At 45.1% G+C, this 288,358-nt stretch overlaps 1 protein-coding gene across 2 annotated transcripts; it reads left to right on the top strand.

Moving 5' to 3' along the window:
- The first annotated feature begins 103,918 nt into the window (after window positions 1-103,918).
- Window positions 103,919-266,637, top strand: mindy3 (MINDY lysine 48 deubiquitinase 3). 2 transcript variants are annotated; one of them, XM_072508667.1, is made up of 15 exons: window positions 103,919-104,126; window positions 108,972-109,051; window positions 111,258-111,318; window positions 116,134-116,313; window positions 124,722-124,773; window positions 128,925-129,039; window positions 129,389-129,462; window positions 132,940-133,019; window positions 145,494-145,564; window positions 156,048-156,128; window positions 203,432-203,504; window positions 232,921-232,993; window positions 240,588-240,675; window positions 262,222-262,293; window positions 264,222-266,637. In XM_072508667.1, the coding sequence occupies exons 1-15, from the start codon at window positions 104,039-104,041 to the stop codon at window positions 264,369-264,371; spliced, it is 1,338 nt and encodes a 445-aa protein (XP_072364768.1). In that variant the 5' UTR covers window positions 103,919-104,038; the 3' UTR covers window positions 264,372-266,637. The 2 variants fall into 2 exon arrangements, with proteins under 2 accessions (XP_072364768.1, XP_072364769.1); XM_072508668.1 differs by lacking the exon at window positions 262,222-262,293.
- Window positions 266,638-288,358: the final 21,721 nt, after the last annotated feature.

Raw genomic sequence — 288,358 nt, 5'->3', positions numbered from 1 at the left:
GTGGGTCCATTCACCGGCGCCGCTACGAAGCAATAGAGGCTGCTGGCCTCCGGTTGGCTGGCAGCTTTTGTCATGTGGGATTTCCACCCCTGCGTTTCCTGATCCTTGGGAAGGCCTGCTACTATCGATTTAAATGCCTGTACGGTGGACCTTCCTGAAAAGAGGCGATTCGAGACTCTTTAGCCTATGGGCAAGACCTCCATCACCTATTAAATTCCATTCTATGTCTCCTTCCAGCATTTTCTTGCTTAAATATTTCCGGTATTCAACTCACATGGGTTGGAACAACGAAAGCGATTTAGATTGCAAATAGTGGTGGTGAGGCTATAAAGGAAGGAAGTAACACATCCCAATAATATAAATAATTTTCAGCAACAAATATAACTGGTGATAGACAAAGGGTAGCCCAGTAATATTTCCAAATGTTAATTATATAAAATAGGATTCTATCACGGACAGGGCAGGGAGAGCTGAAAAACGTGTACCCTTTCCCTTACTGTTCATAATCAGGGTGATATTGAAAAGGAAGATGTGTGTATTTCCTAGACCCTGGAGTTTGTAGTCAATTAAATAATGGCAGCTTTCTTGGGTTTCTTACGGCGTATCAGCTTCCCTTTTCCTTCTCCTCAGGGATGGGTTTATCCCCAATCTGTCACATGTCCCCTGGGACACTACTGTCCAGGGTCCACCGCACTCCACTCTGGAATTTGAACTCGGTGAGGCATCTCCCTCACATTCCGTTTGTCAGATTGAGAACTTCTTTGGTCCTGAGCTAAATATTGGAAGAAAGTTTCTGCTTAGCTATACTAATAATAATACTAATAATTTTTTATTGTCACAAGTAGGCTGACATTAACATTGGAATGAAGAAACTGTGAAAAGCCCCTAGTCGCCACTCTCCTGCACCTGTTCATTTTGAGCATTCATTTCAACTGCTGCTGCATCTGTTCCAGCACTTTGATTCTCCTCTGGCTCTATTTCGGTTACTTTAAATTCTACGGTCTCTATTCTTGCTCCATTAAAGTCTATGGGCTCTGTCCTGACTCCTTTAGATTCTATCGGTTTTGCTTTGGCCACTTTAACCCTTACTGTTTCTATCGCCCCTATAGGATTTTAGGGGTTTCTTCAGCTCTGTACGACAAGAGGATTTTTCTCATTTCCCTCAGTTTCCCCAGTCTGTGTGACTGCACTGGCCCCTCTGGACATCATACCACCCTTCCAGCCATGTAATTACCCAGCAATATCCTGCATAGGTAAGCTCGGTATTACACAGACTATCACTGCCCAGGTAACCAACTTACCCTATGGGTAAATTTTAACTCGAGGAACTGTCAAGCACTTTCCAGAAAGCCTTTTTGCCTCAAATGCTGTATTTGTTCTGCTTTCAGGTGGCATCTCTGCAATCTTTGCCACAAATAAGGTTTAAAGACAGCTAGTGACCCGGAGGATGGTTATCACTTTCCATGTGTCCTTACAAAAATGGTAATTTCCCCTTAAAACAGAAAATCCTGACAGATGTCTGGATTGGTGGTTGTAATATTTGAACACTTAAAGTAACCACTTTCAGTTTGCCTACTGTGCCCCCTGTTGGGTGATCCTGGTAATGCCAGCAGTTTTCTTTTCTGAGTCGAGGTTTTGCCGAATTTTACCATTCAGATTCTTTCATTTCAAAATTGGAGACTGATCTGTTCTTCCTCCCTATTCGACTATTCTCTCAAGCTCCATTCTGTTTCATCTACCACCATCCTAGTTTACAGCAGTTACAAAACCCAGGTTTATTTTGAGTTTGAAGTTTGTGGGTTAATTCATAGACATCTATGATGAATGCTTTGCTGGATTTTGAAACTTTTGTTTCTCCACATGAGATTTAAGGTTATACGGGAGGCAGTTTTTAAGCTCCTTCATTATTTATCTTAATCTTTCATAAGAGTGCTCAATTTTGAGTGCTGGTACCACATATCAAATGGAAGTTGTTTAATTCTTTGAAATCTGAGGAGAGTTTGAGTGGACTTTTTTTGTGACAATCCCCAAATCTCTGGCAGTATGCTTCTGGCACTGATTCATAAGCACTCAGGAGAGACTGGACTAGCCATATAAATGGCAAGTGCAAGTCAGAGGCTCGGAATTCTGTGGCACGTGACTCACCTCCTGACCCTTCCAGAACTGTCCACCACCAACAAATCACAAGTCAGGACTGTGATGTATTATGATCTCAGTCTCGATGTTTTTGAGATCTGGTTATGGGCAATAAAGTTTTGTTTAAAGTAGACAGAGTTTTAGATTCAAGGCACTTGCTAAGGTCCCACGGGTTTTGAACAAACAAAAAATGAACTTTACTATACAAGATCAAAAAGAATTAGAATATCTATCTTATACTCTAACATTCAAGATTAATGTGAGGTACATATGAATTGACAGGCGAACTATGGTCAACCACACCACATTATACAATACATAGTAAATGTGACCAAGACAAGTCCTACAGATTTCTCAACAACCCATCCAAACATCAGTAAACAGTGAGCCAACCAATCCTGGTAAAACTCCATTTCCCTCCAGATGAAATACAAACTTTTCACTTTTGAAGATCAGGCCTCAAAATTTCCTCAAAGCAGCTCCAACCCAGACTGCGTCAATGACTGCAAATCTCCCTAGGGTTTCAATATTGTCTCCAGATACTCCGTTCCCCTATAATCCTCTGTCTGCCCTGCAACTTCTACTTACTGGTGCAATTGCAGCTCTTTAATATCTGGCAAGCTTCACTGGGCTGGCACTGCCCCGAGATTTCACCAAGCCCCAATCTCCCCAGCTACCCCAAGCTACAAATAGCTCCCAGGGTTCTTCTGCCACCTTCTCAACTGCCCAACACTTCTCCTAATCCCTGAACAGATTTCAGATAGCTCCTAAACTTCTGTTGAGCCTCAACTGAAAAAATCCAGCCAACAGCTATACGTGTGTTGCCTAGAGCCTGTTATCAGCAGCACCTTTTCATTACGGTCTTTTCCCCTGCTGCAGAACACTCACTCTCCCAGCAAATACAAAAAATTGCAACCTTCAAACTTTTTCAAGTTCCACCTATCTCCATGACAAAGAAGCATTCCAGGACTTACTGATGTATGATTTTAAATTAATTATAGCTTTCGCTCCCAAAATAAACTGTAATGTTCTTGTCAGATGGCCTGATTTATATTACAAGAACACTTGTAGCAAAGCTAAAACTGTGGGTCAAATATATGCAAAACAACAGATGAATAACAGTATGAACATGCATAAGCAACCTCTCTCTCAGCTCTCTAGTCAGTCTGAGGTCACCTGACTCTAACATTCACTTGTATATTAATGAGATTCCTAGTGGTCAGTCGGTGAATTACAACACAACCATGATATCACCACAAAAACAACCCTTTGGGCTGCTTTCTTTTGCAAACCGTGTGGACACCTCATCTTCAATTCTCCAGAGAAGTAAACCCACCTGCTATTTTATGATCTTACCTTGCTAGCTATTAATCCCCAAAATCAACATGGCCCAAACTTTGAAGTGTGATCGTCTTCAAGCTGCTTTAGTTTCATTTATCCCAGTTTTTACAGTTAAACTTGAATCATTACAGAACTAAAATTAACCTCGAAAATATTACCATGAACCATGACTTAGGTATTTATAACAGATATAATAGCCCAATTTACCTAGATGAATGCAGCACCAACACTCAAGAAGCTCGACACCACCTCTGACAAAGCAGCCTGCTTGATTGGTACCCAATCCACCACCTTAATCATTCACTCCCTCCACCACTGCACACAGTAGCAGCAGTGCATCCATTTACAAGATGTACTGCAGGAATTCAGCAAAGCTCCTTTGTCAGCAAATTCCAAACCCACAACCTTTACCACTTAGAAAGACAAAGGCAGAAGGCACATGGAAGCCCCAACTACATGCAAGTTCCCCTCCAAGGCACATACGACCTTGACTTGGAACTATCACTGTCCCTTCACTATCACTGGGTCATCCTAACAACACTGAGTGTTCCTACAACGCACGGGCTGCAGTGTTTCAAGAAGGCAGCTCCTTCTCAAGGATAATTGGGGATAAGCCTAGCCAGCGGCATCAACATCCAATGACCAAATAAAAAAAAGACAGAGCAAAAAAAGAAGAGACCATTTAGCCTATTGTGTCTATCGCATCAACCAGCTCTTCGAAATAGTAATCAAGTTAATGCCACTCACCTGGTTTCTCCATAGACCTGTAATTTTCCTTTTCAATGTTCATGCTAAATCAATGCAAATAGTTATTTTTCGGCTGTGTGGGGGGTGGGGGGTGGGGGGGGGGGGGCATTGCCAGGTGGGAGGGTTAATTAAATCAGTAATTGAAATGAATGCAGATAAATAGAAACAACCGATTAACAAAACTTCAAACTGGACAAAGGCCAGGTGTGAGTCAAGCAGCTGTGAACCAAGGCTTTGATTTGTGCTGAATCAAAAGCGCACAGCTATATATCTTAAATAGGCCACAGAGGACAACTGAGTCTTTTTATGCTGAATTACCCAAATATTTTCATTGTTTGCCGGAATGTGAGAGAAACGAATGAAGCAGGGTTACCACAGCATTCAAAACTGTGGTGAAACCATTCAAATCGTAAAACCTCTGAACGTCAAGGTAATCCTCAGTCATCTCTTCCGTTCCAATAGGAAAATCATCAGAAGCTAAGGGCACAATTTCAACACGAGAAAGTGCAATCCTGAAGCTAGTGGGGATATGATTCTTATCAAATGCAGGGAAATTAGTAGGTATGTTGATTAATCATTATTACTGCAAAGAGAAAAGGTGCCCACACTCTGGATTTTTGTGAAACACGACGAGACGTTTATTAAAGATGTTGCTCATACAATCAAAATGGTGTTCTACCCAAAGCCCACGCAAATACTCTGTTGATGTCACTACATATCACATGATGTAGAACCAACAAGAATGTGTTCCCAGATACATATCACCACTTCCTCTTTACTTCATTAGGGCAACAACAACAATTAACATTTATACAACAGATTCCCTGATATGCTATTTCTACACATGCATACAATTCAGTACGACAGTCTCTGTGGTGAGTGCCAATTCCTTTTTGGTAGAATTTGGCATTCCTGAACTCGGCTACTTGTGACCTCAGAAGTGTCCTCATTCCTTTCTGTAGATGATACTTCTTGAGTAGTTATTTCAGTATCTGGCACTATAGGCATTGAAAAGGTCCTCAGGAGCAGAATCTGATCTCATCACTGTCTCTGGTCTCCATTCCGAAGTACACGCTCCAGATCTTCAACGGGTAGGACCTCTTGAGAAGTTTCTGCAAACTCATTTTGTGCAGCTAGTAATTGATCAGCATGATGTCGTCAAACGCATTCATCATCCACCTGTACGTTGTATGATATTGGACCTGTCTTCTCCAGAAACGTGGCTGGTACCCATTTTGCATTGGTGACATAGCGTTTAGCTAGCATTCTCTTTCCCTGGTTGGATACTCGCTTTTTAGAGATTTTCGCCCTCATGATAATTTGTGCTTGTTGTTGGCGTTTGACAATCTCTGAAGTATCAGGTGGAGTTAAGAAATCAAACTGTATTCATATTTTCCTCTTAAACAACAGCATTGCCGGTGAACTTTGCATGACAGCATGTGCTCCAGTAAGATAATAGTAATTTGTTTACTCTTCTTGATAATGTGCCCGATCTTCGATACTTTGATAGAATTCTTTCATGGATGCACAAAACGTTCAGCCAATTCATTTGTTGCTGAATGATATGGAGCTGTCTTGGTATGGTGTATACCATTCCTTTTCAAGTAGTCCTCAAGCTCCTATTAAGTAAATTGGGCACCATTAACACTGATAACCTGCTCTGTTCCAAATCTTGCAAGTATTTTGTTCAGATTCCCAATGGCCGCTCAGTCATCATTGATTTCATTATCACGACTTCTAGCCAATTCGAATGCACATCCACAATCACTAAGAACATGCATACCACCAGTGGACCAGTATAATCGATGTGTATTCACTGCCATGGCTGAGTCGACCATTCTCAGGGGTGTAATGGTTAATGTGGTGTGTTCCTTAGTTTTGCAGATGATTGGCACTGCCCAACTTTCTCTTCAATTTGAGTATTTAATCCTGGCCACCAAAAACAACTGCGTGTCAGTTCCTTCATCCTCACCACACCAGGATGTTCCTCATGCAGTTGGTCAAGGACTCTACTACGCAGGGATGGAGGAATAATCACAAGGATGCACCACAATAGAACTCTATTCTAAACAGTTAGCACAGGTCTTTGTGTGATGTAGGGCTTGAGGTCTGGATTTCTTTTAATGAACGCCTGACAACGTTTCTTTGTGGACCTAGTCTCTCAGCTTCATCACTTGATCGGTTCTTTGAACTTGAAATAACTGCACCAACCCCATAGGGTGACCACCTCATGCTAGTTGCAACTTCATTTTTGGATTATAATGAACCAACAGATCTGACTTCAGTAAAGCTTTTCACTTTGTTGGATACATTCTCACATTCTTCTGACCAGTGCCATGTCTATTTGACATATAGCAACGTGTGTACAGGTTTTAATTGTGTTGCTAAATTCAGCATGAATTTATTACACTAATTGATCAATCCTAAAAACAACCTTAATTGTGGCACATTTTGAGGACGAGATGCTTCCAAAATTACTGCCATTTTCTTCAGTTCTTTGTATAAACCATTTTTGCCGATAATATGACGAAGGTAGTTTATGGATGACTTGAAAACGTTAAATTTTCCTTCTTAACTCTCAGGTTGTGGCTCTATACCTGCTTCAGAGTAGCTTCCAAATTCTCCAAGTGTTCCTGTTCATTTGAACCAGTGATGAGTATGCCATCTAAACAACATTGCACTGCAATCAACTTGCTTAGAATTTGATCAATGTATCTCTGAAAAAGAGCAGGCACAGATGTTACTCCAAAAGGAAGTCTTCTATAATGAAACAGATGTTTTGTGCATCACAATGGTAACTAGTGGCTGTGGTACGGCAGCCACATTCATCTGCAGATACGCCTGTGAAAGATCAATTTTACTGAATTTCTGTCCTCCAGAAAGTCAAGCAAACAAGTCTTCAGTCAGCGACAGTGGATAATGATCTACACACAAAATTAGTTTTAAATTCTCCACAAATTCTTACTGAGCCATCCTATTTCAATGCAGGATTAGTGTCACCTAATCGCTTGTAGCAAGTTTCAACAACTCCTGTCCTTTCTAATCTTTTTATTTCTTCTTCAACTTTAGGCCTAATAGTTTATGGTATGGCTCCAGCTTTGAGACGTTTGGGTGTGCAGTCTGGCTTGATTTTTAGGTGCAGCTCATCTCTGGTCATACAGCCGAGTGCATCTTAAAACACCTTCTCTTCCTTCTTCAGAACATTTTGCAAATTGCTCTTTGAATCCACTAATTGATTGACTGTTTCTCAATTAAGCCTAATCTTATTCAACTGTGCTCTGCCACTTAGAGCAGAAAGTTTCCACGGGCAACGTGAAGAGGCAACTTCACCGTCTGCCCATTTGCTTCTACTTTCACCAGAATGCATCATTTTAATGGTATGGATGTTAGGATCACATTCAACGATTTTAAAGGCAGGTGCCTCAGCTTTTGATGATAAATTGTCTCAGGTATTAGTGATACTGCTGCGCCTGTATCCATTTTAATTTCATGTCGTTCAACTTTTGGATATGCCCAAGAATGTTGTTGACCACCCTGAATTGACAAGACACTTACCTTAAGCACTTGTAGTAGCTCGGTTTTGCTGTCTTTTGGGTGATCATGAGCTTCATCCACTAATTTGTAGACATGACTAGATTGTTTACTTGCATTGTTCTATTTGAACCTTCTTGGTGTAGGAGAGGTTTTCTGAATCCAACACGCTTTGCATGCATTCGATTTACTTCAGCATTCTCCCATTGAGTGTCCAACTTGTGTATAGCTGTGACGTGGTTGCACCTTTGCAGTCCTGTTCCTTGAGGTATCCATTTTCTGAATCTCCAGCCCTATCTGCAAAGCTTTTGCCCTAGCAAGGTTTTGTGAGGGCCACGAAGAATCCAGCACGAGTTTTAAGGATACAAAGTAATAACATTTATTTACAATAACATATATATATAACAGCAGCAGCAACTTCCCTTGCTGCACACTCCATCCTGCTGTTTCCAAACTGGCCAGCTTTATTTATACTTGGAGTTTACTAATGGTTTCTCCGCCCCCCTCGTTGGGGAAGCTCATACTCCCACAGGATTGTGGAATTGTCATTAGTCCCCAGCCAATGGTAAGTCGGCAGGTTATAACACAAGGTCCATAGATATGGCAACTTCCGCAGCTTTTAGAGTTAAATCGCTTACAGTAAGCAGCTTCTACTGAATAGCTTCACTGCATAATCCACAAACAAGCCTACCTCAAAGAGTACTGTAATAACTGTCACGAAACCCACGGGAATGAAACGATTGATCTCCCTGTGGGGCTCATGGAATACTAGCTCCCCGCACAGGAGCATAGGCCTCGCAGCTGGGGCTCATTAACTAGGTACTTAAAAGCCAGCCAGGATTGGGACCGACATAACCGGTTGTCCCGGCTGCCATTGATGTGTTGTATGCCATGCTTGTTTGACTAAATAAACCATCGTTGTTTAACCTTCTCGGAACTCCTGAAGATATCATATTGGCGATGAGGAAACACTACAAGTTGCGATTCTGGATGTCTGGACCACGTTTGAATTCCTCATCACAAAGGCAAGGTCAGAGCAAGTTTAAAACTGCCACTTTTTAGGAGGCATGACGCTTTTGACACAGAGAAAAAAGATTGGGCCCAGTATACTGAACGAATGCGGTATTTCTTCCAGGCTAATGCAATTACAGGAGATGACCAACAAAAGGTAATACTTCTGACCGCCTGCAGAGCCACAACCTTTTGTGTGATCAAACCTGGCGGCCTCAGATTCAAAGACCTTTGATGAGTTGGTAGCACGTGTGGCAAACCATTACGATCCCAAAACGGTGGTGATAGTGCAGAGGTACAGGTTCAACACGTCCAGGCAAACATCGGGGGAGTCGGTCACAAAATTCCTGACGTGCCTATGCAAATTGGCCGAGTATTGCGACTATGGGCCATCCCTTCCAGAGACGCTGCAGGACTGCCTCGTCTGTGTCATAAACAACATGACGATCCAAATTAAGTTGTTGGCATAACCTTCTTTGGTATTAAAAAAGGCGATAGAATTATCCATTGCTTGGGTGGCACGGTAGCACAGTGGTTAGCACTATCGCTTCACAGCTCCAGGGTCGACTCCCAGCTTGGGTCACTGTGTGGAGTCTGTACGTTCTCCCTATGCCTGCGTGGGTTTCCTCTGGGGCTCCGGTTTCCTCCCACAGTCCAAAGATGTGCAGGTGAGGTGGATTGGCCATGCTAAATTTCCCTTAGTGTCCAAAAAGGTTGGGTGGAGTTACTGGGTTATGGGGATGGGATGAAGGTATGGGCTTGGGTGGGGTGCTCTTTCCAAGGCCCGAATGGCCACCGTCTGCACTGTAAATTCTATAATTCTATGAAAACATGGCAAAGGTAGTGCAGGAACTCCAGGACTCTATGGATACGGAGATAAATATTATTGAACCCCCCGCCATTCCGGTGTGTAATGCCCCCCAAAAACAGAGCCTATGGGACCCAGTCGCTACCTGAGCAACTGGGATCTTGTATCCGTGAAAGGAACACGTTGGGGATGTTGTCCCCAATTTATGCAGTCTTATTTGTTCTTATGCTTGCAATGACTTCTGTTATGTGCTGTACTGCTTGTTAGGTGAATTGGACATTCTGAATTCTCCCTCTGTGTACACAAACAGGCTCCAGAATGTGGCAACTAGGGGCTTTTCACAGTAACTTCATTGCAGTATTAATGTAAGCCTACTTCTTCTGTTTTGATGCGATAATTGTTAAAACTTGAGAACGTTAATAAAAATACATTTTTTTAAAAAGCAAACTGAACCAAAAATCACAATCCTACTTAAATTTACGACGTGCACGAATCAGAGGACTCAAATTAAAGTCTGCTGAACGGCTCGTTTAACGGGTTGTTACTCAGTGCATGCAGCGGCAAGAAAGATCCAGCTATTCAACGGCACTTTTTTTTTGGCCGCAGCCAGGAACTGCACGTTGCAGCCACTCTTTAAGTCATTTCCAGTGCGAACGAGCTCAGCTCGCAATTGCAGAAAGACTACTCACGGATCGGCAGCCCCAACTTTTTCATCCCGATCGGCACCCCCATTGTGGCCCCAGTTCACCCTACTTACCTCTTCCGAGATCCTCGAGGCTCCCCTCACCCCACCTGAGCAAGACACCCCGGACCTAACCTGTGGTATGGGCAACGTGTCACCTGGGCATCTTGGCACTGCCACCTTGGCACCCTGGCAGGGGTACTGCCATGGTGCCTAGGTGATAGTGCCAAGGTGTACAGGTGCTGGGGGTGTGTCAGCGAGCCACCCTGCCAGGTCCCAAAACACCCAGGGGTCGCAACTCCCCAGAAATGACCGAACAGCGCGTCTTTTGTGATTTGTGGGAGGAAACCGGAGCACCCGAAGGAAACCCACGCAGACACGGAGAGAACCTGCAGACTCCGCACAGACAGTGACCCAAGCCGGGAATCGAATGGGGACCCTGGCGCTGTGAAGCAACAGTGTTACCCACTGTGCTACCATGCCACATGACTGCATCTCGCCCAGCGAGATCGAGATCCAAATCGCGATGCACCACAAGATTCCATTGAAACTTGTGAGATGTTTCGAGCATCGCATTTCCCGATGGAGGCCTCTCACAGCTCACGTGATTCAATGGCCTCGTCCTGACACCAAGTTGGGCGCGACGAGGCTGTTGAATTGTGTCCAACATCTCCCCTGTGACAATGCATAAAGAATGCTGCAATGTCATGTGCACGTAATGGTCACCTTACATTTAAGCATGTGCTAAAAACTGGTATATTCTCTGTAATTAATCTGGATCGTTTACACATAGTGGTACAAGGTCTGTTCTGCTCTCTGAAAACCCAGGTAGCCATTGCTTAAGACTTTTTCATCAGGAATGTTTTACTTTCCTGTAAATGCAGAAAGATAATCTTACCCACATTTTAAAAGTTAAATAACCCTTTTGCGGAACTTTGAAGTTTAAGCACGATGACTGATTTGATGTCGTAAAGTCATCACAAATCAACATGATTATTCCATGCCAGTGGCAATGTAGCAATTATACAATCTTAGTTTGCGTATCTCCAATAGTTTCTGTTACAGATAGAGAAGAACATTCACAACAAACAGATTTGCAATTACCATTTTAATAAGGAATGGCATTCAAGAACAGAACTCTGACAGCATGCACATGGTGCAATGAAAACCACACACTGGTTCAGTGAGAAACTGCAGTGTGCAGTGAAAAAAAAAAATGGCACACCAGTCAGACAATTAACGCAAGTATATAATGAACACCCCGTTCCCAAGTGTGAAAATGCATTTCTGTGCATGTGCGTGCAGTTATTCTTCACACACAGCTTGTGCTTCACAAGATCCAGTATCATGAACAAGTATCTATTCCTACGTTAAATAGTCGATAACATACAAAGGAAGAAGAAGAAATTGCACCTTATACTTTACCAGGTAAATGTCAAAAACTCAATTTTTTTAATACATAATTTGGTCACAAAACAGACAGAGGAAATTGACCCCGGAAACAGTTATAGTTTTTCCTGGGAGCAAGGGTTTCAAATAGAGAAGTTATATTTTGGTTAAACAAGTCAAGAGCAAACAAGAAAGGTAGCCCCCGTGTCAGCAATTTGAATGACAATTTCGTAGCTGAGCCGGAAAGGTCAGAATGCTGTACGTTCAGGATGGATACATTACAATGAGTGAGCAAAGTAGAGAAATCGAGATGGCCGATGTTACACCATCAGTTCCCAGTGAAAAGATCAGGGGTAGTTCAGAGGCTAGAGGAGGAGTTAACATGTAAGAAGAATTTGAGAGGGTTAATTGAGGGGAACCATTTCCTCTGGGGGGAAAAGTCAAGAAGCAAGGCAGGTAAATCAAATTGAAATACAGAATAATGGCGCAAGTGACTATATATTTAAATAAGATCCATGTTTTTAATTAGATTTGCGAGGCCAAAGGTCCTGCATTTGTTCCAAAACAGCGGCCAACATTTTAAATCCATTTCCTGCGTTGGGTTGAAAATTGAAATAACTATTTTACACTGGTAACAAATGAAAGAGAAATTAAACTAAATGATTCCTATGCTCACCATGTAAATTATTTTATAACTGCTTTCAAATTCTTTCATTGCAAATTCATTTTCATTAGTTGTATTTGATGTTAATTTACTTTTGGATGTTCAAGAAAAGCAAAAAGCTGTACTTTTGAATCAGAAGCTAATATTGGATCTTATCAAATCAGTAATGTTACTGTCAATAATGTTTTTTAAAAATGCATAATTTTGGTTATTTGTTTCGTATGACTTTGTTTATATGAATTTTTTTTTTAATTTTTAAAAAAATAATGTAAAAATTAAGTGCTACAGTCAAGCAAACAACAAAAATTCAGCTTTGGGTCCCATCAAACATAAACAACTAAATATCAGTATTCACCAAATACACAAATAATTAAAACCCAAGTGATATTTTCAAATTATACATTCATTTGTAACAAATACACCATCAAATCATCATCCTGGCTTGAAATATATCGCCGTTCCTTCATTGTCACTGGGTCAAAATACTGGAACTCCTTCCCTAACAGCACATTGGGTGTACCTACACTGTCGTGTTGGGTGTTCTGATGCTTGACCCGAAGGAGCTGCTGGCGCAGTGCGTCCGACATGACTCCGAAAACTATCTGGTCGTGTATCATGGAGTCAGAGGTGGTCCCATAGTCGCAGGACTGCGCGAGGATGTGGAGGTGTGTTAAATAAGACTGGAAAGGTTTGTCCTTACCCTGCAGGCGCTGCTGGAACAAGTACCTTTCGAAGCTCTCGTTTACTTCAATGCTGAAGTGTTCGTCGAACTTCAGGAGCACCGTCTTGTATTTGGTTTTGTCCTCGCCGTCCGCAAATGTAAGGGAGTTAAAGATGTGGATGGCGTGTTGCCCCGCCGTGGACAGAAGAAGGGCAACCTTCCTCATGTCCGATGCATTCTCCCTGTCTGTAGCCTCAAGGAAGAGCTGGAAGAGCTGCTTGAACATTTTCCAATTGACCCTGAGATTGCCAGCGATTCGGAGCCGCAGCGGCGGGTTGATGTTCTCCATGGTGCAGGACGGCGGATTGCTGATATGTTGCAGGTAGGTCTCACAGGCGCTGGTTTGCGTCCACGTCTGGTATCATGTCGTGTTGGGTGTTCTGATGTACAAACAATCCAACACGGCTGGAAATGGTGTAACTCAATTTTATTAACTACTCAACTGTAACAGCACACTGCTAACTTGGGTACGTGCATTACCATCTAATCTGTGGACCCTGTCCTATCACTATCTGGGTGAGGCACTCAGCACATGGTGAATGTCCGAGTGGCAGGCTCTGAGCTCAGTGCTCTGAGCTGGCTGCTGCTGGAATGGGCGGGAACTGTAGTGTCCTCTGTTTTTATAGTGCGTGTGCTCTCACTGGTGATTGGCTGCGATGTTGTGTGTGTGTTGGTTGGCCCTACTGCATGTCCATCAGTGTGTATATGATTACACCATGATATGCTGATCTAAATATCATGACATACACCACATGGACTGCAGCGATTCAAGAAGGCAGCTCACCACCACCATCTCAAGGGAAACTAGGGATGAGCAACAAATGCTGGCCTAGCCAACCATGTCCACATCCCGTAAAAATTAATTTAAAAAAATACTTAGTGACGCGAGTTAAATTTAAAAGGAGCTTATACATTTTCTATTGACTATAAAAGACTTAAACGCTCAACATTGCAGAAAGGCAATACTCCCTGTATTGGCAGGATCATTTATTTAAGCAAAGTGTTTTATGCGAAGAAAACAGTTTATGGTGGGGTTTGGATTTGATTTATTGTCAACTCTACTGAGGTACAGTGAAAAGTTTTGTTCTGCAATCCAGACAGATCGTTCCATACATGAAATACATAGGACATATGATAAATACATAACGTAAATACATAGCTTGAGACCTGTAAGTGAACATAAAAGAGAAAGTGTAGAGATAGTGTTAGTGTTAGAATTAAGTTTTAAAAGGTTAGTATCAGGAAGTGGACCTGTGGGAGAGAGCTTGCAGAGAGTCGCACGCTCCAGCGCCATCTTGAGAGAAGAAATGCATAGGTTCTTTCATTTTTCTGTATGATGCGTAAGAAATCAACAAATTTCATATTATGAAATGCACTATTGTATACAGAAGGTGAAAGAAGCTGAGATGATACTATTGTTATATTTGCCAGCTTTTTAAGAAGCAAATTATGGTGAAAACCAATGTAGTAACAATGGGTAAAGGTGCCCAGTGATTTAAGTATATATCTGCAATTGTTATGTGCGGTAAGAAGTGAATCAATTACTGGTTCCACTCAAATAAATTCAAATCCAAAACAAATATATTTACCTGTTGCTGTTCTTTACTGAAAGATAACTAACCTTTAATTATTTAATTTAAAGCTTCAGGGTTGTCCGAATCATGCTGCAAGGCCTTTCCCAGGGCTTCTTTGCATTTATTTGAAGCTTCTTCCTCCAAACTGTACTTAAAATAAAAATGATCAGACTGTGTACACATAAAATCCAAGTACTTATTAAACTGTAAAACATCTTAATAAGCCTTATATTTGTGACAGTATAATCAATGTACAGAACTGTAAGGGTTAATGCTATGTCCAAATCAACCACTAGAGGGTGCTAGATGCAGAATTATATAAAGAACATAAGAACATAAGAAGTAGGAGCAGGAGTAGGCCACCTGGCCCCTCGAGCCTGCTCCACCATTCAATGAGATCATGGCTGATCTTTTATGGACTCACCTCCACTTTCCGGCCCGAACACCATAACCCTTAATCCCTTTATTCGTCAAAAAATTATCTAGCTTTATCTTAAAAACATTTAATGAAGGAGCCTCTACTGGATTTGGATTTGGATTTGTTTATTATCACGTGTACCGAGGTACAGTGAAAAGTATTTTTCTGCGAGCAGCTCAACAGATCATTAAGTACATGAGAAGAAAAGGGAATAAAAAAAAATACATAATAGGGCAACACAACATATACAATGTAACTACATAAGCACTGGCATCGGATGAAGCATACAGGGTGTAGTGTTAATGAAGTCAGTCCATAAGAGGGTCATTTAGCAGTCTGGTGACTGTGGGGAAGAAGCTGTTTTTGAGTCTGTTCGTGCGTGTTCTCAGACTTCTGTATCTTCTGTCCGATGGAAGAAGTTGGAAGAGTGAGTAAGCCAGGTGGGAGGGATCTTTGATTATACTGCCCGCTTTCCCCAGGCAGCGGGAGGTGTAGATGGAGTCAATGGATGGGAGGCAGGTTTGTGTGATGGACTGGGCGGTGTTCACGACTCTCTGAAGTTTCTTGCGGTCCTGGGCCGAGCAGTTGCCATACCAGGCTGTGATGCAACCTGATAGGATGCTTTCTATGGTGCATCTGTAAAAGAGTCAATGTGGACATGCTGAATTTCCTTAATTTCCTGAGGAAGTATAGGTGCTGTTGTGCTTTCTTGGTGGTAGCGTCGACGTGGGTGGACCAGGACAGATTTTTGGAGATGTGCACCCCTAGGAATTTGAAACTGCTAACCATCTCCACCTTGGCCCCGTTGATGCTGACAGAGATGTGTACAGTACTTTGCTTCCTGAAGTCAATTACCAGCTCTTTAGTTTTACTGGCATTGAGGGAGAGATTGTTGTCGTTGCACCACTCCACTAGATTCTCTATCTCCCTCCTGTGTTCGGACTCATCGTTATTCGAGATCCGGCCCACTATGGTCGTATCGTCAGCAAACTTGTAGATGGAGTTGGAACCAAGTTTTGCCACGCAGTAGTGTGTATACAAGTAGAGTAGGGGGCTAAGGACGCAGCCTTGCGGGGCCCCGGTGTTGAGGACTATTGTGGAGGAGGTGTTGTTGTTCATTCTTACTGATTGTGGTCTGTTGGTCAGAAAATCGAGGATCCAGTTGCAGAGTGGGGAGCCAACTCCTAGGTTTTCGAGCTTTGATATGAGCTTGGCTGGGATTATGGTGTTGAAGGCGGAGCTGTAGTCAATAAATAGGAGTCTAATGTAGGAGTCCTTGTTTTCGAGATGCTCTAGGGATGAGTGTAGGGCCAGGGAAATGTGGCGGGATTCTCCACTCCCACGCCGAAGTGGCCGCGCCGTCGTGAACGCCGTCGAGGTTCACAACGGCGCGGAACAGCCCCGGTCCCAACCGATTCAGGCCCTGACAATGGGCCAGGATCGGGGCCGCGTCATCTACACGCGCCAGGCCTTGTCGCCCGCGTAAAAGCAGCGCTGCATAGATGACGCAGCCGGTGCCGCATGACGGGCGCCAACCCGCGCATGCATGGTTGCTGTCCTCTCTAAATCCGCCCCGCAAGAAGATGGGGGACGGATCTTGCGGGGCCGCAGAAGGAAGGAGGTCCTCCTTCAGAGAGGACAGCCCGACGATCGGTGGGCACTGATCGCGGGCCACCCCACATTCCAATTGAAGCCCGGTGCAGGATCCCCCCTCGCCCCCCCACAGGCCGCCCCCCCAGCGTTCACGCACCGCCCACGACTGCAGCGACCAGGTGTGGACGGCGCCAGGGGGAACCCGCCGTTTTGGCCTGGCCGCACGGCCCATCCGGGGCTCAGAATAGCGGGGGTGCCGGAGAATCGCCATTTTGGGTGTCTCCGGCGATTCCCAGGCCTGCGGCCCGCGAAACTCGACCGGGCCGTTCTCGCTGCTTGGGAGAATCGCGGGAGGGCATCGGACCGGCGTCCCCGGAAATTTTGGCGGCCCAGGCAATTCTCCCAACAGGCGTGGGAGTGGAGAATCGCGCCCATGGTGTCTGATGTGGACCGGTTGCAGCGGTATGCAAATTGCAGTGGATCAAGGCGTTCTGGGAGTATGGAGGTGATGTGCTTCATGATCAACCTCTCGAAGCACTTCATTACGACTGAAGTCAGGGCCACTGGTCGGTAGTCATTGAGGCACTTGCCAGGTTCTTCTTTGGTACCGGTATGATGGTGGTCTTCTTAAAGCAGGTGGGGACCTCGGAGTGGAGTAGGGACAGGTTAAAGATGTCCGTGAATACCTCTGCCAGCTGGTCCGCGCAGGTTCTGAGTGCATGACCAGGGATCCCGTCTGGGCCCGTCGCCTTCCGAGTGTTCACTTACAGGAAGGCCAATCTGACTTCGGAAGCTGTGATGGTGGGTATGGGTGAATTATGGGCTGCTGGGGCACTCGCCAGCGGATTGTTGGTTGCCTGCTCGAACCGAGCATAGAATGCATTGAGGTAATCGGGGAGGGGTGCGCTGCTGCCAGAGATACTGTTCGGCTTCGCTTTGTAGCCCGTTATGTTGTTTAGTCCTTGCCACAACCGCCGAGAGTCTGTCTGTGACTCTAGCTTGGTTTGATAATCTCTCTTGGCATTCCGGATGGCTTTGCGGAGGTCGTACCTGGTTTTCTTGTATGGGTCAGGGTCGTCTGCCTTGAACGCCTCAGATCTGTCCTTCACTGGGCAAGGAATTCCATAGATTCACAACCCTTTGGGTGAAGAAGTTCCTCCTAAACTCAGTCCTAAATCTACTTCCCCTTATTTTGAGGCTATGCCCCCTAGTTCTGCTTTCACCCACCAGTGGAAACAACCTGCCCGCATCGATCCTATCTATTCCCTTCGTAATTTTATATGTTTCTATAAGATCCCCCCTCATCCTTCTAAATTCCAACGAGTACAGTCCCAGTCTACTCAACCTCTCCTCATAATCCAACCTCTTCAGCTCTGGGATTAACCTAGTGAATCCCCTCTGCACACCCTCCAGTGCCAGTACGTCCTTTCTCAAGTAAGGAGACCAAAACTGAACACAATACTCTAGGTGTGGCCTCACTAACACCTTATACAATTGCAGCTTAACCTCCCTAGTCTTAAACTCCATCCCTCCAGCAATGAAGGACAAAATTCCATTTGCCTTCTTAATCACCTGTTGCACCTGTAAACCAGTGGTAAAAAATAGTGGTCAGCACTTGCTTTATTGCTACAGGTAACAAGCCGATCTAAGCATGCATCTATGAATTATTCATGCATTTTTAAAATTGCAATTGTAACACCATTGACAGAGGCCCCCCCGCTTTTCTCCATGCACAACTGGCCGAGTTCCCGACGGCGTGGTTCTAACCAAGTATCAGCCATCGGGAACCTCGGGTGGCGGGTGCAGACTCAGTTTGCGGTGGGGGGAGGGGGGATCGTTCACCGGAGGGAGTCTCATGGACGGCCAGGGGAGCATGCACGATCACGGGGGTCTACATTTTACATGACGGTCCGCGGTGCGAGTCCTCGATGTCGCACGGGGCGGCGGACTCCCGACCAGAAGTGCGGGAAAGTCCAGAGTGAAACGCCAGTGTTTTGACACTGCCGTGGGGACATAGCCCCATTTTTGGAGAATCCAGCCCAGGGGCACTGAAATTGCAATGCTCCCTCAGAGTGTCGGCCTTGATATTTTGTGCTCAAGTCCTGGAGTGGGACTTGAACCCAGACCTTGTGATTAAGAGGCACGTGAACTACCAACTGAGCCAGAGCTGACACATCAATGAACGTTATCAGTATTTTCAAAATTCTAATTTTATTTGTATTCATCTGGTGCCTCGAACATATTAAAACATGCCAAGATACTTCACAGCAACTTTACAGAATAAGACTTGACACCGAGCCAGGTGCAAGACCAAATGCTTGTCAAAGAGATAGGTTTTAAGGAGCGTCTTAAGTGGAGATGAGAGAGGAAGAGAGGCATATCCTATAGGGAAAAAATTCCAGAGGTTTGTGCCTGGGCAACTGAAGGGAAGCCCGGTATTGGTGGAACAAAGGAAATCTGGGATGGGCAAGTCAGAATTGGAAGAGTGCCGTTGTCTTGGAGGATTGTAAGATTGGAGGCGTGTAAGATGGGTAAGGATGACGCCATTGCGTTTTGTGAAAACGTAGATGAGAAATTTAGAATCAAGGCATTGCCACCAGGAGCCAATTATGAAGGTCAGAAAACACAAGGTTGAAAGAAAAGGCCTATCTTTTTTGTACAAACATTTACAATGAATAGAATAGCTACTAGCAATAAAAGAAACAAAGAACACAAAAAATGAAGAAAGAGTGCTCAAGGAAACAGCAACATTAAAACATAACTGGTTCAAAACTGAATGTTTAACTGGGTAAATCAAAAGATCCAGCCCTGCAGTGTTTGTGAATTAGAGCCTTTTCTAATAATAATTCTCTTTGTGCAATATTATATAATACACTGTTTACAAGCAGCTAAGGTTTCACTTTCACTCTCAAGGGTCACATAAAATTGCTCTATTGCGATAACTAATTTTGAATTCACTCCCACCCACTACCTTACATTCAATAATAGGATCTATGTAACCAATGCACAGTATATGTAAACACTCGGCTGCTCAAAATATTACAGCAAGACATTTTTCCTTGATCAGCACAAATGTAATAAGTTCATAGCTAATTAAAATAAATAATGCTTCTCTGGTCATGGACAAATTTTTATTATGCATTTCATGTCCTTCAGGGATAATTAAAAGAAAAAAATTGTTTACACAAGCACAAAGTTTAAAGTACCAAATACAACTGACATGTGTTTGTCTCTATTTTTTTTTCATTCCTGGCAAGACCGTTTATTTATTGTGTAAGGGTCCTTCCTGTTTAGTCACTGCTTATTCCCTGACATCCCCTTTCTTTTATTTCACTATTGCACTTTTGATCCATACATGATTACTGCACCTGTGACTTTAAGGCCAGTAGCCTCTTAGCAGTCTGTACCTTTAATGGGCGGCATGGTAGGCCAAGTGGTTAGCACTGTTGCTTCACATCACCAGGGACCCAGGTTCGATTCCGGGCTTGGGTCACTGTCTGCGTGGAGTATGCATATTCTCGCTGTGTCTGCGTGGGTTTCCTCTGGGTGCTCCGGTTTCGTTCTGAAAGACGTGCTTGTTAGGTGGATTGTACATTCTGAATTCTCTCTCTGTGTACCCGAACAGGCACCGGAGTGTGGCAACTAGGGGATTTTCACAGTAGCTTCAATGCAGTGTTAATGTAAGCCTACTTGTGACACTAATAATGATTATTATTATTATTCAAACGGAAGAATCTGGGAGACTGTGCAGGTTTAAACTGATGATTGCAGACTAATCGGCATCGACAATATTTGGCTGGGACATGGTTTGATTGATTTGGCTAATGGCCAATGAATTGGCCCAATAGGCTGTGCTCTACCCGGTAACTGGTGGTGATTGGATATTATTCCACTGGAAGACTTTGCAGAGTCCCGAGGTTCCAGTTCAATTTCAGTTTTGATTCTGGCAACTTGATGAATGAATCTAACTACTTCTCTGCAGAAGGTTACTGTGAAGGCTGGCTCCCTCCAGCAAGTCTGGGTGCTGCTCTTTTGAGAGTGCAGAGGCCTGAAGACAAAACACAAGCTGAAAGCAAGGTTTGATATGAAATGGAATGTCTCTATGCAATAATAGAGGCCCAAATACAGAATTCGAGCTGAAGGCCCAGCTTGATGAGAAATTAAGTGTCTCTCAAAAAAGCCTGCTGCCTGAGAGTACTGCATTTTTCTAAGCTACAGGGACACTGAATGAATGACTGTACAAAGTAGACCATTACCAGCTAAAAACCAAAGGATCAAATCTGCAAGTCTGCTGTAAAGAATGTGTGCTGAAGAACCACCATCTGAAGCAAAGGTTCTTATCTTTTGAACTCCATCCCTAACAGCACAACTCAAGGACTGCAGCACCATCTTCTGAAGGGCAACTAGGGATGGGCAATAAATGTTGGACTAACCAGTGATGCCCACATCCCATAAATGAATTCAAAAAATTAAAAAAACTTTCATACATATAATTTTTCACCTTTTCCCCCATGTGTTTGTCTGACTTGTGTGTGTGGCGAGAGTGTGGTAAAGTTAAAGTGGGTAGCGGGTACTCGTTATCCGATCATACTTGCTGCGTATTTCATTATGGTTCTTATTATAAATAAACATTAATTTAGTTTAAATCTACATTTCATTTTAGAATCTGAAGTCGCATAATTAGTTCCTGGCTCTACTGAGAAGGTCTCCCCTCTTTTGGTATAAACCCAAGTTTGGTGTAAAATGATATGAACCCTGAAAAGTCCACAGTTTACTTTGGTATTCATGCAGGAGAACCTAATGTTTGGAGAATGCAGGTTTTAGTGTTGTACCTTCTGGAGCATTAAACTTCTGTGTCTTGACTCGAAATTGCTTTCTCCAAGACATTTTGCATTTTTGCATTTTGGCGTGAATTGCAATGAAATTGCACTCTGAAAAAATAATGGATTTTAAAGCTAATTTGTGATACAGCTGAAATAATGCTCTTTGTTATTGGTTATGTTGGGATCTCTGGTGCTCACCTGTCCAAATTAAAATTGTTATTGCAAACTTTTGTGAGGGCCACGAAGAATCCAGCACGAATTGAAGGATAGAAAGAAATAACATTTATTTACAATAACATATATATATATATACAACAGCAGCAGTAACTCCCTTGCTGTTCACTCCTCTCTAGCTGGTTCCAAACTGGCCAGCTCTATTGATGCAGGGAATCTGCTAATGATTTCTCCGTCTCCCTCATTGGGGAAGCTCATACTCCCTAAAGATTGTGGGAATGCCATTAGTCCCCAGCCAGTGGTAAACAGGCAGGTTATAACATTCCTTCCCCCCCCCCAAAGTCCAAGGAATCCACCAAAGACCCTGGCGAAGGAGGGCGTCAGATTTGTTTTGCCGCAGGCCGGACACCATTTGCACGAGGCGCTGGATCGGGCGATGTGTAACGAGATGGGGAACGACGCTTCCGTGATGAACGGCGTAACTGTAGTACATCCACGGCCCGTGGGCCCGAGGACTCCCCCTCTAAGGCGTCCTGTATCTCCATCTCGGAGTCGGAGTCCACTGCCACTGCCATCTCGGTGACTCTATCTCCACGCAATTCTGCAACGACCTGCGCAGGCTTTGAGTGCGGCACCAGAGGAAGATTGTGAGGAATACCTTCCACTGTGTCTGATTTCCGTGGCTGCAGAAATGAGCTCCGGGGGTGGGGAATCTTTGCAAGAAATGGTCTTCTGGACCAAATGTGGTCTACATGCTTGCACTGGAGACGACGCTTGGCTTTCACCTGGTAAGAGATATGGCCCATTCGGTAAAAGATAACGCCAGGGACCCACTGTGCACCACCAGCAAAAGTTCGAACGAACTCTGGGTCAGCGGGCGCAAACTGCCGAATCGGCCGATGCCGAGAAAAGCCATGTCCCTGCCGTTCTTGAGTGCGGCGTACTTTTGCGCCAATGTCCGGGAAAACCATGCTAAGGTGGGTGCGAAGTCTCCGGCCCATTAGTAATTCTGCGGGAGCTACCCCAGTCGCCGCATGTGGAGTGGTCCTGTATGAAAACACAATACAAGCCAGTCTCATGTCCATTGACCCGGAAGACTGCTTCTTTAGGCCCTGTTTGAATGTCTGCACTGCGCGCTCCGCCAACCCATTGGAAGCCAGGTGGTATGGAGCGGTGCGGATATGGCGTATGCCGTTCATCTTCATGAACCTCGCAAACTCCTCACTTGTGAACGGAGTGCCGTTGTCCGTGACCAGCACCACTCTGGGGTGGCCCCGGCGGACTGGAAATTAGCAAACGTGACACCGCTGTTTAAAAAAGGAGGGAGGCAGAAAGCGGGTAATTATAGGCCAGTGAGCTTAATTTCGGTGTAGGGAAGATGCTGGAATCTATCATCAAGGAAGAAATAGCGAGGCATCTGGATGGAAATTGTCCCATTGGGCAGACGCAGCATGGGGTCATAAAGGGAAGGTCGTGCCGAACTAATTTAGTGGAATTTTTTGAGGACATTAACAGTGCGGTAGATAACGGAGAGCCAATGGATGTTGGTATATCTGGATTTCCAGAATGCCTTTGACAAGGTGCCACACAAAAGGTTGCTGCATAAGATAAAGATGCATGGCATTAAGGGGAAAGTAGTAGCATTGATAGAGGATTGGTTAATTAATAGAAAGCAAAGAGTGGGGATTAATGGGTGTTTCTCTGGTTAGCAGTCAGTAGCTAGTGGTGTCCCTCAGGGATCAGTGTTGGGCCCAAAACTGTTCACAATTTACATAGATGATTTGGAGTTGGGGACCAAGGGCAATGTGTCCAAGTTTGCAGACGACACTAAGATAAGTGGTAAAGCAAAAAGTGCAGAGGATACTGGAAGTCTGCAGAGGGATTTGGATAGGCTAAGTGAATGGGCTACGGTCTGGCAGATGGAATACAATGTTGACAAATGTGAGGTTATCCATTTTTGTAGGAATGACAGCAAAAGGGATTATTATTTAAATGATAAAATATTAAAACATGCTGCTGTGCAGAGAGACCTGGGTGTGCTAGTGCACGAGTCGCAAAAAGTTGGTTTACAGGTGCAGCAGGTGATTAAGAAGGCAAATGGAATTTTGTCCTTCATTGCTAAAGGGATGAAGTTTAAGACTACGGAGATTATGCTGCAATTGTATAAGGTGTCAGTGAGGCCACACCTGGAGTATTGTGTTCAGTTTTGGTCTCCTTACTTGAGAAAGGACGTACTGGCACTGGAGGGTGTGCAGAGGAGATTCACTAGGTTAATCCCAGAGCTGAAGGGGTTGGATTACGAGGAGAGATTGAGTAGACTGGGATTGTACTCGTTGGAATTTAGAAGGATGAGGGGCGATCTTATAGAAAAATAAGATTATGAAGGGAATAGATAGGATAGATGCGGGCAGGTTGTTTCCACTGGTGGGTGAAACTAGGGGGCATAGCCTCAAAATAAGGGGAAGTAGATTTAGGACTGAGTTTAGGAGGAAATTCTTCACCCAAAGGGTTGTGAATCTATGGAATTCCTTGCCCAGTGAAGCAGTAGAGGCTCCTTCATTAAATGTTTTTAAGATAAAGGTAGCTAGTTTTTTGAAGAATAAAGGGATTAAGGGTTATGATGTTCGGGCCGGAAAGTGGAGCTGAGTCCACAAAAGATCAGCCATGATCTCACTGAATGGTGGAGCAGGCTCGAGGAGCCAGATGGCCTATTCCTGCTCCTAGTTCTTATGTTCTTATGTTCAAGCGCGCCCAAGGCCGCCCTGGCCATTCCCAGTGATGTAAGGGCGCGGCCGGCGGAAGCTTCTGATGCTCTTGCAAATGGAGCAGTTTTGGACCATCTTCTCAATGTCGGTGTCGAGGCTTGGCCACCAGACATAACACCGGGCCAACATTTTCATTTTGGTCACACCCGGATGCCCATTGTGCAAGTCCCTTAGTATCAGCTCCGGTCCTTTTTCCGGGACAATCACACACGTCCCCCACAAGAGGATACCGTCTTCCACGCTGAATTCTGACAGCTTGGAGGAAAATGCCCACAACTCGCCTGGGAACTGTCTATGCTGCCCACCATACAGGACTATGTGCCGAACCTTTGACAGGACTGGCTCCGTCTGGGTCCACTCACGGACCTGTGATGCCGAAAAATGTAGGGTTGCAACCACCTCACCGGTCGTGGAGGCGACATGGGGCCAGTCGCTAAAGGCAATCGGCTCAGTGCATCGGCATTCGCTATCTGGGTTCCTGGTTTGTGCTCCAGAGAATTCTCGTAGGCAGCAAGCAACAAAGCCCAGCGCTGGATCCGTGCGGAAGCAATGGACGGTGTTGGCTTATCCTCGCGGAAAAGTCCCAGCAGAGGCTTATGATCAGTCACGATAGTGAAATGGCGGCCATACACATACTGGTGGAAGCGTTTCACCGCAAAGACCACTGCCAGGCCCTCCTTCTCGGTCTGCGCATACTTCTTTTCCGCTGCAGTCAATGTGCGGGAGGCAAAAGCTATCGGCCGCTCGGCCCCGTTCTCCATCTTGTGGGACAGGACGTCCCCAATACCATACAGGGATGCATCACACATCATGAGCAAAGGCTTTCCAGGATCATAGTGGGTTTGTAACCCAGACGACGACAATTGTGGTTTTACCCGCCAGAATGTGGCTTCTTGCGGCTGACCCCAAACCCAGGTGTGATTCTTCTTTCGCTGTTTCTGCTCCCAGATGGAAAACCCCACACAGCCTAATTTATTTTCATTTAAATGATGGCAACGGCGCTAATCTCTTTTTTGTTGTTGTTTGTTTTATAACCTGCCTGCTTACCGCTGGTTGGGGACTAATGTCAATCCCACAATCCTTAGCGAGTATGAGCTTCCCCAATGAGGGGGGGGGCGGAGAAATCATGAGCAGATTCCCTGCATAAATAGAGCTGGCCAGTTTGGAACCAGCTAGAGAGAAGTGAGCAGCAAGAGAGTTACTGCTGCTGTTGTATATATATATATGTTATTGTAAATAAATGTTATTTCTTTCTATCCTTCAACTCGTGCTGGATTCTTCATGGCCCTCACAAAACTGGCGATGAGGGTTAAGGTGATAGCTGTCTAAGCTGCTGAAGCCACCTCCCTGGATTTTTGTTGGATATAGGTTGGAAGTTTAATACTGTTGCACCATGCCTCTTTATGGTGTTTGGATGTTTTTGATGCTGCGCTGGAAAGTTGGAACCAGTACGCACAACGGATGCGTTACTATTTCCGGGCAAACAACATCACTGAAAATGAGCGCCAGGTGGTCATTTTTCTCACCGCCTGCGGCCCGCATACGTTTGGGGTAATTAGGAGCCTTACGTACCCAGCAGCGCCGGACACCATGACATTTGATGAACTTGTGAACTTAGTGGGACAACTTTTTAACCCAACCCCGTCAACAATAGTCCAGCATTACTGGTTTCATTCCGCTAAGAGGACCCCAGGAGAATCCCTTGCAGAGTTTTTATCCAGGCGATGCAGGATTGCGGAGTACTGCTGTGACTATGGTGAGACCTTGTCAGAAATGTTACGTGACCATTTGGTTTCCGGTATTAACAGTGCGGCCAACCAGAGAAAGTTGTTAGCTGAGCCACCATTGACTTTTCAACAGGCCATTCAAATAGTATTGTCCCGAGAGAGCGCAGAACGGGGAGTGCAGGAGCTACAGGGAATGGAGGTGCATGCCTTGGGGCGCAACCCCTTCCGTCCAAAAACATCTCCCCGCACCCCTGCGGTACCTTGGGTGGGGCAGCATCTGGATCGACGCCAGTGGCTGCCAGACGTTCCTCCCCGAAGGGAGCCTTCTCCAGAACCAATGGATGAGGAGCCATGTCAGTGTCGGACTTGTGGGCGCCGACCCCGTTGCGGACGCCGGTCCTGGGGGCGCCAGAGGCGCCATCATTCCGACAGAAACTGGGGCCTGCCCAGGGGCCGAACCTTCCATTTGGATGACCTGCGGCGACTACTCCCGAGGACGTGGAGACGGAGGACGATTGCCTCCAGCTGCATTTTGTGGCAGCTCCCCGTGTGGCCCCCATTAAGATGACAGTACGGGTCAATGGTCACCCGCTTGAGATGGAGTTGGACACCAGCGCAGCGGTCCTCATGATCAACCAGAGGACATTCGACCGCATTAAGCAGGGTATACAGAGCCTTACATTAACTGACACACATGCCAGGTTGGCCACCTACACGGGGGAACCATTGGACATTGCAGGAACTACGATGACCCCTCTTGTTTATGGACGCCAGGAGGGACGTTTCCCAATTATCGTGGTGCGCGGCCACGGGCCCAGCCTGTTGGGTGGGGACTGGTTGCACTATTTGCAGCTGCAGTGGCAGCACATCCTCTGAACAGGTTCTGGAGGGTTGACGGAGGTACTAGGACGGTACCCAGATGTATTCCAGCCCAGTTTGGGGAAAATAAAAGGGGCCGTAGCCTGTCTCCAAATCGAATCAGGAGCCACAGCTCGCTATTTCCTGGTGCACGTGGTGCCTTATGCCTTGCTCGAGAAGGTAGAAGGGAAGCTCACTCGTTTGGAGACCTTGGGTATTATCAGGCCCGTCCGTTTCACTGACTGTGCAGCGCCAATTGTACCTGTAATGAAGCCAGATGCAACAGTTCACTTGTGCGGTGACTATAAACTTACAGTGAGTACGGCTTCCCGGTCGACCGATATCCAATGCCTCGCATAGGGGATCTCTACACGAAGCTTGCAGGCGGACTCTCGTTCATGAAATTAGATATGAGTCACGCCTACCTACAGTTGGAGCTGGACCCTGTCTCCCGGCCATATGTAACTATTAATACACACCGGGGCCTATATGAATATGCATGGTTGCCCTTTGGGGTATCCTCTGCATGCGCTATTTTTCAACGCGTCATGGAGGGCATCTGGAGAGGTTTACCGCGGGTCGCTATCTACTGAGATGCTGTTTTGATTACAGGGACGTCAGAGCAGGAACATTTGGAAAATTTGTAGGCTGTCCTTAGACGCTTTTCAGAGGCTGGAGTCCGTTTATGTCATACAAAGTACGTCTTTCAGGCGAAGGAAGTAGTGAACCTGGGTTATCGGGTGGACCGCGAAAGTTTGCACCCCGTCGCAGAGAAGGTGCGCGCAATTCAACAGGCCCCCGCCCCAGCTGACACTTCGCATCTTCGTTCTTTTCTCGGCCTCATAAACTATTATGGGAAGTTCCTCCCCAATCTGGCAACTACGCTGGCCCCGTTGCACCTTCTGCGAAAGAAGAATCACACCTGGGTTTGGGGTCAGCCGCAAGAAGCCACATTCTGGCGGGTAAAACCACAATTGTCGTCGTCTGGGTTACAAACCCACTATGATCCTGGAAAGCCTTTGCTCATGATGTGTGATTCATCCCTGTATGGTCTTGGGGACGTCCTGTCCTACAAGAGGGCATAACACATAAGCAATTATTATTATTATTATTATTATTATTATTATATATCTTTTTTATGAGTCATGAACTATTTTTAAAATCATCTGCCATTGCTGATCAACCGTCTTTCCTGCTAAACTCCTTTCCAAGTCCACTCCAGCCAATTCTCCCCTCATTCCTTGATAATTGCCATTAAGTGCAGCACTGACCCGGGTTTCCCAGTGAGGAAGAAGGATTCTAGGAAGGGGTTAAATCAACCATGGTTAACCAAGGAAGTGAAGGATAGTATTAAACTGAAAGCAAAAAACATATACTGTGGCAAAGATTAATGGTAAGCCAGAGGGTTGGGAAAGTTTCAAAAACCAACAAATGATGACCAAAAAAAGGAAGATAAACTGTGAGGGTAAACTAGCAAGTAATATAGAAATGGACAGCAAGAGCTTCTTTAAATATATAAAAAGGAAGAGAGAGGACAAAGTGAACACAGGTTGCTTTGAGAATGAATCACAGAATAATGCAGCACAGAAGAGTCTGCACCGATGCATGAAAAACACGTGACATGCTTATCGAATCCCATTTGCGAGCACTTGGTCCATAGCCTTGAATGTTATGACGTGCCAAGTGCTCATCTGGGTACTTTTTAAAGGATGTGAGGCAACCCACCTCCACCACCCTCCCAGACAGTGTGGTAGAGGTGGATTGCCTCACATCCTTTAAAAAGTACTTCAAGGCACGGCAGGTTCCCTTCGCACTATTCGACAAAACAAAGGCCGAACTGGAGGGACTGAAGAACGTTGACATCATATATCTGGTACAATTCGCAGAATGGGCTGCGCCAGTGGTTGCAGTATTGAAGCCTGACAAGTCGGGCCGTCTTTGCGGTGACTCCAAGATGACCGTCAATAGAGACTCTCGCCTAAACCGGTACCTCATGCCACACATTGAGTACATTTATGCCAAACTGGCAGTAGGCCACACAATCACAAAATTGGATATATACCATGCATACCTCTAGCTGAAGCTTGCTGCAACATCTAGAAAAGGCATCACCGTTAATACCCACAAAGGGTCATGCAAATTTACTCGCCTACCTTTCGGAGTATCATAGCGTGCGCTATTTTCCAGAGGGCGATGGAAAACATCCTTCAAGGATTGTATAGAGTGACAGTTTACCTGGACAATGTATTAAGCTCAGGAGCTACCGAGAAAGAACACCTGGAAAATTTGGAGGAAGTCTTATTGCAATTCTCTGACGCGGGGTTTATCTTAAAAGAGAGAAATGTGCATTTCAGGCAAGTGAGATAACGTGCCCCGAGTATTGTGTTGACAAGGACAGCCTACACCCCATGAAAGGTGCTCCGACACCAAGAAACGAAACGGAACTAAAGTCGTTTCTTGGTCTCATAAATTATGATGGGAAATTTACACCTAATCTAGTCATTTAGCTGGCACTCCTGCACGCACAGTTAAAAAAGAATCAGAAATGGGTGTGGCAAACACGACAAGACAAAGCTTTTGCAAGGATGAAGAGCAACTGCTTTCATCAAACATATTAGTTCATTATGACCCTTCAAGACCACTCATATTAATGCTGACTGCCTCTCCTTATGGTGTAGGAGCGGTACTATCTCACCGATGTGATGATGGCACCAAGCGACCAATTGCGTATGCATCCAGGACCCTGGCAGATGCAGAGAGGAGATACACACAGATTGAAAAACAGGGATTGGCCATGATATTTGCGGTAAAGACGTTTTTCCAATGCTGGCCACTATTATTGCCAGCATACAAGTACACTTTTGAGCATCGCCCAGGATCGGAAATTGCACATGCAGATGTCCTGAGTTGCCTACTGCTGCCCACGAGCCTGCCCACATCTACTAAATAGATCCAGATATGGATCCAAAAGAACCCTACACTGGCAAAGCTACCTCATATCGTTCTAAGTGGTGGAGTACAAGGTTAACCCACAGAGGACTTAAAATCCTCCCTCACAAAACACAAGGAACTAAGTGTGGAAGATGGCATTATTCAGTGGGGAACCCAAGTGATCGTCCCGCTTCCAGGTCAGTGCCTGATATTACAGGAGCGACATAGTGGCCACCCAGGAGTCACAAAAATGAAGATGCTCACAAGGAGCTACATCTGGTGGCCCGGGCTCAATGTGGACATTGAAAAAATAGTAAGACAGTACCCGTCCTGCCAAGACAAACAGAAGATCCGCCATCATCCTCGCTGCATGAAAGCAGCCAGGTTTGCTCAGAAAGCACCATACAGGAACCAATCGCTGACTGTTGTCAGGCAGAACACAGTCCCTGGCCAACCCATAGGTTGCCAGCCAACCAACTAAGCGAACCTCATCCAAAACCGGTTCCTAAGATTGAGTCAGCACCGATGAGTGGTTTCTCCTCTCCAAAATACTAAACCTGGGAACACAATGTCCTGACAAGTAGGTTGCTTGAGCTTGAGTCCTCTGCTTGGGGCCACAGACCAAAAACAATGAAAGAAAAGAAATAGGAACAAAGGAAATAAATAGGAAGGACTCTTATGAAGCAACCTAGACTCTGCTGTTGCAAGTCATTATAAAGTTTTAAGATGAAATTAAATTTGGCAACATAGTAATGATAAGGATAACTGCAGACTTCAGGATGACATATGGGCAGAAGTATGGCAGATGGAGTTCAAACATTTCAACATTAAACATTTTGTCAGCCCTACAACACATACGTTCAACAGTCATTTCCGAGAGTGTAATATGCTATTTATGGGTAGAATAAACAACAGATCAATTCTGTTATTTCCTTGCATCTCATTCACCTGAAAGCACAGTGAGAACTTCACACCTGTGCAAGCAATATACTGAAGCGGGCAGCTGAAGCTGCAAGGTAATGCATCATACACAGTGGGCAGGATTCTCCATTTCAGAAACTAAGTGCTGACGCCGGGACAAAATCCATGGACTTCTATAACAGCAAAATTGGCACTGCTCCCAGAGCAATTCAGGAACCATTAATGGGCTAGCACTGGCGCCACGTAGAACATGACTGATCCCAACGAAATGTGTCTGATTCGCTTGGGTCGTGATTGGCACTCGAGAGGCTGACAGGCTGCAGTCACATATCAGCACGCCACTCCCCACAGACCCAGCCAACAAGTTGGCACTGGTTGAGCTGGAGCGTGCTCATCCCATTGATAGGTTGGCTGGGGCCAGAGGGTACCTAGGAGGTGGCCTGGGGAGGCACCCATACAACCTGTGGCACTAGGGTCACAGTGGGCAGTCAGCAGCGTGCGCAGCTGCATGGCTGCCTTGCCAGCTGCGATGAAGGTGTTCCGTGCCGGTACACCCCGACCCCATGGCCCATCTGCTGGCCGCCCACGCTACTCCCCCAGCCCAGGCAGAAGCCCCCAGCCAGCGGCACAGCACATTATGACAATGCGAGACGCTTTCTGTACCGCCTTTCTCTCCCTCAACAGCCGTGGCACTTGTTTCCCGATTTTTTAAACCACAAGTTAACCTCGCTGTCGGTAATTCCTTCTGGGGGACGCGGAGCATCACGGAGGCCCGCTAATGATATGTCAACAGTGTTTATTGTACATGAAGAGTAGAAAGCATTCACGCCGTTGTCGAGGCACCAGAGCATGACATTCTGGCGGGTGCCTGACCCTGGCCCCAATATGGCATATTCCGACGGAGAACCCCGCCCAGTGAGTTTTGTTAAATCCCTGGATCAAAATCCAAAGCAGTCTAATGCACAAACGTCACAATAACCTCTACCCTTCCACTTTTACAGATACACCATAGAAAGCATCATATCTGGCTGCATCACAGCCTGGTATGGCAACTGCTCGGCCCAAGACCGCAAGAAACTTCAGAGTCGTGAACACAGCCCAGTCCATCACACGAACCTGCCTCCCATCCATTGACTCTGTCTACACATCCCGCTGCCTCATGTCTAAGTGGTGGAGTACCCGGCTTACTCACTCTTCCAACTTCTTCCATCGGGCAGGAGATACAAAAGTCTGATAACACGCACAAACGGACTCAAAAACAGCTTCTTCCTCACTGTTACCAGATTCCTAAACGACCCTCTTATGGACTGCCCTCATTAACACTACACCCCTGTATGCTTCACCCGATGTCGGTGTTATGTAGTTACAGTGTGTACCTTGTGTTGCCCTATTATGTATTTGCCTTTCATTTTAGTTTCATGTCCTTAATGATTTGTTTGAGCTGCTCGCAGAAAAATACCTTTCACTGTACTCAGTACATGTGACAATAAACAAATCCATCCATCCATATGTGAGTGCAACCTTTGAAGAAACTGTACAGTTACCCAATGGACCTATATCTACAGAGGGCCTCCTGTTGAGAGATGGGTCCTGAAATTTCTGACCTCCATATGTAAGGAAGGAACTGATAAATTAATGGGTCACCTAGAGCACAGACATTCATTTTACTTTGGGTTGAAAAAACAAAAATTATACAACCAGGAGAATATTTACTCTGAAAAGGGATCCTCAAAAGCTGTCCTTCTCCACAGAAGTTCAAATGTGAATTTAATCTTCACTCATTCAGTCAGAATGATTGGAGAGTACACATTAGTCTTTGGCAAATCAGATTTTTCTTTGGTTAGCTCAGTTAGTTGGACGGCTGGCTTATGACACAGAGCAATATCAACAGAGTGGGTTCAATTCCCGTACCGACTTCTCATACTTGCCCCTCCCCTGATGTGTGGTGATCCTCAGGTTAAATTACCACCAGTCAGCTCTCAAAGAGTAGAGCAGCCTATGGTCCTCTGGGTCTGTGGCGACATTTACATTTTTATTAAAAATGGGAGTGAGGGGGAAAATAATTTTGGGGACAGGCTGTACACATTTTATGTCCCAAGTGAATATAATGCAATCACAATAGTAACAGAACCCCATCCAACTCTGTGAATCATTCTTTGCAAAGCGTCACTTGTCCTATACATTTTAGTCATACAAAAGTATGCCTCTGTTATAACCTGCCTGCTTACCATTGGCTGGGGAGTAATGGCAATCCCACAATCCTGTGCGAGTATGAGCTTCCCCAATGAGGGGGGTGGAGAAATCATTAGCAGACTCCCTGCATAAATAAAGCTGGCCAGTTTGGAACCAGCTGGGAAGGAGTGAGCAGCAAGCGAAGTTGCTGCTGCTGTTGTATATATATATGTTATTGTAAATAAATGTTATTTCTTTGTAACCTTAAAACTTGTGCTAGATTCGGCATGGCCCTCACAAAACTGGCGATGAGGATGGGATGTGAATAGCTGTCTACACTGCTGAAGCCACATCCCTGGATTTTTGTTGGATACAGGTAGGAAGTTGTTTTCTATTACACCATGCCTCTGTACGGATGTTTGGATGTTTTTGATGCTGCGCTGGGAAGCTGGAACCAGTACGCACAACGGATGCGTTACTATTTCCGGGCAAACAACGAGCGCCAGGTGGTCATATTGCTCACCGCCTGCGGCCCGCAAACGTTTTGGGTGATTAGGAGCCTTACGTACCCAGCTGCGCCGGACACCAAAACGTTTGATGAACTTGTGAACTTAGTGGGGCAACATTTTAACCCAACCCCGTCCATGATAGTCCAACGTTACCGGTTTAATAATGCTGAGAGGACACCAGGAAAATCCCTTGCCGACATTCTATCCAGGCTACGCAGGATTGCGGAGTACTGTGACTACAGTGAGACCTTGTCAGAATGTTACGCGGCCATTTGGTTTGCGGTATTAACAATGCGGCCACCCAGAGAAAGTTGTTAGCTGAGCCAACATTGACTTTTCAACAGGCCATTCAAATAGTATTGTCCCGAGAGAGTGCAGAACGCAGAGCGCAGAGTGCAGGAGCTACAGGGAATGGAGGTGCATGTCTTGGGGCACAACCCCTTCCATCCGAAAACGTCCCCCCGCACTCCTGCGGTACCTTGGACGAGGCGACATCCGGATCGATGCCATTGGCCGTCGGACATTCCTCCCCGAAGGGAGCCTTCTCCAGAACCAATGGATGAGGAGCCATGTCCGTGTCAGACTTGTAGGCGCCGGCCCCGTCGTGGACGCCGGTCCTGGGGCGCGAGAGACGCCATCGTTCTGATCGAAACTGGGGCAGCCCAGGGTCTGTACCTTCCATGTAGATGAACCTGCGGCGACTACTCCTGAGGACGTGGAGGCAGAGGACTACTGCCTGCAGCTGCATTGTGTGGCAGCTCCCTGTGTGGCCCCCATTATGGTGACAGTGTGGGTCAATGGTCACCCGCTTGAGATGGAGTTGGACACTGGCGCAGCGATCTCCGTGATCGCCCAGAGGACATTCGACCGCATCAAACAGGGTATACAGACCCGTACATTAACCGACACACAGGCCAGGTTGGCCACCTATACGGGGGAACCATTGGACATTGCAGGAACTACGATGACCCCTGTTGTTTATGGACACCTGGAGGGGCATTTCCCACTTATCGTGGTGCGCGGCCATGGGCCCAGCCTGTTGGGTCGGGACTGGTTGCGCCATTTGCGGTTGCAGTGGTAGCACATCCTCCAAACAGTTTCTGGAGGGTTGACTGAGTTGCTAGGACGATACCCAGATGGATTCCAGCCCGGTTTGGGGAAAATAAAAGGGGCCTTAGCCCATATCCAAGTCGAACCAGGAGCCACGCTGCGCTATTTCCGGGCGCGCCCGGTGCCTTACACCTTGCTCGAGAAGATAGAAGGGGAGCTCACTCGGTTGGAGACTTTGGGCATTATCAGGCCCGTCCGTTTCGCTGACTGGGCAGCACCAATTGTACCTGTAATGAAGCCAGATGCCACAGTTCGCTTGTGCGGCGACTATAAACTTAGTGAATACGGCTTCCCGACTCGACCAATATCCAATGCCTCGCATAGAGGATCTCTACGCGAAGCTTGCAGGCGGACTCTCGTTCACAAAATTAGATATGAGTCATGCCTACCTACAGTTGGAGCTGGACCCTGCCTCCCGACCATAGGTGATGATTAATACACACCGGGGCCTGTATGAATATGCACGTTTGCCCTTTGGAGTATCCTCTGCCTGCGCTATTTTTCAACGCATTATGGAGGGCATTTTAAGAGGTTTACCGCGTGTCGCTGTCTACTTAGATGACGTTTTGATTACCGGGATTACGGGAAGTTCCACCCCAATCTGGCAACTACGATGGCCCCATTGCACCTTCTGCTAAAGAAAAATCACACCTGGGTTTGGGGTCAGCCGCAAGAAACCGCTTTCCGGCGGGTGAAACAACAATTGTCGTTGTCTGGGTTACTAACCCACTATGATCCTGGAAAGCCTTTGCTAGTCACATGTGATGCATCCCCGTATGGTATTGGGGCCGTCCTGTCCCACAAGATGGAGAACGGGGCCGAGCGGCCGATAGCTTTCGCCTCCCGCACATTGACTGCAGCGGAAAAAAATTATGCGCAGATCGAGGAGGAGGGTCTGGCAGTGGTCTTTGTGGTGAAACGTTTCCACCAGTACATGTATGGCCGCCACTTCACTATCGTGACTGATCATAAGCCTCTGCTGGAACCTTTCAGAGAGGATAAGCCAACACCGTCCATTGCTTCCGCACGGATCCAGCGCTGGGCTTTGTTGCTCGCTGCCTACGAGTATTCTCTGGAGCACAAACCAGGAACCCAGATAGCAAATGCCGACGCACTGAGCCGATTGCCTTTATCGACCGGCCCCATGTCGACCCCCACGACCGGTGAGGTGGTTGCAACCCCTAATTTTACGGACACCTGGCCTGTCACGGCATCATAGATCCGTGAGTGGACCCAGACGGAGCCAGTCCTGTTAAAGGTTCGACACATAGTACTGTATGGTGGGCAGCATAGACAGCTCCCAGGCGAGTCGCGGGCATTTTCCTCCAAGCTGTCAGAATTCAGCATGGAAGATGGCATCCTCTTGTGGGGGACGCGTGTGATTGTCCCGGAAAAAGGACAGGAGCTGATACTAAGAGACTTGCACATTGGGCATCCAGGTGTGACCAAAATGAAAATGTTGGCCCGGAGTTATGTTTGGTGGCCAGGCCTCGACGCCGACATTGAGAAGGTGGCCCAAAACTGCTCCATTTGTCAGGAGCATCAGAAGCTTCCGCTGGCCGAGCCCTTACATCACTGGGAATGGCCAGGGCGGCCTTGGGCGCGCTTGCATGCGGATTTCACTGGCCCTTTTCAAGGATCCATGTTCCTTCTATTAATCGATGCCCAGTCTAAATGGCTAGAGGTGCATAAGATGCCAGGCACAACGTCCTGCGCAACAATTGAGAAGATGCGTTTGTCTTTCAGTGCACATGGCCTCCCCGAGCTGCTGGTCACTGATAACGGCACTCCATTCACAAGTGAGGAGTTTGCGAGGTTCATGAAGATGAACGGCATACGCTATATCCGCACCGCTCCATACCACCCGGCTTCCAATGGGTTGGCGGAGCACGCAGTGCAGACATTCAAACGGGGCCTAAAGAAGCAGTCTTCTGGGTCAATGGACACGAGACTGGCTCGTTTTTTGTTTTCGTATAGGACCACCCCCCATGCGGTGACTGGGGTAGCTCCCGCAGAACTCCTAATGGGCCGGAGACTTCGCGCCCACCTTAGCATGGTTTTCCCGGACATTGGCGCAAAAGTACGCCGCACACAAGAACGGCAGGGACGTGTTTTTTCTCGGCATCGGCCGATTCGGCAGTTTCCGCCCGGTCACCTAGTATTCGTTCGGAATTTTGCTGGTGGTGCCCAGTGGGTTCCTGGTGTAATCTTTCAACAAACGGGCCCTATCTCTTACCAGGTGCAAGCCCAGGGTCATCTCCAGGGCAAACATGTAGACCACGTTCGGTCCAGAAGACTATCCCTTCCAAAGATTCCCCGCCCCCGGAGCTCATTTCTACAGCCGCAGAGACCAGACACAATCAAAAGTATTCCTCACAATCTTCCACTGGTGCCTCACTCGAAGCCTGCGCAGGTCGTTACAGAACCGCGTGGAGATAGAGACGCCGAGATGACGGAGGCAGCAGACTCTGACTCCGAGATGGAGACACAGGACGCCTCAGAGGGGGAATCCTCGGGCCCACGGTCCGTGGACATACAACCGTTACGCCGTTCATCACGGTAGCGCCAGTCTCCATCTCGTTACACGCCTCCCGATCTAGCGCCTCGTGCAAATGGTGTCCGGCCTGCGGCAAAACGAGTCCGACACCCTCCTTCGCCAGGGTCTTCAGTGGATTCATTGATATTTGGAGGGGGAGGGATGTTATAACTGGCCTGCTTACCATTGGCTAGGGACAAATGACAATCCCACAATCCTGTGGGAGTATGAGCTTCCCCAATGGGGGCGTAGAAATCATTTGCAGACTGCCTGCATAAATAAAGCTGGCTATTTTGGAACCAGCCAGGAAGGACTGAGCAGCAAACGAAGTTGCTGCTGCTGTTGTATTTCTATGTTATTGCAAATAAATGTTACGTCTTTGTATCCTTAAAACTCGTGCTGGATTATTCGTGGCCCTCACAAAAGTCTCATAATCTAAAACTGCAGCAATATATGAATGGCATATGTTAGTTTTAATTTATTCTGTTAATATTACTGTACAAAGGACTGCAACTGTCATTAAAGAAATCAATTTAAAGTCATTTTGAAAGCATTGTAGTTAAAATAGAAATGTTAGTCACATGACATTACTTCATCCAAAATTATGCAGCAGCAGCACCTAGTGTTGAAGATAAAATTGTTTCAAGTTTTGCGATGGAACCAAATCTTATATCAGAAGCAGAAGTTAGGAACTTAAAGCTAAACAGCATCATGCATAATTTGTTGAATGTGTTCAATTAATTGTATTGAAACTATTTAGCAGGTGAAATGAATGAAATGAAAATCGCTTATTGTCACAAGTAGGCTTCAAATGAAGTTACTGTGAAAAGCCCCTAGTCGCCACATTCCGGCGCCTGTTCGGGGAGGCTGTTACGGGAATTGAACCGTGCTGCTGGCCTGCCTTGGTCTGCTTTCAAAGCCAGCGATTTAGCCCTGTGCTAAACAGCCCCTTAACAACCCACTGTATAAAATCAAGACCAAGTACAGCATATTTACTCCAACAGATTCCTTTCTCGGACATCAAAACTGAACTTTTGTCTGCAGGGTGGCCTTCAGCTCATGTAGCTCCAGCCAGGCAGAAGGCCTGTCTGCAGCAGTAGGCCCATTTCTCGGCATTAAATGTCACCTGACATCTATCTGTCCTGACATCCCATGTTTGAATTTGTTTGTCATCCTCTTCAGTCACCTATACTTCCTATATGTTTTTCCTCTGCAAATTGTGATACTGCGCTCTCATACTCAAATTTAGATAATTGCTTTTTGGCTTCATTCATGGGATGTGGGCATCGCTGATGTAGAATCAACAGCAGAGATGACAGGAATGCACGTAGGATAGGGATGAACAAAGAGGTTTATTACAGGATGTACAAATAACTAAACTGCAACTCCTCTCCCCGAAGGGCCACCCTCCCTGTCCTGCACCCAAGACAGGGTTTTATACTGAGTGGTTCCCCTTGTTAAGGAGAAAGCCCATCCCCAATTACCAGGGGAGGTCACACAGCCCTATGTCCAGGGGAATCATAAAGAGCATTGTCCTTGGCCCCAAGGGAGTTGTATAGGCTGGCTAGCCAATATTTATTACACACCCATAATTAGTCTCGAGAAGGTGGTAGTGAGCTGCGTTCTTGAACTGCTGCTGTCCATGTGGTGTAGGTACACCCAAGGTGGCCACCTAACTCACCAGCTGCCTCCACTGATCTGGGACTTTGGAAAGACAGTGTGGAATTCAAAGTGTACAGATTAGAACAGGCAAGTGTTCTAGTCCTCTCTGGACTCAGGCGAGGTGTCAGAGAGACTGGAGAATTGCAAATGTTACACCGTTGTTCAAAGCAGGTTGTAAGGATAGCCCCAGCAATTACAATCTAGTCACTTTAATAATAGTGGTGGGGAAACTGCCAGAAACAATTATTAGGAATAGTAGTGATGGAAAAATGTGGGTTGATTAGAAAGAGCCAGCATGGATTTTTAAAGGGGAAATCGTGTTTAACTAACTTGCTGGAGCTTTTTGAGGAGGAACAGGAAGGGCGCATAAGGGTATATGAGTGTAATGCTGCTGATGTGGTGTACATAGATTTTCAGAAGACACCCGATGCAGTGCCACACAACAGACTTGAGAAAATTTAAAGCTTGTGGAATAAAAGCGAAAGTAGCAATGTGGATACAAAATTGGCAGAATAATAGGAAGGATAGTGTAATGGTCAATGGATATTTTTCAGGATGGAGGAGGATTTGTAGTCGTGCTCCCAAGGGGTCGGTATTGGGACCTTTGTTTTTCCTGATATACATTAATGATCTTGATCTTGGTGTGCAGGAGACAGTTTCAAAGTTTGCGGATGACTTGGAAGTATTGTGAGCTGTGAAGGATAGTGCAAACCTTCAATAGGACTTAGACAAGTTGGTGGAGTGGGTACAAAAGTGGCAGAAAAAGTTCAGTGTGGAAAGGTGAGCGGTAATGCATTTTGGTGGGAAGAATCTGGCAAGACAACATAAAATAAGAGGTAAAACTTTACAAGAGGTTCAGAAGCAGAGGTTCATGGCTGCGTATGCACACAATTCATGAAAGGTGACAGGACAGGTAGAGAGAACAGTTGATGAAGCATACAGTATTAGGGGGTTTATTAATAAGATCATAGTGTACAAGAGTAAGGTGTGCTAAGAACCCTGCTGATGTTAGATATGAGGGTATCCCAAAACCCAGAAGGATAACTTGGAACACGGGTTCTTTTAAAAAATATATTTTTATTGAACTTTTAACATATTATATCAAAAAATTACAAAAAAAAGACAAAACCAACTCATATATAAAAATTACAACAGTAACAGTACCCCTGTAACAGAAATATAACCCCTCCCCCTCCCTCCACCCCAACAGCTAACAGTGACAAATTCCTTAAAGTGCAATATGAAAGGCCGCCATCTATGGTAGAACCTTTCAACCAACCACCCTCACTGTAAACTTCAAGTTGTAAAAACTCCAAGTCACATAGCCATGCGAGGTATGTGGTAGGAACTAGGTAGCACCGCCTATCTCCAGCTCGGCAGATTTTGGCTTCTAGAAATCAATGCGGTGAATGCCAGGGCATTCGCCCCTGTGCCCGTCCTCAGCGCTGGCTGGTCCGACACCCCAAATGTAATGACTAGCGGACATGGCTTTATATCAATATTTAAGATTGCTGACATGGTGCTGAAGGTAGACCCCCAAAAACCCACCAATTTGGAACAAGACCAGAATATGTACGTGTGATTCATGGGCTGTCTCAAATACCACTCGTACCAATCTTCAACCCCCCACAAAATATCGACTCATTCTGGTCTTGGCGAGGTGTGCCCTAAACATTACCTTGAGCTGGAACAGGCTCAACCTCACACATGATGACATAGCATTCACCCTGCGGAGGGACTCATTCCACATCTCCTCCTTCAATATGGGTCCCAGCTCCTCCTCCTGCCTGGCCTTCACCTCCTCAACTGAGATCTGCTCCTCCCACAAGATCCGTCCATATTTCCTGAACTTGCTGCTCTCTTCCGATCCTGCGCAGGAAAGAATCCACTCCAGTAAAGTGGGCGGTGGGACCCCGCTATGAATCCGAGGAGTTCTCCATGCCCAAATAAAACCCGCTATGAGATATTCCATTCCCCAGAAAAACAACGTACGTACATGCACACACTTACGCGCATACACACCTAATATATCACATCTCCACTTTGAACTCACCTCTTCTACAGTTTTAACACCTAAGATTCTATATTCCATTGTTCCCCACATTACTGAAGTAAACACTTGTTTCCCTGCTACTAAGCTAATTCACATATCAAAAACCCTCCAGACGGCTGCGCTCGGTTCCCCTTTTATCCAAATCATTATTTATTTTATCCAAAAGTTCTTTAATCTTTATTTTATTCAATTCTTAAATCTTCACTTTATTCAAAGATCTTGACAGGAGGTTATGTTGAACTTATATACAAGACACAAGTTGGACCTCAGCTAGAGTATGGTGTACAGTTCTAGGTGCCACACTATCAGAAGGATGTGAACACATTGGAGTTCACAGGAATAGTTCTAGGGGTGATAAATTTCAGTTCACCTCCTCAACTGAGATCTGCTCCTCCCACAAGATCCGTCCACATTTCCTGAACTTGCTGCTCTCTTCCGATCCTGCGCAGGAAAGAATACACTCCAATAAAGTGGGCGGTGGGACCCCGCTATGAATCCGAGGAGTTCTCCACGCCCAAATAAAACCCGCTATGAGATATTCCATTCCCCAGAAAAACAACGTACGTACACGCACACACTTACGCGCATATACACCTAATATGAGGATAGATTGAAGATGTTGGGATTATTCCCCATGGGGAGAAGAAGGCTGAGAGGAGATTTGATGGAGATGGTCAAAATCATTAGGGGGTTGGTCAGTGTAGATAGGGAGAAACTTCATGCTCGTAAAACGATCCAAGAAAAAAGAGGGCGCAGATTTTAATTAAGAGGTAAAGATTTTATCACAATGAGTAGTTTGGGTCTGGAATGCACTGCCTGGACATGTGATGAAGGTAGGTTCAATCGAGGGATTCAAGAGGACATTAAATGATTGCTTGCATAGAAACAATGTGCAGTGGTACAGGGAAAAGGCAGGTGAATGGCACTAAGTCATGTTGCTCATTTGGAGAGCCAGTACAGACACGCTGGGCCAAATGGCCTCCTTCTGTGCCATAGCAATTCTATAATTTCTGTGAAATGGAGGTCTTACTTTGGTGAATTCTTGGATAACCCTTGGATGAGGTAACAAAGCCTTTGCCTTAGGTTCCGGGAGAGGTAATGCACCGTTTGGGAGAGGTAAAAATGAACATTAGAACAGTACAGCACAGAACAGGCCCTTCGGCCCTCGATGTTGTGCCGAGCCTTGTCCGAGACCAAGATCAAGCTATCCCACTCCGTGTCATTCTGGTGTGCTCCATGTGCTTATCCAATAACCGCTTGAAAGTTCCTAAAGTGTCCGACTCCACTATCACAGCAGGCAGTCCATTCCACACCCTCACCACTCTTCGAGTAAAGAACCTACCTCGGACATCCCTCCTCTATCTTGCACCCTGGACCTTATAGTTATGCCCCCTTGTAACAGCTACAGCCACCCGAGGAAATAGTCTCTGAACGTCCACTCTAGCTATCACCCTCATCATCTTGTAAACCTCTATCAAGTCGCCTCTCATACTCCTCCGCTCCAAAGGTAAAAGCCCTAGCTCCCTCAACCTTTCCTCATAAGACCCATCCTCCAAACCAGGCAGCATCCTGGTAAATCTCCTTTGCACCTTTTCCAATGCTTCCACATCCTTCCTATAGTGAGGTGACCAGAACTGCACAGAATACTGCAAATGTGGTCTCATCAGGGTCATGTACAGTTGCAGCATAACCCCACGGCTCAAACTCTAGCCCCCTGTTAATAAACGCTAACACACTATAGGCCTTCTTCACGGCTCTATCCACTTGAGTGGCAACCTTCAGAGATCTGTGGACATGAACCCCAAGATCTCGGTTCCTCCACATTCCTCAGAACCCTGCCGTTGACCCTGTAATCCGCATTCAAATTTTTCCTACCAATATGAATCACTTCAATAGAGAAAGCTGGAGAGAGTAGGCCACGAGCTGAAGCCCAGAGGCAGTAATTAAATGATCAGCTAGATGACTGGCATTGTAGTAGGGGACAATATAGTTGTGCACGATTTATGCACAAACACATTGTAACTGTCAAGCTGTAAAAGAGCTGTCCAGGGATTATTCATCTGTCAAGGAAATGTTAAGGAGCTGTTCAGTTTTCAAAATGCTGCCTGGGAACTGTGCACCTGTCAAGGAATTGTCAAGGTACTGTCAAAGAGCTGTCCAGGTACTTTCCAATTGGCAAGGAATAGGTAAAGAGCTGTCCAATAAGTGAGAAACCTGTAAAAGCCATCCAGGAAGTGTCAAACCTGTCAGAGCTATCCAGGAAATGCCAGACCTGTCAAAGCTGTCCAGGAATTGTCCATCTGTCAAGGAAATGTTTAGGAGCTATTCGGTTTTAAAGACGCTGCCCACCTGTCAAGGAAATGTCAAGGTGCAATCAAAGAGCAGTCCAGGTACTGTTAAGCTGTCCAGCTACTGTCCAATCTGCAAGGAACTGTTAAGGAGCTGTCCCGGAAGTGTCAAACCTGTCAAAGGTATCCAGGAAGTGCCAAACCTGTTGTCCAGCCTGTCAAAACTGCCCATTAAATGTCAAAGCTCTGAAGGAACTGTTGAGGAATATTTGGTGAATTGGTATGAAGGGGGTAAGGGCAAAGGGGTCATGGATTAGAATGAGTTGGCACTGTTGGCATAAGGGATATAAGGGCCACGGATGGGTGGGTAGAGGTAACCACAACTAAGTTTGCATAGGGGTGTAAGGGGAAATGGGGTGGATGGGGGGAATGGTTTGGCATAGTTTGGCATGGATGGGGCACAGAAAATATATATGTGGGGGGAGGTGAGGGTCAGAGGGATGATTCCTTATGTCAACACAATGCAGGGGCACTGAGGCAGGCCTTGTGTCCAGCCTTCCTACACACTCGATAGCCTGTGAATTCATTCCGGGGTGACCGGCCGTGACCTGTTTATCAGTTCCACCCCCTCCAACCACCCCGCCCATCCCATGCCCTGCTCAGCCAACTGAAAATTTCACCTGGGGCCAACATTTTTAGAGGTTGAGTTTGCTGAGCAGAGAAATACCCTGACTAAGTTAGCCTGATCTGGGGATGAAAATCTGAGTTAATGCTTTTTATACATGTACGCTGGCTGTCTTTAATTATACCATAATGAATATTAATAATATTAATAATCTTTATTATTGTCACAAGTAGGCTTGCATTAACAATTTGACCATTCATGGGCAGTTTTGACAGTTTGACACTTCTTGGATAATTTTGGCAGCTTTGACACTTTCGCAACAGCTCCTTAACAGTCCAAAGATGTGCGGGTTAGGTGGATTGGTCATGCTAAATTGCTCTGTAGTGTCCAAAATATTAGGTGGGTTGCAGGGTTATGGGGATAGGGTGGAGGCTTAGGTAGGGAGCTCTTTCAGGGGCTGTTGCAGACTCGATGGACCGAATTGCCTCCTTCTGCACTGTATATTGTATGAAACAAACACTGCAATAAGGTTACTGTGAAAAGCCCCGAGTTGCCACATTCCGGCACCTGATCGGGTATACTGAGGGAGAACTCAGAATGTCCAATTCACCTACAGCACGTCTTTCGGGACATGTGGGAGGAAACCGGAGCACCCAGAGGAAACCCACGCAGACACGGGGAGAACGTGCAGACTCTGCACAGACAGTGACGCAAGTGGGAATCGAACCTGGGACCCTAACACTGTGAAGCAACATTGCTAGCCACTGTGCTACTTTGCTGTCCCAACATTAACATTAACTCCTATTGTAAACTCCAGAAACTTACCCACTCGCAATGTTAGGCTTCCTGGTCAATGTAGTACCTCATTTGGAACAAGAATATTACGTTCCCAATCTTCCAATCCTCTGGCACACCTTTCAAATCATACATCTGGAAGACTCGTCACATACAGTCTTTGCTCTCGTCTCTGACTTCCCATAACCTTCAAAGCTGCATGCCATCAGTACCTGAGCATTTTTAATACTTGCTCAAAGTCATAGAGTCATACAGCACAGAAAAGACCCTTCAGCCCATCGAGTCTGCGCCGGTGAAAAACAACCACCTAACTGTTCTAATCCCATTTCCCAGCATTTTGCCCATAGCCTTGTGTGCCTTGGGGTCGCAAGTACACATCTAAATCATTCTTAAATATTGTAAGTATCTCTGCCTCCACCTTCCTTTCAAGCAGCGAGTTCCAAACTCCCACCACCCTCACATCCCCTCACCTTACCGTGGCCATAAGACCATAAGACATAGGAGCCGAATTAGGCCACTCGGCCCATCGAGTCTGCTCTGCCATTCAATCATGGCTGATATTTTCTCATCCCCCATTTTCCTGCCTTCTCCCCATAACCCCTGATCCCCTTATTAATCAAGAACCTATCTATAAGACAATGATTATCATTGTTGCTTCACAAAGCCAGGTTCAATTCCTGGCTTGGGTCATGGTCTGTGCGGAGTATGCACGCTCTCCCCATGTCTGCGTGGGTTTCATTCGGGTGCTCCGGTTTCCTCCCACAAGTCCCAAAAGACCTGCTTGTTCGGTGAATTGAACATTCTGAATTCTCCCTCTGTGTACCTGAACAGGCGCTGTAGTGTGGCGACCAGGAGATTTTCACAGTAACTTCATTGCAGTGTTAATGTAAGCCTACTTGTGACACTAATAAAGATTATTATTATTCATAAATCTATGCCCTCTGATCATTGATCCCTCCACAAACAGGAGAATTTTGTCCTGTCTACTCTATCAATGCCCCTCATAATTTTATACATCTCAATCATGTCACCCCTCAGTCTCCTCTGCTCCAAGGAAAACAATCCAGTTTATCCAATCTCTTATCATCAATAAAAATCCCCAGCTCAGGCAACATCCTAGTAAATCTCCTCAGCACCCTTTCCAGTGCTATCACATCCCTCCTATAATGTTGATTCCAGAACTGCACACAATACTCTACCTATGACAGAACCAACGTTTTATACAGTTCCAGCATAACATCCCTGCTCTTAAACTCTATGCCTCAGCTAATAAAGGCAAGGATACCATATGCCTTCTGATCCATCCGTATTCACCTGCTCTGCTACATTGAGGGACGGGTGTACATGCACATCAAGGTCCCTCTAATCCTCGGTGCTTCCCAAGGTTCTGCAGTTTATCATGTGTTCCCTTGTCTTGTTTGTCCTGCCCAAGTGCATTACCACAAGCTTAGCCGGATTGAATTCCATTTGTCACTGATGTCATGTGAGAGTACGTTTAAGAAATGGGTGTTTAAGAAATGTACCTTTAAGAAATGGGTGTTTATAAATGGGTGTGTATATAAATATCTGTAGTGAGAGTACCTTTAAGAAATGGGTGTTTACTACTGCAGTGATGTCAGAGAGTGGGTGGAGCTGGGCTGTCTGTCAGCTTTTTACTTTCGTTTTAGGCTGTTTGCTGCAGGGTGTGTTTTAGTTTCATTTTCAGTGTTGGAGCTGAAGCCAGACAGAGCAGGTGTACTGTTGATCTCCCTGCCATCAAAAGACTATCTCTTGATCATTTGGTGAATTCAGAATTATAAATGTTCTCAGTAGTGAATGTAAACCTAATGTGCTTCTGTTAAAATGTGTTTCTTTTGTCTTCTGGGTGTTGTTTGGGAAGTTATTAAGGGTTACTTAGTGTTGTATTCTTTGGGGGTTGTATTTGAATTGATGGTTGCTAAGATGTTCACTGTATGTTTTAAAAAGGTTAATTTGAGTTCATAGAATAACCATTGTTTTGCTTTAAAAAATACTTTTCCATTTCTGCTGTACCACTCCTGTAGAGTGGGCCGTGTGCTCCCCACACCACAATCTGTTAAAAGTTGTGGGTCAGGTGAACGCCATACTACACTTTGGGGTTCTCTAAACCCTGGCCAATAACACTGATCAGCCTATCTGACCAGCCCAACGATATCCTCCTGTAATCGAAGGCTATCCTCCTCACTATTTACCATCCCTCCAATTTTCATATCAGCCACAAACATATTGATCAACTCTCATTTTTCCTCTCTAAATCATTCATATAAACCACAAACAGCAAGGGTCCGCAACTTTCTTCCCTTGCCTCACTCAACAGCATTTAATTCGGCCCTGTAGATTTGTCTTCTTTTAAGCACGTCAGACCACTCAGAACCTGCTAGACCTCCTCTCTGTCTATGTTAATCTCTTTAATTTTATTACAGTCCTTCTCCCTGATTTCTTTTTTTTTAAAATGTTTTTATTCAAGATTTTTTCATAATTATTTACAAAACACTACAATAGAAAATATAATGCAAAGAATGCAAAACACTGTGCCAACAAAACAACTTAACCCCCTAACCAACTAAGAATTTAATAAACAAAAACTAAGCAAAGTAGGGCATTTGCCCTTACAAATAAAATGAAATCTCCCCCCCCCCCCCCCCCCGGGTTGCTGCTGCTGCTGACCTCCATCTAACGTTCCGCGAGAAAGTCAAGGAACGGTTGCCACCACCTGGAGAACCCCTGCACAGACCCTCGCAAGGCAAATTTTATCTTCTCCAACCTGAGAAGCCCTGCCATGTCATTGACCCAAGCCTCCACGCTTTGGGGTTTCGCGTCCCTCCACATTAACAAGAGCCTTCTCCGGGCTGGCAAAGACCAGGGGCGAAATTCTCCCCAAACGGCGCGATGTCCGCCGACTGACACCCAAAACGGTGCCAATCAGACGGGCATCGCGTCGCCCCAAAGGTGCGGAATGCTCCGCATCTTTGGGGCCGAGCCCCAACATTGAGGGGCTAGGCTGACGCCGGTGGGATTTCCACCCCGCCAGCTGGCGGAAACGGCCTTTGTTGCCCCGCCAGCTGGCGCGGAAATGACATGTCGGGGCGGCGCATGCGCGGGAGCGTCAGCGGCCGCTGACAGTTTCCCGCGCATGCGCAGTGGGGAGAGTCTCTTATGGTGGAGACCGTTGCGAAGGCGGAAGGGAAAGAGTGCCCCCACGGCACAGGTCCGCCCGCGGATCGGTGCGCCCCGATTGCGGGCCAGGCCACCGTGGGGGCACCCCCCGGGGTCAGATCGCCCCGCACCCCCCCCAGAACCCCGGAGCCCGCCCACGCCGCCTTGTCCCGCCGGTAAATAGGTACTCTAATTTACGCCGGCGGGACAGGCAATTTATCGGCGGGACTTCGGCCCATCCGGGCCGGAGAATCGAGCGGGGGGGCCCGCCAACCGGCGCGGCTCGATTCCCGCCCCCGCCCAATCTCCGGTGCCGGAGACTTCGTCAACCGGCGGGGTCGGGATTCACGGCAGCCCCCGCCGATTCTCCGACCCGGCGGGGGGTCGGAGAATGACGCCCCAGGACTCCGGCCTCTTTCGACTCCTGCACTCCCGGGTCGTCCTATACCCCAAATATCGCTATCCCCCAGCTCTGTTTCACCCGAGTGTCCAAGACCTTGGACATAGCCTTTGCAAAGCCCTTCCAAAATTCCGTAAGTGCCGGGCATATCCAGAACATATGGGCGTGGTTTGCTGGGCTCCCTGAACACCTCACGCCCCTCTACCCCAAAAAACCTACTCATTCTTGCCCTTGTCATATACGCCCGGTGCACCACTTTAAACTGAATCAAGCTAAGACTGGCACAAGATGAGGAGGAATTGACCCTGCCCAGGGCGTCTGCCCACAGGCCCTCATCCAGCTCCTCCCCCAGCTCCTCCTCCCACTTGCCCTTCAGTTCTTCCACGGAGGCCTCCTCCGCCTCTTGCAGCTCCAGGTATATGTCCGATACTTTGCCATCCCCCACCCACACCCCCGAGACCACCCTGTCCTGTATCCTCTGGGCAGGCAGCAGCGGAAATTCCCCCACCAGTTTTTTCACAAATGCCCGAACCTGCATGTACCTAAAGGTATTCCCCTGGGGCAACTCTAATTTCTCCTCCAGCGCCCTCAGACTGGCAAAAGTCCCTAAACAAATCCCCCATCCTTCTGATTCCCGCCCCGTGCCAGCCTAGGAACCCACCGTCTATCCTACCTGGAACAAATCTGTGGTTGTTCCATATCGGGGTCCAAACTGAAGCCCCTACCTCCCCCCTATTCCGTCTCCACTGCCCCCAAATCCTCAGTGTCGCCGTCACCACCAGGCTTGTGGTATACCACATCGGTGGAAGCGGCAACAGTGCCGTCACCAGTGCCCCCAAACTAGTATCTAGACAGGACGCCGTCTCCAACCGTTTACACGCCGCCCCCTCTCCCTCCATTCCCCATTTCCGAATCATCGACACATTCGCTGCCCAGTAATAGCTGCACAGGTTCGGCAGCGCCAACCGCACCCCCCCCACCCCCTGACTGCACTCCAAAAACAGTCTCTTAACCCGCGGGGTCTTATTTGCTCACACAAATCCCGTGATACTCCTATTTACCCGCTTGAAAAAGGACTTTGGGATGAGAATGGGCAGGCACTGGAACACCAACAAGAACCTAGGGGAGGACCGTCATCTTTACGGACTGCACCCTGCCCGCCAGGGAGAGTGGCAACATGTCCCACCTCCTAAAGCCCTCCTCCATCTGACCCACCAACCGCGCTAAGTTGAGCTTGTGCAAGAACCCCCAGCTCTTGGCCACCTGGATGCCCAAGTACCGAAAGCTCCTCTCCACCATCTTGAGCGGTAGCTCCCCCAACCTCTCTTCCTGGCCCCTCGCATGCACCACAAAAAGCTCGCTTTTTCCCATGTTTAACTTGTATCCCGAAAAGTCTCTAAAATCTCTAAGAACCTGCATGACCTCCCCCATCCCCTCCACCGGATCCGCAATATACAGAACCAGGTCATCCGCATATAGCGAAACACGGTGCTTCCCCCCCCCCCCCCCAAACCAACCCCCTCCAGTTTCTGGATTCCCTCAACGCCACGGCCAGCGGCTCAATCGCCAAGGCAAACAGCAGGGGGGACAAAGGGCACCCCTGTCTCGTTCCACGTTATAACCTAAAGTACCCTGACCGCAGCCATTTCGTCGACACACTCGCTACCGGGGCCTGGTACAACAATTTGACCCACTCTATGAATTTCTCCCCAAATCCAAATCTGCCTAACACCTCCCAGAGGTACTCCCACTCCACCCGATCAAAGGCCTTCTCCGCGTCCATTGCTACTACCACTTCTGCTTCCCCCCCCCTCCCCGGGGCATCATGATCACATTCAGGAGCCTCCGCACATTCGTATTCAGCTGCCTGCCTTTCACAAACCCCGTCTGATCCTCATGAATCACTCCCAGGACACCATCCTCAATCCTAGTGGCCAAGATCTTGGCCAACAGCATGGCATCCACATTAAGGAGTGAAATCGGCCTAAAGGAGCCACATTGCAGCGGGTCCTTATCATGCTTGAGGATAAGCGAGATCAGAGCCTGCAACATCGTCGGGGGAAGGATACCCTTTCCCTTAGCCTCGTTAAAAGTTCTCAACAACAGCAGGCCCAACACCTCCGGGAATTTCCTATTGAACTCTACGGGGAACCCATCCGGCCCCGGGGCCTTGCCCACCTGCATACTTCCCAACCCCTTAACTAGCTCCTCCATCCCAATCGGGGCCCCCAGTCCCTCTATCCGCCCTTCCTCCACCAGTTGGTCCAGGAACTGTCTCATCCCCTCTCCACTCTCCGGGGGTTCTGACTCATACAGTTGACCATAGAAGTCCTGAAAGACCTTGTTTATTTTAGCTGGACTCCGCACCGTGTTCCCCCCACCCCCCCCCCCCCCCATCTCTAATTCCCCCAATCTCCCTAGCTGCCTCCCTCTTCCGCAGCTGATGCGCCAGCATCTGACTTGCCTTCTCCCCATACTCATACACTTCTCCCTGTACCTTCCTCAACTGGGCCTCAGCCTTTCCTGTGGTTAGCAAGTCAAACTCCGTTTGGAGGCTCCGGCGCTCCTTTAGCAGCCCCTCCTCGGGTGATTCTACATACCTCCTATCTACCCTCAGTATCTCCCCCACCAATCTCTCCCTCTCCATCCTCTTCCTCTTTTCCCTGTGGGCCCTGATTGAGATTAACTCCCCCCTGACCACTGCCTTCAGCGCCTCCCAGACCACACTCACCGCCACCTCCCCATTATCATTGGCCTCCACATATCTGTGGATGCACCTCCAGACCCACCACAGACCTCCCCGTCCACCAGTCGTCCCACGTCCATTCGCCACAGCAGGCGTTGGCCTCTCTCCTCCCCCACCCCCAGCTCCACCTAGTGCGGGGCATGGTCCGAGATCGCAATGGCCAAATACTCCGTCCCCTCCACCCTCGAGATCAGCACCCTGCTTAGCATGAAAAAATCTATCCGCGAGTAAGCCTTGTGTACATGGGAGAAGAAGGAAAACTCCTTCGCCCTTGGCCTGGTAAATCTCCATGGATCCACTCCCCCCATCTGGTCCATGAACCCCCTCAGGACCTTGGCCGCTGCCGGCCGGTTACCCGACCTCGACCTAGACCGGTCCAGAGTCGGGTCCAGGACTGTATTGAAGTCCCCCCCCCCCCCATTACCAAACTACCTGACTCCAGATCCGGAATCCGACTCAGCGTCTGCTTCATGAACCCCGTATCGTCCCAGTTCGGAGCATGCACATTCACTAGCATCATACGGGCCCCCTGCAGCCTGCCACTCACCATAACATAACGACCCCCCTGATCCGCCACAATACCCACCGCCTCAATGCCATCCGCTTACTCACCAAGATTGCAACCCCCCTGTTCTTCGCATCCAGCCCTGAGTGAAAAACCTGCCCCACCCATCCCTTCCTCAGCCTGGTTTGATCCGCAATCTTCAGGTGTGTTTCCTGTAGCTACGTCTCCCTTCAGCCCCTTTAAGTGCGAGAACACCCGGGCCCTCTTGACCGGCCCAGTCAGGCCTCTTACGTTCCACGTGATCAGCCGGATCGGGGGCATCCCGCCCCCCCCCCCCCCCCGCCAACTAGCCATCTCCAGCCACGTGCCCGCACCTCCCACACCCTCCAGTCCCTCAGGCGGAGGCTCCCCGTCCCGACTCTCCATCTTACCATCGATTCCGCCTCAATCAGCACAGCAGCAACCCAGTCCCCCCCACAAATCCCCCCCTCCCCTGACCAATCAACTGCTTAACCCCCCTACCCCCCCCTCCCTCCCCGCCCCCCCCCCCCCCCCCCCCCAGCTGACTCCTGCTGACCCCGGCCGCTACCGCCTCTGGCTCCAATCCCCCTTTGGATTCCCCATCCAAATCTCCAGCCCCCCCCCCCACCTAAGTGGGGTAAAGAGAGTCCCCCCCCTACACCCCATATAAACCAATGTGGACATCGAACACAGTACCGCCTCCCGCTTCGGGTGCCGGCCCCACCATTTCGCAGGAAAAAGCCGCGCTCCCTGCCTGGGCCGACCCCACCCCCTATGACGCAGCTCCTCCCAACTGCAACCTCACCCCAATTCCCGAGGCCCCCAGACCACGGGGCCACCCAGACCCAAGAAAACGCAGGAAAATCCCCACCCATACATCGCACCATCTCCCTCACCCACAACACTCATTACATATTGCAAACCATTAATTCGAGTCCAACTTCTCATTTTTGATGGAAGTCCACGCCTCATCCGGCGTATCAAAATAGTGGTGTCGGTCCTGATATGTGACCCACAGCCTCGCCGTAGCAGCCCGATCTTCACCCCCTTCCCGTGGAGGACCGCCTTGGCCCGATTGAATCCTGCCTGCTTCTTGTCCAGCTCTGCACTCCAGTCCTGGTAAATCCGGATCTTGGTGTTCTCCCACCTGCTGCTCCGCTCCTTCTTCGCCCATCGCTGGACACTCTCCCTGTCGGTCAAGCGGTGGAACCTTACCACTATAGCCCTCAGCAGCTCGTTCGCCCTTGGCCTCCTGGCCAGGGCTCTGTGCACCCCATCCAGCTCCAGCGGCCTCGGGAAGTCCCCGGCGCCCATCAGCGTACTCAGCATCGTGGCCACATTCGTCCCAGCATCCGACCCCTACACGCCTTCAGGGAGACCCAGAATCCGCAGGTTCTGCCTCCTTGACCTATTCTCCAGGTCCTCCAGCTTCTCCTGCCATTTTTTGTGCAGCGCCTTGTGCACTTCCACCCTGACCGCCAGGCCCAGAATCTCGTCCTCATTCTCAGAGGCCTTCTGCTGTACATCCTTAATCGCCGTCCCCTGCATCTTCTGGGTCTCCACCAACCTTTCGATCGCGCCTTCATAGGGGCGAACATCTCCGCCTTCAAGTTCACAAAGCAGCTTCTCAAAAACTCCTGCTGCTCCCGAGACCACTGGGCTCACGCTGCCTGATACCCGCCTGCCGCCATCTTGTTTTTTCGCACCCGTTCTCCTCTCTTCTCTAAAGCCACTTTTTTGACCGCTCCGCTCCTGGTCCACTCCATACAGCGCCAGGGGACCCTCCCTCTTTCCTTCCCACACCGGGAATCGTCGTCCAAATGCCGCTGGTGCTCCTTAAAAGGGCCCAAAGGTCCGTTATCGGCGGGAGCTGCCGACCGTGCGACCTATCAAGTCATAGCCGCAACCGGAAGTCCTTCTCCCTGATTTCTATACCCTCTCACGAGTGAACACTGACACAAAGCATTCATTTAGAACCCTACCTACATCCTCCGGCTCCACACACAAATTATCACTGTGGTCATTAATGATGCCTACTCTTTCCCTAGTTATCCTTTTACCCTTAATATGCTTGTAAAACAACTTAGGATTTCCTTTATTTTATCAGCTTGTATCCTTTCATGTCCCTTTTCTGCTCTCCTAATTTCCTTTTTAATTTCCCTCTTGCACATTCTATATGCCTCTAGGGCTTCTGCTGTTTTGAGCCCTCATTATCTGCTATAAGCCTCTCTTTTTCTCCTGATCCAATGCTGGAAATCCCTTGATAGCCAGGGTGTAGTGATCTCTATGTGCATGTACATAAGGGGTTAATGTGTAATCAGTAGCACCAGATGATCACTAGAGGGCCAGATCCACAGGGGTATAAAAGCAATTGCATTGTGCCTCTCTCTCATTGGCCAGCTTTGTTACTGAAATTTATGTCCAGGACCGCCCCCTCTCATGTAGGATCTTCTACGTACTGGCTTAAAAAGTTCTTCTTGGTGCATTTTAAGAATTCACCTCCCGCTAAATCTTTCTCGCTCTGGCTCCCCCAGTTAATATTGGGGAGGTTGAAATTTCCAACTATCACTACCCTGTTATCTATAATTATCTTAACAGCTTAACTTAATTTTACCTTCATTCTCCGTGTGTTCCTTTTTTCCTCTCGCGTAATCATTTGTGAAAACCAAAGCAAATATTCATTTAGTGTCTCTGCATATTTTTACGCTGTACAAGGTCTCCCTTTCATAGTCACCCTTTCTTAACTACTTGGTGTTTTGTTTGTAATATCTTTTACTCGTTCCTTTGGTACTATCTGCCAACTTCTCATCCTGTCTAATCCCCACAATGTTCTATGCTCTGTTTAATCTTTTGAGTTATTAACTAGAGATTTGCCATAACTGATTTTAATTTCTTTATTCATCCAATGAACCTCTGGTTTGGGGGAATTTACCAAATGCATATGTATTGGTGTTTCTGGTGAATGTTTTTTAAATGGGAGTCATGCTTCTTTCATGTTTCATGCAATCACTATTCAGGAGTGTAAAACACCAAAATCAATTCATCACAAGAACACAAAGCTTTGACAAAAGCAATCACAGAGGCGCAGGCATCAGAGAACTTGCAGAAGTATGATTAAATATAACAGACTCTGAGGTATCATTATTTCATGGATGTTTTTAGTAGCACTTGAGAATATTTAACTGTGATTTCGTATTGATTTCTGAGGTCATCCTCAGAATCTGGCATTGAAAACCTTAGCTGGGAAATTCCAATGCATGCAAATCTTCAACACATTGTCAACATTGTCTCAGCACCTTTAAGAACTATTTCAAAAACATTTAACCTAGTTAATTTCTAAAAAAAAGAAGAACATTTCAGATTAAGTGTGATATTAAAGCAGGTATCATATGTTGGGGTCAGATGATATTAAACCATGACAACAAAACCCTTGAGGTCGATCAGCTTTTCAGTTTTCTGGTGCGTGATTTTTAAGGCTCTTAATCATTTTTACAATTTTTATCAGTTTTTTGAGTCTGTATAAACTTAAATTTAATTTAAGTAAATATGGAAAAGTTTTGAACGGAATTAAAAATATTACATTTGATGAATGAAACAGTAAAATGCTTTGGGTCTTGAGTGCATTGATTTCTTTTGCATTTTATTTGTTGAGCCAATGGATAAGTGAACACAATGGTTCTGATGCATTAGGGTTCTGAGTGCAATGATTTTTTAAATTATTTACCCAATGGATTGGAGGTGGACACAGCTCTTTGCAATGTTCTGTGCATTGATATTTTTTATTACTGAAAGGATTAACAGTGGACAAGGGCTGTTTACAAGGCGGGAGGTGGGTTTGGAAAGATGGAGCAGTGAGGTTGTGGCTATACGGTTGGGTAAACAGGGTGTTAATTGCTCAGCAAGTGCAATTTTAGATACATTTTGAGGCCATTCTGATACAGCTTCCCCTGTTAATTAGTCCCATTGCAGGTCATGGGGTTGTGAATAATAGCATGGGTAACCTGGAATAAATTTCTAAGGCAAGTTCAGGGAACCTAGGCCAAGTCTCTGACAGTGGGGTCAGTGCTGGAAGCATCCACAAGGTTCCAGATAACATAGGTCAGATTCTCAGTTCCTGAGACCAAGGACGGGATTCTCCGCCTTGCGATGCCAAATTGGGCGGAGAATAGCCTCCGACACTAAAATCGGGGTAGGCGTCGGTTTGACACCAAATCGGGATGATCCCTGAAAATAGCGTAAATGTGTTGCTTGCCGCGCAGCGTGAAAGTGCAGTAGGTATATCATTAGCAGGCCTGACATCCTATTCTCCGGGAGCTCCGGGATTCACCGCCTCCGATGGGCCGAGTTCCCGATGGCGTGGTTCACTTGTGGTTTCACAAATCGTGAACCTGAGGGAGAGAGAGGAGGTAGGAAATGGAGTGGAGTGACTACGGGCTGCCGGCCCGGAATTGGCTGTCCTGGCTGGGGTGGGGGGGCTCCTGCCAGGACCAGGGGAGGGGGGAACATGCCGAGCAGCTAGGGTGACCCCCCCCCCCCCCCCGGGTGACCCCCCCCCCCCCCCCCCCCCCCTCCCCGGTTTGTTATGTTCTCGGTGTAACATAAGCGGAACCCGGATCTCGAAAATCTTGCCTGGGCATCGTTGCTGGTTCTCACTGTATGCTGAGGTATGGCTATGTGGATTGAAACAATTCACTCCTGGTATCATGATTTGCTATGTTGTAGGTGTAACATAAGCGGCTTCCTTGTGGTGCACTTGACAAAGGAAGGTTCAGACGTGGAGATAACTTCAACACGTTTATTAAACTATTTACACTTCTATTACTCGGGTTCGACACTACTGCTAATCCTACTATAGCTACCCAGACTGACTAACCAGTCGCTGCAATCCACGTGGTGGGTGTAATATTGAATCAACCCTGTGTCTCTACTCACTGACAGTCTCCACTGGAAAGAGGCAGATCATGTGTGTGGTGTCCTTTATATATGGGTTGGTGGAATGCCCTCCTGTGGTGGTGTCACCTCTGTGTGTATCGTGAATGTCCATTGGTCATGTCCTATCTAACTGATCTATTGATTCAGTGTGTGTGTGTGATGTTTCTGGTGCTCCCTCTAGAGTCTAGCTAGCCTACATGCATTTACATTGATGCACATCACCACATCCCACCTTTTTTATATGTTACATATTTTCTGCACACTTTGAGAAAATTGAACAAAGAACAGGTAGATAAGGTAAGGTATATACAAGTCATGGGAACAGTGATTAAACAATAAGTCCAAATCATTCGTGTGAGTCCAAAAACCATCAATCATCATGGTCAAATGTCTCTCTTGGTTATGAACGCCATCAACATCCCTGTGCCACAGGAACCAAGAAGTGGTCATATCACTTCACTGTCTGATTTGGAGTCCCTTTCTTTTTCCGATGTTTTTGATGGTGCTGTCGGATGGCATCTTGTAGCTGATAAGGTGTTGATGTTGAAGAGGTACAGTCAACAGTATCATTCGAGGTCATGGATATGCCATATGTTGAAGTTGGATAAGACTGTACATACTAGTTCTGGCCACATGATGTGCTGGAAGGGTGATCCTGCTGAGAACCGTTGAAGGTTGTCGAATTGGAAACAGAATTGCTGCTCGCATAAATACCTGGTGATGGTGTGAAACTAGAACCTTGCATCTGATAGGAATATGCCATCTGGTCAGGCTGGGGTGCAGCAAATCCTGGGCTGTAACTAAGGCATCCAGTCTGTAGTGCAGATTGCGCTTGCAGTAGTCCTCCTTTGGTCTTGATTCCATTAGTGGGCAATCCGTAGTGCTGGTCTGTTTGAGAATATGCTGCACAGACTGCAGGCTGCTGCATGTCTGAAAACTGGGTTTGTCCAGCATGAGCTGTCATTGGCTGCACTGCTGGTGTGGAAAAAAATGTGTGGATATAGCTGTGGTGAATCTTGGTGTATTCCTCTTGGACTGTAGCTGCTGCTTGTTATTACTGACCCAGTGTAATTGTTAAGTGATCCATCTCCTGTCGTTGTGGCAACTGCTGTCACCCTGAGCGTGCCATCACTGAGGTTGCGGCACTCCCTGTCTGTAGTAAAGTCCGGCTTACGTGAATCAAAGTCGGCATTTGGTTGCTCCCCATCTGGAATCTGGTCTGTTTTAACTGAGTCAGTGTTGGTTTGTTGATGCTCCGCGTCCGGAGCCTTAGCAGGTTCACTGGAGTCAGCTGAGACTTCTTGAAGCTACACGTCTGGAGTCGGAACATGCAGGAATGCATTGACTTGTGGAGAGGTTCGATCGAATGAGGGTGGAAGTATCGTGGTGTCACCAGTGGTCTCACAGTGATCGTTGAGTGCCTCTGTACACACGAGCTGAGGTCTGTCACTTTGCACATCTTGCATGGGAAGTGGGATGCCGTCGTCACTCGTCTCACATACCGTGAGTAGAGCCTCAGTAGCTGCTTTTTGTTCACTTGGCTTAGGTAAATTGTCAGAGTCTTCATCTGGTGGTGCAAACAATGTGGGTGGACTGTCATTGTCTTGCTGTTGTCCTTCATTTGGGTTTGGACTGTCATCATCGCTTTGTTCTTCACTGTAGCATGATAGACCGTCATAGTCGTCCTGCTGTGCACTGGAGCGTGGTAGACTGTCATAGTCTTCTTGCTGTTTACTTGAGCATGGCAGACTTGCATCATCTGCCGCTAGTTGGTCAGAGGAGGTTGCTAGGCCCTCATGGTCTTGTTCCTGCAAGAACTGCGTGTCGGAGTCTTGCACTGCTTCTATCATGGAGGCTGTCCACGAGCTCGCTGCGGAGGCTTGTGACATTGCAGTCACGTCTTGTGTGTGCAAGGACTGCGCTCTGGAGTCTTGCGTTTCTTCTATCGTGGAGTGTGTCCACGAGATCGCTGTGGAGGCTTGTGACACTGGAGTCACTTCTTGTTCATGCAAGGACTGCGGTGTGGAGTCTTGCATGTCTTCTTTCGTAGAGTCGGGAACACTGAGCGGTGCATGGACCATGCTCTGTGTGGCAGCAGGCCGCTCTCTGTGGGCTTGTACCGCTCTCTGTCTCTTGGTTTCAGGCCGCAGCATAATCCTGCACTCGCGAATCGGGTTGTCATATCTGCTGGGCTGAAGATTCTCAAATCCGAAGAATTTGTCGTCAGGGTCGTCAATGTGCAGTTGTGTGTCTAGTTGCGGTTCAGATTTGGTACTGGGTAGCCTGCCAAGGTGAAAGATTTGTCTGCGTCGTTGTCTTCTAGGACCATATCATCACTGTGTGGTAATACCAGGTATTGCAGTACCTGAGAAGTGGATGCCCATTGGCTAGACCTAGGAGTCTACCATTGGCTAACGCACATAGCTCCGCCCTGAGAGGTGGGGTATAAGAACCAATGCCGTCCCAGCAGCCTTCACCTTCTGTATCGAAGCTGCTGGGTACAGTTCTAGCTGATTAAAGCCGATTAGTATGACTCTCCTTGTCTCACGAGTAATTGATAGTGCATCACACTGTTTGCGTCGGAGCTGGCATTGGGCTCGTGAGGTCCAGAGAAAATGTAAAGGTAGGTATCAAAGTATTCAAGGTCGGAATCATCGGTTTGGGCATAGGTAACTGCTTGTTGCAGGGTTCTGCGGAGGTTAATTTTATTTTCTGGTTCAATTTGATGCATTGCGCTGTCATTCCAGGTGAAGGAAGGTTGTTTTACGACTTTAAAAGACTTTTTCTATGATTTGGGACGTTTCCCCTTTAAATGGGCGTGGTTCGGGCCTCTGACGTCATGACGCGCGTGACATCATATGTAGGAAGCGTTTGTGCATGTGCAGCTCACTGTTCCTGTACCGATGGCCGTTTTCATGATTGGACCTTGCCGTTCTGTGCGCTTCTCGTGCAACTGTGCAAGTGCAGTCCCTTTAGAAAGATGGCCGCCAATCAAAACTGTTCTTTGCTCCGGGATCTCGGTCTCGTGGTGAGTACTGGCACTTCTCTTACCTTTTCTTGCTGGTTGGAGTGTGTTTTCCTCACAGTATTTGCCGAATTTGTCCAGGACTGCCTGGAAGTCGCTCCTGTTTTGCCCTTTGGAGAACCTGAATTTTTAAAAGATTTCTTCTGCTCTGGCACCGGCGATGGTGAGCAGAAGCTCTGTCCTTTCAGCATCAGCCAGGTCTGCTAGTTCGGCTGCTACCAGGAAGATTTCAAACATTTGCCGGAATACTCGCCAGTTTTCGCGGAGATCGCCGTGGCACTGGAGCTGCTGCGGAACCCGGATCTCGAAAATCTTGCCTGGGCATCGTTGCTGGTTCTCACTGTATGCTGAGGTATGGCTATGTGGATTGAAACAGTTCACTCCTGGTATCATGATTTGCTATGTTGTAGGTGTAACATAAGCGGCTTCCTTGTGGTGCACTTGACAAAGGAAGGTTCAGACGTGGAGATAACTTCAACACGTTTATTAAACTATTTACACTTCTATTACTCGGGTTCGACACTACTGCTAATCCTACTTTAGCTACACAGAATGACTAACCAGCTGCTGCAATCCACGTGGTGGGTGTAATATTGAATCAACCCTATGTCTGTACTCACTGACTGTCTCCACTGGAAAGAGGCAGATCATGTGTGTGGTGTCCTTTATATATGGGTTGGTGTAATGCCCTCCTGTGGTGGTGTCACCTCTGTGTGTATCGTGAATGTCCATTGGTCATGTCCTATCTAACTGATCTATTGGTTGAGTGTGTGTGTGATGTTTCTGGTGCTCTCTCTAGTGTCTAGCTAGCCTACATGCATTTACATTGATGCACATCACCACACCCCCCACACAGGACTGGGGCGATCCCCAGGCAGCGACTGCCATTATGGCAGCCATCATTCAGCGCACCTACTGACCATCCAACCCGGCCCCTGGTTCTACACAGTGTGACACCGGCTGTATGGGTGCGCCCACCCCCACACTCCATCCCCGTCACAGTGCGCCCACCCCCGGGCCGAGACACCCCGCCCAAACAGCCCGCATTCCACCGAGGGACCACCCAAGCCATACCCACGGCAGACCCCCTTGAGGGCAGTGCCAGTCAACAGTACCCCTGGAATCAGTGATGGGCGAAAGGACCAGGGGTCTCCTCGGTGCCAGACACCAACGGCTGCAGAGGACCGGGCTGCAGAGGACCGGGCTGCAGAGGACCCGGCTGCAGAGGACCGGGCTGCAGAGGAATGGGCTGCAGAGGAATAGGCTGCAGAAGGGCAGGTAGCAGCCACACAGGTTGGAGGGACGGCCGTCCAACAGGACGAGGAGGAAGTGGTGCCAGGAGGCGCCTCATCAGGCCTCGTATGTACCGGTGTCGCCTCTCATTCGAGGACCTGCCGGACCAGGCATTCTGTCTGAGACTCTGGATGAGCAGAGAGTCAGTGCGACACATCTGCCATATGATGGCACACCTGGCACCACGGGATTATGGGGGATGTTGCCAATTCACACCAGAGACGCCAATAATGTTGCTCTTTTTAACTGGATACTGATAGTTATTAATGATAATATTGCTTTTCAGAGTCGCCAGGTATCAAATGATACCACCACAAGGCATCGATCAAAGACAAAACAACCAGTTAGTTAGTTCAAGTTCAATGATAGTTTATTTACACACAAGAATTACTTTGACATGCAACATAAAACACTACAAGCTAAATTACACCTAACACTACAACAAGCTGTACTTAACTTCAGGCACCCGGCTTTATGTAGAGGAACAAGGCCGTTGTTCGGATCTTGCATGGCTGGGTCTGGAGAAATGACTTTGTTTCTGATGGGCTCATCCGTCTGGTAGCGATCATTGGTCATGAACTTGCTTCTGGTCGTGATGCTGCAATTGATATCAGGCGTAGGCTGGGCCAAGAGAGTGCCGTTGCGCCGGGGCCAAAAGAGACCGAACACATGGCAGTGTCTCTTTTTATCCTTCGGGGGTTTCACGCTCTTTTGGGCAGTCTTTAGCTTTGGACCCAATAATTCGGCATGCTTCGATTACTGCCTTCGATTGTAGCCAATAAAGGAACGGGTGCCTTGATGGCTGGGCTTGTCCTGAGCTGTCATTGACTTTGGCTGTTTGGGCTTCCTGGGTGAAGGGAGTGGCGCCGATGAGTCTGTATCTGTATCTGATACCTGAGTACAAGTCTTTTGTTCTGGGGAAATGGGCCATTAGAATGCAAATTGGCTGGGGGTTTCGATAGTGTCTGGTTATCTAGTAGCAAATATACACTTAAGCTCTGAGTTCGTCTGGATCCCGCATTGACCATATTTCCCGTGATTCTTTGCAAGTGGCCATGTTTCCCTTTGTAAGTGGCCATGTTTCCCTTTGTAAATGGTCATCCCAGATGGCTACAGGGTGGACACACTTTTCTGGTGACCGCCAAATTGACAGTCACCCTGAACTTCTATGCGACGGGTTCCTTCCAGTAACCGAGTGGGGACCTGTCCGGGATCTCACAGACCTCGGCGCATAGGTGCATCCACCCCATCACGGAGGTCCTATATGCCCAGGCGGAGCAATACATCCATTTCCATGTGGACCAAACCCACCAGGATGCCCAGGCAGCAGGGTTCACCGCCATTGCCGGGATGCCTGGGTTCAGGGGGCGATCGACAGGATGCATCTCACCCTAGGGGCACCGGCGGATAACAGGCCCTTGTACATAAGCCGAAAGTGGTACCATTCGAACGTACAGCTGGTCTGTGACCATCAGCTGCGCATCATGCACCTCTGTGCCCGATACCCGGGCAGTGCGCACGATTCTTTCATCCTGGCACACTCGGCGGTCCTTGACATGTTCGAGGAGCACCTCCCCCAGCTGACGGGTTGGCTCCTGGGTGACAGGGGTTACACACTGCAGCCTTGGCTCATGACATCTATCTGGAGGCCACAGACCGACGCGGAGACCCGCTACAACAATGCCCATACAGCGACCAGGAGCGTGATCGAGTGGTGCTTCGGCCTCTTGAAGATGCGCTTCAGGTGCCTGGACCACTCTGGAGGGACTCTCCAGTACGAGGCCTGCTGCATCCTCCACAACATCGTGCAGCAGAGGGGCGATGTGCTGGAGGAGGATGAGGAGGAAGGGCAAGCCTTGTCTGATGAGGAGGATGCAGGGGAGGGGGTGATGAGGAGGACATGGGGCCCGGGCAGGAAGGGCAGGCCGCACGACGTGTGCACAAGGGCCAACGCGCACGGGACACTCTGATCATTCCAGGTTCACCAACTAGGAGGGAGGGGGTGGAGGGGGGTGCTGGTCAGGGGCATGGACGCCACTTCCCAAACCCACACACCCTCACTTGCCACACCGCTAAATCCCCCGCTCGCACACCTCTCCGTTATACATACCTGCGGCGCTCGAGCTGGGGTCCTGGGTTGGCAGGAACAGCAGGTCTGGTCCATGGGATGGAGGATGATGACAACCCACTCTGCGATGTGCTCAGGTGCTCCACATCATATCACAACGTCCGACTCATGCCCACGGTACCACCGTCCACCTGGGTGATCCCTGCATGGGAGCTGGCCAGTCCATTACATGGTCCCGTCAAATCCCTGGGATGTTGGTACTGGGGACGTTCGGCATGTGGCGGGAGGGGGAGGGAAGGTGGGGAGCATGGTCCTCCCACACAGCCTGCACTGGTCCCCCTCCCCATCCCCAACCAGCCCAGATCAGCCCATCCCCACAACCATCAGCAGAGCACCGAGGCAGGTTTTAACAATGTTAACAGGTGTTTATTGTGAAGGAATACATATAGTCTATGCCCTAGCCCCTATAACTAAACTGTGCCCTGCACCCGTGCCAACCTAACTGGTGTTTAACCTTCTGGCCTTACGGGTCCTGTGAGAGGGCAGCCCTGTCCTGGGCCTCGGCCAGCGCCTGCACAGAATGCCTCAGGCGTTGGACTCACTGATCTCCTACACCCTCCACCAGTACCTGCAGCAGCAGTTGGAGGAGTCCAACCATGTTCAGGAGCAGGAGGTGGTGCCAACAATGCGTGCCACCCAGGCCAACACTGCGCAGGTGGCGTTCTGCGGTGGAGGCCTTGGGGGTGACGGTTTTGGCCACGGGTCAACATGTCCAAGGCCTGGAGCATCTGTGCAGGTGATGGCTGAGGCCGAGGACAGGGCAGCCCTATCACAGGCAGCCATGTGCCAGAGCCACCTGGACATTGTAGCGGCGTTCCTGAGCATGGCCCAGTCACAGCAGGCATGACTGACAGCATCGGCGGCATTACCGAGGCACTGGCCAACAAGGCACAGACAGTGGGTGGTGGCCCAGTCCCAGAGGAGATGGGACGGTGTGATGGTATTAACAGCTCACATGCAGGGATCACCCAGGTGAAAGGTGGAAAGTGCTGGCGTGGGCAGGAGTCAGATGTTGTCAAACGATGTGGAGCACCAGAGCTCATCCCAGAGCAGGTTGTCGTCATTCTCCATCCCTTGGGGCAGACTCGCTGTGCAGCCTCCCGTGCCCTGAGTCCAGCACATTCCTCGCCCTCCCCCATATCCTCCTCGTCGGACGAGGACTGGCATTCATCCTCCTCCGCAACTTCGCCCGTCTGCTGCGTGATGTAGTGGAGGATGCAGCAGGCCACCACGATGTGGGCTACCCTCCCAACTATAGTGGATGGCCCCTCCATGTTATGTTCGTGTACTATGATAATAAAGTAATCAGTGTACGACAGAACATCAAGTTCAAGAATAGTTATTTAATGCTGAATAAACTGTGAGTAAACTAAACTATTGCTAACCAAACTGTGGATCTATTAAACCTGCTATTAACAGCTTCTGTAAGTCTGATCAGGGCTGGCTCTGTCTGGTTCCAATGTCCTGTTCCTCTTGCATGACACCTAGTCGGATTGGATTTGTTTATTGCCATGTGTACCGAGGTACAGTGAAAAGTATTGTCCTGCGTACAGTTCAGCCAGATCATTCCGTACATGAACTCTTATCAACTTTTACAGATGCACCATAGAAAGCATCCTATCTGGCTGCATCACAGCCTGGTATGGCAACTGCTCGGCCCAGGACTGCAAGAAACTTCAGAGAGTCGTGAACACAGCCCAGTCCATCACACGAACCTGCCTCCCATCCATTGACTCCATCTACACCTCCAGTTGCCTGGGAAAAGTGGGCAACATAATCAAAGACATCTCCAACCTGGCTTGCTCACTCTTCCAACTTCTTCCATCGGGCAGGATTATATAAAAGTCTGAGAACACCCACAAACAGACTCAAAAACAGCTTCTTCCCCGCTGTTACCAGACTCCTAAATGGCCCTCTTATGGACTGACCTGATTAACACTACACCCCTGTATGGTTCATCTGATGCCGGTGCTTATGTAGTTACAGTGTATACCTTGTGTTGCCCTATTATGTATTTTCTTTCATTCCCTTTTCTTTTCATGTATTTAATGATCTGTTGAGCTGCTCGCAGAAAAATACTTTTCACTGTACCTCGGTACACGTGACAATAAACAAAATCAATCAACATGAAAAGAAAATACATAGGGCAAACATAAAATACACAATGTAAATACATAGACACAGGCACCGGGTGAAGCATACAGGAGTGTAGTGCTACTCAATAGAGAAGATCAGTCCAGAGGGTCATTTAGGAGTCTGATAACAGCGGGGAAGAAGCTGTTTTTGAATCTATCAGTGCATGTTCTCAGACTGTATCTCCTGCTGATGGAAGTTGGAAGAGTGAATAAGCTAGGTGGGAGGGGTCTTAGATTTTGCTGCCTGCTTTCGCAAGGCAGTGGGAGGTGTAGACAGAGTTAATGGATGGGAGGCGGATTTGTGTGATGGTCTGGGCAGTGTTCACAACTCTCTGGCAAGAGCAGTTGCCGTACCAGGCTGTGATGCAGCCAGATAGGATGCTTTCTATGGTGCATCTGTAAAAGTTGGTGAGAGTCAATGTGGACATGCCGAATTTCCTTAGATTCCTGAGGAAGTATAAATGCTGTTGTGCTTTCTTGGTCGTAGCGTCGACGTGGTTGGACCAGGACAGATTGTTGGTGATGTGCACACCTAGGAATTTGAAGCTGTCAACCATCTCTACCTCAGCACCAGTGATGCACACAGGGGTTTGTACGATACTTTGCTCCCTGAAGTCAATGACCAGCTCGACTTCCGGTGGCGGCTATGAGGGAGTAGGTCGCACACTTGGTGGCTCCCGCTTCGGTCGGACTTTTGGACCTTTTCCCCTGACTTTTTTGCGCTTTTGAGCGCGGAACTGGAAAGCAATAGTACTCAGGCACTGGACCCATACAGAATTGTATGGACCGAAGAAGCCGGAGGGACCGTAAACAGCAGAAGAAGTGTTCGAGTAAGAGCACAGTGGAGACTGTGAGAGAGACCAGCATGGCTGGTGTTCAGAGCAAGGAGCCGACAGCCCAGCCCACAATGGAGCAGCTGCTGCAGACTATGCAGGAGGGCTTTTTGGTTTTGAAGCGTGACAACTTGGAGCTGCTTCAGAAGTCGATTGATCGGACGGGAAAAAGGCTGGGTGATCAGGCTGAGAAGCTCCAGCAGTTGGAGAAGTCTGTGGAGGAGCAGGCTGACTTTCAAACGGGGGTGGATGTGGAAATTTGGAGGCTGAGGGACCAGCAAAAAGTGGACAGAGGGGCTAGACTCTGCGTCATATGTGGAGGGTATGTTTCAGAAGTTGCTGGGGAACGAGGTGTTCCCACGCTCGCTGGTGATGGACGGGGCACACAGAGTGCAGGTGAGGCAGCCGTGACAAGGGGGTCCCCCACGAGTGATGGTGGTACGCTTTCACAGGTACCTGGACAAGGAACTGGTGCTGCAATGGGCAAAGAGCACACAAAGCTGTATTTGGGACAATACCACCCTGCGTGTGTACCAAGATTTGAGCGCTGAGGTGGCCAAGAGGAGGGGAGGCTACAGGCAGGTGAAGGAGATACTGTATAAAAATAAGGTGAAATTCGGGCTGCTTTTTCCGGCGTGACTGGGGGTTACATATAAGGGTCAGCACCACTATTTCGAGGAACCCGGAGAGGCGATGGACTTTGTTAAGAAGCGAGGGCTGGCCCTGAGCTGAGGACGTTTGGACTCATGTTAGAGCTTTTAAGTATATGTGGTGTCTCTCCCGTTTTGGGATGTATCTTTTTTTGTTGTTGTTTTTTTCGTGCTTTTTGCGTGGTGTACCTGAATGTTTGCTGTTTGGGCTCTTTGCTTAGTTGGAGTTTGGCTGAGGGGGGAATTAATAAAGAAAAGTTAAAAGGGTTGGGTTAAAATGGATGCTTCAGGGGAACTTTGTGCAATTTTCTTTCTGTGTCTGTATGGGAAGGACTGAAGAGGGCCTGTTATTTCTTATTTCTTTTTTTCTTGTTTAACTTGAATGGTGCTATTGTGGGGGTTGTTTATGACTTGTATAGAGTGTTTGCTTAAGTAAGGCTGATCTGGGGAAGTGGTGTGGAGGGGTCGGGGGGAGGGGTGACTGGGAACAATCGGTGGGAGACGGGCTGGGGCCGAGGCTGGGAACCCCAGACTAGCTGAGTGCAGCTCGTCAACGGGAGCCGAGGTGGGGGGTGTCCATACAGTTAGATTAGGGCAGGGATTAGATGATAGGAGGGTGTTGCTGGGGGTGGGGGGGGAGTTGTTCTGCTGACGGGGATGGAAACTGGGCATGGCAACAGTGAGGAGGTCATGGGTGGAGCCAGCCAGGAGGCAGCCCAGAGGTAGCGCGACACATGGCTGGGGGGCTGGGCAAGGAAAGGGGATGGCTGATCGGCAAAGGAGGGGAGGGTGAAGTGCCCCCCAACCAGGCTGATCACCTGGAATGGTAGAGAGTGAAAGTGGCAGACCAGGTTAGGTTAAGGAACGGCTGGGTCAGTCAGGTCTTTCATTCGGGGCTTGATTCTAAGACGAGGGGGGTTGCGATCCCGATTAATAAAAGGGTACAATTTGAGGCGGAGGGCACAGTCGTGGATGGGGGTGGCAGGTTCGTTATGGTGAGGGGTAAGCTCGAAGGGGTGAGAATAGTCCTGGTCAGTGTGTATGCCCCTAATTGGGATGATGTGGATTTTATTAGGACGATGCTAGGGAAGATCCCCAACTTGGATTCGCGTACGTTGATCATGGGCGGGGACTTTAATACGGTCCTGGACCCAAGTCTGGACCAGTCATGCTCAAGAACAGGCAGGTTACCAGCGATGGCAAAGGAACTGAGAGGGTTCATGGAGCAAGTGGGGGGAGCAGATCCGTGGAGATTTAGCTGGCCGACGGCGAGGGAGTTCTCGTACTACTCCCACGTCCACAAGGTGTAATCCCGAATTGACTACTTTGTTGTGAGTAGGGACCTGCTGGCCAGAATGGTGGGGGCAGAATATTCGGCAATTGCCATATCGGACCATGCTCCGCACTGGGTAGACCTGCAGTTTTGTAAGGAATGAGGCGATTCTTGGACGGACTGACCTTCCCAAGAGTGGGGAGAGGGTTGGTGGACAGACTGGTGGCCCTGGTCAGGATCGAAGAGGTGTTGGGGGGCCTGAAGGTCATGCAGTCGGGTAAAGCCCCGGTGCCGGACGGGTATCCGGTGGAGTTTTACAAAAACTTTGCCGGGATAGAAGGGCCAGTGCTGGCCAGAGTCTTTAACGAGGCAAGAGACAGAGGGAGTTTACCCCCGACAATGTCGCAGGCCACCATCTCGTTCATTCTGAAACGGGATAAGGACCCGGAGGCCTGTGGGTCATATAGGCCGAACTCTTTGATTAACGTAGATGCCAAGTTACTGGCCAAGATTTTGGTGACCAGAATTGAGGACTGTGTGCCGGATGTAATTGTGGAGGACCAAACCGGGTTTGTAAAGGGGAGGCAGCTGGTGGCCAACATAAGAAGGCTATTCAACATGATTATGATGCCCCCGGAGAGTAGGGAGGTGGTAGCCATGGATGCTGAAAAGGCTTTTGACCGGGTCGAGTGGGATTATCTGTGGGAGGTACTAGGACGATTCGGGGGAGGGTTCATCGACTAGGTTAGGCTATTGTATCAGGCCCCGGAGACGAGTGTAAGGACGAACAGGACGACATCGAACTACTTTAGACTGCACCGTGGGACACGACAGGGCTGCCCTCTCTCCCCACTGCTGTTTGCGCTGGCCATAGAGCCGCTGGCAATTGCACTGAGAGCTTCTAGGGGCTGGAAAGGGCTGGTCCGGGGGGGGGAGTGGAACATAGAGTCTCGTTATACGCAGATGATCTGCTGCTATATGTATCGGACCCAATGGTGGGGATGGACAGTATTATGGCAATCCTGAGGGAATTTGGCCGGTTCTCCGGATACAAACTGAACATGGCTAAGAGCAAGTTGTTTGTAATTCAGGCGAGGGGGCAGGAGAGTAGGTTGAAGGGGTTACCGTTCAGGCTATTTGGGGAGAGTATCCGATATTTGGGGATTCAGGTGGCACAGGACTGGGGCAGGTTGCATAAGCTCAACCTGTCCCGACTGATGGAACGAGTGAGGGAGGAGGTTCGGAGTTGGGATGCGCTCCCGCTGTCATTGGCGGGAAGGGTGCAGACTGTTAAGATGACGATTCTCCCGCGGTTCTTGTTTGTTTTTCAGTGTCTCCCCATCTTTATCCCGCGGTCCTTCTTTAAGAAGCTGAATAAAATTATTCTGGGATTTGTATGGGCAGGGAAGTCCCCGCGGGTGAAGAGGGTGATGCTTGAAAAGAACAGAGGAGAAGGGGGGCTGGCATGGCCGAACCTCAGCAACTGTTACTGGGCGGCTAACATAGCGATGATAAGGAAATGGATGGTGGGGGCGGGGTCGGTTTGGGAACGGATGGAGGCTGCTTCGTGCAGGGGCATTAGCTTAGCAGCCCTGGTCACGGCGCCTCTGCCGCTTTCACCGGCACGGTACTCCACCAGCCCCATAGTGGTGGCGGCTCTTCGGATCTGGGGCCAGTGGAGGAGGCATGTAGGGGAGGTAAGAACATCGGTATGGACCTCAATCTGTGGCAACCACCGATTGGCCCGGGGAACATGGACGGGGGGGTATCGACTGTGGAGGAGGCGGGGATTGTGAGGATGGGGATCTGTTCCTGGAAGGGAGCTTTCCGAGCATGAGGGCGCTGGAGGAGAAGTTTGGGCTGACGAAAGGGAACGACTTTAGATACTTGCAGGTGAAGGATTTTGTACACAGACTGGTGCCGTTCTTCCCACGTTTCCCGCCAAAGGGGAGGCAGGACAGGGTAGTTTCTAGGGGAGAGGTGGGAGAGGGTAAAGTTTCAGACGTTCACAGGGAGCTAATGAGAGCTGAGGGTACGCAAACCGAGGACCTGAAGCTTAAGTGGGAGGAGGAGTTTGAGGGGGAGCTGGAGGACGGTATTTGGGCAGAAGCCCTGAGCAGAATAAATGCGACCGCAACATGCGCCAGGCTCAGCCTGATCCAGTTTAAGGTTGTGCACCGGGCCCACATGACGGTGGCCCGGATGAGCAGATTCTTCGGGCTGGAGGACATGTGTGTGCCAGATGCGCCGGAGGGCCGGCTAACCATGTACACATGTTCTGGTCGTGCCCTAAATTCGGAGGGTATTGGCAGGGTTTTGCAGATGTCATGTCCTGGGTGTTGAAAACTGGGGTGGTAATGAGCCCGGAGATGGCAATCTTTGGGGTTTCGGAGGACCCGGGAGTCCAGGAAGAAAGGGAGGCCGATGTTCTGGCCTTTGCTCCCTGGTAGCCCAACGACAAATACTGTTAGCATGGAGGGACACAAAGCCCCCGAGGGCTGAGGTTTGGCTATCGGACATGGCGAGCTTTTTGGCCTAGAGAAAGTGAAGTTTGACTTCAGAGGTTCGCTACTAGGGTTCGCCTGAAGGTGGCAGCCATTTATTTACTTCTTTGCAAGGGAGTAAGCATCAGCAGGGGGTTGTGGGGGGGGGGGGGGTGCTAGGGTAGAGTAGAGTAGAGTAGGGGGATATTGAGGCAGGTCCGTGCGTTAACAGAGCAATGGTTTGCAGTATGTTGCATGTGTAATTTGTGTCTTGACTTCTTTTTTTGTTTGTACTGTACAATTGTCATTTTTTTATATGCCTAAAATACCTCAATAAAATTGTTTGTTAAAAAAAAAAGTCAATGACCAGCTCTTTAGCTTTGTGAACATTGAGGGAGAGATTCTTGTTGTTACACCATTCCACTAGGTTCTCTATCTTCCTCATGCATTTTTATTCATTGTTGTTCGAGATCCGACCCACTATGGTCATGTCGTCAGCAAACATATAGATGGAGATGAAGCCAAATTTTGCATGCATTCGTGTGTGTACAGGGAATATGTACGCAGCCTTGCGGGGCCCCGGTATTGAGCACTATCGTGGAGGAGGTGTTGTTGTTTATCCTTGCTGATTGTGGTTTATGTGTCAGAAAGTCGAGGATCCAGTTGCAGAGTGAGGAGCCAAGTCCTAGGTTTTGGAGCTTTGGTATGAGCTTGGCTGTGATTATGGTGTTGAAGGCGGAGCTGTAATCAATAAATAGGAGTCTGATATAGGAGTACTTGTTGTCGAGATGCTCCAGGGATGAGTGTAGGGCCAGGGAGATGGCGTCTGCTGTGGACTGGTTGCAGCGGTATGCAAATTGCAGTGGATCTAGGCATTCTGGGAGTATGGAGTTAATGTGCCTCATGACCAACCTCCCGAAGCACTTCATTACGATCGATGTGAAGGCCATTGGATGAGTCGTTGAGGCAAGTTGCCTGGTTCTTCTTTGGCACCAGTATGATGGTGGTCTTCTTGAAGCAGGTGGGGACCTCGGAACAAAGTAGGGAGAAGTTGAAGGTATCTGCGAACACATCTGCCAACTGGTCCGCGCAGGCTCTGAGTGCACGACCCATTGATTTTTGAGGGTTCACTTTCAAGAAGGCCGATCTGACTTTATTAGCTGTGATGGTGGATATGGGTGTGCCCAGGGCAGCTGGGGTAGTTGACAGCAGTTTGATGGTTTCCTGCTCAAACCGAGCATAGAATGCATTGAGTTCATCGGGGAGGGGTGCGCTGTTGCCGGATATTATATTCGGAGTCTAGTGGAGGCTATATACACTTTTATATAAACAGTCACTGCATATCATTACACTCCAGAGCAGTCCAGGCACCTGAACCGCATCTTCAGGTGCTGAAGCACCACTCGATCATGCCCCTGGTCGCAGCATGGCCATCATTGTAGTGGGTCTCCACATCGGTCTGCGGCCTCCAGATAGGCGACATCAGCCCCGACTGCAGTGGGTAACCCCTGTCGCGCAGGAGCGAACCCCCCCCAGCCAGGGGTCCACCTCGAAGTAGCCAGGAACTGTCGAGTGTGTCAGGATGAAGGCGCCGTCCACATTGCCCGGGTATCGGGCGCAGACGTGCACGGTGTGCAGCTGATGGTCACAAACCAGCTGTACGTTGATTGAGGGGAACCCATTTTAGTTTGTGAATTTGCAGGTGCTCGTAGGGCAACATGTATCCCATCGATCACCCCTGTACCCAGGGCACCTCAGTGATGCTGACGAACCCCCCTACCAGGGCATCCTGCTGGGCTCAGTCCACATTGAAATGGATGTATTATGTCAATTGGGTATGTAGGGCCTCTGTGACAGCACGGATGCACCTTTGCACTGAGCTCAGAGAGCCCGGACAAGTCCCCACTTGGTGCCTTAAAGGACCCCGTGGTGTAGAGGTTGAGGGCAACCTTCACCTCGACGGTCACTGGGAGCAGGTGTCCTCCCCCATACCCCCGTGGTTCCAGGTCCACCATGATCTGGCAGATATGTCGCACTGTCCTCCTGATCAGTGGAGTCTTCGACGGCATGCCCGGTCTGGCAGGTCCTTGAATGACAGGCGCTGCCAGTACACACAAAGCCTCATGCGGCATCTCCATTCCACCTCCTCCTCCGCCTATTGGGCAGCCCACTCTCCATCCTCAGTGGCTGCCTCCTGTTCCTCTGGAACCAGCTCTGCTGCTGCTGCTTCCTCCTCCTCCTCAAGCAGCTCCAGCTCGTACAGCTGCAGTACATCATCCAGGCTGCAGCGACTAGCCAGAAGGTCACCATTGTTGTATTCCAATATCCATTCTCTGAAGAGATGAAAGGCCGACATGTTAGCATGGTGCATACCCCGGTGCCCAACCAGGTTCACTGGGCTAAATGGTGGCCCTGGATGGCACTGGGGACCCTGGCCCTGCATGTCCCCCCTCACCCCCCCCCCATTCCCGAATCCATGACCTTGTCGGTGCCCGGCAGCATGGGGGCCTCTGGTGCCCATCCCTGCTGACAAGGGTACTGTCCTTGCCAACGGTGTGTTCTGCAGACCCATCTGGTGCCCCAATGTAGGGGCTACTGTGGGCTTTGTCCTTGGGTGGGCCATGTGATGCCCCCCCAGCGGGTTGCGATCAGATTGATCAAAGAACAAAGAACAAAGAAAAGTACAGCACAGGAACAGGCCCTTCGGCCCTCCAAGCCTGTGCCGACCATGTTGCCCGTCTAAACTAAAATCTTCTACACTTCCTGGGTCCGTATCACTCTATTCCCATCCTATTCATGTATTTGTCAAGACGCCCCTTAAACGTCACTATCGTCCCTGCTTCCACCAGCTCCTCCGGTAGCGAGTTCCAGGCACCCACTACCCTCTGTGTAAAAAAACTTGCCTCGTACATCTCCTCTAAACGTTGCCCCTCGCACCTCAAACCTATGTCCCCTCGCAATTGACCGCTCTACCCTGGGAAAAAGCCTCTGACTATCCACTCTGTCTATGCCCCTCATAATTGTGTAGACCGCTATCAGGGCGCCCTTCAACCTCCGTTGTTCCAGTGAGAACAAACCAAGTTTATTCAACCTCTCCTCATAGCTAATGCCCTCCATACCAGGCAACATCCTGGTAAATCTCTTCTGCACCCTCTCTAAAGCCTCCACATCCTTCTGGTAGTGTGGCGACCAGAATTGAACACTATACTCCAAGTGTGGCCTAACTAAGGTTCTATACAGCTGCAACATGACTTGCCAATTTTTAAACTCAATGCCCCGGCCAATGAAGGCAAGCATGCCGTATGCCTTCTTGACTTCCTTTTCCACCTGTGTTGGCCCTTTCAGTGACCTGTAGACCTGTACACCTAGATCTCCTCTCTGACTGTCAATACTCTTGAGGGTTCTATCATTCACTGTATATTCCCTACCTTCCAAAATGAATTACCTCACATTTGTCCGGATTAAACTCCATCTGCCATCTCTCCGACCAAGTCTCCAAATGATCTAAATCCTGCTGTATCCTCTGACAGTCCTCATCGCTGTCCGCAATTCCACCAACCTTTGTATTGTCTGCAAACTTACTAATCAGACTAGTTACATTTTTCCTCCAAATCATTTATATATACTACGAACAGCAAACGTCCCAGCACTGATCCCTGCGGAACACCACTAGTCACTGCCCTCCAATCAGAAAAGCATCCTTCCATCGCTACTCTCTGCCTTCTATGACCTAGCCAGTCCTGTATCCACCTTGCCAGCTCACCCCTGATCCCGTGTGGCTTCACCTTTTGTACCAGTCTGCCATGAGGGACATTATCAAAGGCCTTACTAAAGTCCTTACAGACAACATCCACTGCGCTAGCTGCATCAATCGTCTTTGTGACCACTTCGAAAAACTCTATCAAGTTAGTGAGACACGACCTCCCCTTCACAAAACCGTGCTGCCTCTCGCTAATACGTCTATTTGCTTCCAAATGGGAGTAGATCCTGTCTCTAAGAATTCTCTCCAGTAATTTCCCTACCACTGACGTAAGGCTCACAGGCCTGTAGTTCCCTGGATTATCCTTGCTACCCTTCTTAAACAAAGGAACAACATTGGCTATTCTCCAGTCCTCCGGGACATCACCTGAAGACAGTGAGGATCCAAAGATTTCTGTCAAGGCCTCAGCAATTTCCTCTCTCACCTCCTTCAGTATTCTGGGGTGGATCCCATCAGGCCCATTTGGAGGGAGGAGTTGTTGTGGTGGAGGGTCGGATGCAGGCTTGAGGGCTGGGGTCAGGGGTGGTGGGTGGAGGGTTGGGGCGTGGGAACCCATTCGGCCGATGGCACTCTGCAGAACCAGTGGCCAAGGTGGGTGGTCAGTGGAGTGCGCAAGATGGCTGCCTTGCAAGCTGCAGCAATGGTGGTCGTGCGTGGACACCGCCTCAGGCCCCCCCCCCCACCCACCCCGCCTCCCGGCACCCCCCACCCCAGCCAGTGTCAGGACTGGCAGCGCACGGTCGCGCCTCTGCATGTCCTATCCCCTCCATCCCCCATCAGCCACGCCTCCTGTTTCCCAATTTTTAGAAGCATAAGTGACTCGTCGTAATTCCCCCTGGTGGAGCCAGAGCATCGCGGAGGCCTGGAGAACACCGGGCCAGACCCAGTAATGATATGCAAATGGCATTTACTGTATGTGCGGAGTTGAATGCTTTGATGCCGCTGTCGAAGCACCGGAAAATTGAGATTTGACGTGAACCTGGTGCCCACCAAGAGTTCGGTGTCAAAACCGATTCTCAGCCCAATCGGGTTTCCCGATTTCAGCGTTGGCCAATGGAGAATCCCTCCCCATATTTCTTCCCACTGGAAGTTTGAAATACCTGGGTAAGTATCACACCTGCACCGCAGACCTTCCTGTGGATCCTGATGCACAAAGACAAATGTCTGAAAGTTACCAATAATTCAGTCAGAAGACTCAAGCCATTATTGCTTTGATATTAGTCTCACGTAAGTTATATCTGTACACACCAACATATACACAGCCACTGACACCTGCAGACATGCTGAATTGTGGTTAGTTTCTGTACACAGTTGGCTCCATGATAGACAGTCAGAAGAATCTGTGTCATTGTTTGTATTTGATCAATATCCATGCATCAAAAAAATCACTTTTATGTCAGTGGGAAGCAGTTGCAACCAGAATTGTGGCACTTCACCCAGCAGAATTTGACAATAAGGTAATCAAGTCCGCTCTGGTGGACCAGGGTTTTAAAATCACGCAACCTTGAATGGTTGCAGAGGTTTTTAAGTGAACTGAAGAACCAGATAGGCATTATTTACATCAGCTTGGATTAATAACAGCACTTTTGTGTGCATCAGAAGGTTATGGATTACTTATGTAATTGAACACAAAATGTAACCTGACAACCCATGCAGTACTAATGGAACGAAGCATTGACCAAGACGCCATGAAATGTTAAACTGATACCCCATTTGCCCTTTCAGTGAAAGTAAATAATCTTGCAACATTTCTTGTTCAAACAAACAATGAATTCCTAGTGTTCCAGTCAACATTATGCCGAACACCACCGATATAAATGAGTTGGCCACTTACCTCACTGTTGTCTGTCAGACATTGCTGTACTAATTTACCTACGAAACAATAATGGTTGGGCTCTGGAAATAATTTGTTGACTGGGAGGCACAGCTAAACTTTTAGGATAGGATTATTTAGGATAGAAATGCCAGTTCCTGCCATCTTCTTTCCTAGGGGCTGGTTTAGCACAGGGTTAAATAGCTGGCTTTTAAAGCAGACCAAGGCAGGCCAGCAGCACGGTTCCATTCCCGTACCAGCCTCCCCGAACAGGCGCCGGAATGTGGCGACTAGGGGCTTTTCACAGTAACTTCATTTGAAGCCTACTTGTGACAATAAGCGATTTTCATTTTATTTTTCATTTCATGTCATAAACACTTTTTCTAGTTGAAGACCACAAGTACCGAGCAAAATGTCACTAGTCCGATTAAATATTTTCTTTGGATTTCATAGAATGATGCAATCCCTACAAGTGCAGAAAAGGCCATTCGACCCATCGAGTCAGCACCGACCCTCTGAAAGAGCACCCTACCTAGACCCACACCCTCATCCTATCCTCATAACCCCATCTAACCTTTGGATGCTAAGGGACAATTTAGCATGGCCAATCCACCTAACCTGCACATCTTTGGTCTGTGGGAGGAAACCGGAGCACCCGGGAGGAAACCCACGCAGACAGGGGGAGAACGTGCAGACTCCGCACAGCGACCCAACGGGGAATCGAACCTGGGACCCTGGCGCTGTGATGCCACAGTGCTAGCCACTTGTGCTACCGTGCTGCCCTACAGCCACCACTGATCACAATTGACTCTTTGTCAATTAGCCGGACAGGCTGAGATTTGGCAGCAAAACTGACTTTTAATCCAGGGTGCTGGGGAATCTTTATGGAATTCAGTCCAGTTAGTAAACAATAGAGGCACCGACTTACCCACTAAAAAGCAGTCACAGAATTAAGAGAGGCCTGTCACCTCCATTGCACAGTTGTGGTGCCACAAAACCCTATAGGCAAGAAGAATGACAAGCCATACATCCAGAGTGTGATGGCAGGACTACTTTAAAGTGCTATGCAGCAACCACAAGACTACTACTCAAAACGTTAAGGGGAGACCAATCGGATCAAGACGTATGCAGGAAATAGATACAGAGGAACACAAATTGCCATTATTGGGTGCTGCTGCAAAATCCAAGGACACCTTTTGAAGTGCGGACATCAGAGTCAATGCCCGTAGAACCACATTTAAGTTGGACATCGGTGCAGGCGTATCTTTTGTCTCTCATGGTACAGTAGCTGAAGTCTGAACCTCTGGTTTACCTCAGTGGGCTAGACAGCTGGTTTGTGATGCAAAACAAGGCCAGCAGCGTGGGTTCAATTCCCGTACCGGCTGAGAATTCTGAATTTTCCCTCTGTGTACCCGAACAGGCGCCAGAATGTGGCGACAAGGGGATTTTCACAGTACCTTCATTGCAGTGTTAATGTAAGCCTACTTGTGACAATAAAGATTATGTATTTATTTATTTACCACCATCCACCACTCAATTGCTTGGTCCTGGGGGCGCTCCACTCAACGTGCAATGGCAGATGACTGCCACACTTCCTTATAATGGAAAATAATGGCCGACAAGCTCTACATTTTCATTATCAAGATTGCTCTTTTTTAAACAGAGAAGCTTGTAAGGCTTTGCTGGTTCTTGATGCACCCCGATGGAGTAGAAACTCAAGTCGACTCAGAATGTCGCACACTAGTCTCATAGAGAAAGCACCACGCCTGCAACCACAGGGGGGCATTTTGGACATTGTATAACTCTTTGAAAAGAAGTAGATGATTGATGTGTTAGGCAGGTTGGTTCGATGTGGACTGCACTCGATGCAGGGAAGTTAGAAACAGACGTCTAACACAGGAGAAGATCCAACACTGTTTTATTCAACTAGATGAACTGCTGTACATACTGATCTGACTAGTGAACTTGTAGTAGCCTGACCAGATTTACTAGCTACCGCATGGTGTTTGTGCTTGCTAGCTCGTAGACTCTGACTGTCTCAGTAGCTGGGTCCCGAGAGAGCGGGAAACCTAGTGCCCTCTGGCTTTATAGTGGTAGTGTCCTGTCTGGTGATTGGCTGTGCTGTGTTGTATGCTTACTGGTCATCCTATGTGTCAATCACTGCCTGTCTGAATCTCATTATATACATGAGTGGATATTATGACATCTCCCCCTTTTTGTTTTGAGTTAAATTTATACTGAGGTGTGTATATATATATATGCCTGACTATATACAAACGGTGATTGAACAAAAGGTATATACATGGGAAGGTGTTGATAGTGCAGATACATGGCAAACTAAGCAATATTTACAAGAGTTAAGTCGATGGATTCAGTCACAAAAATGTACAAAAGTTCAGTCCACAGATTCAGTCTTTGTGGCAGGCGACGAATTCTTGTCGATTGCCGCAGAGGTGGATCAGGAGCCGCCTGCACGTGGAGAGGTGGGATCGCTGCCATTGCGGTGGTTGCGTTGGCCGGCAGGATTGCTGGCAGATTGGTGGCCTCGTGGCAGGGTATGTCCGGAGGAAGCATGATAGCCGGCGGAGCACTGCGGTCAGGTGGTAGGCGTGGAACTCTTCGCAATGCCTGTCTGTTGCGCCGTAGCAGGGAGCCATCAGCCATGCGAACAATGAAAGACCTTGGGGAAACTCGTTTGACAACAAAGCTGTGGCTGACCAACCGCCCTCAGGCAACTGGATGCGAACATGATCGGTTGGAGCCAGCTCAGGTAAATCCGTGGCATAAGCATCATATGTGGCCTTCTGTTGGGCCCGGGACTGCTGCACTTTTTGTAGTACCGTGAGGTGGTCAAGGTCTGGAACATGGATAGCTGGAACTGTGGTCCTCAGAGTGCGATTCATGAGCATCTGCACTGGAGACAACCCAGTGGACAGTGGGGTTGCCCTGTATGCCAGCATTGCCAGGTTGAAGTCGAAGCCTGAGTCTGCAGCTTTGCACAGCAACCGCTTGACAGTATGGACCCCTTTCTCGGCCTTCCCGTTTGATTGCGGGTAGTGGGGACTGGAGGTAACGTGACGGAAGTTGTAGGACTATGCAAAATCAGACCATTCTTGGCTGTAAAAGCATGGACCGTTGTCGCTCATTACCGTGAGCGCTATCCCGTGCCTGGCGAACGTTTCTTTGCAGGCTTTGATGACCGCCTTCGACGTGAGGTCGACAGTTTCACCACTTCTGGGTAACTGGAGAAGTAGTCGACCAGGAGTACGCCCCTTGGTGTGAAAAAGGTCTACACCTACTTTGGACCACGGAGAGGTCACGATCTCGTGCTGTTGCAGTGTTTCCTTGGGTTGAGCCGGTTGAAACTTCTGACGGGTGGGGCAGGTGAGGACCATGTTGGCAATATCCTGGTTAATGCCCGGCCAGTAAACCGCCTCCCGAGCTCTGCGTCGGCATTTCCGACTCCAAGGTGACCCTTGGCTGTTTAGGGGGCTGTTTAGCACAGGGCTAAATCGCTGGCTTTGAAAACAGGCCAGCAGCACGGTTCAATTCCCGTAACAGCCTCCCCGAACAGGCTCCGGAATGTGACGACTAGGGGCTTTACACAGTAACTTCATTTGAAGCCTACTTGTGACAATAAGCGATTTTCATTTCATTTTCATTTTTCATTTCATGGAGTTGACCCAGCACCATAGCCTGCATGCTCTGAGGAATAACGATCCTGTCGAGTTTCAGAAGGATTCCCTCCGCAACCGACAGCTCGTCTTTAACATTAAAGAATTGGGGACATTGTACCTTCTGCCAGCCATGGACAAGGTGCTGCATCACACGCTGCAGTAAAGGATCCTTGGCCGTTTCCTCACTAATTTGGACCACCCGTTCGTCAGAGGCTGGGAGGTTGGTGGCACACAATTGTACTTGCGCTTCTTTGTGGCAGATGAAGTCACCTTGTTCACATGGTGTGGCGATGGACCGGGATAGGGCATCTGCAATGATCAGCTCTTTACCTGGAGTGTATACAAGTTCGAAGTCATAGCGGCGGAGTCGAAGAAGAATTCGCTGTAACCGAGGTGTCATGTCATTCAAATCCTTCTGGATTATGTGGACTAGAGGCCTGTGGTCCATTTCCGCCGAACATTTCGGCATGCCATACACATAGTCATGAAACTTGACTATTCCTGTCAGGAGACCCAGACAGGAGACTCCTTTTCGATCTGGGCATACCGTTGCTCAGTGGGCGTCATGGCCCTGGAGGCATATGCCACTGGAGCCCAGGATGAGGAGTCATCTCGCTGGAGGAGCACCGCCCCAATGCCGTCCTGGCTTGCATCAGTTGATATCTGGTTTCCTTGGTTGGGTCGAAGAACGCTAGAACCGGGGCTGTGGTGAGCTTTGCCTTCAGCTCGCGCCATTCCGCTTCATGTGTGGGCAGCCACTGGAATTCCATTGACTTCTTGACGAGATGGCGGAGGGCAGTGTGTTGGATGCCATATTGGGAATGAATTTCCAGAGAAAGTTGACCATGCCGAGGAAGCAGAGGACCGCTTTCTTGTCCTCCGGGGTCTTCATGGCGTTGATTGCCAAGACCTTGTCGGCGTCTGGCCGCACACCCTGCCGCGAGATGTGGTCGCCTAGAAACTTTATATCAGATTGACCAAGTGAGCACTTGGCCCTGTTGAGCTGGAGACCATGTTCATGAATTCGCTGGAAGAACTGCTTGAGGCGAGCAATGTGTTCCTGGGGCGTTGTGAACCAGATGATCACGTCGTCCATGTATACTCGTACCTCCTCGATGCCCTCCATCATCTCCTCCATGATGCGACGAAACACTTCGGAGGCAGATATGATGCCGAAAGGCATGCGGTTGTAACAGTAGCGGCCAAAAAGGGTGTTGAACATGCACAGCTTGTGACTGGACGCATCCAGCTGTATTTGCCAAAAACCCCGGGAGACGTGCAGCTTAGTGAAGAATTTGGCATGAGCCATCTCACTGGTTAACTCTTCACGCTTCGGGATCGGGTAGTGCTCCCGCATGATGTTGCGGTTTAGATCCTTGGGATCAATGCAAATGCGGAGCTCCCCTGATGGCTTCTTTATGCAGACCATGGAGCTGACCCAGTCTGTTGGCTCCGTGACCATCGAGATGATGCCCTGGTCTTGGAGGTCCTGTAGTTGCTTTTTAGATGATCCTTGAGGGGCGCCGGCACCAGGCGTGGTGCATGGAATACAGGGGTGGCGTTCGGCTTGAGCAGTATTTTGTATCGGTATGGGAGCGTGCCTATTCCATCGAATACACTGAAGGCGAAGCAGGCGAAGAGCCCGGCGATTGCGCCTGCGAATGGAGCCATCAGGCATGCGAACCAGGAACGAGCGGGGAGCCACGCATCGGAAAACTTCGACCAGCCACCCTCTGGTAGGTGGATGCGGACATTGTCTCCAGGCGCCAGGGCAGGAAGATCAGTTGCCCGAGTGTCATGTGCCACCTTCTGCTGAGCACGCTGCTGTCGCATCCTTTGCAGTACTGGAGCATAGTTGGGTGTAGGGACCAGAATGGAAGGCACAGTGGTCCTGAGGGTGCGACCCATCAACAGCTGGGCTGGTGAGAGGCCAGTGGCTAGTGGGGCCGAGCGATAGGCCAGCAGGGCTAAGCAGAAATCCGATCCGGCATCAGCAGCCTTGCAGAGGAGCCGCTTGACGATGTGAACGCCCTTTTCCGCCTTGCCATTTGACTGGGGATGCAGAGGATTCACGTGTGTGAAGCCATACGAAGCAGCAAAAGAAGACCATTCTTGGCTTGCAAAACAGGGCCCATTGTCCAACATAACAGTAAGCGGAATGCCATGGCGAGCGAAGATGTCTTTGCATGCCCTGATGACAGCGGACGATGTCAAATCGTGCAGGCATATGACCTCTGGATAATTCGAAAAGTAATAGAACATAGAACAATACAGTGCAGTACAGGCCCTTCGGCCCACGATGTTGCACCGAAACAAAAGCCATCTAACCTACACTATGCCATTATCATCCATAATCTATGATGATGACGTAGTCCCTGCCAAGCACATGAAAAAGGTCCACACCCACCTTCGCCCAGGGGAACGTCACCAACTCATGGGGCTGAAGCGTCTCAAGGGGTTGCGCCGGCTGAAACCTTTAGCAGGTGGGGCAGTTGAGCACCATGTTGGCAATGTCATCGCTGATGCCCGGCCAGTTTACAGCTTCACGGGCCCTCCGTCTGCACTTCTCAACCCCAGATGGCCTTTGTGTAGTTGGTCGAGGACCAGCTTGTGCATGCTGTGTGGAATCACAATCCGGTCCAGCTTTAGGAGGACACCGTCAATGACGGCCAAGTCATCCCGGACATTGTAGAATTGTGGGCACCCTTGTCCTTCGAGCCACCCTCCCGTCATGTGGCGCATCACACGTTGTAGAAAGGGGTCAGCCGCAGTCTCCCGGCGAATACAGGCCAGACTTGAATCATCAGCTGGCAGATTTGCCGATGTGAAGGCCACCTGCGCTTCGACCTGACAGACGAACCCCTCCGAGTTGGGCGCTGTGCTCACTGCTCTGGATAGGGCATCCGCAATGATGAGGTCCTTTCCCGGGGTGTAGACCAGTTGGAAGTCGTACACTGCACTGCTATCCAGCACACACAAAGAAAGATTACCCTAAAACATGTAACGCAGCTGATGGCTAAGGTATCAATTAGTATACTAAGCTGATAGTATACTAATAGAGACGTTTTGAAATGGTACTAATTAAAGTTATCCTATATACAAATAATTAAATTATTTGACGGACTTAATGCAGCAAGATGTCATATTGAGCCCGACAACAGTTATGCTGATTACATAGCATCATAGAATTTACAGTGCAGAAGGAGACCAGTCAGCCCATCGAGTTTGCTCTAGCCCTTGGAAAGATCACCCTAATTAAGCCCCGCCTCCATCCTATCCCCACAACCCAGTAACTTCACCTAACATTTTGGACACTAAGGGCAATTTGGCATGGCCAATCCACCTAACCTGAACTTCTTTGGACAGTGGGGGGGGTAACAGGAGCACCCGGAGGAAACCCACGGAAGAAAGTGCAAGCTCCACACAGACAGTAAACTGAGGTCGGAATTGAATCTAGGACCCTGAGCTGTGAGGCAGCAGTGCTAACCAATGTGCAACCGTGCCGCCCCATGCACTTGGGGCAATACAGAGGCAATACAGTACTTCCACAAAATCACTGCATAAGACCATAACATATAGGAGCAGAATTAGGCCACTCGGCCCATCGAGTCTGCTCTGCCATTCAATCATGGCTGATATTTTGCTTATCCCCATTCTCCTGCCTTCTCCCCATAACCCCTGATCTCCTTATTCATCAAGAAGATTACTAGAGTTGATGATTAAAGATTACCAAAAACAGTCAAGGGATATATGATTGCAATAATATAAATCAGTATTAAAAGCACTCCCTTGAACATTAAAACAGGGGATACAGTGGCACTAAACAACAACAATCTTTAAAACAACTTTCATTCACTTGTTGGTTTCTTAGAGTTAAAGTCTATTCAGGCTTAACTGAAATTTTTCCAAAAATAAAGGTGGGATTCTCTGATCTGCCAGCCGTGTTTTTCAGTGACCCCGTCAGCCGGCAGCGGGATTCTCTGTTCCCAAAGATGGCCATTGTGATTGCCTCATACTGTCGGGAAACCCGCTGGCGTGGGTGTCCTGCCGACAGACCAGAAGATCCCGCTGACGGAAGTTTTCGCTGAAAATGTTTCAAACAACTTTAAAATTGAATGGATAAATTTAAAATCTAGGGCGCGATTGGGAGCACGACACGGCTGGTCGATGCTGAGGGAGGTCGCCTGCGGGTTTCTCGACAGCCAATATGCCTCGCAAGATCTACCCAGGTCTCACGAGGCATCACGATCAGGATCCCGCCCACAATGGGCATGACCAAGCCTCGCACACCTAAGTAGGTTTAAAAGCCACTTTGGCGCACTCACCCTGGATCTAGCAGGCTCCCAACATGTACCTACTTCCCCAGTGAGTCCCCAGTCGAGCGCCATTCAGTACTGGTCCACACAAATTTGGACCAGATGGAAAGGCACCCTTTGCGTTTCCCGGGCCATCAGAGCCTCCTTCTGCACTGTACAGATTCAATGAGAATACAAACCAATAAGAACAACACAGCTAAAAACTAGCCACCTAAAACATTTATAATATTGAACAGGAACATTTATAATATTGAACAGGACTAACATATGCCATGAAGGTTCACTCTACAGCATTTGGAGCACATAAAATACAGCCTAGATAGCTTTTGTAAGGGCCACGAAGAATCCAGCATGAGTTTTAAGGATACAAAATAATAACGTTTATTTACTATAACAATATATACATAACAGTAGCAGTAACTTCCCTTGCTACCTTCTCCTTCCTGCTGGTTCCTGAACTGGCCAGCTTATTTATACTAGGAGTTTCTCCGCCCCCCTCATTGGGGAAGTTCATACTCCCATAGGATTGTGGGATAGTCATTAGTCCCCAGCCAATCGTAAGTAGGCAGGTTATAACAATAGCCTTCAAAGATTACTACTTACCACCTCCTGCTTTTGATAATCTTTAATCATCAACTTTGCAGTACCTTTGTTGTGCCGCTTCCTTGCCAGTAATCTGATTGAAATGCATGTATTCAGCATAGCCATCGTCAGGACTCAATATGATCTTGCTGAAATATTCTTCAAATAATTTATTTCCCGTGTGGAGTTTGCACATTCTCGTGTCTGCGTGGCCTTCACCCCCACAACCCAAAAGATGTGCAGGGTAGGTGGATTGGCCATGCTAAATTGTCCCTCAATAGGAAAAAAATGAATTGGGCACTCTAAAATGTATTTTTTTAAAAATAATAATTTATTTCTTTGTATAGAGCATAACTTTAACTAATACCACCATAAACCAACTCGACTAGTGAGCAAAACAGCACAATATATAATAGTCATTATATTTGAAACATTTTGCAGAAATATATAAATATTTGATCTCATAATGTAGTTTCAATTTTTATTTTGAATTCAAGCAAATTGACTTTAAACATCTTAACTTGAATAGCTTCAGTTACGCTGTTAATGAGGTAAATCTTTCACCCATAAGCATAAAAAAGTTGCATGTAGCTTGGCAATTAATGTTCTGCCGATCACCACTTATCATTGTCTGAAGTCTGAGGTGTGGTCCAAGTGGTTCCCGCACAAATACAACAGCTCCCTCTGGTGGAATAGTTATCATAGAAAGGGAGCAATAATATTTCCAAATTTATCTCCAGCTGAACAGATTGTGCGTCCTGATCAACGCCGGTCTTGCGATTAACATATCGCCCTAGTCGTTTCACTTTTGGTGAGAGACTAAGTGAGACAGCAACTTTTCCAGACACAAAATTAAAAGGTACGGTGAGGAAGATATTTTGAAAAGGGACAGTAATTCAATGCAAATGATTTTCCAAGGTCTGCAAAGATGCTGCCCATCATAACAAATTGCACTGCGTTGGGCGGGTGGGGGTCCAGCGGTGGGACCTCGCTTTCAGGCCGCCTGCTCAGAATGCTGGCCCGATAGTTGGAATCCCCTTTGGAATCCCTGACAAACCTCGTTATGCATAAATTTGCATTGCTAAAGATTGTGACTCGTTTCCAGATTTGCGCTCCTAGCATGAACGCAAAGTAGGTGTGATTCAGCTCCAGCGGGAGAACATGGGGCTGGATTCTCCGATTTGGAGGCTATGTCCGGAGTGTCCTTGGCATTTTACGTGGGAAAAATCGGTGCCGCCCCCAGCACCGGTCCTCCGACCGGTGAGGGGCTAGCAGCCACACCATGTAAAATGCCCGGTCTCCACGACAGAAACGGCTGGTACATTGCAGGGTCCGTGGACGTGCATGCGCACGCCGATGACCTGCAGTGGCCGTGCCGTAGAACATGACCGTGCACGGACCCAACTTGCCAGATAGTGCACCGTGGACAACCCCTCGCCACCCCCTGGCCATCCCCACCAGTTCCCCATCCCTCGCCAAAGCCCCTCTGGCCAGGCAGCATCGCTCCCGTCCGACTGTGGCGCGCTGGGCACAGTCCGTAGCTGCCATGCTGGGTTCCCGACCGCTGAGACCATGAGTCAACCGCACGGTCGGGAACTCAGCCCATCGGGCGAAGAGCATTTGGGGAGGGCTTTCAGGGACGACCAGAGACCGTCTCAACGGCGTGCGGCATGCTCCTCAATGACGCCGTTTTGGAGGGGTGGAGTGGGGGGTTGGAGGTTGGTGGGGTGGGTGCGGGGGTGGAGGTTGGGGGGTTGGGTGGGGGAGGTTGGGGGGGTCGGGGGGTGGAGGTTGGGGGATGGTGGTGTGCGGTGGGGTGGGGTGGGGGGGGATGGGGTGGAGATTGGGGTGGTGGTGGGGTGGGGGATGTGGGGGTGGGATGACCCTCACAGGAGTTGGGCTTGGTCAGGGGGGCTGAAGCATTCCAGATCAGGGTTGCCACTAGGCCCGGGGGGGGGGGGGGGGGGGGGGGGGCGGTGCAGAAGGTGAGAGACTTTTTGTCCAGGAAGCCTTCAAGCCATCTTTAAATATTGTGGAAGCCCATAACAGGAGCAACTACTGCTGCTGCTTGCCTGTCCTACCAAACACTTCCAACAGCATCCTGTTCTTGGTTATATGCTGAAGGTCACTTTCACTCCCTTTGGCTGTGATGAGCCTCTAGCTTCACAGCTGAAGGCTATTGCTAATGAGGAATTGCCTGTTAGCTGTGAGAGCACTTCCCAGCTGCAGGTTGTTTTTGCTGCAGCTCCTGCTGATGTCTGCAAACTCCTGGAGACTGCTGTTGCTGTTTCCTTCCTGTCCTGTAGCCAGAAAGGACACATTTTTCTAAGATACCTGGATCCTGGAACACTAGACTCAGGGGGATGTCTGAGTCCAGAAGCCAATCCGGTTTGAAGCAAGAAGACACTCCGGGACCTGGTGTGCGACATTGATCCAAATGGGTCTCCTGATGATGTCGTTGGAGAAATGCTTTCATAGATTGCTGATGCTTTTCTTGCTGGTGTGGTGAGTGCTGCCTGTAACAGGCACGTCATCGCAGGTTAAACACGCTGGCAGTCAAGGCTGTTCAACTGCACCTTTAGAGCCAGTGGAATATGTCGATGCCAGGATTTGGTTCCGGTGAGATTGGGCCGTGTGGGAGGGCCTGGACGGAGAATGGCATTGATACATGGAACAAGTCACACATTGAGGGACAGAGCATTTCTACGACAAAGGTCTGGACATGACACATTCTTTGGCTTTTCTTCCATTTCTATTGAGGAACCTGCGAGGGATGATACTGTGCATTTGTTTTTTTTGTGAAAACGAGCTGATATAGCTTTGTATTGGTACCAGTATGGAATAATGATGTTTCCTTGTTGTTTAATGGTTACTGTGATATGTGGATTGCTACTTAATTGATTTAAAAATTTTTGTTACTGTTGACCGTTTGACAAACAAAATATTCTTAAGTGGCTTTCGGTAGGTACGCGTGCCATGTCTCAGATGGTAATTATTGCATCACATTTCAATCAAACTGTGAAGCCTGAACAGTGTGCCTGACCACTAGAAGTGTCAGCACCATAGAGGCAGCAGCTAACAATCAAACACTGAAGAGCTGGGCTTTAGCACTGGGGATATCCTCGTGACCAAAGGTGAGTGTGTGAATTAGGGGCGGGCACCTGAGCACGGTCTCCCTAAGGCAGAGGACTGGGGTCTGGGATGTAGGGGCTCCTGCTGTGGCCAGGGGTGAGCACGCAGAGCAAGGTTCTCCAGCACAACTGGCTCAGTGGAAGACAATCTGAGAGAAGGCGGGATACGTAAGGGTGGGGGAGGCTTGGGGGATTTGAGGGTCCAGGGGTGGAAACCCTAACTGATTGTAGGTCTTTCCCCTTCTCCAATTCCTTACAGATAACAAAATGACTGGTGTTGTTGGACCTGCAGAGACTGCCCTCGGGTTGCTGGTGACAGCCCAGGCGGCCAGATGCCGGAGGGGGCAGCAGCGCCGACGCAGGCTGAAGGCGGCACGCCATGTGAAGGAGGCCACTGGACACAATATAGAACCGGCTGGCAATCAGGCCAAGGAGGATCGCAGAGGGGAAGGCCAGTGATGGCCTAAGATGTCAAGCGTCCTTGGACTTTCCAGGAGATGACGAACAGCATGTGTCATGGAGGACTTGTCTCAACAAAGAGACAGTGCGGCATTGTGCAAGTCCTCGCGGACCTGACACCCTGTGAAGGAGGAAGCCACCCATTCGCTGTGGCCGTGAAGGTCACTGCAGCCCTGAACATCTATGCAACCACTCATTCCAGGACTCAAGCAGGGACTTGTGCGACATTTCACAAGCTACAGCCCACATGTGCATTCATGAGGTATGCCATGGTGCCTCCCCGTTGACTGCATCCTGGTGCTCCTCAGTGACTAGGCCACACTCTGCAGTGCCCTGGCCCTGGCAATGTCCAACTGCATATGGGACACATGTCCTCAGTGACTGGGACCATGCCGTGCCCCGGCAATGTACAACTGCATGTGGGACATGTCCTTCAGGCCCTCAGCCATGGTCATCACAGACTGAGCCACGCCTTTCGACACCACTACTCAAGACGCTGACCTCGTGCTGCAGGCTTTTCACTGCGGTCGCCACTGTAGCAGTGTTCGCCTCGGTGCCAAGCATTGCCGGCATCATCTCCAGCGCCCACCGTCTTTGGGACTCCTCCAATCAGTTATGCACATGCTGGAATGTCGCTTACATATCCTCCTGAATTGCACAGCTATGTCCTAGCATCTGCATCAGCTCAGGGATGAACTTGTCCAGAGGTTCAGCATCTTACTAAGATTCAGCAGATCTCTGACTGCTGACTCCCTTGGATCTTCCTGCCTCCACCTGATGTGCATCAGCAACTGTGTGGTGCTCACCAGATTGTGCCCCAGAAGCCTGTCCGCTCACGTTACCCACCGAGGTGTGTGTCTCTGCACTGGTGGAAGGTGGGGGTTATAGCTGTGGCGCCTCAATGGTGGCCACCTCAGAGATTTCCTCCAAGATGGTCTCTTGGGTGGTGGGAGGAGGGAGGAACATCTCTTCCCCATCTAGCCCTATCTGATGCAAATCCTGCGAGAGAATGGACATGTGGTCAGTGAGAGGTAAGGAACAATTTGTCTGACATGAACAACTCACTTGAGACAGGTTATCTGGATGAAGGGGCAGTGGATCCTCATCTCTGCAGTGCAGGCCAGCCTCTCTGTCGGTGACTGCTCTTCTCAATCAACCACGCAATCTCCAGGGCCCGTTCCTAGGCGATGAGGACTTGAATCTCTTGTACGGCACCTCCCACCTTGGCCCTTTCCCGCTTTATTATGGGCTACCTTCTCCTATGGGGACAAAGAGAGGGCTTTGTGAGCCGCACACTTGATGGGGGGGGGGGGGGGTGTCTATAGCAGTGGCATGTGTGCGTACCGCAACTGGACATGAAGGGGTTGTGCCAGTGGGTGCTGAGGAACAAGCACGAAGATCGGATGTGGGGAGGGTGCGAGGGTTCAGCCAATGATTTGTGATGGGGGGGGGATCAGGGGTTGGGAATTTGAGGGGTGGCATGCCAACTGATGCCGGGAGGGAAGTGGTAACTTACCCCTGCAGTTAGGTGGAGGTCATTGGTCGTTTTCCAATATTGGATGCTGATCCTTCTGTTCATGCTGCCCGCACTGACAGCTGGTCCCACTGCCTCCCAGTCAGTATTGGTGGCCCTGCTGCTGGCCCTCCAACCCCCTTGGAGAACCAGGCTGCCCCGTCTCTCATTCACAGCGTCAAGAAGCCTTCCCAGGTCTGCATCCCCAAAGTGAGGAGCTGGTCTGCGCACTGCCAAGCTTGTGTTTTGACTGGGAATGAGTGTGAGGAAACGCTTAAAAGCAGCTTCCCCATGTTAGCTGCGAGACATTGAGGTGCAAGTCCGGCGAACCAGACAGTGAGACAGCCAGTAAAGAATTGTGGGGGCTGATTTTCAGCCGTTGAGACATACCCTGCCAATCGCACCCAAAATGACACTGAGAAATGTTTCTGTTAAATCGCACCCAAGGAATTTGCATGTCCAGACGCCTTTCAAAACCTGAGACTTCCTCATGGGCTTTAAAGCCAATTAGGTACTTTTTGAAGTGTGTGGTCACTGTCATCATTTCGGAAGCATGGCAGCCAATCTGTGCATAATGAAGGCTCACAACGAGCAATGAAATAACTGACTAGACTTTTATGTATTGTGGTTCCCATAGTTCAGACGAATCATACTTTTAAGTACAAATCCTCAAGCAGATTCATACATTGTTAACTCAGTATTCTAACTGTCCTTCAGTCCCTCAGGATCGAGGAAAACTTGCCTTTGCTCCAGTTCGATGGATTCTCTTTATGAGGATTGACATTTTTCACAGGATATTGATCCCATAAGCACAATCGGTACACGCAGCTCGACGCGTACCCCCTCCCACACATATCTGATATGGTCAATCAGATTGCACAGTACCGGATCTTCTCGACAGTGGACCTGAAATCTGCCTACCACCAGCTCCCCATCCGCAAGGCGGACCGGCCATACACTGCGTTCGAGGCAGACGGCCGCCTTTACCACTTTCTTAGGGTTCCCTTCGGCGTCACCAACGGGGTCTCGGTCTTCCAACGGGAGATGGAACGAGTGGTTGACCGGTACGGGCTGCGGGCCACTTTCCCGTACCTGGACAATGTCACCATCTGCGGCCACGACCAGCAGGAACCGACGCTAACCTTTCCAAATTTCTCCACTCCGCCACACTCCTCAACCTAACTAACAACAAGGAGAAGTGTGTGTTCAGCACAAACTGATTAGCCATCCTCGGCTATGTGGTTCAGAACGGAGTTCTAGGGCCCACCCCGATCGCATGCGCCCCCTCATGGAACTCCCCCTCCCCCATTGCCCCAAGGCCCTCAATCGATGCGTGGGGTTCTTTTCGTATTTCGCCCAGTGGGTCCCAAACTATGCGGACAAGGCCCTCCCACTCATTAAATCCACCGCTTTCCCACTGACGGCCGAGGCTCACCAGGCCTTCAACCGTATCAAGGCCGTCATCACCAAGGCCGCGATGCACGCAGTCGACGAGACACTCCCCTTCCAAATCGAGAGCTATGCATCAGACGTCGCTCTGGCCGCCACCCTCAACCAGGCAGGCCCATGGCATTCTTTTCCCGCACCCTCCATGCCTCCGAAATTCGGCACTCCTCCGTCGAAAAGGAGGCCCAAGCGATCGTTGAAGCTGTGCGACATTGAAGGCATTACCTGGCCGGCAGGAGATTCACTCTCCTCACTGACCAACGGTCGGTTGCCTTCATGTTTAACAACACACAGCGGGGTAAGATCAAAAATAATAAAATCTTGAGGTGGAGGATCAAGCTCTCCACCTACAATTATGAGATTTTGTATTGCCCCGGCAAGCTCAACGATGCCTTGTCCCGAGGTACATGTGCCAGCGCACAAGTGGACCAACTCCGGACCCTGCACGATGATCTCTGTCACCCAGGAGTCACCCGCTTATACCACTTCATTAAGGTCCGCAATCGGCCCTACTCCATCGAGGAAGTCAGGGCTATCACAAGAGACTGCCAGGTCTGCGCGGAGTGTAAACTGCACTTCTACCAGCCAGACCGTTAGGGCCTGGTGAAGGCCTCCCGCCCCTTTGAACGCCTCAGCGTGGACTTCAAACGGCCCCTCCCCTCCACCGACCGCAACGCATTCCTTAATGTGGTCGACGAGTATTCCCGATTCCCCTTCGCCGTCCCATGCCCCGATATGACATCTTCCACAGTCATCAAAGCCCTCAACACCATCTTCGCTCTGTTCAGTTTCCCCGCCTATGTCCACAGTGACCGGGATCCTCATTTATGAGCGAGGAGCTGCGCCAGTACCTGCTCAACAGGGGCATTGCCTCGAGCAGGACGACCAGCTACAACCCCAGGGGAAACGGGCAGGAGGAGCAGGAAAATGGGACGGTCTGGAGGGCCGTCCTGCTGGCCCTACGGTCCAGAAATCTCCCGGCCTCCCGACGCACTTCACTCCATTTGGTCGCTCCTGTGCACCGCAATCAACGAAACCCCCCATGAACGTCTCATTGCCTTCCCCAGGAAGTCCACCTCCAGGGTTTCGCTCCCAACGTGGCTGCCAGCTCCAGGACCCGTTCTCCTCCGCAAGCATGTGCGGCTCCACAAGGCGGATCCATTGGTACAGCTACTCCATGCGAACCCGCAGTACGCCTACGTAGCGTACCCCGACGGCCGCCAAGACACAGTCTCCGTCAAGGATCTGGCACCAGCTGGGTCCCCACACACACCCCCTGCCCCGGCGCCACCCTCCTCTCCCCCGGCGCACCCCACCGCAGCCCCCGCTCCAGGACAATCCATCCTCCCCTTTCTCGCACCCGGGGATGAAGAGGATTTCGACAAGTTCCCAGAGTCACCGAAGACCAAGCCGACGCCTGAGTCGCCACCAGCACTGCGGCGCTCTCAACGACAGGTCAAGGCGTCCGATTGTCTAAATTTGTAACCTTCTCTGTAATTTTAAAACCAATCTGTATGTATATAGTCCCGTGTCCCCCCCCCCCCCCCCCCAATGTTGGGAATGGACCGTAAACAGGAGGCAACAAAATGTCGGGAGCAAGGTGGCGAGCAGGAAGCAGCAAGTGAGTAGCAAACGTTCAACAGGCATGCAGGTGGGAAATGTCGTTAGCGATAGGAGAAACTGTGATGCATGTGCCAGCAAACAGAATGGGTGCAAAGTTCCAGTTTGGTGTCAGGATATACTGGGCCTGAACCTCCGCAGAGTGGCAGCTCTGATTCCGATTGCCACTCCACTCCTACTTTCTTATCTTTAATTTTTTTGATCCTGTTGCCTGAGCTTCCACGTCTGGTGAAAACTGTACAGGACAGTGTGCTCCTTAAACCTCAATCGGGCGCTGCCACATCAGAGGGAAGGAGGCCATTCCCTCTTCGTTATGGCGCTAGCTGCTGTAAAGCAGATATGAATAAGTTCCAGTCAGCTTTAAAAGTCTTTGACCAGTCATAGAGAAGGTAAGTGTTTAATGTATGGGAGTAGGATTGAGATTTAGGTTTATTGTCACATGTACCGAGGTACAGTGAAAAGTCTTGTTCTGCGCAGAGTCCAGACAGATCGTTCCATACATGAAAAACATAGGACGTACGGTAAATACACAGTGTAAATACACAGATATAGACATTGGGTGAAGCATACAGAGTGGCATGAAGATGCGTAGAGAGATCAGTTCAGTTCATTAGAGGGCCAATCCATTGTGGGGATGCAGGGGGGATCAGTCAGGCCTTGGCGAATGGGGGTGCCAGGTTGGGACTTGGCAGGGGGGTATGAGGGGCGGAGGAGGTCAGGTTAGACCTTGGCGAGGTCGGGTCAGGCCTTGGGGGAGGGAGGTTCAGGTCGACTCTTGGCAGAAGATGTGGGGGAGGAGGAGTTTTGGTCAGAGGTCATGGAGAGTTTGGATTGGGTTCAGGCCTTGGCAGGAGGGGTGTAGAGGTGAAAGTCAGTAGTCGTGTCGGGCGGTGTGGGAGTGAGAATTGGGAGTCGTGTCTGGTGGGGGGATGTTAAGAGTTGGGAATTGGGCCTGGGAGGAGGTGAGAGTGAGAGCCAGATATCAGGTCTGGTGGGAGAGGGGAACGGGAGTTGGGCCTTGGGGGTAGGTATTGGTAATTAACTGAGGCAAAATCAGATACTCACAATGTCTAACATCCAGATTGCCACGTGGTAAAGATTCTCCTCTCCATATCTTCCAGCGACTGAACAGGTCACTGTCTCCCCAACTGCAGTGTCTGCTGTCTCCAGGCACATTCTTTTAAACATTTTGGCTGTGAATGTAGTAAACACGTTCATTACCTTACATCAGCTTACAGGTGTTTAGCTGACATGTTTAACATTGCCCTGCTCTTTATTGGGGTTTCTCAGTACATTTCTTACCCTCACACAATCTTCAACAGAAACATGTTTTTTGGGCTTCTGCAATTAAAACGTCTGGTGATTGTTTTCTTCAAAACTATTCTGCCCCAAACAGCTTGAATCAATAAAGTTTGATCATCTTCCCGGTTTCCAGTCAGGGGAGCCGGCTTATCTGACCTTTCTTCTCACACTCTGCTGAACTGCTCAATAATCAATTCAGCACTTCCACAATTCTTGTGCGACAAGCTCCTTGTGCAGCTGCTGTTTGTCATACGCATATTGTCCTCAAAGGTCATCGTTAATCTTTTGTAGAACTAGTTCACTCTTACCAATATTTCCCATTTTTCTATGATGCAGTAATAATTGCAGGAGTGAAAGGCCAAACTGGTTTATTTTAATCTGAAAATAAAGCCGTTACCATAGCTCACAAAACAAACGTCCCAGGACATCAGGAACTGCCGGTCAGGGTCTGGGGGCTTTATTTATAAGCCCGAGCTGTGTGGGCCTGCGCCTGCTCACCACTGAAACTTGTACTCTCCGAAGCACACGGGGAGATCAATCAGCATTCTCCCGTGGTCGTTATGAGGCTTATCACATCCCTCCCGCCTCTTGCCAAAACATCCCCTCACTCCAGAGGTGATGAGGCCTCTTCCATCACTTGGCACAAGGCCTCGAGTCGGTGGTAAGTTGGATTGGATCGGGGTTGGGGGGGATGGTGTGTGAAGCAGACTGGGAATCGCCGCTTCCTTGTTGAGTGCCCAAGGGCCACAGATGGAGACTCATCTTTGGTGCTGACCTTTGGCAGAGGATCAATCTCCTCATTTTCCAATTTGGGCTATAAATCTTCATCGTCAGGGAGACCAGCTCTCAGGTCCCCCATAAGCTGAGTCATCTTGCTGCTAGCCACAACAGGAGTCAACGATGCCATCTCTGCTGAACTCGTATCCGCTGGAGTGGGTTCCCTGGTTCTCAGATGATCCAAGTGTTTCTTCACCACCTTCCCTTGGACTTTGACTTTGTAAGAATCCGGACCAGTCTTTTCTAGCATGACTCCTGGGACCCATTGGGAGCCATCTCCAAAGTTCTGCACTTGGATGGCACCTCCTGTTCTGATGTCCTTTTGGGCCTTCTGGTGTCGTAGTTCCTTTTTTGGGTCTCCTGCATTGACTCTACCTTCCCGGCCAAGTTGGGAAACAATAGGTTGAGCCTAGTGTGCAGTCATCATCCCATTAATAATTCTGCTGGTGCGACTCCCATCATCGTGTGCGGCATGGTTCTATAGTCAAAAGAGGAACCGGATCAATTTTGTATCCAGGGAACCAGCAGGCTGTTTCTTCATTCCAGTTTTGCACGTTTGAACTGCCCATTCGGACAGGCCATTTGACAATGGATAGTATAGCACTGATCCAATGTGTTTAATGCTGTTCGACTTCATGAATGCCTGAAGTTTTCCACTGGTAAAGTGGGTACCATTATCGGATACGAGGACTGCTTGTATGCTGTGGGTGCAGACACTTTGTCGGAGCTTTTCTATTATTTCATGAGAAGTTGTGGAGGACATACGATGTACTTCTAACCATTTCGAGTTGACATCGACCATAATAAGGAACTTCGATCCCAAGAACGGGCCAGAAAGGTCCATGTGCACCCATACCCATGATTGTCTTGGCCATTCCCATGGGTGCAAAGAGGCCGAAGGTGGAGCCTCTGGTTCTCCTGGCACCAGGAGCACTACTTCACCAGACTATTGATGTCTGTATCAAGCCTGGCCCACCAGACGTGGCTCCTTATGAGCATTTTCATCTTGGATACCCCAGGGTGTCCATTGTGTCAGGACTGGGTATCCCACTTCCGGTGGCGGCCATGAGGGAGTAGGTCGCACATTTGGAGGCTCCCACTCATGTCGGACTTTTTGGACCTTTTTCCCCCCCACACTTTTTTCAGAATTTGTTTGAGGGGTCGGTGGTGGATGTGACTGTGAGGAGGGACCCACCCAGTATATGGAGACACGGTACAGAAGTGGACGTAAGGGAAGGAAGAACCGAATTGAGCAGACACGTGCAGATTCTGCAGCAAAGGAAACAATGGCAGATCTGCAGAGTACTGGCTCGGCGGCCCAGTGGACACCGGACCAGCTGACGGAGTTTATTCGGGAGGACGTTTCCAAGCAAAAAAAGGAATGCCTGGACCCGATCAAGGAGTCGATCACTCGTGTGGAGCAGAGACTGGAAACCAAAGATCAGGCGGTCCAGAAGGTGGAGGAAATGGTGCTGAGCATGAGGGACACCTAACTGCGCTGGAGGCACAGGTAGGGCTGATGAAAGTGCACCAAAAAAAGCTGCAAGACAAGGTGGAGGACCTAGAGAACAGGTCCTGCCGGCAGAACCTGAGGATCGTTGGCCTCCCTGACGGATGTGAGGAATGGATGCAAGGGGTTATGTGGCGAATATGCTCGAGAAGTTAATGGGCAAGGGGTCGTTTTCTAGACCCCTGGAAGTGGTCAGAGCGCACAGAACGCTTGCGAGGTTGCCGCGGGCGAATGAGCTACCGAGGGCGATGGTGGTACGAATGCACAGATTCCTGGATAAGGAGCAGATTTTGCGTTGGGCCAAGCAGACACGGAGCTGTAAGTGGGAGAATAATATTCTGTGCATCTACCAAGATCTAGGTGCGGACCTGGCCAAGAGAAGAGTGGGGTTCAACCGAGTGAAATTGATCCTTTTCAAGAGGAAGGTGAAGTTTGGTCTACTTTATCCAGCTCGTTTATGGGTCACCTATGAAGTGCGGCAATTTTACTTTGAGTCGCCGGATGAAGCAATGGATTTTGTGAAAAGCAAAGGTCTAGATAGAGACTGAGGTGACTGATCTTTGCTGTAGGGATTCTGCTAAAATTGTTCTTACTTTTGCACTCATGAGAAATGCCTATTGTAACGTTTTTTGGGGGGCTGTTGCTAAGTTTTGTGAGTTAACTTTATACTGGTGGGGAAGGGTGGGTGAATCTTTGATGTTTTTATCTTTGGATGTGTTTGGGTGGAAACGTGCCTTTGCCTTTCGAATAGATATGTCCGAGCCGGGGGGGGGGGGGGGGAGCCGAACAATAGGAGGTAATATGTCTGGCGCCATGGGAGGGGAATCACCAAGCCAGCTGGGCGGGCTGGCTCACGGAAGCGCAGTGGGGGATGAGCAGATGTTTTGTTTGTTGAAGGGGGTTGCATTTATTGTGCTGTTAACTGGGGGGGGGGGGAATTGCTCTGCTGACAGGGGGAGGCAGTTGCTTGGAGATAAATGGGAGGTTGGGGACAGAGGCTACCTGTGGGCGGGCCGGAGGGAGCGCGGGGCACAAGCTGAAGGCTGGCCGAGGAAGGAGGATGGTTGATCAGCGTTGGGGGGCGGGGGGGGGGAGGGTGAAGCCTCCTGACCAGGCTGATCACGTGGAATGTCAGAGGGCTGAATGGGCTGGTTAAGAGGGCTTGCGTGTTCGCACATCTGAGGGGATTGAAGGCAGACGTGGTAATGCTACAGGAGACACACCTGAGGGTAATTGATCAGACCAGTCTGAGGAAGGGATGGGTTGGGCAGGTATTTCATTCGGGGCTGGATTCTAAGACTAGAGGGGTTGTGATCCTGATTAATAAGCGAGTGTCATTTCAGGCGGGGAGATAGTTGCGGATATGGGAGTAGATATATCATGGTTAGCGGGAAGCTGGAAGGGTTGCCGGTGGTGCTTGTGAATGTCTACGTACCAAACTGGGATGATGTGGAGTTTGTAAGACGGATGTTAGGGAAGATCCCGGATCTGGATTCACTCTAGCTGATCGGGGGGGGGGGGGGGATTTCAATACGGTCATTGACCCATGGCTGGACCGGTCAAGTTCAAGGACGGGCAGGGTGCCGGCAATGGCGAAGGAACTATAGGGGTTCATGGAGCAGATGCGTGGGGCAGACCCATGGAGGCATGGACGGCCAAGAGCGAAGGGGTTCTCCTTCTTCTCACATGTACATAAAGTAAACTCCCGGATCAACTTTTTTATTTTGAACAGGGCTTTACTGGCGGGAGTAGTTGACACCGAGTATTCAGCGATTGCTGTGTCGGACCATGTCCCACATTGGGTGGACCTGCAGGTGAGCAAGGAGGGTGGTCAGCGCCCACATTGGAGATTGGATGTGGGACTGTTAGCAGACGAGGGCGTGTGCGGGCGGATGAGGGAATCCATCCACAATTACCTGGAGATTAACGATATGGGAGAGGTCTCAGCAGCAATGGTTTGGGACGCACTGAAGGCAGTGTCAGAGAGGAGCTGATTTCGATTCAGGCCCATAGGGAGAAGGAAGAGAGGACAGAGGCGGATAGGTTGGTTGGGGAAATACTTCAGGTAGACAGGAGGTATGCGGAGGCCCCGGAGGTAGGATTACTGAAGGAACGACAGAGGCTACAGGTGGAATTTGGCTTGTTATCTACTGGGAAGGCGGTGGAGCAGTTGAGGAAGGCGAGGGAGCGATATATGAGTATGGGGAGAAGGCTTGTAGAATGCTGGCGTACCAGCTAAGGAAAAGGGAGGCAGCTAGTGAGATAGGGAGAGTGAAGAACAAAGGAGGGAACACAATCTTGGACCCAGCAGGGGTTAATGGGGAGTTTAAGGAGTTCTACAGCAGGCTATATGAGTCGGAACCCCCAGCAGGAGTGGAAGGAATGAGGAAATTTCTGGAAGGGCTGGAGTTCCCGAAGGTGGATGAAGGATTGGTAGAAGGGCTGGGAGGCCCGATAGGGATTGAAGGAATAGCAGATGGACTGGCGGACATGCAGTCAGGCAAGGCCCCGGGACCAGATGGTTACCCAGTGGAGTTTTATAAGGAGTTCTCTGAGATGCTGGGCTCACTGTGGGTAAGGACGATTAACGAGGCAAGGGAGCACGGTGTTCTTCCTCCGACAATGTTACAGGCCTTGATCTCACTGATCCTGAAGCGGCTGAAGGACCCTGAGCTATGCGGGTCTTACAGGCCGATCTCCCTGTTGAACGTTGATGTCAAACTGTTAGCGAAAATCTTGTCCTCAAGGATAGAAGACTATGTCCCGAGGGTGATATGGGAAGACTAGACTGGGTCCGTTAAGGGTCGGCAGCTTACGGCCAATGTTAGAAGGCTCTTGAATGTAATCATGATGCCCCCAGAGGGAAAGGAGGTGGACGTAGTGGTTGCAATGGACGTGGAGAAGGCATTTGAACGGGTGGAATGGAACTATCTGTGAGAGGTGTTGGGGTGGTTCGGGTTTGGTCGGGGTTTCATCGACTGGGTCAGGCTGCTGTACCAGGCACCAGAGGCGAATGTTCGAACGAACCGGCTGATGCCGGGCTATTTTAGACTGCACCGGGGGACTAGGCAGGGATGCCCCTCTCTCCATTGCTGTTCGCTCTGGCCATTGAGCCACTGGCCAAGGCGTTAAGAGCTTCCAGGGGCTGGAAGGGGCTGGCCCGGGTGGGTTGAAACACAGGGTCTCGTCATATGCCAACGACCTGTTCCTATATGTTGCCGACCTGTTAGAGGGGATGGGAGAGATCATGAGGATTTTAGGGGAATGTGGCCATTTTTAAGGGTACAAATTGAACATTGGGAAAAGCAAGATGTTTGCGATCCAGGCGAGGGGGCGATTTACGCAAGGGGCAGGAGAGGAGACTGGGAGAGCTGCCGTTCAGAGTGGTGGGAGGAAGCTTCCAGTATTTAGGGATCCAGGTGGCACGAGACTGGGGGCTGTTACATAAACTAAACTTGACCCAGTTAGTGGAACAAATGTAAGAGGACTTCTGAAGGTGGGATATGCTCCCGTTATCACTGGCGGGGAGGGTACAGACAGTGAAAATGACGGTCCTCCCGAGATTCCGGTTTGTTTTTCAGTGCCCCCCCATCTTTATCCAAAAGGTCTTTTTCAAGCGGATAAATAAGGTGATCTCTGGTTTTGTGTGGGCGGGTGAACCCCGGCGAGTGAAGAAGGTGATGTTGGAGCGTGGTCGGAGGGAGGGTGGGCTGGTGCTGCCGAACTTTAGCAACTATTACTGGGCGGCAAATATAGCCATGATTAGGAAGTGGGTAGTGGAGGAAGGGTCTGTGTGGGAGCGAGTAGAGGCAGCATCTTGTAAGGACACGAGTTTAGGGGCATTGATCACGGCACCTCTGCCGTTCTTGCCGGCCCGGTACTCCACAAGCCCGGTGGTAGTGGCGGCCCTGAGAGTCTGGGGGCAGTGGAGGAAACATGTGAGAGTGGAGGCAGCATCGATTTGGTCTCCAATCTGTAGCAACCATCGGTTTGCCCCAGGGCGACTAGATGGAGGGTTTCGGGGATGGTAGAGAGCAAGGATCAGGAGGATGGGAGATTTGTTTGTAGATGGGAGCTTCCCCGGTTTGAGGGAGTTAGAGGACAAGTTTGAGTTGACGGGACGGAATGGGTTTAGATATCTGCAGATTCTGGACTTTTTGCGAAGGCAGGTTCCAACCTTCCCACTCCTACCGCCACATGGGATACAAGATAGGGTAATTTCTACAGTATGGGTGGGAGAGGGGAAGGTCTCAGATATCTATAAAGAACTCATGGAGTCAGAGGAAACGCAGACAGAGGAGCCAAAGCACAAATGGGAGGAGGAGTTAGGGGGAGAGATAGAGGCAGGTCTCTGGACGGATTCGTTAAGCAGGGTCAACATGTCCACATCATGCGCCAGGCTCAGCCTGATACAATTTAAGATCATTCACCGGGCACACATGATGGTGGCCCGGATGAGCAAGTTTTGGGGGATAGAAGACAGGTGTGCAAGGTTGCGCGGGAGGGCCAGTGAACCATGTCCACATGTTTTGGGCATGTTCAAAGCTTAAGGGATTCTGGCAGGGGTTTGCAGACGTCATGTGGACGTCACGTCCACAGCACGGCAGGGCAGCACGGTAGCCTTGTGGATAGCACAATTGCTTCACAGCTCCAGGGTCACAGGTTCAATTCTGGCTTGGGTCACTGTCTGTGCGGAGTCTGCACATCCTCCCCGTGTGTGCGTGGGTTTCCTCCGGGTGCTCCGGTTTCCTCCCACAGTCCAAAGATGTGCGGGTTAGGTGGATTGGCCATGATAAATTGCCCTGAGTGTCCTAAATTGCCCCTAGTGTTGGGTGGGGTTACTGGGTTATGGGGATAGGGTGGTGGTGTTGACCTTGGGTAGGGTGCTCTTTCCAAGAGCCGGTGCAGACTTGATGGGCCGAATGGCCTCCTTCTGCACTGTAAATTCTATGATGTCCACGGTGTTAAAAACAAGTGTTAAAAACTAACCGAGTCCAGAAGTGGCGATCGTCGGAGTGTCGGAGGACCCGGGAGTCCAGGGGGCGAGAGAGGCCAACGTCTTGGCCTTTGCCTCCCTGGTAGCCCGGAGACGGATACTGTTAGCATGGAGGGACCCGAAGCCCCTGAAATCAGAGACCTGGGTCAATGACATGGCTGGCTTTCTCAGTCTTGAGAAAATCAAGTTCGCCCTAAGAGGGTCAATGCTAGGGTTTGTCCAGAGGTGGCAGCCATTTGCCGACTTCTTTGGAGAAAATTAACTGTCAACAGAAGGGGTTGGGGGGGGGGGGGGGGGCGCGGTTAGTCTAGATTACTGTTCTAGGAAGGTGGGACCTGTGAGGGAGGTCGAGGATCTTTGCACTATGTTTATAATTGTTTCTATATGGTTTACTGTTACTGTTATAAAATCACAAATGCCTCAATAAAATATTTTACAAAAAAAAAAGGATTGGGTACCGATCTGGATGGAGGATGAGTACTCAGGTTTCCCACAGGATGATGCCATCTTCTACATGCAGCTCTTGTCATTTAGTGAGGAAGGGCTTCATGTCATCCATAGGGTGTCGTCAGATTCCGCCACTGAGGATCATATGGTGCAATTTTGCCAGTGTGGGTACCTTTTGGGTTCACTCTTGAATCTGTTTTGCAGTTACTGGGAAGGTATCCAGGAAATTCAATGTCAGGAAATTCAATGTCTTCCAATGCCAGCAGGGGGGCCAAGCATGTGCACAGCGGGAGGCGACTCAGAGCATCTGCATTGGCAATGTGTGTTCCTGGGCGGTGCTTGAGAGAGTATTTTTAGGCCGCTAACAATAATGCCCAATGTTGGATCTGAGTCAAGGCGATGGGGGGAATCTCCTTATACTCTTTTAAAAGGCCTTGCAGGGGTTTGTGGTCTGTTGTGATCGTGAAATGTCAGCCGTAGACATAAGGATGGAATGTCTTCAACCCAGAAATAACAGCCAAACCTTCCTTTGCAATCTGGGAATAAACGGCTTTCTGCATCTATCAACGTTCTGGGTACATATACCATGGTCTCTTTTTGATCAACCCGCCAATGCAAAAGGACTGCACCTACTCCCCATGGAGAGGCAACACATGTTAATACCAGCTCTCTCTTGGGGTCGTAATGAGCCAGGATATTTGATGATAATGGCTGCTGTTTCACCTTTGTGAAGGGTTCATCCTGCGGCCCCTGCCACAACCAGTTTTAGTGTTTCATTAACAGTGCGTGCAGAGGTGGCAATAAAATGGCGAGTTTGGGATAAATTTCCGATAGTAGATATGAGGCCTAGGAAAGATTTTAATTCCATCATATTTCACGGGGTCGGTGCCTCTTTGATGGCCTTAACTTTAATCATCACCTGGAGTAGACCTTTTCTATCAACTCAATACCCTAGTTAGATCACTTCGTCTGCCTGGAACACACATTTTTCTCATCTGAGATGGACATCAGGGTCAGAAAATTATCTCAAAATCTCCTCCAGGGTTTCTAGGTGCTCGTTTTCCATGGCATCTGTGTTTAGTACATCATCTAAGTATACTGCTACATTCGGTAGCCCTTGGAGAATGTTCTCCACCATAAGTTGAAAAATAGTACATCCAAAGAGACTCTGAAGAGCAGGCGTATATATTCGTATAAACCTTTATGGGCATTAATCATCACAAGTAATACTTCTTGGATTACTGTTCTAATTCTAAGGTGGTAGGCTTGGCTCATACCTAGTTTGGTGAAGGTTTGAAAAACTGCCAATTTTGCATGTGAATCTTCCATGTGTGGCATAGGGTACTGATCTAACTGTCAGGCTTTATTAATCGTTAGTTTATAGTCCCCAAAAAGGCAGACTGACATGTTGGGCTTAGGCCAGGGTCTACTGGTGCAGCGCACTCTGCAAACTGCACTGGTTGTATTATCCTGAGGCTCTCTAACCGCCCGAGTTCAGTCTCAACTTCGGTAAGTAAAGCTTATGGGACTGGCTATGCCCTAAATTGTTTGGGTAGGAAATCGGGGGTCCACATAAATCTTTGCCCTTGCTCCGTTTATTCTCCCAAAACCTTCTTGGAATATCTCAGGGAATTTGCCAATAACTTCATACAGTCCACTGGTTCCTAATTTTAAAATTTGTAGCCAGTCCAGATGATCCTCTGGAGTGTTTGTCCAAGAGGCTGGGTCGTGGTCCTTGTAGAACTATAAGCGTCGTCTCCTGTCCATAGGTAACCAGAGTCATAGTGATTCCCATAATCTTCAACGGTTACCCTGTATATGTGGCCAACCTGGGCCTGGTGTCTCACAGACCTAAAGGCAAGATGCCCATCCGGAAAAGCCGGAAGCTCTACTCCGCAACAATGGAAACAACCTCTCATATTCAGCTCCATTTCTAGGAATGGCTGTTGACTAAGAGTTTTATCTTTACCGGGATAACATTAGGGGTGATGGTGCAGTTTAGTTGCTTTGTATCGTCCTCTACAGGCTGATACACTTTAGGGTCTGGGTATGGCTTCTGGCCTGGGCGGCACTCGTACTGCTGATTCTGATAGCCTTGCCTGGGCAATGTTCTTTGGCCACACTTGCAGCAGCCTTGCGTCTGACACTTGAAGTCCTCTGGGATGGCTTCCCTGGTACCTCTAGGTTTATTTGACTGTGTTTTGAGATGCCTGAATGTCCTAGCTGAGTTGATTGTGGGTAAGGCACATGGGACCCTTCACTGGGATTTTCTTGTTTGAGGATCCTCCCTGAGGGTCCGTCCGTCTCACAACCAGAGACAACCAGCAGCAGGCGCTGCCCTTTAACCCCGCCGCTCACTGGTCTCCTCGGGCGCATGCGTGTTCCTGGCACTTCCGGTTCTATTGAGACGAGGTTCCCGGATGTGTCCCAGTTCTGAAATGTCGGCGGCGGCCGGAGCCTGAAGGGGAGTCGGGACAGCGAGAGGACGGGAGGCAGCGGCTGTGTGAGCAGCAGCTCCGGCTGGGACATGTATAATATCGAGCTGGCGGAGCTGGTGTGGGGGAAGCGCCCGAATAGCGCCCTGTCCGATTCCGTCTTCCGCAGATGGACCCAAGGTAGCGGCCCCACCCCGACCCCGCCCCAGTGCTGCCCTGGCCGGGGAACCCGCCCCAGTACAACCCCCCACCCCGGGCTGACTGACTCCTTGGACAAATCCAACTTTACCCCATCTCACTGAGGCTGCCAGCTCAGGATTAAATCTAAAAACACGCCCCACACCCATTATTCAGCCTCACATTAAATCTCTTTTCTCCCCCCCCCCCCCCCCCCCCCATAATGCCACATCATTCTGATTGTGTTCCATTTTTCACCATGCACCCAGTTGTCTTCCCGCCTGCCCCAACCAGTTATTTTAACCCCTTAATTTCTGGTTGTCGCTTCACTGGACAATGTCAGCCACTGTCTGTCAGTAGATTGTAGGTTTGCAATCCTTGGAGTCATTCTTGTGAATCTTTTCTGCACTTCAATGCCTTCACCTCCTTCCTAAAATGCAGCACCCCACACAACTGGACTGTGTAATGTTATTGGACCAGAAATCCAGGTGCACAGACCATCCTCTGGGGGCACAGCTTCAAATCCTGCCACTGCAGCTGATTGATTGATTTATTGTCACATGTATTGAAGTACAGTGAAAACCGTTTTTCTGCAGCCAAGGGAACGTACACCGACAGCACATAGTAGACAAAAAGTACGAAGCTGGTGGTGTTTAAGTAAAATGACCAAATCTAGGATTGAAAGCTTGTCTCCATGGCGATGACTGTAAAACTATAGACCAACGTTTTTAAAACTGATCTGGTTCACTAATGTCCTTCAATGAAGAAAATCTGCCTTCCTTGCCTGCTCTGGACTACACGTGGCTCCAGATCCACAGCAATGTGTTTGACTCCTAAATGCCCTCAAAACAGCTGTGCAAGTAATTCTGTTCGAGGACAGTTAGAGATGGGCAACAAACGTTGGCATTTGCCAGTAACACTCATTGCCAGTGAACAAATATATTTTTAAAAACTGGATGCAATACTCCAGTTGAGGCTGAATCGTGTCTGACATACGTTCCACATAACCACCTTGCTTTTGCGCTCTGCCCCTATTAATAGACCAGGATACTGTATACTTTATTAACTGCTGTTTCAACCTATCCTGCCATCTTCAATGACATATATATATACACCTAGGTCCTTCTGTTCCTGCACCCCATTTGAATTGTGCCCTCTATTTAATATTGTGTGTCCATGTTCTTCCTATCAAAATGAATCACTTGCATTTCTCCGCATTGAACTTCATCTACCACCGTCCGGCCCATTCTATCAACTTGGCTATGTCTTTTTGACGTTTGACAATATCTTGATTTGATTTAGATTTATTGTCACGTGTACCGAGATACAGTGAAAAGTATTGTTTTGCGCACAGTCCAGGCAGATCGTTCCATACATGAAAAACATAGGACATATGATAACTACATAATGTAAATACACAGACATCGACATCTGGTTAAGCATATGGACTAGAGTATAGTGCTACAAGAATAGAGAAGAATGAAATGAAAATCACTTATTGTCACAAGTAGGCTTCAATGAAGTTACTGTGAAAAGCCCCTAGTAGCCACATTCCGGCGCCTGTTCGGGGAGGCTGGTACGGGATTGTAACTACATACGCACCGGCATCGGATGAAGCAGACAGGTGTATAGAGAGATCAGTTCAATCCATAAGAGAGCCATTCAGGAGTCTGTTAACAGTGGGGAAGAAGCTATTTTTGAATCTGTTAGTGCGTGTTCTGAGACTTTTGTATCCTCACTGTTCAGAATCCTTCCAAGTTTTATATTATGCACACATTTTGAAATTATGCCCTGTACACTAAGTTTTAGGTCATTAATATATATCAGGAAGAACAAAGGTCCCAACACTGGGGAACTCGATGATAATCCTTCTTGATTAACCACCCTGTTTCTTGTCACTCAGCCAATTTCATATCCATGTTGCGAGCTATATCTTTGCTTAAGTCTGTGTGCAGCACTGTTTCAAATGTCTACACACATATCAACAGCATTACCTTCCCAAACCTTTTCTGTTACATCTTCAAAAATCTCCAAGTTAGTTGGACACTATTTTCCCTTCAGAATTTAATGCGGACTTTCATTAATTAACCTGCATTTGTTCATGCGATTATTAATTTTATCCTGATTTATTGTTTCAGAAAGTTTCCCCTCCATCAAATTTAAACTGACTGTTCTGTATTTGTTTGGGCTTAACTTCACTCCGTTTTTTGAACAAGGGTGTAATGTTTGCAATTCCCCACTCCTTTGGCACCACCCCCAAGTCTAAGGAAGACTAGAAAATTATGGATGGTGCCTTGGCAATTTCCACTGTCAATTCCCTCGGTATCCTTGGATGCGCCTCATCTGATTCTGGCACTTTATCTACTTTTAAATACAGGGCAACACGGTAGCATGGTGGTTAGCACAATCGCTTCACAGCTCCAGGGTCCCAGGTTCGATTCCCGGCTTGGGTCACTGTCTGTGCGGAGTCTGCACGTTCTCCCAGTGTGTGCGTGGGTTTCCTCCCGGGTGCTCCGGTTTCCTCCCACAGTCCAAAGATGTGCAGGTTAGGTGGATTGGCCATGCTAAATTGCCCTTGGTGTCCAAAATTGCCCTCAGTGTTGGGTGGGGTTACTGGGTTATGGGGATAGGCTGGAGGTGTGGGCTTGGGTAGGGTGCTCTTTCCAAGAGCCAGTGCAGGCTCGATGGGCCGACTGGCCTCCTTCTGCATTGTAAATTCTATGATAAATACAGATATCCAATACCATCTCATGAATTTTAATTATTTTTGGTGTGTGAATTACCTCCTTTCACTAAGGTCTAGATAACGCCTTCCTTAATACCTCAGCTACGTCCTCTGCCCTCATGTGTAAATCTCCTTTTTGGTCCCTAATCAGCCCAGCCCTCCCCTTACCATTTAAATACTGATAGATGATTTAGGATCCTGTTTAGGTTGGCTGCCAGTCTCTCCCACTTTTCATACTCCTTGTTTGCTCTCTCCCCTCTGAACCTTCTGTATTCAGCCTGGCCCTCCATTGCATTTTCTATGCGACAGCTATCTTCATACTTTTCCTTCATCTTAATTTCATAGAATTTTCATTGAATCATAGAATTTACAGTGCAGAAGGAGACCATTCGGCCCATCGAGTCTGCACTGGCCCTTGGAAAGAGCAACCCACTTAAGACCACTCCTCCACCCTATCCCAGTCACCCCACCTAACCTTTTTGGACACTATGGGCAATTTATCATGGCCAGGCCACCTAACTTGCACATCTTTGGACTGTGGGAGAAACCCACGCACACACAGGGAGGACGTGCAGACTCCTCACAGACAGTGGCTGAAGCCGGGAATTGAACCTGGGATCCTGGAGCTGTGAACAACTGTGCTACCATGCTGCCACTAATTTCTGTCTCTTTTTTTTCAGCCTGGATTTGTTTGACCTGAGAATATACCTAAAATGTTTCCAAATTATCTCTTAATGCAGGCCATGTTCATCTACTGTTTTTCCTGACAACCTTTGACTCCCAATTTATTCAGCTCATGTCCTTTCTTATCCCATTGAAGTTGGCTTTTCACCAGTTAATTATCCTTACTCGGGGGTTGGTTGGATCAGTTGGCGGAAGGCTGGTTTGTGATGCGGAGCGCCGCCAGCAGCACTGGTTCAATTCCTGTACTGGGCTAAGGTTATCCATGAAGGCCCCACCTTCTCAACTTTTCCCCTTTCCTAAGGTGTGGTGACCCTCAGGTTAAATTACCACCAGTGAGATTCCTCTCAAAAGGGAAGGGCAGCCTATGTCTTCGAGGGCAATGGCGACGTTCATTTCAATCTTACTCTAGATTGTTCCTTGTGTTTTTCCATAGCCAACTTAATCCTTATGGCATTCAAACCTCATTGCATTTGAGCAGAGAATCTAGGTAACACTTTAGTGCAACATTGAGCCTGTAGAATGTGTCATCTGTTGGATGAGCTGTTAAACCAAGACCCTGTCTACCATCGGGTAACAGGATTCTGCGATGCTGTTGATGAAGATAAGGGGAGTTTCCATAGTGACATTAGCAATATTAAGCCCTAAACCACCATCACTAAAATGGATCAGCTGGTCATTATTGCACTGCTATTATGCTGTGTGCATATTCTACATTACAACAATGCCTGCACCTGAAACTACCTAATCGATTCCCGGCCTGTGTCACTGTCTGTGCGGAGTCTGCACGTTCTCCCCTTGTCAGCGTGGTTTCCTCCGGGTGCTCCAATTTCCTCCCACCAGTCACAAAAGTCGTGCTGATTAGGTGAATTGAACATTCTGAATTCTCCCTCTGTGTACCCGAACAGGCGCCATAGTGTGGCGACTAAGAGATTTCACAGTAACTTCATTGCAGTGTTAATGTAAGCCTGCTTGTGACACAAATAAAGATTTTTTTTCTTATTTTTTAATTGATTGATGTGCTTTGGGAATTTCGTGGATTTTTGAAAGTGCTCCGTAAATCGTGAGGTATATTTCAAAAGAGTGCTGTTTATAAAGCCCTGTAGTGCTTTATAAAATTATCATTGATGTGTATGCTTTAATTGTGAAAGTTGTCACTTGTTTAACTGGGACTCATTGCAGCTGCATCCGTTCCTGTAATGTGACACCTACACACATGCATTTTCAAAATGAAATCAAGGACTTCGCTAGCCAGTATGTCGAGGCCAATTAGACCTTCATAACTTTTGTTGTGATTGCGATCACAATCTCAAGAACTGGCCCAGAATCAAACTAGAGTATTCCCCACATTTTAGCTGCCATAGCAGACCATTACCAACTGACATATCGTGGACTGTTGTCTCCATTCACAATTTTATTAAACTTTCAAATTTCCTTTACAGGATTTGTTTTAAGTCAATCCGAATCAACAGCCTTGGAACAATTTGAAGGGGGTCCCTGTGCAGTAATTGCACCTGTTCAGGTACAGTTAATCGAGTAGTAGCTTTTCGATCTGTTCAATATTTTGCTGAAAATTGACTTGGTGATGAAGTATTTGGGTTAGCTAGTATTTATTAAACAGTACTGTAAGCCATTTTAGGGTAAAAGTAAATTACTGCGGATGCTGGAATCTGAAACAAAAACAAAAAATAGTGGACGATCTCAGCAGTTCTGACAGCATCGGTGGAGAGTGGTTGGAGCTAATGTTTCGAGTCCAGGTGAAGCTTTGTCAAAGTCCCTTTAGGTGTTCCTTTAAAATTATTTTGATAAATATTCTCATCTCCAGTTTTAACAAGTTTCACTTTTCCAAGTGATTCATTCAGATTAGATTTGGGCTTTGATGGGCATACCCATTGCTACTAAGTTTCTACTGATCCCACTATTGAAGTGGTACATTATTACTAATTATCCATTATTAATGTAATCTTATTTCTTTGTTTCATTGTTGCTCAGTAGACTGTTGGTTAATAATTTATATATAGCACCATTCACGTAATAAAACGTTCCAAGGTGATTCACAAGAGCATTATAAAACATTAACTGACGCTGAGTCACATAATGGGGCTGGATTCTCCGATTCTGCAGCTGTGTGGAGGATGCGTCTGGTCTTGCGACCAAAAAGTCGGCAGCGCCCCTATGGGGGGGCTACAGGCGGGAATGTTCCGTTCCAGTCGGGGAACACTTCAACAGTCAAGGGCATTCAGCCTCTGATCTTCAGGTAAGTGTTCTCCAAGGCAGCCTTCAGGACACGCGACAACGCAGAATCGCCGAGCAGAAACTTATAGCCAAGTTCCGCACACGAGTATGGCCTCAACCGGGACCTTGGATTCATGTCACATTACATTCACCCCCCACCATCTGGCCTGGGCTTGCAAAATCCTACCAACTGTCCTGGCTTGAGACAATTCACACCTCTTTAACCTGTGATTATCCCTCTCTCCAGTTGCTCCGCCTGGACCTATAATTACCTGCAAAGACTTGCATTCAAAGTATCGCATTACATCTCTGACTCTGTCTAATATATATATATATATATGTTTCTGGAACCCACCTCTTCATTCACCTGAGGAAGGAGCAGTGCTCCGAAAGCTAGTGATTCTAAACAAATCTATCAGTGGTGTAGCGATTACAATCGAGGTCGCAATTAGAGAAATGATTCTGTCTTGGTGATGGCAACAATATGAGACTGGACACTCATCTCGGCGTCAAATGTGACCCCAAGGGTGCGAACAAAGTGGATGAATCTTCGACTGTTTTTCAGGGAGAGGAATGGAGTCAGTAGTTATGATTGGAGTTTGAAGCAGGGAACAAAAACAACGGCATCAGTCTTCTCAGTCTTTAGTTGTTGAAAATATCTGCTCATCCAGTACTGAACCATAGAATCATATAATTTACAGTGCAGAAGGAGGCCATTCGGCCCATCAAGTCTGCACCGGCTCTTGGAAAGAGCACCCTACCCAAGCACGCACCTCCACCCTATCCCCATAACCCAGTAACCCCACCCAACACTAAGGGCAATTTTGGACACTAAGGCCAATCCACCTAACCTTGTTGGATAAGCAGTCTGATAATTTAACAACAGTGCTTTTGAATGATGTTGCCAAAGGGCCATATGTAGTTGAAAATTAAGAAGAGACCAATAATAGATCCTTGAAGGACACCAGGGGGAATGTTGTGGGGGGGAAGTAGAGAAACTATTGCCAATGATTCTCAATGTGATTTGATGGATAAGAATGGAACCAGGTGAGAGCAGTCCCGTTCAGCTGAACAACAATAGAGAAGCATTGGAGGATGATATGGTTAACTGTCAAAAGTCACGGACAGGTTGAAAAGGGCTAGATGGGTAAATTTACCTTTGTCGCAGTCATTTCTGACTGATAAGAGTTGTTTCGGCACTGTAACAGGTGGAATCCTGATTGGCGGAATAGAAGCATGTAGGTCTGGGAAAGATGACTGGATTTGGGAGACATTCAAGGACTTTGTTGAGAAAAAATAAGTTGGAGATAGAGAAGTAGTTCGCAGGATGATGCGAGTCAAGAGTTCTCTTGAGGAGAGTGGTGATGGCAGATTTAAAGAGAGAGACTACATGCGAAGAGAGAGAAAAGTTTACAATATCCACTAAATGAAGGCTTGTATTACATATCATTGTTTTCAACTCTTCACTGATTTATTTTGTGTACCTTTTACAGGCCTATCTTCTAAAGAATTTCCTGTTCAAATCTGACAAACCAAATTGGCGAGATTGTGCAGGTATAGTACCCCACTAATTCACCCAAGGTCTGCAATGTTCAGATGTTTAAAAGATTAATTCTAATACCTTTGCTTGTGAGTTGTATTTGGTGCAGTCCATTACAAGCTAATATTGCTTGATATACACTTCAAGTTCAGTGTAACATTCTGCTTCACAATTTAAAAGTGAGCTTTACATTTCAAATCTGCTTATAGTTTGAATCATACTGTGACAGTTTGAGAATTTTATTTTGTAATACAAAACGTTTTTAAAAATCCAGAAATTAAAAAAAGCCTTGCACTAGTATTATGCTTTTCACGACTAGCGAATATCTCAAAGTACTTTACAGCCAGTGAAGTGTTTTTTTTTTTTTTGAATCACTGTTGTCTGGTAGAGCATGTGGCAGCTGATTTACACCTTGTAAGCTCCCACAAACTAGTGTGTAGATGTTGGCTAAAATGCTGAGGATTACTCCTTTGCTCTTCTTTGACATAGAATGCTATGGGATCTTTCACACCCACCCGAGAAGGCAAATGGAAACTTGGTTTAATGTCGCATCTGAAAGATGGCACCTTCAACAGTGCAGTGCTCCCTCAGTACTGCACTTGAGCATGATTTTTGTGCTCAATACCGGGTGTTGGGGCTTGAATCTGGAGCCTTGTGATTCACAGAAAAGTGTGCTAGCATGAACCATGGCTGAAATACAATAATAAAAACAATAGTAGAATATATAAAAACCCAAATGGTTCATAAATAACCTATAGGGAAGGAATCCTGCAGCATTTGCCCATCCTGGGCTATGTGTAACTCCAGTTCCACCCCTTTTCACTACCCCCCCAAAAGTGTCCGACGAGCCAGTATGTTGCATAAAACAGAAGAGGATCCATTGCCACCGCGATAGGCAGCTAATTCATAAACATGAACCCCAATAAGTCAGCTTTCAAGCAATGCCCCATTTCAAGCATGAGTTTATAAAACACAATTTGTCCAATTTGGTTTCGTTTCAAAGTTCCGACCAGTTTTGGGGCAACAGTATTTGAATTTACTCCTTTTCTGGAGTTTTCTTTCCAGCAGTCTAGGCAAGAGAACCATCAATTTGAGCAGGTAGTTAACGATAAAGGTTGCTGCCCTAAGTAAGGTATTGCATTGCTAGTGCTCTCATGTACTTTAATGAACTGCTTTGGCATTGCGTCTGAAACTCCTGCCAATTGGTTGCTTGTCACCCTTACTGCCAGTTGGTTGCTTGTCACCCTTACCATTTGTCGGGAATAGTTCCAGAATCTGACTGCACTTGGAGCATTGGCTGCAGATCAAAGTGAGTATTGTGGCTCCAGCTGAAGTGCTCGCAAGGTATCCAGAATGTTCCTTTAGCTGTGTCAGGTGTGTCAGCGTGAGACTATCCATGGGCCTAGAGGGAGCAAACTGCTAAGGGAGCGTTCTCATTATGACTGCATTTTATTTTGCAAGATTCTTCCAAGACTGGTGCTTTAAATCTTATAATTCTATAATGTTTGGGGATTTATTTTTATTTTTAGGCAAATAGATTGTGGTACATAAGTTAATTGCTAACCTTTGTACTGAGATTCATTTAGAAGATCTGTGATTTAAAGGTGTTGCCTCTCCTGTCAACATAGCTTACTACTTGTCATGACTTTTGTGTCACTTTTTTTATGGCAGCATCTGTAGTATTGCCTTGGATGATCAACCCCCATTCCAAAAAATTGAATATGTAATCGAGACTGACGAGCCTCAGCAGTGATGAGAGAGGGCTGCACTGTCAACTGAACTGCTGTTTTTGTCAGTCAGTAAATTAAGAGTTCAGCTGCCTTTACAGATGAATGTAAAAGATTCCATGACACTTGATTGATTTTAAATTTTTCCAATTCAGGGGCAATTTAGGTGGCCAGTCCACCTACCCTGCACATCTTTGGGTTGTGGGGCAGATTAGGGGAAATGTGCAAACTCCACCCGGACAATGACCCAGGGCTGGGATCGAACCGGGTCCTTGGCGCCTTGAGGCAGCAGTGCTAGCCACTGCACCACATGCTGCCCTTCAATGACACTTTAAATATCAGCAAAAAAGTTTTCCCCAGTGTCCAGAGCAACATTCATCACTCAACCAACTGCACTAGAATTGTAAATAATACTGGTTTACTACATTACAATTGGGATGTGAGGAGAGCGCAGATTATCTAGGCCTGCTAATCCACAGGTCGCACCATTAGTTTAAAAGTTTAATTTACCTATCAAAATGGTCAATTACTTTGCAACTGTTCGACCCAGGATTATAAGTGGCTTCAAGCCAGGCTTCTTTCTGTAAAACTCAGAGTGGTTGTAACAAAGCTTTTTTTACAGCAAGTTGTGAGAACTGGTTAATACAACTTGTAATCGTTAATACAACTTGTAATCTGGAAGTGTTCTGATCTACGTGTGCATGCAAGCATGCCCATAAACAAAGGACAAACAACTAGCGTTTCTGCAGAGATGGGCAGTTGGAGAAAACACTTTGAAAAAAGGATAAAGTTAAGGTTTCAATGCTGGTGATCTGGTGCTCCCTTGTGTATAGATCGCTAGTTCCAATAGATGACTGGAGGTCCTTGCCAACGGAGCTTCCGTGTGGAGGAGAAAAAAGCTAGATCAATCTTCCTTGTCTCAGCCATTCGTGTTTCTAAGTTCCACTGAGATTCCATGGAGGAATTTCTTCAGCCAGAGGGTGATGAATCTGTGGAACTCTTTGCTGCAGAAGGCTGTGGAGGCCAAATCACTGAGTGTCTTTAAGACAGAGGTTCTTGATTAATAAAGGGATCAGGGGTTATGGGGAGAAGGCAGGAGAATGGGGTTGAGAAAAATATCAGCCATGATTGAATGGCGGAGCAGACTCGATGGGCCGAGTAGGCTAATGCTGTTCCTATGTCTTATGGGTTGGATTTGTTTATTGTCATGTGTACCGAAGTACAGTGAAAAATATTTTACTGCGAGCAGCTCAGCAGATCATTAAGTACATGAAATGAAAAGGAAATAACAGAAAATACATAATAGGGCAATACAAGGTACACAATGAATGAATGAAGTCGCTTATTGTCACAAGTAGGCTTCAAATGAAGTTACTGTGAAAAGCCCCTAGTCGCCACATTCCGACGCCTGTTCGGGGAGGCTGGTACGGGAATGTAACTACATAAGCACCGGCATCGGATGAAGCATACAGGGGTGTAATGTTAATGAGGTCAGTCGATGAGAGGGTCCTTTAGGAGTCTGGTAACAGCGGGGAAGAAGCTGTTTTTAGTCTGTTTGTGCGTGTTCCCAGACTTTTATATCTCCTGCCCGATGGAAGAAGTTGGAAGAGTGAGTAAGCCAGGCGGGAGGAGTCTTTGATTATGCTGCCCACTTTCCCCAGGCAGCGGGAGGTGTAGATGGAGTCAATGGATGGGAGGCAGATTCGTGTGATGGACTGGGCTGTGTTTACGTCTCTGAAGTTTCTTGCGGTCCTGGGCCGAGCAGTTGCCATACCAGGCTGTGATGCAGCCACATAAGATGCTTTCTGTGGTGCATCTGTAAAAGTTGTTAAGAGTTAATGTGGAGATAAGGATTCTTGGCTAGGTACTGATAATCACATGGTTTCAGGCAAGGCAATGAGTGCGAGCTGGGCAGCTTTTCGCCGCCTTCGTTCATTCTGAACTGAATTTATCTAAAAAGCTCAAAACATTAGAGCTCATCTCCATCAAGTGACTTCCAGTAAATCACTTAGCCTTTAAACATTTTATCCCCCATCAGTTAAAGTGATTGTTGTGCACACAAGCAGGTAATTTACTTCTCTCCTCCTCTCTCTCTCTCCTCCTCGCCGCCATCATGTGATGAAATGAAATGAAAATCGCTTATTGTTACAAGTAGGCTTCAAATGAAGTTACTGAGAAAAGCCCCTAGTCGCCACATTCCGGCGCCTGTTCGGGGAGGCTGTTACAGGAATTGAACCGTGCTGCTGGCCTGCCTTGGTCTGCTTTCAAAGCCAGCGATTTAGCCCTGTGCTAAACAGCCTCTGTTTTCCTAGTTATTGACAGTCCTAGGTGAACTTAAATTCTTTTTTAAAAAAAGGTCCAAGTCTCCTTCCAAGTGCCCAAATAATGCAATGTCCTTCCAAATTTTATATATTATATATATATATATATATATATATATATAGTCCTTGAAGATATGTTTTTAACCTATAGTGTTATCTCACCTCGGGGAAACATTGTTATGTACGTAATAAAAATAACTTGCATCCTGTACTGGAATGTGAACCCACAACTGACATCTACAGAGGTGAAAGTAGTAATACTATGCCAAGGCTGTCATCTTAGATCATGTTTAACTGCCACTTTCTCTGCTCCCTCCATATCCCTCTGTCAATTAAAAGGAAATGTTCAAGTTTATAAAATTATTAGGGGTATAAATAGGGTGAATGGTTGGAGGCTTTTTCCCAGGGCGGAATTGAAAATTACAAGACGGCACAAGTTCAAGGTGAGGGGGGGGATAGGTTCAGTGGAGATCTGCGGGGGAAGTCTTTTTACACAGGGTGGTGACGGCCTGGAATGCACTGCCAAGTGAGGTGGTTGAAGCAGATTCGTTAGCGACCTTTAAGACTTATCTGGATAGGCACATGAACAGAAGGGGTATAGAAGGATACAGGCGGTTGGTCTAGATAAGACACGTGATCGACACAGGCTTGGGGGGCCGAAGGGCCTGTTCCTGTGCTGTATTGTTCTGCCAATGTACGAACATACCTCATGTTGTTAACCTTTTCATGATTGACTGGTTATGCCTGTTAAAAACTGCTTTTAAATTTCTCTTCATTTTAGATGAAGAACATAAGAATCTTTTCTGCCTCACTCTGAGTGAAATTCTAGAAACTGCTAGATTGAACAACACCACTCCCTTCTGTTTGGTAATGTTGGCAAAAGAAAAATCATCAGAGGAACATGCCAGTATTTCTGAAAATCAACCAGAGTCCAGTCAGGGGACTGAAGAGGAACAGCTCTGTAAGAAACCACCTTTTTGGATAAATAATAATATATGATGGTGAATATTTCATTCCTTTTTAAAAAGAAGCGATTTTGCTTGCCTAATGTATGCAGTTTGCATGTCTTTTCAAATCCTTAATAAATAATAATAGGGCTGTTCTGTATTTGTGATTTGCAGAAAGGAAATATTTAATCTTTCAAATGTAAATGTTCCAGAGAAAATATGATGGATCCAGGTTTTGAGAATCAATATTTTTGCTTTGATGTTTGTCATTTAAGTGTAACTTCTTGTGAGATTATAGGGCAGTCCATCTGTGCAATGTTTTGCACTGCCAGGAAAATCTGAAGACCTGAGGAGAGTAGTTTTTGAACACAGACTGATTCAGTGTCATACCAAAAACTTGTGGAAATCATTTAAATGGTTTACAAAAAGTTTTTTTTTTTTTTAATCAAGGGTGGAATCCAAGCATCAATGTCATGTATAACTTAAGTTATTGTTAGGTCTTGATCCCTTTTTAGGATAGCGTGAACTTGTGTGCTACTATGTTGCACTAAGCAGTTGTTTGCAAGATAATTTATTGGAGTGTTCCTTTGGCAAGAGTATTGTAAAACAAGGAAATATGAGGGTTATCTACATATTCTGTTGAGTAGACAGTGGATTTAATTTCAAGTTGTGGATGCTCTTTTTTGTAGTGATATGATCTTGATGGATTTGGGTAATTTTATTCTCCATTTCATACCTTGCATTGTGAAATAAGGTTGGCAGTTGTCTTTCAATGGCTGCGGTGAACAAAATCACCTGTAATCGTGGCAATACAGTGATTGCCTTGCCTTCTAATATGCATTATGTCCCATAATACATTTGTGAGAGAAAAGTAGAAGTTGCTGAAGAGATGAATGGATAAACATTAGATGTCGGAAATGTAGACATTATGAGAAAGATGTACTCATTTTGGGTAGGACCCATCTGTAACAGGATAAATTTCTTTCAGATGCTGCTTATCTGTTGTGAATTTGACTGAATATTTTTCCCTTTCAGTATATTTATAAGTTAGTGCAGACATTGGCTCCTTTTAAACTTCACATGTCAAGAATTCGGTACAGAATGGATGTTGGAATTCAGAGTAGTTCAGTGAGAGTATTGCCTTCTGATGGTAAAACTGTAGTTGCTAAAAGGACTTCTTGGTCTCGCCTTCAATTCCTGGACTGTGCTGAGTTGAATATCTTGGATGGACTAGCAGATCTGGTGCTAGGGTTGGTATCAGTAGCCAGAGTGAAAAAAAGGAATGCGCTGCTGTTCTTGATTGTTATCCCACAGTTCTTAGAGTCCCTAGGTGCCCATTAACAGGGAACCAAATTACCCTTGGATGTGATGCAACAATAACATAAATTTATAAAGCACTTTAATATTAAAAACCAGAAGGTGCGTCGCAGGTGTGTTTTAAAACAAAATTTGACACCGAGCCAAGTAAGGAGATATTCGGGCAGATGACCAAAAGCTTGATCAAAGAGGTCAGCTTCCAGGAGTGTCTTAAAGAGGGACGAGATTGGGAAGTTTAGAGAGGATTCTGGAACTTAAGCCCTTGACAGCAGAAGACATGGCAGCATTGGTGGAACAATTAAAATTGCAGATGGTCAAGAGATCCGAATTAGAGGAATGTCTATATCGTGGCAGATTGTGGGGCTAGAGGATGTTACAATAAGCGGGAGGAGCAAGGTCATGGAGGCATTTGAGATCAAAGTTGAGTATTGAAAATTAAGGTGATGCTTGACCAGGAGATAGTGGAGGTCAGCAAGTATGGGTGATGTGGGGCAGCATAGTGGCGTAGTGGCTAGCACAGCTGACTCACGGTGCTGAGGTCCCAGGTTCAATCCTGGCTCTGGGTCACTGTCCGTGTGGAGTTTGTACATTCTCCCCGTGTTTGCGTGGGTTTCACCCCCACAACCCAAAGATGTGCAGGGGAGGTGGATTGACCACACTAAATTGCCCCTCAATTGGAAAAAATGAATTGGGTACTCTAAATTTTTTTTTTTAAAGTATGGGTGATGTGTGTCCTGGACCTGGACTTGAAACATGGACAGTGGACGATTGGCTGATCTGAAGTTTGGGGAGGGTATGATAGGGGAGGCTAGCCAGGCATGCATTGGGATAGTAAAGTCTAGAAGTAACAGTGTTTCGGATGAGTGTTTCGGCAGCAGATAGCTGAGGCACTGACAGAACCGTGATGTTACAGAAAACCGGATCACATGAAACATTGAGGCAGCAAATAGTCTGGTTCAGACTCTCAGTTGCCACGCAAAGAAATGCAGTCAACGACTAGGGCACAAACTAGGAGTTAGTAGCAGGGAGTAAAGACAATGACTTAGGCCTTCCCAACACTTAATTGAAAGACATTTTGTCTGTTGGTAAAGCAGTCTCCACAATTTAGAGACAGTGGAGAAGTCAAGGCAGGGAAGGTTGTAGTGGAGCTGGGGATCCTCAGCATACACATGGAAACTGATTCTGCATGTTTCGATATGTCAATGAGGGATAGTGTGCAGATTAAAAATGGGAGGAAGCCAAGGATAGCTCATTGTGGGTTACCAAACCATGTAGGATCAGAAAGAGAAGCCAATGCAAGTGATTCGCTGATTCTGTAAACACGAATTATACCAAATGAGTGCAGACCCAGCTGGATCACGTTGGAGGACAAGAGTGTGACCAGGCATGTAGGCAGGTCAAGAAGGATGAGGAGAGGTCATTTACCTTTATTGCAGTCACATAGTATGCGGTTAGTGACTTTTAGAAGAGCTGTTATGGGTCCATGACAGTGAGGGAGCCTGACTGGAGGAATTCACACATGGAGTACTGGCAAATATAGTTATGTAACATATTCCGACTTTGGAGAGGAAAGAAAGGTTAGAGGTGGGGCGTTTTCAAGGATTGAGGAGTCTGGTTTTTTTTTTTAAAGAGAAGCATAATGGCCGATCAACTGTTAACAATATCAGCTAACTTGGGAGAGAGGAAGGCCATTTTGGGAGTTTGGCAATATGGTAGGAATAGGTCAAAGGAGCAGGTGGTGGGTCATATAGACAAGATGAGCTCTGAGTAAGCATGAGATGAGAGAGAAAGTTCAGAAGGATGCAATTTCAGGAATGGGAACGTTGGGGAAAGTTTGATTTTGATGAGCTGGAAGGGAGGATTGATTGAGTGGTTTCAGTCTTAGTGACAGAGTCCATGAGCTCCTTAGACAGTTGAGGTGAGGGTGGAAAACAGGAGTGTAAGTAGATGTTTTCAGTCGAGAAAAGAAGCTGGATGTTATCTTTGCATTTCAGGATGATGCTGGAATAATGAGCAATTTGACATTATGAGAGAAGACTAGATGTTGCTTTGTGGTGAAGCCAGATCCATCTGGTGGTGAATTCCTTTCATGACCACATTCTGTTGTACCACAATGCAGTTAACACGAGAATTGGAGAAGTCCCACCGTGTGATTGCTGGAGGTTAAAGTGCGGATGCAGTTGTTTTAATTATGCCGAAGTGCTGCGCTCATATATACATGAGTTTTCTCTACGTTTTCTGTTCCTCCTACTCAAGAGCATATATGATCAAAATTTGAAGATGAGTAGGCGGTGAATTGTGACGGAGGAAGAAGGAAGAGTTTGCAAGGCTGATTAATGGAGCAGAATGCCGCTGCCTAGATATTTTTGTCTGAAGAAACTATATTGGCTATAAATGGAAAAAGCTGGATGATCTACATTCCCTGTAATCTTCGTATGCTTCCAAGTGCAAGGAAGATTGTCAACATTGTCATAAAGGTTGTATTTGTTGAGATGCTTAAAATTCTAAAAAAAATTGTTGCGACCACTAATAGAAAAATTAAATCGAAGAATCTGAAGAAGTGTAGATACCATTTACAATGCAGAAAAGAGGGCAAATAAAATTACAGCTAGTTGAAAGAATTTTACTGAAATATATTTTCTTTGAAGTTGATAATCTAGCACCTGTTTCTGTGTGGAATGTTGCTGTAATGTTACCTGGTGACAAAAAAATGGATAATTATTACCAACTGATAACTAGTAGACTTTGGGGGATATGGGAATAGGATGGAAAAGTGGAAGCGGGATAGAAGATCAACAATGATCTAACTGAAGGACAAAGCAAGCTCAAAGGCAAGATAGTCCATTCCTATTTTGTGTTCTTAAGAGGGAACTCAGCATAACGCTTTGTACTGTGATGCACTTTGCTGAAGTTTGGTGGCATTAATTACTGGCTCCAATGCTACAAGCCCTTCATTCAAACATTCCTCCCAACCCAAAAAAACGGTATGAATATTCTGATTAGGCATTTTAGTTTGGAACAAGATCGGTATTGATGTAAATCTGGCTACATAACCGAAACCGCTGCAGAATCAACTTGAGAGAGAATAACTTAGTTCTAAAGATGAAGATGTAAAATCAATTTGTAGAGAGATAAGAAATAGAAAAGGTAAGAAGTCATTTGTGGGACAAGTTTATAGAGCCCGTAACAATGACTACATTGCAGGATGGGGTATACAGGAAGAAATAATAGGGGCTTGTGTGATAGGTACGGCGATGATAGTGCATGATTTTAATCGGCCTGGGGGATGAATTGAACAGATGTTTTGTGTCTGTCTTCAATGTAGAAGACACAAATGATATCCCAGACGTGAAAGGGAATGAGAGAATAAATCACCACAAAAAGTGTACTGAGAATAAATTTTAGAACTGAAGACTGACAAGTCCCAAGATTCCTAAACTCCAGTCTTAAGAGAAGTGGCTGCTGAGATAATAGATGCATTGGTTTTAATTTTCCAAAATTCCCTAGGTTCTAGAAAGGTCCCATCAGGTTGGAAAATAGTGACTGTAACTCCTCTATTCAAGAGAGGAGTGAGATAGAAAGGAAGAAACTACACGCTAGTTAGCCTAACATCTGTCACACAAGAAATGCTGGAATCTTTATTAAGGGGATTATAGCTGAACACTTGGAAAATTTCAGTACCAAAATTTCAGTATCATCAAGCAGAGTTAACATAATTTTGTGAAAGGGAAATAGAGTTTGACTAATTTGTAAGAGCTCATTTATAAATGCATACCTTAATCTGAAGTCAGAGTTCGGGAACTCCAGTTTCCATGAGTCTCGGGCCTTTTGCGTACACGCTGGCCAGGAAATAGTCGAATATACACAGTTCAGGGTCTTCATGTCTTCACACAACATAGATAAAGGGGGACCTGTAGATATGGTGTACCTCGATTTCCAGAAGACATTTGACAAGGTGCTACAGCAAAGATGTTCATGATGTAGGGATAGAGCATTGGTTAGCTAACAGGAAACTAAGTAGGCAAAAGTAGGTCATTTTTGGGTTGGCAAGATCTAATGCTTGGAGTGCCACAGTGATCAGTGCTAGGACTATTTATAATCTATCAGTGAGATGGATAAAGGGACCACATGTGCATGGTTGCTAAATTTGCTGATAGCATGAATATAGGTTGGAGAGTAAGTTGTAAAGAGAACGTAACCTATCTGCATCCCTTTGCAGACTCTTTAAGTCAGTGTCCAAAAATGTGGCAGATAGAGTATAATGTGGGAAAATATTAACTTGTTCACTTCAAATAGAAAAGTAGCATATTATTTTAATGGTGATATTGCAGAGCTCTTGAAGTACAAAGCAATTTGGACGGCCTGGTACATGAATCACAAAAAAAGTTAGTATGCAGGTACAGGATAAAAGTAGGGACGTTTTGCTGCAGTTGTACATGAGCATTGGGACGATACCTCGAGTACTGTGTGCAGATTATTTGAAAAAGGACATTTTAAGAAAGGACACATTGCTTTAGAAGCAGATCCAAGAAGGTTAATTTGTCTGCTCCCTGGGATGAAAGGGTTATCTTATGAGGAAAGATTGAGCAAGCTGGGCCTGTATCCATTGGAGTTTAGAAAAATGAGAGGTGATCTTATTGAAACATGCATGATCCTGAGGCCACTTGACAGGTTTGATGCTGAGAGGATGTTTCTCCCAGAACTTTGGGACCGAATTTAAAAATGAGTCTACCATTTAAGACCGAGATGAGGAGAAATCTTTTCTGAGTCATGAGTCTGTAAATTCTCCTCCCCAGAGAGCAGTGGAGGTAGGGTCAGCTGAATTAGTTAGATACAAGTAAAGGTTAAGAAGGTAGGCAGGAAAGTGGAGTTGAGGCCACAGAAGTGGCCCTAGAAATAGTTGGTGCATTGGTGGTCATCTTTCAGGATTCTGTAAACTCTGGAACAGTCTGGATTGGAAGGGAGCTAATGTGACCCCGCTATTTTAAAAAAAAAAAGGAGGTAAAGAGAAAATGGGGAATTGCAGACCAGTCAACCTGACATCAGTAGTGGGGAAAATGCTAGTCCATTTATCGATTTAATAGAGCACTTGGAAAACATTGGCAGGATCGGACAGTTGGCACGGATTTATGAACGGGAAATCATGCTTGACAAATCTAATTGAATTCTTTGAGGATGTAACTAGTAGAGTTGATGAGTGGGAGCCAGTGGATGTGGTTTATTTGGACTTTGAGATGGCTTTCGATAAGGTCCCACAAGAGATTGGTGTGTAAAAGTAAAGCGCATGGGATTGGGAGTAATGGATAGAAAACTGGTTGGCAGACCGGATTTCTTTCAGTGCTAGAACCCCAGTTATTCACAATGTATATAGAATAGATAGAGCTTTAATGATTAATTAATGATTTAGATGAGGGACCTAAATGTAATATCTCAACATTTGCAGTTGACACAAAGTTGAATGGTAGATTGCGCTGTGAGGAGGATGCAGAGGTGCTTCAGCGTGATTTGGACAAGTTGAGTGAGTGGGCATATGCTTGATAGATACAGTGTAATGTGGATAAATGTAAGATTATCCACTTTGGTAGAAAAGCAAGGATTCAGATTATTATCCGAATGGCTATAAATTGATAGGGGGAAATGTGTAACGAGGCTGGAGTATCCTTGCTGAAAGTAAACGTGCAGGTGCAGCAGGCGGTAAAGGAGGAAAATGGTATGTTGGTCTTCATAGCGAGAAGATTGGAGTAAAGGAGCAGGGATGTCTTGCACTTATATAGGGCCTTGACGTGACCATACACTGGAATATTGTGTGCAGTTTTGATTGTCTTATCTGAGGAAGGATGTTCTTTTTCTGGAGGGTGTGCAGTGAAGGTTTACCAGGCTAATTCATGGGATGGCTGGACTGACATTCGAGGAGAGATCAAGTCGGTTAGGATTATATTCGCTGGAGTTTAGAAGAATGTGGGGAGGGGGGAGTGGGATCTCATCGGAACCTATAAAATTCTAACAGGACTACACAGGGTAAATGCAGGAAGGATGTTCCTGAAGGAGTGGTAGGCCAGAACTAGGACTTGCAGTCTAAGGATGCAGAATAGACAATTTAGGACTGAGATGAGAAATGTCTTCACCCAGAATGGTGGCATCCATTACAACAGGAAACAGTTGAGGCCAATACATTGTATTTTTCAAGAAGGAACTAGATATAGTTCCCGGCTAAATGGATCAATGGGTATGGGGGAGAAAGCGGGAACAGGTTACTGAATTGGATGATCAGCTCTGATAATGAATGACGGAGCAGGCTCGAAGGGCTTAATTCTATGAAGGGCTTAAGGGTCTACCAGTGCTCCTAATTAGTATGTTCATATGTTGTCACGGATGTCATGTGGTGCAATGGAACCTGAAGGAAAGGAGGCTTTTGGTAGGCTTCCTTTTGCAAACCTATGGTCATCTGAGCTAAAATCTCCTTATGTGGCTTGGTATCATACTTTGTTTTATAATTCTCCTGTGAAGCACCTTGGTAGATTTTGTTATGTTAAAGATGCTATATAAGTCATTGAAATTTAAACACAATTCAAATACATAATTTAATGAGAAATTAACTGTTGTTTACAAGCTTATTAGAATATTATCCTGTTTGTATAGAAATTATGCAGTAATGCTTAATTTAATCGACTTTACACTCATTGCAGGCAAATTACATTAATACAGGAATATGAATTTTTAAATATCTTGTGTATTTATTTAAGATTAGGAAGATGCTTGTTTTGCAGAATAATTAGTTGGGAATATCGATTTATGCTAATAAATTAAGAGTATAATCGGAAGTTGAAAGCATTTCTTTCAACTCCGTGTCAATTCTTTTTGTAGCCGTTGATGATTGTGTTTGGTTGAAGTTTATTTGAAAATTCAGTCAAATGCAATGTCTTAAATGCCAAGCTATTTCTGGAGATGTTTATTTTATTTTTAAAGAAATGGCTTAAGGAACAACTGATCACTTGTATCAATTAACCTTTAATACTAAATGCTTTGTGACTGAGCTTTGCAATGTATAATCTTGTTTGTTTTATTGATGTCTGTGGTGCTGAAAAGTGTCTGGTTTTATGTATAGCTGCCTTGGCTGCAGAGGAGCTTGGCTCTGAGAGATTTCATGCACTGATTCAGTAAGTAACTCACCGCTACTAGGAAACTTAAGTGGCCATTGATTACTGTTCATATTGTTGTCGCATGTTGAAAAATGTTTTTATGTACCACCTAGTGTTTCTTGATCAATGTCCTCCATATCTCCTCTGAAGATGTTAGCTCTTTCCTGGAGTACGGTTCCATGGGCCTAAGATGATCTCTATATCTTGCCCAAAAAGCCTGGTATGACCCTTGACGCAAAGTGCTGCCATGGTGCACAGATGTCTAAGTCAATGTACTTCCAGCTGGTGCTGCTGCATAGCTATCTGCAGTATGAACTGCGAGGCCACTGCGCCCAATTGTAGCAGCATGACCGCTGCCCAGGTTGAGATCAGGTAACTGGGTGTGGACTATGAATTGTACTGGGGACCCTTGCTTGTCTATATGGCCAAGCTAGTCATGGACTATTCAGACAAACCTTCAATCTGCTTTATTACCCTTCGTTTTTGCAAAAGCAAACTAAGTTAAATAATGGGAAAGTCTTAAAATATAATTAACATGTTATATATTGTTCTTTGAAAATCTGATTCTGAATCTTCAAATGTTCTTTTAGAATCTTATTAAAATAATTTTATAGTTGATTTCATATTTGTATAACTAGGTCAGAATTCACATTAAAATTTGATTTGCACAGTGTTGAATTTGTTGCCATTTCTGTGATTACCGATTACTTTTAAAAATAAATTTGAATTTCTGATAGCTGAAAGGGTGACCCAACATGGTTTCACGTCTTAGTGCTGTTAATATTTTGTTACAGTAGAAGTTTTGTGACTAAACACAACCTCTCTCGACAATTTATACATTAAACCATGAAATAGAACATTCCTTTCTATTTTAGCGCAACCAAAAATACACTTCACAGTTACACATTGCATTGTCCCAAGAGCCAGTCTTAACTTCTGAGGGTTTACTCTTGATCCTTTGTTTTGTCAGCCTGGAAACTGGTAACTCCAGAATATTCTTTCATGGTGTGGGTTTTCCTAGAGACTTCTCCTTCCAACTAAAACTCGGCAAAGCTTCCAGCCTCATTTTGACTCCATGAATTTAGCCTTTCCAATCTGAGTATGAGCTCCCATATCCCTGTATGATGAGCCGCAGCATCTGCCTGCCTATAGCTTTTCTTCTTGGTCCTAGCAGACTGAACCTGTCTGTAAATTTTCGGGTATATCTCTTCCTCTCTCAAATCCCACCTTCGTGGTTACCTGAATCACATGGGCCTTGTATCTACGTGGAAATGCTGATTAGGTATCCTTGGATTCAAACGGTTTTATTTTAGAAGTAAATGAACCATTTAAAGGGAAACTCTTTACAACCCCCCATTCTTGACAATTTTCTGGAACTTTGGAGGCTCACAACCTTTCCATTGTTAGCATCGCAGCTGCTACCATTGTCTCCGAGTGTAAACACTTGGCACTTTTCTCCCAGTAAAACAATCTGAGCCGCCTTTACACTCTAACAATCAAAGCACCCAGGCTTACTGTCCGCATTCTTTGAACAGGTCACATGATCCCCTTCATTTCATCTTAAATCAAAGACACCTTCCCAAAATATCTTTTAAACCTTATAATTATAACAAAGTACATATATTTAGTGGAACTCGAAACTGCTGCTGAAAATGTTTTTTTATAAAGTACTTTTAAAAACAGAAAATGGAGGAAACAATCTGCAGTTTTGCCAGACCTGAGTGGCGCCTGCGTTTTTGTTTTTATTTCTGATTTCCAGCATCCATGGGTTTGTTTTTTTAAAAAAAAAAAATCTCCTGACATTCAACACGGGCACACAACTTGCAGAGGGATGAAAGGAGAATCAGTTTGTTCTCCTGGTAAGAACAATTAACTTGTAATTCCCAGGGTGGTGGGTGAGGAAAATTTGATTTGGGGGGGGGGGGGACATGGGCAAAACGTCAAACCTTGCCATTAAAACCATGTCTAATTTCAGATATTTTGAATATTCCTTGAGGTGCTACCAAACCTTATGCATCAATTTTGAGTGGAGAGGCTTCACAAAGTCTACAAGACTAATTTAGAACTTAAAATCTTTGGGGAGGAGAGAGAAGAATCAATAGCTCCAGCTTTGCATGCAAGATGACACTCAGCTGTGCCTCTTTTAGTCTATAAAGTTTACCTGGTCTGCTGCATTGTTTTCGACTGTAATAACTTGCGTTTCTACATTTTAACCATATGGATGTGTTTGTATTCACATAAGCTTTTAATATACATGTAAAAGGTACATTAAATTTAACACATTAAATCAGCTGAGACTCATTGTTTATGAAGGAAATGCATGCTTTTAAAATTCTGCACTTTATCTCTTGGGCTATTCATTTCCTACACCCTGACTGCTTAATGGGACCATTACCCAGAGCAGATCTGGGTTTCAGGTTTCTGTCAGCTTTCTGTAAAAAGGTTTGGAAGAAGATGTAATGTGCAAGAGATTCTATGATAAATCAAGTAAGCCAAATGGCAGCAGTTTGGAGCACTTGGCGATTTGCAGTCCATATTGCAGAAACATTTTAAGTGAAGTCTGAAATGTCGCAGCTGTCTATATTTGAATCAGAAGCATCTTTGAATGGAGTAGAACTAATATGCAAGCGGTAGTTGTCAGTTTTGCCCTCAGCCCAATTGTTGGATCAATTCCTTACTTTGCAGCTGAAACTGATAACTCCAGGGGAAAAAAAGAAATGCTATTTGTGTGCCTGAAGCCAATTAGCATTGTCCTGTTCCCAACAGCTTTCCCAACTTTCCTTTTCAAACTTTGATTCATTTGCCTCTGTGCTGTCATTAAGCTTGCCATCTTTTCCAAAACCTGACGGTCAATTTCCTACTCCCCTGTTTCTAGTTAGTTGGATGCTGTCGGAAAGATTGCACGCGCACACACAGCATGCACACGCACACACATACCCTGTAACCTAGTTTAATAGGACTGAAAATCTGCGAGGTGGGGGGGATATTGCTCCAAATTGGCACATCATTCTGTGTTCATTTAGATCATCACTCAACGCCAAAGTTAACAGAGGACTGCTCTGACAGCATTGATCCCCAGGGAGTAGTCTTTGGAATTACAAAAAGGATATGCTTGTCTTTCTTACACTAATAACCTATATGAATTTACAGTCTTGCAAATGTTTTTGTGAGACTTGTTGAAAGCATTTAAGAGCATCATTTTCAAGTTTGTTTGACAATGCACACATTGCACTTAATCCATTCTACAGTTCAACTTAATCCATTCTGCAGTGCAACTATATTTATCCGAATGGAACTTTGTTTCTTCTTTTTGGCTTTTCTGATTAAAAATTAAGGATTGTTATTTTCCAATCTAATGATTTGAAATTAAGAATTTGCGACCAGGGTGGCATGTGGTGCAGTGGTTAGCACTGGGACTGTGGCGCTGAGGACCCGGGTTCGAATCCTGACCCTGGGTCACTGTTCGTGTGGAGTTTGCACATTCTCCCCATATCTGCATGGGTTTCACCCCCCAAAAAAAAAAAAAAAAAATTTTTTAAAGAATTTGCGAGCAAAGTTAGAATAAACAACTGTTTGCTCAAATCACAGGTTATATTGCAAATGGCATCCTTTATACTCCAGATTGGCTTATTTATTTTTAACTACTTGTTTTCAGATCTTCAGTTCAATCCGAACTAGCTTGTTGATTCGTCCTTCTTTCCTTCCTGTTGCCCAGCTTTCTCTCATCAGTTTGAATTTTCTTCATAAAACCTGGAGTCTCTACAGCTGCAATAATTTGAGATTCACAAAATATTCATCTTGAAAACTGTATGGTTTAATATTTATTTAATATCGCTTCTCGGCCTTTTGGCTAAGGTGAGCGTGAGGTCGGGTGTAATGCCTGGATCTGGTATGTATCTTGTTGGGACCATGAATTGGATTCAACTCTGAGCTCTGACTTTGTAACTCTGATAAAGTAACAAAAAATATATATTTATTTAATGTCTTGAGTATATTTCAATTTCTTTTGAAGCATGAAATATTCAGTGACCTCCATTGCATCTTGCTTGTTGACAGTATTCATGTCTCATTCTTTAGAAGTTCTTATTTTCAGAGATGAATTTATTTTAAGTATGGACGTAATAATCAATTCTAAGGTTTTAAGATCTTTAATTTAAATAATTTTTCAGAAAACATACATATGCAACGGCAATTGAGCTGAAAGAGGCAATTGTGGATCAGTATTCAACTTGGAAGAATCGGTTTGGAGTCCTCCTTTTTCTTTACTCTGTAATTTTAACAAAGGTTGGTTTACTCCAATTCCTCACCTCAGACCAAAGAGAGACCAACTAAAACACTTGTTGACTTATGACCAGGCATATCTTTCATGTAATGTATAATCATTTGGAAATATACCTAACCTTGTGTAACTGAAAACTCAATATTAACTAGATAGATCTTATTTTCAAATTTGTCTTAATTATGTTTTAAATAATTGAGAGCTTCCACCGTTTGCTGCTGCTTTACCAGCCCTATTTATTGCTTATTTATTTATTTAGAATGTGAGCGAGCTAGTTTTATTTGCCGAGTCTTTGTTTCACGACGTGCGTTACTGTGTATTCTTTTCTAAATTGAATTCTATTTTCTTTTCTAGGGCATTGCAAACATTAGAAATGAAATTGAAGATACAGCTGAACCTTTAATTGACCCTGTATATGGTCATGGAAGGTAGTTTCTCACTTGTTTTGCATAGATACCAATTTTTAATTTACTGTAAAATTACGTGAAGTAATTTATTAACACAAAGAGAGCTTTCAACTTCAGAAAGAGGCATTCACGTCAAAATGAACAGGATTTCTGTTGGTGCTTTTGAGAAAAGCTGCATAGTATGGCATTAGATCTTGTGATAACTTATCAAGGAAATTGTCTAACTGCATGAGTTTACTTTATTGCCCTGCTTTCCAAAAGTAGAACAGAGATGCTATTCCATATGTTTGGGGCAGCCTAAGCCATCCTTTTTAATTTTAACTAAACACGATGAGGATCTGGTCTGCGCAGGAATAACTGGATGGCTATCCAGAGTAGTAACTATTTTAATGTATTCCAGCCCACTGTCTATAGGTGATGGTCATTTTGGGAATTGGAATAATGCTGCACAAGAAAAAAGAGCAGAGACTTTTGTACATTTGAAAGGGAAAATGGCTGAAGCATCTACCCCAGTCCCAAATAGAAACATAGAAAATAGGAGCAGGAGGAAGCCCTTCGAACCTGCTCTGCCATTCGTTATGGTCATGACTGATTATCCAACTCAATAGCCTATTCCTGCCTCTCCCCCCACCCCCCCCAAATCCTTTGATCCCCTTAGCCTTAAGTGCTATATCTAACTGCTTCTTGAAAACATGTTTTTGCCTCAACCGCTTCCTGTGGCAACAAATTCTGGGTGAAGAGATTTTTTCTCATCTCTGTCCTAAATTGACTGCTTTTCCTCAGACTGTGATCCCTGGTTCTGGACCACGCCCACCATCAGGAACATCCTTCCTGCATCTATCCTGTCTAGTCCTGTTAGAATTTTATAGGTTTCTATGAGATCCCCCCTCATTCTTTGAACAATCCTAACCAATTCAATCCCTCATATATCAGCCCCTCCACCCCAGGAATCAGTCTGGTAAACCTTCGCTGCACTCCCTCTAGAGCAAGAACATCCTTCCTCAGATAAGGAGACCAAAACTGCGCACAAGTTTCTGGGTGTGGCCTCACTAATTGCAGCAAGTCATCCCTGCTCCTGTACTCAAATCTTCTTGCTATGAAGACAAACATTCCATTTGCCACCTTTACCGCCTGCTGTGCCTGCTTGCTTACTTTCAGTGACTGTGCGAGGACACCCAGGTCTCATTGCACATTCCTTCCTAATCTATGGCCATTCATATAATAGTCTACCTTCTCGTTTTTGCTACCAAAGTGGATAACCTCCCATTTCTCCAAATAATGGTGCATCTACCATTAATTTACCCGCTCACTCAGCTTATCCAAATCACACTGAAGGATCTCTGCGTCTTCCTCACAGCTCACCTTCCTATCCGGCTGAATTACAGCTTGGTATGGCAACTGCTCGGCCCAAGATCGCAAGATACTGCAGAGTGTGGTGAACTTAGCCCAACGCATCACACCAGCTTTGATTCTGTCTACACCTCCTGCTGCCTCAGGAAGGCAGACAGCATTGTCAGAGGCCCCTCACACCCAGGCTTTGCCCTCTTCCAGATCCTTCCATCAGGCAGAAGATACAGAAGTATGAAGACCCACACATCCAGACATAGGAACAGCTTCTTCCCCACAGCTACTGGATTCCACAACGACTCTCCCTTGGACTGATCTGTTCCCTGTAAGAACACTATTCGCAACGCCCTATGCTGCTCTTGTTTGGCCGTTCCGCACTGTAAACAATCACTATTTGTTGATGTACCATTTGTTAATGTACGTTGTTGATTATTCTTTTGTCTACTATGTACGTAGTGTGTCCGCTTTCTTGGCCCCAGAAAAATACTTTTCACTGTACTTTGGTACATGTGACAATAAAAATCAATCACTCAACTTTGTGTCATCTTCCAACTTGGAGATATTACGTTTTATTCCCTCATCTAAATCACTGATATATATTGTGAATTGCTGGGGTCTAAGCACTGTTTCCTGCGGTACTCCACTAGTCACTGCCTGCCAATTTGAAAAAGAACCGTTTTCTATTCTTTGTTTCCTGTCTGCCAACCAGTTGGGGGTAGCACAAGTGGATAGGGTCCCAGGTTCGATTCCCCGCTGGGTCACTGTTTGTGCGGATTCTGCACGTTCTCCCCATGTCTGCGTGGGTTTCCTTCGGGTGCTCCGGTTTCCTCCCACAGTCCAAAGACGTGCAAATTAGGTGGATTGGCCATGATAAATTGCCCTTCATGACCAAAAAGGTTAGGAGGAGTTATTGGGTTACGGGGATAGGGTGGAAGTGAGGGCTTAAGTGGGTCGGTGCAGACTTGATGGGCCGAATGGCCTCCTTCTGCACTGTATGTTCTATGTTTAGTTTTCTATCCATCTCAATACGCTACCCCTAATCACATGCACTTTAATTTTACACACTATTCTCTTATGCGGGACTTTGTCAAACGCCTGAAAATTCAAATATACCACATCCACTGGCTCCCCCTCGTCAACTCTACTAGTTACATCTTCGAAGCATTCCGGTAGATTTGTCAAACATGATTTCCCTTCATAAATCCATGCTGACTCTGTCCGATCCTGCCATTATTTTCTAAGTGCTCTGCTATAAAATTTTCGATAATGGATTCTCAAATTTTCCCCACTACTGACGTCAGGCTTACTGGTCTATAATTCCCTGTTTTCTCTCTCCATCCCTTTTGTAGTTATATGAACATTTATCAAAAACTGCAACAAGATAGGATTAATTTGTGACCTCAGTGAAGGCACTCCTATAGGGCAGCACAATAGCATTGTCGATAGCACAATTGCTTTCCCCCACAAATGGGGGACCAGACAGAGCGGCACTCGTGGGGGGTCACCCAGGGGATCGGAGGCCCACAGGTGCATGCCCTTTGGGCAAGGTGCTAACCTAGCAAGGCTGGTGCCACCCTGGCACTGCCACCTGGGTGTCAGCCTGGCACTGCCAGCTGGCAGGGGTACTGCCAGAATGGCACTGCCAGAATGGCACTGCCAGAATGGCACTGCCAGGGTTCCAAGCTGACATTTTTTGTGCTGGTGCGATAGGGCTGGGGATGCCCTGCATAGGTGTTGGGGAGGGGTGCAGGGGCCGGGGATCCTCCCATAGTGCGTTGGGGCTTGGAGGGAGGGGGTGGGGGGGATTAGATGTTGTGTCGGGGGGCTTCAGAGTTCGGGACTCCATTTAAAAATGGCATCTCAATCTCTCTCTACGCTGAGGGGCTCCGGCGAGCGGAAATGGGGCCGAGCGTAAATGGGGCTATGTGTGACCAAGGCCAGCGTCCCCGCTGAGGCCCCTTATTTAATGCGAGTGGCGCTGTATAGCTGTGTGTTTCTCGGCGCTGTGAGTGCTTGGATCATGTGGCTAAATCGCTCGATATAGGATTTAGTTCCCATTTAGTTGAATCGTGTCCGGAATATTTCTTGATTCTTATTATTTCCTCACTCTACTTTGGAACATTGAGTTGAATGCTTTTTTTCCTCTTTCAGCCAAAGCCTAATCAATTTATTGCTGACTGGATATGCAGTACTGAATGTATGGGATGGAGACCGAGAGTGTTCTGGAATGAGTAAGTTTGTGTATTTGTAATATCCATGTTCCTTCAGAAGATTCTCATCATATATTTATTTTTAAGACTCGGTTAATTTTAACTGGTTTGCATTATCTGAGATTCATATTTGAATATTTTTGTTTAAGTGATCGTTATGCCATGATATACTAATTCTAGTATATATTCTTGTATATATTTCTGAGCAAGTTATAATCAAATTGAATTACTTTGAGCAGTTTGTGTTTAGGCCTCACGGTTGTGTGTTTCATTGACTTGGGCCAAATCATCTTCAACTGCTTCATAATGACCTTCCTTCCATCAGAAGGTCAGAGGTGGGATGATGTTTGCTGATGACTGCACAATATTCAGCACCACTTGCGACTCCTTAGATGTTGAAGCAGTCCATGTCCAAATGCAGCAAGACCTGGACAATATCCAGTCTTGGGCTGACAGCTGGCAAGTAACATTTGAGAAACAAGTGGCAGGCAATGACCATCTCCAACAAGGTGGGGAATCTTGATATTGAATGGCATTACCATCACTGAATTCCCTCACTATCAACATCCTGGGAATTACCATTGACCAGAAACTGAACTGGATTAGCCATATAAACACTGTGACTATAAGAACAGATCAGAGGCTGATTGCACCTTCCAAACCCATGACCCCAATCTAGGGAATTTTGGAAAATTAAAACCAATGCATCAACCATCTAACTAGCCACTTATTTTAAGACCCTAGGGTGAAGTGCATTCAGGACCCAGAGACTTGTCAGCCCTGGCCTGGACAATTTGCTCATTACTATTTCCCTGGTGATTGCAATTTTCCCAAGTTCCTCCCTTCCATTTCCTGATTTACAGTCGGTTCTGGGATATTACTGTGTCCTCTAAGTGAAGACCAATACAAAATACCTGTTCAATTCATTTGCCATGTCCTTATTTTCCATTATTAAGTCTCCAAACTCTTTTTCTATCAGACCAACACTCACTTTGCTGAATTCTTCCATTTTTAACTGTCTATAAACTGTTCTATCTGTCTTTATATTTCTACCTAGCTTTCTCTGTGCACGAATCTTTTTTTCCTCATCAATCTTTCGGTCGTTCTTTGCTGTTTTTATATTCTGTGCAATCTTCTCATCTGCTACCCATCCTTGTGCAATTGTACACTTTTTCTTTAAGTTTGATACTATCTTGAACTTTTTCATTAGAATGTATCTATTCTGTGTATTCTGAAATAGCCCCTTAAACATCTGCCACTGCATCTCTATTGACCTAGCCCTTAAACTAATTTGCCAGTTCACTTTATCTAGCTCTGCTTCATGCCCTTAATTGCCCTTATTTCAATTTAAAATATTAGGCTTAGTCCCACTCTTCTCTCCCTCAAACTGAATGTAAAATTCAATCATATTCTAATTGGTGCTATTATCATAGAATTTACAGTGCAGAAGGAGGCCATTCGGCCCATCGAGTCTGCACTGGCTCTTGGAAAGAGCACCTCCACCCAAGGTCAACACCTCCACCCTATCCCAGTAACCCCACCCAACACTAAGGGCAATTTTGGACACTAAGGGCAATTTATCATGGCCAATCCACCTAACCTGCACATCTTTGGACTGTGGGAGGAAACCGGAGCACCCGGAGGAAACCCACGCACATATGGGGAGGATGTGCAGACTCCGCATAGACAGTGACCCAAGCCGGAATCGAACCTGGGACCCTGGAGCTGTGAAGCAATTGTGCTATCGACAATGCTACCGTGCTGCCCTATTAGAGTGCCTTCACTGAGGTCACAAATTAATCCTAGTTGCAGTTTTTGATAAACGTTCACATAACTACTACCTAAGCTTGAAACAGTGAAAATTCAAGGCTTAAAAATTAGGAAATGGATAAGAAATGGGTTAGATAATAGGAAGCAGCAGGCGCAAAGTGTCCCAGGAATCAGTACTGAGATCCTTTCATGTTTTGAATTTAAATTGATAACATGGATGCAAAGCTTAATGCATTTTAAAAATTGTAACAAATGTGCTATCAATTTTGTATGGTCAAACTCAAACAAAATATGTTGCATACAAGATGTAAGTGGACCACTTTGCAGAATTTTGATAAAGTAAATAAGGAGACACGTCCACTGCAGTAAGTTAGTAACTGAAGGACACAGATCAAGGTAATTGACAAAAGAACCAGAGAGGAAATGAGAATGTCTAATGAAGAAGCTGTTATGATCTGGATTGCCCTGTTTGAAAGGGGAGCTGAAGCAGATTCAGTAATAACTTTCAATAGGGAATTGGATATATACCTAAACAGGAGGACATTGTAGGATTCTGGGAAAGAAAAAGAGCTAGGCTACTCGGAAAGCTCTTTCAAAGATCTGAGTATGAATTAATGAATAATGGAATTTAGTGATGGGGCTTGTAGTTTCTGAATGGAAGAGCTGAAAGACAGCCTTCAACTGTAGCTCTGTGTTTGAGTCTTTTCTAAGTATCGCAGCAGATTTTAAGTTGTCGCAAGTGAATAGTTTGAACAGTACAATAAAGAACAAAGATCCAAATTATTCAAGGATCTATTAAATACAAGCCTCAATCTATTTCTAAAGCTCATCAAAATATTACCGACGCCAACCTATTGCTGGGTTCATTTATCCAGTGAGTTACTGTATCAAACAGATCTGAAATGGTCAGTTTCAATTCCAGGTCGATACACGACCTGAAATTGAGGAGGAGATATTTATTAGGGCCTATCTTCTGATAACTATCCATGAGTTCCAGGAGGAATTGAGTGTACTCTAGCTCATTCTTCCCTCACATATTGGGCAGGATTTTTCAGAAGCTGAGTTTTCTTCCGAGGAATGTTAATTAGCTGGAGGCAGAATATTTGTCCCTCACTTGGGCGGAATTCCACTCGAGCTGATGACCAATCTGATTGGCCAACAGCACTGTCCTGCCAATGGCAGCAGTCAGGCCAGGACCAGGATGGGCAGCAGTCAGGCCAGGACCAGGATGGGCAGCAGTCATCCCAGTAAAGAAAATGTAACTTTTGTACAAAACAAAATGCTGGTTGTATGGTAATTGTTACCTTATGGTTTGCTGATTGTATGTAACAAGAATGTCCCTGATATGTATTTGATTAGCCAGTCCAAGTTGGACTGACAGTAGGGAATATTGCTATTCGGTTAGTTAATGGACAATTTCCTACCCCTCTAAGGTTTCTGTTGATTAGGATTGGTCTCAAATGCAACAGTCCACAGAATTAAATGGCCTCTTTGCTGTCCAGATTGATAAATCAAGAGCAGTCAATTAGGCAAGATTTTACAGAGTTACTGTCTCTCAAGCAATACCTCAGCATGTGTTCGTCACCTTTTGAGGAAACTGAGAGAAATGACATATTATAAGTGATTGATATTACAATAAATACTCTTGTCATTTTTCCAGTACTTTGGTTGTACTTGTGTTTATCCCATGTAAACATTGCACCTGTTAATTATTGTTTTTGACATAGCTATGTAAGAAACATTTAATCCATAAATCCGTCATATGTCAGCTAGAGCTCATTTTACGTGGCTAAACAGCTGGTGTAGGAGGGAGGGTTTCCATTATCTGGACCACTGGGAGCTCTTCCGGGGCAGGTGTGACCTGTATAAGAAGGACGGGTTGCATCTAAACCGGAGAGGCATAAATATCCTGGCCGCAAGGTTTGCTAGTGTCACACGGGAGGGTTTAAACTAGTATGGCAGGGGGTGGGCACGGGAGCAATAGGTCAGAAGGTGAGAGCATTGAGGGAGAACTAGGGAATAGGGACAGTGTGGCTCTGAGGCAGAGCAGACAGGGAGAAGTTGCTGAACACAGCGGGTCTGGTGGCCTGAAGTGCGTATGTTTTAATGCAAGAAGTATTACGGGTAAGGCAGATGAACTTAGAGCTTGGATTAGTGCTTGGAACTATGATGTTGTTGCCATTACAGAGACCTGGTTGAGGGAAGGGCAGGATTGGCAGCTAAACGTTCCAGGATTTAGATGTTTCAGGCGGGATAGAGGGGGATGTAAAAGGGGAGGCGGAGTTGCGCTACTGGTTCGGGAGAATATCACAGCTGTACTGAGAGAGGACACCTCAGAGGGCAGTGAGGCTATATGGGTAGAGATCAGGAATACGAAGGGTGCAGTCACAATGTTGGGGGTTTACGACAGGCCTCCCAACAGCCAGCGGGAGATAGAGGAGCAGATAGGTAGACAGATTTTGGAAAAGAGTAAAAACAACAGGGTTGTGGTGATGGGAGACATCAACTTCCCCAATATTGACTGGGACTCACTTAGTCGGGGCGGAGTTTGTAAGGAGCATCCAGGAGGGCTTCTTAAAACAATATGTAGACAGTCCAACTAGGGAAGGGGCGGTACTGGACCTGGTATTGGGGAATGAGCCCGGCCAGGTGGTAGATGTTTCAGTAGGGGAGCATTTCGGTAACAGTGACCACAATTCAGTAAGTTTTAAAGTACTGGTGGACAAGGATAAGAGTGGTCCTAGGATGAATGTGCTAAATTGGGGGAAGGCTAATTATAACAATATTAGGCGGGAACTGAAGAACATAGATTGGGGGCGGATGTTTGAGGGCAAATCAACATCTGACATGTGGGAGGCTTTCAAGTGGCAGTTGAAAGGAATTCAGGACCGGCATGTTCCTGTGAGGAAGAAGGATAAATACGGCAATTTTCGGGAACCTTGGATGACGAGAGATATTGTAGGCCTCGTCAAAAAGAAAAAGGAGGCATTTGTCAGGGCTAAAATGCTGGGAACAGACGAAGCCTACGTGGAATATAAGGAAAGTAGGAAGGAACTTAAGCAAGGAGTCAGGAGGGCTAGAAGGGGTCACGAAAAGTCATTGGCAAATAGGGTTAAGGAAAATCCCAAGGCTTTTTACACGTACATAAAAAGCAAAAGGGTAGCCAGGGAAGGGGTTGGCCCACTGAAGGATAGGCAAGGGAATCTATGTGTGGAGCCAGAGGAAATGGGCGAGGTACTAAAAGAATACTTTGCATCAGTATTCACCAAAGAGAAGAAATTGGTCGATGTTGAGTCTGGAGAAGGGTGTGTAGATGGCCTGGGTCACATTGAGATCCAAAAAGAGGTGTTGGGTGTCTTAAAAATATTAAGGTAGATAAGTCCCCAGGGCCTAATGGGATCTACCCCAGAATACTGAAGGAGGCTGAAGAGGAAATTGCTGAGGCCTTGACAGAAATCTTTGGATCCTCGCTGTCTTCAGGGGATGTCCCGGAGGACTGGAGAATAGCCAATGTTGTTCCTCTGTTTAAGAAGGGTAGCAAGGATAATCCCGGGAACTACAGGCCGGTGAGCCTTACTTCAGTGGTAGGGAAATTACTGGAGAGAATTCTTCGAGACAGGATCTACTCCCATTTGGAAGCAAATGGACGTATTAGTGAGAGGCAGCACGGTTTTGTGAAGGGGAGGTCGTGTCTCACCAACTTGATAGAGTTTTTCGAGGAGGTCACTAAGATGATTGATGCAGGTAGGGCAGTGGATGTTGTCTATATGGACTTCAGTAAGGCCTTTGACAAGGTCCCTCATGGTAGACTAGTACAAAAGGTGAAGTCACACGGGATCAGGGGTGAGCTGGCAAGGTGGATACAGAACTGGCTAGGCCATAGAAGGCAGAGAGTAGCAATGGAAGGATGCTTTTCTAATTGGAGGGCTGTGACCAGTGGTGTTCCACAGGGATCAGTGCTGGGACCTTTGCTCTTTGTCGTATATATAAACGATTTGGAGGAAAATGTAACTGGTCTGATTAGTAAGTTTGCAGACGACACAAAGGTTGGTGGAATTGCGGATAGCGATGAGGACTGTCGGAGGATACAGCAGGATTTAGATTGTTTGGAGACTTGGGCGGAGAGATGGCAGACGGAGTTTAATCTGGACAAATGTGAGGTAATGCATTTTGGAAGGTCTAATGCAGGTAGGGAATATACGGTGAATGGTAGAACCCTCAAGAGTATTGAAAGTCAAAGAGATCTAGGAGTACAGGTCCACAGGTCATTGAAAGGGGCAACACAGGTGGAGAAGGTAGTCAAGAAGGCATACGGCATGCTTGCCTTCATTGGCCGGGGCATTGAGTATAAGAATTGGCAAGTCATGTTGCAGCTGTATAGAACCTTAGTTAGGCCACACTTGGAGTATAGTGTTCAATTCTGGTCGCCACACTACCAGAAGGATGTGGAGGCTTTAGAGAGGGTGCAGAAGAGATTTACCAGAATGTTGCCTGGTATGGAGGGCATTAGCTATGAGGAGCGGTTGAATAAATTCGGTTTGTTCTCACTGGAACGAAGGAGGCTGAGGGGCGACCTGATAGAGGTATACAAAATTATGAGGGGCATAGACAGAGTGGGTAGTCAGAGGCTTTTTCCCAGGGTAGAGGGGTCAATTACTAGGGGGCATAGGTTTAAGGTGAGAGGGGCAAGGTTTAGAGTAGATGTACGAGGCAAGTTTTTTACGCAGAGGGTAGTGGGTGCCTGGAACTCGCTACCGGAGGAGGTGGTGGAAGCAGGGACGATAGTGACATTTAAGGGGCATCTTGACAAATACATGAATAGGATGGGAATAGAGGGATACGGACCCAGGAAGTGTAGAAGATTGTAGTTTAGTCGGGCAGCATGGTCGGCACGGGCTTGGAGGGCCGAAGGGCCTGTTCCTGTGCTGTACATTTCTTTGTTCTTTGTTCTTTAATCCTCCCTTTGAATCAGAAGGAGCTGCATTCAAGTCCAGCTCCAGAACTTAAGCACAAGAATCAAAGCTGGTATAGCAGAGTGGGCTAAACAGCTGGCTTATAATGCAGAACAATGCCAGCAGCACGGGTTCAATTCCCGCACCGGCCTCCCCGAACAGGCGCCGGAATGTGGCAACTAGGGGCTTTTCACAGTAACTTCATTGAAGCCTACTTGTGACAATAAGCGATTATTATTATAAAGCAGCACTGAAGGAATGCTGCATTGTTGGAGGTGCCACCTTTTGGATGAGACATTAAAGAAAGATCCCGTAAGCCCCCTCAGATGGATGTAAAAGATCCCATGACTCTTTCAAAGAAGATCACTGGAGTAATCCCCTTGTCCGAGCCAATAGTTATCCCTCAATCACCTTTCCAAATTCTAGTGGTGTTCCATAGGGCTCAGCATTCAACCATTGCTGTTGTATGTATTAATGATTTGGACTTAAATGTGGGAGGCATAATTGTGAAATTTGCAGATGACACAGCAATTGGCCGTGTTGTTGATAGTAAAGAGGATCGCTGTTGTCTCCATTAATGGTTTCTTGAGTGGGCAGAAAAGTGGCAAAATGGAAATCAATCCAGAGAAGTGTGAGGCAATGCATTTGGGGAAGGCAAACAAAGCAAGGGATTACTTGGTAAATGGTAGGATATTGAGAGGGGTAGAGGAAGCCACAGATCACTGAAGGTGGTAGGATGGGTTGATAGGTGACAAAGAAAGCATATGGTATGCTTTCCTTTATTGGATGAGGTATTGAATACAAAAGCAGGAATATAATCTTTATTAGTGTCACAAGTAGGCTTACATTAACCCTGCAATGAAGTTACTGTGAAAATCCCTTAGTCGCCACACTCCAGCGCCTTTTCCGGTACACTGAGGGAGAATTCAGAGTGTCCAATTCACCTAACAAGCACGTCGTTCGGGATTTGTGGAAGGAAACGGGAGCACCCGGAGGAAACTAATGCAGACATGGAGAGAATGTGCAGACATCGCACAGTGACCCAAGCCGGGAATCGAACCCCGTTCCCTGGCGCTGTGAAGCACCAGTGCTAACCACTGTGCTACAGTGCCACCCATAATGCTGGGGAAGTGGTGTCATAGTGGTATGGCCACTGGACTAATATTATAGAGACCTCCGTTAATGCTCTGGGGGCCCGGGTTCGAATCCCACCAGGCAGATGGTGGCATTTGAATACAATAGAAATCTGCAATTAAAAGTCTGACCACAAAGCAGTTGCTGTTAAAAACTCATCTGGTTCACCAATGTCCCTTGAAGATGAAAATCTCCCGTCTATACCTGGTCTGGCTATATATAACTCTGGACCCACAGCAATGTGGTTAACTCTTAAATGTCCTCTGAACAAGGGTTATTGGGGATGGGCAATAAATGCTGATCTGATGAATACATTTTTTTTTAAACTGGCTAGGCCACAACTGGAATTTTGGTCACCACATTACAGAAAGAGCATAATTGCTCTGGAAAGAGCACAGGGAGTTATAAGAATGTTGCCAGGGCTTGAAAATTGTAGCTATGAAGGAAGATTGGATAGAATAGAACAGAGCAGGCTGAGGGGTGACCTAAATGAGCTGTACAAAATTGAGGGGCCTAGATAGGGTGGACAGGAAAGACCTAATATATCATTGTTTTTTCCCTCAGCTAAGGGCTCAATTCCAGGGGGCATAGATTTAAGGTGATCAGTAGAAGGATTAGCGAGGATATGAAGAAAAATTGTTTCACCCAGAGGGTATCTGGAATTCACTGCCCGAATCGGTGGTTGAGGCTGAAATGCTCAATTAATTTTAAAGATACTTTGATCTGCATTTGAAGTGCTGTAACCTGCAAGGTTATGGCCCAGGTGCTGGAAATTGGGATAAAAATGAGCGGATAGTTTCTTATTTTTGGCTGGTGCAGACTTGATGGGTTAAATGGCCATTTCTGTGCTGTAACTTTTCTGTGGTTCTATTAAACAGGTTATTTGGTTGTGGTGACTAGGGGCTTTTCACAGTAACTTCATTGCGGTGTTAATGTAAGCCTACAAGTGACAATAAAGATTGTTATTATTTCATAGTTGTTCGTGGGAGCTTGCTTTATCTTTATGCAAATTGAACAAAAAAACGAAGAACAATACAGCACAGGAACAGGCACTTTGGCCCTCCAAGCCTGTTCTGGCCATGATACCAACCTTTGGCAAAACCCTCAGCACTTCCTTGTGCCGTTTCCTTCTATACCCGTCCTATCCATGTGTTTGTCAAGATGCGTTTTGAATGCCGTTAATGTATCTGCTTCCACAACCTCCGCACTCACTACCCTCTACGTAAAAAACCTGCCTCGCACATGTCCTTGCTTGGTTGCTGCCTTTCCTACATTACAACAGTTCAGAACTTGTTCCATGAAGCCTCATCATGTTTTGAGTCGCAACTTCTTACTGATGAAGCAGAGTGGCAGCAGAGAAGGAAAGAAAAGGAAGCGAAGTCTGCACCCTGGACTCCATGTCATGGGCTCCCTGTCCCTTGCGCCCAAAGAGTCCAGAATCTGCCTGTTCAGTCACATAAGGATTTGTGGCCCTGAGTAGATGTCATCCTTTGTCAAAGGTCATCCGGACTCGGAAAAATGAGCTCTTTTCTTTCCCTACAGATACAGCCAGACCTGAGATTTTCCAGCATTTTCTCCTTTGGTTTCAGATTCCAGCATCCACAGTAATTTGCTTTTATCCAATGATTTGACCTCTAGGTGGCACCAGAGGTTTTTGCTTGTGCTTCCATCAGGGTTTGATTTATTCAAAAACACAGCAGTCAACGCTGCCTAGTCCCTGAAAGCTAGAACTTATTTAATTTTGATGTTCAAAAAGAAAAGGGAGCATAATGGTTAGCACAATTGCTTCACATCTCCAGGGTCCTAGGTTCAATTCCCAGCTTGGGTCACTGCCTGTGAGGATTTGCACATTCTCCTCGTATCCTCTGCTATTTGTGATTTTTTTTAAAAATGACTTGGAGGAGGGGGTTGAGGGGTGGGTCAGTATATTTGCTGATGACTCCAAGATTGGTGGAGTAGTGGATGAGGTGGAGGCTGCAAAGAGACATTGATAGGATGCAGAGCTGGGCCGAAAAATGGCAGATGGAGTTTAACCCTGATAAGTGCGAGGTGATTCATTTTGGTTGGACAAATTTGAATGTAGATTACAGGGTCAACGGCAGGGTTCTGAGGAATGTGGAGGAGCAGAGAGATCTTGGGGTTCATGTCCACAGATCTCTGAAGGTTGCCACTCAAATGGATAGAGCTGTGAAAAAGGCCGATAGTGTGTTAGCGTTTATTAACTGGTGGCTTGAGTTTAAGAGCCGTGGGGTTATGCTGCAACTGTACAGGACCCTGGTGAGATCACATTTGGAGTATGGTGTGCAGTTCTGGTCACCTTATAGGAAGGATGTGGAAGCATTGGAAAGGGTGCAAAGGAGATTTACCAGGGGCTGCCTGGATTGGAGGGTAGGTCTTATGGGGAAAGGTTGAGGGAGCGAGGGCTTTTCTCATTGAAGCGAAGGAGGATGAGAGGCGACTTAATAGAGGTTTATAAGATGATGAGGGAGTTAGATAGAGTGGACGTTCAGAGACTATTTCCTCGGGTGGATGTAGCTGTTACAAGGGGGCATAACTATAAGATTCAGGGTGGGAGATATAGGAGGGATGTCTGAGGTAGGTTCTTTACTCAGAGAGCGGTTAGGCTGTGGAATGGACTGCCTGCTGTGATAGTGGAGTCGGACACTTTAGGAACTTTCAAGCGGTTATTGGATCGGCACATGGAGCACACCAGAATGACAGGGAGTGGGATAGCTTGATCTTGGTTTCGGACAATGCTCGGCACAACATCGAGGGCCGAAGGGCCTGTTCTGTGCTGTACTGTCCTATGTTCTATGTCTGCAAGTCCTGAAAGACATGCTGTTAGGTGAATTAGGCATTCTGAATTCTCCCTCTGTGTACCTGAACAGGCGTCTGAATGTGGTGACTAGGGGATTTTCACAGTAACTTCATTGCAGTGTTAATGTAAGCCTACTTGTGACAATAAAGATTATTATATTATAATTGCTTTTGATTTTCATGAAGACTTTTTACATTTGTGCTTTATGACACACGCATTAAGATCATTTTCTTATTTTTAAGATTCTATCAGTGTTTTATATGCCTCTTTCAATGGTATTGAGACAGTGTTCTGCCATTTAATGAGACAAACCTGCAGTAATAGGAAATTAGAGATTTGGTAATGGCACATTGATGGGAATATTTCATTCAAGAAACACATTTGCAGCCCAACGGCTAAATTGCAGTGTAACTTGCATCAAAAAGTTCATACATAAACTAAGTAATAGAGTTAAAAACATGGAAAAATGTAACACTGATGTAATAACAAAAATAGACAAATTCAGAAGGTAACTGGTGGGCAGGATATTAAGGTGGAATATTGAATTAAAATTATATTAAAGTTGCAAACCAGTACACCAAGTTTGTATATTTTGTTTATTTGAATACTGTATATCTTAAGCATTTTCGATTTTTACTGTGAAATTCAAGGCAATGTTTTGTTCTTTGTGCATAGGATTAAGTCACTTAATTCATTTTGTTGAATGTTTCAATACCTTTGGTCATCTACCTGGTGTGTATATATATGTTATCAGCCTCATTTTCTAACTTGACAGTGTAGGTTCGTCATCTGTGATAGATTTGCTGTTCTTGCCTGTCAAATTTGAGTATGTATTGTAACTACTTGAGGAATAAAATTGATATCTATTTGGTTGCTGGTTAGTAAAAGCAAATGCAAAATACTGAAGCGTCGTGTGAACAGTTTGCTCTAAGAGATCTTCCACACTATAATATCCACTGCGATACCGTAGGGATGAATCCAATTTAAGTCTCAAAAGGAAATAAAATTGCTGTAAATATTGTCATTCTTTTACACCTTTTAATAACTAGCTGAGAGGAGTATTAACTTGGCTGGGGGAGAGGTGGCTGAAGCAGTTGTGCAAAATGCACGATTACAAGACACTGTTTTGTCAACCCTTCTGCTCTGCATTAAAGCAGCTAGCTGTTAAAATTGATCAGTGTCGTGGCTTTGAGCAGTATTTCTGATAACCCATTTGAAAAAAAAAATGAAAATCACTTATTGTCACAAGTAGGCTTCAAATGAAGTTACTGTGAAAAGCCCCTAGTCGCCACATTCCGGCGCCTGTTCGGGGAGGCTGTTACGGGAATTGAACCGTGCTGCTGGCCTGCCTTGGTCTGCTTTCAAAGCCAGCGATTTAGCCCTATGCTAAACAGCCCCAGTTTCAGTTACCCATCAGTAAATACTTCAACTTTCCTTAAGCAAGTTGTAATTATTGAAAACTTTTATAAAACTATTGTTATGAAAATGAGTCGCCACTATTAAGATGATCATACTTTTCTTTGCTTGAGAGATTAAGATTCTCTTAACTAATTCCTCAAAGCAAGGTGCACATACATATATATATATATATATATATGGAGAAGCTCCATAATTTTTTTAAGGTATGGTCTAACTACTTTTAAATATTCAGCCTGTTCTATTCATGCTTTTCCAAGAGCTACAATATTTTGCCATTTTAATGTAAAATATCAATTCAAAATTTGAATGTTATTTTATAGTTTACTTTGGTCTTGGACAATTTTGTTTAATCTCTGAAACTATTGCGTCTTCGTTCTCAATGCTATAATTGTTCTGTTTCAGAACTCCATGGTATAAGAAATCAATCTACTGTTGGTTTTCTGACATTAATGGAATCCTTGCGCTATTGTAAGGTAAGCACCTGGAACTTGATAGTTTGCAGCGCAGGAGTGGTTTTTAGCATAATAAATAAATTTGTAATAAATTTTAAATAGTTGGTACATAATCATTCAAAAGTCTAAGTAATTGGACTATTCTGGAAATTTCTACAAGCACCACAAAGCTGCGAAATTTTATAAAGTCACTTTGGAATTCTTTCCTTAATTAGTCCTGAAAAAGCAAGACTGACTGGGGAAAGACGAATAGACAATTGACTTATTACTGTTCGAGTAGTTTGAGTAAACATTTACTGATCAGAATTTGCAGGTTTGGCTTCAAATTTATGTATTTTTAAATGGGAAGTGCAAACTTCTCAATAGTTACTTGGCATAAATGTACAGGTGAAAAATGCTGCTTTGTTCAGATGCTGATTAAAACATTGAATGGGTCAGGGAGGTCCAAGTTCAATGCAGGCAGTCTTGCAAAACAATTGGTTCCTGAAAATCACATCTTAAATCAAAACAATTGTCCCATAGGAACGATGTTATACATAAGGATTGGTTCCTGAGCCTGATGCTCTGTTTTCACCAAAATAACCCAGAATTTTGTACTCGAGTCAATTAATATAGCAATAAATTAATATCATAAAATATAAGTTTTAAGAAAAGGTTTGGAAACATGAAGATTCACCAAGTAAAAATGCGTTGGTCCAGCAACTGAATGTCTCAAGTCAGGGAAGTGGGCGGCGCAGGATGTTGATGCGCACATATGAATTTGAATTTGTAAAGTCGAAACCAAAGTCGTAAATTCGGACAAGGTGTCAATTTGTAAATGTTCTGGGTGCCGTTTGTCATAACTTGTACGTCATAAAGTTGAGGATTGCTTGTATCTAGCCTTTGTCAAATTACCTGATCTCAGTTGGAATAACTGCATGGCTGGTACAGTTCACCTCATGGCTTGGGTATAGGGATGTTAACCATGTTTGCCATTCTTGATAATTGCTCAGTGACTCCTGCTGGAAATGCAACATGTTTAGATGTTTGTTGAAGATTGACAGGTTTATGGCCGTGATATCTGTGATCAACTTATCTGCTGACCCTTGCTGCCAAATGTGCCACATGATTAGCAAGGCCTTCAAAAGAAAAGGCGCAAGGAGAAATTGCAGATGAGAATTTTATTACTCGCCAGTGGATTAACAGTCAATCTTTCACACTTGGAACCCAGTGTTAAATATTTTAGAGGACACTGTACAAGGCTGATGGAATAAAATTAAATCACTGGTGCCTTTGTAAGCATCATGATTGAGCACAACCGCTTCGGGAATCGAGTACTAAAGTGATTAATGTGTTCTGCTCTTAGCTAATTAAATTATTTGGAACAATCAACCCAAACTGTGTTCGTAGTGGCTTAGGGCCTGAGATCTGAAAATAAAATGTATTTGCCAAAATGTTTACTGAGTATAAAGAGCGTAAGCATTGATATCCAAAGGAAAAGTGCTATTCTGTTGCTGATTTTATACAATGTGCATGGGATTAGAACATAAGAAGTGAAGAATAGAGTAACTTGTGTTTTTCAGAACATCTTTCCTTTCAACAGATGAAAAGATAAAACATGCATATGTTTTGTTTTGATGGCTACGTCAACTTTGTGGGATGCTCAAGTGGGGCTACTCTTCAAATCTGTTACATTCCGTTTCAATATCCTAATTCCTAGCTTTACTGAACTGCTAGAAATGCTTGGTATTTAAAGCATATTGTGCCAAATGCTTTTGGTGTAAACAACTGGACACATTTCACCAATTATAGAAATCTAATTTGTCCCACAACATTTCCTGGTATGAACTTTGAAAATACTTTTTTGAAACAGTGGTTCAAAATGTCTGCCACCTTTCCTTTAGCCCTGTATTCCAAAATCCTTATTAGTGAATCGGGCCAAACTACTTTGTACAGGCCTGTGCTTCATCTTATTTTAAGCTTTGAAAGTTACTGGTGAATATATTTTATACAGCAGATGGAAGTGTTCAAATGTACAACTCTGTGATTGGATGCAGGTTTAAATCTTCAATTCCCAAATTCTCAATCCCAGTTGTGTTTCTCTTGGGAGACTTGAGCAGAAGCCAACAATTTTGTCTCGTGTACAGACTCGACCCAAACCAGGTTTTGGGTGCTGTAGATGGAGACTCTGAATAATGTACCTGACTGTCAACAACCTGACTCCGGTCTGTGCCATAATCTAGATATCTTCATGTTCTGCATTTGTACCATGCATTAAAATAAACTGAGGGAAGGATTTTAGTTTCAATAAGTTCTGTTCGTTGACCATGCATTTCATTGAAACTACCAGTTCCTCCAGGATTTGGCACTGTGACTGCATTAAATGTATTTTCCATGGTAAAGGCACTGTTACCTCAATTTATAGTAATCACCTGTTACATTTCTGGTTTCCCTAAGTTGATCAAAATGCTCCCCTTTTTTTTCAGCATCATTTAAATTCAGCTGAAATTTATAATGTCCAACATAAGGGCTTTGAACAAGTAAAATAAAAAATTGTATACATCACAGCAGAATGGTTTTGTGGTTTTTAGTACCTTTTAATTAAAGATTTTATTTGAAATTCTCAACCTTTCCCAAGTGTCTGATTAAGGTAATATTTTTGCCCAGAGTTTTGACACTGAATTGAATTTGAATTGCGCAATCTATAAGTATGTTGAATATGTCAAATTTTCCCGTGGGCATACTGAATTCCCTTTAGCTTTTGGGCATTTTTTAATTGAGGAGGAGGAGAAACAATACAGGAACTGAACAGATAGGTTTCATAGAGAAGTGATAAAGACTGGAATTAGAAGGCACTAAGAAAAGATGGTAAAGGACTAAACAATTCAAAGGCAACAGGGAATAGAGAATCGTAGAATCCCTACAGTGCAGAAGGAAGCCATTCGGCCTATCGGATCTGCCCCGACCTTTCGAATGAGCACTCTACCCATGTTCACTCCCACCTCCACCCCTATCCCCATAACCTAACCTGCACATCCTTGCGCACTAAGGGGCAATTTAGCATGGCCAATCCACCTAACTCGCACATCTTTGGACTGTGGGAGGAAATCGGAGCACCCAGAGCAACCTGCACTGACACTGGGAGAACGTACAAACTCCACACAGACAGTGACCCAAGGCTGGAATTGAACCCGGGTCCATGGTGCTGTGAGGCTACAGTGCTAATCACTGTGTCACCAGAGTTTTAAAAAATATAGATATTCCTTAAAGTTACAAAGCCAATGTGCAGAGTGGACAGGGCAAACCCTTAATCCATCTCCTTGCTTGTTCCAAAAAACAATTCAAATTCAAATTGAATCCAATTCATTGTCCCCACAAGACAGGCAATCCAGATCAAACCTGACAAGAACAGAAAATACACCTGGTCTTGGGATTGATCCTACCCGACACTTAGTGCCATGTTATCTCCACAAATCAGCCATTGATAGTCACTTGGCTTGCCACACCACAATATACCTTACTACCTACCCACCCACTCAAAATAGTAGATAGAGAAGCAGAAGAGGACAAAGTAACAAGCAGTTAACATGAAAGAAACAGAAAAATAATAGATCCAGGAGTAGATGATGGGAGAAACACTGCAATATATCACAGACTAGTCATTGCATTCTCCAGCTTGCCGTGTTCACTGATCAGGGTGATCAACTAGTTGCAGAAAGTCAGCTATGGTGGAAGTAATAATAATCTTTATTGTCACAAGTAGGCTTACATTAACACTGCAATGAAGTTACTGTGAAAAGTCCCTAGTCGCCTCATTCCGGTGCCTGTTCGGGTACACGGAGGGCGAATTCAGAATGTCCAATGCACCTAACGAGCACATCTAAACAGAGGGAGAATTCAGAATGTCCAATTTCCCGAATAAGCATGTCTTTCGGGACTTGTGGGAGGAAACTGGAGCACCCGGAGGAAACCCACGCAGACACGGGGAGAGCGTGCAGACTCCGCACAGACAGCCGGGAATCGAACCCGGGATGCTGGCGCTGTGAAGCAACAGTGCTAACCACTGTGCTACCGTGCCGCCCATAATTGTACATTATATCTCTTTGGATAGGTGCACTTGTTCCCTGTTATGGGCCATGGTTTAGAGAACCCCAAAGTGTATCATGGAGTTCCCCTGACCCACAACATTTAATAGATTATGGTATGGGGAGCACGTGTTTCACTCTACAGGTGTGGTACAGCAGAAATGGAAACGTACTTTTTAAAGGCAAAACAATGTTTATTCTGTGAACTCAAGTTAATCTTTTTAAAACATACAGTGAACATCTTAGCAACCATCAATTCAAATACAACCCCCAAAGAATACAACACGAAGTAATCCTTTAAGCTTTCCTTTTAACATCCATAAGACTTAAAACACCTTTTACCAGAAACAAATTAGGTTTACATTCACTACTGAGAACATTTATAATTCTGAATTCACCAAATGATCAAGGGATAGTCTTTTGATGGCAGAGAGAAAAGCAGTACACCTGCTTGGTCTGGCTTCAGCTCCAACACTGAAAACGAAACTAAAACACACCCGGCAGCCTGCTCAAAACAAAAGTAAAAAGCTGACAGACAGCCCAGCTCCACCCACTCTCTGACATCACTGCAGTAGTAAACACCCATTTCTTAAAGGTACTCTCACTACAGATATTTATATACACACCTATTTATAACCACCCATTTCTTAAAGGTACTCTCACATGACATCTCTTTCTCCCCCCCCCCCCCCCCCCCAAGAAAAAAAAACCCATCAACTTCAAAATGGTTTCATTTTTCATCTTTTCATTATCCTTTAAGAAATGCACACAGTAAATATACTTTTTCGTTTCAAAAAACAACACATGCAAACAGGTATAATAATATAGTGCATTTTTGATTTCGTTTTTCTACCTCCAACTGAAATCCTTCTCGATTGACAGTCTCTTTGAACAAGAAGGTCCCTACAGGATCCATCCATTTCTCTATGCCTCGGCATTTCTCTTTAAAGTCAGATACTTTAGTTCAATCTGATCACAGAGTCCCTTGCAATTCTCCAACACAGGGCATTGGTTATCAGAGCTTTCAGGCAGTCAAATGTCTGTTGAAAGTCTGCTGTCCATTGAAATTTTTGACGTTTCTTCAGCAGGTCCATCAGTGGAGCAACCACGCTACAAAACCTTTGCACAAATGTTCGATCAAGTCCACTCATGCCAAGAAATTGCGTTATTTCCCTTCGTCTTGAAGGGATCGGAAAGTCCTCAATAACTGTTGGTTTCACATCCCATGTGACTATTCGACCCTGTCCAATTGTATGGCCAAGGAAAGTGACTTGGGCTTTTCCAAATTCACTTTTGGTTAGGTTTATCACCAAACCTGCCTCCTGAAGTTGATCAAATAACTCCATCAGATGTTTTAAATGTTCTTTCCATGTCTGCCTAAAATTTACCAGATCGTCGATGTATACCGCACAATTGGGTGATCCTGAAACAACTTTGTTAGTTAACCGTTGAAATGCGGCTGGGGCGTTTTTCATGCCAAATGGCATAATTTTGAATTGGTATATACCATCTGGAGTCACAAAAGCTGAAATCTCCTTCGCCCTTTCGGATAAAGGTACCTGCCAGTAGCCTTTAAGTAAATCCAATTTGGAAATAAAAGCTGATTGTCCACTTTCTCAATGCAATCCTCCAAACGTGGGATAGGATAAGCGTCCGTTCTTGTAACTGCATTAACCTTTCTATAATCCACACACAACCATTGGGTAACGTCTGGTTTAGGTACCATCACTATGGGTGAGCTCCATTGGCTGCAACCCACTTCAATTATGCCATTTTTAAGCATACTCTCAATCTCTTTGTTAACCTGTGCCAATTTTAAAGGGTTAAGTCTATATGGATGTTGTTTGATAGGAAAAGCATTTCCCACATCTACATCATGTATAGCCATTTTAGTACTTCCCAATTTATCTCCACAAACCTGCCCATGTGATATCAATAACTCTTTCAGGTCAGTTTGTTTTTCCTCTGGAAGGTAAGTCAACAATTTATCCCAATTTTTAAGAACATCCTCGTTTTCCAATTTAATTTGAGGTATGTCAAATTCGCAGTCATCTGGATTTGGTTTATCACTTTGAGTTAGAATCATTAAAACCTCCTCCTTTTTCTCCTTCCCTTTCAAAGTACCTTTTAAGCATATTCACATGACACACTCGGTGAGCCTTCCTTCTATCTCGTGTTTTTACCACATAATTCACCTCACTTAATTTCCTTTCAATCTGATAAGGTCCACAAAACCTAGCTTTTAAAGGCTCACCTACCACTGGTAACAATGCTAAAACTTTATCCCCACTGGCAAAACTACGAACTTTGGATTTCTTGTCTGCTACCCGTTTCATCACATTTTGTGCAACTTTTAAATGTTGCCTAGCCAATTCACCTGCTCAATTTAATCGTCCCCTAAAATTTGACACGTAATCCAATAATGTATTTCCGATTTCTCACTCACTAATTTTTCCTTAATCAATTTAAATGGTCCTCTTACCTCATGGACCAAAAATTTGTTCAAAAGGACTGAATTTGGTTGATTCATTAGGTGCACCCCTAATTGCAAACAGTACAAATGGAATTCTTTTATCCCAATTCTCTGGATAATCTTGACAATAAGTTCTCAACATTGTCTTTAATTTCTGATGCCACCTTTCTAACGCTCCCTGTGATTCTGGATGGTATGCAGTTGATTTAAATTGTTTTATTCCTAAGCTATCCATAACTTCCTTGAATAACCTGGAGGTAAAATTTGATCCTTGATCTGATTGTATTTCTGTGGTAGTCCATATCTAGTAAAGAATTTAAGTAACTCCTCCACAATCTTTTTAGCTGTAATATTACGTACTGGAATGGCCTCTGGAAACCTAGTAGACATACCCATTATAGTCAAAAGATATTGATTCCCACTTTTCGTTTTAGGAAGCGGTCCTCGCAATCAATTAGGACCCGTGTAAAAAGTTCCTCAAATGCTGGAATGGGTATTAAGGGCACTGGTTTTATCACTGCTTGAGGTTTCTCTATCACTTGACATGTGTGACATGATTGACAAAATTTAACTACATCTTTATGTTGTCCAGGCCAATAAAAATGTTTCTGGATTTTAGCTGTAGTTTTCCTTATTCCCAAATGACCTCTCACTGGTACCTTGTGTGCAACTCGCAACACCTCCTTTCCATACACTACTGGCAATACTTGATGAACTTCTGCCCACTTTTCATCCACCTGCATTATAAAGGTCTCCATTTTCTCATCAAGACATCACTTTTACGATAGTAACACTCTGGTATACACTCAGATTCCTCTTCCGTGTATGCTTTCTGATATATTTGTTTTATTTCTATATCTTTTTGTTGTAACTACCAATATTCCTGAACTTAAAAATATCCGCCTCATTCTCCACCTGTTTAATTCATTTTCATCTGATCCAAAATCGTTTCTGATAATTGCAGCTCAACTTCATCTTCACTCTTTGATTTATCGTCTTGTCTTAACCTGTGACTTTGCGACCTTGTTACTACACAATCCGGAAAAATCCCAGGATATTCGTCCTTCAACACTTCAGTTGTCTGATTTTCAACTGGCTTGTCAACCACAGTAGGCATCACTCCCACCTGCGATCCAGCTATATCATTACCCAAGATAAACTGTATTCCTGCACAAGATAGTTTCTCTATTACTCCTACTACCACTTCACCACTCTTCACTGGACTTTCCAACTTTACCTTATATAATTGAACACTACTCCTCTCACCCTGAATTCCACATATTACCACCTTTTCTGGCAACATTCTTCCCAGACTACATAACTCCTCATCTCTTACCATTAACGATTGACTAGCTCCCGTATCTCTTAAAATTATGACTTCTTTACCTGCTCCTCCTGATACACATGACTAAACTTTACCCACACAAGTAAATTCTTTAAAGAGATCTGGCACCTTCTCATCAATCACCTCTTGATCAGGCTGTGCAATCTTTTGCACCTCTTTCGCTTCCCTTGGGCTTTTCTTTACCACTTTACCAAACCCCACTGTCTTATCCTGTTTTACCATATCAACCTTCCCACTGCTTTTCTTCAACCACCAACACTGTGACCTTACATGGCCTAGTTTATTACAGTGAAAAAATTTGAAACTTTTCATTTTTTTTCCACCCTCCTGGATTTCTTTTTTAAACTGAGGTACACTCTCCTTATTATCTCCCATCAGATCACCTTTACCTTTACCATTTGAGTATTTCTCATGTCCCCAGTATCTATCCCTCACAGGCTGAAACTGATGTCGGAAACCAAGCTTTGATTTATGAACTAATTCATAATCATCTGCATTTCTGCTGCTAACCTCACAGTTTTATCCCTCTGTTCTTCCACGAGTTCTCACTACATCAGGAATTGAATTTTAAATTTATAATTTCTCTGAGAGCTTCATAGGTTTGGTCTATTTTCAAAGCCCTTATCCACCGATCAAAATTGCTCTGTTTGAGCCTTTCTAACTCCATGTATGTTTGACCAAATTCTTTGCTTAAATTTCTAAACCTTTGTCTGTAGGCTTCAGGCACCAGTTCATATGCACCTAAGATGGATTTTTTTCACCTCCTCATACGTCCCAGATACCTCCTCCGGTAATGATGCAAACACTTCACTAGCACTACCTACCAGCTTTGTTTGAATCAGTAATACCCACATCTCCTGTGGCCATTTCATTTGTTTAGCTACCTTCTCAAATGAAATGAAAAAGGCTTCCATTTCCTTCTCGTCAAACCTTGGCAATGCTTGGACATATTTAAATAGATTCCCACTAAGCCTTCAACTTTGACGCTCTTTCTCACTATCCTCATCACTATCATCCAACTGTACGTTTCCCGTTACATCTGCCAATTCTAACTGACTGTCATGTTTCATGGCCATTTTCTGAAGTTCAAACTCTCTCTCTTTATCTTTTTACCTGATCTCTATCTCCCTTTCTCTTTCTTTTTGTTCTGTTTGGGCTACTCTTTTCTCCTTTCTTCTCTCTCCTTTTCTTTTTCCTCTCTTGCTTTCTTTTTTCTCTCTCTCTTTCTCTCTCTTTTTCCTCTATCTCTTTCGTATTCAAGCTGCTTTAATTCTTTCTCATGTTCCATTTGTTTAAGTTGTAACTGAATTTTTGCCATTTCCAACGAGTCAAACTGTATCTCAGGCAACTTTAAATGCTTAGCCACCGCCATAATTACCTCACCTTTTCGCATTTTGTCAGGTAATGTTAACTGCAATGTTTTGCCAAATCTAACAGTCTGCTTTTAGTCTCTGTCCGTAGGGTACTGTGTGTGACCTTCTCCACCCCCAAAAACCTCAGAGCCTCTGAAAGAGCCATTGTCCACAACACATTCCCCACTTAAACTAAAATACCACACCTGAAAAGCAACCACAATATGCACACCCCTCGCTGTCTTTAAGTTCAGTAAGCCAATCCAATTGATAGACTTTTGTCCCGGACGAGCCCCCAATTTGTTATGGGCCAGGGTTTAGAGAACCCCAAAGTGTATCATGGAGTTCCCCTGACCCACAACTTTTAATAGATTGTGGTATCGGGAGCACATGTTTCACTCTACAGGTGTGGTACAGCAGAAATGGAAAAGTATTTTTTAAAATCAAAACAATGTTTCTTCTATGAGCTCAAGTTAACCTTTTTAAAACATACAGTGAACATCTTAGCAACCATCAATTCAAATATAACCCCCAAAGAATATAACCCTAAGACATCCTTTAAGCTTTCCTTTTAACATCCATAAGACTTAAAACACCTTTTACCAGAAGCACATTCGGTTTACATTCACTACTGAGAACATTTATAATTCTGAATTCACCAAATGATCAAGAGATAGTCTTTTGATGGCAGAGAGAACTGCAGTACACCTGCTTGGTCTGGCTTCAGCTCCAACACTAAAATGAAACTAAAACACACCCTGCAGTCAGCTCACAAACAAAAGTAAAAAGCTGACAGACAGCCCAGCTCCACCCACTCTCTGACATCACTGCAGCAGTAAACACCCATTTCTTAAAGGTACTCTCACTACAGATATTTATGTACACACCCATTTATAAACATCCATTTCTTAAAGGTATTCTCACATGACATTCCCTAAAGGTGGCAATTAGATTTTTTTAAGGTTCAAATGACTTCTGAATATTGACACATTTTCTGTTGAAAATTAGATATTCAAGATTTAAATATATAATGGAATTGTGTTTACACTTACTGGCATATTCAACAACTAGAAATGGACTCTATTATTTTGTAGGCTTGTATTTTTAACTCTGAAATACTTGCACCGATAATGTCAGGTGTTGATGTAACTTGAGTTACAAACGGTTAAGTTAGATGCTACTTTGGATATATCTCATCGGTAGAAACTTTTTATTGTGTTTAATGTGCCATTGTATTTTTTTTTTTTAACTGTCTTCCATTTAATTTTAGGTTGGAGCATTCCTGAAATCCCCTAAATTTCCCGTTTGGATACTTGGCAGTGAAACCCATCTAACTGTATTCTTTGCAAAGGTAACCTTCACTGTTTTGTTCAATCAGACAAATGCTAACTGTTTCATTTTTGTGTTTTTAAAGAGGAAACTAGTCTCTTTTAAAAATAACATTACAGATATTTTAAGCACTGATTTTAAATTTTGGTCGGCATTGGAGGCAGTTCAAAGGAGGTTCACTAGATTGATTCCAAAGATGAGTGGTTTGTCGTATGAGGAGAGATTGAATCAATTTATGCCTATACTCTAGATTTTGGAAGAATGAGGGGAGATAAATTGAGGTATACAAGATGCTAAAAGGTATGGATAAAGTAGATGTGGAGCTTATGCTTCCTCTAGTGAGGTATTCTAAAACGAGAGCTCATAGTCTTAGAATAAGAGGTAGCAAATTTAAAACTGATTTGAGGAGAAAAGGATTGTGAATCTGTGGAATTCGCTACCCCAGAGGGGCGGTGGATGCTAGGACACTGACTAAATTTGAGGAGGAGTTAGACAGATTTTTAATTGGTAATGGGGTGAAGGGTTATGGAGAACGGGCAGGAAAGTGGAGTTGAGGCCATGATGGGATCACCCATGATCACATTGAAGGTGTTTAGGCACGGGAGGCTCCTAAATCATGTGTTCTAGGGAGGAGATGCTCTGGCTGATTTTGCAATTCAGCTCTTGGTCTGTAGCTCTTGGTCTGTAACATTGCAAGTAACAGATGAGGGAACATATCCGTGATCGAATGTCGGAGCAGAGAAGAAGGGCTAAATGGCCTAATTCTGCTTCTATGTCTTGTGAACCTTATGAACTTGTTTTCCCTGAAAGCTGTGTTCTTCTGTAAGGTAATAAAACCAGTTATAATATGGGATGTGGGTTCGAAGGTGAACATCTGGATGAATAGATTTTCAGTTTTATTTCCTCTTGAAACTAAAATGTTCATCTGTGTTAGTAGAAAATAGCGAACAGATTAAATGACGACAGTCCACAAGCAGGAAATTTGATTTTGGTTTACAAAAAGAGCACTTTGTCCATTTCCAGGTTCCCTTTTCTACTTTTTATTTGTTCATTAGATGACGATGGTATGGTTGCACTTAATGACCATCACTCTCACGTGTTGCCTGGAGAAGGTGACCTGCCATCTTGAATTGCTTGAGCCTTTTTGTAATGGTGCTTCCAAATGGCAGTGGTTAAGAAATTCCAGGATTCTAGTCCACTGGTGATGAATTCTAGTACATGTCCAAGTTAGGATTATTTTAAAAATTATTTTCCAATTAAGGGGCAATTTCGCGCAGCCAATGCACCTACCCTGTACATCTTTGGGTTGTGGGCATGAGACCCACGCAGTCACGGGGACGATGCAAATTCCACACGGACAATGACCTGGGGCTGGGGTTGAACCCGGGCCCCCGGCACCGTGAGGCAGCAGTGCTAACCACTGCGCCAGCGTGCCGCCTGGTCAAGATCATTTTAGGAGGGGAATTTTCAGGTGGTGTTCCCATGATATTGCTTCTGCTGTCCATTTTGGTAGTTACGATCATGTGGCTGAGAGATGCCATTTGGAGCATAAGTACACACTGTGTAAGATAGTATTATGATCACGGTGGAGACCAGTAATGTTTTTATTTTTTGAAATGTGAAACCCAAGTATTTACTAAAGAATGAAACTCCAAAGTTCAATAGTTATCAGAAATTAGAAGAATAGGGCTGGTTTAGCTCAATGGGCTAGACAGCTGGTTTGTAATGCAGAACAAGGCCAGCAACGTGGGTCCAATTCCCAAACCGGCTGAGAATTCTGAATTCTCGCTGTGTACCCGAACTAGAGGCTTTTCACAGTAACTTCATTGCAGTGTTAATGTAAGTCTACTTGTGACAATAAAAAGATTATTATTAACCATTTGGCTGGCCTATTGTTTCAATGACTTGTATAAAAATTGCGATTTATTGGGCCTAGTGCTTCATTCCAGGAAGGTTTCCGCTTAAAATCTTCAACCAAGGTTGTAGATTCCCAGTTCAACACAGACGTCACAAGCATCTTCGATGTAGCCACCTCAGGTCAGAACTACCTTTGTCCTAATGTTCTTTAACTCTAGAGTCTTGTATCTAGGCTCTCTCCCCATCCCCCTTCAGGCTCCACCCCACCTTGGGCCTGATTATCACCAGTCGTTAATCAAAATATTATCAGCGCACAACTATCACAGCGCACACTAAGGCAGACCACTCCCTGTTGTACACCAGGATTAGGATGCAATTCTCAACATTTTTTCAATGAAAGCAGAAATGCCATCCTCCCATCAACGTCAGCCATCCTACCTATCTAGATATGAGCCAGCAGTTCCTCAACTTGATTGAACAGGCGCTTTCTGGATTTCCCACGCAGTGCAGAAGTGGAATGGAGCATATTGCGGGATACTATTTTCAGCACTGCACTCTCAAAATATTAGAAGAAAGAACACTGCTTTGAGGCTAACATAACTGTAACAGAACTGTCATTGAAGCCAAGAGGCCCACTCTTATTGATTGCAACAGAGTTCTGCGTGAGAAGACTCTGAATGCATTAAGAGCTGCTCAAATGTAAAAGTCCAATAGACTGCTAGGCACTGCGCCAATGACTACTGGTTACAACTATGCCAGAATCCAGATGTCCTCCTCTACAGGAAATGCTAGGAGCATGTATTATGATAAATCATAAAGGTAACAGGTGCTTGAGCAAAGAAGACAGCTGCATTGCGAACAAATTCAGAAGAGGTGGTCATCAAATACAGTGAACAGTTGGTGAGATAGGTGGAACATCATCTTGACTTGTAGTAGGGAATTGCAATCACCGAGGAAGCTCTGGACACCATTGAAGTCCCGCCTGTCGCAGAAGCTTGATATCGAATCTACAGGGGAAGAACTTAGCAAAGCTTTTGACTCATTTACCTTGTACAAAACTCCATGAAGCATGGGAATCCGGCCCTCTTACAGTATCTGAAGTTTTCTGTCTTTGCTGGAGGAAGGGAGCAGTTTTTCAGGATGTGTGTGATGCAAAGGTTGTGACCCTGTATCAATATAAGGGTGACTGCAGCAATAGCACCAACTAGCGATGCATCTCCTTGCTAAGCGTCGTGCATCTCCTTGCTAAGCGTCGTGGAATAAGTCTTTGTCCATCTTGGCACTGTGAAACTGTAGATCCTGACTGAATGCATCTATCCCAAATCCCATTGTGGTTTCGGAATTGGAAAATGTATGATTGATATGATCTTCTCAATTGACAAGTGACGCAACTATCGTCACTCTCACCATGGCATTCAACCGTATGGGCAGAGATAGCCCATTTAAGCTGCTGCAGAAATTTGACTGTCTGCTGGAGTTGTTCAGTGTGATCTCTTTCCATAACATGATGGGTAAGGTCGGCTGAGATAGTGCAGTCGGAATCCTTTGATATTCATTGTAGAGTCAAAGAGGATTGTCTTCTGGTGCTGACGCTCTTTGGCATATTTGCTCTTTGCTGCTGTCATATGCCTTCATCTTCAGAGGGTGTCCATTTACATACCCAAACTGATGGAAAGCTTTCAGCCTTTTCCTGCCTTGAATTCAAGACAACAGTGCCCAATTGCTAATCAGACTTACTTTATACCAAAGGTGCCCCACTAGCATTTCACACTGGAGAACACCTTGAATGGCAAATGGACACATTCTCTCACTCCTGCAAAAACTTAGGTTTAACCATCAGCATCAGGAAGATAATTTCATGTCATGGGATGTTGTTATATCACTATTAATCAGCATTGACAATGTGACACTGGTATTAATTGCTTGTGATTATGGAGCCTAGACTATCAGTCACTTGATGCTGAAATGACATCCGCAAAGAATACAGCTGTTACGTCCAAGCAGAATAAGACTCTTGTGCGACAGCAACCTGACCAAACTCTGTCTGTCAAACCGGCATCCGCAATTCACTCCACACAGTGGTGAGGCCTGGACAGCATAGGATAGACAAGAGAAAAACTGAAGAGTTTCCATCATCACTGCCTCCAGTGTATCCTTGGAACCTTTTGGGAGGTTAACTTCAACAACTGAGGTCCTGGAGCAAACTAATTCCATCAGAGTGCACTCATTACTAAGTCTGTGACGTGTGCACCAGTTCAGCCACATTCATCAGATGCGCCAGTTCAGCCACGTTCATCAGATGACCATGTACCCAAAGTCTTTCTGTACAATGAACTGGCCAATGGGACATGACCCTCTGGTATTCATATCTGCACGAGAAGGATGCCAGGGAGTGAAATGTGAAGATAGCTGACAAAAGACACAGGCAGGCAGTTGCCAAAGGCCAAGAGCTCTGGAGGAGCATTGGAAGAAGCAAGCCAAAGCCGAAAGCTGAACCGGCTGAGAAGAGAACCCAGAGAAAAGATGGCTAGCAAATCCTGTAAATTTTCAGTCCACTGTCCTCATCGGCAGCAAAGACTGCCATGCCACAGTAGAGCCCCTGAGCCACACACCAGGTTTAAGTGTTGACCAACAAGGCGCAAACTGACTCTGTCATGATGGAAGGCTGCCAAAGAAAGATGAAATGCTAGAGTGCATTCTGTAGACAGTACATGCTGCAACTGCAGTCTCATAAATAGTAGATTTTGATTCCAGTGGTAGTGATGTCAATCAATAAAAGAATGTGAAACTATAATTCTATTAATAAACACGTTCTCTCTATGGCTGCTAAATATTTTGTAGCTGGGAATGATTATTTCCAGAGGTGACTGAAGCCAAGTTTCTGACAAGATTACAATGCTATGTTCCTCTATGCAGCCATGTTCCCTGACGTCTAATAATTTGCACATTTCACATAAAGCCCTGCTAACCTTGATCCATTTGTTGTACTCAGTACATTTTCCCGTCCATTGTTTTCTTCTCTCCTCCTTGACTCCTGTTTGCCCTAAAGTATGTCTGTCTTTATCCCCCTGCTCCTTTTGAGTTTGCTTTTTGACGATTTTGTATTTTTGATTTTTTTTCTCTGTATTCAAAAGAGCAATAATTTATGGAGCTCCTTGTATGTGCTCCACATTCTGAAGCATTTCTCAGCCATTCAGTTACTTTTGAAGTAACTAGCATTAAACAAAAATGCTGTCTTAGTCAACCGATTTCTGCAACACAAGGCAGTACAGATGTTAATGCAATAAACAACTAGCTACACTCTCCTCCTATTGAACTCTTTCATATTCAGGGTCCAGGGCCAATGGTTCTTTCGGAATCTGGATAAAGCTCCGGCTAGGCCAAAGTTGGCATTTACATTCAATTCTGGTCTTGAGACATTAGAAAGTACATTGAGGATCCTTGAAAAGGGTGCAAACAAGATTTATCAGAATGGTTTCAGGGATGTGGGATTTTAATAATCTTCTGGTGTCACAAGTAGGCTTACATTATTAACACTGCATGAAGTTACTGTGGCAATCCCCTAGTCGCCACACTTTGGCGCCTGTTCGGGTACACTGAGGGAAAATTCAGAATGTCCAATTCACATAACTTTAGGGACTTGTGGGAGGAAACTGGAGTACCTGGAGGAAACCCGTGCAGACACTGGGAGAACGTGCAGACTTTGCACAGACAGTGACCCAAGCCAGGAATCAAACCTGGGACCGTGGTCCTGTGAAGTAACAATACTAACCACTGTGCTACCATGCCACCCACACAGTTAGATCGGAGAAACTGGTTGTTGGAGTGGCACTTAGAAGTTAACAGCCGAGGTATTTGCATATTTGTCATGGCTGCAGGAGAAGCTGTCAGGCCTTTTAATGATGGAATTCTCTAATCACTTTTCTACTTTTACTCACCTGCTCTTCCTCACTTGTGAGCGCTTTCTCTACACTATTCTGGTGTTACTTCAGATTTACACTTCACTGTTGGCATCCAACACTGTAAAATCTATCAGTGAAATTCAGATCCCAGTTGGTTCCTGCACACTACCTTCCTTTTTATTTCACCTTGACTCTTTCGGTCTCTCAGTGCATCGATGCCCATTGATCCCTTCCTATGTGTAACCATTACCTTGTAGCTGTCCATGTGCCACGTGCAGTCAACAGCATTCCTCCCTCTGATCATTGTCCCTTTTCTAGTTCACTAACTGAGCTTGAGTCCATGAACTATTCTTACTGCTTATGTGATGGCTCTGGATAGTCGACAATAATAAGAGCTCTTTTATCACCCATGTTCTTAAAGGCAATCAATTTCCACTTTACTGCTATTACAAAATGTGCCAAATTCCACTTTGGGCTCAATGCTATCTTCTTCACCTGACTTTCAATATAAGGCCACATTTGAAATATCATGTGCCATTCTGGGTCTTGTCTTTCACTGCATGAGGAAAAATTAAGAGGAAGATGTGTTAAAGGTATCAAAGTTGACAGGATTTTTTTCAGTATTTATAAAGTCCTTTCTTGACCCACTGAAAACAAATGTAATACCCTATAGCCACCTGAAATGAGGGTAGCCAGAGTAAACCTTTGATGTTAGGAATTGAGTTTTATAGTCGTGTAATCAGGAGGTCAAACCTGGACCCTTCCTGGTGTGTATGACTCAGATGGTCCCTAGATGAACTTCATTAAGCTAACAGGAAACCAAAGTTACAATCTTACATGCATCTGTATTTGTCATGTAATCTTTGAGTCACCGTGATTTCAGAATCAATGGCAGTTTGCAAATTTCAATTCCGTTTTTTTTAATCTGGAAATTTTAAAAATCAAAGCTGATATCTTCAAAGGTAATCATGCTGGATAATTTTAAAAACTCAAAATCTGCTGTCTTTAGCTTGATTCCAGTCCCACACTAATGTGGTTGAACCCGTGGAGGTTTAGGAACCTGAGGAGAGTGAATATTCCTTCTTCACGCACGTGTACAAAGTATACTCCAGAAATGACTTTTTTGTAATGAGCCAAGCAGTGTCGGTGGGGGTGGAGGGGGCGGTGTATACCAGAATCGTGATCTCTGATCATGTGCCGCATTGGCTGGACGTTAGATTTAGCTCGAGGCAGTAGCAGGGGCCGGGATGGAGGTTACATTCGGGGCTTTTGATGGACAAGGGGTTCTGTGAGAAGATGCAGTTGGTGATCAGAGACTGTGTGGAGTTGAATCAGAATGGGGAGGTATCGGCGGCCACATTTTGGGAGGCGTTGAAGGCGGTGGTTCGATGGGAGGTTAACTCGTTTATGACGCACAGACATGGGAAGAGGAGGGAGGAGTAGGGGCAGTTGTTGGACCCAACAGTTGAGGTGGACAGGAAATATTCGAATGCGCACACCAAGGAAGGGTTGGCAGAGAGAAAGCGGTTACAGGAGCAGTTTGACAGGCTGATGATGGGGAAAGCAGTGAGGCAGCTACGGAGGGCGAGGGCGGTGCAGTATGAATATGAAGAGAGAGTGAGCCATATGCTAGCTCATCAGCTGCAGAGGCAGGTCACGCCTAGGGAAATTCTGAAGGTACGGACAGGGAAGGGGGAGGTAGTGTTGGAGCCGGGGAAGATTAACGAGGCGTTCAGGGATTATTATGAGAAGTTATAGGGCCGATCGTGGTGGTGAGGAAGAGGATATGGTTTAGTTGGAATTCCCAAGGCTGGATGAGGAGAAGAGGCAGGCGCTGGAGAAGCCTCTGTGGCTGAGAGGTGATGGATAGCGTAAAAGGGATCAAGTTGGGGAAGGCCCTGGGGCGGACAGTTACCTAGTGGAGTTCTATAAGGAGTTAGTGACTGAGTTGGCACCACATTTACTGAGGATGTTTAGCGAGGCACTGGAAAATGGGGAGCTACCGGAGACACTGACCCAGGTGTCGATCACGCTAATTCCGAAGAAGGGGAAGGACCAGTTGGAGTGTGGGTCATGTAACCCATATCACTTTTGAACATGGAAGTGAAAGTGTTGGCTAAGTTAGTGGCGGGGAGGATGGAAGGATGCATTCCGGGGAGTGGTTGCCGAGGTTGCGTTTTGTAAAGGGCAGGCGGCTTTCCAGTAACATAAAGCGGTTATTAAATGTGACCATGATCCCGTCGAAGGTGGAGGTAATGGTCTCTATGGACGTGGAGAAGGCTTTTGACCAGGTGGAGTGGCGGTACCTGTTCGAGATTTTGGGAAGGTTTGGGTTTGGGCTGAAATTTGTGGTGTCGTGCGTCTGTTGTACTTGGCCCCGGTGGCGAGTGTACGAACAAATGAGATGAGTTCACGGAGCTTCGGGTTGCACAGGGGAACGAAGCATGGTTGTCCGCTGTCGCCACTGCTATTCGCGCTGGCGATAAGAACCCTTGGCGATAAGAACCCTTGGCGATGGCCCTTAGGGGGTCAGTAAAGTGGCAGAAGATTGCAAGGGGGAGTAGGGATCACCGGGTGTCGCTGTATGCAGATGACCTGTTGTTCATGTTGGACCCATTGGAGGGGAGAATTATGGACATACAAGAGAGGTTCGGGGCCTTCTCGGGCTACAAGCTGAATGTCAGAAAGAGTAAGGTGTTTCCGGTGAATGCGGCGGGTCAGGGGCCAATCTTGGGGTGTTGCCATTTGGGGTTGCCAGGGACAGGTTCAGTATTTGGGATTCAGGTGACGGAAGTGAGCAACAATGCACAAATGGAACCTGATGAAGGAGGTTAGGGAGGACTTTAGGAGATGGGATATGTTGCACCTGACATTGGCGGGGAGGGTGCATGTGGTAAAACTGAACGTTCTGCCAAGGTTCCTGTTTGTATTCCAACCCTCGCGATATTCATTCCAAAGGCCTTTTTCCGGAAACCAGATGCAGCGATTTCTGAGTTTATATGGGCAGGGAAGGTACCTAATATTAATAATAATCACTTATTGCCACAAGTAGGCTTCAATGAATATACTGTGAAAAGCCACTAGTCGCCGCATTCCGGCGCCTGTTCGGGGAGGCCGGTACGGGAATTGAACCCGCGCTGCTGGCATTGTTCTGTAATACAAGCCAGTTGTTTAGCCCACTGTGCTAAACCAGCCCCTGGGGTGAAGAGGGCCCTATGCAGAGGCAGAAAAAGGGGCTTAGTGTTATCAAATCTGTTGCACTAATACTGGGTAGCGAATACAGAGAAGGTGAGGTGGTGGTGGGAAGGAGAGAGGTTAGAGTGGGTTAGGTTGGAGGAGGAGTCCTGTAGAGGGTCCAGCCTAAGGGCCATGGTGACAGCGGCACTTATGCTGGCGCCGAGAATGTTCAAGGTGAGCCTGGTGGTACAGTCTACGCTTACGGTGTGGAGCCAGTTGAGGAGACACTTTAGGATGGAGGGCATTTCAATGCTGACACGGCTGTGAGGAAATCACAGATTTAAGCCAGGAGAGATGGATGGCACGTATAGGAAATGGACGGAAGTGGGGTTAGAGAGGGCAAGGGATCTATATCCGAAAGAGAGGTTTGCAGGTCTGGAAGAGCTGCGGGAGAGGGTGGACCTTCCGAAGGGAAGCGAGTTCAGGTATGTGCAAGTGAGAGACTTTGTGCGGAAGGAATGAGAGGGTTTTCTAAGCTGCCGGAGTATACCCTGTTGGAGCGGTTGCTGCTCCCTGATGTGCAAGGGGAGGGTAAGATTGGGGATATATACGGGTGGCTGGTGGAGCAGTGGGGTGAGCAGGTGGTGAGGATTAAGGAGAAATGGCAGGGGGAGCTAGGTTTGGAGATAGGATGTGGAGTGAGGCGATGCCCAGGATGAATGCGACCTCCTCGTGCGCGGATGAGTTTGACTCACTTTAAGGTGGTGCATAGGGTGCAAATGACTCGGCGAGGATGAATGGGTTCTTCCAGTGCTTGACAGACAAGTGAGAAGTGTGGCCGAGGACCAGCAAATCTGGGGCTGTGAGAAGTTGGAGAGCTACTGTGAAGGGTTGTTTGGGACACTATCGAAGATTGTGGATATAGAGGCCGGGCCGGACCCTATGGTGGCGATTTTTGGTGTGTCGGAAATGCCGGAGCTGATGGCGGGGAGGACGACCGTCGTCATGGCCCTTGCCTCTCTTGTTGCCTGGCGAAGGATTCTGTTGGAATGGGCAGTCGACAACACCGCCAGGGTTGGCGGCCTGGCTGGGGGACTTGTACGACTTTCTCCGGCTGAAAAAGATCAAGTTTGAATTGAGGGGATCAGCAGAGGGCTTTGAGATGCGGTGGGGACTGTTCATAACGATGTTTGAGGAACCGTCTGTTGTGTGTGGTGGGGCAGGAGGGAGGGGTTAAAAAGGGGGAAACACCTGCACAAAATGAATTGTGAGGTGTGGAGAATGATTTTGTACCTTTGAATATGTTATTTTTTAATGTATTTTCCAATGTGGTTGAGCCTTACTTACCCCTCAATTTTCCTAGTAAGTTAACCAGTTATATTAAACCCCAGATGTTGATGACAACCTACCACCACCTAAGCATAACTAAGGATGGACAGTAATGCTGGACTTGCAAATAATGCACATGGACTGAGAATGAAACAATGTCTTTTTAACATTTAGTTTTATGTATCTAATAAATTCTGGATGGCACTGTTGAGAATGCAATTTCATGCTTGAGTTCTGATGGAACCTAATTGAATGTGACCGATACTATATTTTGGGAATGTTTTGGTGACTTTAGTTTATGTTTGAGAACATTTTGAAATATGAGATGGTGTTTCAAAGGTTTCTCCATGTTCATTCAGTAGAGTTGCTAAGACCTATTTCTGTTGCTGCTCCGATTGTAAAACAGATCCAAGAGTTATATTAAAATATTGTTAGAGTTTCCAATTTCCTATTTCCCTTTTGATGGAGTTACGTTTGTATCCTAAATTGAATGGAAATGTTATACTCGTTTCTGTTCTGAATTTTTGTGTGGTATAGGAAATGTACAACTTTGGAAGTTGATCTTTGTCTGAAAAATTGCTTACAATAACATTGTATGTTTACAATGCATGATATTTATTTAACACTGGCAGAAAATTTTGACTGTTCCGAACCGGGTATTAATAGTTCCAGAAAGGTGACAATGAAAGGAGTCAAAAGTGTCTATGATAATCTATGATCGTAATCCTCACAATCTTTGTGCAGCCTTCTAGTGTACAATGTTAAATTATAACAGATTATATGTCTCTAATCTAAAGTATGTCACAATGAACTGAACGAATCTCAGTGGCATTTGTTAGACCAGTCTCGAGTTTGTCTAAGATGCCCCAATAGTCTTTTGTTATTACTGAGCAAAGACATGCTGTGACAGCTGTTGCATCAGATAAAACTGATGAGCGGCTGACCGAGATGAAACCAATCTGCAGTATCAAGTTTCTTTCTTCTCAATTACATTGAGTAATTTTTTGAGTTATCTTAAGTAGGCTTTTGATGTTGGGTGGGAATTGATGAGTTTTACATCCCTACATGGTCGCTGCTGATGGTTAGAGGGTCTTTCTCCTCTCTAGATGTCTCACCTCTGACCTTACTCGGGATGCAGCAGATTCATTTTCAGGTGAGGGCAGTTGGAGAAACACACCAGAGGCCAGAACGTTTTTCTGCAGCAATACAGTGCTGTCTGCAATCGCATTGATAGCTTTGCGGTAGGGAGATCTTGAGGGTGTCAGTTACTGGGAATAGGGAAAGGAATGGATTGGCTCAAAGAAAATACTTTTGTTCTACATTTGCCTCATAAGCAAAGCATTGTATAAGTGGTCATCTGTAGTTTTACACTCTCGTTAAACAGTGCACACCATTAACAATTATGGCAATATTTCACCCATCAGTGAACTCATTATTTCAAACAATCATTGCTACATAAATTGTTTCAATTTGTATGAACAGTAAATGGACATTGCATTTTACAACTGCTTTCATTACTTTTTCTTAACAGTCAGACTGAAGCTTTATTCTCTGAAGCATTCCTCTTTTTGGTTTAGGGGTTGGTTTAGCACAGGGCTAAATAGCTGGCTTTTAAAGCAGACCAATGCAGGCCAGCAGCGCGGGTTCAATTCCCATACCAGCCTCCCCGAACAGGCATTGGAATGTGGCGACTAGGGGCTTTTCACAGTAACTTCATTTGAAGCCTACTTATGACAATAAGCGATTTTCATTTCATTTCATTTTCATTTCAAATACTAGTGCAAGAAGAGTATTTCAAATTCCTGTTGGATATAAATCAGTGTGCATTATGACGATTGGCATCTCGTGGCTTACTACATCTACACTAATCCCTTTAGTGGTCTTTTGTCCAAATTATCCACGCACACCCTTGTTCTACTGCAGTGGTACTTCAAGACTGTATAATTTTACTCCCATCGGGTATATTCTTGCCCTACGCTCTTTAGAGGATTAGAAAGCTGCCTTTGTTCACACATTATATGTTGTTCCACATCAGCGATACCTACTTCACTAACAGTGACCATATAAAAGGAGTGAAGAAGATATATCTGGATATTGAAGTATTTGTGACCAATTGATCTGCTTCCATACTAAATCTCCAATTTTACAGGTGGAGTCTTGAGTTACAGTCTAGAACAAGTTGGGAGATGGAAGAATCTCCCAGTTGTAATATAAGTGCACGACTTTAAAAGAATCATTACAGCTAGTTCAGGAATTGCTAACCTGTCTATTGAGTTAAACTTCGGATAGAGAAGCATACTAGGAGTACTGAAAGGATAGATTTCACTTAAACACTGCTCCCTTCATGTGCTTCATATAAAATGCGCTACATTGGTGATTTGTAATCCTGTTGTGTTTCAACCCTAAAATGATAGGTAAAAATCAGGTGCAAGATCAGTCACCTCTTTGAAGGGTCTTATTGCTCCTGGCTCAAGCTACGATTGATATCTAGAAACAAAAATACACTGCAGATTTCTTTCAGGAGTGACAAATGGATGCTGTTTTGAGAGAATTACCGGTACAGAATCATAATTTGTAACAAGCATCGTTATTCATAGAATAGAATTTACAGTGCAGAAGGAGGCCATTCGGCCCATCAAGTCTGCACTGGCGCTTGGAAAGAGCACCCTATCCAAGGTCAACACCTCCACCCTATCCCCATAACCCAGTAACCCCACCCAACACTAGGGGCAATTTTGGACACTAAGGGCAATTTATCATGGCCAATCCACCTAACCTGCACATCTTTGGACTGTGGGAGGAAACCGGAGCACTCTGAGGAAACCCACGCACATACGGGGAGGATTTGCAGACTCCGCACAGACAGTGACCCAAGCCGGAATCGAACCTGGGACCCTGGAGCTGTGAAGCAATTGTGCTATCCACAATGCTACCGTGCTGCCCTATGTTCTAGTGCTGTAACTAAATTCTGTATTATTACAGTCATCCCATTCTCTTTCTCCCTCCTACCCCCACAAGTGTCCCTCCAGCAAATGCTGTCACCAGGAAGGTTAAGATCATAATTGGGGGCCGATTTAGCTCAGTTAGCTGGACAGCTGGTTTATGATGCAGATCAAGGCCAGCATAGCAGGTTCAATTCCCGTACAGGCTGAGGTTATTTATGAAGGCCCCACATTCTCAACCTTGGTCCTCACCTGAGGTGTGGTGATCCCTCAGATCCCACACAGACAGTAACCCAAGCTGGGAATCAAACCCAGATCCCACACCTCACCTGAGGTGTGGCGATCCCTCAGGTTCTCAGTTCTCTCCCTCAAAGGGGAAAGCAGCCTATGGCCATCTCGACTATGGTGACTTTACTTACTTTTAAGATCGTAATTGTATCCAAGGTAAATCATGTAACTGTTAGAGACTGGCAGAAGGCTGGTGTCCAGATTCTGATGGTCGTTTTGTCATTATTTGTTTCTGAAATCCTTGCCTGCCCCAACCAAGTTCTTAACGTTGTTGTGATTGTTGGAAGCCAATCATCTCAGTTCCAGGAATTACTGCAGGCATTCCTCAGAGTAGTGGCCTAGGCCCGACCATCTTCAGTTGCGTCCATCATAAGGTGGGAATGTTTGCTTGATTGCACAATGTTCAGCACTATACGAGACTCCTCAGATACTTAGGCAGCCCATGTCCAAATGCAGCAAGAGCTGGATGATATCCAGTCTTGAACTGACAAGGAACATTTGGGCCACACAAGTGCCAGGCAATGACCATCTCCTACAAGAGAGGGTCTAACCATTGCCCCTTGACATTCAATGGCATTACCATTGCTGAATCCCCCATGATCAACCTTCTGCGGGTTACCATTGACCAGAAGCTGAACTGGACTACCATATAGTGTGCATACAAGAGCAGGTCCGAGGCTAGGAATCCTGAGGCGAGTCCTGACTCCCCAAAGCCTGTCCAAGTCAAGAGTGTGATGGAATACTTTCCACTTGCCTGGATGAGTGCAGCTTCAACCACACAAGAACCCGACAACATCAGGACAAAGCCCACTTGATTAGCACCCCTTCCACAAATATTCACTTTCTCTACCACTAATGCATAGTAGCATTGTGTACCATCTACAAGATGCACTGCAGGGACTCACAAAGGCTCCTGAGACAGCACCTTCCAAACCCTGGCAGAACCCAAACTGAGCATCAGTGAGCAGGTTATTGCTAAGTAAGTGCTGTTGATGACCGGTTCCATCACTGTACTTATGATTGAGAGTAGACTGATAGGGTAGTAATTGGCTGGGTTGGATTTGTCCTGCCTTTCCTGGCTCAGAACAGACCTCCAAAAGGTCCTGGCAAGTTATAAAAGTGCCTGCTGCAAATAGTAAGTCATTTTAGATATTGGCTGTCAATGTTTCTCCCTTCCATGCTGTACTGGAATTCCAGAGAACACCAATGTGCAACAAGTACAAATCCAGTAAATTAAGCTGAGTGTAAATTAGTTCTTTATTCCAGCATTGGCATATATTCCATTTTAAACTGTCGGCTGAAGTTATCTGAAAAACCAGGGAGTTTTCTTTCTTGTGACTGATTCTAAATCAAATTTGAAGTTTGTTTTGGACCTCATGAAGAGACAAAATTGGTTTGAGGAAAAGATATTACAATATTATGGAGACCATTTGATCTCCAAATAGTGTAGGGCCAATAATAATAAGTAGGCTTACATTAACACTGCAATGAGATTACTGTGAAAAGCCCCTAGTTGCCACACTCCAGCACATGTTCGGGTACACCGAGAATTCAGAATGTCCAATTCATCTAACAAGCACATCTTTCGGGACTTGTGGGAGGAAACCCACACAGACACGGGGAGAACATGCAGACTCCACACAGACAGTAACCCAAGCTGGGAATCAAACCCAGATCCCTGGCTCTGTGAAGCAACAGTGCTAACTTCTAACATGCTGCCCTACTAAGGACTTAAGCTTAAAAGAAAGAATGAACCAAATAAGTCAGGATAGAATTTTATTCAAATCAGTAAGGTTATTCTACACTAGTAAGAAACAAATCTAATATTTACGATTGTACAAGTCTCTGCACAAATGCTTTAAATTTGGATTTGTTTATTGTCATGTGTACCGAGGTACAGTGAAAAGTGTTTTTCTGCGTGCAGCTCAAACAGATCAGTTAGTCCATTAAAAGAAATTACATAATAGGGCAACACAAGGTGCACGATGTAAATACATAGACACAAGCATCGGCTGAAGCATAGAGGAGTGCAGTATTAATCAGTTCATAAGAGGGTCGTTTAGGAGTCTGGTAACAGTGGGGAAGAAGCTGTTTTTGAATCTGTGCATGTTCTCAGACTTTTGTATCTCCTGCCTGATGGAGGAAGTTGGAGGAGTGAGTAAGTGAGGAAATGTCCCCTCAAATCTCCTGTCAATCTCTTAGCTGGTTAAGTGCCCTTCAGCCAAGGGAAATGGGATCTTCCCACGCATTCTAGATTTCTCAATTTTAGACACTTCAATTAGCTCTCCCCTCAACCACCTGTACTCCAAATGAAAACTCTAGCCTATGCAGTCTTCCCTCAAATCACCTGTATGCCCTCTCTAGTGCAATCACATTTATCCAGTTGTGCAGTTACCAGACCTACATGCAGTGCTCCAGCTGTGGTATAACCAACTTTTTGTCCAGTTCCAGTATAATTTGTCGTTTTACAGGCTATTTTTTAAACATTTGTTTGCAGGATGTGGGCGTCGCTGGTTAGGACAGCATTTATTACCCATCTCCAGTTGCCCTTCAGAAATGTCCCTTCGTGAACCGCCTGTCCACCCGCCAGCCACCTCTGAGGATCTGTGGACATACACACCCAAGGTCCCTCTGCTTCTCTGTACTTCACAGTATCCTATTATCCGTTTGTATTCCTGTGTTTGCCTTCCTATGGCTTGAACTCCATTTCCTGTTGAATTGTCCACCGAACTAGACAAATTATACGTTCCTGTAGTCTACAGCTTTCTTCTTCTTTATGGACTACATGACCAATTTTTGTATTGTCTGCAAATTTCTTAATCATGCCCCTTATTTCAAGTCAAAATCATTAATATGTACCACAAAAAGCAAGTACTGACCCCCCAAGTAGCCGCATTGGAAGCAGCCACAAAAACCTCAGCGAAATTTGGATCCAACTTGCCAATTTGGTTTTGGGTCTCATGGACTTTTTACTTTCATGATCAGTCTGCCATGTGGGACCTTATCAAAATCTGTTACAATCTATGAGACTACATCAAATGCACTACTCTCATTGACACTTTGTTTCATCCTCATAAAATTCAATTATGTTAGTCAGGCATGACCTTTTAAGATACCTGAGCTGTGACTGTCATTGATTAATCCATATCTTTCTAAATGAAGATTTATCCTGACCCCTTGAAAAAAATCCTCAATGTTTAAATTCTGGAGTTTTCACCTCATGAAAAATTTGGATGTGAAGGATTTAGTGCTAAAGTCTTGCGTGCTGAGTGTAAAAATATTATCTCAATATTTAGGGTAACCCTTTGGTTAAGAAACGGAGCAGTTGTAACTTCAGGACATTTTACTTTGCAACTCAATTGTCAAACTTGCAATTCAACCTACTTTGTCCAGTTCTTTCCCATTTCTCTACTTAATTCCAAGAGATTAAAAGGTACATTTCAACTTGCTGCATATGACATTTCCTGTTTTGCATCTATGTACAGTGTTCTGACAACATGAAACAAATTTGTCATAAATAGTGGCCCTTAAATTAATGCTGGGCTGGTTCTGAGGCTTTGTGTTTGCATCATGGCACTATGTACTCGTACAATTGGCTTGCAAGTTACACTCCGATTTCCTAGTTTTTCTGGGGGGGGTTTAAACTTGTGCCCCCCACAATATGCACCTACCTTACTTTTGACACCCAAAGACAATGTACTTGTTTGGAGTTTCCTTCTTGATGTTTGCAATAATTTCTGGTTAAAGTTATTGCCTTATTTTAGTGTGGAACTTATTTTGGACATTGTGTGACTTCCAGCCTTAGTGAGACACAATTGCACTGGTAATAAGTAAATTTGGATAGAGTTAGTAATTCTAGAAACCAGTATGTGTTTTGTTTTTAGATTTTATAGATGAAGTATGTTTTTATTGGAACTAAAATTGAGTTTATTTAACATGCCAGTGCAAATCTTTGATAAAGATTGCCTCTATATTTATTAAAAAAAAGTCTTAGATGGCAGATTGGGTTCAAGCAATTTGAAGGGAAGTGGCATGATCCTGTCTCTAGAACATGCTGTACCAAACAGCATGTTTTTGGAGATCAGTCATAGTGTTACTCTCTTGCATACTAACATTGCTAAAGTCCATGTAAGGATTTTTTTTAAAGTATGGAATGAACCCATCCAGTTGGCCAGAAGTATTGGGTTGAATTTTTAGAGTTGGCAAGAGGAAAAGAATTTACTTTGGAAAGGATGTAGATGCAGTCATGGCAATAATATCTTTCGCCCTTTCTTCTTTTTAGGCATGCATATATAACCTTTCTGATTACAGTCTAAACCACAATAAATAGGGTAGAGATTGATTATGCCTAACTAACTGCAAAAAAACCTGCGCCTGAATTGGGAGACCTGAAGATCTCACTAAAGTGGACGTCATGGATATATTGGGCCAGCTGACAGCACCTATCGCAGCTCTAAAGGCAGCTTGTCCATTTTCAAGGGGTTACTTTGTCATCAGGAGTCCTCATTCTCCCTAAGCTTGGTAGATAGGGAATCACAGATTGGCAGTGGCCCTGAGTAGTGCTATGGAGCTGGGAGGAGCACTGTCACTCATACTGAGCTGTTTGCGCTTGCATTTTTAGCGTTGGCCACTGACTGATCTCAATTTGGCAGAGTTTTCTCTGAAATGGGGGTTAGGCCCCTCAGTAACATTTGCGTGAAGGAAACTATAAACTTAGAGATTGGATTTGGGCTCTTTCATCTTTCTAACATGTAACGTAGGCTACTTTGTTCGGGAGAACGCGTGCTATTCCATAAATGGCAACTCTCATGCTTGCAGACAATGCAAAGGACAGTTGTGAGCCTGTTGGTTTTTAATTAAGACGAACACCTGAAATTCTTGGACAAAATTAAGTTTGTGGCTTGCTCATACCAGTTAATTGACAATTATGAGCAGAAATTCACTCGAGTGACCGGTTCCTGGTATTTCACTGGGCGCTATGCAAAGATTCTTGACCTTTCATAGCTTTCCAGCTGTGAGAAACACCGCTCACTTAATAAAAGATTTACACTTAGTCAAATTCTGAAGAAGTATTTATTATCGATCTTGCAAGAGCGGGTGCCTCCAGTAAGCAATAGCAGACACAAAGAATTCACACAGCATCACTTTGTTATATACAATCCATGAAAATACAATCCGTGGGAAACAATCCGTGAGAAACACATCCCACACACTATAGACAGGGCAGTTCCCTTATTAGTGATCCCTTATTTGGTCTCCCCCTTGCATAGTGATTTCTATCCGCTCCTGGTACATCCTTGGACCGGCAGTTAAAGATAAGAATGAGGTTCCCTGCTTGCACCTGCTATCTCCCCCTTGCTTAGCAAGTTCTGTTATTGTACATCCCGTTCTTCCCCGAAGGTCATCCTGGTACATCGTTATAATAATTCGCTCATTATAGCTTACTCAGAACTTGACATGTTAATTTTCCCATCATGCTTCATTGTTGACATCTTAATTGTGAACCAGAGTATATACATGTAAAAACAACACACTGTTCATTTCTCACAAATCCCCATTTTTTTTCTTTTTACTGTTGTTGCTTTTTATACTTTGTAGCCTCTTCTAACCTACCCCAAAATTGTCCAACATCCTCTCAACTTCCCTTTCTATGGGACCGTCCTCTCCTTCAGTCTCCCCACGTTCTAGTAGGCAAATTGTATCCTGACCCAGGGGCATCTGCTTGGTCAAGGCTGTTTCGATGAGCCTCTGCACCAAGCCTCTTACGCACGGGATGATGCAACAGCCTATTGCCGCCAATGCTCCTATCACCACGATGATGGAGATGAGGATGGATACAATTAACCCTTTCCATTTCCCAAACATTGATTCAAGCCACCCAGTCATGGATGTGTCTGCCCCTGAGTTGTCTGCCATTTCCACAGCCAGAGTGGTTAACCCTTGTAGCGCACCGGTAATCGATCCGTCGGGTGCCATGTTGTTGGGGATAAACGTGCAACACTGTCCTTTGAGCATAACGCATACACCACCTTTCTCTGCCAAAATCATATCCAGAGCCAATCTATTCTCCCAGGCCATTCTACTGGTTGCATCCAGTTGTTCTGCTATGCCCTTCACGGCGTCCCTGGTATAATTGATGAACCTCTTTTTTTTTTAATAAATATTTAATTGAAAATTTTTGGTCAACCAACATAGTACATTGTGCATCCTTTACACAATATTATAACAATACAAATAACAATGACCTATTTTATAAACAAAAAATGAATAAATAATAAATAACAAAAATGAAAACTAACCCTAATTGGCAACTGCCTTATCGCAAGTAACACTCTCCAAAAATATAATTTAACAGTCCAATATATAATTATCTGTCGCAACGACATATACATATTATACAGTATATATTAACAACCCTGAGAGTCCTTCTGGTACCTCCTCCTCCCCCCACCCCCATCCTGGGCTGCTGCTGCTGCCTTCTTTTTTCCATTCCATCTATCTTTCTGCGAGGTATTCGACGAACGGTTACCACCGCCTGGTGAACCCTTGAGCCGACCCCCTTAGAACGAACTTAATCCGCTCTAGCTTTATAAACCCTGCCATGTAATTTATCCAGGTCTCCACCCCCGGGGGCTTGGCTTCTTTCCACATTAACAATATCCTGCGCCGGGCTACTAGGGACACAAAGGCCAAAACATCGGCCTCTCTCGCCTCCTGCACTCCCGGCTCTTGTGCAACCCCAAATATAGCCAACCCCCAGCTTGGTTCGACCCGGACCCCCACTACTTTTGAAAGCACCTTTGTCACCCCCATCCAAAACCCCTGTAGTGCCGGGCATGACCAAAACATATGGGTATGATTCGATGGGTTCTCGAGCACCTCGCACACCTATCCTCCACCCCAAAAAATTTACTGAGCCGTGCTCCAGTCATATGCGCCCTGTGTAATACCTTAAACTGAATCAGGCTTCGCCTGGCACACGAGGACGACGAGTTTACCCTGCTTAGGGCATCTGCCCACAGCCCCTCCTCGATCTCCTCCCCCAGCTCTTCTTCCCATTTCCCTTTTAGTTCATCTACCATAGTCTCCCCTTCGTCCCTCATTTCCCTATATATATCTGACACCTTACCATCCCCCACCCATGTCTTTGAGATCACTCTGTCCTGCACCTCTTGTGTCGGGAGCTGCGGGAATTCCCTCACCTGTTGCCTCGCAAAAGCCCTCAGTTGCATATACCTGAATGCATTCCCTTGGGGCAACCCATATTTCTCGGTCAGCGCTCCCAGACTCGCGAACTTCCCATCCACAAACAGATCTTTCAGTTGCGTTATTCCTGCTCTTTGCCACATTCCATATCCCCCATCCATTCCCCCCGGGGCAAACCTATGGTTGTTTCTTATCGGGGACCCCCCCAAGGCTCCAGTCTTTCCCCTATGCCGTCTCCACTGTCCCCAAATCTTCAGTGTAGCCACCACCACCGGGCTTGTGGCGTAGTTCCTCGGTGAGAACGGCAATGGGGCTGTCACCATAGCCTGTAGGCTAGTCCCCCTACAGGACGCCCTCTCTAATCTCTTCCACGCCGCTCCCTCCTCCTCCTCCCATCCACTTACTCACCATTGAAATATTAGCGGCCCAATAATACTCACTTAGGCTCGGTAGTGCCAGCCCCCCCCCCCCCCTATCCCTGCTACGCTGTAAGAATCCCTTCCTCACTCTCGGGGTCTTCCCGGCCCACACAAAACCCATGATGCTCTTTTCAATCCTTTTTTAAAAAAGCCTTCGTGATCACCACCGGGAGGCACTGAAACACAAAGAGGAATCTCGGGAGGACCACCATCTTAACCGCCTGCACCCTCCCTGCCATTGACAGGGATACCATATCCCATCTCTTGAAATCCTCCTCCATTTGTTCCACCAACCGCGTTAAATTTAACCTATGCAATGTGCCCCAATTCTTGGCTATCTGGATCCCCAGGTAACGAAAGTCCCTTGTTACCTTCCTCAACGGTAGGTCCTCTATTTCTCTACTCTGCTCCCCTGGATGCACCACAAACAACTCACTTTTCCCATGTTCAATTTATACCCTGAAAAATCCCCAAACTCCCCAAGTATCCGCATTATTTCTGGCATCCCCTCCGCCGGGTCTGCCACGTATAGTAGCAAATCGTCCGCATACAAAGACACCCAGTGCTCTTCTCCTCCTCTAAGTACTCCCCTCCACTTCTTGGAACCCCTCAACGCTATCGCCAGGGGCTCAATCGCCAGTGCAAACAATAATGGGGACAGAGGGCATCCCTGCCTTGTCCCTCTATGGAGCCGAAAATATGCAGATCCCCGTCCATTCGTGACCACGCTCGCCATCGGGGCCCTATACAACAGCTGCACCCATCTAACATACCACTCTCCAAAACCAAATCTCCTCAACACCTCCCACAAATAATCCCACTCCACTCTATCAAATGCTTTCTCGGCATCCATCGCCACTACTATCTCCGTTTCCCCCTCTGGTGGGGCCATCATCATTACCCCTAACAGCCTCCGTATATTCGTGTTCAGCTGTCTCCCCTTCACAAACCCAGTTTGGTCCTCGTGGACCACCCCCGGGACACATTCCTCTATTCTCATTGCCATTACCTTGGCCAGGACCTTGGCATCTACATTTAGGAGGGAAATAGGTCTATAGGACCCGCATTGTAGCGGGTCCTTTTCCTTCTTTAAGAGAAGCGATATCGTTGCTTCAGACATAGTCGGGGGCAGTTGTCCCCTTTCCTTTGCTTCATTAAAGGCCCTCGTCAATACCGTGGCGAGCAAGTCCACATATTTTCTATAGAATTCGACTAATAATCCATCCAGTCCCGGGGCCTTTCCCGCCTGCATGCTCCTAATTCCTTTCACCACTTCTTCTACCTCGATCTGTGCTCCCAGTCCCACCCTTTCCTGCTCTTCCACCTTGGGAGATTCCAGCCGATCCAAGAAGCCCATCATTCTCTCCCTCCCATCCGGGGGTTGAGCTTCATATAATTTTTTATAAAATGTCTTGAACACTCCATTCACTCTCTCCGCTCCCCGCTCCATCTCTCCTTCCTCATCCCTCACTCCCCCTATTTCCCTCGCTGCTCCCCTTTTCCTCAATTGGTGTGCCAGCAACCTGCTCGCCTTCTCCCCGTATTCGTACTGTACACCCTGTGCCTTCCTCCATTGTGCCTCTGCAGTGCCCGTAGTCAGCAAGTCAAATTCTACATGTAGCCTTTGCCTTTCCCTGGACAGTCCCTCCTCCGGTGCTTCCGCATATTGTCTGTCCACCCTCAAAAGTTCTTGCAGCAACCGCTCCCGTTCCTTACTCTCCTGCTTCCCTTTATGTGCCCTTATTGATATCAGCTCCCCTCTAACCACCGCCTTCAACGCCTCCCAGACCACTCCCACCTGGACCTCCCCATTATCATTGAGTTCCAAGTACTTTTCAATGCACCCCCTCACCCTTAGACACACCCCCTCATCTGCCATTAGTCCCATGTCCATTCTCCAGGGTGGGCGCCCTCCTGTTTCCTCCCCTATCTCCAAGTCTACCCAGTGTGGAGCGTGATCCGAAATGGCTATAGCCGTATACTCCGTTCCCCTCACCTTCGGGATCAACGCCCTTCCCAGCACAAAAAAGTCTATTCGCGAGTAGACTTTATGGACATAGGAAAAAAACGAGAACTCCTTACTCCTAGGTCTGCTAAATCTCCACGGGTCTACACCTCCCATCTGCTCCATAAAATCTTTAAGTACCTTGGCTGCTGCCGGCCTCCTTCCAGTCCTGGACTTCGACCTATCCAGCCCTGGTTCCAACACCGTATTAAAATCTCCCCCCATTATCAGCTTTCCCATCTCTAGGTCCGGAATGCGTCCTAGCATCCGCCTCATAAAATTGGCATCATCCCAGTTCGGGGCATATACGTTTACCAAAACCACCGTCTCTCCCTGTAGTTTGCCACTCACCATCACGTATCTGCCCCCGTTATCCGCCACTATAGTCTTTGCCTCGAACATTACCCGCTTCCCCACTAATATAGCCACCCCCCTGTTTTTCGCATCTAGCCCCGAATGGAACACCTGCCCCACCCATCCTTTGCGTAGCCGAACCTGGTCTATCAGTTTCAGGTGCGTTTCCTGTAACATAACCACATCTGCCTTAAGTTTCTTAAGGTGTGCGAGTACCCGTGCCCTCTTTATCGGCCCGTTCAGCCCTCTCACGTTCCACGTGATCAGCCGGGTTGGGGGGCTTCCTACCCCCCCCCCCCCCCCTTGTCGATTAGCCATCCCCTTTTTCCAGCTCCTCACCCGGTTCTCACGCAGCTGTATCTCCCCCAGGCGGTGCTCCCCCGCCCATCCCCTCCCATATCAGCTCCCCCCTCTCCCCAGCAGCAGCAACCCAGTAATTCCCCCCTCCTACCCCCCCCCCCCCCCGCTAGATCCCCCGCTAGCGTAATTACTCCCCCCATGTTGCTCCCAGAAGTCAGGAAACTCTGGCCGACCTCGGCTTCACCCCGTGACCTCGGCTCGCACCGTGCGACGCCCCCTCCTTCCTGCTTCTCTATTCCCACCATGATTATCATAGCGCAGGAACCAAGCCCGCGCTTCTCCCTTGGCCCCGCCCCCAAAGGCCAACGCCCCATCTCCTCCACCTCCCCTCCTCCCCCCATCACCACCTGTGGAAGAGAGAATAGTTACCACATCGCAGGATTAGTACATAAAACTCCTCTTTCCCCCCTTTTTAACCCCCCTCTTCGCCCCCCACATTCGCCCCACCACTTTGTTCAAACGTTCTTTTTAATAACCCGCTCATTCCAGTTTTTCTTCCACAATAAATGTCCACGCTTCATCCGCCGTCTCAAAGTAGTGGTGCCTCCCTCGATATGTGACCCACAGTCTTGCCGGTTGCAGCATTCCAAATTTTATCTTCTTTTTATGAAGCACCGCCTTGGCCCGATTAAAGCTCGCCCTCCTTCTCGCCACCTCCGCACTCCAGTCTTGATAAACGCGGATCACCGCGTTCTCCCATTTACTGCTCCGAGTTTTCTTTGCCCATCTAAGGACCATTTCTCTATCCTTAAAACGGAGGAATCTCACCACTATGGCTCTGGGAATTTCTCCTGCTCTCGGTCCTCGCGCCATCACTCGGTATGCTCCCTCCACCTCCCAACGGACCCGCCGGGGCCTCCGCTCCCATTAACGAGTGCAGCATCGTGCTCACATATGCCCCGACGTCCGCTCCCTCCGCACCTTCAGGAAGACCAAGAATCCTCAGGTTGTTCCTCCTTGCGTTGTTCTCCAGTGCCTCCAACCTTTCCACACATCGTTTCTGATGTGCGTCATGCGTCTCCGTCTTCACCACCAGGCCCTGTATGTCGTCCTCATTCTCGGCTGCCTTTGCCTTCACGACCCGAAGCTCCCGCTCCTGGGTCTTTTGTTCCTCCTTTAGCCCTTCGATCGCCTGTAGTATCGGGGCCAACAGCTCTTTCTTCATTTCCTTTTTGAGCTCTTCCACGCAGCATTTCAAGAACTCTTGTTGTTCAGGGCCCCATGTTAAACTGCCACCTTCCGACGCCATCTTGGTTTTTGCTTGCCTTCCTTGCCGCTGTTCTAAAGGATCCACTGCAATCCGGCCACTTTCTCCTTTTTTCATCCGTATCCAGGGGGGATTCCCTTCTGGTTTACCGCACAGTGTTTTTAGCCGTCAAAATTGCCGTTGGGGCTCCTATCAAGAGCCCAAAAGTCCGTTTCACCGGGAGCTGCCGAAACGTGCGACTCAGCTGGTCATCGTCGCACCCGGAAGTCACCTTGATGAACCTCTGTTGATTATAGTATATATAGTTTATCCAATCCACATTCGTATTGATCGTAACCCACCAGAAGAGGGACTCGAACCCAGCTGCTATCTGATTTTGGGCTTTGAACTCATCTGGTACTCCTCTGGGAATGCCAACGGAGTCCAGGTAAATCCTGTCATCAAATGAGGTAGGTATGCCCCGTTTAGATCGTCCCCCTTTTACACTCCCCTCTCCTCTTGTCTTTCATAGGCTAAACTGAACGGAATGGCGAGCTGAACTAATGCGCATGTCCCTTTCCATTGGGGGGGTAGAGTGGGTCTTAGAATCTTTCCTCCGCAATACCACCATATATCCGCATGTGGTATTTTTAGTGATGAGTAATTGCCCTGGGTGGTCACGTTCTTAGTCTCAATACAAGTCTTGAGGTCTCCCATATCTTTACTTAGCCCCGTATCGGAACGACTTATACATGATTTGTGATGCGTCACGGTAACCAAGAAGGAGGGAGGGTTTGCTGATAGTTTCTTATTAACAGGAGGAAACATCAGAGATAGGGCAGTGCAGGTCTTGTTGCCCCAGGCTGTCGCATCTTGGTACAAGGCCATCATGCATTCCATGCTCCCTCTATTGTCTGTCCACCCCAGTGGAAAGGGCTCCATATGGGCCTGTGGTCTACCTGATGCGCAAGCATTACAATTGTCTTTCTTCAGCGTCTGGGCCGAATACCTCACCCACTCAATCCACACATTCTATTCCTCATAGCCGGTCTCTATCTCAAAGGCTTGCTCTAAATCTTTTACTTCCAATTATTTTGACTCCCTGTTCTTTCTCCGCCTTGTCGCCCCCTAGTGTCATTAGTGGGAGTTGCTCCCTGGTCTAATAAAATACGGAAGCAGCATTCAGTCTCGCCATTTCTCATGATTACCCCGAATATCTCATTTCTAAGTGAACCCTATTTCCTGTCTCAATCCAGGCCGTGTGTTTTACGGTGATGTATACGGGGTGACAAGTTCCAGCATTGCACGTTGAGGGGGAAATAACCATTAATCTGGTGAATGGAGACGATCGGTGGTGCCCCTCTGGGCAATTGGCAGAACCTTTTCAGCCAACCCTCCCTCTCCGTAATCATCCCCCTCAGTAATAATGAAGAGAATCTACCCTAAACTCCTTTCCATTCCCCGCTGACTCGCAGTCTATGAGGGTGCATAGATCAGTCCGTATTACCTGAGGGTACCGACTTCCTGGGATTGTCAGTGTAATCATACGACCGATTCCGAACTCCCACATCACTAATATTATTATACATTGCATAGTCCATTTTAGCTGTAGTTTCGTCATATTATTGAACAATTCAGGATTTAGTGTCTTTTCAATCTTATCTTTAATGGTTCCTCAGTGGCCTCCACATGCCATTGTTCCTGTTCAGTTGGTGATTTAACGGGACCCTTCGTTCTGCTGCAATGAGTCCAACCTTTTTCCGCGGTTCGTATGGCAGTTTCTGTGGTTAACAAAACCAGGAACGGTCCGTCCCAAGTGGGTTGAAGCTTGGTTTCCTTCCACGATTTCACCCAATCTCCTGGTTTAAATTTGTGGACTGCAAATTCAAGGGGAGGTGTCTGCGCTAGCAGTCCTTGTCTCCTGAGGAACGATAATGAGGAACAGTGCCAGTATATATTTCTTTACATAGATATCTTTACATTCTGCAATGGGCAATTCTCCCATTGTTCCAAGGTATGGCAATCCAAACAACATTTCGTAAGGGGACAACCCCAAATCTTTTCTTGGAGCCGTTCGGATTCTTAGAAGGGCTATCGGTAAGCATTTTGTCCAGGGGCGCCTAGTTTCTAGTATTATTTTTGACAAATGATTTTTAAGGGTTTGATTCATCCTTTCCACCCGTCCCGATGAGGGGGGTGCCAAGGAGCGTGGAAGTCCCAATTTATCTCCAAACTTCTAGTAGTGACTTCTTTAATAGAATCGACGAATTCATCTACAGAAAACCTATATGTTTAATAAGTTATTGTGTTTGATATTTTAAAATAAATGTTTAGAATTAGCCTGGAAATCAAAACTTCAAACCATGTGGAAGCTGGTCTTAAAAAAACCCAAAACAACTTTGATTAAAAAAAAGAACAGATCGTTCAAGGACATCTGATAACGGGAATTTAGCAGCAATCCAACCCTTACAATCGATGAATTTGAGCTGAAATACTATTATTGAAATGTTACTGATCAATCAACTATTTGACTGTATTATATTGTATAATTTATTAACACTGAATCAGTAGTATCAAATTTGATTAATTTATTAATTATAATAATTATTTTGAAATGCCTGGTTGTTGGGCCCCTGCGGTTGGCACGGTTGTATACTATATTGGGAACTTGCGTGATAGTTCAGTATTTGCAGCCTTCTATGTAACAAACTGTCTCTCTCTCTCTCTCTCTCTCTCTCTCTCTCTCTCTCTCTGTTTTGAAACCGTGACTTCAGGCATGTTGCAGCCTTCTCTGTCTCTCTCTCTCTCTCTCTCTCTCTCTCTCTGTTCTCTGTATCTCTCTCTGTATCTCTCTCTGTCTCTCTCTGTCTCTCTCTCTGTCTCTCTCTCTGTCTCTCTCTCTGTCTCTCTCTCTGTCTCTCTCTCTCTGTCTCTCTCTCTCTGTCTCTCTCTCTCTGTCTCTCTCTCTCTCTGTCTCTCTCTCTGTCTCTCTCTCTGTCTCTCTCTCTGTCTCTCTCTCTGTCTCTCTCTCTGTCTCTCTCTCTCTCTCTCTCTCTCTCTCTGTCTCTCTCTGTCTCTCTCTCTCTGTTCTCTGTATCTCTCTCTCTCTGTTCTCTGTATCTCTCTCTCTCTGTCTCTCTCTGTTCTCTGTATCTCTGTCTCTCTCTGTTCACTGTATCTCTCTGTCTCTCTTTCTGTCTCTGTATCTCTCTCTCTGTCTCTCTGTGTCTCTTTCTCTCTCTGTTCTCTATCTCTCGCTCTCTGTCTCTCTCTCTCTCTGTCTCTTTCTCTCTCTGTCTCTCTCTGTCTCTGTATCCCTCTCTCTCTGCCTGTCTCTCTCTCTCTCTGTATCTCTCTCAGTCTCTCTCTCTCTGTTCTCTGTACCTCTCTCTCTCTGTATCTCTCTCTCTCTGTTCTCTGTATCTCTCTGTCTCTGTCTCTCTCTTCTCTCTCTGTCTCTCTCTGTCTCTTTATCTCTCTCTCTCTGCCTGTCTCTCTCTCTCTCTCTGTATCTCTCTCAGTCTCTCTCTCTGTTCTCTGTATCTCTCTCTGTCTCTCTGTATCTCTCTCTCTCTCTGTTATCTGTATCTCTCTCTCTCTGTACCTCTCTCTCTCTCTCTGTTCTCTGTCTCTCTCTTCTCTCTCTGTATCTCTCTGTCTCTCTCTCTGTACCTCTCGCTCTCTGTATCTGTATCTCTCTCTCTGTCTCTCTGTGTCTCTTTCTCTCTCTGTTCTCTGTATCTCTCTCTCTGTATCTCTCTCTCTCTCTCTCTCTCTCTCTCTGTTCTCTGTATCTCTCTATCTGTCTTTGTATCTCTCTCACTCTCTGTCTCTGTCTCTTTCTCTCTTTCTGTATCTCTCTGTCTCTGTATCTCTCTGTCTCTGTATCTCTCTGTTCTCTCTGTCTGTCTCTGTCTCTCTCTCAGTCGCTGTCTCTCTCTCTGTATCTCTCTGTCTCTCTCTCTCTCTGTCTCTCTGTCTCTCTCTCTCTCTCTCTCTCTGTATCTCTCTCTCTCTCTCTCTGTATCTCTCTCTCTCTCTCTCTCTGCCTGTCTCTCTCTCTCTGTATCTCTCTCAGTCTCTCTCTCTCTGTTCTCTGTATCTCTCTCTCTATGTTCTCTGTATCTCTCTCTCTCTCCCTCTGTGTATCTCTCTGTCTCTGTCTGTCTCTCTCTCTCTGTCTCTCTGTGTCTCTTTCTCTCTCTGTATCTCTGTCTCTCTGTATCTCTCTCTCTTCTCTGTATCTCTCTCTGTCTTTGTATCTCTCTCACTCTCTGTCTCTCTCTCTCTGTATCTCTCTGTCTCTGTATCTCTCTGTCTCTGTATCGCTGTTCTCTCTCTGTGTCTCTGTCTCTCTCTGTCTCTCTCTCAGTCTCTGTCTCTCTGTTCTCTCTCTCTCTGTCTCTGTATCTCTCTGTGCCTGTCTCTCTCTCTCTCTCTCTCTCTGTATCTCTCTCTCTGTATCTCTCTCTCTCTGTGCCTGTCTCCCTCTCTGTCTGTCTGTGTTTGCTCACTACCTCATTTACAGTTGCAACCATCATTTTCGTTTTCTGTTCTTTTTTTGAATGCTCTGACTTCTCCTGAATTTAAAGGAGAATTTACAAATCCTATGTCTCCATCTCCAATCGGGACTTCCCGAAGGGGGTTCAGTTTCGTTATTTCTGGTTCCTTTATCTGTCCTTTTGTGGATCTTAATATCATTTTACTCTCTCCTTCTTCAGGGACTTTCTCTGATTTGCCTTTATTCATTTGTTGGTCATTTGGCGAGTCCTTGTCGTTTGACTTATTCTTATAAAGGGGTGGCAAATTATCTAGGACGTCCCATTGTTTAAGAGGGGCTGTGCGAACGTCTTCGCCCTGTGGGATTAATGGATATATTCGGGTGGCGTTCCTGCTAGAAAGCCAACAACTCGCGTAGCTTACTTCTTTATCGGAACAGGGTTTTTTATCATTGATATATATATTCAAAACTTGGCACACCCAATCTTCGTCCGAACCGTATTTCGGCCAAAAGACTGAGGGTTTACGGATTGCTTCTTTTATCCATGTGAAGCAACAACATTTTATCATTGTTTTCCTGTCCTTATTTTTTTGTACGTGGCTCTCAAAATCCCAATTTACTAACATCCGACCCACTGGACTTTTTGGTGGGGTATTCTTAGGGATTCTCTTATCAGCGCCGTCTCCTTGTTTCGAGTTTTTACTTCCCATTGTAATGTACTCAACTTTCACTTATTTCTAAGTAAAGTGTCTAGTTATGACCCTGTCACAACAATCACAATCCTGAAAGTACTTATATCATCAATCCGCCCATACACTTATACGGATGTCTAGATATAAACTCCAGAGTCCTTACAGCATCAACCCGCCCTTGCGGATGTTTAGATACGAACCCAAGCCAACAAGGTAATACTTAAAAGTCGTTTTTCTTACCTTGCTCTGTGCACAGAGTTGCCTGACTTTCACTCACGGCGTGCCTGCCACTATAATCCGTTACTTGCTTCTTCAGAATGACTACCCTAGGAACGTGTTCAGTTGACCGTGGGTGACTACTCAAGATGAAGTACGAGAGCGTTTAAATAACGGGACGCGTCTTCTCGGTTCCTCTTGAGCCGCCCCCCCTGATCAATGAAAACTATCCCGGCCACGAGTCCCCAATTGTGAGAAACACCGCTCACTTAATAAAAGATTTACACTTAGTCAAATTCTGAAGAAGTATTTATTATCGATCTTGCAAGAGCGGATGCCGCCGGTAAGCAATAGCAGACACAAAGAATTCACACAGCATCACTTTGTTATATACAATCCATGAAAATACAATCCGTGGGAAACAATCCGTGAGAAACACATCCCACACACTATAGACAGGGCAGTTCCCTTATTAGTGATCCCTTATTTGGTCTCCCCCTTGCATAGTGATTTCTATCCGCTCCTGGTACATCCTTGGACCGGCAGTTAAAGATAAGAATGAGGTTCCCTGCTTGCACCTGCTATCTCCCCCTTGCTTAGCAAGTTCTGTTATTGTACATCCCGTTCTTCCCCGAAGGTCATCCTGGTACATCGTTATAATAATTCGCTCACTATAGCTTACTCAGAACTTGACATGTTAATTTTCCCATCATGCTTCATTGTTGACATCTTAATTGTGAACCAGTGTATATACATGTAAAAACAACACAGTATGTTAATTTCTCACACAGCTGAAGGTGTTGCTAAGGCTGTAAAATGGCCTTTTTCTCATTTTCAAGCTCTGGCCATTTTTTTAATTTTCATTCTTTTGTGCTTTTGTTATCATTTTCTCCCTTTAACTGTTTCTGGTTATCAGTGCAACAAATTGTCCTGCTCATCTTTGCATGGGGAGATTGGCCAGTTGCGAAAGGAGCAGGTTAACTCTGCTGAAATCTATAGGGCTCAAAGTACACATTTTTTGTAAAACATATGGCCGAAGAATCACAGGAGTCTAAGAGGCTGGAACAATATGTGGAGTTGGCCATCTGAGCTCCTAGAAGTGGAAATAAATAAATATAGCCCCAGAGAGAATCAAGTAAACATATGTACTTCAATTTTGGGAGTTGTAGTTCAACAGAGTTTAATTTCTCAAAAATTAATTTTTGAGTGGTTCATACGTTCCATATGCTTTCAAAAAATCTGTGTACTTTCAGCCTTTGGATCTGCACCAAACATACAGGCTTTAATTACATAAATATTTTACTACGAGTGTTACAGCAGTAAAGCTACTCCAGTCATCCAAATAGCTGTCAATTCTTAGCAACAATGTGTGAGTTGAAGTATTTTGTTTAATGTCGACCTTGGGTGCTCAGGTTTTAGAGCTGACCGAGGAGACTATTTAATCTTGTCAATCCACCATAGATTTGTAACTAGTCCTGAGAGGTGCAAGAATAGCCAATCTCAGTGCTTGGGGGCAAAATGGTTTAAATTATTTATTTTCTCCCTTTCTACCGACTGCCTACCTTTGCCCACTCTGCAGCAGTACTGATACTTGCAGCTCGGGTCCCTGTCATTTTAGCCAGTGCTTTTCACTGCAACTAAGATAGTTAACACTCTTCGATACAGTTCATTGCAGTACAGTAATGAACTAGATTGCATGTATATTTATATGGTGCAAAGATATTGTAAACTAACTGTAATTCTGCTTCCCTCCCTGCAACATAAATCTTTTATATAAGAACAGAAATCCAGATGTGCAGTGTATGGACACAGTGGCATTTTCACTGGACTAGTAACCAGAGACCCAGGATATTGCCATGGGGGCCCGGGTTTGAATCCCACATTGGTAAATGATGAAATTCGAATTCAATAAAAATCTAGAATTAAGGGTTATTTGAAGACCATTGTCAATTGTTGTAAAAACGCATCTGGTTCACTAATGTTCTTTCGGGAACGGAATCCAGCCTACATGTGACTCCAGATCAACAGCAATGTGGCTAAATCAGTTGCACCAAACCGCTAAAAGGAACAAAACTGGTTAGACCACCTGGCATTGACCGAGGCACTGGAAACAGCAATAGCAAACTCAGCCCTGTCGACCCTGCACAGTCAGCCTTAAAATACTTAACTCCCTTACTGGGACAGCTGTTTCACAGACGAGACAAACAACAGCCTCACATAGTCATACTCACAGAATCATGACTTAAAGATAGCATCCCAGTCACAAAAAGTCACCCTTCAGCCGGACAGACCCAGCAGAGGTGGTGGCACAGACTACCCCTCAATGTTGGACAGAGCACTAGCTGCGTGCACATCCCATGAATGCACTGTCTGCAACAAGCAATTTTCCCATTGTTTTCATTTAGACTGCAAGTGTTGGTCTCAGCAATTCCCACTTTATGCAGTTTTATTGATATTTGGAAAACTGAGCAAAGTTTCTGTTAATGGGAGAAGATTGAGCTCATTCTGCACCCATAAAATGGAGCTTCTCAGGTTGCTGATTCTAATCACCAAAATAAAAAATAATCACTTTTCACTCCTACTTTATCATCAATTCAATGTTGTTGTAAACCTGTTCCACAAACACTTATCTCAAGCCTGGCATTGTGATGGTGCCTATTTAATGAGTCAAATAACTGAAGCAACCTCAGTGAAGTACAAATGCTTTTGAGCTAATCCCTGTATTCAAAGGGCAATCGGTGGGAAAGTATTCAAACTTTGTCAGAAGATGTAAAAACAAATAACAAGGTTATTAAGGTAGGATTAACAAGCCATCTATCTAAAATGTGGAATTTGTCCTTAAATGCAAGTGGAACCTGTAGTGTGTAAAGTAACACCGGAGTAATGCAACTATCAAATGGGATTTAAATGGGAGAATGCTAAATTTTTCTAATATATATTTGTAGTCAGTCTCTCTGCACAATCAGCCTGTTGTTTTTGAATTTTTTCCTGCTAGCTTAATTGTAAAATGTAATAAGTAATGTATTAGTGTTGTCATGCAGATTCTTCCTATCCAAAAGCTGCTTTCAGGATATCTTGCAAAGTTGGTGAAAAACCTTGGAAATCATTGATTGATTATTTGTAGCGTTGCTTTATCCCTATTTCCTAAACACAGACCTATTACTGGAGAAACACAGATGGCAGAGCTCAAAGGAATAAGGAGCCTGAAAGAAGTGACAGCTGCAGGCCACATTTTCCTAAATTCCCTTCCCCACCTTTCTCCTTGATTTTAAACTGCACACTTGTTAATCCTTGGTCGATAACAATGTCTTAATTGGAGTTAAGAGGCAAGGCAATTTTTTCTTCTTCCTTTTTTCCCCAAATGTGCTGCAAAGATTTCTTCTGCAATATTGTGAAAAAAACACTGACTTCCTTTGAAAGGTGGCAGAAAAGAGGAATAGATTCTTTAAATGAATCCTGAAACCTGTTTGGAGAAAATTTCACTTGTCCCATTTCTGCATGAATTAAAGATTTGGAGGTTATACAATGAGACTTCCTAGTTAAGTCTTGAGACTTTAGGGCGGCACTATGGCGCAGTGGTTAGCACTGCCTCAGAGCGCCTAGGACCCGGGTTCGTCCCGGCCCCGGGTCACTGTCCGTGTGGAGTTTGCACATTCCCCCCCGTGTCTGAATGGGTCTCGCCCCCACAACCCAAAGATGTGCAAGGTAGGTGGATTGGCCATATTAAATTGCCCCTTAATTGGAAAACAAAATGATTTGGGTACTTCAAATTTATCCAAAAAAAATCTTGGTTTGGAACAAAACCTCAAGCTAGCTAAAAATTTTAGGTCTCATTTGATTTATTGGAAATAATTGACATGTAAAATTAAAACACGTTTTGCAGATATTTAAGTAAGATCTACAATTGCATGAGTTTGATGTGTGCTTGTGACATGGCAGGTTTATGTGTATAAAATGGTGGTGAAATAACCATCCATAATTCGCCTTCAACTTTTAGTTTGCAGTATTGGAACTGAATTGGTTTATCTGCTCGGAGTCTGTGGACTGCTCCATATTCAAGGCCGCGGCAGCTAACCTGGATGAGTACGCAACCACCGTCACAGACATCAGTAAGTGTGTCGAGGAGTGTGTGCTAAAGAAGACAATACAGGTGTTCCCCAATCGGAAACCCTGGCTCAACCAAAGGGTTCGTTCCCTGCTGAACTTCCAGACGGAGGCGTTCAAGTCTGACGACCCGGACCTCTATAAGAAATCCAGGTACGACGTACGGAAAGCCATCAGGGATGCCAAATGACAATACCGCATCAAACTAGAGTCCCAGGCCAATGACACAAACCCGCTTGCTACAAAGCAAGGCCAGGTGGAATATCTGGGGCTCCCCGATGAACTGGACACGTTCTATGCCCACGTTGAGCAGTCAACCAACGCATCAGTACCACCCGCCCCAACAGCCCTGGACACACCCATACCCACTACTACAGCCTCAGAGGTAAGTGCTGCCTTCTTGAAAGTGAATCTGTGGAACGTGACGGGCCCCGACAGAGTCCCTGGGCGAACACTCGGAGCCTGTGCAGACCAGTTGGCGAATGTATTCACAGACATCTTCAACACCTCACTCCTCCGCTCCGAGGTCCCCACCTCCTTCAAGAAGACCACCATAATGCCAGTACCAAAGAAGAACAAGGTAGCGTGCCTCAACGACTACCGACTGGTGGCCCTGAAGTCATTGTTATCATGAAATGGTTTGAACGGCTAGTCATGAATCTGATCACTGCCAGCCTCCCAGACGGTCTCGATCCATTGCAGTTTGCCCATCACCGCAACCGGTCCACAGCAGATGCTATCTCCCTGGCTCTACAATCAACACTGAAACACCTCGAGAACAAGGACACCTACGTGGGACTGCTGCTCATAAACTACAGCTCCGCCTTCAACACATTACCCCGACAAGACTTATAACCAAACTCTGCAATCTTGGACTTGACCCCTCCCTGTGCAGCTGGATCCTTGACTTCCTCACCAACAGACCGCAATCTGTCAGGATAGACAACTGCACCTCCTCCACAATAGTCCTCAACTCCGGGCCCCCGCAAGGATGTGTGCTCAGTCCTCTACTGTACTCCCTATACACACACACATCAGTGTGACAAGATTTAACTCCAACTCAATCTATAAGTTTGCAGATAATACGACTGTGGTGGGTCGTATCCGACGAATCCGATTACAGAAGCGAGATAAATCACTTGGTTGCATGGCGTACCAAAAACAACCTCTCCCTAAATGTTGGAAAAACCAAGGAACTGATCATCAACTTCAGGAAGCGCAGCACGACCCCCCCCCCCCCACCGTCTGCATCAATGGCTCTGAAGTGGAGATGGTCGATAGCTTTAAGTTCCTAGGGGTCACCATCACCAACAGTCTAAACCTGCTCCACTCCCGTTGATGCAACAGTCAAAAAAGCCCAACAACGTCTCTACTTCCTATGGAAGCTAAAGAATTTTGGGATGTTTGCAAACTCCTACATATGTGCCATAGAGAGCATCCTATCCGGCTGCATCACAGCTTGATATGACAACTGCTCGGCCCAAGATCACAAGAAACTGCAGAGTGGGGTGAACTCAGCCCAACTCATCACACAAACTTGCCACCCGCACATTGATTCTGTCTACATCTCCCGCTGCCTCAGGAAAGCAGACAGCATTATCAGAGACCCTCCCACCCAGGCTTTGCTTTCTTCAAGACCCTTCCATCAGGCAGAATATACAGAAGTCTGAAGACCTATACATCCAGACATAGGAACAGCTTCTCTACAGCTACCAGACTCCTCAACGACTCTGCCTTGGACTGATCTGTTCGCTGTAAGAACACTATTCACGACAATCTATGCTGCTCTTTCTCATGTAGTTGCTTTGTTTGGCCCCTTGTTCCGCACTGTAGCCAATCACTGTTTGTCGATGTACCATTTGTCAATGTACTGTTAATTATTCTTTTTGTCTACTGTGTACATTCCCTTGGCTGCAAAAAATTACTTTTTACTGTACTTCGGTACATGTGACTAATTCAATCAATCAATCAATTATCTGTAATTGTGATGATATAAAGTACGAGGCTGTTTAAATGATAGACAATGAATTGTGGCATGAGAGAATTGCAACTTTTTCTCAATGGAATCATAGAATTTACAGTGTAGAAGGAGGCCGTTCGGCCCATCGAGTCTGCACCTGTCCTTGGAAAGAGCACCCTACTTAAGTCCACTCCATCCCTGTAACTGAGTAACCCCGTCAAACCTCTTTTTTGGACACAAAGGGCAATTTAGCATGGCCAATCCACCTAACCTTCACGTCTTTGGACTGTGGGAGGAAACCGGAGTACCTGGAGGAAACCCACGCAGACATGGGGAGAATGTGCAGATTCAGCACAGACAGTGACCCAAGCCGGGAATCGAACCTGGGACCCTGGAGCTGTGCCTGCTTAGTTTGCTACACCTGTGAAGGAGAAACATTTTTTTCATGTCTTAGTTCATGTGACTGCCTTCAGAAATTCCAAGTGCAGCAGTTGTGCCTACATCTTAAGCAAGAGATGTGAGCACAACTGCATGCTTGTGGGCCTGTGGTTGCACTGCAGACAGTCAGGATTGGAGCTTTCTGATTATCTTTGGTGTTGGGGGAGGTTCAGTAGTGATTGAATGTTATGTCTTCCATCTAACCCGAAATATTCATAGGTCCTCTGGCTCACAGGGGTCCCAGAACCAAGCACTCCTCTGCTTGGTGCTGAACAGTTGAACTTTGAGGGAGGCTGACAATTCTGGCTCCTACTGATTTTCTAATCCATGTGACCTATCAACACAACTCTCTAATGGGAATAAAAAGGATTAGTGAATTTCCTTTTTAAGCATGTCTACAATTCTTAAAACCTCCACACTTCCTGAAGCTTTATTAGATCATGCCTGATCATGCTGAGCACATTAAAATATCCCATATTCAAAGCTTCGTTTTGAATTACCCATTTTTCATGGTCAATAATTAACTGGAGCTAAACAGGCGTAGAAAAAAAATCTTTCCTTTCATGACCTCGGGCCATCCCAAGGCACCCTAAAGCCAATGAATACCATTGAAGTCTTGTAGGGAACCTACTGAACTATTTGTGCACATGCACCTACAAGCAACATCACTGAGTCTCTGCTTGATTGCTGACCAATGATCTTTGCTGATAGTACATATTTGAGTTTGGCTGGGTGTGTATGGAGTGGGGAAATGGGTTAGACTTTACTTTGATCCCCTAATATCCTGCAGATACAGATTGGACAGGAATCACTTGAAGATTATTCACTTGGATGAGATAGCAGCGAGCTGCCAGTGTCCATTAAACCTGGTCATAGCATTAATATCATCTTTTAGGAGACGACACCAATCTATATAGCAAATGGTTTTCCCCAAGAATCTTTTTTTCAAAATGAATGGTGATTTTTACATGTTGCCGCAAGTATTTTCCTTTGCATGGGGTTTTATGGATTCACTGAATTTGTAGTATGTATTGACTTGAGAAATGGAAGAATTTTTTTTTTTTAAACGCATTTTATTCAAACTTGTATCAAAGTAGGTTACAGCAAAATAAACACCCTAGGAAACATTCTTCCCAACAATCAACTGTACAGTTTGTACAGATTTTCCTCCTTTTTCACCCCCCATCACCCACCTCCCCCACCCACCTGCAACGAACAGCTCCTCAAACGCGGTCACAAACATCCCCCACCTTTTCACAAACTCCCCTACTGAGCCCCTTAACTCATACTTTATCTTCTCTAACCGCAGGAAGTCATACAGGTCACCCAACCATACTGCTACCCCTGGTGGAGATGCCGACCGTGCAATCAGAGAGGCGAAGGCCAAGACATCAGCCTTCTCTGAAACTCCAAATATCGCCACCAAGGGTCCGGGTCCACTCCCTCCTCCACTATCCTGGCTAAGACCACGAACACTCCCGTCCAGAATCTTCCCAATTTTTCACAACCCCAAAACGTGCGCATGATTCGCTGGCCCCCGCCCACACCTCTCACACTCATCTGCTATCCCCTGAAAGAACCCACTCATTCTCGCCCGAGTCATATGCACCCTGTGCACCACCTTGAACTGTATCAGGCTCATCCTTGCACAAGAGGAGGTCCCGTTTACCCTTGGCAGTGCCTCACTCCATACTCCCCAATTGATCTCCATTCCCAACTCCGTTTCCCATTTCTCCTTGATCTTCACCACCCGCTCGCCTCCCTGCTCCTCCAGCCACTTATATATATCCCCAATTCTTCCCTCCCCTTCCACATCCAGAAGCAGCAGTCGCACCAGCAGGGTTATCCCGGCAATCTAGGGAACCCCTTCCAGACCTTTCGTGCAAAGTCCCTAACCTGTATATACCTGAACTCACTACCCCTCGGCAGCTCTACCCTCTCCCTTAGCTCCTCCAGACTGGCAAACCCTTCCTCCAAATACAAATCCCTCACCTTGACCAGCCCCATTTCCCTCCACCTCCTGTATACACCATCCATCCCCCCCAGCTCAAACCCATGATTCTCGCACAGCGACGTTAGTACCGACATCCCTTCCACCCTAAAATGCCTCCTCAGCTGATTCCATATCTTCACCGTGGACTGCACCACTGGGCTCCCTGAATACCTACTCGGAGCCATTGGCAATGCTGCCGTCACCATAGTCCGCAAACTAGACCCCTTACAAGATTCCTCCTCCATCCTAACCCACTCTACCCCTTCTCCTTCCCACCACCGCCGCACCTTGTCCACATTCGCCGCCCAATAATAATGAAGCAAGTTTGGCAACTCCAACCCCCCCCCCTGCTGCCTCTGCCTCTGTAGCAGGGTCCTCCCCACCCTTGGTACCTTCCCCGCCCATACAAAGTCAGAGATGATTCTGTCCAGTTTCCGAAAAAAGGCCTTTGGTATAAAGATCGGGAGAGCCTGAAAGATAAACAAGAACCTCGGCAGAATATTCATTTTCACCACTTGGACCCTCCCCGTCTACGTTAAGTGCAGTGTATCCCACCTCTTAAGATCCTCCCTGGCCTCCTCCACCAGCTTCATTAAGTTCTACTTATAGAGCCCCGTCCATTCCCTCGCTACCTGAATCCTCTGAGAATTGGAAGAATTCAGCAGTCCGAAGAAACTAAATTGTTTATTTTAAACGACAGGACTATTTCGGGGAAAAGAGCAAAACTACAAATTCTAGAATTCTGAAATAGAATATGTTGGAAAAACTCAGCAGGTCAATCACCATCTATGGAAACAGCAGATGAGTTAATGTTTCAGATGTAGATCTTCATTGACTGTCTTGTTTCATGGCTGTAGTAGAGTCTTTGTTCTCTGAGCATCCTTGGCTTTCAGTGAAATAGCAGAAAGAGGATGATGAAAGCCAGGACTACCCACAGCAATATGCTTTAGCACAAGGGATTGGCAACATGTAAATGATGGACTGGAGTTGCAGAAGTACTAAAATTTAAAGCTGTTATAGGTCTTTTGGGTTCCACTTTTTACTCCTAAACCAAAATACTAATGTTTGTTCACTTGTATGCAGCCTACAAAAAATGCTGTTAAAAGCAAGCTAGTGCCAACAGAGCATTGAGTTCAAACCTGACCCCAGAATTTAAGTATCTCATCACTTCAGTGAAATTGCCTAATAAATGCTGCCTTGTGCTACTCTTTAGACAATGTAATGCACAAAGGTCTTTTCAGGTAAATGTAAAAGCTACCACGGCATCAGTCACAAAGAATGCTGGGATTCTCCTGATGTCCAGCTAGTGTTTATTTCCCAATCAGCATCACTAAAGACACAGATTAACTGGTGACTGATTCAAGTTTGTCAGACTTTGCTGTGCAGAAATTTGTTGCTTTCAACAGTGATGACCGTTCCAAAGTAATTATTTGGCTCTGAAACACTTGAGGGCCTTCTTAAATGTAAAGTAGGATTACAATTGCTGTATAACTGCCAGATTATTTCTATATATTTATTTTGGAATATGGGAAACACTAGCAAGGTGATACTTATTACCTATCCCTAGTTGCCCAGAGGATCACATTGTGTTGGATTGAGTCGTAAATTGGCTTGGATAGGCGAGCAGATTACCTTGAAGAATGTTAATGAGCCAACTGGCACTTTGTGACATAGAAGGCCCTGACTGCCTGAGGTGTGCTGATCCTCAGGTTAAATCGCCACCAGTCAGCTCCCCCCTCAAAGGAGAAAACAGCCTGTAGTCATCTGGGACTATGCCGGCTTTACCTTTTACCTTTACTTTACAACAATTGGGCAGCTTTCATGTATTTTTTTTCTAGTGCATGCTTGCTCATAAAGCACATATGATGGGGAAAAACAAAGCTGAAAATGACACAAGACCTCTGTTGCTATCTTTGCTGGTGTAGCAACCATTCTCATTAACAATTTGAATTGAATATGCTTCCCACGGTCTTAGAGCTGTTCAAAAAGGGGTAAATGTTTCAAGTTGGTGATTCTGATGTAGAACTTTGTGAAACAGGCGCATATTCTGGGATCCACGCATGGACATCAGTGTGACTAATTTGCAGGCTGTTCAGTTCTTAATTTTTTTTAAAGTGAGAAAGACTTGCATATATATCCCTTTACTCACCCATTGAGCACCTCAGAACCAACAAAGTATTGAAGTGAAGTCACAGTTGTAATACAGGAAACGCAGCAGCTGATCTCCCCACAGACAGCAATGTCATAATGACCAGATAATCTGTTTGTCTTTTCTGATGTTAATTGTGGGATAAATATTGGCTGGACACCAGGCTGAACTCTTCTCTTCAAAATAGTGTTGTGGGATCTTTTGCATCCACCTAAGCAGACAGATTGAATTCTGCAGTATATCCGTCAAGAAAATCAACATTTATTTACATGGTGCAAGGTTAAAAAAAAGTCCTGTTTGGGGGAATGTGGTGGAAATATGTACAATCCCTTAATGATCAGTGAGCTGGGGAACGGCTGGATTTTTCTCTTATTTTCTCTACTATCCTGTAGATGTACATTCTAATCCAATAACACTGCTGTTTTTTTTCAATTTCATTGCCAGAGTCTATTTGTTGTAAAAACGTTTGTAATCGTCATTCAAGGCCAAGAACTGAAGTTGATAGTTGAAAAATACTGTGTTGCTATCTAAAGAAACTGGCTTTAGTTCAGGTTTTAAGTAGTTTTTACTCACTTGCATCACCCACAAACTTTCTATATAGCCTGTCCTTAAAACTATTTCAAACCATGCAAGTCCAAGCCATTTTATTTTTTAGCTACTAAATCTTTGTACTTTTGAAATTGTGAAACTGTTCGTTTTAGGAATTCATTGCAATTATTTAACAATAAATAATAATGTGTTGGCCTAGTTAATTTTCCAAGTATAAGAAAACAGCTAGTGCCCATTATTAGCCTCATGCAGGGATCATATGTCAAGACCATTACCAAACATGACAAAATTGGCTATAAAATTGGCTACGGGACAGAAAATAGGCAATAATGGAGAATGGTGGGTTTTTCAGGGCTGGAGGGAGATATATCTAGGGAAGGATGTACTTGCCTTGCAGATGTTACAACAGAGGTTGACTGGATCGTATCCTGGGATGAGCAGGTTGGCCTATAAATTTGGTGTATATTGTCGAGGGTTTAGAAGACTGAAGTGATCTCATTGAACCATATATGACTTTGGAGAGACGTGACCGGAAAGCCACAAGCTATTTTCCTAGTTGGGTAAACTAGAAGCCGGAGGAATAGCCTCAGGATACGGAGGTGATATTGTTGCAACACCCTGTGCTAGGGCGTGGTCAATTCCAGCCCCCTGTGACCCGGAGTCGCAACACACTTGAATTAACCAATGAACAAAGAAAAGTACAGCACAGGAAGAAGCCCTTCGGCCCTCCAAGCCTGTGCCGACCATGCTGCCGCCTAAACTAAAATCTTCTACACTTCCGGGGTCCGTATCCCTCTATTCCCATCCTAAAAGAACAAAGAAAAGTACAGATTCTTAGAAAAATACCTGAAGTCTTTGATGACGCTTGGCTGTCCAATACTTATAGTCATCAGGTTTGTAAATTTGAACACAATTACTTTTTATTTATAATTAAGACCATTGCAGTAAATAGAATTGGTTAACTCTCATCTAATTCCTCATCTCCCTCACTCCCAACACACACTCATTTTAATTCACACCCTCTATATACAGGCACGCACACACACACACACACACACACACACAGACAAACAGAAGAGAAGTGTAAAATAATAAGCAAAGTAAAAGAGTTAAGTTTCAGATGGTTGTTTCTAGCACACCTTGCTTCAAAACTTTCAGTTCAAGATTTCTGTTTCCTGTCTAATGTTTTCACTAGATTCATTCATTCAGATTCTCTAGGTTCATAAAGACAGCAGCTCACAGCATTTCTGAAGAGAGAGAAGGGGAGAGCAGGCACTCCGCTCCTTCCTTGAACACCCGCGACCAACTCTGCTTTCCTTGGGTCTCTGGAAATCATTCCACTCAGGCAGGATCTAATCACTATTTGTTACCAGGCAGAATATGACCTTTTGGTCAATTCATTGACCACCAGCCAACCAATCTCTCGGGTCCTACAAAGTCTGAGTTCAGCTGCTCAAAAGCTAGTACCATATACTATGTTGCAACTTTTTAAGTTCCTCATTCTCTCTGCTGCTTGACTTAAGGATGCATGTCCATTGAGCATCCATGAATCAAAATGATAACAGCAAAAAAAAAGAGATAGGAAATAAGGAAATCACCAGGAAGGATCCTTGCATTATTTTCAATTAAGATGTGTGTGAATCTTTGGAATTCTCTACTGCGATAGTATGGATGATCCATCGTTGAATATATTTAAGGCTGACATAGTCAGATTTTGGTCATTGAGGGATATCCAAAATGGACAGAAAAATAGAGTTGTGGCAGAAGACCCTCCTTGATCTTGTTGAATGGTGGAGCAGGCTCGAGGTGCTGCATGGATTCCTGCTTTTTCTTGCGTTCTTATTCAGTGTTGTTTCCCAGTATTTATTGTGGCCACTGCTGCTCTTTATACATAAATGGCATGGGTATACTCGGCATAATTTCAAAGTTTGAACATGGCACGAAACCCAGAAATTTAGTAAACAATGAGGAGGATAGCAATGAACGTCAGGGGGACTCGAGGCTGGTGAAATGGGCAGGCACATGGAAGGTTAAATTTAGATCACGTGCAGTGATGCATTTTGATAAGAATGAAGAGAGTAAATGAACTAAATTGTACATTTTTAAAGGGGGTGCAGGAACCTGGGGGTTTAGTACACAAATCTTTAAAGATGGCAGCACTAATTGAGAAGGCATTTTATTTTTTAAAAAACATGAAACCTTTAGCTTTATTTATGGAGTACAAAAGTTATATGGAAAGATGAGAGAAGCTGGGGTAATAAAAGCAAAATACTTAGGATATTGGAAATCTGGAATTAAAACCAAAAACACTGGGAAAATTCAGGAGGTCTGACAGCATCCATGGGGACCCAGAAACAGTTAACATTTCAAGTCCAATATGACTTCTGTGGAACTGTGCAGGAAGGTGACGGTTTATATTTTGTAATTTAATTTTTTACTTCTGTCTCATCAAACTTCTGTGTTCTGTTCAAGGTGAAATATCGTGGAACACAAAATATGAATTCTTGTTTAAAGTTGTTTTCTTAGCAAGTAAGATTTAATCTTGACCGATTGCACGGTAGCACAGTGGGTAGCACTGTTGCTTCACAGCTTCAGGGTCCCAGGTTCGATTCCCGGCTTGGGTCACTGTCTGTGCGGAGTCTGCACGTTCTCCCTGTGCCTGCATGGGTTTCCGCCGGGTGCTCCGGTTTGCTCCCACAAGTCCCAAAAGACGTGCTGTTAGGTGAATTGGAAATTCTAAATTCTCCCTCTGTGTACCCGAACAGGCGCCGGAATGTGGCGACTAGGGGCTTTCACAGTAACTTTGTTGCAGTGTTAATGTAAGCCTACTTGTAACAATAAAGATTATTATAGATCCGTAATCCTCAGATCAAGTCCAACATTTCAATGGTTTTCTGGCCATTGTATAATGCATCCTTTCGGAAACTAGGCTGGCCTTTTTTCCTTCAGCCATTTTTATTCTTTTTTGCTAAGTGTGGAGCTGTTGGAGCTAAATCCTCTATTGATGCTCTTGCTACTTACTCCCAATCTTACCCCTTTCATTACTTGTACAATTTAAGAAGAACAATCTTCCGACTTGTATATCAAAAGTTGCAGAATATTGAACTACTTTATTACATCAGTCACTCCCTCATGAGTCTCTCCCTCGACTGGGACCTGGGATATTTATTTGGCCAGGTGTGGGTTGACCTGAATTTTGCTCTGGCAATATTCAAGGACATGCTGAATTTCTTATGCATAATTGAAGAGATCAAGAGTGAGCTTGTAAATCAGGTGCCACTTGATTGTAACTAAAGAAAAATGTAACTTTAAAGTATCCTTTCAGCATTTTCAAGAGGCCAAACAAATGCTTTCAAAAACCAGGAAGTGAAGTTGTATCATGTGTACCTTCTCTGTTTTCCCATTAAAGACTTAATACAACTGAACCATACAGTGCTGAAGGTTCCAGCTTTGATTCCTGTATGTGAGCATTGGTTGAGTTTGGGATTGGTCTCAACTTTGTAATGATTCCTGTACTCTGTTAACTTGCTCAATTGTCTGAGCAGACACAAAGAACTGCCACTTTCACGAAGTATAAGATGGCAATAGGTAATTATGAAACTTAATCCTGAAAGGAGTCAACCTGAATGAGAGAAAATTGATCCCAAACAAATCACTTTTCTATTGTTTTCCTGGTCTCATTATTCAAATTTCATGACAATGGGACCACATTCATATTGCATACATTTAAGGCCAGGGAAGCACACTAGAAGTTAAATTACAAACAGCTTCCATTGGTGTTAAATGCCGTAGGTCTCATGTAATTTGGGTTACTTTTCTGAATATTGCAGTTAATGTATGACCATGGAAAAAAATGGGCTTTGTTCCAAGCTCGATGACGGTTTGCCATATTATGCATTTTAATTATAAATGTTCCAGTAAATGTCAAATGTATTTCGATCTGGCAGAGAATGAAACTGTACGTGCTTTTGTTGAAAGGGACAGAAGCTTGGAGCAGTACCATTTCTAAAATGTATAAATTTAATGCCAAATCCAGATTGTTTCAGGGGAACGAACACCGGAAATGATACCCAGAAGACTTGAAACAGATTGCAGAAATAGTGCTCCAATGATTTATACCTATCGCAGCGCTAGAAACTGAACTAAATATTTCTTTACTTTGGTACAATTCTCATTTTATTTATTTCCATAAAAAAGTAATATCATGGTTTTTAGGTATTTACCAGAAAGTAAGCTGCTGGCTGACATTGAGACTGGCTATGTTGTTTTGACATGACTGGGAATTTTTGGAATGTTTCATTTAATTGTGAACAAACTTTTTTAAACCATGCACACCATATTCCGGAATTTAATTTCCCGAAATAGGAACATAGGAGAAGAAGTAGTCCCTTCAGCCTGTTGAGCAGCAATTAGATCACGGCTGATCAGCTAGCTCAAGGTCACTTTCTTGTGCCATCCCCATGTCCCGAGATGTCATTAGTACCCAGGAATCTATCGATTCTATCTTGAACACACTCTTATGTTTGAGCTTCCACAGTTCTGGGGTAGAGAATTTCAAAGATTCGCCGACCTTCTGAGTGAAGAAATTTCTCGCCCTCCTCACTCTTCAATGGCATGCTCCTTAGTCTGAGATTGTGTTCCTTAGTTCTAGACCAGCCAGGGGAAAACATCCTATTTACATCTACCCTGTCATGCCTCATAAGAACTTTATCAGTGTCAATGAGATCACCTTTCATTCTCTGAAACTGGAGAGAATACAGGCTTTGACAAAGAGTCACCCAGACTCTACGTTAGCTCCCTTTTTCTCTCCACAGATGTTGTCAGACCTGCTGAGATTGTGCAGTATTTTCTGTTTTTATTTCAGATTCCAGCATCCGCAGGAATTTTCTTTTATCCTACAATACAGGCTCAGTTTCTAATAAGGCAAGCTCCCATTCCAGGGATTAATCTGCTGAACCTCTTACACGCCATCTGTGGCAAATATATCTTTGGTAAGGAGACCAAGACGAGGGCAGCACGGTGACGCAATGGATTAGCCCTGCTGCCTCTCAGCGCCGAGGTCCCAGGTTCGATCCCGGCTCTGGGTCACTGTCCATGTGGAGTTTGCACATTCTCCCCGTGTTTGCGTGGGTTCCGTCCCCACAACCCAAAGGTGTGCAGGTTAGGTGGATTGGCCACGCTAAATTGCCCCTTAATTGGAAAAAGAAATGCATTGGGTACGCTAAATTTTTTTTTTTTTAAATTAGGGAGACCAAGACTACACACAACTCCCAAGTGTGGTCTCACCAAGTACTCCTGTATTCTAATCCTATAGTAATAGAGGACAACACGCCATTTGCCACTTTAATTGCTTGCTGCAGCTGCATGATAGCTTTTCGTGACTCAGAAACAAAGACCTATGTCCCTTTGGACAACAACATTCTCTCACCGTTTGAGAAATACTCTGCATTTTGTGTCAAAGTGGATAACTTCACACTTTTTCTCATTGGGTACAGAAGAGTACTTTTCATTCACAATGCTATGATTCATATTTTCTCGTGTCATAATGGAATATTTCATTAAATGCTTTATCAAAATTGTACAGTATAGAATGCAAGTCTTGTGTTTGTTGATGCCTATATTTTTCCGTGTTCTTTTAAGGAGAAAAATTAATTTTTTAAAACTGTAAATCTTTATACAATGTCTTTTTTTCCTGTAGGAAATGTCCTTAGTTGCCCCAGAATCTCCCTGGGAACAAGCTCGAAGAGTATTCCAAACATATGATCCTGAAGGTAAAATTATTTGACTTTTAATTTCTTAGTATCATTTTTTTATGACTCTTACAAATTTATGTTGTAAACTATTGCACCAAAAGATCACACTGTTTGTGAGAAGAACAAGCATTGTAATAGTAATCTCAAATGTGATCTGAGAAAAGAAAAATACAAATTTTAAACTAAAAATATCCAATCTGTGTCTGGGTCAGTAGTCTCTCTTTTGGAATAATTGTCTCTCAGTATGTTAATCCCTCTGTGAAGCTCTTTGGCCCATTTATAATTATATCATAAATGCAAGTTGATGAATTCTGATAAGGTTTGTGAAAACTTTGTACGTGGTATACAGTTGTTTGGTGTAACATGCTCTCTGCCAATTTAATAGAAGTTTCTTTTAATTTGTTTTTTTTTAAATAAATTTAGAGTACCCAATTATTTTTCTTTCCAATTAAGGGACAATTTAGCGTGGCCAATCCACCTAACTTTCACATCTTTGGGTTGTAGGGGTGAAGACATGGGGAGAATGTGCAAACTCCACACAGACAGTTGCCCAGGGCCGGGATTCGAACCCGGGTCCTCAGCACTGCAGTCCCAGTGCTATCCACTGCACCACATGCCGCCCAAGTTAATATATGGCAGTGGCTGAGACCTGATCCACCCCTAGACCCCGCCCACCCCTAGACCATGCCCCCTCCTACCACTAGACCCTGCCCCTCTCCCAAGACCCCGCCCCTACACACCAAGACCACACCCCTCCCCCGAGACCCCACCCCCTCCCACTGTGATCATTTGAAGCAGCAATGTATTTACTGAAGTGCTGCTTCTTGAGTACCCTAGCTGGTCGTGCACAGTAAAAAGCAAAACGTTTTGAAGTGATGAAGCACTGGAATGCTTCTGTAGCTTGTCTTGGTGTGACTCTTTTCCCTCTATTCCCCATATCCACTGCATAATATTATACTTGAGCGTCACCCAGGTTTCATCATAATGATTGATCAAATGATCCAGGTAGTTGATTTTTTTCCCCAAAACAGCTTGAGTTTTATCTGTCTTTCTCAATCTACGTGCCCCGATTTTTGTATTTTATATAACAGCCAAAGATAGTTCCCATCTCCTTTTGTAAGAGTTCTGAGAGTGCTCCTTAACATCCCAAGTTTCTGAGCGAGGATAATGAACAGGTAACTCATTTAAATTGCTTTTACTACTGGATATCCTATACCACGCAAGAGTTCTCATGCATCTTCAAAATTGGGAGAGAGCTGGGACAGAGCATGCTCCGTGGCACCAGAGTGGTCAGAGCCTGCAACTGTGGCATGACAGTTGGCAGCAAAATATCATGGGACTTGTTAAAATGGCAATTTATAAATATTGACTAAAAAATGTGAAATAGATGTCTCTTATACCAGTTCCTCAACAGAAAAATAATGTGGTCATACTGTAGGCTGAAGTACACATGGGTGTCCATCTAAGTGCAGGAGCTAAACTTGTCTCGCATTTCTATCTCTGAAGGTTCCATACTAATATACAATGAATTGAAAAATGCACTTTTTAAATGCCCTCAAATGGTTGCCGGCACTAGCAGGTAACAACTTGATTCCAAATGAACTCTTATCATAAGCTTAACTGGACAAATTAACTGCTTGAATGTGGTCACAATTTGTCGCAGATATTGTTTGGTAGCTCTTCCCAACCTTTCTGTTTTAATTTTAAAAAACAGGCCAGACATCCCTTGTATTTGTAGCACTGATCTCTCCATTAGTTCTGTCTTTCATGATGCATTTAATTCAAAATCCTCAAACTTGTTTCCAAAACTCTTCATGGCTTCACTATTGTGACCTATGTAAATTCCAAATTAATGTTCTTATGACAGCAGTTCTTTAACTTTGACTTTCCTTTGCTCCAGTTCCAATATTGGAGCCGTCAGCTATTTTGGGCCTAGTCTGACTTTTTTTTTTTAAGGGATGTGGGCGTTCCTGACTGGCCAGCATTTGTTGCCCATCTCCTTATTGCTCTTGAGAAGGTTATGGGTGAGATGCCTCAAACCACTGCAGTCCATGTGGTATAGGTGCACCTGCAGTGGTCTTGGGGATGGAGTTTTAGGACTTGTCTGGATGAGTGGATTTGGACCCAGTAACAGTGAAGGAACTCACCGTTCCAAGTCGATAGCTTGCAGGTGATTCCATGAATCTGCTGTCCTTGCCCTCCTGGGTGGTAGGGGTTGTGGATTTGAAAGGTTCTGTTGAAGGGGCCTTGGTGAGTTGCCATAGTGCATTTTGTAGATCGCTCACACTGCTGTCACTATTCACCGATTGTGAAGGTAACTAATGTTTATTGTGGTGGGTGGTTGCCAATCAAGCGTGTTGCTTTGTCCTGGGTGGCGGCAAGCTTCTTGAATGTGTTGGAGTTGCACTCATCCAGACAAGTGGAGAGTATTCCATTGCGCTCCTGACTTGAGACTAGTAAATGATGGACAGGCTTTGGGGAATCAAGAGGTGAATTACATGCCAGAAAATTCCCAACCTTTGACCTGTTCATGTAGCCAGAGTGGTCCAGTTCACTTCTGGTTAATGGTAACCCCACAGACTGTTTGTAGAGTGGGATTCAGTGATAGTAATGCCATTGAATGTGATGGGGTGATGATGAGATTGTCTCTTGGTGGGTGGATATGGTCATTGCCTGGCATTTGTGTGGCATGAATGTTACTTGCCACTTATCAGCCTGACCCTGAATGTTGTCTAGGTCTTGCTGCATATGTATCTTGCTTTAGTATCTGAGGAGTTAAAATGGTACTGATTGTGCAATCATCAGTGAACATCCCCACTTCTGACCTTATGATGGAGGGAAAGTCCTTGATGAAGCAACTGAAGATGGTTAGGCTTAGGACACTACCCTGAGGAACTCCTGCAATGATGTCCTGGGACTGAGATGATTGACCTTCAATAACCAAAATCATCTTCCTTTGTGCTAGGTATAACTGCAATGAGTGGAGGGATTTCCCCCTGATTCCCTTTGACATTAGTTTTGGTTTCTTGAAGTCAAAGGCAATGCTCTCACCTCCCCTCTTGAGTTAAGCTCTTTTGTCCATGTTTGGACCATTGAACTGTAATGAGGTTAGGAGTTGAGTGGCCTTGGCGGAACCCAAACTCTGCATCACTGAGCAGGTTATATGTGTCTATGTGCAGCTTGATAACACTGTCGACGATATCTTCCATCATTTTACTGATGGAGAATAGACTTATGGGACAATAATTAGTCGGGTTGGATTTGTCCCACTCTTTGTGGGCAATTTCCCACATCATCGGGTGGATACCAATGTTGTAGCTGTACTGAAACAAGGGACATGGCTAGTTCTGGGAGCACAAGTCTTCACTATTTCAGGAATATTATCAGGGCCCATTACCTTCAGTTGTTTCTTGGTATCATGTGAAGTGAATCAAATTGGCCGAAGAATGGTATCTGTGATGCTGGGGACTTCAGGCGGAGGCTGAGATGGATAATCCACTCCGTCCTTTTGGCTGAAATTGGTTGAAATGCTTTAGTCTTTCGTTTTATACTGATATGCTGGACTTCCCCATCACAGAGGGTGGGAATGTTAGTTATTTAATTGTCCACCAGGATTTACAACGGCGGTATAATTCTAATCAAGGATAGTGAGTGGCTTGGAGGGGAACTTGCAGGTGGTGGTATTTCATGCATCTGCTGCCCTTGTAACTGGGTTTGAAAGGTTACAGATTGTGGTTGAATACAATTCTGCTACTGTTGTCCTACAGTGCCTCATGAATGTCCACTTTTGAGCTGCTAGATCTGTTCTCAACCTATCCCGTCTAGTGGTAGTGCCACACAACACAATGTGGTATCCTCAGTGTGAAGACTGGATAGGTGATCCTTAGGTCAAGTAGGTTTTTCCCTCACCAACTGCTGCAGGCTCATGCTGTCTGCGGGACTCGACCAGCTCGGTCATTAGTCATGTGACCCAGTCACTTGGTGATAGATATTGAAGTCCGTCACCAGAGTATATTCTGTGCCCTTGCCACCCTCCATGCTTCTTCTAGTTGGTGCTCAACATGAAGGGTTATTGATTCATTTGCGGTAAGTACTAATTAGGAGGTTTTCTTTACCATGTTTTACCTGATTCCACAACTTCAAGGGGGTCAAAGTGTATGACTCCCAGGGCAATTCTCCCCTGACTTTAAACCCTACAGCCATCTCTGGTGGGTCAGTCCTGCCAGTGGGACAGGTGGCATCTGGGACATTGTAAGGTATGATTTGGTGAGTGTGCCTGTCGGGCTGTTGCCTGTGAAACAGCTGTCCTAATTTTGACATATACCCCCCAATGTTATTAAGGAGGATTTTGCAGTCTGGATGTGCATTTCTCATCTTCGGTGTCCTGGTCGATCCAGTTTTATTCCTTTTTGTCTCGGTGGTGATTTGGTATAACTGGCTCACGAGGTCATTTCAGAGTCAGCCACATTGCTGTGGAGTCGCATGTAACCATGGGGGGCATGGTTGCACAGTGGTTAGCACAGCGCCTGGACCCCAAGTTCGATTCCCGGCATGGGTCACTGTCTGTGTGTAGTCTGCATGTTCTTCCTGTGCCTGCGTGGATTTCCTCTGGGTGCTCCGGTTTCCTCCCACAATCCCGAAAGGCGTGCTGTTAGGTAATTTGGACATTCTGAATTCTCCCTCTTTTCAGCACAGTAAGATGAACCAATGGTAATTCAGGTTAATGGGAGCATGAATTGTCACAGACGCCAGCTTTCCTTGCCAGCATTTTGCGCAGAACTTTAGCCATCAGTTCAGATGTAAGTTGGTTGACTGCAGGTTCATGCCTGTGTCTTGAGTTGCCTTTCCTTTTTTGCCTGGCAACACTTAATCCAGGCTTGAGGGGTAGGAGACTAAGGCTGCTCAGGAACCATCAATCCTGTCTTAGAATGTTTACCATATTCATCATCCAATTCTGACGTTCCCCTCCCCTTTCCTGTTCCCATCACTTGTCCGTTCCCCACACATATCCAAATTTGCAGCAAAAGCAATGTAAATGAGGTGGTATGGAAAATCGATTAGAAATAACTCCCACTTAAGAATTTGTAAAATCTACCTATACCCACTCGGGTCTAAACTGCATCAAACATTCTGGAATTAAATGAAAGCAAAGTTATGGAAAATCAGGTCTGGCAGCATCTGTGGAGAGAAACGGAGTTAATGTTTTGAGTCGGATATGACTCTTCGGAATCAAAATTCTAGCATTCAAAATTCTCGGCTGTATTGATTCTAAATCTCCATAAATGTTTATTATATGCTTCAACAGATGCCACATACAAGTATAATGTAAATTGATTCCTTAAAATAAGTCCACAATGAAAGAAATCAGCGTTGATCAACTACAGAATGAAGTGGGTAGGAGAACAGAAACACTGTTGACTTGTGCACGGACTGGCAGGAAATGAACTTCACATGCTGGGCAAGCATTCAGATACTTAAAACTGGTGCAATCTGGTGGTATCTACTGAGGAATGTATAACAATATCTAATCTGGATGGATCACTACATAAGCAAATAATGGGAAGGGTTTTAATCACAGGGTCATTATTCAGCCCCAAATTAAACATCGCATTTTTGGATTGGGTTCCCAGTAGAGCTTTTTCTTTTTTTTTAAAAAGAGCTACATCCCCTAGATTACTACAACTGTAAATACAAATTGTGCTCCAATACTGATTTTAGATTGTGCCTTCAGTCCTGTGGCGTTGCTTGCAGATCAGGACAGAAGGTTTTTTTTAAGTTGTAGGAATTGATTTTGTAGCTGAAGTTGCCTTTCAGTATAGCTTACTGTTCCACTGAGATCAATTTGACCACCATTTTTGAACTTTATGCACCAGAATGCATAAAGGGGCAGCACAGTGGTTAGCACAGTTGCTTCACAGCTCCAGGGTCCCAGGTTCGATTCCCGGCTTGGGTCACTATCTGTGCAGAGCCTGAACGTTCTCCCCATGTCTGCGTGGGTTTCCTCAGGGTGCTCCGGTTTCCTCTCACAGTCCAAAGATGTGCAGGTTAGGTGAATTGGCCATGCTAAATTGCCCTGAGTGTCCAAAAAAGGTTAAGTGGGGTTCCGGGTTAGGGTGGAGACGTGGGCTTGAGTAGGATGCTCTTTCCAAGAGCCGGTGCAGACTCGATGGGCCGAATGGCCTCCTTCTGCACTATAAATTCTATGAATGCAGCATTTAGTTGATTAATTAAAATTGTGTTTTAATTTTTGAAATTGGCACAGTTTGTACAGCAAAATGCCCCATGTCACTGCATGAAGCTGGAAGGAGGAGCAAAAGAGAAGTTGAGAAAAATTTGGATGGAGAACAGCAGGTTTTCAGGAGGCTTTTCTAAGTGGACAGAGTTGCAGTGAAGTCAATGGGGGGGGTTAGGAACAGAGTTGTTGAGTGCAGGGTGATAACTGCTGATGTTTGTGCTATCAATATTGGAGCAGAATGAGGGGAATTGCACAAAGGCCACCCATTCCAATATTATAAATAACACCTGATTGTATCTATCAGGGAATGTAAAACAGAGGATATGGGTTAGAATATACAGAAGGATAATGAAGTTTGATGAATTAAACTCGTGAGCTAATGGGCACCATTTCTGTTCAAAGCAACACAGACAAGTCTTGCTGCTGGCAAAAGCTCTGGCTTATCGAAAGCTTCGGCATGCAATCTGACAATACAGTAGCAGTTGTTGAGTTTGGTTGCCGAGAGAGTGCTGTATCTAATCAGCTTACATTTAGAAGTTGGCTTGCATATCTGTTGAGCTATAGCATATTGATGTGGGATAACAGGATTCCTGGAACAGAAGCCTGGCCTTCCTGAGGCAGTGGCGAAGCAGGTATTGAAACCTGTTCAGTTCAGCTTTTCCAATAAAGCTTCCATAAACAGACTGTAAGTCCCATATGAACTGATGGGGATTGATTATGCGTGTGTGTGTATGTAATAATTAATTAATCATTGCTGATGAATGCAAGATGTAAAGCCTTGACAAAATGCCTTTTTTTTTTTAACAATACTGAAGTTCTGTACTGCCAAACAACTGTTAATTAATTTCCAATCACTGTATATCAATCACTGAGAAATTAAGCAGCTTTCCTACCACATTTGCTTGTCCTCAAGTAGATTAAAACTAACATGCTGCATACTTGTGTAGTGTTAAACATGGTTAGATACAGAAACAACACTTCTTAAAGCCATACAATTAGAATCAGCCCACAAAGAGTTAACATTTTAAAGTTTGACATAACAACAAAACAGGTGTCAATTTAAGATGCACCATCAATTCCAATTCATCATTGAAATTTAGGCTTTTCTTGTCAGCCGAAAGATGAGAACGTTTGTAAGATTATGCCATGGCCTGCCACCCTGAGTGTCGACTGGGAATGCAACCTCGCCAACTCTTAACAAGCCCGCTGCCATTTTACACTAAATTGATCAGTGAGTGGGCATCTTGGAGAGCTGTTGGCCAATCAGTGGTGAGAAATGGTCTTGCAGTGCTGTGCCTGAGCCAAGTCCTGGGACCACACTTGGTAGGTCAGTGCCAGGGGTCCTGGGATGTCCTGGGGGGCTGGGATGAGGCGTGTGTTAGGGGGGTGGGGGGAGGAAGGGTTGGGGCTCCTCAGTCACTAAGGAGAGGATGTCCCAAACCTGAAGGGGCTTTCAGATTGAGGCTCTCCCCACCCCCTCCCGCCCAAGATCGCGAATGTTAATTTTTCTATTTGGCACCATGATCCAACTGGTACCTGCCAGTCTATAAATTGAGGCTGGATTGGAAAAAGACCATTAAGTGGCCACTTAAAGACTTTAATAGGGGCATGAGGAGGCTTCCCATCAGAGACCCTGCCTGCCCCACCATAAAATCGCCCGGCCAGTGTGGGTAGGATCCCAGGGAGAATCCCATCCATGCAATTTTACACCCCTCCCACCTCGGAACCCGCTGGGGTTAACAAAAGTTTTATTGCTAAAACTCACTAAAGCTGCAGAAATTATTAGCAAAAGGTTTGAAAGGCATAATTATGTCCAACTATCTACAAATGCACGCAATGCAAAAATGTAAAATTCTACAGAGTATACAATATTAAAAACTTGGCCAAATATGCAAAAAAGTATAATTCTACGGGCTATTCAATATTAAAAACTTGGCCAAGTAAAGTTTTTTTTTTTAATTCCCCGAGTGTCTAAAGTGCTTGTTTACGGCTGTCTGGTCCCGATCCACAGTAGCTGCTGGTTCTTGGGGTTTCTCACTGGAGCGGTGTTGATTTTGTTACGATTCTGGTTGGTGCTAATACTCGACAGGAAAATCCCAAAATGGAACCTTGGCTCGAAAGTCTGTAACTTTGACTTTTTAAAAAATAAAATATGGAGGAACAGAGTCACAGGATTGCTAATCAGTTTTAACAACAAGAAAAACCGTTGTTAAACATGAAAAAATTGTATTATGATATGATACTCCTTTACTCCTCCCTTATCTTAACAATTACACCCAGATTTTAAGATTAACATAAATTACAAAAAGTCTCTTAAATTACAGTGGCCTCATTAACACATAAAATCCCTTTTGAGTACACAGGATGACTGTGAATGGCAGTGGATTTCTCCTAAGGTCCCCATATGATTCTGTGACCCCCCCCCCCATCTCACTGAACTGCGGCTTCCGCACAAGTAATTTCAAATTCCGTTTTCAAAAGTCACAGATCCTTTAAATTATTCGTTCTCCACGCTGCTGTTTCCATTTAGGCATTGCTTTCATGTTTTGCACCTCTTTCTTTTGTCTTAAAGGCTTTTACACAAACTCTGAGGTCTAGCCCCCACCTATTTCTACAATTATTTTAAATAATGTCTCCCAAACTGTTGTAATTTCTCACAACTCTTGGCACTACTGCAGATATTTTTATGACCTCTCATGATGCAATGCTTTTTCAACTCTGACTTTACTGAACATTAATCTGCTCTGATTCCCAGTTTCCTCTGTTCCGTTAACTCCAGACTTGTGTTAATTTCTCTTAATTTATCTAGTTTCCTTAACTAGCAGGACTTTAGATTTGCAGCATCTGCTTGCTTAACCATTACCCCATATTATGTTTTTTCTTCTAGCAAGGCTGAGAGGTCTGTTCTCTCTTTAGCCTTCTAGAGGCAACTGCTTCGAGCAGAGCTAAGAGCTGCCTTCTCTCTCACTATCTATCTGCAACTGAAATCAAATTAACTAAACTGAAACTTAAAAGCTTCTCTGTTACAAGGCCCTAGTTGCTAAGCAACCACTACTGGTTTATTTACTCTTCACACCATAGCCCCCCTCTATGAACAATAGAAACGCAGTCAGAACTTAACAAACCCTCACACATACAAACACCTTTGTCTCGCATGAATATAACTAGGTTTTACCTTTCCAGGCATATAAAAATTAACCCACTTAAAACTATCCCTTCTAATGTCTAATAAAAATATCAATCCTTTAAAACTACCTTTGTTTTGCTAATAATTCAGAATTTCCCTCTGAATTCTCAGTTTGCAGCAATGATGTCTTCTGGTGAATTTTTCAAATTACAACTTTGATGAGAGAGATTTCAGAAGAAAGAGATGGGGTAAAACTCATGTGGTAGTCTTTCTCACTACTCAAAATCTACTATCATGTTTTCATACATAGGGGACGCAGTGGCCTAACAGCATTGTCGGACTAGGAATCCCAGTCTAGTTTGAGAATGCAGTCTGCTCATTCATATATCCTCCAAAAAGTTAATTTCTTTGTATTTCTGCATATGACTTATTTAAAGTTATGAGCTGAAAGAGTTGCTTCATTCACTTGATTTTGTAGTAAAATGTTAGTTTTTTTTGCTGATGGACATGGGTACAAACCAAAATGAACCTCATCAGCTCCTTCAAAAACTTGACAGCCTAGGACATTAGTGCACGCTGGCAGCCTAGCTGACTTATTTTGAGAAAAGTAAAACTTCAGAGTATGCAATGATACCTGGCTGCATATGATTTTATGTACTGAATAGTATGGAGACTAGTAATTGTACAGTTCGCCTTGCCAAAACCAACAAACTCTGTGTTGGCTACCCTCCAGCTATGCAGTAGTGATATGAATTAATGTTCTGCAGTGCAGAAGTTCAGCAGAACTTTTCCTGAGCTACATGCCAGCACTTTTCTTGAGGTTGCATGCAGCCAGTGTAATTTTTATTTCATATGGACACGAGTCCTTAAAAGGTCTCAGAAACAAGGTTTTGTTCGAGCGAGAATAATTGAAATATATTCACAGAAACAAAGGTAGGATAGGGAATGTTAGTCTGTCCTTTTATTTTGAAGCTGAGGAAGTTGCACTTCTTTGACATAGTTTTAAGACTAGAGCATTGATTACTATCAAGAAATATTTTGCTGAAGACAAAACAAACCGTTCTGCCCTCTGAACTGCGTGTACTTGATTAGATTAAGTGTATTGTTTATCTCTGACTCTCTTCTTCTGGAGTCGCTAACTCAACCAGAATATGGCCTTATGGGTGTTGACAACCCTGTAGTACCACATCCAAGAGATGACTCTTATGTTTGACCTGCTGAAGTAGTAGTGTTAGGAAGGGGAAGATCACAGCTCACCCTAATCCTGTGCTTGCCAGACATTAAAACTAAAGGGAAAGAGAGAATGTTATGGCACAAACAGATCTGCTGATATTGCTCTCGTTTTTAAAATTAATATATGGATTTTGCTTCAAAAATGGATTGTGGCAAAGGATTCCATCTTTTTGATTGGCTCATGTGATGTGGGTGTTGCTGGCTCAGCCAGGATTTGTTGCCCTTCCCTAATTGCCCTTGAGATGGTGGTGGTGAGTTGCTTTTTTGAACCACTGCAGTTCCTGTGGTCTCGGCACACCCACTGTGCTGTTGGGGAGGGATTTCCATGACTTTGACCCAGTGACAGTGAAGGATATATTTCCAAGTCAGGATAGTGAGTAACTTGGAGGGGAACGTCAAGGTGGTGGTGTTCCCTTGTTCTGCTGCCCTTGTCCTTCTAGATGGTAAGGTCGTGCATTTGAAAGGTGCAGTCTAAGCAGTGCATCTTTTAAATGGTGCGCACTCCTGCCTACTGTGCATCAGTAGTGGAGGGAGTGAATATTTGGGGATGGGGTGACAATCAAGTGGGCTGCTTTGTCTTGGATGGTGTTGAGTTTCTTGAGTGTTGCTGGAACTGCGCTCATCCAGGCAAGTGGGAGATTTGTGCCTTGTCGTGCAATTGAGAAGTGAGTTATACGCCACAGAATGCCTAGCCTCTGACCTGCTCTTTTAGCCACAATATTTATGTGGGCAGCACGGTAGCACAGTGGTTAGCACTGTGGCTTCACAGCTCCAGGGTCCCAGGATCAATTCCCGGCTGGGTCACTGTGCGGAGTCTGCACATTCTCCCTGTGTCTGCGTGGGTTTCCTCCAGGTGCTCCGGTTTCTTCCCACAAGTCCCAAAAGATGTGCTGTTAGGTGAATTGGACATTCTGAATTCTTCCTCTGTGTACCTGAACAGGCACCAGAGTGTGGCGACTAGAGGATTTTCACAGTAACTTCATTGCAGTGTTAATGTAAGCCTACTTGTGACAATAACGATCATTATTTTTATGTTATATGGCGAGCTCAGTTTAGTTTCTGGTCGATGGTAACTCCCAGGATGTTGATAGTTGGGAATCCAGCAATAGTAATGCCGTTGAATGCTCAGGGGCAATGGTTAGATTCTCCCTTGTTGAAGTTAGTAATTGCCTGGCACTTCTGTGGCGTGAATGTTACTTTCCACTTATCATTCCAGCCTGGACATTGTCTAGGTCTTGCTGCATTTCGACATGGGCCACTTCAGTGTCTGAGGAGTCGTGATGGTGCTGCAAGTTGTGCAATCATTTGTGAATATCCCACTTTCTGACCCTATGATGGAAGGAAAGTCATTGATGAAGCATCTGAAGATGGTTGGGCCTAGGACACTACCCTGAGGAACTTCTGCAGTGATGTCCTGCAACTGAGATGATTGAACTCCAACAACCACAATAAACATCCTTTGTATTAGGCCCAACTATCACAAGCTGCTAAATCAATGAACTTCCTTGTGTCACAAGGTCAGAAGTGGAGATGTGCGCAAATGACTGCACAATGTTCTATTGACCATTAGCAACTCCTACTAGCAACACCTCCAATATTGAAGGATTTCATGTCCAAATGCAGCAAGACCTGGACAATATCCAGGCTTGGGCTGACAAGTGGCAAATAATGCAGATGGAATAAAATCTCTTGAGTTTTGCAATCACTTTATAACTAAAACTCCATATTACCGGCAAGGTCTTAATGAACCTGTACTGCAACCTACCTATTGTATTTGTTTCCTATGATCGAGTGCTTAAAATTGTGTGTAATATCGAACTGCAGCATAAGTAGGTGAACATTGCATTTTTGTTTTATATTCTATACCACCTCTATGTCGAGAACTAGTCATATGTTTATTTTTAATGGCCTTAACTATTTTTCCTGTCATCATCTAATGGCCCTCATATGTTCTCACACCTGCAGTTCTTTTACTCCCTTGTTAAAATCTTAACTATTGTTTCCTCTTCCATTCTTACAAACTATAGTGAGCTGGTGTTTGTAATAAGAATTACAGAGGCAAGCATGTGTAGTTAAATGTGCAGATCCAGAAGTTGTCGAGGATCCATCTCTCCTCCACAGGGTGCACTGTTGCACTGAAACAAATGCAACTCTTTAAACTTGCTGGACTAGCCCACTTCCCCACACACACTGACTGAAAAGGTTGTACCTGCTGTATTCAATAGTAAGAATGTTTTTAATAGCATGATGATCATTATTGCTAAACTAAATCTTTATAGTCCCATTTTGTCAGAAGAAAATATGTTAATTTATTTTTTTAAACTTTCTCTCTTGCCTCAATCCTATTTTTTTAAAATTTTTATTCCTCTTCCTTTATATAATTAAAACCTAATTTACATTTTATGTTTTAGACTTGCTGATTTATACTGTCTGAGGATCATAGAATGATAGAAGGTTTACGTCACAAAGAGACCACTTGGCCCATCATGTCTATGTCAGCCAAAAAAATGATTCACCCACCCATGTGGTCCATAGCCCTGTAGATTAGGGCACACGAGGTGCATATCCAAACACCTTTTAAATGGATTGAGGGTCCTATCTTTACTACCTTATCAAGCAGTGAGTTTGAGTGAAAAATAATTCCTCATCTCCCCTCTAATCCTTCTACCAACCACTTCCTAAATTCAAGCCTCCTTGTTTCTGACCTCTCTGCTAAAATATGTAGTCCCTTCCCATCCACTCTTTCCCCAGTTTTTCAAATCTCTCCTCAGCATCCTCCGTTCCAAGGTGAACAACCCAGTCTATCCAATCTTTCCTCATTCCTCAGTCTGACTTGTCGAAGCGTCTTATCCTCCTGCAGAGGATGCTGTGCTGAAACAGACACCTAAATTAGACCAATTCTGCACACTAAAGTTTGCAGAACTTCTGGACAGCTTTCAGTGAGGTGAATGTAAGTGCCATTCCTTTGTCACTAACCTCAAAACCTACGTCATCCTTTAAAAAAAAATATTGTAGTACTTCATATTTTTTACATTAAATTGCATCTGTCAATTTCCCTAACAGACTATGAAACTAATGTTCGTGCTATTAACGTTTTACACGATTCCCTCAATTAAGTCTAATAATTCATACATGTACTAAAGAGGCACCAAACAAAGATTCCTGTGGCCCGTCACTGACTACAATTTTTGAGTCCAATAAACCTTTTATTCCTATCCTTTACTTTCTGCTGTTCATCTATCTGTCAAACCATGTGACCATATTGTTATTTCCATGCGATGCTATCTTTGACTTCAGTTTCTTGGGTAATACCATATTGGATTGGATTTGTTTATTGTCACGTGTACCGAGGTACAGTGAAAAGTATTTTTCTGCGAGCAGCTCAACAGATCATTAAGTACATGAGAAGAAAAGGGAATAAAAGAAAATACATAATAGGGCAACACAACATATACAATGTAACTACATAAGCACTGGCATCGGATGAAACATACAGGGTGTAGTGTTAATGAAGTCAATCCATAAGAGGGTCATTTAGGAGTGTGGTAACAGTGGGGAAGAAGCTGTTTTTGAGTCTGTTCGTGTGTGTTCTCAGACTTCTGTATCTCCTGCCCGATGGAAGAAGTTGGAAGAGTGAGTAAGCCGGGTGGGAGGGATCTTTGATTATACTGCCCGCTTTCCCCAGGCAGCGGGAGGTGTAGATGGAGTCAATGGATGGGAGGCAGGTTCGTGTGATGGACTGGGCGGTGTTCACGACTCTCTGAGGTTCAATATTTTGTGGCAATCAAAGTAAACCATTTTAATGGGTTGCTTTAACCTCTGATCCTCGAATGGTCAAATCAGTCCTGCTCGACCATAACCAACACTCATTTTCCCAAAAGCTTAGTAATTTCATCCTGTTTCCTGGTTTATGCTTGTTTCAATTTTTCAAGAGATTTTTATTTGCCACCCTCCAGCCATGTTATCATTTGCCAAACATTTTGGAAAATTATTGTCTGATTTTCTTCGCTGCTTTGGTTGGAATAGGCTGGACAAAAAATGGTGCAATGATGGTTAAATTGTAGTGCAGCAACCCCACCTAACCTTTTTGGACACTAAGGGCAATTTAGCGTGGCCAAACCACCTAACCTGCACATCTTTGGACTGTGGGAGGAAACCGGAGCACCCGGAAGAAACACACGCAGGCACGGGGAGAACATGCAGACTCCGCACAGACCGTGACCCAAGTCGGGGATCAAATCTGGGACCCCGGAGTTATGAAGCAACGGTGCTAACCACTGTGCTACCTTCTTGCCCATGGGAAGCACTACAGGTGTTGACAAATTGTTGAAATAATGATGAGGCCTGGGAACTAATTTCAGATCTCCTACTGTGGCGTGTTCTGTTTGTGCACTGCTGGTTATGGACCAGAAAACTGCCATAACCAATTCCTGTCCCCTGATGCTTAAGTATTTGTTCTTCAATTCTAATATTTACCTCCTTAAAAGCTGAGACACAGTATTTACTTTGTCATTCCCTCACTCAAACTTGTCTTTCAAGCCTTGGCCTTACCCTTCCCTTGTCTATCCTCTTAATGCATCTATAAAAAGCACTTTGTTGCCCTCTCTGCTTATTGTCTTTCGCACTCCTTCTTAATCTTTTCTAATCCTGCATCTGTAGCTTTCCTATATCCAAGTAACAAAACATCTAAGCTTGTCTTATTGCACTTCCTAATTACCGCTGTTAATATTTCCCATTAAAAATTCATAGATCATAAGACACAGGAATTAGGCCATTCGACCCATCGGGTCTGCTCCGCCATTCAATCATGCCTGATATTTATCTCATCCCATTCTCCTGTCTCCTGCCTCCTCCTCATATCCTTTGATCCCCTTATTAATCAAGAACCTATCTATCTCTGTCTTGATGACACTGAATGATTTGGCCTCCACAGCCTTCTGCGGTAATGAGTTCCACAATTTCACCACCCTCTGGCTGAATAAATTCCTCCTCATCTATGGAGTTTTAAAGGATCATCCCTTCAGTCTGAGACTGTGTCCTCTGGTTCTAGTTTTTCCTACCAGTTTCCACGTCCACTCATAAGCTTCAATAAGATCCTCCCCATCCTTCTAAACTCCAACGAGTACAGATCCAGAGTCCTCAACTGCTCCACATATGACAAACTCTTCATTCCAGGGATCATTCTTGTGAACCTCCTCTGGACTCTTTCCAAGGTCAGCACATTCTTAAATATGGAGCCCAAAGCTGCTCACAATATTCCAAATGGGGTCTGACCAGAGCCTTATACAGCCTCAGATGTACATCCCTGCTCTTGTTTTGTAGACCCCTAGACATGAATGCTAACGTTGCATTTGCCTTCCAACAGCTGACTGAACATGCACCTTAACCTTAAGAGAATCTTGAGCTAGGAGTTTGTGCTTTCCCTTTCTGCTTCTAATTTCCAAAGCCTTTTTCCATTTAGAAAATAGTCTATGCCTCCATTCTTCCTTCCAAAGTGCATTACCTCACATGTTTCCACATTGTATTCCATCTGCCTTCTTTGCCCGCTCTCCTAGCCTGTCCAAGTCCTTCTGCAGCCCCCTGCTTCGTCAATAGTACCTGTCCCTCTACATATCTTTGTATCATCTGCAAACCTAGCAACAGTGCCTTCTTCCAGATTATTAATGTATATTGTGAAAAGTTGTGGTCCCAACACCGACCCCTGAGGCACACCACTAGTCACCGACTGCCATCCTGGAAAAAATGCCTTTATCCCCAGTCTCTGCCTTCTGCCAGTCAGCCAATCCTCTATCCATGCCAGTATCTTATCCTCAACACCATGGGCTCTTAACGTATTTAACAACCTCCTACATGGCACCTTGTCAAAGGCCTTATGGAAATATAAAGTAGATCACGTCCACGGGTTCTCGTTTGTCCATCTTCCTTGTTACCGCCTCAAAGAATTCTAACAGATTTGTCAGACATGACGTCCCCTTGTCGAAGCCGTGCTGACTCAGTCCTATTTTATCATGTACTTCCATGTACTCCACAACCTCATCTTTAATAAAGGACTCTAAAATCTTACCAATGACCAAAGTCAGGCTAACCGGCCTTTAATTTCCCATCTTCTGCCTCCCTCCCATCATAAACAATTTAAATTTGCAATTTTCCATTACTGTGGGACCCTCCCTGCCTCCAGTGATCCCTGAAAGATCACCACCAAAGCCTCCACAATCTCCTCAGTGATCTCCTTTAGAACCCTGGGGTGTGGTCTGTTCGGTCCAGGTGATTTATCCACCTTCAGACCTTTCAGTTTCCGCAGAACCTTCTGCTTAGTGATGGCCACGACACTCACCTCTGCCCCCGATTCTCCTGGAGTTCTGGCATGCCACTGGTGTGTTCCACTGTGAAGACTGGTGCAAAGTACCTATTCAGTTCCTCTGCCATTTCTTTGTTTCCTATTATTACTTCACCAGCTTCATTTTCCAGTGGTCCAATGTCTATTCTTGCCTCTCACTTACCTTTTATATATTGGATAAAAACTCTTCCTATCTTCTTTTATATTACTAGCTAGCTTACACTAATATTTCATCTCTCCCTCATATTGCTTTTTTAGTTGCCTCTGCTCGCTTTTAAAAGCTTTCCAATCCTCTGACTTCCCACTAATTCTCGCCACTTTGTATGCTTTTTTTTTTTGCTTTTATGCTGTCCTTGACTTCCCTCATCAGCCATAATGCCTAGTCCTCCCCTTAGCAAATTTCCTCCTCCTTGGGATGAATTTCTATTGTGCCTCCCGAATAACCGCCAAAACATCCTGCCATTGCTGTTCCACTGTCTTCCCTGCTGGGCTCTACTTCCAAACAACTCTGACCAGCTCCCCCTGATGTTTTTGTAGTTACCTTTATTTAATTGTAATACTGTTACATCTGATTTCAGCTTCTCCCTCATATTCACATTTATAATAGAAACTGCTTATGTAAACAAGCAATCCTATTCCCTGCTCTATCTCCATAGCCCTACAAGTTTATTTTCCACATGTATCAATCCATTCATTCATCATCTCCAGTTCATTGCCACTTGCTGCATAAAACAGTTCTGCTTCACATCTCCCTTGCACCTCTTGCCCATACCTTAAATCTGTTTTAATTATTTATGGGTTATATGTTGGCCCGAACTTGGAAGAACTTACCTACCCCCCTTTGAATGATGGCAGAGGATCTTTTTGTGTCCATCTAGAGGACAGACGGGGCATCGCATTACATGAACTGAAATGAAAATTGCTTATTGTCACAAGTAGGCTTCAAATGAAGTTACTGTGAAAAGCCCGTAGTCGCCACAATCCAGTGCCTTTTTGGGGAGGCTGGTTCGAGGAGGCTGGTACATCTCACCTGAAAGTTGGCACTTTGAACAGTGCAGCACACCGTTGGTCCTGCAGTGATGCACTAGACAGATTATTTGCTTAAGCCTGTGGCGTGGAGCTTGAATCCATAACGTCTTATAATTTATGCAAGAGTGCCAGTACTAAGCTGAGGTGACGCTTTTTGAATATCCTGCAGTTATTTATTAATGGACAGCAGCCAGTGATTGTTAGCTTTATTCTATTCTACGCGCTTTTATTTCCTTGCATTACAGCTCCTATCCTTCGGGCAGTGGCTCATATTGCTAAATGAAAGGCAAACTTAAATTTTGAGTAACAACACCTATTAAAATTAATCACAGGCAGCTACTCTTCAGTGATGTTGCCATTGGTTGAAAGCAATGAAACTTGACATAGCTGGTTGCCTTGAGGAAAAATAAAATAGTAGTTTTCTTTTCAAAGGAATATACTTCTGCAGCTCTCCTTTTCAAACCGATATTGGGGAGAACTTTTAAATGCCTTTCAATATTAGTTGGAAAATTAATTTACCATGTGGTAAATCCACTCTTGGATATTGCACAATCAGTTGATTGTGATGTCTTACTGTCATTGACCTGCAGTTTATTCATTGTATTCAGATAATCTCTAAATTAGGTGCCTGTCATATTGGATGTTCTCTTCATTCTTTACGACAAAATGTTATTGGCCCACAATAAAACAGATGTAAAACCAGATGTATATACTGGTCACTTTGTGTAGATGGTGATTTATTGTTACGTTTTTGCAGCGTTTGGATATCCTATAGCAGTTCAAATATAGTCCAGGACTGTAAAGTATGTTTGTTAATGAGAATTGCCCTTGATAATTGCAGACAGAAAGTCTGATCTCATTCTTTGACCAACGCAAGTCGACCCAACTATGCTACATACTCAATTTTGAGCTCTTAATGTATTTTGCTGCTGCTTTTAATACATTTTGCAGTAACTGTTTTCAGCCAAAACCGAGCAAATGCCAAATATATTGAATGCTATAATTGACGGTAGTAAAGTGCCCAGAGTATTTTAGTGAGTAGTTATTTTAACAGAAAACATTGTTTCTGAGTAGTTCAATATGTTTAAGCAGCATACACAATTTCTGGATGAGAACACAATTACATGTTAAGTTTAATTCATGAAAATTTAAAAACTTATAACTAGTTTTTGAATCCAGTTGTATTACACATGGAATGAACCTGGAGTTTCATTGTTCCCTCTTGTGTATCTGCTTTATTCATTTCAAGTTGTATCCTTCCTACAATTTAGTTTGTCTTTAGTGAATGCAAAAATCATACTGGTGAATGATGAGGCAAATGCTACATTTTAAGACATGCTGCTTTAGAGATTTCCTGCCTTACCCCAGTAGAGTCTTTTTTGAGACATATTGTCCGACTGTGTGCTAAGGATGACTACCAATAAACTGAAGCCAGTAGCGTATCATTTTGCATCATACAAATGGAAAAACAAAACTGGGATTAAGTCAGTCGAGAATGAGAGTTAGGAGTGAGAAGTACAGTTTTTGCTGTCGGTCTGGCTTCTTGTCTACTCCATTTCAGTTACACAATACAAATGAACAAATAATGCAATGCCTATCTAAACCATAGTTCCGGTTTACATGAAAGTGAATTATTCTATTATAGGAAGTAGAATACAATTGTTTTGTAGTTGGCATTACTTCCTTTTATTCATACATTATCCAAAACAATTGGTATTTATTCATGAGTAAGTTGAAACTTTTTCTACCTTGTGCTTGTTGATTTGAGCAACACATGTCAATACAGCATAAAATGAAAACTGAAAATCCTGGAAATATTCCGGTCTTCCAGCATCTCTGGAGAGAGAAATAGAGCGAACATTTCAGGTCAAGGACCTTTCTTCAGAACTATCTTTGAACAAGTGAAAAGGGGAGGGGGGAAAGAAAAAATAGAAGGAAGGCCTGTGATAGGTTGGAGGGCAATCTAGCCGAGATTAACTGACAAAAGATTTTATGGTACAAAAGGCAAAGGAAGTGGCAATAGATTATAGTAAATAAAAAGGGATTTGTCCAGCGTGGGTGAGTGGTTTAATACAAGAAGACATTGGAGCACACTAAATCTAAATTGTGATATAACATTGAGTCACTTGAGCTTGCATATCACATGTTGCTCTTTAAGGAGACCCCATTCAGAAACTTTCTGAACAAAGCTGAATTATATTTACGATCTAGACTAGTCCAGAAAGTATATAACAAACCAATCTTTCAAAAATATGTAATAATCAGCTGATACTTCGAGCTACCGCCAAGGTGCCTCGTGCATTATAATTTTAGAGCTATGAATTGTATGGGATTTTATGACTACACAAATATTTCTGACCTGCCCAGTTTGTTCTTCCTCGTGCCTGGCTCTAATAGCTGCTGTGCTGATTTTAATTAGCATCTAGTGACACCAGCTTTCTGATCTCTGTTGTTCTGCAGCTCATTAATCCAAGTATTTTGCACCTTTCACTGTTTATCCCAAATTAAAGTGTGAAATGCTTGGGTATTATGTAATCCTGTTCACCTCAGGTACTTAATCAGATAATTTGCTGTTTTGAGTCCTGTAAAAAGTAAACATGCTAAATGTGCAATGCAACTGCACCATACAGCTGCAAATCGGAGACATCAGAACATTGGTATAAATTGATACTTTTTCAATGCACAAAAGATACTGAAACATGCATACCACTTAATGCCACTGAGAGGAAAGGTTGGAATTCGGAAATAAATTGAAAGGCTGGAAATATGCAGGGAACCGCGACTCAAACACCTAGCTGTACCGCCTAGTTAGATTTGACAATAAAACTAAATTCTGCAGAAGCAGAAAACAAAGTAAATGCTAGAGGGGGAGGGGGGGATTCAGCAATGTAGACTGTATCTGTGCAAAGATTCAATTTAAATTTATATAGTCCCTTTAACAAGGAAATGAAAGATGATACTTCACAGAAGAATAATCGGACAGAATCCTCTCCGAGGAGACGATAAGTCAATACAAGCAAAATACTGTGGATGCTAGAAAACCGAAACAAAAGCAAAATGCTGGATAAACCCAGCAGGTCTGGCGGTATCTGTGGAGATAGAAACTGTTAACGTCTCGAGTCCATATTACTTCTATAGAACTGACGGAAGGATAGAAATGTAATAAATTATATAGTTGGGAGGGGGGGACAGAGGAGGTGGTGCAGAATAGAAGGACAGGGTTCAGTCAGAGAAAAGGAGAGATTGACAAAGATGTCATGTACCATGAGACAAAATGGGTGTTAATGGTGGGGTTAAGGACTGAAGAAGTGCTGATAGTGCCATTATGCTAAGGTAGCGGAATGTGTTAATCAGAATAAAGAACAGTGCTCAGTGAAAGCAGACTTGAAAACAAGGAGCAGAAGGCCTTGTAGGGGAGGAGAGGTTAGAATTTGACTAACCAAGGAAATCAAAAAGCAAAATGTAGGTCAAGATGGGAGGGGGAATTTGTTGAACTCCATGTTGAGCCCAGAAGGCTGTGATATGGAAGATGGTGTTCTTCCAGTTTGGTTGTCTCAACATTGGAGAGACTTGGCGCAGACTGGATGACTACTATTCAGAATATTTTTGCTCTGCCCACAAGCATGCTCCCACCCCAAACCTTCTGATTCCTTGCCATTTCAACTCAGCATCTTGCTCTCATGCCCGCTTGTCCGTCCTTGGAATGGGAAGTCGATGTTTTGCCAGTGAACTTGGAGATGGTGACCCAGTCGGGAATCTAACCTGGGACCCTGGAGCTGTGAAGCCACAGTGCTAGCCACTTGTGCTATCGTGCTGCCCAAAGGTTAGAACATGGGCAGCAGAGTTTGGGATGCGTTCAGGTATTTTTATGTGGGAAGGTGAGAGGCTAGCCAGATGAGCTATTGAGTTGGAATAGACCAGTATGGAGTATTTTAGATCTGAGAACATTCTATAATGCAAGGCATAGGATTTGCTGTTCCTGGTGTCTTCTCAGTTTGCCATTGGTGGAGAATGTTTAAAGAGAGTGGAGAATGCCCCCCCCCCCCCCCCTGCCAATCCCCAATTAGCATCACCACTGTGAATGCTTTATATCCCGCTGCTACCCACAGACTGGTTGAATAAATCTTAATTCTTTTAAAAACAGACCATAAGGAAGCACTGTACATGTGTGAGCAGTGCAGTGATTATTTACATTTATAATTCCAGACATCAGCTGATCTCCAAATAAGTTGGGAGAGGAGAGGAAACTAATATCCAAGGATATGAACTGGCCATGGGAATGAGGTAACAGCAGCCAGGTCCCTGTTTAGCACTTTCCCAAATTTGAGCTTGCTTCAGAAATCAGGTAACCAGTCTTGGGCTAGTAAGTGAACAAAAGAAAAAAATAAATGTGCAAAATTTACCACTTTGATGGAATAGCATGTCATGGCAGCTTCACAATTTTATTGATGGCAACTGGAGGCTCTTGGTCATGTAGCTTTCCAAAAGGACATCAGAATGTCCTTTGAAATGTAAAATCAACTTTCCAGAATTGATGCTCTCTGTTTTCTTGATCTTAATTTTGTATTCATGTCCCTTATTCAAGATCCCAGCCAGAACAATTCGAAACAAGTCTGTTCATCTCTGCTCTGCCCCATTCTTACATAATCTCCGACATTTCTGTTAAATCCTCCCATAATGTCAACTACAATTTTTAAACTCTGGTATCTTTTCATACCAGACAAGATGCCAGTGACACTGAGCTGTACAACATATTGCCTCAATCCACCTGATAATATAGACACCATTAGATTCGCAATATAGTGTTCAATAGCCCCGTCACAAAGCAACAATTTAATTAGCTTTTAATGATCTTGGAGTTCTACTTCGTACAAGGGTGGTAAAGATCAACAATCGGAAGCTGATGCAACTAATATGGCGTAAGACAAGTGCAAAAGCAGTTAATGATGTGTTACTGTACATGCTTGTAATGAGACCAAGCAGTGCATGTGCAGCAATAATATTTTGCGAGGTACATTTTAGGTGGAAGACATTTTGTCTGTCATTCCAAACTATATGAAGTGACTATCCTTTTTTTATAGTCCTGACTGGGCAGAGTGTTGCAATTGACAATCAAATGAAATTTACTAAACCTGTTAAATTAGTTTCTCAACGGCTATGGTCACGGGCAAGAGATGTCTGTCATTCTGTGAGTTCTGAGTGGGGAATTAGCATTTCCATACAGGGATGAGAACATCACATGGGGTCCATTTGGGCATTGCTCTTGTAACTTCCTGATGGGTGATGAACAAAATGGCTTGTGATGCCATTTGGCCACACGAGGTTTGTGGTTAAGGAGGAAACTAGCAAAGAAAAACAATTGAGATGAAATTAATTCCATTGATGGGAGACAAAAGAGAAGTCTGTTTATATATTCTGTTAGTAATTTGGACCTCCTTTTCTTAAAGGAGCACTAGGTCTAGCCGAAACACAAACCGAAAATGCTGGGTCAGGTCAGGCAGCATCATGGAGAAAGAAATGGTTAACGTTTCAAATCAAGGAGGTCAGTTCTGATTGAAAATCATTGACCTGAGACATTGGGCTGGGTTTTGTAGAGCCTACTGCAGCATCATCCACCTTATCCTCCTTTATCCTCAAGCACTGGAGGTAATGTGCATTGGCTGGAGTGTAACATTTGTCCTCCGTTGAATCTGTTGATTCCACCGAATGATCTTGTGTGATGGTGCTGGTCCAATAGAAATACAGATATTAGAGATTTAAACTGCAAAGCTTTGTTCAAAAGCTTGCAAGATGATTTCCAACTCTTAGCATAGAGTTGCCTGTCCTTTAAATATGGTGCCAGACCCTTCATGGCCTTCAGATGATTCAGGCTTCCCAACCTCTGAGCCATTCCCCTCCTGCATGACCCAGCAGCAAGTGTGCATTGACTCCATTTGTAAACTTGCTGCCATATAATGTGGGTTCAGACCACCAACACGGACATGTGTCAGATTCCGAACAACATCCAGACCCACCAATGCTGTGATGGTAGGACTAAATCCAGCCCATTAACTCTTTCTCTTTCCACGGATTATGTCCGACCCAATTATTTCAGTATTTTCTCTTTTTATTCCAGATTTCCACAATAAGCAGCATTTTGCTTTTGTGAAGGGTCTGTCAACGTTACTGTGTTTGTAATGGTTTACAATTTTTACAGAACTAATGGTATGGGGATGTGGCCGGTCTACTTTAGCTGATGTATATTTGGGGCATTATATAAACAACTCGGGGGTCTTGCGAGTTCAGAGACTGATTGAAAAGCTCCTCTTAAAAGACTCGCCGATTATAATGGCACTGAGTCTTTCATGACTGAGACATCATTGTTTATTTGTTCAGTAAGGAGTACTCCATCCCAAGTATTTTATGTTGCCTATTTTAAATTAATTTCTGCTATCACAATTATTCATGGGCCATATGCTAGTAACTTTGCTTTCCGGATTCTTCATTCTTAGAGTCTATGTAAGCTTATTGCACCCAGTGCTTTTTACCTTTAGCCCAGTTAATGGCTTTGGATCACAACTTTTCAAGTCTTATTCCCACTTCAACTAAATTTTGGGAGGGTTGTAGAAAACCATTTGAAAAGCACGGAGTTTGTCCAACTTTTCAAAAATTACTAACTCATTTGTATGCATTTTTAAAAATTTCCTAATATATTTCAGTCATTCATACCACTCATGTGAATTCCTTTTAAATAAAGTTTGCTGACAGTTGTCCCCAATGTGCATCTATGCATATTATTTAGAGGGTAGCAAATGTAATCGCACCGTACAAAAACTGATTGGTGCAAAATACAAATAGACCTGTTTACAATTTTATAACCTCAGAATTGGGGGAAATATATGTTCTGATGTTATCAATGATCACCTAAGGATCCACAGGATAAATTAACAAAGTTTAAATATTGATGAATGGAAATTGTTCAGCAAAGACAGCATGAGGAGAAGTGGTTAATGTCACCAAAATATCCAAGCATCCCGAGAACTCGAACAATTGTGTTTGTCATTGATCAAACAGGCAACAGAAAACTTGATGGGAGTAATTCTGTTCAGGAGGAAGATAGGTGGTTAGTGAAGTCATAGTTCAGTCATGTTCACTCACCCATCCTTTTTTGTCATATTGTTTCATAGTTATTTTGTATGTTACCTCTCAAATGGTTTATTAATTGGAGCCTTCAACTTCAAGACTCATTTGTAAAATAGATCACTCAGGACTTTTGCAGTTCAGGGACTCTACTGCATTTATTCCCCTCAAAGCTTATATGTTTTCTTTTCAATCAGTCGGACATATCCCTATTACCTTCAGCAGAAAGAATCCAAATTTCCAGTTATTTGCTTAGCAGAGACTTTCCATCTGAATGTCATAAGGCTGATCCCACAATCTGGGGTAGGAATTGTTGCTTGCAGGGAGTCCATCAATAGACAGTTGTGGATATACTCTCACTAGGCATTCCTTGCAAGTGCCGCTGCCTAATGCAATTAACCCTTGAGGTAGCTTCAGCAAAGCAGATTTAGAAGGTCTGCCACCAGAGGACAAAATGAGGCTGAGAATATTGATCAGTGAAGAGGAAATAAGGAAGGATCCACGAGAGGCTAATGGTGGCAGCTGATGATTATAATTGTAAAATACAAAGAAATTACACATTTGAAATATTTCCTAAATATTGCCCTGTTATAATGCTTTAACTTTGCTCAAAAGAGCAAACATGGGGAATTTCTCTGGAAAATCGCTTCAACATTTTGTCAAAGCTTTTTGTCTTGAACCCATCAGGACAATTGCAAGAATATCAATGTAAGGGAAATCAGCAAATTTATACTGTATGAGAAGAGAGTGCTGATTGGTTGACAAGTGGACTCCAGTTGGTCGATGCATTGTTATGGAGAATGCATCTGTTGATGGCAACTGACAGTTCACTGCCAAACATTGTTTAAAAACAGCTTGACTCTGATTGGTCAAGGCATTGCCCCTGAGGAGTGAAGTGAAATTTGTTTAGTTGAAACATGCTCAATGTGTGTACATACTCTTTCATTCTGCAAAGAACAGGGCCCTGGTGATTAATATATGTGGCTTCCAGTACATGCATATGTGCCGCACTGCGAGCGCAATGATCAATTTTTTATTGGTTGTCAACATAATTCTTAACGCACTGAGAATTATTTGGCAAATGTTGTCCAATCACGGAATCGCAAAACTGCTTGGCAGTTAATTGTCAGTCACCATCAACTGCTGCATTCTCCATGGCAATGCCTCTGCCAATGGGAGTCCGCTTCCCAACCAATCCGCACTTTCCTCATACAGTATAACTTTGTTTTCCCTTACATTGGTATTCTCATGGTTGTCCTGATGAGTACAAGATGAAAAGCTTTGACGAAATATCTTTTTTTTTCAGCAATACTCAAGTTCTGGAAATCTTTCTGTTGTGTTTGTGATGTTGCAAACGCAAGGCGACCAAAGGACTCATAGTGCAGAAGGAGGCCGTTCGGCCCATCGAGTCTGCACCGACCCACTTAGCCCTCACTTCCACCCTATACCCGTAACCCAATAACCCCTCCTAATCTTTTAGTCACTCAGGGCAATTTATCATGGCCAATCCACCTAACCTGCACTTCTTTGGTCTGTGGGAGGAAACCGGAGCACCCGGAGAAAACCCACGCAGACACTGGGAGAACATGAAGACTCTGCACAGACAGTGACCCAACAGGGAATCGAACCTGGAACCCTGGCGCCGTGAAGCCACAGTGCTATCCACTTGTGCTACCATGCTGCCCACTTGAATAGATACAATTGTTATATTCATGATTAGAAAGAATTGGTCATACGCATTCTGAAAAGCAAACTTCTTACTTGCAGTGAAATTAAAGTGCAAAAAAAAATGCATGTTGCCTTTCACAGCCTCGGTGTCCCAAAACACTTCATAGTTGACCGTTTCTTGAAGTATTTATTTTATTATTTCATGGAATATGGTATTGCTGGAAAGGCTGTTTTTCTTGTTGCATCCCTAATTGCCCTGGAACTGAGTGGCTTGCTAGGCCATTTGAGAACAGTTAGTTGATTGCCATAGGACTGGAATCACACAAAACAATGACCGTTGTCATGGTAACCATTAATGAGACTAGCTTTGTAATCCAGGTTTATTGATTACATTTAAATTCCATCTGTTGCTGCGATAGGATTGAACTAATGCACCCAGAGCATTAGTCTGGGCCGCTGGAGTACCAGTCCAGTGATATTACCACTGCACTGCCAAATCCCCCTGAAGTCACTGTTGTAAAAACATGACAGCCAATTTGTGCACCGTAAGGTCCCACAAACAGCAATGTGATAATGACAGGATAGTCCATTTGACTGATGTTGATCAATGAATATTATTCACCAGGACACCAGGTAGAATTTCCCTTCTCAAAAATTCCATGGGATCCACCTGCGAGGACAGGCAGCCACAGATTAATACATCACATTCAATAAATGGCACCTCTGACAGTTAGCCTAGCTATATCAGGGGTGGTACAGAGTTGTCTTTGCTTAACATGTTTATTCACTTTTACATACTTTCATTAACTTTTCTTGACACACATTATGCCTGAATAATAAGCCTTTTGAAATCATTCATCTTCGGGCTATCAATTAATTGAATTTCAACTCTGATTAACGTGTTAATTTTCTAGTATCATTTGTGGAGTTAACACATAAAGTACCTCGAGGACCAACAGGCAACCATAAATTCCTCACCACAAGCCCTGTGCATTAGCAAAACCTTTTTTTTTTTGGCTTCTATTATATTCCTTTTTGTAGTCATGTCTTTTTTTAATCCATTTACTGGATGTGGGCATCGTTGGTTATTTCCCTTCAGAAAATGGCGGTGAGTTCCTTCTTGAACCGCTGAAGTCCTTGAGGTGTAGGCACACCCACTGTGCAATTAGGGAGGGGGTTCCAGGATGTAACCCCAGCAACAGTGAAGGAACAGCAATATATTTCCAAGTCAGGGTGGTGAATGACTTGAAGGGGAACCTCCAGGTGATGGAGTTCCCAGGTATCTGCTACTCTTGACCTTCTGGATGGTAGTGGCGGAGGAACCTTGGTGAGTTACTGCAGTGCATCTTGAATGTGCAAATAAGATGCTGTTTCTGTGCATGTTCAGATGTCATATAGAGTTCAGTTACGGCACAGGAGGAGGCCATTCAGCCATTTCTGACTTAACCCCTCATTCCTGGAACCAATCTAGTAAATCTCCTATGCACTCTTTTTTTTTTTTTCCCCCCAAGTGTGATGCAGTACTCTGGGCATAACTGGAGCTTTATAAAGGTTCTGCATAATCTCCATGCTTTTATACCCAACGTCTCCAATTCCGAAACTCAAAATTCCATTTGCTTTAATAACCCCTTCCCTCTATGCCCTGCAACCTTCAAAGATCAATGCACACACAGCCCCAGCACACTCTGTTGTTGCACACTTTTTAGAATTGTGCCATAAGTCTGTAATGCTGCTCCCCATCCCTCTTGTAAAAATTCATCACCTCATACTTGCGCCATTCTGATGGCCTATCTGTGTACAGGCACTTTGAATGTTCTGTACATGTGCTGCCATTATGTACATTTGATGCATTCACCACTGTCAGTCAACTGACTGCAACAGTGTCTGTCAGTGCTGTATGCCATATAGAAGATGCATTGCAGCAACTTAAGGCTCCTTCCAAACCCTTGACCTCTAACACCTAGAAGGACAAGGGCAGATTGCACATGAGTTCACCATCACCTGTAAGTTCCTCTCCAAGCTGCACACGATCCTGACTTGGAACTATATTGCCATTCCTTCACTGTTGTTCTCAAAGACCTGGAATTCCCTTCCTAACGCCATTGAGTGTACTCACCAGATGGACTGCAGTGGTTCAAGAAGGCAGTTCACTACCTTCTTCTCAAGGGCAATTAGGAATGTGCAATGTATGCTTGCCTAGCCAGTGTGACTCCCATATCCCATGAAAGAAGAAAAGGACAAAGAGCAAAAAGCCAGCTGCAGACTATCTTTCACTTAGCAATGGACTCCCACAGGTCTCTCATTAGGATTCCCATTCATGGCCTACAAGTATTTCAGTGATTCAGATGCAAAGCTGTTCTTCCTCCAAAGTTTTTATGCAGTGTTGCTTTTTGGTTGATAAAGCATTTGTCATAACATCAACTTGAAATGGATGCAGCTATTTTGCCAATTAAATGTGCAGCTAAGACCAAGATTAACTGAGATACAAATTTTAATAACAATTAAAGCTTTGAATATCTTGGCAGCCCTAACTTCTATGCTATGGGTTGTCAGCAAAACACTTATGATTCAGGATTCTGACCGTCAGTTCTGGCAAAGAATGATAAATTGGGACTAATATTTTTCCATCAGTCATTATGGAGTTACTAGTTTATTTTCCATCAAAGATTTTTTTATGTCCTTACAGATAACGGATTTGTACCAGACACAATGCTGGAGGATGTGATGAAAGCATTAGACTTGGTGTCAGATCCTGAATAGTAAGTGTTACCTACAGTATTGTGACATAAAACATTAAAACAAAGTGTTGAATTTATAGTTCCTACAACAATAAATCGGTAATTTGTCTCCTTGTATATTTTGTTTGTTGACAACTCGTAATTTTAAATTAACTGAATAATGTAGAAATGGATAAGTACAATGTGCCACTTTTCTGACTTGAATGTACAGCTTCAACTGTGGCATAACTAATATCTTATACAATTCAACATTATTTCTGCCTTTTATATTTAATAACCCAAAGCCAAGGGTCCGCTTTACCTTTTGGTGTCATTTTCCACCCGCACTCGCTCTTTAATGCATGTGTATCAGCAATCTGATGTTCCTCAACTCTTTAATTGTTTTTTTTGTGTTCATTCCAACAGACGACCCTCCATGTGGCTGCATTATCTTTAATTTATCATAGAATTTACAGTGCAAAAGGAGGCCATTCGGCCCATCGAGTGCACCGGCTCTTGGAAAGAGCACCCTACCCAAGGTCCACACCTCCACCATATCCCCATAACCCAGTAACCCCACCCAACACTCAAGGACAATTTTGGACACTAAGGGCAATTTTAGCATGGCCAATCCACCTAACCTGCACATCTTTGGACTGTGGGAGGAAACCGGAACACCCGGAGGAAACCCACGCACACACTGGGAGGATGTGCAGACTCCACACAGACAGTGACCCAAGCCAGGAATCGAACCTGGGACCCTGGAGCTGTGAAGCAATTGTGCTATCCACAATGCTACCGTGCTGCCATTCAATATCATGTATTTGCAATAAGTGCTTTTTTAAGCACATTCCACAATTTCACAGTACCTTCAGTGCAATGTTAATGTAAGCCTAATTGTGACAATAGTAAAGATTATTGTCATTAAGTCCAACAATGAGACATCCACTGCAATACCTTTATCGGTGCGATCTGTGATGTACTCAAATTTCAACCAGCCAAGCATCTTTACAAATCCATACACTGTTCTGACTCACCCATTTGATTCTAAATCATATGTAGAAGTTTATCTATAACTGACCTATTTATTCTCATTCAGACTGCACTCACCATTTAGGTGCAAGGCGTATTCCGGAGGCAGGCAGATAACTTGGGAGAGGGCAAACGTTGGGCAGCTATCTCAAGTACAGCACACTGCTTTGCTTTTCTGGGGTCTACTGAGTTCTGAGAGAACAATCAACTAATGTTCCAAATCAATCAATCTTTTTCCATTTATGTTCTTGGCTACATTCTAAACATTGTCCTATGTCTCAGCCAACAGTTTGTAACTAGTAACATTTTGTAAACAGTATTGGAGTGGTTAAATGGGACATTTTTGTGTCCAAAACTGCTGAAATGTGCAAGATGTTTTCTTAACTTCTGTGCATTTCCCTTGGTAGCTTGATTTCTTTCTAATTATATTAAGATGCTTTTCTGTTCCACTACCTTGAGCATGGTGTGCATTCAATTTCTACTCGAGCCAAACTTTATTTTTGTTTCTTGTTCAATGACATGTACATGAGAGTACGCAAAATCAGTATCAGTAGGAATAGACGTAATCCAGATAGGAGATAATAATAAAGCTGTTACATTAGATATAAAACTGCAGCACTCACGCCAACTGTAAGCATTTCACTCTCTGCTATTCTGTCAGTATTCCAATAAAAATCAACCATTTTCACTGGATTTGGAAAGAGGGACTATTTGTCAAAACCAGATGGGACTGGAATCAATCAGCTGTTCTGCATGTTGCTTGTACGCAAACTTGAGGCAAAAAATATTTTGAATGCAGTAGTGGTGTGTGCTACAAAATATGTTTCATAAATGTTTCTCCCAAAGGATTTCTATATCTATTAATTTTTACTTGAAGTTGCTTAATTCAGATTGTCTATTAATTGGATTTAAAATTGTGCAAAAGGAACTCTGCTGTTCTATTAACATTGCTTAATTGCAACTTGACGATGATTCAAATTTTTCTCCTAGCAATTAAATGATTAACAGGAAGAGATTATATAACAAACTGCCAAATCTTTCATGAAGACTGTTGATATTCCTGAAATGAAACTTATAGTGTGTGTCCGGCTGTTGGTTTTAGTTATCATAGAATCCCTACAGTGCAGCAGGAAGCCATTGGCCCATCTAGTCTGCACTGACCCTTTGAAAGACCGCCCTACACATGCCCAAACCTCGCCCTATTCTTGCAACCATACACTAAGGGGCAATTTAGCATTGCCAATCCACCTAACTTGCATATCTTTGGACTTTAGGAGGAAACCAGAGCACCCGGAGGAAACTCACGCAGCCACAATTGATTTATTTTCTTCAATTATGGTTAACACTGCTCTTTTAAGATATGGGAGATATTCCTTGTTCTGAATTCATGAACTGATTTTATTTAATAATGCGCATCATTGCATTATGGAATCACAAGGAGTAGAAATTAAGTATGGAATGAGTGTGGAGTGGCAGTGCATTTTTATTTGATTTAAGATGACAGTGCAATGAGCACTCATAAGGTAGGCTCTAAAACTTTAAAAAATGATCCAAATCAGATGTTAGATACCAAGCTTAATGAGGAGAGGGATAATCCCATACCCAATAAACCTTCAGAACTCATCCTGCCTCAGTAGCTAATAAATCATGACTGTTCCTCAGTCGGCGCTTGCACACTGCAATAAATGTGATAGAATGCTGGTTGTACCAGTGTCTTGGGTTATTATAAAATCCACATTCTTCCAATCTAACTTTATCCTTGCATATTACTGGCCAATATTTTAGTTGTATTGACTTTTTAGGCTATACATCAGTTTTTTCAAACTACTGGTGAGCTATTGCACTGTTATAAATTGACAAATGTAATTCTAGGCACTACTTTGCATCTGAGGTATCTAACTTTGAAGGGATTACAAATAAAGACGAGCAATTTGATACATGGAATTGGACACCTGAACATGTTGAAAGACTCTGGGTACTGGGGATATTTACTTTGGAATAATGTAGCTTACAGATAATGCGATTGGGATAGTTAAGATTCGAAGAGGACTAAATATACCGCATCCTAGAGAAATGTTCCTTGCAAATTCGAAGACAAAGAGTTGTGGGTTTGAATTTAGATGCAAGAATGTGAATGCATACAACTTATTTACGTTGAGGTTAATGAACAATAAGAATAGCAATCTGGAGCAATGCAAGTGGAGAATGGAATGAATTTCAAGACGGTTTTATATATCTTCCACAGAAAAGGCTATTGCATGGTATAAAAGATAAAGTGGAGTAGGAAATATATAACTACTGGACCGATTGATAGAAATTATATTTTCTGATCCTAGCACTCTAATGCTACCAAAAACAATTGGGCATATTTAGTTGGTGGGTTAATTAAGCACCTCTGGGTGACCGTGATCTATTGGTATTTTTTTGATTGCCGTAGAGTGTTACGGTGGAATTTCCTTGCATATTCCTGAAATAAATAAATAATCTTTTATTGTCACAAGTCGGCTAACATTCACACTGCAATAAAGTTATTGTGAAACACCCATAGTCGCCACATTCCCGCGCCTGTTCGGCTACACGGGGAGAATTCAGAATTCTCAGCTGGTACAGGAATTGAACCTGCGCTGCTGGCCTTGTTCTGCATCACAAACCAGCTGCCTAGCCCACTGAGCTAAACCATTCTCTTAATTCTTCCATAAGTTAGAATTATTGTCAATTTGTGAGACCATGCGCAAGGTTTCACTATCTCGGTAGCACAGTGGTTAGCACTATTGTTTCACAGCGCCAGGAACCCGGGTTCGATTGCCGGCTTGGATCACTGTCAGTGTGGAGTCTGCACATTCTCCCCGTGTCTGCATGGGTTTCCTCCAGGTGCTCCAGAGTGCCTACCACAAGAACCGAAGGACGTGCTGTTAGGTGAATTGGACATTCTGAATTCTCCTGCAGTGTACCTAGATTGCCCTTTTGTTCATATGTTTCTGTTTCTTCAAAGTAGCTGTATGTTTTGGAAAAACCCTCTGTGCTCATAAAATCAAAAGAATCCCAACAGTGCAGAATGGGCCCATCGGCTCTGCACTGACCCTCTGAAAGAGCACCGTACCTAGGCCCAATCCCCCGACCTATCCTGGAAACTCCATAATCTCACCTAATCTTTGGACTAAGGGGTAATTTAGCACGACCAATCGACCTAACCTGCACATCTGTGGACTATGGGAGGAAACTGGGGTCCCGAGGGAAACCCAGGCAGACATGGGGAGAAAGTGCAAACTCCGCAGTCACACGAGGTTGGAATTGAACCCGGGTTCCTCTTGCTGTGAGGCAGCTGTGCTAACCATTGTGCCACCGTTCTGCCCGTACTTCGAAGAATACCACAGTTTTCACACAACTTAATATTCCCCGAAGCAAAAAATAAATACATTTTCTTTAAGCAAATTTTTAAAACGCCTTGGATAAGCATCACTTCAGTTTACCAGTGGGAAGTATTGTTCTGTGTGCTAGCCTTTAGTATCAACATTAAGATCCTGTTGAATGGAAAGCACATTGAACACATCTCCTGTTTGATCATAGGATTTTTTATCTCCTCTCCACAAGGCAGTATAATTTTTAAACGCTGACAAATGGAATCTCTGGATTCTACTTTGTCTTTGCTTTCATAAGTTAAACATAAATGACCTGATACGAGTTTTTCTCCCAAAAAAGGCGATGCAAAGCAAATAGTTTTGAATAGTACCAGATTGTGCTGGCAAAAAAGCTAACAGCAGTTTAATTCTGGCATCACTACTATGGAGAGAGGGATGAGGAGTAGGGCAAAGATTTGAATAGCATAAACATAAGTTATATTTGCGACGGCCAAGTGACCCTCATGATACTTCAGCTCTGTTACACAAATTCATCTAAAAGTGTTTATGTTTATTTGGAAATGGCTATTCTTGTAGATCCTCAGGCATCAAATCAAATTCCAGCTTTTTCTTACGTAGTTTATGACCACTTCATTTATACCAAAGTCCAGAATGTTGATTTATTTGCTGTGGATTAAATCTAAACCATGCATTGCTATTAAAGGCTGGCATGCCAATAGCCACAGTAGTTAGCCGTAACTTAGCTTTGATTGTTTATTTCAATGTTTCCTCCCACAATAAATTGGAAGATCAAATAAAAAGGCTTCCAGTAAATCATGTTTCTTCCATGCTTTCTTTTTTAAAAAAACTCTTAATCCATTCTGCAATTCTTGCTGTCCGATTTACTATCACTTTCTTTCACAATATGAGCGAGTCTTTCACAATATGATGAATCTTTCAATGTCAGTGGAGGTATAAAGCAGGTACGATCAGATCTGCTGTGCCTTGCTAGTGACACCCGTAGCTCAGAAAATAATTAAATCCACTCTGTCCCATTTCCTTTTCCGTTAACGACTGATTGCTCAAAGCCTCTCCTGTGTATCTCTTGTTTCGCAGTTTCCATGCCCCGGTTTCCAATTAACTTCCTTTTCACCCTCGTTTCCATCACATTTTTCCCCCAATTTTTTTTTTTTTTTAAAGTATGTAAAAAATGCATTACATCATCGTTCAAAGCTGACATTACATGAAGTGAAAAGCAAAGCTGTTTCTTTCAGTACTGTTTGTAAGTCACTACATCTGCAGCTACATCTTGTGGGCATTGACAGCATTCATTGTTGTGTCCAATTCCTGAACAACCTGCAGCAAAAAAAGCCCGTTCTGGTCAAAGTCATCCCTTGTTGCAATTTATGACTAGGGCACAATGTCTCTCCTTGTCCTCCTTGGCCAGTCAGTTGTGTTCAATTGGTTGTCTCTTTCACCTTCCTCCAGCTCTGTAATCAACCCTCTTCAATTGGTCCCACTCCTACTGACTAAACATAGCCAGCACGTTGCCTACAGTGATTTTACCCCACACAGTCCTTGGAAGTGCTCCATGGTTCCTTCACCGCTTCTATTTCCTGTGTCTGTGCTGCCCTTCAACCATAGTATGTTTTAGTTTGCACTTAAATTACAGCAACCGAAGTCTACCTCTACTATCAGTTTAGCACACTGGGCTAAATCGCTGGCTTTTAAAGCAGACCAAGGCAGGCCAGCAGCACGGTTCAATTCCTGTACCAGCCACCCCGAACAGGCGCCGGAATGTGGCGACTAGGGGCTTTTCACAGTAACTTCATTTGAAGCCTACTTGTGACAATAAGCGATTTTCATTTCATTTCATTCAAACTCCGATGCTACCTGACTGCTTGTCTGAAGTGTTGGGATGAACCATCTTTTTTCTAACTTTTAATACTGGCTTGAACAAATTCATCCTGTACATCCCAACAGAAACTGGGCACTCTTATCCTTCACCGCTCAGGGTCTGCCCAATTGGACACAGTCTTGATTTCCTGTTTGACCTCAATCTGTGTTGGATTCATCATCAAGGCTATTTTTATGTCGACAGCATCACCCCTTTTTGGCCTCTCATTTCCATCGCTGCTAAAAACCCACATCCAAGTTTTCATATCTCCATACCTGACTTCTCCAATGCCCCCTTCTCTTAAGCACCCTCCAGCATAAACTCCCAGCTTGCCCAAACCACTGCCGACCAATCATGCACTAAGTCTGCCCAGCCATTAACCCTGTGCTTGCCCCCGACCCAAACATGTTGAATTCAAATTTATTTTTGACAAAGTCATCCAGACTCGAAACGTTAGTTCCCTTCTCTCTCCTCAAATGCTGTCAGACCTGCTGAGATTGTCCGGCGTTTTCTGTTTTTATTTCAGATTCCAGCATCCGCAGTCATGTGCTTTTATTTTGAATTCAATGTGCTCTTCGTTTATGGATTCCTCCCGGATTTTGCCAACCCTGCTGAAGTAATCTGTCCTGGGTTGTCTGCTCCACACCTCTAAATTTCATTCATTCCATTATGATTAGGAGAGCATTCAGCCATTCTTGCCTCTTCAGCTGCCTACAATATCTCACCACCTTCAAAAGTCTCCTGAAAACCTATGCCTGAAATTGTGTCTTGAGACATTCCCTAAATTTTACCCTTAATCCTGTTTGGCATCCATTTCTCCTTTGAAGTATCTTGAGTTACACACAACAGCAAAGGAGCTAATGAATACAAATTATTCTTGATTTATACAAAAAGGATTCACAAAATCATATACTTTATTGTAAACCAATGTGTAACATGTCCAGAATCATTTGGTTTATTTTCTGGAAGCAATCAGGTGCCATTGTATATAGTAATAATAACCTTTATTATTGTCACAAGTAGGCTTACATTAACACTGCAATGAAGTTACTGTGAAAATCCCCGAGTCGCCACATTCTGGCGCCTGCTCAAGTACACTGAGGGAGAATTCAGAATGTCCAATTCACCTAACAAGCACGCCTTTCGGGACTTGTGGGAGGAAACTGGACCGCCTGGAGGAAACCCATGCAGACACGGGTAGAACGTGCATGGTGACCCAAGCCGAGAATCGAACCTGGGACCCTGGAGCTGTGAAGCAACAGTGCTAATCGTTATGCGATATTTTGCACAATCCAGAACTGAAAACTCTGTTCATTGTATGCATACATTGTTAGATATGGCTTTCAGTAAAATGTTTTCTCTGTTTCAGTGTAAACATTATGAAGAACAAATTAGATCCTGAAGGACTAGGAATCATCTTACTGGGAACATTTCTACAAGAATTTTTTCCTGAGCAGGTAAAGCGCCTTATTTAGTTTACTTAACAAAATATGTGCAGGTTGTGAAGAAAACACATATTTTGGTTGTTAGTTTGTTGTATTGCAGAATTCGAGGGCTCAGCTCAGTCACCATAACTAGTATTGAAAGGAAACTGAAATCTTCATTGTGGAAGAGAAATGGATCTCATTGGAGAAAATTAAAAAGAAATTTTAACTTATTGGGAAGCAATCTCCATTCTTTAGTATTAAATTACAGATGCTATGGGGTCATTCAGTGAGTCACAAATTTTTTCTCACCGTTGTTATTCATTATGGGAATGGGAAGAAAATTGAGCAATGCCTTTTCGATTTCCTATGGAGTGGTTTGTTGGTTTTGCAAAGACAGTTCTAAGGAAAAATGCAATCGGGGGTTTCTAATGAATCATAGAATTTGCAGTGCAGAAGGAGGCCATTCGTCCTTGGAAAGAGCACCCTACTCAAGCCCACACCTCCACCCTATCCCAGTAACCCCACCTAAGCTTTTTGGACACTAAGGGCAATTTATTGTGGCCAATCCACCTAACCTGCACATCTTTGGACATTATACTGTAATCCCCTAGACCCCCATCCCCACTCATCTGGCTGCCTCTATATTTGAGTTCCTATTCTCCCTTGATGTCTACAAACCAACATAAATGCTGCAACCCATATTCACAGTCACCGCACTGATCTTGCCCCTCATGGGCCGCACGGTGGCACAGTGGTTAGCATTATTGCCTCACAGTGCCATGGACCCTTGTTCAATTCCAACCTTGGGTCACCGCCTGTGCCGAGTTTGTAGGTTCTCCCGGTGTTTGCATGGGTTCCTCCAGGTGCACAATTTCCTCCCGCAGTCCAAAGACTAAAGATGTGCAGGTTAGGTGGATTGGCCGTGCTAAATTGTCCCATAGTGTCCATAAGACATAGGAGCAGAATTAGACCACTCGGCCCATCAAGTCTGCTCCACCATACAATCATGGCTGATATTTTTCTCATCCCCATTCTCCTGCCTTCTCCCCTTAACCCCTGATCTCCTCATTAATCAGGAACCTATTTATCTCCGCCTTAAAGACACTCAGCCTTCTGCGGCAAAGAGTTCCACAGATTCACCACCCTCTGGCTGAAGAAATTCCTCCTCATCTCTGTTTTAAAGGATCATCCCTTTAGTCTGAGATTGTGTCATCTAGTTCTAGTTTTTCCTACGTGGGAACATCCTTTCCACGTCCACTCTATCCAGGCCTCGCAGTATCCTGTAAGTTTCAATAAGATTCCCCAACAGATTAGGTGGGGTTATTGGGTTACGGGGATAGGGTGGGGTGTGGGCACAGATAGGGTGCTCTTTCAGAGGGTCAGCGCAGACTCGATGAGCCAAATGGCCTCCTACATCTTAAGAATTCTATTTTATGCTTCTTCCTGCTCCCAACCACACTTTCCTCCATCTCGCACCACCCTCCCAAAAAGATCTCCCAATTCAATTACTCTTGTACTTTCAAAACCCAGCCGCCACAACAGACTGGAATTGAACCCAGGTCCCTGGCACTGAGGCAGCAGTACTAACCGCTGTGCCGCCGTGCTGCCCTATGAGAGGGTAAGATCAGTGCGGTAACTGAATATGGGTTGCGGAGTTTATGTGGTTGTAGACATCAAGGGAAAATAGGAACTCAAATGCAGAGGCAGATGAGTGGAGATGGAGGTCTAGACGATTACAATATAATTAGAAGCCTCCAATTGCATTTTTCCTTCGAACTATCACTGCAACATATTTACTAAACTAATAAACCACTCCATAGGAAATTTGAAAAGGCATTCCACTGCTACCAATGTGTTCAACATCATCCTTGTCCCCATTAAAACCAGGATTCTTTCACACTTTGTTGCCCTGATACAGCCCTCATCTCTGCGCCCTTAAGACTAAAGGATGCTGACTTGAATGTAGAAGGTTTGGCCATTCACTTTCAGAGATGATGCCATCAGGTCCTGATTGTATCCACCAAATCTTCTCACTTTTCCAGAATCATCCTGGATTGTAATGATAACCCTCAGCTACTTCTCTCGCTGTGGACTATCTTCTTAACTCCTCTTCCTGTCTCCTTCATCTTCAGCTCCAACAAGTGTGAGGAGTTTATGGACCTCTATGTCACCAGGATTGTGACCATCCAATAAATTGCCATTGCTGCTTTCCTCCCATCTTCAAACCCACTGGGCCAAATTCTAGGGTACTCCCTGCCCTAGTCCTGAACTGGCACCTTTTTTGTTTTGCTCATCTCTCTCAATGCCCTCTTCCAAGCTCATTGTGTCCACATCCTGCTCCTTCTACCCTACTCCAACTAAACTGCCAACCAACTTCCTTGGCTATTCTGCAAAATTCACTCAACCAACTTCCTTTCCCATGTTAACTGCTCTCTCCTCTCCTACTCCTTCCATTTTTTATACTTGCTGATTTTTTTTGTATTTACTGCAAATCCCAAAGTGCCTGTGGAAAGGTGGTGGCGATGTGCTGCCTTCTTGGACCACTGCGGTCTGTGTGGTGTTTGTACATCCGCAGCGCTGTTAGGTCAATTGTTCCAAGACCATGGTCCAGCAACAATGAAGGTACAACTGTATGTTTTCAAGTCAAGATGATGTATGACTTGGAGGCATTGGTATTTCTGTGTGACTACTGCCCTTGTCCTTCTAAGTGGTAGAGGTCATAAATCAGATAGTGGGGGAGTTTGATGAGGAGCGGGGGAGCGCGGGCGAGTTGACAATGCCTCGCAACGTGGAGATCAAAGCTGCCGTCCGTGATTGGGATCAGCTGATAGAAAATGCAAAAGACTAAGCAAATCAGAGGGAGTTTTAATAATGCAAGAAGATACCTTCTGTGATGTTTTGAAAGGACGTCTTAAACTGCGCAATCTGAAGAATGGAGGTGGCCAGCTCATATTCTATCAGCGTGCTGATATGGATGGACCCAAGCTCTCAGACTATTCCATATCCCCCACAGCAGATCCAGATGGGCTCATGAAAGTTTTGTCTGATGCTCTGGGAGTGAAAGGTGTGGTGACGAAAGAGCGTTGGTAACTTCATGGAATTGGAGGTGGTTCTTAATGAAGACCAAAACCTGGAAGAAGGAGAAGCTATTGCTCAGAAGCTGATGGAGGAGCTGGGGATAAAGAAAGAAGACCTCATGACTGGGGCTTACATGGACTTGATTTTAACCAACAAGTAGCTTAAGAGAGATGGTTCAACATTCATTGGCCTTCCACTGCGGTGACAGTGGGTCAACCGATATTAATATTGGTTCAGAACAATACTATCGAGGACAAATGTGAAGAGTAGTTACTGCCTACTCGGAGATCTAGTTCACAGGCTGATGGTCCACAATTCAGCAATTCAAGAAGTAGATGAAGTAGCCACAACAATTGAACATTTATTAAAACTCACAGGTGGGAAGATTGCAAATCTGATCAACAATCTGAAAGAATAATTTGACAATGGTCCTTGGTTAGCAAATGACGAGAGACTTCAGTTGTCCCTTCTGGAAAGAATTAATGTCTGCCATGCTTGTGATTCCTTCCACTGTCAAGTATCCTGCTGACGCTTGGCTGAGGCTCGCACATGAAAAATGTCCACTTAGATGAGGTACTTGTAGGGCCATGACCCAAGGTAGATTGAACAGGCAAATTGACAAGTGGACATTAAAATCAAGTATTTCCCCCCCCCAAAAAAAAATCAGATAGTGCAGATGAAGAAATCTTGACGAGTTGCTGTAGTACATTTTGTCAATGGTAGGCAGTGCAGCCACAATGCGTCAGTGGTGTAGGGGGTTTAATACCCAAGGTGGTGGAAGGGAAGTGGGCTGCTTTTGCCAGGATTGTGTCGAGCATTTTGAGTGTTGTTAGAACCAGAATCTTCCAAGCAAGTGAAAGGCTATTCCATAATACCTTGTTGATGTTGGAAAGCCTTTGGGGAGTAAGTAATTGAGTGAATTGTGCAGAATAGCCAACTTCTGTTGCTGTAACCACGACTACTTTGGCTGATTTGGTTAATTATCTGCCCCACCCCTGGTTGTTGATGGCGGGGGAATTTATAGATTATAATTCCCTTTGAGTGTCATGAGGAGGTAGTTGGACTCTATCTTGTGGTTAGACACTTTCTTGTTGCCAATGGTCATTACCTAGCATTTGTGAGATGCAAATGATAATTGCCACTCATCCGCCCAAACCGGAATGTAGTACAGGTCTTGTTGCACATGGACTACTTCACTATCTGAGGAGTTGCAAATTAACATTGTGCAATCATCAGCGAATATTCCGACTTCTGATCTTATATTGGAGGAAAGGTCACTGATGAAACAGTTGAAGATGGTTGGACTGAGATCAATCCACTAAGAAATTCTTGCAGCGACAGCATGGTGGTGCAGTGGTTAGCACTGTTGCCTTACGCGTTGAGGACCTGGCTTCAATCCTGGCCCCGGGTCACTGTCTGTGCGGGGTTTTCACATTCTTCCTGTGTCTGCCTGGGTCTCACTCCCACAACCCAAAGATATGCAGGGTAGGTGGATTGGCCACGCTAAATTGCCGCTTAATGGATGTTTTTCAAAAAAAATCTTGCAGCAATGTCTGAAGCTGAGATAATTGGTATCCAATGGCCTCCACTATCTTTCTTTGCACTAGGAACCACTTCAGCTATTGGCGAATATTCCCCTGATTCCCATTGACTTCAATAAAGTGCTTCTGGATGCTACACTTAGTCAACTGTTACGTTGATGTCGAGGGCAATTACTGTCACCTGACCTGTAGAATTTCGAGTCCTTGTCCATGTTTGGACCATGTTTGCATCTCTTACCAAAAAAACAACCTTGATTCATCCATCCTTGCACACAACTGGCCTATCCATAACCAAGCCTTCCTCTCCAAAGTCTTTGTATTTCCCAGAACTGCTATTTGAATTCCACTCATCAGACCTCCGTGCCTGCCACCGTGTTAAAACATTCTCTTATCAAAGTTACAAATATCATCTTATGTGACTAATAATAGTAAACTTCTTATCCTCAAAATTCTCAAACTGCCTGCAACTTTTGACACTGTTAACCGCATCATTTCCCTTCGACCTTCATTCAACTGGGTGGAATTGGAGCTGCCTGGTTCCATTCTTCATATCTAGTTATAACTAGAGAATCGCCTGAAGTAGCTTATTTTCCTGCTCTAGCACCATACTATTGCCTCCGGTGTTTACCAAGGATCTATCCTGACGCTCCTATTTCCTACAATTTTAGAGTTTGCAAGGATGGATGGGTCAAAGCTAAGCTTTTTGAGGCAAGATGTATTGCAGCCTTGGTCCAAACATGAACAAAAACTGAATTCCAAAGGTGAGGTGAAAGTACCTGTCCCTTAGTGACATAACACAAAAACCCAACATCAGTTTCCATTTGTTTTTAAATTCCATGGGATGTGAGCGTCACTGGCTGGGCCAGCATTTATTGCACATCCCTAAGGGAATTTAAGAGTCAACTACATTGCTTTGGATTTGAGTCACATATACAAAGAGAACAAAGTAAAGTACAGCACAGGAATAGGCCCTTCGGCCCTCCAAACCTGTGCTGATCATGATGCCCTAACTAAAAACAAAAAACCTTGTGCCCTTACTCGGTTAGTATCCCTCTATTTCCTCCCTATTTATGTACCCATCCAGGTGCCTCTTAAATGTTGCTAATGTGTGTGCTTCCACCACATCCTCTGGCAGCACGTTCCAGGCACCCACCACCCCCTGCATGAAAAACTTACCCCGCACATCTCGCTTAAACTTTCCCCCTCTCACCTTGAACCTGTGCCCCCTTGTAATTGACACTTCCACCCTTGGTAAAAGCCTCTGACTATCCACTCTGTCTTTGCCGCTCATAATTTTTCAGACCTCTATCAGGCCTCCCCTCAGTCTCCACCTTTCCAGTGAAAACAATCCTAGTTTATTCAACCTCTCCTCGAGACCAGGCAACATCCTGGTGAACCTTCTTTGCCCTCTCGCCAAAGTTTCCATGTCCTTCTGATAATGTGGTGACCACAACTGCACGCAATACTCCAAAAGGGCAGAACCAAGGTTTTATAAAGCTGCAACAGGATTTCCCAACTCCTATGCTCAATGCTGAGGCTCATTAAGGCAAGCATGCCATATGCCTTCTTAATCACCTTGGCGACCTGTGTTGCCACTTTTAGGGTACAGTGGATCAGCATGCCCAGGCCCCTCTGTATGTTAATGTTCCTAAGTGTTCTGCCATTTACAGTATAATTCATAACCAAATTTGATCTTCCAAATGTATCACCTCGCATTTATCCAGATTAGACTCCATGTGCCAATTAGTCCCCAATCTATCTACATCCTGTTGTATCCTCTGACAATCCTCGGCATTATCATCAACTCCACCAATCTTCTTGTCATCTGCAAACTTACTAATCAGACCACCTATGTTTTCCTCCTGATCACGTATATATACTACAAACAACAGAAGTCCCAGCACTGAACCCTGCAGAACACCACTAGCTACAGGTCTCATTCTGAAAAACACCCTTCCAGCGCTACTCTGTCTCTATAACCAAGCTAGTTCTGTATCCATCTAGCCAGCCCACCCCAAATCCCATGTGATTTTAGTTTTTGTACCAGTTTGCCAAGTGGGAATCGCCTTACTAAAGTCCATATAAACTACATCGGCAGCCCTTCCCTCATCAACTTTCTTTGTCACCACTTCAAAAAAACTCACAAGTTGATGAGACATGACCGTTCCCATACAAAACCATGATGCTGCCAGTCACTAACTAGTCAGTTTTCCTCCAAATGTGCATATATCCTGTCCCTCAGTAACTTTTCCAAAAGCTTCCCCACCACTGATGTCAGGCTCACCGGTCAATCATTTGCTGGATTATCCCTACTTCCTTCCTTAAACAAGGGAACAACATTGGCTATTCCCCAACCTCGCCTGTGGTCGAAGAGGATGCAAATTTATCTGGATAAAAGCAAATTACTGCGGATGCTTGAATCTGAAACTAAAGAGAAAATGCTGGAAAATCGCAGCAGGCCTGGCAGCATCCGTAGGGAGAGAAAAGAGCTAACCTTTCAAGTCCGACGACTCTTTGTCAAAGCTAACAGACAGAGAAAGTGGGAAATATTTATACTGTGGAGTGAGAATGAAAGATGAGTCATAGCCACAGAAACCCAGGGAAACCAGGTGCTAATGGCCACAGAAACCAAGGGGAAAGAGTGCTAATGGCAGCCCCCAGAGAGGACAAAAGATGTGAAAGGTCAAACAGCAGAGAAACTAACATCAGAGGGTGAACTGTCGATGTGGGAGGTGGGGAAGGGGAAAGCAAAGAGGAGAAAGGGTAAGGAAAGGTGGATAAGATTGTGGGGGGGGGTGGGGTGGTTAAATATATATTAAGAAAGGCAAGAAATGGTAAAAGACAGTTAAAATGAAATGAGATGAAAACAAATGGGGTGCGGTGGGGCAGAGCTGATCATCTGAAGTTGTTGAATTCGATGTTGAGACCAGAAGGCTGTAGTGTGCCTAACCGGAAGATGAGATATTGTTCCTCCAGTTTGCGTTGAGCTTCACTGAAACATTGCAGCAGGCCAATGACAGACATGTGGGCATAGGAGCAGGGTCTTTTGTTAAAATGGCAAGCAACGGGAAGATCAGGGTCCTGAATGCGCACAGGCTGAAGATGCTCAGCAAAGCGATCACCCAGTCTGCGTTTGGTCTCTCCGACAGAGGAGACCACATTGGGAGCAGCGACTGCAATAGACCAAATTGGAAGAGATGCAAGTGAAACGCTGCTTAACCTGGAATGAGTGTTTTTTTCCTGGGATGTTAAGCATAGAAGAGGTAAATGGGCAGGTGTTACACCTTCTGCGATTGCATGGGAAGGTGCCATAGGTGATGGGAGAGGTACTGGATATGGTGGAGTGAACTAGATTATCTCTGAGGGAACGGTCTCTGCGGAATGCTGACAGAGGGAGTGAAGGGAAGATGTGTTTGTTGGTGGCATCACGCTGGAGTTGGCGAAAATGGCGGAGGATTGTGCTTTGTATATAGAGGCTGGTGGAATGAAATGTGAGAACAAGGGGGACTCCATCCTTGTTCTGGGAGGGAGGGGAGGGGGTGAGGGTAGTGGCGCAGGAGATGGACCGCACACTGTTGAGGGCCCTGTCAACCACAGTAGGTGGGAAATCACGGTTGAGGAAGAAGGAACACATTTTCGAAGCACCATTTTGGAAAGTGGCATCATCGGAACAAATCCGATGGAGGCGAAGCAGTTGCGACAAAGGGATGGAGTCCTTACAGGGTGTCGGGTGCGAAGAGCTGTAGTCCAGATAGCTGTGGGAGTCGGTGGGCTTGTAGTGGATATTAGTAGATAGTCTATTGCCAGAAATGGAGACAGAAAGATCAAGGAAGGGAAGGGAAGTGTCTGAGATGGACCAGGTGAAAGTGATGGAGGGGTGGAAACTGGAAGCGAAGTTGATGAATTTTTCCAGGTCCGGATGAGAGCATGACGCGGCACGAAAATAGTCATCAATGTATCGGTAAAGGAGTTGTGGGAGGGGACCCGGGTAGGCGTGGAACAAGGAATGTTCCACATACCCCATAAAAAGGCAAGCGTAGCTAGGACCCATGCAAGTACCCATTGCTACACCTTTGATTTGGAGAAAGTGAGATGAGTTAAAGGAGAAGTTGTTGAGAGATGGAACAAGTTCAGCCAGGTGGAGAGAGTGGTGGTGGATGGGAATTGTCTGGGTCTCTTTTCGAGAAAGAAGCCAAGAGCTCTCAGGCCATCCTGGTGTGGGATGGAGGTGTAGACAGATTGCACATCCATGGTGAATAGAATGTGGTTAGGGCCCGAGAACTGGAAGTTGTCAATATGACGCAGGGCATCAGAGGAATCCCAGATGTACGTGGAGAGGGAATGGGCCAGAGGAGTAAGGATGGAGTCAAGATAAGAGGAAATAAGTTCAGTGGGACAGGAGCACGCTGACACACGGGCCTGCCGGGACAGTCCTTTTTGTGGATTTTGGGAAGTAGATAAAACTTGATGCAGCGTTTCACTTGCATCTCTTCCAATTTGGTCTATTGCATTCGCTGCTCCCAATGTGGTCGCCTCTGTATCGGAGAGACCAAACGCAGACTGGGTGATCGCTTTGCTGAGCTCTTCGGTCTGTGCGCATTCAGGACCCTGATCTTCCCGTTGCTTGCCGTTTTAACAAAAGACCCTGCTCCCATGCCCACATGTCTGTCCTTGGCCTGCTGCAATGTTCCAGTGAAGCGCAACGCAAACTGGAAGAACAACATCACACAACAGCCTTCCGGTCTCAACATCAAATTCAACATTCAACAACTTAAGATGATTAGCTCTACCCCACCTCGACCCATTTGTTTTTATCCCATTTCATTTTAACTGTCTTTTACCATTTCTTGTCTTAATATATATTTAACCCCCCCCCCTCAATCTTTTCCACCTTTCCTTACCCTTTCACCACTTTGCTTCCCCCTTCCCCTCCCCCCACTTCTATAGTTCACCCTCTGATGTTAGTTTCTCTGTTATTTGGCCCTTCACATCTTTTGTTCTCTCTGGGGACTACCATTAGCACTCTTTCCCCTTGGTTCCTGTGGCCATTAGCACCCAGTTTCCCTGGGTTTCCGTGGCTATGACTCATCTTTCATTCTCACTCCACAGTATAAATATTTCCCACTTTCTCTGTCTGTTAGCTTTGACAAAGAGTCGTCGGACTTGAAAGGTTAGCTCTTTTCTCTCCCTACGGATGCTGCCAGACCTGCTGAGATTTTCCAGCATTTTCTCTTTTGTATGCGAATATATCTGTTAAGGCCCCAGCTATTTCTCCCCTTGCCTCCCGCAGTAACCTGGGATAAATCCCATCCAGTCCCAGAGACTTGTCTATTTTAATGCAATTTAGGATACTCAACACTTCCTCCTTTGATATATTGACATTCTCAAGATGTTTCTCACACCTATCCCTGACCTCAACATCCGTCATGTCCTTCTCCCTGGTGCATCTCGATACAAAGTACTCATTCAGGATTGCACCCACTTCCTGTGGTTCCACGCATAACTTCCCTCCATTGTTCTTGAGTGAGCCTACTCTTTTTCTTTCTACCCTCTTGCTCCTAGTATATGCATAAAACGCCTTGGGCTTCTCCTTGACCATGTTTGCTAAAGACATTTCATGGTCCCTTTTAGCCCTCCTAATTCCACGTTTCATTTCCTTCCTACTTTCACTGAACTCCTCAAAGGCTTCGTCAGTTTTGAGATGCCTAGACCCATTGTGTGCTTCCTTTAGGCCAAACCAGATAAGGATGACAGATTTTCTCCCCTAAAGGACATTATATATGATGATGACACCCAGCGCTACCTCACCAACACCTCTCCCGACAATGCCCCTGTCTCTAAATTGTCAGACTACTTGCCCAAAATCTAGTACTGGATAAGCTGAAATTTTCCCCAACTAAATATTGAGAAAAGTGAAGCCGATGCCTTCAGTCTTCGACATAAATGCTACTCCTAGCCATCAACTCCAGCTCTTCCTGTCTAAGACTAAACCATACTGTTCACAGCCGCAATCTAGGATTTAATCTTGCGATGAGCTTCTGACCACATATACCTGCTACAATGGAGACCACCCACTTCTACCTCCATAACCTACCTCTACCTTCCCGTAACAGCCTCCCCGAACAGGCGACTAGGGGCTTTTCACAGTAACTTCATTGAAGCCTACTTGTGACAATAAGCAATTTTAATTTCATTTTCATTTCATTTTTCATAATATCGGCCAATTGTGCACCCGCCCTCCACTCAGTTGCAGCTGAAACCCTCATCTATATATTTGTTACCTCACATGTTGTACCCAGAAAAAGCCTGAGGTCATCCAAAACTCTACCATATCTTGTACCATGACTCATTCACCCATCTTCCCCTGTGCTTACTGACCTACATTTGCTCAGAGTTGATTGATGCCTCAATTTTGTGATTCTGATCCTTGTTCTCAAATCCCTCCATGGCCTAAGTTCTCCCCATCATTGTAACAGGGGCTGGTTTAGCACAGTGGGCTAAACAGCTGGTTTGTAATGCAGAACAAGGCCAGCAGCGCGGGTTCAATTCCCGTACCAGCCTCCTCAAACCAGGCGCCGGAATGTGACGACTAGGGGCTTTTCACAGTAACTTCATTGAAGTCTACTTGTGACAATAAACAATTATTATTAACCTCCTCCAGCACTAAAACCTTCCATGATATCTCGGCTCCTCCAAGCCTCTTAATAACCCTGATGTTAATCACACCACCATTTGCAGCCATGCTTCAACTGCCAAGGACCAAAGTCCTGGATTTTCTTCCTGGAATCTTTGCACCTCACCTTTCTTCTTTAACATGCTCCTGAGAACCTACATTTTTGACTAAGCCTTTGGTTGTCTGCCTTCATGCCTCCTTATGTCAGATTGTGTGCTGCACCTTGGAATATTTTAGGACAGTATATAAATACAAGGTGTTAACGCAAAGTACTGCAATGCTTAACAAAATAGGTAATCCCCTCATAAAGTTAGTGATTAAGTTAATCCTACTTCAAACTATGCAATCCTATCGTTCTGGTTTGGCAAATATTGTTTCTTGAGCCCGATATGCTTTTGTGTTGATCCTTTCATCAAATAATTGTTAGTGCTTTATCCCTCTTCCTTTCTTTTGCCCCACTCCCCTGCCACACAAAAAGAAACACTAGTCTTCCTTCATTAATATTGAGCCCAATTAACTCTTAAGTGAATGGGTTAAAATTGGGCCCCAATTTCCAAGATTGGTTTGTAATGCCGGTTTGCTAATTTTCGAAGAAGTGATGTTGGGTCCACATTTAGATTTTTTTTTTCTTATGGAATTTGCTGGTTTTACTATCTGTGCTGTACTGTTCATTATTTGACTCTTGATATAAATGTGGCACCAGTAGAAAACATGAACTAACACTCAAGATTTTCCTCTTTTGACATTATCTACAAAGAGACAGTTTTAAATTGTAAATCCAAGCTATTTTAAGATTTGTATTGTGTACAGTGCGGGAAAAAGAATACCTTTTGAACCAGCACAGTATGTGATATAGTTAACCTCGATAGAAGTTCACATTTAGAAACTAAATTTGGGAGGTCAGCAAAAGAAGTCTTGAACCTTTGTAAATTCATAACTTAGAACAATAAATACAAAAGGTCCAATTTAAATCCCCATGAGGAAATGTGAAGGTATTTGTTTGTTGACATTGAATATCCTAGGCAGGAGGTTTGCTAGTGCATGCTGGGATGGTTAAACTAGTGTGGCAGGGGGGGTGGGAACCGGAACAGAAAGCCAGTAAGTGTAGAGACTGGGGGAAAAAGTGAGATTGAGATAAATATAGCGCAGAGTAAGAGCAGGCAGAGGGAACCCGCAGGGCTCAGCGGGACTGTAGGTCTCGAGTGCGCTTGCTTCAATGCAAGAAGTATAACAGGTAAGACAGATGAACTGGGAGCCTGGATTACTGCATGGAACTATGATGTAATTGCAATTACAGAGACATGGTTAAAGGAGGGACAGGATTGGCAGCTTAACATTCTGGGATAACATTGTTCTAGACGGGACAGAATGGGAAACAAAAGTGGTGGGGGAGTTGCATTGCTAATTAGGAAGCAGATCAAAGCTGTGTTGAGGGAGGACACATTGGAGGGATCTTGTAGTGAGACATTACGGATGGAGCTCAGGAATAAGAACGGTGAAATGATGGGTGATTTTTACTTCTCCCATATTGACTGGAAATCCCTTACAGCCAGGGGCTCGGATGGAGAGCAATTTGTTAGATATGTCCAGGAGGGTTTTTTAGAACATACAGTGCAGAAGGAGGCCATTTGGCCCATCACGTCTGCACCGACCCACTTAAACCCTCATTTCCACCCTAACCCAATAACCCCTCCTAACCTTTTTGGACACTAAGGGCAATTTAGCATGACCAATCCACCGAATTTGCAAGTCTTTGGACTGTGGGAGGAAACCGGAGCACCCGGAGTAAACCCACGCAGACGGGGAGAACGTGCAGACTCTGCACAGACAGTGACCCAGCAGGGAATCAAACCTGAAGCCACAGTGCTAACCGCTATGCTCTGATACAGTATGTTGACAATCCAACCATGGAGGGGGCCATACTAGACTTGATATTGCGGAATGGGCCAGGCCAGGTGATTCATGTTTCAGTGGGGGAGCATTTAGGGCTTAGTGACCATAATTCCATAAGATTTTGAATAGTCATGGATAAGGACAAGAGTAGCCCGCTGGCGAGGGTGCTTAATTGGGCGAGGGCCAATTACATCCAAATTACGCAGGAACTGGGGAATGTGGATTGGGAGCAGCTATTTGAAAGCAAATCCACATCATTCATGTGGGCGGCTTTTAAAGGCCAGTTGATTGAAATGAATGATGGAAATGGCAGGATTCGGGAACCATGGATGACTAAGTTTAGTCAAAAGGAAAAAGGAAGCATACGATAGGTCAAGGCATCTAAAAACAGTGAAAGTAGGAAGGAACTTTAATTAGGAGTGCTAAAAGGGGCCATGAAATGTCTTTAGCAAACAAGGTGAAGGAGAATCCCAAGGCTTTTTATGCATATATTAGGAGCAAGAGGGTACCAAGGGAAAGACTAGGCCCACTCAAGGACAAAAGGAAGTTAAGTGTGGAACCACAAGAAGTAGGTGAAATCCTGAATAAGTACTTTGTATCAGTGTTCACCAGGGAGAAGGATATGACGGATGTTGAGGTCTGGATAGGTATGTGAACGGTCTTGAGAATGACAATATATCAAAGGAGGAAGTGTTGAGTATCCCAAATTGCATTAAGGTAGACAAACCCTCAGGGTCGGATGGGATCCATCTCGGGTTACTGCGGGAGGCAAGGGGAGAAATGGCTGGGACCTTAGCAGATATCTTCTCATCCTCTTTGACCACAGGCGAGGTTCCAGAGAACTGGAGAATAGCCAACGTTATTCCCTTGTTTAAGAAAGGAAGCAGGAATAATCCAGCAAATTATAGGCCAGTTAGCCTGACATCAGTGGTGGGGAAGCTTTTTGAAAAGATACCGAGGGACAGGATATATGCACATTTGGTGAAAAATGGACTAGTTCGTGATAGGCAGCATGGTTTCTGTACGGGGACGGTCGTGTCTCACAAACATGATTGCGTTTTTTCAAGAGGTGTCAAAGAAAATTGATGAGGGAAGGGCTGTCGATGTAGTTTATATGGACTTTAATAAGGCATTTCATAAGGTCCCACATGGCAGACTGGTACAAAAACTAAATCACATGGATTCGGGGTGGGCTGGCTAGATAGATACAGAACTTGGCTTGGTCATAGAAAACAGAGTAGTGGTGAAAAGGTATTTTTCAGAATGGAGATCTGTTGCTAGTGGTGTTCCGCAGGGATCAGTGCTGTGTCCTCTATTGTTTGTGGTATATATAAATGAAATGGAGGAAAATGTGGGTGGTATGATATGCAATTTTGCAGATGACGCAAAGATTGGTGGAGTTGCTGATAGTGCCGAGGATTGTCAGAGGATGCAACAGGATATAGTTAGCTTGGAGACTTGGGCAGAGAAATGGCAGATGAATTTTAATCTGGCCAAATGCAAGGTGATGCATTTTGGAGAATTAAATCTAGGTATGAATTATACTGTAAATGGCAGAACCCTTAGGAGCATCATCAGAGGGATCTGGGCGTGCAGGTCCACAGCTCTAAAAGTGGCAACACAGGAGGCCAAGGTGATTAAGAAGGCATTTGTCATGCTTGCCATCATCAGCCAGAGCATTGAGTACAGAAGTTGGGAAATGATGTCACAGCTATATAAAACCTTGGTTAGGCCACATTTGGAGTACTGCGTGCAGTTCTGGTCACCACATTATCAGAAGGACATGGAAGCTTTGGAGAGAGGGCAGAGAAGGTTCTCAAGGGTGTTGCCTTGTCTCGAGGGTGTTGGCTATGAGGAGAGTTTGAATAAACTAGGATTGTTTCCTGGGGAGGTTGAGGGGAGACCTGATAGAGGTTTACAAAATTATGAGGGGCATAGACGGCGTGGATGGTCTAAGGTTTTTACAAAGGGTGGAAGTGTCAATTACAATGGGGCACATGTTCAAGGTGAGAAGGGGAAAGTTTAAGAGAGATGTGCGGAGTACGTTTTTCAGAGAGTGGTGGGTGCCTTGAATGCACTACCAGAGGATGTGGTGGAAGCAGCCACATTAGCAACATTTAAGAGACATCTGGATGGGTACATGAATAGGGAGGAAATGGAGGGATACGGACCGAGTAAGGGCAGAAGGTTATTTGTTTTTAGTTAGGGCATCATGATAGTTGCAGGCTTGGAGGGCCAAAGGGCTTGTTCCTGTGCTGTTCTTTGTTCTATAACCGTTTTCACAAGCATCACTTGGTGATCACCTGATCTCTATTTTTAAAATTCATTTCCCATTTGATTTCATTTCAAACTCAAAATGTTCACAGAAAGCAAACCACACGCCAGATATTTTTCCATCTGCATGGATCAAAATAACTTTATTCGTTTGTGCATTCAGAATTCTATATAATTTATTCAAGTGTTCGAGTTTAATATAACCTACAAGACTTCGGCACATGCTGGCAGAACCTCACATGATCAGATGTTCTTTTCCTTTCTCCTTCCTTCCCTCAGAATATTAATCACATGTATCTATGTGCTAAACTGCAAATCGTAGGAATTTTCTTACCTTATTTCACTACAGAGAGTGAGAGAATGCGAAGATAGTTATCAAATCTCAGTCAGGAAAGCTATGAAGAAAGAAATAAAGAAAAGATCTTTAGGAAGGGAAGGCGATAGAGAAAAATGTACCATGCCACTTTGCCTGTAGCCCATGTGACTGAAACAGCTTGCCATTTTTAACCAGATTTATGGCTTCAACCCAAGCTTACAGCAGAAGATCACCTGCCAAGGAAGTGCTTAATCCTGATAGCTCTAGCCTTCATAGGATTGTAATTATGATTCTCACATTGGCCTATGGGAATGGTCACTTGATAACTTTTTAAAAATAAAAATTTGATAATTTACCAATGTCCCTATAAAGTATTATCCATTTCCATTCCTTGAAGCTTAATTACTTTTTTAATCTAAATTTAATGTAAAGCTGTGGAATAGTAGTTGTAATTTCCTCTTTTGGAATTGTATTGGCACATCTAGACATAGGAACAGCTTCTTCCCCACAGCTACTAAATGACTCTCCCTCAAACTGATCTGTTCCCTGTAAGAACACTATTCACGACGCCCTATGCTGCTTTTGCTCATGTATTTTTGTTTTGTTTGGCTCTTCCGCACTGTAACCAATCACTGTTTGTCAATGTACCATTTGTCAATTTATCTGTCGATTATTCTTTTTGTCTACTGTGTACGCTCCTTTGGCCACAGAAAAATACTTTTCACTGTACTTCGGTACATGTGACAACAAATCAATCAATCAATCAAAGAGCACTAAGTGGAAAGGAACTTCCCTGTCATGAGGACGTTTGTGAACCAGTGAAGTTATCACTGTGCAACACAAGTGTGAGCAGCTCAGAACTAAATTAAAAGTGAGAACTACAAAGGTTACTACCTGAGTGACGAGCAAATTAATATAGGGTAAATAAGGTCAGAGTTAGGTGCATGCCTCATAGACTGGTATAGAAGAAGTGCGTTTTGACTTGAGAGGCACTGGCACCAGTAATGGGGAAATGGGAGCTGTACCCACGCAGGCATGAGAATCTTGATGAATCACAACTAGAGCTATAAGACGGCTTTAAACAAAATAGTGGGCTAGGGAGGGTTCACGTGAGAGACACTTGGAAAGTTAGAGAACAGGGCAATAATGCAGGGTAGCAATGCAGTTATGATAACCAGAGCATACAGATGTGAGAGTGTACCAACTGAGGTCTCAGATAGGAAAACATGGCGAAAGGACAAAATTAAAAGCTGTTTATCTGCAGCATTCGTGTCGAGATGGATGAATTGATAAAGAAATAGAAATAAATGAATATGATGGCCATTATAGAGGTGTGGCTATAAGATGACAACAGTTGGGTTCTGAATATTCAAGGCTATTTGGCATTGTGGATTGACAGAAAGAAGAAAAGGAGGAGTCGTATCTCTGTTAATAAAGAGTAAGATCAATACAATAATGAGAACTTATATTGGTCCACGCAGTCAAGCTATTGAATCAGTTTGGGTGGACATAAGAAATAGCAAAGGAAGGAAGTCACTAGTGGGAAGAAGTGTATAGGCCTCCTAACAGTAGCTTCATGTAGAGTATAAATTAAGATACAATGCAGGCTTGTAAGAAAGGTACTGCAATAATCGTGGGAAATTTTAATCTCTAAATGGTTTGGATGAATCGAGTTTGCAAGGAGCCTGGAGAATTAGTTAATGGAGTGTATTCTGGACAGTTTCTGAAACAATATATTCTGGAACCAACCAGGGAATAAACTGCATTGGGCCTGATGATGTGTAAATTTTTTAAAATTAATTTGTGCAATGTGAGCATTGCTGGCTAGGCCAGCATTTATTGCTCACCCTTGAAGGCTGTGGCGAGTGCCTTCTTGAACTGCTACAATCCATGTGATATTGTCACACCCAGAGTGCTGTTAGTGAGGGTGTTCCAGGATTTTGACCCAGCTACAGTGAAACAGGATTAATTAATGATCTCCAAGTAGAGGATATCCTAGGCAAGAGCAATCAAAGCACAATAGTATTTCACATTCAGTTTGAGGATCAGATATTTGGATCTAAAATTAGTGTCTTGCACCATATAAAAACACAAGGGAATGAAGAAATAGTTAGCCAAAGTGGATTGATGGCAGACATTTAAAGAGATGATTCATAGTTATTAATAAAGATATATTTCATTGAGAAATAAAGACTCTATGAAACGGATACACCATCCATGGCTAACTAAGGAAACTAAGGATGCTATAGCATTGAAAGAAAATGCTTGTAATGCTGCAAAGGTTAAGTGTTGGTCAGAAGATTGGGATTTTTTTTTTTACAAAGCAGCAAAGGATGGCTTTTAAGAAGATAAAAAGTTTAGTATGAAAAGAACCGAGCAGGAAATATAAAAATGCACATGAAAAGTTTCTGTAAGCATATCAAATGGAAAACAGTAGCTAAAGTGAGTATTGGTCCCATATACTGGATGAGACTGGGGAATTGACAATTGGAAACCAGAAAATAGCAGAGACTTTGAATAAGTATTTTGTGTCTGATGTGCAAGTTAAGGCCACAATCGGATCAATAATGATCTTGTTGAATGGTGAGGCAGGCCCGAGGGGCCGAATGGCCTACTCCTGTTCCTGTTATGTTCTAGGCAGAAAGCTTGGGTGTTGGTGTCTGCTCTCTCAACTTATAACGTGGGTGGGCAACACGGTGGCACAGTGGTTAGTACTGTTGCCTCACGATGCCGAGGACCGTGGTTCAATCCCGGCCCAGGTCACTGGCTGTGTGGAGTTTGCACATTCTCCCCTTGTCTGCGTGGGTCCCACCCCAAAACGATGTGCCGGGTGGGTCAATTAGCCACGCTAAATTGACCCTTAATTGGGAAAAAATAGAATTGGGTACTCAAAATTTATTTTTAAAAACTTATAGCCTAGTTTATTTATTCCATTGGAAGGATGAAGAAGGAATAATGAAATATTTTTGAACTATTTCAATGTATTGGCAGTTTTCTTAACATAACAACAAAAGGGCTTTATATTTTATAACCGAAAATACATCTGGCACATCTTGTTCAGGTTACACTGAGATCGGTGTTTTATTCCTGTGATATTAGCCATTAAGCAGACAGTGATCTCGTTAAACAGTTGTCTTATTTTATGCATTTCTTATTGTAGTTTCATAGAATTTCATAGAATTTACAGTGCAGAAGGAGGCCATTCAGCCCATCGAGACTGCACCGGCTCTTGGAAAGAGCACCCTACCCAAGGTCCACACCTCCACCCTATCCCCATAACATAGTAACCCCACCCAACACGAAGGGCAATTTTGGACACTATGGGCAATTTTAGCATGGCCAATCCACCTAACCCGCACATCTTTGGACTGTGGGAGGAAACCGGAGCACCTGGAGGAAACCCACGCACACACGGGGAGGATGTGCAGACTCCGCACAGACAGTGACCCAAGCCGGAATCGAACCTGGGACCCTGGAGCTGTGAAGCAATTGTGCTATCCACAATGCTACCGTGCTAAAGTTGTTGGATTTCAATGAGAGTACCCTGTGTTTTGTTATTGACTACCTTTTATTAGATATTTTCAAAGTTCTCAGTTGTGAAAGGTTTAATTAAATGAGGCAACAATGTATTTTCAGTTTATTTACCTTTATGCAATATTCAAAACACATTTTGGAGTTTCTTTACGGAATACCCCCTAAACTTCCTAAGATGGTCTCTTCTGACCTAGAGAGAGAGAGCAAGGTGGGTTTTGGTGAGCTTTATTCAGGTTTTACATTTAATAGTTTCTTTAAACGATCTGGAATACTATCTTAAGAGGGGAGAAATTGCCAAAGTCCTGACCTCGACAGCAGTGGAAGGCTTGCTTGTCAGAAAATCATGGGTGCGCTGCAATTTAGACAGCATGTTATATTAATCTTGAATGACCATGAAAAGATAACATGGTTTGAGTTTTTACGGCAGTGTTATAAAAAGTAAAAAGCTCAATTTTGCCGATAATGGAAATCTACAGAGGAAAACGATCCAAGCCCTGGGAATATGGCTCAAAAAGTTGGAAGATTCCAGAGTGCAGACCACCCTGCCTGCCATGTACCAATGGGAGAATCGCCACTCCCAGCACCAGCCCATACCTCTTCCACTCCCAGTACATTCAATCCAGCTATCACCCACCTTTCTCTTCCACATTCACAGGTCACAAGAGCCACCTCTTTGTGAGATTTTCAACATTTCCCTGCCCTGCAGTTTTTCTGCTGTAGCTATTTGCACCTCCTGTGAATCTATCTTGTTTTTTTACTTGTTCAATTGCCTTGCACCATCATTATTTTCGTCATTTATTCACTCTGTCCACCACCCTATCACACACCTCCCCCTTTGTCCTCCCCCATCCTTATCTTTCCCAGACTTGGTACTTGATTAAAAGCTGTTGATGTCTTGTATCTTCCAGTTCTGATGAAATGTCATCAACATGAAACCTGTTTGCCTCCCTATAGACGTTGCCTGACCTGCTAAATGTTTCCTAATATTTCTGTGTTTATTGTAATTTATTTGTTTTATACTTTTTAAAATGTCTCTACCATAAATAGTTAACATGTATAACAAAGGGATATTTAATAAAACATATAAGGGTACCATTTTCACATTGGACACAATCAACACTCCAGATACAAATTGTGACCAAAATTGCATCCTTTTATTGTCTAATTTCTTCTCTCTCACTTTTACTGGCGGCACGGTAGCACAGTGTGCTTCACAGCGCCAGGGCCCCAAGTTCGATTCCCGACTTGGGTCACTGTCTGTGTGGAGTCTGCACGTTCTCCCCGTGTCTGTAGGTTTCCTCCGGGTGCTCCGGTTTCCTCCCACAAGTCCTGAAAGACATATTAGGTAATTTGGACATTCTGAATTCCCCCTCAGTGTACCCAAACAGGCGCTGGAGTGTGGCGACTAGGGGCTTTTCACAGTAACTTCATTGCAGTGTTAATGTAAGCCTACTTCTAACAATAATAAAGATTATTATTACATATTGCCAAATGCACAATTAGCCATGAACCAACACAGTCACACAGCATTTTGAAACCTAATTTGATTTTCAAATATTGCTTGATATATTCAATGGTGCAGCTGAAAATGGATTTGAATTCTGTGTCAATCCATCACCCAATGTTAAATGATTAAAAATGTGTCCTAAATAATTAAAGTTCCTGGTTATATTGGGATTCAGGAGCCAATCTCTCAGTAAATTAAAACAGTTGCGTTCAAAAGTTTATGAAACATTCCTTGTGAACCAGCGAGAGCCTCCGCAATGACTTGGAAACCAGCACAATTAGCAGAAACTCCCAATGGTAATTGACTTAATCCATCCTGCGGTGAGAAGCATGGGGTTGGGTGGGGTGGCAGGGTGTGCTGGAGGTGGAAAGATGACTAGTTTTGTGGAAGCCCAAGTGGCTCTATGAAGGCAGTGATCTTCTGCACCAGATACACCTACTTCAACCGAATTGTGCAGAAAAACCAACCCAATCAAGTGGAAGCTCTGGTCCTTAATTTATAGATGTTCTTCAGTAACTACATACGTCACCATCTTGTTTTCCGGGTTTAATGAGTGTTTTTGCACTACATCCATAAACATTTATTTGTAGTAAGCAGCTAATCAATTAGATCTGTCAACAGCTGCTGCTTTAATTATTGTGTGACTTGACTAATGTTTACTTGACAAGTAGAGTTAAACGCCAAAGCTGTGTAGTGCACTTTGGAAAGCAAAAGTTTAAAAAATCCATGTAAAAGTCTCGCCATTTTGCTGTGCTTTCAGGAATCTGCCATTCCAGATTCATTCACTGTTTATCACTACAATGGGTTGAAGCAGTCTAACCACAGTGAAAAGGTGAGGCAAGACAAGAACTTAACTGTTAATCACCTACACTTCCTGTCACTTTAGAAACCCATGATTTGAATGTGCATACATTGACAGTGTGATGTGGTTATCTGTATTAACCTCATATTTTTGTGCAACAACACCAATTGTATAAAGGTCATGAATATGATTTGAGAGTTTGACCCCAGTTAATTTTGCTGGCATTATCCAAACCACAGGTTCTGCTGAGCATATTAAAAACTAATGCTGTCAGGGGATGAGGGTGCCCCTGTCTGGGGGCCATCATTTATTGCCCATCCCTAATTGCCCTTCAACTGTGTGGCTTGCTATGCCATTTCAGAGTCCACCACATTGCTGTGGCCTGGAGTCACATTTCCTTTCCTAAAACATATTAATGGACCAAATTTCACCACCTGGTGGGCGGCACTGTAACTAGCGCTGTTGCTTCACAGCTCCAGGGTCCCAGGTTTGATTCCTTGCTTGGGTCACTGTCTGTGTGGAGTCTGCACATTCTCCCCGTGTCTGCATGGGTTTCCTCCGGGTGCTCCGGTTTCCTCCCACATTCCAAAGATGTGCAGGTTAGTGGATTAGCTATGCTAAATTGCCCTTTGTGTCCAAAAAGGTTAGGTGGGGTTGCGGCAATAGGGTGGAGGTGTGGGCTTAAGTAGAGTACTCTTTCCAAGGGCTGGTGCTGACTCGATGAGCCGAATGGCCTCCCGCTGCACTGTAAATTCCATGATTCTGTGGTCGGATTCGAACCCAGGTCCTCAGAGCATTGCCCTGCCCCTCTGGATTACTGGTCCAGTGACAATACCACTACATCACCACTTCCCTAAAATACAACACATAAGCGATTTAGCCCATCGTACCATGCAGTGCAAGTTTTTTAAAAGAGCTACAAATAGACCACTCACCAGCTCTTCAACATAACCCTGCAATTTTTTCCCAAAATAAACTAGGAAGGCAAGAACGGAAAAATTCATTTTTGAAATTATTTAAGCACTGACTTTAACCAAACACTACTGCTGAGAGCGGGGTGTATGCAAAGTGGAATTGGAAACCCAATACATCTTGCTCCATTTTCATCTCTGTTGAAGTCAAATCGAGTGGGATGTAAATTAAGTGTCTGACTTGTGTACTTTCTGACAATAAGTTAAAATCGGGGCTTTTGTTATTAAAATGTGTATTAAAATATTTGATGTTGTAAATAATCTGCATTTCGTGCTATGCACTTATCAAAGAATTGTGAATTGTAACAATAGACAGCTTGGTGTAAATATAAGATCATGAGGTTCGAGAGTGGAATTTGAAAACCCAAGTAGTGGTTTTTAGAACGGTATTAACAAGGTGGTTCAGAAAACCAGGCAAAGAGTCGGGAAAGAAAAGGATATATTTTTACAAAGCTCATTCTTCAGCTTCCTACTACTACTCCCCCAAAAAGGTTACGCTACATTCTCCACTAAAGGAAAAACAGGTTGATTAAACACTTCATCTTTATTATGTTAAACAAACCTTTACCAACCACTGGGAACAATTATACTTCAGAGAAAGAAAACAGGCCACAGTGACCTTTTACCATGCATCCAACCTCTTAACTTGGAGTTGAAAGAACTCTCACGTCTTGTTTTGGAATCTCCATGATCTTTTTCTTTCCTTTCATTTGCTGTGTACTTGTAGGTCAGAAGATTAAGTATACCTCACACAGCTGTCATCAGCATTAAAACAGTTAAGACAGACAAGGCTGTGTGTACTCTCTTTGAAGGCTTCCCTACTCATAGAGTGGTTTATTTGTTTCACATGCAAAAGATGCAAGTGTATTGTAGTGTACTATCCAACCTAAAAAAATATGTAATTGTATGTCAAAGAAATAAAACATTTCTGATCAACCAAACACTTTTCTACTTTATTGAAATGATGTTCTTTCTGTTCTTCAAAAGGTTATGTATGTCGAAGGAACTGCTGTTGTCATGGGCTTTGAGGATCCAATGGTGCGAACTGATGATACTCCAATCAAGCGTTGTTTGCAAACAAAGTGGCCATATATAGAGCTCATGTGGAACACAGACCGATCACCCTCTTTAAATTAGTTCCAAGAAAACAAAACCAAACAAAATTCCAAATACTGTAAGCTGCACTACTTATCAAAATCTGTACACGGATGCTGCTAACTGGAATGTAGCATCCCTGAAGTCCTTAAGAAACTGCAGACCTTAATTATACTACCAATTATAAAGTTCCAAGTCACTGTCCTTCATTGTTAAAATCAAAAGATTACCCATCAAAAAGGGAAATGTGTCATCGATTTAATTAAGTTAGAAGAAGTTATTTCATTATATCATCCTGGAAATTTAAAATAAAAATTCTGTAAAATAATGATGTAAGAGCAGTGTGCACATTTGGGCCCTATAATTCTGGGTGCTGTCTATGCCACCAGAGTTGTAATGGAACAGGACTCCTGGCCAATAACAGTCAAAGCTGTAGACCCCAGTGGGATGTCGGCCTTAAATGGGCTGACGTGAAATTCATGAAGATGACATGCTTCCCCCCCCCCCCAACATTTCCTAATTTAAGACAATCAATTCCATATGCTACTAAACCTGTTGCAGCCTTTGGAAGGCCCAAAGTGAGATCTAAGTCAGCTCTCACTTGTAGGGCCCCTACTCAGAGGCATGCTGGCCAGAATCTTTGGCCATATCCCAAGAATGTACCCTTACCCCCACAAATGTGCGTCGAAATTAGGACAACCAGTGAAGTATTTGGAAGACTAATCATTTCTTCACTGGAGAATTCAAATCAATATATTTTTACAGAATGGCAGTGCAGAGGAAGCAGACTCATTGCCAAATTGGAAAATTTGTTTTGTGTTCTAAATTTACCTCTTGTCCAAATTGTTGATAAGAAAATATTTTTTTTACATTGCAGGAAAAGCTCCACAGGTCAGGCAGAATCTGTGGAGAGAAACCGAGTTGATGAAAGGTCACCTCTGTTTGTTCACAAATGCGGTCTGTCCTGCGGGACTTCTGCAGCATTTTTTTGTTTCAATTTCAGTTTCCCAGCATTTGATGCCCATCTCCAATTGTCCTTGAGAATGTGGTAGTGAGTCATCTCCTTGAACCACTGGAGTCCGTGTGGTGTAAGATACCTCCACAATCTGCAGAGCACAGCAACAGAATTCATTCAAACGGATGTGCTCCATTACGTCATCATAGAACTCACCGTAGGAAATGTCTCCCAAGAATAATGATTTCCAATGTAATGTGCATGACCAAAGAAACCTCAGTGACCAGCTGGACCTTTTCTATGCAGAAAACCTTCCAGCTGATAGCATATTTGTTGTATATAATCCTTTTAGTGATGTCAGTGGAGCACATCTGCTTGGACACAGTACCATTCTGCTGAGCTCCTCAGGGAATCCATTACAAAATGCTATTTTTTAATCAGTAGGGATCAGCTCAAAGCTGCATGCTGTGGGTCATAGATGGAACTGGGAAGGAAGGGGAAAATTGTTAAATTGGACACTCCCACCCCCTCCTCTCCTCACAAATAGTTTCCCTTTAAATAACGCACATGCATTTTTAATTTCAATATAAACAGGATTGACAGCAACCTGTCTAGTTGGGTGCAGTCAGTGAATTTTCTATCTTCAGCATCCCATGAACTTGAGCAGTGACAGTGACTAAAAACTTTATCTTTTACAGTGATCTCTTGTGGGGGTGGAGGAGAAGTTTCATGGATATGTTTGGAAGAGCCATTTGCTTAACTTTGTTTTACTTTGTGGTGCATTGCAATATGTTTGAAACACCCGAGTATGTGGCTGTCTGTAACATACTGGAATTCTGTAGTTTACATTCTCGAAAATGTACCACAGTGGAAGCTATACAAAGGTAAAATACTAATCCAAATTGTGGCTAACGCAGCTTATCTCTGAAGCTACCCAGCTGTATTGTTAAATAAAATTGCCAAGATTTGTTTTCTTTTATGACAAAATTACACCGTTTGCCAGTGTTCATGTGTATTTAAATTCTGCTTGTTAGATTGCATGAAAAATGAACAATTCCTTGTGCATAAAACACCATGTTCTCTTATTTATTATAATTTGGCAGTTGGCCCGAAATAAAAATACCGTTGAAAAATGTTCTTGAATTATTTTCTTAATGCACTTGAGCTAACTTTATGACTGTTTTGTTATTTAAACTTGTTTCTAAGCTGAACAAAATCTTATTGTAAAATTACTTCTCATTGAGTACTAATTTTCCAAAACAACAATTTTATCTGTATAGAATATCTTTAGCAATAAATGGTCCATGTTTTTTTTATTGGAGAATATTAAAATAATTCTGTTGATTTTCGAAATTCTCATTTGTGTTTTTGTTCAACCATTTTGGAACAATTCTCTGAAGCATCAAACTAATAGACTAACAGCAGAATACTTCACAAATATGTAACACCTGGTACAGTAACTGCTACAATTTGGGCAACTAAACAGTAAACTTAGCCCTTAATGTGTTAGTATCCTATTTTAATGTTCTTATTTATTGTACAGGGCAAAGTTTTTTTTTTTTTAAATCTCCAGTTTTTTTAATAAATAAGGTAACAGAAAACCATTTTTTTCAAGACAATTAAGTATTAAGGTGGTCACGACGCTAATGAGTTTGTTAATGATCAAAATCCCTAGGCCACACTGAATTTTTGACTGATTAATCTTTTGATCATGGTAAGTCTGTTGTAATTGGGTGATAGAAACTTGCCTTTTATTATAGGAAAAAGGGGGTAAAGGAGTAAATTATTTAAAGAAATAATAACTAAGATTTTAAAAGTTATATATTAAACATAACAGCAGAAAATTGCTGAGAGCTTGTGAAGAGATCCGATAACGAAACGACAAACGTTTGCAAGGCCAACAGAGAGAAAGACTCATTGTCTTAGAGAGAAGGGCTAGGATCCAATTCCATGTCCATGGTAACCACAGAATCACCCCATGGAAAGCAATTTCTGCTGAGTAAGCTTTTCATCAGAGTGGAAAGTTACTGAAATGTTTCATCTTTAACAGACAGACATTTTAGTCGATTAAATAAATTTTAGATTACTCAACACAAATCACAGATGTAAAGGGGAAGAAACTTAATAGATAATGATCTTAAAAGTTTGGGTATCAAGACGAGAAAGTCATTCTAGAATCAACTCTACCTATTCTCTAAAATCTGTTCTATCCTCTTGCTTTGCAAAGCTATTTTAAACTGCACAGTCCTTTTGTACTGTGCATCTTGACTTGAAGAAATTACCACAAACTGTCCTTGTATTTTGAATTCAACGTATCTGTATTTGCTAAGGACAAACAATCGTTCTGATTAGCTTACTGCAGGGCTAGTCGGACCGTCTGAATTTGTACTTGTGAAAATTGAAGCTTATCAGTAGGCACTAGAAGCTGACAAAACAAAGGTGGCAAATTGCCTGTTAACCCAAAAAGCCAGTCTTGAATCTCTGTTATTTGGTATATGGTACGGTATTACTAGTATATGAGTAAACAGAGATCCAACTTTGGGTCAGTTCTCCTTGCATGATTCTTGTCCTCCTATGTGGTTTCACACAACAGAGGCTATTGCAGCTTGTTTGAAAACAATTAGCAAGGTTGTGTCCTATTATTTCCCTCGGGTGGGCCAATATGGCCATGACTACTAAAGAACAGAACAGGAGCAACTCAAAAATAAATCAAAGTGTTAGATTTCAGAGATCCACCCAGAAAATTGTAGCAAATCTCTGGAATTAACTGGAAAGGAATAGGGGAGAAAAAGTAAATCTACCATGAAATGAGGAAGAGTTCCTAGAGTGTTTGCAGCTTGAACAGGATAATATTCAAGTTAACTGTCAATTTCCCCAGACATTGGTGGCAAATGTAAGATAAAACTTTGAATATCTTGCAGTAGTAATAGCATGTTTCTGAGCATTTGATGCAGTGTTAAGTTCGTTTATTGGTGAATGACAGGCATATTCTAGATATACTCCAGTTCTGGCAAACTTACTAAAGATCCCCAGCCACAAAGCAACCATACTTATAACCGGAAATAAAAACAAACTGCTGGAAAAACCCAGCAGCTTTAGCAGCATGTGTGGAGAGGGAAACGGTCGTTTTTCAAAAAAGATTTTTCACTGATAACAAACGACATCAAACATCCCAGAACGCAGCTCTGGCACAGTACAGCGTCATAAGAAAAATATATGTTTTTTAAAACCCCTACCAATCTTGTAAACTCCCACAAGCCCAACAATAATTACCCACCCCAACAGTAATAACCACTGCCTTCTGCTCTCTCCTAACAGCTGATGGTGACTAATTCTTCTTTTTCAAAGATCAAAACATGTATTTAAAAAAGAATTTTAAACCCACTGTAGGTATAACTATTGTACATAGGGTGTATCATCTCCACCCGTGGGACCTGTCATACAAGATTCAGAAGTTGAGGTCACAAGGTGATCGAGACAAATCCAGAAAAAGTGGCTTACGAAGAACAAAAAACTGCTGTTGAGTGCTGGCTGGGCTACTGAGTCATGTGGGGGCTCGTAGCTGACTGTGCTCCCCTGAGGAGGGGGAGCTGCAGGGGGGGGGAGGAAGAGAGTTCCAGTGTGGCCTGCCTCCCGGCACGTGGCCTGTTCTGGGGAGATGGGGCGCATTCACTGAGCGCACTCTTTCTTTTGTTGCCATGTGTCCCTTGCCGTTCTCCCCTTTCCTATTGTCCTGTGTTTTCCCTTGGTGCTTTTATCCACCCACCCCCCCCCCCCCCCCCTTGTCCCATTCTCCATCCCCCCCATTCCTCCTTTTCCCTTATTTTGTCACTGGTCCTGTGACCCCCCCACCCAACCTCTCTGGTGCTGGCTATGAACAGGTCTAGGAACAGCCTCCACATTTTGTGGAAGCCTTCCTCGAATTGTATACTTTATTTTCTCTGGCCTGAGAAATTCTGCCCAAGTCAGCCAGCCAATCTGCAGCCTTGGGTGGTGCTGACAGTCGGCAGATGAGCAGGAGTCTCTGGCAGGCGGTTTGGGAGGCAAAGGCCAGGCGTCCACCCCTCTCCCCATGAAGAGACCTGGCTTTTCAGGTACACCAAAGACCGCCACCAGCAGGCACTGTTCCACCCCACAACCCCAGACATGGCTTTCAAGACATCCAGTACTTGACAAGTCTGGGTCAGGCCCAGGACATGTGGGTATGGTTGGATGGACCACCTTGGCACCGTTCACACTTGTCCTCCACTCTGGGAAGAACCCACTCATTCTCGTCCTGGTTAGGTAGTGCCCTGTGCACCATCTTTAGCTGTGTTAGGCTCAGCCTTGTGCACGTGGAGGTGAAATTTGTCCTGTCAGTTCTTCGATCCAGAGTCATTCCCCCTATCTCCCTGCCTAGTCTTCTTCCCACTTCATTCCTGTCTCATCCAGGGGTAAGTGTACCTCCTCCAGTAGTTGTCCGTACATGGCGCACAATTCCCCTCCCCTAGTTTGTCGGCAGTCAGTAACCTGTTCAGCAGTGTGCATCCCAGTATCTGGGGTAATGTCATTGATTCCTTCAAGAGGAAGCTTTGGACTTTTGGGAACTAGTACCTGTCTAAGCTCCCCTAGGGTCGCGACTCTGACCTCTATGTACATGTCTCTAACCGTAAGTGTCCCCTCGTCCTGTCTCCAACGTTTCACTGAGGCGTCCATTGTCGTGGGAGTAGACTTGTGTTTTTTGCAGATGGAGGGGCCATGGGGGACATCTCAAGTCAGACTGAAGTGATGTCGCATTTGGTTCCACGTTCGAAGTGTGGCAACTTCCACTGTATTTGGTTAGGGGGGTAGAGAGTGTGGTCGTGGCCAGTGCTCACAGGGATGTCCCTGTTTAGGAACTCTCCTCTTCCTTAATCCATCCCTGTACCCTTTCTGCAGTGGCCATCTAGTGGTAGAACTGGAGGTTCGGGAGCAAGCCCCACCACTGAAGGTCCCTTTTAACTTCCTCCACTAGAATCGTCGGGTTCCATTTGTGGATCCATGTCCAGTCGTGGGCCACTCGGATCCCCAGATATCGGAATTTGGGCTGGGCCAGTTTGAACGGCAGCCTCTCCAGCTCTGCTCCTCGCCCCTGTGGAATTACGAGGAAGATTTTGCTCTTACCCGGGTAAAGTTTGTAACCTGAGAAGGTTCCGAACTCCTTCAGGAATTTTATTATTCCTTCCATGTTAGCACAGGCGTTCAAGATGTCGAGGAGACGGTCATCTGCATAGAGTGAGACTCTATGCTCTGTCTCCCCTTTGGATACCTCGCCACCCCTTCGCCACTCTGAGAGCGATCGCCAGTGGCTCAATTGGTGAATAGTAGGGGGGGATAAAGGGCATCCCTGCCTCATGCCTCTGTGCAGCCAGAAGTGTTCAGAGATGATGTTTGTCCGTACACTCGCCATGGAGCTCTGTACAGTAGTTTCATCCAGGAAGTGAACCATGGCCCAAACTCAAATCTTTCCAGTACCTCGATGAGGTATTTCCATTCGACCATGTCGAAGGCCGTTTCTGTATCTGGGGGAGATGATCACCTCCGGTGTGCTTTCCCTGGAAGGGGTCATGAACACGTTCAGCAGGTTCCTGATGTACGTTCTTAATTGCCTGCCCTTGACAAATCCCATCAGATCTTCCGCGACGACCTCTGGTATGCAGCTCTCCATCTGCCTCGCCAGGATCTTGCCATCTGTATTAAGGAGTGAGATGGATCGAGATGACCCATACTCCATCGGGTCTTTATATTTTTTGGGGATCAATGATATTGAGGCCTGAGCCAGCGTTGGTGGCAGGGTTCCTCTTGATAGCGAGTCAACGAGCATCTCCTGCCGGTGCAGGAAGTCCACCAGGAATCTGTCCGGCCCCAGCACCTTCCCTGCCTGCATTGAGTTGATGCTCTACATGACTTCCCTCAGTTCTTTTTTTATAAAATTAGAGTACCAAATAATTCAGGGGCAATTTAGCGTGGCCAACCCACCTAACCTGCACATCTTTGCATTGTGGGGATGAAACCCACGCAGACACGGGGGGAATGTGCAAACTCCACACGGCCAGTGACCCAGGGCCAAGATAGAATCCGGATCCTCAACACCGCAGACAGCAGTGCTAACCAGTGCCATTGTGCCGCCCTACTTCCCTCAGTTCTAATGGTGCTTCCAGGCCCCGTCTCCCTTCCTTCCCCACGACCGGCATGTCCAGTCCGTCGAGGAACTGCTTCATCTTCGAGTCTCCCTCCGGGCCACAGAGGTGTACAGCTCTCGGTCGACGTTCGCAAAGGCTTTGTTAATCTCCTCTGATGCTGCCACTAGTCTACAGATTCTGTCCTTCACCAGGACTATTTCCCTTGTGGCTGCCTGCTTCCTCAGCTGGTGAGCCAGCAGGCGGCTGGCCTTGCCCCCATGGTCGTAAGTGTCTGGCGGAGCTGGTGCACTGCTTTCCCAGTGGAGAGCAGGTCAAAGTCCATTTGTCGCTTTTTTCTCTCCACCAGTAGTTCCACGGAAATGTAAAATTGTTACATCCGTGCTTTCCTATTTTCATTAAAGATGTACATGCTTGCACTTCCTTCAATGTAGCTTTCTGTATTTAAAAATAATTATGTTTTCATTGATTTTGTACATCTCTGCCCAATATATTTTGAAGCATGGAATGTTTGAAACTGCCAAATTGCGGAGGAGTGTCTGCTGCAGTAAGCACACCTCCTGATGTTAAGGTGCACAGGGACACCTATCCTACTAATACATACTGATCGATCAGGAAACTAAAGAACGTGCACATGCATGTAATCAGGCAAGGAAATAACACCTTTCACCTCACCATGGAGCACATTGTTGAAGGATGGCATTTCAGACATGCAGCATTACTGTTTAACACCTGCAGCACAGGTTGCACAAAGGCATTTCACATGTGTAAGTTAACTGGACTTTGAAGTAAATCAACATCATATGTTTAGACATCCACCATCAGTTTAGTCATTAATCAACTTTTCTTGCAAACAGGTAGGAATCATTAAGCATTATGTGGGAGCAGGAAAGGGAAGGCCGGCTGAAATCTTGCTGAGAGCTGCAACAAGGCCCTGTGAGAGCGACATAAATACCATACTCCAGCTGGACGTGATGAATCATGCCTGTCCTTTAGAAAGTTGACCGTTCATTAATGTGATAAGCTCATATCACCAATGAATACTGTCGTGTTGGGTGTTCCGATACACAAACGAACCAACACGGTTGTAGATGGTACAACTATGTTTTATTATTCTGTACAATAATAACTATTAACTTCTGGCTGTGGTTTGTACTTCACCAGCTAACCTGTGGACCCAGCCCTAGCACTATCTTAGTGAGGCACTCAGCACATGGTGTATGTCTGAGTGGCACGCTGTGACCTCTGTGCTCTGAGATGTCTCCTGGTAGAATGAACGGGAACTGGAGTGTTCCCTGTTTTATAGTGCGTGTACTCTCACTGGTGATTGGCTGCGATGTTGTGTATGTGTTGGTTGGTCCAACTACCTGTCCATCAGTGTGTGTGTGATTGCACCATGATATGTTAATGTGGATATCATGACATCCCCCCCCTTTTCACAAGAATATGTGCCTACATGGTAATAAATATTGGTGTGTACTGAGTGCATCTGAATATGTGTGTGCAATATTTACGACATATACATGGGGCTAAACTATATACATAGGAAGGTGTCAGGTGCAACAGAGCAACGAGGTTGTACCACGAACAAAGCAAGTGTAAACAGCAAACATCGAAAGAGAACTTCTGGAACGACAAGAAAGAAACACGTTAACAGTATTGCAAAACAATTCAGTGAGTCCAATGTGCAAACAGGCTCATAAGTCCAGTCTATTAGGTGGGTGACGAATTCGGGTTGACCGCCTCAAGGGTGGGTCAGGATCCACCGGCTGAGGAATGGGCCTGGCCACGGGCGAGAGAGGAATAGGCAGAGTGGCAGGAAGCTCAACAAAGTCGGCATCAGGGACAACAGGAGGACGTGGCACCGGTGCATGATCACGTAGCGTGCGCGGAAGCAGCCGAAGGGCCCGCCGATTGCGCTGGCGAATGGAGCCATCAGGCAGGCGAACCAGGAACGAGCGGGGAGCCACGCGGCGGAGAGCCTCGGCGGTTGCCGACCAGCCACCCTCCGGTAGGTGTATGCGGACGTTGTCTCCAGGCGCCAGGGCAGGAAGATCAGTTGCCCGAGCGTCATGTGCCACCTTCTGCTGAGCACGCTGCTGTCGCATCCTTTGCAGTACTGGAGCATGGTCGGGTTTAGGAACATGAATGCATGGCACAGTGGTCCTGAGGGTGTGACCCATCAACAGCTGGGCTGGCGAGAGGCCCATGGACAGTGGAGCCGAGCGATAGGCCAGCGGGGCTAAACAGAAGTCAGATCCGGCATCAGCAGCCTTGCAGAGGAGCCGCTTCACGATATGCACGCCCTTTTCCGCCTTGCCATTCGACTGGGGATGCAAAGGGCTGGACATCACATGTGTGAAGTCGTATGAAGCGGCAAAAAACCATTCTTGGCTCGCAAAACAGGGCCCGTTGTCAGACATGACGGTGAGCGGAATCCCATGGCGAGCGAAGGTTTCTTTGCATGCTCTGATGACAGCTGATGATGTCAAGTCGTGCAGGCGTATGACCTCCGGATAATTTGAAAAATAGTCAATTATAATGATGTAGTCCCTGCCGAGTGCATGAAAGAGGTCCACACCCACCTTTGCCCAGGGGAACGTGACCAACCCATGGGGCTGACGCGTCTCAGGTGGTTGCGCCGGCTTAAACCTTTGGCAGGTGGGGCAGTTGAGCACCATGTTAGCGATGTCGTCGCTGATGCCCGGCCAGTACACAGCTTCTCGGGCCCTCCGTCTCCACTTTTCAACTCCGAGATGGCCTTCGTGCAGTTGTTCGAGGACAAGCCGGTGCATGCTGTGTGGGATCACAATCCGGTCCAACTTTAGGAGGACACCATCAACGATGGCCAAGTCATCCCGGACATTGTAGAATTGTGGACACTTCTCCTTGAGCCACCCTTCTGTCATGTGGCGCATCACATGTTGTAGAAGGGGGTCAGCCGCAGTCTCACGGCGAATGTGGGCCAGACATGCATCAGTAGCCGGCAGATTGGCCAATGTGAAGGCTACTTGTGCGTCGACCTGAAAAACGAACCCCTCCAATTCAGGCGGTGTTCACTGCTCTGGACAGGACATCCACGATGATGAGGTCCTTTCGCGGAGTGTAGACAAGTTGGAAGTCGTACCTCCGGAGCTTGAGCAGAATGCGCTGGAGGCGAGGGGTCATATCGTTGAGGTCCTTCTGAATGATGCCGACCAGGGGATTGGTCGGTCTCCACAGTGAACTGCGGAGGACCATACACATAATCGTGGAATTTGTCGATGCCGGTCAACAAACCCAGGCACTCCTTTTCAATCTGCGCATAGCGCTGTTCTGTGAGGGTCATGGCCTGCGAGGCATAGGTGACCGGGGCCCATGATGCGGTGTCGTCCCGTTGCAGGAGTATCGCCCCAATATCGGACTGGCTGGCATCAGTCGAGATCTTTGTGTCCCGAGTGGTGTCGAAGAACGCCAATATCGGGGCGGTGGTGAGCCTGACCTTGAGCTCCTCCCATTCCTTCTGGTGTGCGGGCAGCCACTGGAATTCCGTTGTCTTCTTGACCAGGTGGCGAAGAGCCGTTGTGTGCGAGGCAAGGTTGGGAATAAACTTCCCCAGGAAGTTGACCATCCCAAGAAAGCGTAACACTGCCTTCTTGTCTGCTGGCTGCGGCATGGCTGCAATAGCTGCCACTTTGTCGGCATCCGGCCGCACCCCTGACCGGGATATGTGGTCCCCCAGAAACTTTAGCTCAGTTTGGCCAAAAGAGCACTTGGCTCGGTTGAGGCGCAGGCCGTGTTCTCGTATCCGAGCAAAGACGCGCTGGAGACGACTGATTTGCTCTTGTGGTATGGTGGACCAGATGATGACGTCGTCAACATAGACTCGTACCCCTTCGATGCCCTCCATCATCTGTTCCATGATGCGATGAAACACCTCGGATGCCGAGATGATGCCAAACAGCATCCTGTTGTAGCAGTATCTGCCAAAGGGAGTGTTGAAAGTGCACAGCTTCCTGCTGGACTGATCCAGGTGAATCTGTCAAAAACCCTTTGAGGCAACAAGCTTGGTGAAAATTTTAGCCCGAGCCATTTCGCTCGTGCTCTTCCCGTTTGGATATGCGGCAGTGTTCCCTCATGATGTTGTTGTTCAGGTCTTTCGGGTCGATGCAGATCCGGAGCTCGCCGGAGGGCTTTTTTACGCACACCATGGAGCTGACCCATGGCGTTGGCTCCGTGACCCGGGAAAGCACTCCTTGCTCCTACAGGTCCTGCAGCTGCTGGTTGAGGCGGTCCTTGAGTGGTGCTGGGACTCTACGAGGTGCGTGAATGACTGGGGTGGCATCCGGTTTGAGCCGTATTTTGTAAGTGTAGGGCAGTGTGCCCATGCCCTCGAAAACCTCCTGGTTGTGGGCGAGGAGCGAGTGGAGCTGCGCCCTAAAGTCTGCATCCGGGAAATCTGAGTGATCTGGAGACAAAGTGTGTACCCGCTGAACAAGGTGGAGGATCTTGCACGCCTGTGCGCCTAATAGAGAGTCCTTCGAGGATCCAACTATCTCAAAAGACAGTGTGGCTGTTTGTGAATTGTGTGTAACCTCGAGCTGGCAGGACCCCATGGCCGGGATAACGTTTCCGTTATAATCAACCAGCTGACAGTGGGATAGCAGAATCGGTGGTTTAACCTTCAAGGTGTGGAAGGCTGACCATGAATGTGATTGGTGATCGGTTGACCGTTAGGGTGGCACACCATTCATCGCCCGGATTGATGCTGTGCACTGGCATCAGCTGGTGGGTCTGACTTGGGGACATCCGGTTCTTGTTTATTACCACAACGCGGAAGGGTTGCCGGTCGTCGGTATCACCGCTCAGCACGTCGTCAGGGTATGACTCGGTGTATGGGGGCTGAATGGCCAGCATGTCCCTGCGAGACTGGCGGAATTGCGGAGAATTGGCAGGTTGTGCTGCTCGACAGCAGGCAGCGTAGTGGCCCATCCTGCCACAGTGGAGGCATTGTCGCGCTTTGGTCGGACATTGCCGCTTTAAGTGTGCGGATCCACAGTTGCCGCACGTCGTGACGTCATGGCGTTCGTTGCGCCACCGTGCATGCGCGGTGCGGTCTTGCGTAGAGCGCACCTGCGCGTCCCGTCCCTCTGTGTCGATGTCCCCTCTTTTGGCGCGTACAAGCGGGGGAGGCCTCGGAAAGCGCACAAACTGGCCGCCCTCGTCCGGGCCGCGGTCCGGGAGGAACTCGATCAACTGGACCCGCTCGGCCTCATAGAACCCCTGCCATGCCGATTCGGCCGCCTGGAATTGGGAGTACCGGCTGGTCGCGTTTTCGTGGAGGACGCAGGTCTCGATGGCGGTGGCTAGGGTGAGGTGCTTTATTTTGAGGAGCTGCTGGCGTAGGGTGTCCGACATGACCCCAAAAACTATCTGATCCCGAATCATGGAGTCGGAGGTGGCCTCATAGCCGCAGGACTGCGCGAGGATACGGAGGTGTGACAAATAAGATTGAAAAGGCTCATCCTTACCCTGCAGGCGCTGCTGGAAGAGGTACCTATCGAAGTTCTCATTAACTTCCACATTGAAGTGTTCCTCAAATTTTAGCAGGACCGTCTTGTACTTTGTCTTGTCCTCGCCTTCCGCGAATGCCAGGGAGTTGTAGATGTGGATGGCGTGTTGCACCGCCGTGGAGAGGAGGAGGGCGATCTTCCTGGTGTCCAATGCATTCTCCCTGTCTGTGGCTTCTAGGAAGAGTTGGAAGCGCTGTTTAAACAGCTTCCAGTTGACGCCAAGATTTCCAGCGATCCGGAGCGGCTGCGGCGGGCTGATGGTTTCCATGGCGCAGGATGGCGGGTTTCTGAAGAGGTGCAGGTAGGTCTCACAGTCGCTGGCGAGTTTCCAGTCCTGGTATCATGTCGTGTTGGGTGTTCCAATACACAAACGAACCAACACGGTTGTAGATGGTACAACTCTGTTTTATTATTCTGTACAATAATAACTATTAACTTCTGGCTGTGGTTCATACTTCACCAGCTAACCTGTGGACCCGGCCCTAGCACTATCTTAGTGAGCCATTCAGCACATGGTGTATGTCTGAGTGGCACGCTGTGAGCTCTGTGCTCTGAGCTATCTCCTGGTAGAAATGAGCGGGAACTGTGGTGTTCCCTGTTTTATAGTGCGTGTGGTCTCACTGGTGATTGGCTGCGATGTTGTGTATGTGTTGGTTGGTCCAACTACCTGTCCATCAGTGTGTGTGTGTGATTGCAACATAACCCCACCTAACCTTTTTGGACACTAAGGGCAATTTTGTCCAGCATGGTTGCAGGGAAGCATGGGAATGGAAATGGGCATAAAAGTGTATGTAATCTCACAATAGGAGAGCACAGACTCAATTTGTCCTCCTGACCTTTTTTTCAAATATTCATACCTGATGCGTCAACAAACTGCAGATTTGAACTATTCCTAGTATGCTGGACCATTCTGCTGTTTTGGTACAGACGCAGACATTCAGCCTAAACACCTGGATTCAATCTCATCTGAAAATCACACAGGCAAAAAAAAATAATACTTTCAGTATGTCTAGAATGTACCTCTGCAAGCTTGGCAATTCTACCACAAAGGGCAAATGAGATTGAGCAAAGAGCCTCTCAATGGCACAAACAGTTAACAGTAAGAAGTCTTACAACACCAGGTAAAAGTCCAACAGGTTTGTTTCGAATCACTAGCTTTCGGAGCACTGCTTCGTCCTCAGGTGAATGAGGAAGGAGCAGTGCTCCGAAAGCTAGTGATTCAAAACAAACCTGTTGGACTTTTACCTGGTGTTGTAAGACTTCTTACTGTGCTCACCCCATTCCAACTCCGGCATCTCCACATCACAAACAGTTAAGGTAGTGAATAACTGAGCCAATATGACCAGACAATGTTCCACGTTCAATTGCTGGACTGCGCAGATTTAATTCAACGGGTGGAGAATCCACTTTTATGATCGAATTGGGGGGTGTCGCCTGTATTACGTAGGTTGCTCTGCCCCCTCCAAAACAGCATCATCGCAGCGCGCGGCACAGCTGTTGGGACGGCCTCAGGTCATCACCTAAATTGGCCTTAGTGTCCAAAAAAGATTAGGAGGGTTTATTGGGTTAAGAGGATAGGTTTGAAGTGAGGGCTTAAGTGGGTCGGTGCAGACTTGATGGGCCTAATGGCCTCCTTCTCCACTGTATGTTCTATGGCCTAGGTGAATTGGCCACGCTAAATTGCCCCTTAATTGGAAAAATAAAGATATGATAGTTATAGTTAGTAGATAAAGGTAGTGTTTGTGAGCGTAGTTTAATTCTTATATCATTGAATTTATAGTGAAGAAGGAGGGCATTCGACCCATCAAGTCTGCACCGGCCGTTCGAAAGAGCACCCCGTTTAAACCCACACTTCCAACCTCCCCGTAATCCTGTAATCCCACCTAACCTTTTTGGACACTAAGGGCAATGTAGCATGGCCAATCCACCTGACGTGCACATCTTTGGACTGTAGGGGGAAACCGGAACACCCGGAGGAAACCCAAGCAGACACAGGGAGAACATGCAGACTCCGCACAGACGATGACCCAAGCCGGGAATTGAACCTGGGACCCCGACGCTGTGAAGCCATAGTGCTAACCACTATACTACCATGCTGTATATACATATATATATATGTTTACTATTTGGAATAAGTGTTGAACTCTAATTTAGTAATGTAAATAAAATTAGGTTAGTTCTTAAAAGGAGCTTCAAGTGTCCTTGTGATCACTACGCCTTCCATTCTGGAAACCCCTCACAAAGATTACCACATGCTACCAGGAGTGGAAGATCACCATATAGTACCAGGAAGTGTGTTCCAGAATAGTAAGCAATAAGAAAGGATGAAAGAAAAAATTATTGCATTGCTACGCATCTCAGAATCTGCAGGAAAAAAGAGTGCAGCATGGAAGGTCTGAACAAAACAGCATCCTTCAAAATGTACAGTAAACTAAGCTTGAATTGGATAACTTCAAGCAACAATTTGAAGTTTTTATAATTGCCTACACGCTTGAATCAGCTCCTGATAATAGAAAAATCGCCCTTCTCCGAAATATAGCTGGACCACAAGCTACATATTTATTTAATTCTTTTACTTTGAAAATGGAGGTGATAAAAATAACTATGAGCTGGTAATTAAAAAATTGATCAGCATTAAGAGCCTCACATCAACGGAAACTTCTGTGAAAAACTGTTCAGAAAAATGAATCTATTCAGAAATCCCATGCGAGCAAAGGCGCTAAAAATAGAAGTTCTGAAATGTTAGTGCAAGAAGATGGCGCGAAAATACTCAACGTGATTGATGCCATTGAAGTTGTGGCGCAGCGAGAAAAACAGCGCGCTACAGAAGAAGGCCAGTTTGCGGAGGCACACATGGAAAAAAAGCACGCTTCGGAAGATGGACATTTGAAGAAAAAACATGATACGGATGCTGAAAATTCTGCGCATGCGCAGAACAAGTTTGCACATGTGCACTTTGAACAACGACGCAATCAAAAAGTCGACTGATTTGCGCATGCGCGTGAGAGGTTTGCGCATGACGTCACAAGCATGGTGATGAGTCGGCGCTGTGGCCATGCACACATAAAGCAACAATGCCCAGCATTTGGAAAAAGATGTTTAATATGTAACAAACTTAATCATTTTGCTGCACAATGCCAATTTAAACCAGCGATACAGCAGAATAACTTAAAAAAGGCTTTTCACACAAACAAAAAGGTTTATAGTGTACAACACACAGTGGATGAAGAAAAGATTTCACACTTAGAAATTGATTCCACTACACCTTCTGCAAAGGATACTTTCATTATTTAGGCAATAACTAAAGTTAATACTTTAAATACTGCTGATAAGGAAATAATGCAGCTCTCAAATGTAAATGATGACTGGACTACACATTAGATATATAGGGATCTAAAATACAATGTAAATTGGATATGGGTGCACAAGCTAATTTGTTAACAGCTACAAATTTTGAAAGAATTGACAGCCGTCCACTTAAAAAATCGACCTGCAAACTCATGGACCACAATGATAATGCAATAGCTATCAAAGGATCATGTTGCCTAATGGTACAATGCCACGATAAAAGAATTCCAATTGACTGAAATCGTGGCAGCCACAAAATCTTCACTCATTGGAGTGGAATCATGCATCCAATTAAATTTAATACAAAGAATTCATATTGCCAAATCGTTAGGTAATTCACTGAATGACAGGATTGAGAACATCTTGACAGATTTTACACATGTGTTTAATGGAATGGGAACATTGCCATTCACTTACAGCATCGAGTTAAAAGAGAATGCTAAACCTGTTATTCATGAGCCCAGACGAGTACCAGCTCCACTGAGACACTGCCTCAAAGCAGAACTCAACAGGATGCAACAAAATGGCATCATATCGCCAGTTACTGAACCGATGGATTGGGTAAGCTTAATGGTCTGTGTCAAAAAACCGAATGGGCACCTGAGAATCTGTATAGACGCCAAGGGCTTAAATGATAACATCAAAAGGGAACATTATCAGATTCCAGAAAGGAAAGAAATTACCGCAGAAATGGTGCATGCCAGATTCTTTACCAAGCTTGACACGTCTAAGGGATTTTGGCAACTCTGTCTAGATAATAAGAGTAAACGACTCCATATTTTCAACACTCCTTTTGGTCGGTATTGTTTTAATCGACTGCCCTTCGGCATCATTTCAGCTCCTGAAATATTTCACCGTGCGTTGGAAACCATCATTGAAGGAATTCAAGGTGCACAGGTGTATGTTGACGATGTCATCATATGGTCCAACACACAGGAAGTGCACTGTGAGAGATTACTTAAAGTTATCGACAGGATTGACTTCTGAATAAGGAACTTAGGGCTGTATTCTCCCAAAATGAGGCGATGTCCCCACGCCGGCATAAAAACTGGAGTTTTACTCCCGAAATTCCTTGAAAAAAGTTAGACGAATTCATAGCCCTGCAGGGGGCTAGCAAGGACCCGGAGTTAATCTCGCAGCTTTTGCTGCAGGTACGGGCGGCCATATGTCTGGGTCAGAGGCCACGCATGCGCGCGGTGGTGACCTCCAGCGGCCGAACCGCACTCCATGGCAGACTCGGACCGTGGAGCCAGACAAAAAAAAATAAACCCCCCGATTGGCCACTCCCGAGCCTCAACCCCTGCACATTTAATCCTCGGCCACCTATAGGGCCCCCAAGGTCTCCGACCCGCCAACCCCTGACCAGGCCAGCCGCGGACTGAGTCCGCATCCGCCACATGAGCACCCCGACCAGCAATAACTGGTTAGTTCCACGCCGTCGGGAACTCGGCCCGTCGGGAGCGGAGGTTTGCTGAGCGGGCCTCTGGCAATGCGCAGAGCATAATCCGCAGTGATGCCGATTTTCGTTGCCCGGAGAATCACGGGACCTGCGTCGGGCAGTGTCAAACTGGATTCTCCGCCCAGGCGTCGGCCGCGATTATGGCATTGGGCTGTGAAGAATCCAGCCCTTAATTTTTTGGGAGATGTAGGCCGTGATTCTCCGGTATCCGGCGGGGGGGGGGGGGGGCCGTACCGGCGCCAAAGAGTGGCGTGAACCACTCCGGCGTCGGGCCGCCCGGAAGATGAGCAATCCTCCGGCGGCCAGCACGAGTTGGCGCAGGAGCACCAGCGTGTTCCCAGAACCGCTGGCGTGATTCCAGCGCATGCGCAGGGGGTTTCTTCTCCGCGTTGGCCATGGCGGAGCTTTACACAGGCCGGCGCGGAGGGAAAGAGTGCCCCACGGCACAGGCCGGCCCACAGATCGGTGGACCCCGATCGCAGGACAGGCCACCGTGGGGGTCCCCCCTGGGGCCGGATCCCCCTACGCTCCCCCGAGGACTCCGCAGGCCACCCTCAGAGTCAGGTCCCGCTGGTACTGACCTGGTCTAATCCACGCCGGCGGGACTGGCCAAAAACTGGCGGCCCCTCGGCCCATCGGGGATCGGAGAATCACCGGGGGGCCACTGCCAACGGCCCCCGACCAGCGCGCCATGATCCCCACCCCCACCAAAAAAACGGCGCCGGAGAATTCGGCAGCCGGCGTCGGAGCGGCGAGGCGGGATTCACGCCGCCCCCCCCCCCCGCAATTTTCCAACCTGACGGGGGGTCGGAGAATCCCGCCCGTAATCTCAAAAGACGGAGGACAGCCTGACCAATCAAAGATTGAAGCTGTTGGTCAAACGCAAACACCAAAAGACAATAAAGCTATATCAAGAATGTTAGGTGTAGGGTAGCACAGTGGCGCAGTGGTTAGTGCTGCTACCTCATGGCGCCGAGGTCCCAGGTTCGATCCCAGCTCTGGGTCACTGTCCGTGTGGAGTTTGCACATTCTCCCCGTGTTTGCGTGGGTTTCGTCCCCACAACCCAAAAGATGTGCAGGGTAGGTGAATTGGCAAAGCTACATTGTCCCTTAATTGGAAAAAATGAATTGGGTATTCTAAATTTTTTTAAAAGAATGGTAGGTGTTGTCAACTTCATGGGAAAATTCATTCCAAATCGGCCAACCTGATAAGGAAAAATGTTGAATTCATCTGGATTTCACAACTTGCAGATGAATGCCATTTTATGACTCAACACGAGAAACTAAAATATTGGCAGGTGCCAGCTAAAATGTTATTGGCGCAGTACTACTACAAAAAGCAGACAACGATTCTTGGAAGCCTGTTGCATATCCATCTCACTCCATGATGCAGACTGAGCAAAGGTATGCTCAAATTGAAAAAGAATGTCTAAGTGTCTTGACAGGCATCGATAAATGTCACTACTATGTCTATGGACTACCACACTTCTTCGTCGAGACTGATCATCGTCTGCTGGTGAACATCATCAAGAAGGATTTAAATGACATGTCGCCGAGACTTCAGCGCATGATGATGAAGGTACATCGATACAATTTTGAACTAATTTATACACCAGGTAAAGAATTAGTACTTGCGGATACGTTATCCAGAGCCATGATGCACAAGGATGACAAAGTTGTTGATGTTGTACTAAGTGTCGAAGAACAAGAAAATTTCATTCCAGAAATGCTACCTGTAGCAGATGCTAAACTACAAATGATCAAGGCAGAAACTCTGTAAGATAAAACACTTCAGCAAGTGATACAACATTTACGGACTGGATGGCCTAAAGAAAAATGTGCAAACTTTCGCAACTTCAAAGAAGATCTGACAATCGTAGATGGCTTTCTGCTGAAAAGGGACCGCATTGTAATTCTATTATGTCTCAGACAAAACACTCTCGAACAAATCCATGAGAGACATCAAGCTATTGAGAAATGTCGACAGAGAGCATGGCAATCGGTGTATTGGCCGGGAATCAACACAGATATAGACAACTACATTCAAAAGTGTCGGGTATGCCAAATGCACCAACTAGCACATAAGAACTAGGAGCAGGAGTAGGCCACCTGGCCCCACGAGCCTGCTCCGCCATTCAATGAGATCATGGCTGATCTTTTTTGGACTCAGCTCCACTTTCCGGCCCGAACACCATAACCCTTAATCCCTTTATTCTTCAAAACACTATCTATCTTTATCTTAAAAACATTTAATGAAGGAGCCTCAACTGCTTAGTTCCTCCTCAACTCAGTCCTAAATCTACTTCCCCTTATTTTGAGGCTATGCTCCCTAATTCTGCTTTCACCCGCCAGTGGAAACAACCTGCCCGCATCTATCCTATTTATTCCCTTCATAATTTTATATGTTTCTATAAGATCCCCCCACATCCTTCTAAATTCCAACGAGTACAGTCCCAGTCTACTCAACCTCTACTCGTAATCCAACCCCTTCAGCTCTGGGATTAACCCAGTGAATCTCCTCTGCACACCCTCCAGCGCCAGTACGTCCTTTCTCAGGTAAGGAGACCAAAACTGAACACAATACTCCAGGTGTCGCCTTACTAACACCTTATACAATTGCAGCATAACCTCCCTAGTCTTAAATTCCATCCATCTAGCAATGAAGGACAACATTTCATTTGCCTTTTTAATCACCTGCTGCACCTGTAAACCAACATTTTGTGACTCATGCACTAGCACACCCAGGTCTCTCTGCACAGCGGCATATTTTAATATTTTATCATTTAAATAATAATCCCTTTTGCTATTATTCCTACCAAAATGGATAACCTCACATTTGTCAACATTGTATTCCATCTGCCAGACCCTAGCCCATACACTTAACCTATCCAAATCCCTCTGCAGACTGCCGGTATCCTCTGCACTTTTTGCTTTACCACTCATCTTAGTGTCGTCTGCAAACTTGGACACATTGCAATTGGTCCCCAATTACAAATCATTTATGTAAATTGTGAACAATTGTGGGCCCAACACTGAACCCTGAAGGACACCACTAGCTACTGATTGCCAACCCGAGAAACACGCATTAATCCCCACTCTTTGCTTTCTATTAATTAACCAATCCTCTATCCATGCTACTACTTTACCCTAAATGCCATGCATCTTTATCTTATGCAGCAATCTTTTGTGTGGCACCTTGTCAAAAGCTTTCTGGAAATCCAGATATACCACATCCATTGGCTCCCCGTTATCTACCACACTGGTAATGCCCTCAAAGAATTCCACTAAATTAGTTAGGCATGGCCTGCCCTTTATGAACCCATGCTGCGTCTGCCCAATGGGACAATTTCCATCCAGATGCCTCGCTATTTCATCCTTGATGATAGATTCCAGCATCTTCCCTACTACCGAAGTTAAGTTAACTGGCCTTTAATTACCCGTTTTCTGCCTACCTCCTTTTTTAAACAGTGGTGTCACGTTTGCTAATTTCCAATCCACCGGGACCACCCCAAAGTCTAGTGAATTTTGGTAAATTATCACTAGTGCATTTGCAATTTCCCTAGCCATCTCTTTTAGCACTCTGGGATGCATTCCATCAGGGCCAGGAGACTTGTCTACCTTTAGCCCCATTAGCTTGCCCATCACTACTTCCTTAGTGATAACAATCATCTCAAGGTCCTCAGCTGTCATAGCCTCATTTCCATCAGTCACTGGCATGTTATTTGTGTCGTCCACTGTGAAGACCGACCCAAAAAACCTGTTCAGTTCCTCAGCCATTTCCTCATCTCCCATTATTAAATCTCCCTTCTCATCCTCTAAAGGACCAATATTTACCTTAGCCACTCTTTTTTGTTTTATATATTTGTAGAAACTTTTACTGTCTGTTTTTATATTCTGAGGACATTTACTCTCATAATCTATTTTACTCTTCTTTATAGCTTTTTTAGTAGCTTTCTGTTGCCCCCTAAAGATTTCCCGGTCCTCTAGTCTCCCACTAAACTTTGCCACTTTGTATGCTTTTTCTTCAATTTGATACTCTCCCTTATTTCCTTAGATATCCACGGTCAATTTTCCCTCTTTCTACCGTCCTTCCTTTTTGTTGGTATAAACCTTTGCTGAGCACTGTGAAAAATCGCTTGGAAGATTCTCCACTGTTCCTCAACTGTTTCACCATAAAGTCTTTGCTCCCAGTCTATCTTAGCTAGCTCTTCTCTCATCCCTTTGTAATCTCCTTTGTTGAAGCACAAAACATTAATGTTTGATTTTACCTTCTCACCCTCCATCTGTATTTTAAATTCCACCATATTATGATCGCTCCTTCCGAGAATATCCCTAACTATGAGATCATTAATCAATCCTGTCTCATTACACAAGGCCAGATCTAGGACCGCTTGTTCCCTCATAGGTTCCATTACATACTATTCTAGGAAACTACTGCGGGGACATTCTATAAACTCCTCCTCGAGGCTGCCTTGACCAACCTGGTTAAACCAATCGACATGTAGATTAAAATCCCCCATGATAACTGCTGTACTATTTATACATGCATCAGTTATTTCTTTGTTTATTGCCTGCCCCACCATAATGTTACTATTTGGTGGCCTATCGACTACTCCTATCAGTGACTTTTTTGCCTTACTATTCCTGATTTCCACCCAAATGGATTCAACCTTATCCTCCATAGCACCAATGTCATCCCTTACTATTGCCAGGATGTCATCCTTAAATAACAGAGCTACACCACCTCCTTTGCCATCCACTCTGTCCTTTCGAATAGTTTGATACCCTTGGATATTTAACTTCCAGTCATGACCATCCTTTAACCATGTTTCAGTAATGGCCACTAAATCGTAGTCATTCACAATGATTTGCGCCAGCAACTCATTTACCTTATTCCGAGTACGACGAGCATTCAGGTAAAGTACACTTATGTTGGCTTTTATACCTCTGTTTTGAATCTTAACACCTTGATCAGTAACCTCTCCTAAGTTATTTTTCCTCTTGACATTTCTCCTAATTTTCCTTGTCGTTGAACCCATATAAGACCATAAGACATAGGAGCGGAAGTAAGGCCATTCGGCCCATCGAGTCCACTCCACCATTCAATCATGGCTGATAACAACATCCATTTACCCGCTCCCTCTCCATAGCCCTTAATTCCTCGAGAAATCAAGAATTTATCAACTTCTGTCTTAAAGACACTCAACGTCCCGGCCTTCACCGCCCTCTCTGGCAATGAATTCCACAGACCCACCACTCTCTGGCTGAAGAAATTTCTCCTCATCTCTGTTCTAAAGTGACTCCCTTTTATTCTAAGGCTGTGCCCCCGGGTCCTAGTCTCCCCTGCTAATGGAAACAACTTCCCTACGTCCACCCTATCTAAGCCATTCATTATCTTGTAAGTTTCTATTAGATCTCCCCTCAACCTCCTAAACTCCAATGAATATAATCCCAGGATCCTCAGACGTTCATCGTATGTTAGGCCTACCATTCCTGGGATCATCCGTGTGAATCTCCGCTGGACCCGCTCCAGTGCCAGTATGTCCTTCCTGAGGTGTGGGGCCCAAAATTGCTCACAGTATTCTAAATGGGGCCTAACTAATGCTTTATAAAGCTTCAGAAGTACATCCCTGCTTTTATATTCCAAGCCTCTTGAGATGAATGACAACATTGTATTTGCTTTCTTAATTACGGACTCAACCTGCAAGTTTACCTTTAGAGAATCCTGGACTAGGACTCCCAAGTCCCTTTGCACTTCAGCATTATGAATTTTGTCACCGTTTAGAAAATAGTCCATGCCTCTATTCTTTTTTCCAAAGTGCAAGACCTCGCACTTGCCCACGTTGAATTTCATCAGCCATTTCTTGGACCACTCTCCTAAACTGTCTAAATCTTTCTGCAGCCTCCCCACCTCCTCCATACTACCTGCCCCTCCACCTATCTTTGTATCATCGGCAAACTTAGCCAGAATGCCCCCAGTCCCATCAGCTAGATCATTAATATATAAAGAGAACAGCTGTGGCCCCAACACTGAACCCTGCGGGACACCACTCGTCACCGGTTGCCATTCCGAAAAAGAACCTTTTATCCCAACTCTCTGCCTTCTGCCTGACAGCCAATCGTCAATCCATGTTAGTACCTTGCCTCGAATACCATGGGCCCTTATTTTACTCAGCAGTCTCCCGTGAGGCACCTTATCAAAGGCCTTTTGGAAGTCAAGATAGATAACATCCATTGGCTCTCCTTGGTCTAACCTATTTGTTATCTCTTCAAAGAACTCTAACAGGTTTTTCAGGCACGACCTCCTCTTACTAAATCCATGCTGACTTGTCCTAATCCGACCCTGCACTTCCAAGAATTTAGAAATCTCATCCTTAACAATGGATTCTAGAATCTTGCCAACAACTGAGGTTAGGCTAATTGGCCTATAATTTTCCATCTTTTTCCTTGTTCCCTTCTTGAACAGGGGGGTTACAACAGCGATTTTCCAATCCTCTGGGACTTTCCCTGACTCCAGTGACTTTTGAAAGATCATAACTAACTCCTCCACTATTTCT

Source organism: Scyliorhinus torazame, chromosome 6 (assembly GCF_047496885.1).
Source record: "Scyliorhinus torazame isolate Kashiwa2021f chromosome 6, sScyTor2.1, whole genome shotgun sequence".
In the NCBI taxonomy this organism is placed as follows: Eukaryota; Metazoa; Chordata; class Chondrichthyes; order Carcharhiniformes; family Scyliorhinidae; genus Scyliorhinus; species Scyliorhinus torazame.
Note: the sequence above shows the minus strand (reverse complement) of the source record. Positions and strands in the feature narration are given on the sequence as shown.

Excerpts from the sequence above, each read along its gene's own strand:
- mindy3 (XM_072508667.1), top strand. The coding sequence starts at position 104,039 with ATGTATAATATCGAGCTGGCGGAGCTGGTGTGGGGGAAGCGCCCGAAT. Across the intron at positions 124,774-128,924 it reads AGATTTCATGCACTGATTCA|AAAACATACATATGCAACGG; the intron begins GTAAGTAACTCA and ends ATAATTTTTCAG. Across the intron at positions 129,463-132,939 it reads CCTGTATATGGTCATGGAAG|CCAAAGCCTAATCAATTTAT; the intron begins GTAGTTTCTCAC and ends TTCCTCTTTCAG.